The following is a 275556-nucleotide window of genomic DNA, read 5'->3' on the forward strand; positions in this document are numbered from 1 at the left end:
GGGCCTATGAGTTTGGAATCTCTTACTGGAATGCTCCCAAGGGAGTGGAGAAAGTGCTGGCAAGTTAGAATTTGATGACAGTAATAAGAGTAACTCTGAAAAGAAACATCTAATGGATAAATAAATAAAAGGGGAATAGCATATTATCATCATTACACATGGACGTCTGGAAATACATGTATACAAAAACAGAAACACATTAATAATATAAGTACATACACATCTAGGCCTATATTCAGTACCCTTGAAATAAATTTCATATTCAAAATATTGATTTTAATCAAGGATTGTAGAATGTGATATACACTATACTCCAATTTTCAAATTCGAAATAAATCTAGGGTTCGTAACATGGAAGTAAGTGATTTATCATACTCTTGATCTTCACGATTGTACATTGTAGTCAATGTAATCAGTTATGTTTTTTCTACGATCATTGCTAAGCTTTGTGTTACGGGACCCAGATCAGCTGAGAATAGTGATTCGGCCAAAACTTAAGGTTAATTTTTAATTTCAAGAATCAACTTTTACATATTTTCAGATTTGGATTTATTTTAAAATCCACGAAATGAAATAGAATAGACGAGTCCTGAATACTTTTTTGAAATCAAGCTAAATGTCGTGTGGAAAGGAAAATAATTCAAATCAAATAGGAAACATAATTAAAATTATGTCCTTCCCCAATAGGTATTAATAATATAAAGCCAAATAACATAATATTTAGCCATGCACATTAATCATAAAATAAAGATTCTTCGGGAAAATTCACTCTAATTTCGATCCTCGCTTATATCCAATGCCACCTTTTAAGGCTAACATAATACCTTTCACCTCATTTTCTTACACATTTTATCGAGCCCCTGTGAGGAACAATGTATCGTGACAATTAGTTGGGATTAATATGGATCGTTGCGGCGCAGCAGATAAGTCTCCGAACTTTGAAACTGATCCAAATTGTGCTGCACTCAACCCAGGGGAGGTGAATGGATACCCGGTATAAGTTATTCCTTGAACGCTTTTAAAAGTGCCTATATGGTAGCTCAGCTACAGCCAGGTAAATAATGTGATACCAAGTATCAAGCGCAGTTGAGTATATAGTAAGAGCGCTATATAAAGGACATATTATCATTATTATATCATTTTAAGTAATATATCTTAATAAAATCAAAAAGCACATTGTATCTCTGAGCTTTACAGATTAATTCCTCTCCAAAATCAAGCTGACATGCAGAAAATACTGAAAACATGAAAGTTGAACTGAGAATAATAAGAATAGCATGCATCATATTGATAATAACTATATTCTGCAACTTTATCAAACTTCTATTAGACTTCTTTCAGAGTTTTATTTTCTCTTATTCATTAAATGAATAAACGCTGTGCTGGATTTGGCCTTTAATGCGTTTTGGTAAGGCTTCAGGCATACTGAGCAATGCTAGTACATTATATCCAATGACATACCATAGATCGGATTGGAATCACTTTCATAAGTGTGACTGGCGCTTTATGGATGTCTGAAGGAAGCTTAGTACCTTGCCTGACATGTCATCCGAGTATGTACATATAGTATGTTGTAACATCATAAAAAGTTATTGGCATACACTTTGTCTTGTCTTGGAATCTCACATGGCAGATTGATAAGAGAAACTCAACGGCCCAAAGTCACCAAAGTGGTTTGAAAATCATTGGTTTTGAACAAGAGTTCACACATGCAGATTTTGTGAATTAAATTACGGTCTTACATGTAAGGAACAGTCATCTAAGAAGTGTGCATTTCGGTAAAAGACTGCTAAATCTCTCGACTTTTGCCATGGTGTATGTCAACAATGGACTATCAAGTCTTTCAATAGGTACCAAAGTAGTAGTAGAGGTAGAAGAAGAGGGATAAGGAGAAGTAGAAAAAGGAGGAGGAGAAGAAGGGGGAGAAGAAGGATGAGAAGGAGAAGAAGGAGAAAGAGAAATAGAAGAAGAAGGAGGAGGAGGAGAAGAATAAGTTAAGAAAAGGAAAAAGAAGAACTGTCAGTTATGCTGCAGTCACATTTGCCCTACAATGTCTGCAAGGTGACTCGCAAACAGTAGTTTAACAGATTTTTACCCAAACCACCTACAGGAAGCTGGTACAATAATTATAAAAAATGGCTGTTTTCGACTCGCCGTACGGCCATTGTAAGCGAAATGTGACAGCGCCATTAAACATTGTTATTAATTTGAATTAACTTCTCAATAGAAGCACCAGGTATGTATTCCAACGACTTTGAAGGAAAGCTGCACTCAGGGGAGCATGTCACTGATAATGGTTATAAGCTACTGAAATCCTTGCATCTGATTGGCAAAGAGAAAAACTAACGGTGAAAAATATCACAGAGAATTGTTTAATGTAACACTCCCCAGTTCTAACACAAAAAAACAAAAACAGGTTCAATCAATTGCATTCAATAATAAAATCTGCATGTGTATCTTTGCAATGAAACCATCTTTGCGACTTTGGGCCTATCATTTCCATTTTATATACATGTGTATAATACCATTTTAATATCGTCAGTCTCAACATACACACATACAAATACTCTTCATAGTTCATGCCTTTTCACTGTTGACGGGACAATAATAAAAAAACCCATTAAATTTCTCTGTTTCAAAGAGATTTGCACAAGAAATGAGCTATTATCAGGGATCAAGGACGATTCGCCTGTGACTCACAAGGAACTCTCGACCAAAAAGATATTGTTCGGGCAAGGTCTTCTCTAGACATCAGGGCCCCGTCTAACAAAGAGTTTTGATTGATCTGATCAATCGCAACTATGGAAAGCCATCAACATCAACATCGATTATTCATGTTTGTTCAAAATATTTTCTGACAATGAGGTATATTCATGCATTTACTGTTTTCTTCAAAATTCACTGTGCTTCTCTTTGTATACAACAGGCATTGTGCAAATTTCCTGTAGAAAAAATGACATTTTTGGGTTTCCATAGAGTTATGATTGATTGGATCAAACTTAACTCTTTGTAAGACGTCGTCAAAAGAGTTACGATTGATCCTATCTCTCTCAAGTATACGGAAATCCATCAACGTCATAATTTTTTTCTTTTGGAAATTGGCTCATTGAAAACAAAGAGAAGCATACTGAATTGTCAAGAAAACGGTAAATGAATGAATATACGTCATTTCTATAAAATATTTTGAACAAACATGTAGTTTAGATGATGACGTTGCTGGCTTTCCACGGTTATGATTGATCTTGAAGAGCACTTCTCAGCCCCACGACATGAAGGTAAAGGCCCGGTCCCACTGCACCTATGGATGCAGAGAGGATGTAAGACGGAAATGAATCTTTCCATCCCTTGGAAAACATTATGTATCCGTTATGTACTCTTTGCATACGTGTTTCATACGCTCTATATCCATCAAGTATTCGTCTACTGCGATTTCATTGTTCGTCCATTTTGTCCATTGTCTGGAACGGATGCAAACGGATGGAGCCACCCCAAAATATTGCTTGTCCGCTGTATCCGTTATGAATACGTTTTGTGTCCGTCGGCCAGTGGGACCAGGCATAATTAATTGCTAAATGAAATGGCCTATCAAGATCATCCTTGCATGCGCATTTTGCTCAATAAACTGACTAGGAACCAATCGGAATTGTTCTCTCAAATTAGCCACTAATGCTAACCTTTCTGTTAAGGGGGCCTGATGAAGTACATTAAATTGCAATTATGATTTCTTTATCATTACTAAATGTATGTGGGAGACATTTCTGGAAGAGCTTTCCTTTACGAAAAGTTGTCCTGTTTCTATTAATTAATCAACTGTGATGGTGTATTAATATAATAACAAAGTCCATTCACACTGATTCTTGTATTATGTTATAATATTAAGTAGGGAGCATTATTATGACCATCTACATGTCAGTTTCCGTGCACCACATAATATCCAAATAAAAATGACTAATTTTGAATTTATTTTCATTTTCATACAAATAAATAGGATTAGTTAAAGGAGAATCCAACAGTATAAGAATAATGTGTGAGAGAGAAACAAAAATAATGGTGAAAGTTTGAAAGAAATTGCGCAGGGAACAAGGATTTTGTGGTAGATTTGGGCAATAAGATATCCAAATATAGGTAAATCTAAATTTGGCAGTTTGTAGAATAGATTCTGAATGTAGAGATCCACACATGGTAAGCACAACTGTGTTTTTTCCCCATTTTTTTTAATACTAAAACGTAATTAATAAATACAAAATTTTCTGAAGGGCATTTCGTTTGTAGTAGTAATAAAAAGTGTGTTGTTGTGGGTTTGTAAAAAAAAATATATATATACATGTATATTCTGAGTAGAATTTATTTTCAGGTGACATTTACCCATTTTTTTTTTTAGAGTACACAATGAGTAAATGCAATTTTTTATTTAATTCATAAGATTCTCATTGTTTGACAAGTTTTATTCAAACTTTCACCGATCTGCTTTGCTGGTTAAGTTTCTCTCCTTTCCTCTTCATAGACATTGCTCTTCATGTTGGATTTCCCTTTAACACACACAAGAAAAATAAAATAAATTAACATGCATTTTTAGTGAGCTATATGATACTCAACAGCAACTTTAGTGACCCTTCATATATATATTTATATTTCATTCTATTCAATAATACATCTAAGCACATACTTGCACAAACACCGTCCATTCACTTTTGAGTTCTGTGAAAAACTTTCATGAAATACAAAAAAACTTTACATTCTAATAATAATCTATTGTATAAATGTTCATTTCATTATTAAAATCTTGTGTAGAATGGAATTCAGACCTCTCTGCCGGGTCCGAGAATACGCTACGCAAGCCGGGATCAAAGGTTACCGATCAGAAGATTATCTTGCGAATTGGGAAGGAAGAAAGAATCCTTGGACTCGGATTTCAGTAACGTATCTCGGTCCTTGTTCGTTCCGGAGAAGTGCACGATCACGTCTGCATCAAACGGCGATCGCTTGACGTTGATGTCCAGAAGACCAGGGTTCGATCGACTTTCAGCCAATCTGTTTTAAATAGTGAAAACACAAAAAAACATAGAATTCACTGTTTAACCCAATTTGTGACGAATGTCTTTTCACGTTCTGTCAAGCATGATGAAATATGAACCTAAAAAGTGGATGCATATGCCACATCCTTACTTTTGCTTCACATAAGGTTGGGAATTTGTTTTCAATCAATGGCTACAATGGATAATGATAATAATTACCTATACGGTGCTTTTCCCATAAGGCTCAAAGCGCTTACAATTATGTTAAAACTATAAAACTACAACCTACGAATGAGTAGGGTTTTTAATGCTTTTCCAAAAATTGCTTTTGATGGAGACTGGAAACTATTAGCGACAAATCAATTCAGTATGTTGAAGCTGACAAAGTTCTATCACCAGCTAATATATGAGTTAATGAATATGTGAGATAAAGAGGGTCACCGGCCGACCTAAGTGCTCGGTTGGTGTATACAGCATTAAAGGGATAATCAAACAATCTGCAGCATGTTTATTCAGTGTTTTGTAGACAATCAAGAGTCATTTGAAGTGAACATAATATTAGCACTCTGTTTAAAAAGAAGCCAGTGAAGTGAATTAAAAGAGTGGGTGGGAAAGATGATCTCGAGAAACCTGTAAAATTGGCTAACAAATATAATTAGCAATGTAAAGACTTTTCTGGTTTACAATCAGTATAAAAGTTTTCATTACAGTAATTCATATGAAAATAAGCAATAAAAAAAGTCTAGCTCATCAGGACTGTGCTATACTCACTTTGAAAAACAGTCATCCAAATCTCCATCATCGTCTTCTAGGCCCTAATTGGGGATAACAAATAGTAAAAAAAATAATTATGTCTATTATTCATCACACATATTTCAAATCTTTGAGTTGCAGTAGTAGAAGTAGTTGTAGTAGCAGCAGCAGTAGTAGTAGTAGTAGTCGTAGTAGAAGTAGTAGTAGTAGTAGTCGTAGTAGTAGAAGTAGTAGTAGTAGTAGTAGTAGTAGTAGCAGTAGTAGTAGTAGTGGTAGTAGTAGTAAGTAGTAGTATTAGTAGTAGCAACAGCATTAGTAGTAGTAGAAGTGGTGTATACTTACTAAATTTGATAATGAGTTTGTAACTTGGTGCATTTGTTTGTTGCTATCATCAAGGTGAACATGGCCGTTGAAAACTAAAGGTGGCGGCCGATGCTTTTCAAAGTTGAGCGTCGTGGGTGGGGCGGAGGATGAGATGACAGGCGTATCACATTGAACAGATAATACTACAAGGAGAATAAGAAAAACAGTCAAATATAAAAACCATTATTTACACATTTCTTTGAATTTAGGAATAACTGATTGAAAAATAAAAATGAGACTTAAAGGGATGGTCCAAGCTGAAAATATATCTAAATAAAAAGAGTAAAATTCACAAAGGAAAGTGCTGAAAATTTCATGAAAATCTGACAACAAATAACAAACATATTGAATTTTAAACCTCATCAATATTTTGTGAAAACAGGTATATGCACATCATCATGAATATTCATTAGGTGGGCTGATGATGTCTTATCCCCACTTTCCTCACAGGAAAGCATAATTGTTTCATTTTTTCATACATGTGTAAATTATGTGTCTCCATTATGATGTTATTATTATTTGAAATAAAACTTATTCCAAGCATGGATTGGGTTGAAAATGTAAGGAATTTATCTTTGTATCTTCTCAATATCGAATTCCTAACTTTGTGAGATAAAATGCTCAAAAAAGCCTTTTTAAACTAAAATAAAATTGTTGCCTAGAGAGGGCGCTAGATATGTTTGATTTGAATCTGTAAATGTCCACAGAAAATTGGCGCTTGAAAAGAGATCGAATAGCTACTACAAGTTTTTAAGATTGAAATGTTACATGGAGATTAATTCACATCATTGATCCTCAATACCAAAGCTTAAAGGTATGATCCAGGCTGGAGATATAGTTATCTCAATAAAAAGAATAAAATTCACAGAGCAAAATGCTGAAAATTTCATTAAGAAAAAGAAAGAAAACAAATAACATTATTGAATTTTAAAAATTTGCATTATTCTGGTGAAACAGTTCCAGACATGTTTTCATGAATATTCATTAGACGGGCTGATGTCATATCCCAACTTTCTCTTGTATTTTTATTACATGAAATTAGGTTTATTTAACATTTTTCTATCAAGAACTAAAACTATTGGATTGATGAATGAGTAAGTGCATTAGTTATTTATTGCGACAACGTATTTCATCATAATGGCGACACATCATTTACACATGAAAAAATGAAACAATTATGATTTCATGTAATAACATAAGAAAAAGAAAAGTGGGGATGTGACATCATCAGCCCACCTAATGAATATTCATGACGATGTGCATATAATTGTTTTCACAAAATATTGATCAACTTTAAAATCTAATATCTTCATTATCTGTTGTCTGAATTTGATGAAATTTCCAGCATTTTGCTCTATGAATTTGACTCATCTATATATAAATATTTTCAGCTGGGACCATTCCTTCTTAAGACAGCCTTTTAATATCATCATCCACAATTATATGATATTCTGAAATAAAACATTTGCCCAAACTCTATTCAGATCAGCCCCTCCCAATTTTGTCCGGCAATCATTAAAACCACTTTCATATCTGGGTGAGCTCCCCCTTTAAGACCGAGTGAGAGTGAAATGTTGAAGACAGGAAGTTGCAACAGACAAGAGTCATAAGACTATTTCAAAATGGGAAGTAATTAATTAATGCACCCAATTCACCCTATGAGTGATCAAGGGAAAGGGAGCTTAAAAGATGGGATGAGTAACACCGAGGAATTGACATTTCTGACTGGAAAATATCAATCACGACATTACAAGATACAAACTGATTCTTCAGGTGAAACATGTATGCAGCAGTGCCAACTTATTACTTTTTGGTTTGCAGAAGGGCTGAAAAGGGACAGGAAATGCCATCTGGGATAGAGAGACTACTGTACCGTCTTAAAGATAATGGTGATGATGATGGTGATGATGGTGATGATGATGAGAATGATGATGATGGTGATGATGATGATGATGGTGATGATGATGGTGGTGATGATGGTGATGATGATGGTGGTGATGATGGTGGTGATGATGGTGGTGATGATGGTGGTGATGATGGTGGTGATGATGGTGATGATGATGGTGATGATGGTGGTGATGATGGTGGTGATGATGATGGTGATGATGATGATGGTGGTGATGATGGTGGTGATGATGATGGTGATGATGATGATGGTGATGATGATGGTGATGATGATGGTGATGATGGTGGTGATGATGGTGGTGATGATGGTGATGATGATGATGATGATGATGGTGATGATGGTGGTGATGATGGTGATGATGATGGTGGTGATGATAATGATGGTGATGATGATGATGGTGGTGATGATGGTGATGATGATGATGGTGGTGATTATGGTGATGATGATGGTGGTGATGATGCTGGTGATGATGGTGATGATAATGATAGTGATGTTATTAATGACAATGATGGTAATGATGGTGACAATGGTGATTTTTTATGACAATGATTGTAGTGACGATAATGATAATGAAGGTGATGATGATGATGGTGATAACGCTCTTGATCATGGTGTTGACAATGATAAATCCAATTTGTAGCTAATGTCAAATCCTCTTTATCACCAATACAACCCGCCAAAAAATTGCAGATCTTTGTATAGCACAGCTTTTATATGGATATATTCAGCTGTGCTTGTTCAGAGCTCTTTTTACTTATGTCTTCACAGCAAATTTTCCTACCTAAAGAGATATGTTTTTAAATTTGATTCGAAGAGAGTCAAGGATGGAGAGCTTCTTATCTCAATTGGCAGGATATTCCATATTTTTTTTTAACTTACTTTTGGTGGAAAGTGGAGGAGGTTGTAACGAGGGTGATGTGATGTCAGGAGACCAATGGTTTGGGGATCTTGATTCCGTAGAATTGCATCCTGGGATGGACTGAGGGGCCGACTTCCTAACCGGTGAACCTACAATGATACAAAAATATTTAGTATAGTAACACCTCATCTTCATTCTATAGTAACACCTCATCTTCAGTGTATAGTAACACCTCATATTCAGTGTATAGTAACACTTTATCTTCAGTGTATAGTAAAACTTCATCTTCAGTGTTTAGTAACACTTCATCTTCAGTACATAGTATCACTTCATCTTTAGTGAATAGTAACACCTCATCTTCAGTGTATAGTAAAACTTCACCTTCAATGTTTAGTAAAACTTCATCTTCAGTGTAAAGTAACACTTCATCTTCAGTGTATAGTAACACACCATCTTCAGTGTATAGTGACACCTCATCTTCAGTGTATAGTTACACTTCATCTTCAGTGTATAGTAACACTTCCATCTTCATTGTATAGTAACACCCCATCTTCAGTGTATAGTACCACTTCATCTTCAGTGTATAGTAACACTTTATCTTCAGTGTATAGTACATGTAACACTTCATCTTCAGTGTATAGTAACACCTCATCTTCAGTGTATAGTAACACTTCATCTTCAGTGTATAGTAACACTTCATCTTCAGTGTATAGTAACACTTCATCTTCAGTGTATAGTAACACTTTATCTTCAGTGTATAGTAACACTTTATCTTCAGTGTACATGATATCCAAGATCACCAGGGCCATGACATAACCATGGATGCCCATTGATTTAGGGAGATTATACATAACCCTCATATGTTTCTTTCAATATCATATATAATAAGAATATACGTACATGTATAACATTTTGTAAAAAAAAAAAATGAATTTTCCTAATTTGGGACCCAAGAAATCTGTTTGACTACATCTTTTTGCATAATCTGGTTAAAAACAAGCTTTGACTTAAGTGAATATTCGAACTACAGAATAGAAGGCTGCAAGTTAACCTTTATTTGCTCATTAGCATCAATGTTGTAAGACATTAAAAGTAATTCATATGGTAATACATGGTAAAAGAAAGGTGTCCCAAATAGGCTTACTCTCACTGGCCTTGGAATATTTGTTTTGAGCACTCAACTTTATTTTTTTCCCCATTTTTTCCCTCTCCAATGTGAACAATGTTTTAGAAAAGGGCCATATTGAAATGTGGCCCTGCCCCCAAATATATTGAAATTGAAGGCCTGGTTGTAGGGACGAGTATTATCATCTCATGTATTCTTTTTAATATAGTAAAACACATTGGGCTGATAATACATGTATGTCTAAAATCCTTGGATGAAATGAGGAATTATAATGTATAAACATGAATTTCACCAATGATGCCTTTCTGTATAAAGACATATTCAGAGCTGCCAACCTGAACAAGAACATTTCAGTATTTTCAAGGGTGAAAATCAGTATTTTGGCGAGGAAATCAGTATTTTCACAGGAATACCATCGGCCAACACGTAAACTGAAAGTTAAGAAATCAGTATTTTGCATGAAACCATCAGCATTCTTCTCTATTTTTAGTACTAAATACGGAATATCAGTACTACTTGGCAGCACTGCATATTGCTTTATGAAAATGGGTCAAAATTACCATGGTTTGTACTAGTATCTGACGATTCCGCGTAGTCATCTGATATGCTTTCGTCTTTCCCTTCCGAGTCGGTGCTTGCCTTTTCAGCTCTGCTCTTCTTCCACACATCATAAGCGATATTGAATGCCTGTGCTACCGTCAGAGCTAAGGCCTCCGCCTGATTTGATATTTAAAATTAAAAATAGAAATACATTTGTCATAAGTGTAATGTTGTGATTCGAAGACACCATAGTCTATGCTATGTGATTATGCTGAGAGTGATCAGCTAGACTGACTGTACGTTTTAGACACAAATAAAGGAACAACGTGACTCGGTAAACATGGACTATAGTATCATTTAAGATGTCTTGCATCTTTACAATAAGGGTTGCTATTCATAAGGGTCAATGTTCATAAAGGTCGCTAGTCATTATCGACAATGAGAGTCACAAGTGATCATAAAAATGGTCGCTAATCATAATAAGATAGGTGAGTCGCTAGTTATAATAAAAGAGGGTCACTGGTCACAAAAGTAGAAGAGGGTTGCTAGTCATTTTATTCAATTCAATTTTATTCTTAATAATCATTAAAAAATCATTGAATTGTACATTCATAGAGGAGGGTAACAAAAAGTTAACACCTGAAAATAAGAAGCCTCCAAACAATACAGTAATTAAAACATACCAAACATAGATGTGTACATATCTGATGAAGAAAAAAATAAGAAATTTGCACACTAACACATACAAACACCCACCTCGAAAATCATTTGTCATCACCACACACGTTGTAAGCACATTCAAACATCCAGTGTCTCAGTTATAATTATTAACAAATTATTAACAAAACATATGGTTTTGAGTTCAAATTATATATTTAAGTATTCATAACGATTTTTTTTTAGTTTGCATTTTAACGAATAAACAGTTGAGCATGAAAAAAAGGGTTCGTCGGTCATAATAGGAGAAATTACATGTAGCTGCTATTCAGAATGAGAAAAAAGGGTCGCCAGTCATAATAGAAGATGATATCAAATCATTATAAAAATAGGAGGGTTGTAGTCACAATAATTACTGTTAGTCATAATAGTCCTGAGGAAGTGGTCGCAAGTCATATACCAAACAGAGGCCTGTAAAAGGACTACCGGTACTTAAAGGGCTGTATGAATTCATAAACAGGATACGTACAACACCAGGGTTCCCAACTTCCCACAGAAATTTGAAAACGGAATTCCATGACTAAACTGAGCATGCTTTCCATGACTTCCCGTGACGGCCCAGTAGTTGGGATGTCACAAAGCTGGGAAAAATGGAAATCATGGAACACCAATCACAATAGCAGAGTATGAAAGTCGCAAGAAACGACAAACTGGAAAGCTGCCATAGCCAAGAGGTATTTAGCACTTCCATGACTTTTCACACATTTTCCAAAGTCCCCAACTTTTCCCTGACTTTCCATGACCACAAATTTTTCCAAGATTTTCCAGGATTTTCCATGACTGTGAGAACCCTGATACAATGTATCAAACTAAACTATTAAATCTGAGTGCAATGCACAAGCCGATATTTTTTTTGTATTAAAGTGATTGGTTAACATTGGTTTGACTTTAAAAAAATCTGAGGTAAAAGGTCACACTCGTCACCTGTGTCTGTGATATGTTGCAAAAATGAAGCCCAGAAAAAATTGCGTTTGAAAATAATTATTTCGTGCTTCAAAAATTGAAATATAAAGTGACCGGAAACGCCGTCTTAATTTCATCCCATACACTTATGTGTACTTTTTAGGTGTCTATAAGATGCATATTTACAAAATCAGGGTTTGCCTTGTCGTTTCAGCTTTTCATTCTCAATAATGGTTGCTTTCATTTAGTTTCAGGGTTTATTAGTTCTAATACATGCACTTGTACACATGTTTCATCTTGGTTTGAGAATTTTTTAAATCGGCTGCTCACAAACTTAAACAATACCTTTAAGGAGTCAGGACTCAGGGTTATTACTTGACATTTTAACCACATTTTTGATAATCAAATCTGGTTAATTACATGCCGACAACCTACACAGATATTGTGTGCATCAAACAAGGATGTGATCAAATGACACAAGGAATTGATAGCATCTGAAATTAGTGTTGGTAAACCGCTGATTTTTAGCAATGTCATACTAATAAACGTAATATTTAATGATTACCGTATGATCCATGTACTCATCAAAACATGTATAAACAGTACACAGTAAAATATTAAAGATTTTATTGGAAATGTACATCCACCTAAATTTGTAAAGCAGCCAAAATTTGTGTTTTCATTTTCTCTCCCTTTTGTTGTACACTTTACTTTGGCTCCTTTTTAGCACTGCTTCTGGTGATATGCCCAGCTTTATAACAAAGTAACAACATACTTAACTCCATAGATCAGCCTCAGGAGTAGTGTATCATGCTAAAAAGAACTTTAATTCATTTCTAATAAATTCACAATTCAATTTAAAGGAAACCAAAACCCAAGGAGAGAAGCAATCTTATTTGAAAGAGTAAAATGAGAGGACTAATTTAAAACAAGTTTCATCAAAATCGGTTATAGAAAAAGGCGATTTATGAAAGTTTGAAAAGTCTTGTTGTACTTTCATCCTCAAATTGGCAAACATGCTTCAAAATGGCCAATTTAACCCTCCATTAGTTTTGTACACAAATTTTCAGATTTTCCCCTTTATTTTACATATTTCACATCATCTCCTCCTGACCTTGACATACATGTATGTGGTGTGAATTACAATTTCCCATGACATATATATTTAGCTCAGAATGAGGCAATAGGCAATTCTAAAGATGAAAGGGAAAATCTAAAAAGTTGTGTACAAAACAAATGAAGAGTTGTCCACAAAATCAGCCATCTTGAAGCATGTTTGCCAATTTGAGGATTCCCAAATAAAGTACAGCAAGACTTTTTAAACGTCCATAACTTGCTTGCATTGTTTCAAATTGTTCCTCTTATTTTACTCTTTTCAATAAGATTGCTTCTCATGTTAGCTTTTGGTTTCTTTTAATGATGAAGTCCGATGATGAACCCATTGCTACATGTACATGCAGTTCATACGATGGGTCCTCCATTTTATTAGGAGAATCGATCAAAGAGCACAAGAGTTATGAATTTGTGATGCCATTTGCAAGCAGCCATCCCATATAGCATGAAATAGACTTCATAATGGCTATTATATATATTTTAAATGAATCATTCTCGACTTACCGAGAAAAACTGTACATGATCTTAATACATGTATGACACAAAACACCAAACTTTGAAATCCAAAACTACATGCATGTTGTCAAACTTTGGATTTTTGCCAAATCTTCACCAAAATGATTCTTTCCCTTTTCTGAAATTCTCAATGGGAAGTGCGATTATCTTTTTGATGATCCATTCCTTAAATTCTTGGATTGAATTCAAACTTTATTCTTTGTAAGGCACCCACACTGATGACTTCATTTCAAGGTGGAATTCAAAATGCTCCTTACTTATTATTTTATTTTCTTTAGTAGAAAGGGTCTAGACAGTGCTTAAATTTGTCCTTGTTCAATGTTTGAAGACAGGAATTAAATGTGGCCTTCATGTCTTCTTGCTAAAAACACTCAGTCTGGTCTTAGAGCATATAATCCATGTTACTTTATAGACTACATGTACATTTGTTCCTCTACACATGCATAAAATGGCAATTTCTTTTTATCATTATTTCTGGGGGCTATTTTTCCCAACCAAAGGGCTATAAAATCTGCAACATTTGAGAAGCTTTAATGTTGCAGTGAATGGGAATTTTTCAGGGCTCTTTTAAGCATTTCCGCCCTGGAGACCCCAAATACATTTAACCCCCCCCCCAACCGATGCATATGCTATACTGTGCAATGACGGAAAAACTATGAACAAATTGTGTTCTTCAAAATATAAAGACATAATACACATAGGTATTAGAATTACTAGGTTTTTATTTATAAATTGCTACAAGTATCTGGTTTTCCTCTATACATGTAGAATACAGTGATGTATAAAAGGGTATAACAGAAGCGGGAACCCCCCCCCCCCCCCCCGCCAAACAAACAAAAAAATGACACAAGTCCTGAATGACACTTTGTCAAACATGCAGGCCAATAAATGCCTTCTGAAAAGTGAAATCTATTTTGATTCCATAGTCTAACTGTGTTAAAATGATGGGAAGCAACAAATTGCAAAATTTTGTGTAAATTATTTGTTTATTTTTACTGAGCGTTTTCCCATTTCTTTGATAGTGAAAACAATTATCTTATTTATCCTTCCCAGACACTTAAGAATGATTTAAGAGTCAAATAAGCCGATTCATTGACCTCTACCATTAGGGATTTATGTCACAACTGGCTATCCATAGTTAAACGGAATAGTTTACTAGATAGACAGCGCATAATAAATGATTGTTTATTATTATCAAGCCACAACTTTAAACCAGAGTTTAAAGTTAAAACCAACCTCAGAATACGGGCTATCCCGTTTACATGTAGGTACCATAAAATTATCACCTTTTGCAGTCCCTTAAGCCGTTCAGGGTGTGTTTTGTTAATAGTATGGAGAGGAATTAGCTTTGTCAACTTTAACCATGATTCATAATTGCATGACCTTGAGTCAGGCAGGATAAGGTCAAATATCAGTCAGAACAGAGAAGGAAAAGACTTCTCTATACTACCACAGTTTCCTCTATGCCAGTAAGCAAGCGAATAGCGATTTTAAGTTGCAAACAAATACATACATGTATGCAAATATGTGAACCTCCACTCAAAATCCATTATAAGTTGCCCTAGGATATACTTGTGATTTCTATTGAGTTTGGAAAAGCAAATTCTATGCTTTGAAACAGTATGTATATGGAGAAAGCAAGGTTTGAACTTGAAGTTTTGAGCTCACTCAAGCATGAGATGAGACATTCATAGTTGTACAATCTCTATGAAACTCCCATAAATGGTGTCAGAGAAACTCTTGCAGAGAAAAAAATTAATTCATAAATTGCGAAGTTTGGATGATTTTTAAATGGCAAGCGGAGCTCGAGCATATGGCGCTAGGGGGCCACTGAGTTGTTTTTGCTCAGCAATAATTTCGGGGGCGACTTCCAGATTTATATGTCATCCCCGAAGGCATAATTTGGGGTGATTTAGAGGCGACTTTGGCACTTCCAGGCAAATTCGCCCGCCGCCCCGTGCATTTTTTCCCTGAACTCTTGTACATTCTTTTCAATTCAACTTTAAAACTTTAATTTTTGACTGTATGATATTAAGAAGACTCAATCATCCTTTCAAAGAGTCAATTTTCAAAATTTTGCATTTCAAAGACCACATTACTACCATATTTCTTTTATTTACAGCAAACATTGCCTTGTGACTTATTGTTGGTTTGGGGATGGAGGTTCCTGCATGTATATATATATGCATTGCATATCATCAGTAATGGTATTTTGATACATTTTGAATATGTTTTTGTTGTTGTTGAATGTTTTATTCATTTTAAAAGGTTTATAATCATCGAATAAGATAACACAAGAAGAATAAGCAGCAAAACTGAATACTAACAACAACAATAATTATAAAAACATATAGAAATACAGAAATCATGAATACTGCAGCATAAGGATAAAATGTGTTGATGTGATACCTACCACTTTGCGTTTCTGACATAGATAAGCATGACATTCTAAGACTTCTGTTCTGAAGTGACACGAGATGAATCCAAAGATCTTGTCATTGTTCTTGTCTGCTGTACAGTATGATATCCTGAAAGATGAAACAGAAAATAATTCTTTCATTACAATTTCATTTATTCATTTTCCACACTTGGGAAGGATTTCTTTGCTATCTTGCCTGCTTCACAATACATGTATATCCCAAAGGACAGAGAATGCTGGTATAATCATAATAGTTTACAACAATCATAAAATGAATGTTTATATACAGAAAATATTTATAACTTTAATAAGGTGGGATAGAAGTATTGAACGTAAAACTTTGGGGCCCTAGAAAATTGAGTGATAACAGAGAGACTTTGTACTGAAGAGAAGAAATATGTGCATTAAGTGCAAATGTTAAGCAGGGCCTGCTGGTAGAACAGTTTTCAGAACTGAAGTGGCTTCCCTGGGTAAAATATGACACTGTTATTATGTCTAATGTCTAGTATGGATGTCAAATATTATAGGATGTGGGGTCGAGTGTCCGGACACTTTATATTTTTGAAGCCTTCTTTTTTGTCTTTGGATTACACTAAAAATATGAATTCAATAAGTCTTCTATCTTGTTCTCTATGTTTCCTAACATTTTGTACTAAAAATTGATGAAACTTTGCTTGAATTTTTTTTCAATGACTCTCTAAAATTGATCGTCCGGACACACAACCACTGGGTATACTACATGTACAATGTACAATGTACTTCTAATTTCCAAGTTGTAAAAGAATAAAAGTTTTGTCAGTATCACTGATCTTTTTAATTCCAAGGTACAGAGATTTTTTAATGTCTAATCAAGAGCATCCACAATTACTTTTCATGTACATTCAGAAACTGTCTCTCTCTCTCTCTTTTTTCAAGTTATTGCATTATCATCTACTATCCTCCAGCTCTGTAATTACATACATGTACTGCCGTACTTTGGCATAAGTATCATTTGTTGTAAATGAGCAATGTGTGTTTGTCATTTACATAGGCCTCAATGCAATTGAACAGAATATTTTTTCTTCAATATCTTTCCATAGAACAATAATATGTTCCCAAAATTTCACCTGAACGTGCAACACACAAAGGTGTTTCAGAAACAACAATAACTCAAATTTGATTGATAAGTCACTTGCTTCCATTTGCCAAAGTTTGGCAGAAATATTAGTAAAAAGCTGTAAATTACTTTAAAATATTCAAGAGATATATTACATCTTTGAAAACCTACCTATGAATAACTATTTCTTCTAATTCTTCATTTGTTTCCAAGTCTGTGGGTTTTAATGATGTTGGCGTCACTGTCAGTGCCACTTTCCGCACCTTACCAGATCCATACTTTGCCTGAAAAATACAATATGTGCCGGTAAAATATGAAATTAAAACATGTACACTGTATACAGATATATAAATGTATTACTTTTCTTTAATAGAAGGAAAGACATGTTTTCTTTTTTTCAATTTAGAACTCTAAAATTTGACATTTTGTTGTTTTTCTCTGACACCCTGCACATGTACATGTAACTGTCCAATCTCAATACGGCAGGAGATTATTTACTGTTCTGGTTTGAAATGTTCATGGGGTATATATCATCAGACAGACACATCATTATATAATTAATGTGATGTTATGAGAAAGAATAGTTTTATTTTATGTTTAGCTTAACATGCAGATTTATTCTGAGCAATTGTCAAGGAACCTTATAAGTGCTATCTCCTATAATTGAAAACAAAAATTCTTTATACTAACCCGATGGACAATCTTTTTAATTGCATCCGCGGTATGCGTTTCGTCGTTGGGTAGATTGACTATCTCAACTCCAAGGTATTTAACAAAGAATGTAACACCTTCAACGACTGGCTCATGAGACTTTTCCCAGTCATCCTGAAACTCTGTCAAACAAAAATGTTTATTTGGAAAAAATTCACCATTTCACCAAACAACAAAGACAAGTTTACATACCAGGGGGGTGTTTCACAAAGATTTAAGTATGACTTAGAGTCGCACTTTAATGTCTAGTTGCGCGCAGTATAAAAGGCATGACAGCATTGGTCAGATTATGCCAGGAGGACGCGCACTACTGCGTATTGATCAATAAGATTGCGCGTTGCATATCATGTACGCGTCGACATTTAAGTGCGACCTAAGTCATACTTAAATCTTTGTGAAACACCCCCCTGGTCCTCATTACATAAAAGTTACCATTATGGTAACTGTGCCATTCAGGGGTAACTTGCATGGAATCCTTGAATCTGATTGGCTGTTGATCAGCGTTACCATGGTAGTTACCATTGGATGGCAAAATTACCATAATACTGTAGTAACTTTTATGCAACAGGCCCCAGGACGAATATTTTTTTTTATTACCGGTACCAGAAACTTTATTTTTCAAATATCTCGAACATCTTACCAATTTCTGTTAAATCTAATCCATCATTAAATGTTTTTAATAGATGTAAAATTTAACTAGTCAGTAAATATTCTAACAATTATTTCATCAAGTTTATTTTTCTTTTGTTATTGTTAATATTTGTATTTGTTTTGTTGTTCCATTTAATGTAGGTTAACTTTGAATGTACATGTATGTTGTATTGTTCTGGGGTTTTTTTAAATTATGAATGGAAAAATTATACCATCAATCTAGAATTGACAACATTTTTTCCTTTTTGATCTAAAATGTACATTTTACCTTACAAGTTCATGTTTAGACAAAGAAAACAAGATATCAATCAAAATGTATCATTTACTATTACAATGACATCAAAATTACAATCACCAAACACTGAACCTAAACAAGCTTAAATTCAAATTATTCAAAATCAGCAGTCTTTGACAAACATGTATCAATTATTTCATAAAGGATGGTATTGTGGCATGTGGGATGATTTTAAGAAGAATTTGAAAATAAAAATGCACACATAATTATTTTATGTACATGTATGTCAGTCAATAGTTCCATTAACTAAGTCTAAAGGAAAGAGGTTTAATTTATATCATAACAAAATAAAATGGCTATCTTTATTCCTGTTGCTGATCAAGAAGAATCCCATGGTCCATAGTGAGCAAGACAATGGGAGTTAGTTATTTGTTCTTAATTTTATTGCATTTAATTCAATTTAGACTATCAAAATAAAGGAAGGACTTGCGTTCTTAGCCTTAAGTTAGGCAAAAATGTTATATTCATGTATGTAGCCTACATGATGACATATATGAAAGGGTTTGAAAACTAACATTAAAAGATTACAGATAATTCAGCCAAGGAGTCTTAAGTTAAAGTTCTATCAAACATTAACGAAAATAGACAATAAACATTACAAGGAGATCAAAAGGCAAAACTAAAAAAAAGCAAACATACACTGTAGCAACAAGTTAGAAATACATGTGGTGCCTAGACGTATAGACTTAAATCATTTTCAGAGGAAACATACCCTACAAAAGCATGTAACGTTTATGGGGCTATTATGAAAATTGAAATGAATAGATCTACATTCATTTGCACAAAAGTGATAGAATTCTTGTACATTAACATGATTAACAATGTTGAGTAGGCCTAGAGTAGAGTCGTGAGGGGGCGGGGAGTGGTCGCGTGTTTCACTGCACTTTGATACTTCTGTCAAAATCCTTCAGGGCCGGCTTGAATTTTAAACCTAATACTAATAGTCACAGTTAATTTCATGAACATGAAGAAGAAAAAGCTAGATCTAGTCTGGTCTGGTTACATTTCGATCTAGTTACACTTCTGATATACTTCATGGTCAATTTTCAATCATCAATTTGCAACAATATTGCTTAATTGCGAGTCTTCTTGAGTCAGCTCAAACTCAGAGAATTCCTGCTCCATTCACTACAATTACAAAAGTGGCATGTCTGATCACTGATCGTTTTCTGCCGGGACGGGTCGGCTGTTAGTGTTACCTTGAGTTTGTTTATTGTAATATCTATCACATGAACATGGTACAAAATGACATGACTTACTTCTGTGTTTTCCTTTCCTGAATCGATTCTTGATCATTTTCTTTTTTTCTCCTCTGAAATTGTTAACTTCGGGAATGAAAATACCACTTCGGTCTTTTTCCCTGACGATATGGCCGGTTCGTGTGTACATGTATTTTGTACACGTTTATTATGTTTACATACCGTACACCGGCACGGTTTGGTACATACGCGGCGGCGCGCCTCGCCGTTACACACACACACAAAACTCGCAATACAATACACGCAAAACGAAAGTGCATGTGATTCGATCGTGTGTGTCAGAACGTAGTATTCTATGACGTCGAATAAGTCATTGATGGGGTTGCCCAAATATGGTACAAAGAAATAGAACCGTGTGCAAAAACAGTCGCGCCATCCTGTGAATCTAGTCTTTGTTTCAGCTAAGATCTAAATTTCATTAAATTATAATTTAGATTAAAATATCCCCAATAAGAGAAAATATTCCATGTTCAATCGCAGATAAACGCCGGCTAACACAAGAGTACAATAAATATAACTAATTTGAAAATACTTGAAGTTGCGATCAATAAAACATCGACTATCTCAGGAAGACAAATGATATGTGGATGGAGATCATTAAAAAGAGGTCACATGTTAAAACTAGGGCGAAACCATTGATAATCACAACATATCCAAAAACAAAACAAAACAAAATCATCGATTTAGGCATTTCCATTGATGTAAAACTGTCAAATGTTCACATATTCAGGTAAAGCTGGCGAAAAATATGATGTACCCAAGCCATATCTGGGAATCAAGTTTCAGTGAGCCGAGAAGAGGGGGGGGGGGGGGGGTGCATGCATGCACGTTTTCCAAGAGACTTATACCTCCGTTACGTTTGCTCCTCTGGCGGTGGTACGGTGGGTCGAAAACAGCCGTTTTAACATTTTTTTTGTACCAGCTATCAAAATATAGGTGGTTTGAATAAAAATTAATAAAACGGCTGTTTCGACTCGCCGTACGGCCGCCTTAGAGCAAATGTGAGGTATAACAATTTTGCGCTTATAGTCTTGGCAGAACAAAATGTTTGAACAGGTAGAGTAAAATAAGTAGACAAGCAAAGCACAGAAAATTTCAGCAAAATCGGTCAATGAATACCAATTAAAGTTAATAGTGTGAAAGTTAACTTTCTTGATGAATATGCCATGAGTGGTGATGTATTCTTTTCAACATAAGAAATTCAGATGGAATTACATTTACTCATGTTTTCCCTCCAAGAATAAACAAACGATTGAAAAATGATTTAACGTGACATCGTATACACACAATGAATGAAAATATGAAAGAATTATTTCATGTTTTAATGTAACAAAAATGAAAGTGGGAAAATGACCCACCTTATAGTCTTTTGAATATTCATGGGGGCATCGGTTTTCAAAAAACATTAATAAACTTCAAAATCCAATAAGCTTCTTATACAGGCCTAGATTTTGATGAAATAGCTTCTTGCTCTGTGATTATTGCTTTATTTATTGATATATATGATTTCTGCGCGGGAGTACTCCTTTAATGATTTTGTATTTTCATTGCATAATTATCCTCACACCTCTTCCTCCTTTCGTAACTGTTCCGCCCATTTAAAGGAAACCAAAACACAAGAAGAGAAATAATCTTATTGAAAAGAGTAAAATGAGAGAACAATTTAAAAAAAAGTTTCATCAAAATCGGTTATGAAATAAGCAAGTTATGGGAGTTTGAAAATTCTTGTTGTACCTTATGGGCATCCTCAAATTGGCAAACATGCTTCAAAATGGCTGATTTTGTGGATAACTCTCCATTTGTTTTGTACACAAATTTTCAGATTTTCCTCATTATCTTTCAAATTGCATCTTGCCTCATTCTGAGGACAACATATGCCATGGGAAAATGTAATCCACAAAATCAGCCATTTTGAAGCACGTTTGCCAATTTGAGGATCCACATAGTAAGTACAACAAGACTTTTTAATCGTCCATAACTTGCTTATTTCATATCCGATTTTGATGAAACTTTTTTTAAATTGCTCCTCTCATTTTACTCTTTCCAATAAGATTGCTTCTCTTCTTTTGGTTTCCTTTAGGTAGTAGCCTTTATGACTAATAGATTTGCCCTGGCTCTGAATAATATATAATTGCGCATGTATACATTAAGCCATTTTCCTTCTAACAAAAAAAAATAGGAAGGTAAAGAGAGAGAGAGAAAAAAAGAAATAAATTAAAGAGAGGAACAAGGTAAGTATAAGACGACGGATAGAAAGAAAGAAAGAAAAAAGGAAAAAAGAAAGAAAATAGAAACAAAGAAAGAAAAAGTGAAGTATAAAAAAAGGAATGAAGAAGATGTATATATAAATATAATGGAAGAAAAAAAGAAAAGAAAGAAATGAAGGAAGGAATGGAAGATGGAAGGGAGTAAGGAAAGAAACAGAAGAAAGGAATGAAGGTAGCAAGCAAGTAAGAAAAGAAAGGAAAGAAAGAATATATTGAGAATTACTGAATTTACTTCACTTTACAGTGTAATCTAACTTTTATCAGTTTTTTGTAAAGACCTGTTGACATTATTGTGTGGCTTTACTTTTACTCATTAACAAAAGAAACAGGATGGCATAAGAGTTATCCTTTGGCAAAACAGTTTATTTCACCACATCAAAATATATGATGTCACAGGCAACTATATGAAAAACAATCAAAAATATACAAAGAGATCACTAAAGTTGTACAGAAATGAAAATAGCTAATAATATGACAATTGAGATGAGAAAAAATATTATACTAGTAAAAAAAAAATCATTTAAATTCAACAATAAAATTAAAGAAACAAGAATATGACAAGAAATATTTTCTAAACGAAAAATGTGCTTAATAACCATCATGATTATCAACAAAACTATACATCAGATACACTGTAAAAGGTTCTTTAAAATCTAAGCATGTTGCTTAAGCCCATCACGTTAACAACTATTGTTTAAACTTTTGAAACAACCGTTTAAACTTTTTAAATAAGTTGTTTAAAAAGTTTAAACAACTTGTTCTTAGAGTGACAGGCTTAAACAATGTGCTATTATTTTTTACTGTGTATAAAGAGTTTGCATACAAATACAGATCAAAATTACAAATCTCTCCTTATTGGGACATTACTATTAGCTATTTCAAAAAAGGTGAATGAATGAATTATTTATCATTAATAATTGTTAGTTACACAGTAATAGCAACGTTTGAAATAAGGAGAGAAATGAGGTTCAAATCAATCTTTGTATGAACATTAATACTTATTTAAATGTAACTGCCAAAAACACGGTTCTTATTCAGGAAACAAACCGTGTTTAGTCTCAGTATAAATTACTGTATGCACACTTCATACTGTAACAATTTCAGGAAACAAAAAGAGAGCAATGTGGATGAACAGATATTAGGTACACACATAATTATGCATATTGAGGGCATGCTCAGTCTAAAAACCATTATGTGACTAGACATCCCAAATGCAAAAAATAAGTTGCCCAGGAAGATTATCTGTAAATGGCCAAAGTAGTAATTAGGTGTTTTTTTTCTTAATAAATAAAAAATCTAATCTTATATAAAAAAGTAATTCCTCTTCTTTATACTGTCAAAGTTTGAAGATGTAAATTTGAAAAAAAGACAAGATCCAAAAGTTTTTTGACACCCTTTCTTTTGTTGACTATACTTGGAAGTTTCACCGAGATTGCACAATAGCACCTCTCATGCTTTAGTGAGCCCCAGAACCTTGTTTTCTCCCTATTTCTTTAAGCTTTCACTGAATTTACTCTGCATTCAATCAAGTACTTGACTGGGTTATTGTTGATAAAATCTGACAAGTTTACTGTATCATTGTAAAGCTACGGATGTGCTTATTCAAGCTCAATCAAAAAGTCAAAATCCCAAAATTACCTTAGGGTGACTTATTGTTGTTTTGGGGTGGTAGGTTACATATGAAGCACTAAGGTCCGAAATTCACAAAGGTGGATTTTAAATCCATTGGTTGAACTCATGATTTGTGTAGATTTCCTGTAGACATTACGCCTATTTACCGCGTACACTGAAAAGTGTCCAATACTGATGCGCGCTTTTGTCACATTGCTCAAAATTGACGCCTGTTGCCATGGCTACGTATGCTATTTCATTCATGAGTCCACTGTTTTTAATTAAATAGTCCACTCTTGAAAAAAGTGGACTCATGAATAAAATGGCGTACTTAACCATGGCAACAGACATCAATTAGGCGCAATGTAAAGAGGTCGCCCATCAGTAATTGACAGTTTTCAATATACACGGTAAATTACATGTAAGCGTTATTGATACAAGAATTCTGCATAAACCATGGGTTCAACCGATGGTTGTAAAAACCACCTTTGCAAAATCAGGCCTAAATGCTTCAAGACGTTTCAAGTGTTTACACCATACTCAATCCATTTCACCCTGGCAAGCACGGAAGCGCTCTTTAAATACCTTTCAGGAGAATACTTTCAAGACTTTTAAAGGCCAAGTCCATCCAAACAATAAGTTGATTAGAATAAAAGAGAGTGAAGAGACCTGATAATACCGCAAGAAATTTGATAAAATTCAGACTATTCCTTTCATGGTATATTGGGTTTTGTACTGTTGTATTGCGCTACAACGGTTTGGATGACCTCTGACAATTTGTGTAACCATCGGCATTGGTACAAAGGATTATCCTTTGTTCGTGGAGGGCGGACATCTCTTGTTGCACCCCCCCCCCTCCCCCATACAAAAGATCATCCTCTGTTCTGATGCCATGTGTAGCAATTTAGGAAATGAAGTACTACAAATACAAATTGAGAAGACGTAAAGGGCATTCCTCAGAAGAAAATGAGCACCAAGTATATCTATAATTTTTACAATATACAATTACAAAAGAATACACCGACCAGGGGGCCCCGTCTTACAAAGAGTTGCGATTGATTCGATCGACCCCACCTATATGGAAATCCATCATTGTCATACTTTTTCCTAACCAGTACCGGAAATTTGCCCGAAGTGCAATGTCATAAACAAATATGAAGCACACTGAATTCTCAAGACAATTGTGAACGTATTATATCTAGAAAGCATTTTGAACAAAACCAAAACCAAAAAACAAAACAAAACATGCACTTTAGATGTGGCCATTGCTGGCTTTCCATAGTTGTGATTGATTGGATCAATCACAACTCTTTGTATAAAGGGGCCCTAAACTCCAGCTCATAAAAGATATATAAGATGAAACCCCTCTTGAAAAAAGTTGTGATTAATTATTTTTTCCATCTGTAAATGGAAAGGAAAATGTTGATAGTTACCTGTATCTCAAATAAATGTACATGTAACTATATGATTCAATTTTTAACTTTTATAGAATTGGATCATGAAAGATCGACTAATATCATACATTTCTAATCCTAGGTCTTTAAACTCTATTTATGAAACCCAATATCAAAATTACCATTACCATGTAACTTTGAAAGTTTCAAAGTCATTTTAAATACATTTTCACTGTACACAATATGCAACATTTTAGCTTATTTAATCAAATATTTGCATTATCATACATTCACTTTAAGAATTCAGTTTTTTTGGTTGCTTAAAATGACAGAAGTTCATTACTTCAATTATTGAAGAGTACTGGAAGTCTGGAAATATCTTTTAATTAACATGGTCAGAAAAACCCCAAATAACTGATATAGTTTGAAATGCAACATACCTTTTGTTTTAGTACTATTTACACATAAATATAAAGCAGGAAAGGCCAAAAAGACAGGTAATAAGAACAAAAATATTCAGAATTATGAGTTGATTGTGTAAATTTGGCCACTTTCAAACGGAAAACGATTGTCTTGTACAACACAATACATCGTAGTACCCAAATGCTATGACACGGGCAGCTTAGATATGGCATAAATCAAAGGATTTCACAAAAAATATGATATAATTTGAATTCTGTGGAAATTTCAAACAAACATAAACTCAACCTAATGATACTATTATTCAAAATACCTAGTAAATGGAATAAATAATTGTAAACCCGACAATTGTTAATTAAATTGCTTATAGTAAAGCTGATAAACTAAAATTCAAGCAACATGTTGCCCAGGACCTGGTTGCACTTATTCACATCAAATATGAAATATCATACTTGCTAGCATTGTTGGGATGGTCCGGGCTGAAAGTATTCATAGCTTAATAAATAGAGTAGAAATCACTGAGCAAAATGCTGAAAATTTCATCAAATTCGGATATCAAATAACAAAGTTATTGAATTTTAAAGTTTAGCAATATTTTGTGAAAACAGTCATTAATATTTATTTGGTGGGCTGATGATGTCACATCTCCACTTGTTTTTTTTTTATTTTTATCTTATTATATGATATTAGATTTGTTCAAATTCTTTCCTCCAAGAACTAGAAAAATTGGATTGACAACTGATTTAGTGCATTAGATATTTATTGCTGCAACTTATTTCATTATAAGGGAGACATATTATTCACACAAGTATGAAATAATTATGATTTTATTATAATAACATAAGAAAACGGAAAGTGGAGACGTGACATCATCAGCCCTACTAATAAATATTCATGACGACTCTTTTCACAAAAAATATTGCTAAACTTTAAAGTTCAATTACTCTATTATTTGTTATCCGATTTTGATTAAATTTTGGCATTTTGCTCAGTGAATTCTACTCTATGTATTAAGATATAAATATTTTCAGCCCGGACCATCCCTTTAATACTCTAAAAGTCTCAGAATGACCACATATATTCAGGGATCACGCCTGGTTATTTTGATACAGGGGGGGGGAGGAAAGGTGACACAATGTCTAATCTGGCGACAATTGCTTCAGGCTCTATTTCAACTATACAGGGATAGCGTTACTGTTAAAGTTGCAATAGGGTTTTATGTTAGGTTTAGGATAGGTGTAGTGTTAAATCAAGGGCTGAAGTTGGTCATTCCATTAATATGTGGAATTTGCAGCGGAGAAATTGTCGCCAGAGCAAATGTCTTGGAACCGGGAAAAATCCTAAAATACGGTCTCATTTTTTCTCAATTATAGAGCATCAAGGCCAAGATGTCCCTTTTTTATACTTGCTTCTTCCTTCCCTTTTCTTCCTCTATTTCATTTTTCTCTTTTTTTTCTCATTTTTGAATACTTAAAGAATCAATCTGCCTGCCACCCCCCCAACCCTATGGTGCCACCGGCCCACCCCTGCATATATTGTGAGAAACTACTTCTGTTCTGAGGGCTCTTTCATAAAGCTGTTTGTAAATTAAGAGTGACTTTAAGAACGACTGGTAATCCTTTTCTTCTGGTAAATGATATTCACCATTAAATCACCATTGGTGAATATTTAGCATGCAAGAAAGGATCACCAGTCTTTAAAGTCACTCTTAACTTACGAACAACTTTATGAAACACCCACCTGGGGTGTTTCACAAAGATTGAAGTATGACTTAAATCGCACCTAAATGCCAACACGTATCTGAAAAAACAACGCACAATCTAATTGATCAATACGCAGTAGTGCGCGTCCTCTTTGCATGATCTGACCAATGCTGTCATGCCTTTTATACCATGTACAACGAGGCATTCAAGTGCAACTCTAAGTCATACTTAAATCTTTGTGAAACACTCCCCTGGCATGAGCAGGATTATTGGTTTGATTGGTCGGTTGGCAATGTCATTAGATTTGAAATAGAACGCTTAACAAAGTTAATTTCGGCAAGGAGTTTATATACATTTGCCACTCTCCAACCAGGGGGGTGTGTCACATAGATTTCAGTATGACTCACAGTCGCACTTCAAGGCAGATGCACACATGATATGAAATGCTCAATCTTATTGATCAATACTTAGTAGTGCGCGTCCGATTGGCATGGTCTGATCAATGCGGTCATGCTTTTTAAACCGCGAAACTAGGCATTTAAGTGCGACTCCTATTCATACTTAAATCTTTGTAAAAAAAAACCCTGATGCAGTAAAGGGGTACCTGGGGTCTGTTTCATAAAGCGGTTCGTAAGTTACAAATGACTTTATGCTCGACTGGTGACCATTTCTTGTGCCGTTAATGATATCCCTATGTAACTGATTTGGCGCCTAACAGGTTCCAGTCGTGCGTAAAGTTGTGCGTAACTTTACAAACGGCTTTATGAAAACCAACCCTGGTAGAAAAGAATTCTTAGATTTCCCAGGCATATGATCAGGGTAGCCAAGCTTAAGTGACAGTAACAATATCAAGTGCTTAGAAACATTTGTAGTAAGCACTATATAAATGTTGCATATTAATATTGTCATTATCATAAATACAAGCTTACAAACAGCTTGAAAAAAAAATAGAATTATGGAGAAAAAAATCAATCAAGAATCCTGACTTTCAGTAATCTCCAAGGATATCTTTCAGAGTTGTGAATTTGCACTGGTGATCATCATCAACTTGCTAGCTAGTTAAATAAGAAAAAAAAACAATTATATCTACATTTATAGGGGTGACAATTATCCAATCAAAAGGAAATGTCATCATTTCTAACATTGCAGGAAAGCATTAGTTTAAAATCTATTTTCAGAAAATAAACAAAAATTTGTGTTTTACCAAAGTCTTTCTGCAAATGCAAGTGGAAATATTGAATTGACATGTGATTTACACGTACGTTATCTAGCATGAAGACTGAAATAATTGGGTCAACCATAGGTTCTTTTTCAACAGCCTGAAAATATAACAGGATTGTTGAAATGATTAGGGTTTACTTCTATTTAGAAAATGTCATTTTTTTATTACAAAGGACTTTGTTAAAATGGCAAATTGTTCCATTTCCGTTCCTATTTTACTTTTCTTGAAAAATTGTCGCCCCTACTTGTCATGTACATAGAATAAAGAAAATCAGTATACGGAGAACTTGTATAACTAGATGATAGTCCCCATACTAGCTCATAAATGGCAAGCCAAAACCGAACATTCAAATGAACCAGGTGACTTGAATAGAAAAGAAAAAATTCAGACAAGCATAACACTATAGGGGCTTTCATATCTGAACGTTTTCGCCAGCATATTACCCATTCCCATTTCTTTATTCTAAGGTCAAGTCCACACCAGAAAAATGTTGATTTGAATAAATAGAGAAAAATCAAACTAGCTTCAAACTTCCCTTTTAATGCGGAAATTTTCATTAAAATCTGACGTAAACCAAGAAATTTATGACATGTTAAAAATTATCTTATTTGCACAAAGTGATATGCACAACTCAGTGACCTGTAAGTAAGACGACAATGTCCCTCACTCACTATCGCTTATGTTTTTTAATATTTGAAATATACAGTATTTCAAAATATTTTTTTTACAGATTTAACAATAAGGACCAACTTGACCCAACCAAAAAATGTTTAAACATTGAAAGGTAGTTCTACATGTTCAAGAAGAAATTTAACTTTGTTTCACATGACGATGAGAAAATTAGAATATGTCATATAATGAAATACAAATGAAATAGTGAATGAATGATGTCATCAGTCTCTTCATTTGTACACCAACAAGGGTGTACACATAACTGTTTTGAGAAAATAAAAAAAAATGTCAAAACTTTTTTTATTTTACACCCGATTTTGATGAAATTTCCAGTGTTACGTTTGTTGGAGTTTTCTCTTTTTATTCAAATCAACTTGGCATTAGGGTGGACTTATCCTTCAAAGAATTGCCTTTTGTTAACAACATAAATAATTTCAATTCATGATATATATTATGTTTGCTAATTTGTGCTTGATATTAAAGAAATGGGATAAAAATGCAAAAACAGCTGGCAACTCATACAGTACACCGGCACACTCTGACTAAATTGTCCATTTGTGACAGCCCCCTCCCCCGGGAAGCAGGGGTGGTTTGGGTGATTTAGGCCCTCCCCCCCAATGTTGACACTGCTGCCGTCGCCGTCTGAAAAGCAGCACCTATAGTCTGCTATGCAGGCAAGACAAAGATTGTTCCCAGGGCCCCGTCATTCTTTTTCCCAAACTACATCTGATTTTAATGAAATTCTCTTTGTAAATCATGCTATGCTTGTTCGATTTGACATTATTCATTCAAATCAAGTTGTTGAGGCGGACTTGTCATTCAGGATAATTAACCCATTGGAGACCGGCAAATAATGCAATAATGCATATTTTTCATATACACCCAATCTCCAACAGGTCAAGGACCTCCGTATACTGACTTTCCATGGTAATTAGAGATCATTAGAACACATCAAAGAAGGGAAATTCTGCATTGTGTGGCTGAAGAAGATCAGTGAGAAAGCAAACTGCACCAGCCCAGCCCTCGAACAAACTTAACGGAGCGTCCGGACACCTCGCCCCCTTCACAAACTCCTCCGTCTGCATGAACTCAGAGAACTGCAGGGCTCTGTGGATGAACTTGCAATCCCCGGTCAGGCGGTAGGTGAGTAGGAAGACGTAGCCGTTGCCGGTGATGCCGTGGCAGATACCGGGGCCTTTCCTGAGGAGCCCCTTCTGCCAGGTCAGGTCGGCGCATTTTCTGCTCGCGATGAGGTGCATGGGGTCCTTCCAGAGGAGGAAAGCCTTGGCAAACAGATAGATAATACCTGAAACAAACAACAATATTTGCTATTTTATACCATGGGCACTGGAAGCTGGGAGTAGCCCCCACCCCCCATTAAAAAAATGGTTGAGAGGAAAAATAAATGTTCATCCCTCTCATACAAAAGGGAGAGGAGCAAAATAAAAGAGGGAATAAAAAAACAGCATCTATTTTTTCTAATCATTATTACGTCAATACCTCGTAATATACCCTACTCATTACAAATATGTATGACATCTAGGGCAATAAATCTAGGGTAAAATCCATTATCATCTATAAAGAGCATTTTAGCCATACATTAAAACGTCTATTTGGTCTGCATTAATTGCCTGTGCAGTATCAGAGCGTATCCCTAGAATAACCGAAATCAGATCATCCCATAGGCTTCTGTACAAAATTCGCCAATGCGTGAAATATACAATGCATACAACAATGCGATGCGCAGCATAAGAGCATAACGAAACTCAATTACGTCATATATGAACTACATGCAAGTCGCATGTCAACGACCAAATTTGATCTTATTAAGTGATGCCATTATGTGATAAGCAGATATGACTTGTTCAATTAAACTTTTCTCTCTTTTTGATTGCTAGGGATGGGATAGATTTTTGAAATGCTTAGAATGACCTAAAACGTACTCTAGTTTGGTCGAAAAGTGATTTTGAGCATTTTAAAAGTTTGATGCGCGCGTCGTGACCTCCAGATGACCTTTGATGACATGACCTGATGACCCTTGACCTGAAGTTGATGTGATGTTAATTTGATAGATTTTTCATAATTGATAATGGAGATATGACTGATAATGTGATTTTACAAAATGGCACCTAGATGACGTCATCAAGACCTGATGACCTTGAAAAGTTTATTCTGACGTGTCCATGACAGATGCTATAAATGACATGAAATTCAATGAAATTGACCAAGTCCATTTTGAGATATCTTGGCGACAAAAAATCATTAAAAATAATAATAAGAAGAAGAAAATTCTGACGAAATTAAGAGGTGATCTGTCAAAGACAGACCACCTAAATAACAACAGATATTTACCCGGTGCACCATGACACCAATGTACGAGTTGATGCTCGGGAGGACGTTGCTGGACACACTCGGCTACAGTGGGTGGGATGTTGTAATCCGGTGATCTACAGGAGATTAGATAATCCACTGTGTTCCTGACGTCGGCCTCGATAGACGGGTCGGACTTGACGAAGGTTGGATAGTTGAGCAGCATCTGGACGATTCCAGAAAGGCCATGTGCAGCACCTAATTTGAATCAACGTGTCATCGTGGATTAGCACACAAATAATACACATCAATGAGCGCAAGATTAGGAATTAGACCCTTTTCACATTGCACTTTCTAAAACTAGTTTACTGGAAACTGGTTCAAGATACCAGATTGGAAGATCATATTGCTAGCGTGACATGTTTTGCACTAGTTTCCAGTAGGAAGGAAGTGAGAATGGTGTCTTATACCTTAATAGAACAATTCTAATTACTATGCCCATGGCATAGCCAAGGGCATTTGAAAGGTAACAAGTATATATATATGTGTAAGTCTGTAATTGTACTGCACTGGAAAAGAGGGTACCGCTTTATATGTAAATAATTTTTCTAATGATTGGCAAAGTTTTTTCACTCTCATACATGTACAGGGAGGATTTGGAGATTTTTTCTCATATATAAAATGTACAAAAGAGAAAAGGCTTCCATGGGTGAAATATGACCTCATTTTTTTCCTCCTTTTTTCCCTCCCTTTTTTCCTCCTCTTTTTCTTCCTCTTCCTCTTCTTCTTCATTTTTCTTTTTCTTCTTCTTTTCCTCCTTCTCTTTCTCCCCCTCATCCTTCTTCTTTTTCTCCTCCTCCTCCTCTCCTTCTTCTAGAATGCATGATTGTTCTATACCAATGTAATCATTTCACGAACCTACCTAAATATTCTGTCTGGTAGTATGCATACATTAGCGGTGATTGTGATTTATGCCTTTGTGAATAGTTCCGACCAGAATCTACTATGGCTCGACAGATCATGAAAGTCACTTCATCACTCAGAACCTAAGGGCACAAGAAATTAAGATTAATTACGAGCAGTTCTTTATCTCTCAACAGACAAGTGAAAGCCACCTCATCACACAAAACCTACACAAGATAATAAGACTAATCACAAACAGTCCCTTTCATTAAAACCCCCAAAAGTACTGGTAACACAAGAAAATAAGATTAATGACAATCAGAAAGAGTTCACTACATGTATGGCTCCACAGATTTGTGAAAGTCACCCTGATGCTAACTGAACGATACAAGAAAATGAGATTGATCATGAGCAGTCCATTTCCCTTTACATGTAAAACTCAAAAGAAACACAAGAGAATAAAGATTGATCACAACGGATCCAATGTGACAGATTTTGAAAGTGACCTCCTACCAGGGCCACGTCTTACAAAGAGTTACGATTGATCCGATCAATCGTTACTATGGAAATCCATTTCAGTGCCATAATTTTTTCTACGAAAACTTGCGCAATGTCCTCGGTATGCAAAGAGAAGCGCAGCGAATTTTTAAGAAAACAAGTGGAATGCCTCTGGCCGTCTCATCTGCATCACGCTATTCAACATAGCAGCAGTGCTGACTTTGAAAACTACTATAACTCACACAAGATGTTCAGTGATACAAGGTTACTCTTCAAATTAGACCAATACACTTACAGAGATAGGATGGTAATTCAACAAATACCCCCAATGTGGCCAAAGTTCATTGATCTCACATGACCTTTGACCTTGATCATGTGACCTGAATCTTGCACAGGATATTCAGTGATACTTGATTACTCTTATGTCCAAGTTTCAAAAGTCAGATCAATAAACTTGCAAAGTTATGATGGTAATTCAAAAGATACCCCCATTATGGCCAAAGTTCATTGACCTTTGACCTTGGTCATGTGACCTAAAATGCGCACAGGATGTTCAGTGATACTTGATTACTCTTATGTCCAAGTTTTATGAACTAGACCAACATACTTTCAAAGTTATGATGGTAATTCAACAAATACCCCCAATTCGGCCAAAGTTCATTGACCCTAAATGACCTTTGACCTTGATCATGTGACCTGAAACTTGCACAGGATGTTCAGTGATACTTGATTACTATTATGTCCAAGTTTCATGAATCAGATCCAAAAACTTTTAAAGTTTTGATTGTAATTCAACAGATACCCCCAAATTGGCCAAAGTTCATTGACCCTAAATAATAATAATAATATAGGTATATTTACCCAGGGAAGCCACTTCAGTTCCGAAAACTGTTCTCCCAGCGGGCCCTGCTATCATTATTACCCCGGCTTTAGCTGGGCTGCCTAGGCGCTCAAAGCATTCAAGGAATTTCTTCCTACCGGGTACCCATTCATCTCACCTGGGTTGAGTGTAGCACAGTGTGGATAAATTTCTTGCTGAAGGAAAATTACGCCATGGCTGGGATTCGAACCCACGACCCTCTGTTTCAAAGTCAGAAGACTAATCCACTGGGCCACAACGCTCCACATGACCTTTGACCTTGGTCATGTGATGTGAAACTCATGCAGGATGTTTGGTGATACTTGATTAACCTTATGTCCAGGTTTAATGAACTAGGTCCATATATTTTCTAAGTTATGATGACATTTCAAAAACTTAACCTCAGGTTAAGATTTTGATGTTGATTCCCCCAACATGGTCTAAGTTCATTGACCCTAAATGACCTTTGACCTTGGTCATGTGACATGAAACTCTAATAGGATGTTCAGTAATACTTGATTAACCTTATGGCCAATTTTCATGAACTAGGTCCATATACTTTCTAAGTTATGATGTCATTTCAAAAACTTAACCTTAGGTTAAGATTTGATGTTGACGCCGCCGCCATCGGAAAAGCGGCACCTATAGTCTCACTCTGCTATGCAGGTGAGACAACAATGAATGCATGAATATATATACATCACAGCTAGAAAATATTTTGAACAAACATGCACAATAGATGATGACGTTGCTGGCCATCCATAGTTACGATTGATCGGATCAATCGAAACTCGTTGGAAGACAGGGCCCTGGTGCCCATTCACCTCACCTGGAAAGACATACGTATGTATCATTCATTTGATTAGATGGTGGGTTGGGTTTTTTTTTTGGGGGGGGGGGTTATGGGTTACAATGTGTTTGAAAGATTTTTGGATGTTATGTTGTGTGTTACAACACAAGTAAGGTGGTTGCACAGTGCTGCTAGTGCTTTAAATCACATCCCAGGCTCTGAATATAATAAAACTTGCTTAAAGGGGAATGAAACCTTTGGAACAAATAGGCTTGTGTAGAAACAGAAAAATCAAAGAATAAGAATAAAGAAAGTTTGAGAAAAATCGGACAATAAATGAGAAAGTTATGAGCATTTAAATATTGCAATCACTAATTCAATGGAGATCCTCCCATTGGCAATGCGACAAGGATGTGTGATGTCACTGATGAACAACTTTCCCTTTGGTGGACTATAAAATACCCCCAAAATGTCTCTTTTTGCTTTTTCTTATGATGATACAAACTCTTTATCCATGATGTATTTAAAAAAAATATGTATTACATGCCCTCATGTAGAAAGAACACATGATCTATCGATAGATGTGATAAAAGAGGCAATTCAAGTGAAATATATACTAAAGTAATGGGGAGAGTTGTTCATCAGTGACATCACACATCCTTCTCGCATTGCCAATGGGAGGATCTCCATAGCATTAGTGATTGCAATATTTAAATGCTCATAACTTTCTCATTTATTGTCAGATTTTTCTCAAACTTTTGTTGATCTGTTTCTTTGATTTTTCTGTTTTCACACAAGCTATCTTGTTCCAATGGTTTCATTCTCCTTTGAATAGCACTTAACACTTGCTTTATCAAGAAATGCAGCATACATGTAATTACCCTGGATTTAGCACAGCATCTGTTACGCGCTCTGCATTTCAAGGAATAAATTCCTACCAGGTACCCATTCACCTTCATACCTGGATTGAGTGTACCATAGTGTGGATGAATTTCTTGCTGAAGGAAAACACACCGTGGCTTGGAATCAAACCCATGTCCCTCTGACTGAAAGACGAGAGTCATAACCACCACGCCCCCATTGAATGCAGGCCTGAGAGTTTTATTAATTCTGGGCAATTACATAGAATATGTACGTCCGACCCCATGTTTGTGGGACCTTCATGAAATTTCCCGTCTCTGATGTCTGGTTCTTTTGACAGTCTGTAATGCTCTCAAATGATCATGACTTGGGGGCCGTTGCAGAATGAGTTGCGTTTAAACGCAAGCCAAAAAATCAATCGCAAGTCCAAAATGCGCGCTGTTGATTGGTTGAAAATCAAGTTGCGCAAGATTTTTAGAGTTGTGATTGATTGCAACTCTTTCTGCAACAGGCCCTAGGTCAGTTAATGAAGTGAAGTAAAAGTTGAGAAAAATGGGGGTCGGATGTACAAAAAGGTTGATTATTTTACGGAATTGCCCGACAGTTGTTACTTATGATTCAGCAAAGAAATCCCCTTTTACTGAACCTGTAGATTGGGGTGGACTGGAATGCCCTTTCAGATGAATGCAGTATACTGACCTGTTGACCGAGTTTCTTGGTGAGCATTTCCGCTCCACATAAATACCCCGCTCTTCCTACCAGTACTTCGTCTGATCCACAGCCAAGATAATCACCGGGCTGACAACATATCCCTGCTAGACCTGCATATCTGCAAAACAATATCAATGTGACATTTAGCTCAACTTTTAACGTTTGACACGACTTTTAATGTACCAGTGTTGTAGTCAAGGCCAAGACTTAAATACCCAAAGCCAAGGCCTGGGCCATGGCTTAGAAACCCAAGGCCAAGGTTTATGAAAACCTCAAGACCGAGGCCAAGGCATTTAAATTTTACGATGTACAATTAAAATAAGGTATTCAAAAAACAGAAGGCACATACAAAATATGGAGAAAAAAGTTTAATGATTTAATGATCCCAGAGTGATATTCACCATAATTTACATGTATTTAAATAGAAATCTGTGAGTGAAACAAGAGAGCCAATTTTGACCTTTTAATACAAAAGTCAAATTTTGTGGTAGATTTTGAAAAAAAAAAGATGTTTCACCCTTTCCCCTTTGGTTTTCTTTATATTTCTTTCCTTTTCTAGACATTCATGAAACTTTTTCAGGGGGGGGGGAAGGAGGATGGTGTAGTCCCTAAGACTGGAGTTTAAGTCCATGTTGGCTTTATTTGTTACACAACTTTTCAAGGACAAAATCCACAATGCAAGAACTGAAATGTTTTATTAGTCCCTGAAAATTTGCCATTTTAAGTTGTCACGGTTCTATACCCTCTTTTAAATTTCAGTTCTCACTTCTCTTTAAACATTTTATCATGTCATCATGGGATTTTTTTCAGTCTCCTTCCATCTGTTTCAGTTTCTGAAAGGAATGGTTATATTCAATAACAATAAAAAGAAAATTGCGAGAACAATAAAATCAATGGCCATGCGCACACATGTATACAATAATCATCGCTACCATCATCATGTCATCTTCTACTCTCTTTGTCATGATAATAACATTATACCAGTGATTATCAGTGGGATGATAATACAGCCCCCCCCCCCCCCCCACGGAAAGGGGATTATTCTCCCATGATCAACACCTAGAGGGTGATGCATGTGATCATGAAATTACAAAGAAAACTGTTTGAAAACATTTACTAGAAGTGTCTTTTCTTCAAATCTGTCATTGTTCTTCCTTGAAAACATAGTACATATATAAGTTCACTGTCAAACCATATTCACAAAAACAAGCAAATATTGTTTTTGTCTTGTTAACCTGAGAAATTACCCTCAATCCCTCTTTCAATAATAATATTCCACTTTTATACACTGTAGCGCTTAATACATGTACATCGGAACGACGGGTCTAAGCGCTTTACAGATATACCCGGTCATTGGATTCGATCAGTCATTCCCGCACACAATGTGTGCACGTCCTCCACTCCCTGGGGAGTATTCCAGTCAGTCGCCAGTGAGGCGCACACAGTATTGGACAAGCCATTGTGCGTGTATCTTTCTAATTCTTTTCTCACTTATTAATGCCATGTATTAAAAAAAAATTCAAACACCAAGATAATATTGAGAGAAAAAAGAAAAGGAAAGGAGTGAATTGTCTCCATCTATTCCAGAATTTATACAGGGTCAATTTTTTTGCTCGCTCTCTTCACTCCTCTTTTGACCTTTTTTTCTTTTTACAAATTTTGATCAATGCACAATGTTTGGTCCTATCAAAGTTTTGGGTTCATCACATCGGGGGGGGGGGGGGGGGGAGGGGGGGGGCACTCGACCAAAAAAGTGGTGGGGGTGTGCGGGCGAGACAAAAAACGGGGGCCTTGGAGCGGGCTTGTTGTAAAAAGGAGGGTCCTCGGAACGGGCTTCGGAACGACAAATGTTTGTGAAAACGGGGGTCCTTGGAACGGATCGCCAGCGTGTAAGTGCGTATGCATCCCTATGGAACGGTCATGCGTGCATGATGCAGCTAGCGCGGCCACCGCCGGTTGAGCTCTGCGGCCGCTTTTCACCAAAATTGCAGCTCATTGTAGCAGATCGATGCGATCGGAGCGGCGTAACGAAAAATATATGAAGCTTTGGAGCGGATTTCTCTCTTCTTTCTTCTGGATAAGAAGAAAATGCTATGCCTTGGAGCGGCTTTCTTTGTTCTTTTTCTTTACAAGACAAAAAAGCTATGCCTCGGAACGGAAATTTGAGTGTAAAAATGGGGGTCCCCTCTGCGGCACATACCCACTATGCATTATATACTGAGTGCCCCCCCCCCCCCCCCGATCACATCATTGACACAAGGCTTTTTAATTTGTACATGCAGCGCATTGAACGGTGTATGTCCATATACATGGCATACACCACACAGAATACGCTGCATACATCTCTATGCAATAAACATGTACACACACAATGCTCGCAGCCAGTAAACATCGTGTCGCTCAGACAACTGAACTTGACCTCGAGAGAACATGTAGATCGAGGGAAGGACACAGAGTCAGAGCAAATTATTGTCACTTTTTGGTCAGAGAAAACATAAACAAATACATATTAAAATTTTATAAATAGAAGCTGCTCCGTTTATAGTGACACCAGTCAATTTTCATGAACAAATTACAGTGATTTATTTTTACCAGTCACAATTCTTGGAATCACTATTACCTGTTAAAAACCAGAGAACAATAGATTCAGTTGACCGAATCTATTGTGGACTAAATCAATTGTTCTCTGGTTTTAACAAGAAACAGTGAGTCAAAGAATTGTGAAGTCTGGTACTGTACGTCACAATGAACTTAATACAGGGCAATCCATGCACCCCAAAGAAGTAGTGTTTATGACCTGGCCTATCTCTACACACAGACTTCGCAGAGTTTGGTCAAGGCGGTACGCGCATCATTAAATTGCCAAATACATGTAGGCTACATAATACGGAACTGGCCAATCAATATACCAAGGGCGCACGTGCGAATTTGGCCGAGTCTACATATTTTGCTTGAAAATCGGTTTTCTTTGCGTATGCGCCATCCCATACTACTTCTTCTGTTGAGTACAGTCCTCGTTAGAGACTACAGAGTATAGTTGTACTTAGACAGCTGGCAGCCGTCTGTTTCGAGGAGTTTTTTAACATTTTTTTTTATTTCTCCTCGTACACAGACGGCTCGCTATCGTGCAGCCACCATTAGGGGACTTGCAATGCAAAATCCCCCGTCAGGGCTCTTCAATTTTTGTCTTTAATGAATAAAAATTTTGAAAATTAACGCGACCAAAATGCAAATTTATATTCCCTCTTGGCATTAATTGCCCAAAAACGGAGAAAAATGAAGTTAAAAGGAACAAAAACAGTGACTTACCTCTGCGTCGCGCAAATTCACTTCCCCGTTTTATCCGATCTTAAGTACATAAACATATGGCCATTGAGCCCCCTGTACAGATCGTGCTAGAACTTCGGTCTCTGTATTTGGTGAGTGAAGCCAACGGAGTTCAGCTGAACAACCAACAAAACAGAGACCGAAGCTTTTGGTCTAAGTTGTACTTGGCTGAGGCCGTAATCACAAAAACACATGACGTTTGGTGCAGTTGAACAAAACTAAACTATAGTGCAAGTAAAAAGACTGCATCTCAACTGCAACTGGAGAGCTAACTGAGGGTGAGTGGTTCCAGGTGGCTCCTGAAAGACTCAGTTGAAGGAGCCAAAACCGCTGTTGTAGGCAGGACATTCCACAAGCAGATGGTACTTGGGGAAAAAGCCATATCTATAGGCCATTTTTTTTTGCAATTTTGAAAGCGAGTGAACGAACATGGCCTTCCCCCCCCCCCCCCTTTTTGAGGGTATGGCTCCTGCCTCAATATAAGGATTCTGCTGTCTTCTTCATCCATTAGAATTGAGGTGGGTGCATGATTTCTTTTTTTTTCTTTAATCTTGGGTGTTTTTGGTAACCACCTCGAGGTGCTTATGTTACCTGTATGAGGCTATGGTTACCTTCTGGGTTAACATTTAAGAAGTCAAGACACAAGAAAAGAAGAAATACCATTTCTTTTCTTTAGGACCCCATCCAATTCTGGCAGCACATCAAGAGGCGTTCAGAAAACACAGCTCAGGATTTTGTTTCATATGTAAATCTGGACGTACTATTTTTTTTTACATTTTCTTCTTTTTTGGGTGCTTTTTTGTGAATGACCCTTTCCTTAGAAATATTTACCAAAAATTTGATTAAGTTAATCTGTTCAAATATAAAACTTGTGAGAATTTTTATTGCTTGTTAACCAAAGTGTGTAGCTTTAGGAGAAGTCCCCCCCCCCCCATCATAATGATTCATACTTACTTCCCGATGTATTCTTGCACCTTTTCTTCCTTTCCCAGCGCTCTGTACAAGAGAGATGCCACTGCATAAACTCCTGCTGATCCGAGAAGAAATGCTGATCGAGTTTCTGGCGATCGTTTTTTCTCTTCATAGTCCAATGCTTGAGCTATATACTGCTCAGCGAGTTCTAAATATTCACTCTCTTTCTCTGGGATCTGTTTTGATTGAGCCACGTACAGCAGCGCATAGGCGATTCCAGCGATTCCAACATACACGCCACCCTCGCAGGCCTGCTGGTTCGCCACCACGTTCTGCCGAAGAGCCTCGATTACCGCTACGATTCGAGCACGGATCTGGTCGACTGGAATTTGGACCTCCTGATCGTAGCCACAGTCCGGCATTTTGTTCTCAAAATACCTCATCCTTGCCATGCCACTGGCCGCCATGTTGGAGTTGACTGTGTACTTCAGGCCGCAAATATAATTGCCATTTAAAAGGCGCAAATTCGTGGCTCACTTTGTTCGCGTTTGTTTACATTGCGCCGGGCTGTGAATAGATATGGCACGCCTTTTGTTACTGTATCGTTTTAGACTTCCCACAGGAGTTACACTATTTTTTTTGGTTAGAGCTGGGTGAAAGATGCTCCTCTAAATGAATATAACTGGCATAATTGTCACAATCTTGGCTTGATCATCTTAAATTTTCAAATAAACGCATGGGAAACGGAAAATAAACAAGAATTTGGGAGGCCCATAGACGAAGTGGCAACATTTTTTGTTCAAAACAAAAATTTTGAGAAAAGACAGAGTCTGATAGAGATGTATTCTGATTCAACACTCTATCTGAGAACCGATTCTAATAACATGGACCTAACTATTACACACTTTTATTCTTGCATAAAAAATCCCAAATAAAAACATATCATGTCCAACAGGCTACGTACTAGATTCTGGGGCCCGTGCTGGGGGCTATATGATTTTTTATTATTTATTTATTTTTTTTTTGGGGGGGGGGGTATGTGAAGAGTGTACATGGATTATCCCCAAGATTATCAGAGAACCATGTTTCGGTTTTACAAAGAACATTTTGGAAACTGGTTATGCATGTCTGTCGAAATTATGCCGGGAATATGTAGTAACAAAGAGTTCGATCCTTTTACAATTTTTGTAATCATGCCACAAATACCTGTTTGAGTAATCAGGTATGATACAAGCATATTTGCAGATGATACACAAATCTTTAGAGAAGTGATTCTGTGCAGCTTATATGTATAGCAGCCAAACCGACCTTGTACAATATAAGTGGACAGATTAAATTTATGCTGGAAAATGTAAGGCAGGAAACGAAAGAAAAGCCCGGAGTCGGACTTTAGATTTCCACCAGAATGAAGCAAATCCAGAAAGCAAATCAAATCAAGTCAAAATTTCGAGAATATCAATGCTTCCCATTTTGTTCAACACACGACCTCATCTTGCATATATGGCATTCATAAATTGGACTATTATTATTAAGATGATCGTAGAAAAGCTGCAGCAGTATGAAGAGCAACAAAGCTTGTACGTTGTAGAGCTATACGAGAGCCAAATTACGTTCGAAAGCACTCAATCTACAAAGAGGTGATATGATACAGCAGTCTTCAACATTCTGACGGGTTGACTTGGAATTCTGCCGGAAATATATACATATATATTATGTTTTTTTTTTTTACACCGGCAGTACAGAGTCAGAGGACACAGTCTAAAACTTCTCATGAAAAATAAACTCAGATTTTATTGTATTTCTGACTCCACGAGTAAGAAATTGGAACAATCTACATAAAAAAATGTAGAGGCAAAGTGATTTGAAAGTGTTTAAAATAGGATTGACGAATTGATGGAATGAGATATTTAAATACCGCTAATTCCAGATGCACATTTAAGTTTAGATGGATAATAGCAATCAACCCAAGAACTGATATCTACAGGAGAAATCCAGGGCCCTGGGAACGATTTTTAGTGGGTGCGCTGAAGCCGCTGATGTAAATTTGACAAACAAAAGAAGGGGGTCACTACTACAAATTGAAGGCCATTTTTAGTCCCGAAAAGTTTGACAAGAAAAAAAAAGGTTCCACTACAAATATAAGTAATTTTTTTTTGCATTTTTCAATTTTTTAACACCTACCAGAATTCCGGGGGATGTTGACTATGCAAAAAAATACACGCAGCACCCTCACGGGCCGGGTGCAGCTGAAACCAGCAACCCCGCTTCCCAGGGCCATGGAGAAATCATATTCATCCGTATCCTATGGAAGCTTAAAAGTGCCACCGAGATGTTGAGATAATTATCTCGGGAAGTCGACATCTTGATAGTAAAAGATAAGATGACGAGATCCCAGATCTCATCATGTCGACATCTTTTAGAAGAGATGATGAGATGACAAGATCCCGAATCTCATCATGTCAACATCTTTTAGAAGAGATGATGAGATGACAAGATCCCGAATCTCATCATGTCAACATCTTTTAGAAGAGATGATGAGATGACAAGATCCCAGATCTCATCATGTCAACATCTTCTGGAAGAGATGATGAGATGACAAGATCCCGGATCTCATCATGTCGTCATCTTTTAGAAGAGATGATGAGATGACAAGATCTCGGAGCTCGTCATGTCGACATCTTTTAGAAGAAATGGTCAGATGACAAGATCTTCGATCCATGATCATGTCATCTCATCATCTCTTCTACAAGATGTTGACATGATGAGATCCGGGATCTTGTCATCTCAACATCTCTTCTTAAAGATGTTGACATGATGAGATCCGGGATCTTGTCATCTCATCATCTCTTCTTAAAGATGTCGACATGATGAGATCTGGGATCTCGTCATCTTATCTTTTGCTATCAAGATGTCGACTTCCCGAGATAATTATCTCAACATCTCGGTGGCACTTTTAAGCTTCCATAGTATCCTGATGTGAAGTGATTGTATTTCTTTTTTCGATCGAAATAATGTATTGAAGCCTCTGCGCTGCATGTCACATACACGTACGCAGTCATGAGAATGAAACATCCGCATGGATGTAAAAGTTAGACAAACAGGTGCGTCTCCACCATCCGTTGGTTACCGCGCCCTGATTGGATGAAAGTTTTTACTCCTCGATCGTGGGTGCCATTGTGACGTCACAATCTAAAAGTTCGTATAAGTGTGACAGCACAATGGCACCTGCGCGGAATAAAACTTTTATCCAATCAGGGCACAGAGCGCGGTAGCCAACTGAAGAAGGCGCACCTGTATAATGGTGAAAGTGGGTCACACCGGTCGACTATGTATGATGCAATTTTGTTTTGATAGCATTTTATGCAATCAGTGTAAAATAAGCGAAACTTTAAAATGTCATAACTTCCTTATTTTACATCCGATTTTGATTAAATTTTCAGCATTATGCTAGTTTGATAAATCAACATCTTTCTGGGGTGGAATTGACCTTTAATACAATTTACAACATGGGAATATCATTTGGAAAAAAAGTAGTCCTTATGCATAATTTTATGAAAGCGTGAGGAGGCAAGTACAAGGCAATTATTGGTGCTGCCACATTCACAAAAACTGGAAACTGAGTGATACTGAATACCAGATTGAGTATAAAAGGGGAGAAAATACAAATTTGAACATAATGACACAAAGATGATTACTCTAATAACGAAAGGGGAAAGAGAAAAGAAACTTTGGTCAAACATTATTGGAATATTTACAGATAAGTTTGGTTTTTATATCTCCTTTTAAAAACATTAAATGATAGATTTAACATAACGTGGTATTTTGATCTAGATGATATTGGTCCTTTGTAAAACATACAATCCTTTGCTAAAGAGGTGCATATTTTGGGTAGGTGGACGTTTGAAGATCCCCTAGATCGTCTGAAGTTATATAATACAGACATTACAAAAACAAGGGATGCATTCGAAAGAACAACTTGTTTAATATGTGAATTTCATGCAATAAATAACTCGACATCAAGATATGATTTTATTCAGTGTTGCAAATTGATAAGTTTCAATAATTTCAACTCTTTATTTATGCCTATATACCATTGAAATTTTAAACAATCATTAGTGTCTATTGCTGTAGTCCCGCCACAAGCCTCAGCTTTTATACACCTTCTTCCTTAAACCCAGCATGTACATAGGCCCTATTTATATTTTACAAGAAAAATATGTGATGAAATGGAAGAAAATAAATGTTTTATTTGAATTGAATTGAAAGTGCAATAAAAAAAGAAAAAAGAAGACAAAAAACAACAAAACAAATCATGTACATAACCGGGGCAAGACCCCTGACAAAAAATAAATAAAAAATGAACCAAAAAATAAATAGATAAATGAATACATACATACATACATACATACATACATACATACATACATACATACATACATACATACACACATACATACATACATACATACATACATACATAGATAGGTAAATAAATAAATAAATAGATAAATAAATAAATAAATAAGTAAATAAATAAATAAATTCAGATCAAAACAGAATAGGAAGCCCTAAACAAACCCAAAATCATGGAAAGCGCAGAAGAGAATGTGGAGGGGAGAGAGCTGAAGAGGAAAAGAAAGAGGAGTGGGAGAGGGTCCGAGGGGGGGGGGGGGAGCTGGATAGAGGAGGAGGAGCCGATTCGAGGTTAAGGTTGTATGGATAAGATTTCTCTACTGAAACTATTTATTATTATTATTATTATTACGCACTGTTTAAAGAGAGAGAGGTATATCCGTATTTTGCACCGAAAATAATTTGACAGATTGCATTTTATTGTCTAGTTATTTGTTTATTTTGTGTTTTGTTCCACTTAAGCCCGAGAAGATTGGTCTTTTTGTCTTGCGTTATTTACGAGAATATTTAGTGTTTGTTTGGACTTTGGTCTTTGGAGGCTGGGGGTCTGAATGAAAAAAATCAAACAAATTTGTATTTCGGAATTAAAAGAAATCAATATAATATAGTTTTTGTGATGCAGTTTCAATTCATTTTTTTTATGGGGGGGGGGGGGGCTCCAGTGGCGTAGCTACGGGGGGCCTGGGGGGGCACGTGCCCCCCCCTGAGATTTGGTGTGCCCCCCAGGTGCCCCCCAGAAAAAATTGGCAGAGCAAAAAAAAAAAGAAAAAGGGAGAAAGAAGAAAAGAAAAAGGAAAAGAAGAAGACAGAAGAAAAAAAAGAAGAAGAGGAAAATAAGAGGAGGAAGACTTGCAATTAAAAAAACAAATCTCATATGTTACTATATAAAATTTTTGCTTACGCTTCGCGCCAGAATTGCCTGTTCGATGAGATTCATATCTTGTTCAATAGGCTGATATGAACAAGTTTTGAAGTCAATATACAAAACATATTTTAGCTCGGACATCGAGCTTTCATTACTTTTTTTCATTTACAAATTTAAGTGGTCTGTTAAATGTCCGTTTTATGGTCTACATATCAGCATTTTAAGCTCACCCTGCGTGGTTATATTGTTTAATTTGCCAAGTTCATATTGTCTACGTGTATTCCATAATGTTCCATTAAACAAATGTATTCAGAATGCCCAGATTGATTTTAGATCTAAATCTAAAACATGCGCGATAGCCTGCATGTTCTTTATTTAAAATGTACTTAAATTATCCAGTTTCACATCTACTCATGATTCACGTTCGCATTATTAATGATAATTTTCGGTCTAAAATCTCAATTTTCAAAAATTAGAATGACCAATTTCTAGGTCGGAATGTCTAAAAATTTGCTCGCGCTTCGCGCTCGCATTATTGAAATATATTGGCGTTCGCAGTAACCATCTAGTTACATACGAATCTTGTTCAGGATCACACATAACATTGCCCAGAAAATTAAATTTTCAGGAAAAAATACATGAAAGTAAAAAAAAAAATCGCTCGCGCTTCGCGCTCGCACTTTTCATAAGGCTTATGAGATTATTTCATGTTTATGTTGTTTTATAAGAATAAAAGTAAGAAGTGACTGATCGGGGAAAATATAGGAATATAAATTCGGGCCCCTTCCCCTATTGGCGAAAGTCGGATCTTCCCTTTGTGACACATACACGCACACACCGGAAAAATGGCCGGTGCCCCCCCCCCCCGTGAAAAAGCAAGGACCCCCCAGTGCCCCCCCGGGAAAAAAATCCTAGCTACGCCACTGGGGGGCTCAAAGGAATGTAAAATATTGAAAATATTTTTGGCTCTATGTATTTTAGAGTCAGATCAAACTGTGCTCCGGTATCATTCTTGTGTCATTGGTTGTCGATTGTTCGCCAGTCAGCGCCCTTAATGGGGAATTCCCTATCGTGAATTATCTCGGTGCGGCGAAACAGATGTCGTATCGGGATGAAACCTTCTTTTATTTCTCCAGAATAAAGTAGCATTTAACAAAAATGGCGCGCCTGGAATCCCAGATGAGCTTCAAGGAGGAAGTTGATTTCAACGATTTAGAATTTGAGAGGGTAAGACCTTTGCATTAATTGATTATTTGTGTTGGGTGGGGACACCAGACAGACAGACTGCGTTGCAGTGACGTGAGTGCATTGTAAAGTTTAGATGTAGTCCGGTACGCTTTTATTTGTGCTGTGTTGTGTATTTGTGCGGTGTACCTCGGTACATGATGTATGATGCAGAAACTGGGAATTGATGTTGCCTATTAGTACTCACCGTTTAAAGTATTTTAATGATGAGCTCCTGGCTAAGTTAAATAATGGGTTCTAGATGGGTTAAAAAAAATTGGGGGGGGGGGTAACAAGTCCGCCCAAACATAGCCATAGGTCTAGATAATTTTATTAATTATTAATGATTAAAAAGAGAATAAAATCAAACATATTACAATTACAAATTGCAACTTAAAAAAGTTAAATAATGAACAAGTGCAAGCATGATTAGACACATTCATTCTTTTTCTTTCTTTGAAAATGGTTGATGTAAATGACCCTAGAGTCTCTACTACAGACCCTTGACTAAAAAATCTGTTGATTTCGGTCAGGATGAGTAAAATTGAAAAAGAAAGTACTTACTACTTAGTCTACTTCTGACTTTCAAATTAATAATAAAGTATTAAGTGCTGATAAAGAGAAAGCACTGCTTCTTAATCTTAACTTATTAAGATATTGATTTGTAAGGTATTACATGACTCTAGTAGTCTAGGCCCTAGATTCACTAGAGTGAAAAATCTGTTGTTGTTTTTTACATTTTCTGATTTTTATCAGTTCTCCTACATAGGTTGAAGTCTCTGATAGGACTTGTAATGGTGGTGTGTGTGTGTGTGTGTGTTTGAGTTTTGTCAGACGTGTATCAATCAGATATGATTATTTACGTCTGGGACCGACCTTTAACGTCACCATCCGAAAGACGTGACCAGGGCTCGAACCTCGAACCTCTGCATCAATTTGTAACTTCCCCACAGCTTGGATTACAGGCGCACGCCACAACGCCCAGTGGCGTGCACAATGCTTATTTAAAGCAATTATGGGGAAAAGGTGGCTTGCACAATGCTTATTTAAAGCAATTATGGGGAAAAGGGTGAGCTGCCTCACCCTGTTCGATTGTATATAGCTAAAATCCTACTTTAAAAGAAACCAAAACCCAAGAAGAGAAGCAATATTATTGGAAAGAGTAAAATGAGAGGAACAATTTAAAAAAAGTTTCATCAAAATCGGTTATGAAATAAGCAAGTTATGGACGAATAAAAAGTCTTGTTGTACTTACTATGTGGATCCTCAAATTGGCAAACGTGCTTCAAAATGGTAGATTTTGTGGACAACTCTCTATTTTCTTTAATGAGGAGAGTAAAGCATGTGAATAACTAAGTTCTTATGAATATAATCAGCTTACCAGTTTCGTGAAATATGCGATGTAAAATACAAATTTTGATTTTAACAGACAAGTTCCAATTCATTGTCATGTTTTCTAATGCAGCTAGAACACATGTATGAATGTGCTTGCCAGTAAGTTTAGTGTTGCCATCATTTCCTGATATCTACCACTACCACCGTGGTGTGTATAGAATACTTTGGTCTATGGAGGGAGAGGATGCCACGAAGCCAGACGAAGTCTCAGCGGAGCATATCGTGACAAAAATAGACTTTTACCCCACTTGATGTAAGCGTGTCACTGTCAGTATCGACGTTTTCGCTACTTTAGAATAAAGATGGGTGCATTATGAATAAAATTTGTTAGGTCTAGCATTCATTATGTATAATTTAACTTTGTTTTGTACATGCAGGTCGTAGGCAAAGGAGCGTTTGGAGTAGTGAGTAAAGCAAAATGGCGATCTATGAATGTGGCTGTCAAGATGATTGAATCAGAAGAGGAGATCAAAGCCTTCAGAGTCGAGGTAAGTCGTATATCTTTTTACATTTTGAAGGCCCCCAAACAGTTCCATGACCAAGATAGAAACAAGGGAAAAAGGACAGGAAATGGGTGAAATATACATATTTATATTGTTAAAGTCTATTAAAATTAGCTATTCGTATTGAAAATGCTGAAATTTTAGCTTCCTCACTTGCAACTTATTGAACAAATTTTGCCATACACATCATGTTCTGCCCCCTTCAAATATTTTGCTCATTATGCCACTGTTTTTTTATGATGGTGATGGTGGTGATGGTGATGATGTCCAGTGATGATGGTAATGATGATGATGATTGTAATGGTGATGATGATGATAAGAATGGTAGTGGTGATGATGATGATGATAATGGTGATGATGATGATGATGGTGATGATGATGATGATGGTGATGATGATGATGATGATGATAATGGTGATGATGTTGATTATGATGATGATGATGATGCCGATGGTGATAATGGTGGTGATGATGATGATAATGCTGCTGATGCAAAAAAAAAATGAACACGTAAGATTTTAGGATGAAGAAGACAATATACATGATGTCAATGCCGAATAATGGCAACAATGATGATGATGCACATCTCACTGGAAAAAAAATCGCACTTTCAGGTCAGGCAGCTTTCCCGAGTGGACCATCCAAACATCGTCAAGCTCTACGGGGCTTGCACGACCCGCCCCGTTTGCCTGGTGATGGAGTATGCCGAGGGCGGGTCGCTTTACAACGTCCTCCACAGCAGCCAGCCGCAGCCCATCTACAAGGCCGCCCACGCCATGAGCTGGGCCTTGCAGTGTGCCAAGGGAGTCGACTACCTTCACTGTATGACGCCAAAGAAGTTAATACACAGGGATCTAAAACCAGCAAAGTAAGTAAAGTGTCAATGATAATAATAACAATTTACCCAGGGTAGCCACTCTCAGCTGTAAGCTGTTCTTCCAGCGGGCCCTGCATAACATAATTATTGTTAGATCCTTCTCCATTCTCATACGTCGAGCACCTGACAAGAAGGCGGAAGGTCCCTTTTTAAAGAAGTCTTTGGTATGCCTACATGTAGGCCTGGGCAAACTGCTATCAAATATTGGACATACCTGTATAATTTTTATGCCATTTTATGTAATTATTGATATTTGTAATCTTGAATATGTTTGAAGTGCCAAATAAATAATAAATAAGTAAAGGAATCGAACCCACGACCTCCTGTTCATGAGGTGGGCGCTCTACCACTGAGTCACCATGTCCCTTGAGTTGTTCAACCAGTCACCAACTAGACACCCTGGCCCAGATTCTCTTGTTTCATTTACACCATGGTATAATTCTGGTTTTAGATTATGAGAAGCTATGGGTGTCAAAAATTTGTTGGAACTTTAAAAATTGTAATGCTTTTATACTTTTACCAGAATGCTTCCCATGTATTGATGGAAGCGAAAACTAGCGTAATTATAATTTCAAGACTTTTTTTAATGATTTGAAAGCCAAATGTGATAATAAATTGATCATCTAATTATAGAAATTAATGTCCCATTTGGCCTCCCATAGTTAAACCACAAATTTAGGTTGTGGTTTAAGTTTAACCAGAGTTTAGAATACAGGCCATTGACTGATCGGATTTCAGATTTTAAAAACCTCTTATTCAGAATTCAGATACCTGAAATGGCAAGGACATGCAACTTGAAGTTTGTAAATGATAATCTGTAATAACTTCAATAATACTGTAATATTTATTGGAAGTATTATAAAATACAGTAAATGTAGTTCTAAACAAAACCTGAGCTGTTATTTAAAATGATCATCTCCATGTCAACTTTTGTTTCAAATCTTGCAATGCCTGTTAGATTGGGGAAAAATATGTTGCTATTTCTAAGTAGTGTAAATATTTGATTTGTAGTTTGATCAAACACGTAATGTAATGTAGATCATATAAGTCTAACTATGGAAACTGAAGGAAAAAATAGTCATATAGACACTTTTGAATTTTCTTTAATTAAAAAAAACATGTTTAAAAAAACAACATGTTTTAATTTTAATGCAAGTGATTAATTGTAACACAAATTGTATATGAAATAAAATTAGGATTGTGTTTTTGATCACTTTCATTTGAAGTTTTTCACTTATTCAAAGCAAGAAATAATGATTGTTTTTCAGATTCAGTTTTTCAGGGCTTATCACAGAAACAGGTAACTGTTTAGACCTTACAGCTACATGTAATATGTTTTAAATTCATATCAACGTTAATCATTACCAATAATTATATAATATTGGATGGCCTTGAGGTTAATACAAGGAAATATTGGACGAGCTTTGCATGAATATTGGACAAGTCGAAGACGAGTCCAATATTTTGCAAAGCGAGTCCTATATTTCCTTGTATTGACCGAAAAATTGGACATCCAGTATTATGATTATTATTCATACAGAGAATTTTAGCAAATAATTTTTAACTTACCCTCTCGCCCTGAGACTCTGACTCTGCTGTATGATGGGGGGACCTAAAGCTACGTACTTTGTTTTCAAACAATAAAACCTGTCCCAATTTTAATATTTCAACAAATTATATTTCACTAATTTGTGGCAAACATTTTAAAGATCATTAACCAAGTAGAAAATATCACAAAACTCACTAATACGAAAATCCCGTCGTGTTTTTCGAACACCTCTTGATTTCGCCGCCCGATGTAGAAGGGGTCCTAAAGCTACGCACTCGATTTATCATGCAAAAAATAGTATTTCCTGTGCCTCATTTTCTAAAATATATTCAAATTATTATAGGATTAAAGGAAATTAAAGCGAATATGACTCCAAACTTCCTAACAGTTGTTGGTTTTCTCTGCATTTAGAGATTTACTGCAGCCTCTGTAGAAAAAATTTAATAGGAATTGTTCATCACTCTGCAGTCACAGTTAAGTTCGACACACAGAGTGCGCATTTGCCATTGAAAACTGCATGCGCGCGCGATGAGTGGTGCGTAGCTTTAGGACCCGCGCAGCTTTAGGGCCCCCTACCATACAAACTTCGGGGATTCCCCTTCTAGTCGTCCAATATTTTCAATATTGTGTCACCTCGGAAAAAAATATTAGGCGAGTTCAACAAACTTTTTAAGTGGGTCGAGTGCATCAACAAAATAACACTTGTATTTGGGCTCTAAAATTGTCTGTATGAATAATAATTCTTTATATCCTCTCTATCTAGTTTGCTGTTGATGTCTGGTGGGACGGTGCTGAAGATCTGTGATTTTGGGACAGCATGCGATTTCCATACCTACATGACAAATAACAAAGGCAGTGCAGCATGGATGGCACCTGAAGTATTTGAAGGTCAGGTCAAAGTTCAAAGGGCAAATCTTTCTCTTTGTTCATCGTTGAAGGCAGAACTGAAGCATGTTTTCTGCACGGTTTCAGTAGCATCTCATATTCATTTCAAATGAATTAATGAAATGAAACTGAAATGAAGTTGAAATCATGCTGACAACAATTTCGACCATGTAAAATATTATGTACCATATTTTTTGTACTGTAGTTTATGGAGAAGGCCAGTGTTGGAGTTTGTCTGCTGGACCAAGTATTATGGTCAATTTTGGTGAATTGCCGATTGGTCTACACCTGGGCCCATTTCATAAAACTTGTTGTGATAACAAATTTGCAATAACAGTGAAAAGCTACTGAAATCCTTTTATCTGATAGTAAAATTGTTAATTTGTTACTGCATGGACCTACTACAAATGGATATTCAACGACAACATATTATGGCCACCACCTGTTTCCAGCTGTCAAAATTGTGGCCATACACTTAGCTTTCTCTTTATGCTGTTTTTACGATGACCGCCCGGGGCGATTAATTATGCAAGCTCCATTTCCTGTTTCTGCGCTCATTTTCATAGTGCTAACATTCACTGCTGTGTGTTGCTTTTGATAAAGTGAACAAACAACAACCCAAAGTGTACGAGCAGCGCACAATTGATTTCCGCTGTCCATCAATGACAGCGTGCTTTACGACCGGCTTGATGGGCGTCAGCTGCCACACTCTGTTTATGAAAGGATTAGCGGTGACAGTCTTAGGCCCAAAGGAGGGGATTCGTTGAATGTCCAGTTGTTGTAGGTCCATGGTTACTGTTAAAAGTCTTCATTAACGGGCCTCTGCTTTGTCCATTTTCTGTTTGGTCTCATCCCACGTGATCTATTCCTACTATTGTCTACAACCAATTCAAGTACAAACCATTTAGTCTAATTGCTGTTTAGCCCTTTCATCATTTGGTCCAATTCACGCCAAGCTATATCTGCCTGTTTCGTCTCATATCAACATGGTCTCAGACCATTCAGTCAATATGGTCAGATGGGCTGTTCATGAATCAAATTTCTGCTTGGAAATAAATATAGAATATTTAGTATGTAGACAAAGTGGAAATTTAGACCAAATGGCAATTTAGACCAAATGGTAATAAGACCAAACTCATAGTAGACCAAGTGAGTTAAGCCCATGTGGTATTAGACTATCTGAGAATTGGACCAACTGCCTATAGACTAGGGGAATGTTTCACAAAGAGTTATGCTGCGTATGGTGTCCCCGCTTCACGGATTTCTATACGAACCACATACACATACAGAAACTGGTACAAAAATTATCAAATTGCCCGAGTTTGACTCATGGTACGGCCATCGGAGGCAAAATTTGACTGTGCCATTGCGTGTGACATGCGCGGTATGAAAGACATCACGGCATTGGTCAAATCATGCCAAGGGGAGGCACGCTCCTGCGTATTAATGAATAAAATTGCATGTTACATACCATGCGTGTCGGAATTTAAGCATGACTCTTTACTCACACTCAATTCTTTGCGATCCCCCCCCACCCAGGGAATATTTAACAATTTTACAAAAAAAATTAACAAAATTTTCCTAATTTCCCTGCTTTACTGACGACTCCAACACCATAACGACATGTATTGTCCTGGTCCCCAAAACACATTAGGATTGAGCACGGGACGTAAATCTGTAAATCAAGTGGAAGGGATGGAACACTATGTGTGACGCAAGGATTGACGCCACTTGGATTGAGAATTTAAAAAGAAATATTAAACTGAACTTTTAGTCTGAAAACACAGGGATGAATTGGGATTAAAGAGAAATTCCAGTAGTTGCAGTAAACACTGATTTCATGAGAAAGTCTGTAAAACCAGGCTTAATTGTCAGAATATCATCGAGGATCTAGATCTGGTACAGTTATATAAACTGAACCTTGTGAAATCTTGAAATCTATGCTGAAAAACGTTCACACTGAAGATCACCAACACAGATAGGCACACGTGGGACAGTGTATTATTATTGCGGGAATAAAGACCCGACAGAAGTGACCGAATCCGCGCTTATTTTGCTTATTTTGCTTATTTCTCAGCAATTACGCAATTTCTCCCAGAATCCTTTGGCATATATTTTGTATTCATACAAACAGACACTTGGGTGGTCATTATATAAGATTCTGTAAAAAGTCATTTTGAGATCGTCACCAAAACTGGAATTTATCTATAATCAGTAGGGCCAGCAGTGAAATCGCAGGAAAATTGTACTGCTTACATGGGGTTGTAATCACTTGGAATCAAAGAAAAACACAGCGGTCAATGCATGTTGATCAGTATACTGTAGTCAACCAGGGAGCAATTTGCTGTTATAAGCTACTGAAATTCTCACCCGTGATTAAATTATTCAGTGAAAATCAAGATGAAACACTCTCCACATCAGGGGCCCGTTGCAGAAAGAGTTGCGTTTAAACGCAAGTCAAAAAATCAATCGCAAGTCCCAAATGCACGCTGTTGATTGGTTGAAAATCAAGTTGCGCATGATTTTTAGAGTTGCGTTTGATTGCAACTCTTTCTGCAACGGGCCCCTGGGGCCCGTTGCAGAAAGGAACAATATGAAGGAGTAACGTCATAATAAGGGCAAAACTAGCGCACAAGGGGTTGTGAAATGTGCAAAACTTTTACTAAGCTATTCATGACCCCGGTTTTATATTTTTGTTGTTATTTTCAGGAAGCGCTTACAGTGAGAAGTGTGATATCTTCAGCTGGGGCGTGATTTTATGGGAGGTTATATCGAGACGTAAACCATTCGATGATATAGGAGGGCCGGCATTCCGTATCATGTGGGCCGTACATAATGGTAAGTACGGAAGCTTTATGTCGACCACATATCTCACCATTTTACATACAACTTGTTATTGTGTGGGCATGTTGTCGTCATGTGGTTCTGACTCACGCCTTTCAAACAGGGTCGTGGGTCCGAATCCTAGCCATGGTGTGTTTTCCTTTTGCAAGAAATTTATCCATACTGTGCTGCACATTTCCTTGCATGCACTGAGCACCGGTAATGGTAGCTCGAGCTATAGCCGGGGTAATAATAGCAGCGCTTTGTACCTCAGGCAAAAATTGCTTTATTAATCCAGCTATTATTATTATTGTAAGTCGACTTGGCAAGATGACTAATCTCACCATGATGACACAAATACTGAGTCATGTTATTTGGAAGATGATGTTGAAGTTTGGTCCCCAGAGAGAAAGAATGTGATTGATGCATCTGTTAATCCAATCATACATAATTGTGAAATGTGATCAGGGTGTAGAAGTTTTATGCAAATTTTTTCATAGAATTTACCAAGATTATTATTTCTCTGTCAAGATCTTCAAATATACAAATTTGAATGAATAACCAATGTCGGATGCAAATAAGTAAATATGCATTTACTGTAATATCCTCAACCTAAGTAAACTTACATGATTTTTAAAATGAACTTTTCTCCTTCCCTGTTTCAGGTCGTAGACCACCGTTAATAAGAAATATACCGAAACCTTTAGAAAAATTAATGACCAGGTGAGTATATGATTTCAATGATTACAGTTTTTAACTCGCTGCGTAGCAAAAGAAAGGCATACATGTAGGTGCCACTTACCCGATGGTGGCTGCAGCACTGGCACAACCAATGCTGTCATCAAAAGTTTAACCTAAGGGGCAATTCCAAAAAATGATCAACCTTTTTGTACATCCAACCCCCATTTTTCTTGAGTCTTACTTCACTTCATAAACTGAATAAGTCATGGTCCTTTTGGAATGTTACAGACTGCCAAGAGAAGAAGAAATCAGAGACAGAAAATTTAATTAAGGTCTCACATGTAGGGGGCCAGAAGTATATAATTCATGGAATTGCCCTAAAGTTGATTTTGTCTCACCTGCATAGCAGAAGGGAGACATAGATGCTGTTTTTTCCGGCGGCGGGGGTTGCATCGTTGACGCCAAATTTTAACCAAGAAGTAGTTTTAAGAATGTCATCATAACTTTGAAATTATTAGTTCGTATTTTATGGCATGAGGGTTATCAAGTATCACTGATCATTTGTCATGAGTTTGTGGTCACATAATCAGTGTCGCAGGTCAGTTGAGGTAAATGAACTTTGACCATGTTCCAGTTAAGTGGGTCAAGCTAAGAACGACTGACGAACCTTTCTTGCATGCTAAATAATCAATGAACATTTAATGGTGAATATCATTTACCACAAGAATGGATCTCCAGTCGCTCTGAAATTCAGTCTTAAAAATACGAACAGCTTAATGAAGTGGCCCCCTGGTGGGTGTTTCATTAAGCTGTTGTAAGTTAAGAGCGACTTTCAGAACGACTGGTAATCTTTTCTTATGGTAAACAGCATATTCATTGGGGATGATTTAGCGCGTAAGAAAGGTTCCCCAGTCGTTCTTAAAGTCACTCGTAACTTACCAACAGCTTTATGAAACGGCCCCCTGGTCATGTAAATGGACATGTTAAGGGAGATGGCCACAACACACTCATACATGTAAATGTGTATTATTTGTGTACTATTGCATGCCAAGTACTTATCTAACCAAGTGAGGTACCGTATCATGGTTTATTCTAGGACAGGTTCTCATCGAAACTATTGCATGTCACATGATGCCAATCTGACCAATCACAGTGCATTATTGTATACTATTTGTTGGTTAGTGAAGTAGGTTTCACAAGACACCATGTAGCTTTCTTGGGCAAATGTTGATCCTGAAAAGGACCACTCAATCTTGACGTTTCGACAACTGTTCTTGCTTGTCATCTTCAGGAGAATGAGCAAAGTTTGAAAAACAGGCCTTATATGTTGTATTTTGTTGGTTATTTCAGGTGTTGGTCTTCCGAAGCTAAAATGAGGCCTTCTATGCATGAGGTAGTAAGCATCATGTCAAACCTTATGGTGGTAAGTTAAACCCACTAAGTTCTTCTTTAAGCCGTTCAGGTTTTAAAGCCTGTGTATAGCTTTGGTAAAGGGTCAATAATGTGATTGATAATCGAATATCATCTAATATGACAGTCTTACTGAAGCGTAGAGACCGTTAGATATTTTTCCAACTGCGCTTCTCTGAGAAAATTTCAAATATTCAATTTTGGATATATAGCGCCCTCTCTCGGCAATGCTTGATTTAAATTAAAAAAAGGACATTCAAGCACTTATCTTATAAATTTAGTGATTTGATATCCAAAAGTTACAGACAAAGAACATATCTTGAAAGTTTCAGCCCATTCCATGATTTGGAATAGGATTTAATTGAAAGACAAAAATACACAGATATTTTAATTTGATCGGGTGACCCGATCAAGTTAAATTTCCATGTAAAATCGCAAAATTTATCCTGTAAAACACATTTTCATTTCATATCCTCCACATCATAACTGTTATAGGGCATATCCATTCATATTATCTAGCAATGAATTGGAATAGTGATAGGTGCATTTTGGTGGATTTACCAAAACTATACACAAGCTTTAAGATTAATTGAATTTATATGACACCTAGATAGATCCTTGTCATTTGATTGGCTGTTTGACGTTGATCATTCAGCTCATTTTACAATGACGTCATCAACCGTGCAATTTTGGATCCATTCAATGTGCAATTTTGGATCCATATGATTTTGTCCATTCTACGCTCGTGCGAAGACCACAGGCAGCACACTCAAAAACACACTCGAGTCTACAGTGTGCGTTTTTGTATCTATGCAACAATCAACAGACTGCGTTCGCACTGAATGCACTTTTGCATTCAAATGTGTAAAAGACACATGGCAAGGATCTATTGTTAGGTGTCGTGTAAAACAAATAAAGAATGGCACTTGATTCATGCAGTGGACAGAATACTTCATTCAATGAAATGAATGATCAAATCAACTTGGCTACGCCTCGTTTCATGTATCATTTAATCTTTCACCTAATGGAGTGTTCTCTAAATTGCACTCATAATAATAATAATACTCAATATTTGTAACGCGCTTTTCCCAAATGGCCCAAAGCGCTCACAATTTCAATTAACATATAAAAGATACAAACGAAAATCAGAATGACATATTAAATGAAGGCAATTGCTTAGAACAAGAGAGTTTTGAGTGACTTCTTAAAAGACTTGATTGTTGGGGATTGTCTTATTGCAAGAGGGAGCTTGTTCCATTCCATTGAGGATGCAACAGTGAATGTTCTATCTCCAGTCTGTTTTCTTTTTGTTGGATATGTTAATTTAAGTGGGTCTTCAGAGGATCTAGTTCTTCTACCTGGGACATAAATTTCTAAACAATCAGACAAGTATTTTGGGGCTTGGTTATAGAGTGATTTGTATACAAGGAGTAGTAACTTAAAAATAATACGTTTAAACATTAATTAATTGTATATCATTGAAAGCGCATTATAACCCATTTCTTTTGTAGTATGCAGTTTTAAGAGATCATATACTTGCACACAAATTAATTGAATTCATTGTAAGTGTTTTGTGCCTAATAGGAAAAGCACAGTATAAGATAATAATTAATAATGTTGAGTGTAAGTCTTTCAGCAGGAAATTGATCCACAGTGTGTTGAACTCATCCCAGGTGAGGTAAATGAGTACCGGTAGGAGGTTTTTCTATTAAAAGCTGTGAGCACCAAAATCGTTAGACTTGCTTAGCCGGGGCATGCATTCGGTCATAATGAGTTTTCAAAAGAAATCATTTCTATAATATCCCTAACATTTAGAATGGAGCATTGGCTTCTACAATGCACATGAAAAGTATAGTTTTTACCACAAATCCAAGAGCTGAAGAAAATTGAATGTGAGAATGTTAGATAAATGTGTTTGATTTTATTTTTCTTCAGTTTTTTAAAGGAGCAGATCAACCATTGGTGTATCCACAAGTGTCAGAAGAAGGTGAGAATCATGTTTCAAGAATCAAGAATCCAGTAAAAAAAACCCATAGAATTCCAGAGAAAACAGCAATTTTTCATGCAAAACAATGAATTTCAACAACTACAGGGAAAATCATGAGTAATTCAGGAAGAATATGGAATTTCACTGAAAATATAGTTTTTCAGGCAAAACAAAGAATTTCAAAAACTCCAGTGAAAATAATGAGAATCAAAGCAAAATAAGTTGTGTGTAATTCAGGAAGAATATGGACTTCCACTGAAAATATAATTTTTCAGACAATTTGAAATGCGAAAAATGCAATGAAAATCATGAGAATCAAATAAAGATAAATCATATAATTCTGGAAGAACATGGATTTCCAGGGAAAACATGAGTTTTTCAGGCAAAACAATTTGAATTTTGAAAAATACAGTGAAAATCATGAGGATCAAAGCAAATGCCAATAAGGATGTAATATATAATAAAGATATAATAATGTCAATAATATGAAGTATATTCCCAATTAAGCATGAAAGACTTGTTTAGAGTTTATATATTCTTGTGTATGTACCAGGGAAAAAATTGATTTATTTTCCGGGGCTATCTTTGAGCTCACTAGCCCAAATATCCTAATTTGTGTTAAAGTTTACATTGGACCCTATATGAATTTCAGGGGCTCCATTTTAGTTTTCCAGGGCTCTTTAGGGCATTTTGGGGGCAAAATTGCCCCGAGCCCCCGTGTATTTTTTTCCCTGGTATGTACTGCCAATGGAGGGCAAATTTCTATGTTTTGAATATGGAATAATAAAACTGAATCTGAATGTGAATCAGAGTTGATCCTGAGTGAGAAATCAGGCCATCATACCTGTTTACATTGTTTGCCTAGCTCTATCTGCATGGAAACATGGTTTTCAATATTTACAGTGTCTGTATCGTCATATAATAATGGCTTTATCATAATATCGTCGCACGCACCACGAACCGTCCTCTCTGCGCACCTCAATGCGAAAGTTACTTTTGCAGAAAACGCATTTAAAGAAAAAATTTTTTTAAACCAGCAGTAAGTGCACCTACAAGGAGAGCAAATTATTTACCAGTGTCTTCGTTGAAAAGTTCAGGTTCCAAAGTTTCATCCCGTATCTTTATATTTTCTTGAAGTTAATTATTTACGCCACAGTGGGCAATGTAACAGAGAGGACGGTTCATGGAACAGATACAGGGCGCTTAACTATCGCATGAAAGTGCGCAGAGAGGACGGCTCGTGGTGCGAGCAACGATATGTCACCCAAGAACATGAAATGTGTTTAATAGACACCCCAAGGAAAACATAGTATTCGTTTTAGAAGATCCAAATAATAGTATCTGGGTTTGAAGAATAAGAGTTATGAAAATTCACTTAATCTACATTGGTAAATGTAATTGAAGTTCAATGAAATGTATGTTACAAGAATTTCTTGAAGACCATTTTTTCTCCAGACTACTGAGATTTTTAACAGGTCTTGAAGTATGTGCACATCTAATGCTAGAGATTTATTATTATTTATTTATTTTTTACTTAAACGCAGAGAGAAACGCTGGTGATGGAATGGCAGATCGACTGGCGGAGCAGACCGCGGATATGAGTCTCGCAAGTAATCGCTCCATGGACTCGAGAGGGAGCACTATAAGCGACACGGTCATACATTCGACCAGTAGCCATAGCAATGGACCACAAGACCCGCAGAAGGTAGGAGAGATATATGATTCATTGCTATGGAATTTCGTGTGCAGTCAGAAAAATGAATATAAATCTAAATAATGACATCTATGGTGTGCATATAATGTATATTGATTGAATCGTGCAGTATAATCTATGTAAATAATGTTTTGTAATGCCAACACAGTGAATTTCCATTGAGGACAATAAATCAATGGATCTGAATCTGAAATTCATAAGTGTACATAAGTCACCCTTTCACGAGTGAAATAGTCAATTGATTCAAAGCAAACTTTCTGAGCAGATATTTGAAACAATCTGTTGTTAAAGTAAAACCTTCCTAATAATAAATGCACAATCTCATTGATTATACATAGTATAGTGCGCATCCCCTTGGCATGATCTAGTCTGCGGGCACAGACCCTGATTGAAATTTTGATCTACAAGTGTGTCTTCACAGAAAACTATCACATCAACAACAGATTTAAAGAAGAGAGCATTTCTGTGCACAAGTCACAGCCAGGGGCTTTGAGCTGCATATCCAAGGGTTTACCCGGCAAACTGTGCACGATCTGGGGCCCGTTTCATACAGAGTTACAACTGTCTTAATCTTGACATAATGGTAACTACCATGGCAACAGGGCTCAGCAGCCAATCAAAATCAAGGTTACCATGGTATTTGCCATAATGGCAGAGTTACGACAGTTTTAACTCTTTATGAAACGACCCGCTGATTATTGTTTTGATCTATCTTATATATATTATATATGTATATATCCCATGCAACTGGGCCCATAAAGCATGTCTTTCAGTCACAGTCAGATCTTTGTGAAACTCCCTCTGTTGGTCTGTTTTGTTAGATTGACCCCCACGCTCCATTCAGTGACCTTCCTCCCGTCCATCCGAGCTCTAAGGATCAGAAGAAACGCCATTCCATGGACCTCCTAGACCTGAGAGTAGATGAAGACAACAGTGCAAGTAAGTCCAGATTATCTCTTCATTGCTTGGTGATAGTCTGACAAACATCCCTTAAATTATGCTAAAAATCACAATTAACAGTGCAAAAAAATGCGAGGTGTGCCAAAAATCTTCCAAGTACAGAAGAATGTTATTGAAGCGAGTCTAGAGTCTTATATTTTATATACCTTCATTTCTTGGTGATAAGAAATGTGTAAATCTCATTTTTCAGGCCTCATGGTTTTGTAGTCCAGAATATTTAAAGAGTCTAAAAATTGTTTTAAAAAAGAGTGTAAAATTCATAATGATTGCAAGCTGTATCCAAATCTTTTATAAAAATGCAATAATGTTTTTCAAGCAAGTCTAGATTCTTGTATTTTATATAATTTTGTGATAGGCTGTAACAATCCTTTCAAGTGAAATTTAAAATCCTAAAAAAGTGGAAAAAATATGAGATGTGTCTACATTTCCTATTAGTGTGCAAGAGTGTATTAAATTCAAGTGAGTCTGGATTCATGTTATATGCCTTAATTTCTTGGTGGTATAGGCTGTTCAACTCTTTAAAATGATGCTTAAATTCCTAAAACACTGTGAAAAAATGTCAAAGCTTTGTCTAAAATCTCTTTGAGCGTGCAATAAATGTGGGAAAGAAGGTTCAACTAATACCTTGATGGTAGGAAGACTGTTAATTAGTAAATTTAAAGGAGAGCGAGACCCTGGGAACAAGTTAGCTAGTTGTGTAAAAACGGACAAATCAAAGAAACAAATCAATGAAAGTTTGAGAAGAATCGAACAAATATTAAGAAAGCTATGGGCATTTGAATGTTGAGATCACTAATGATGTGGACGTCCTCTCATTGATGATGCTAGCAACCTGTGTGATGTCACACTTATACAACTCCCCCAATTACTTTTCTACCTACATGTATGTCACTTTTATCAATTCTGTCCAAAGATCAAGTTTCTTTTTTTTTCATGGAAGGGCATGTAATATAATAGAGGTTTCATGAAATATATTACGAACAAATAATCTGTACCATCAAAAGAATAAGGGAAAATAAAAAAAGAAAGAATTGATGTTTTGTGTATATATATCTGGTCAAATTCATTTGTTCGTAAATTGATTGATAATTGGCCTTCACTGAACTCAAGATTCAAAATATTTATCTTTTTATTTAATTGAAAAATGAATAAAACCTTGTTCTTGGGAAGAATAGGAAACTTGTAATATTGTCAATGATAAATTATCAAGAGGATGTATAACTACGAATGACTAAAAAAACTCTGACTTTTAAAAATGTATGTTTTCTGAAATCTTCAGAATGTTATATGGAAAATCTTTGGTTATTTGTTATGTATTGTTTTATTTTTTTACTAAGATTTGATCCAATATCATTCACATCTTTGTTATTCCAGATAACCCATTCTCACTCCATTGCATGGAACTAATATAATAAAAATAATTTTCAAAATTAAAAAGCATGATAAAAAAATGTAATTTACAATATAAAGTCATTTTGATAAGTAGGAGAACATATGGGATTTAGGATTACATGTACTGCAAAAGGTCTTCTGTTCATGCTGAAATACAATGAAGTTATATCATCTTTTAAATTGAAGTGAAATGATTGTCTTTTTATTATTATTTTTCTGATTAAAATGATGTACTAGCAGTATAGGGATGAAAATTTGCCTTTAGGAGTATGTCAAAATAGATTTTGTAATGGTTGATATTCCCAGATTAAAAACATTCTTGTTTTGATATGTAAGCATAAAGATGAAAGTTTGCTTAAACGCAAGGGTATGCAGATTATTTTTTCACGTTGGTGAATATTCTCGGATCTTAAAAGGTTTAGAAGAAGTATTTTTCTTGTTTTTGATAAATTAACAATTTTTGTCGGACATTGTTGAAGTTTATCACTTGAAAAAAATTAACTTGTTATCTTTCTTCCACGACGCGTCCAAGGACTTATTCTTCTTCGAAGGTTCCCAAGAATTATGAAGTGTAAGAGTGCAGTTATGGATTTGTCAGGGTGATGAGGAAATTAAAGATAAATACAATAATGAAGATAATAGAAGACATGTTCCATTATATTACCCATAGATTATGTTTCTTGAATAAGTTTGAGATTTGCAAATTAGGGAAAAAATGAGAAGAATAGAAGTAGGGGCAAAGGAAAAAAATCTATAGTATTAGTAGTAAGAGAAGAAGAAAAAGAACAACAAGAAGAACAAGTAGTAGTAGAAGTAGTAGAAGTAGAAGAAGAAGAAGAAGAAGAAGAAGGGGGTCTTCTTTCAAGCATTGAGAAACTTGTCTAAGTTTATTTACAATATCATATTAATTGTTTATTTAATATTGATAAGAATTGATTGAATCATAGTACTTAGAGTTTAACTTTGTTAAAGGCTACAACTGCAATACATGCTTCAGTACATTGTGCATGGTATGTTCCCCAAACCTATAAAAACATACACACACACATTATATGTAATGCAGATATGTATTGTTGAAAAAAATAAACAGATTATGTGTATGGTAATAACCTGATATATCATTAATGTACTAGCTTACCCACGTTACATTGTGCTTGACTTGACAACAAGTCAACATCCTCCTTTGTTTGATGCATGGTTACCATCATCAAGTTTTACGATTATCCTAGACATGGCAGTATTTCCCTTTTTTGTGGTCGTTTAGTTAAAGGTCCACCCCAGAAAAATGTTGATTTGAATAAACAAAGAAAGATCAAACAAGCATAACACTGAAAATTTCATCAAAATCGGATGTAAAATAAGAAAGTTATGACATTTTAAAGTTTCGCTTATTTTCACAAAACAGTTATATGCACATCATGGCTTTTATGCAAATGAGGAGACTGACATCATCCACTCAATATTTCTTTTGTATTTAATTATATGAAATATTCTAATTTTCTCCTCATTTTCAAGTGATACAACGATTAATTCCTCCCTGAACATGTGGAATTAGCATTGTTTAATGCTATAAGGGTCAGTCAAGTTGGTCCTTATTGTCAAATCTATAAAAAAATGAAATATTGTATAATTCAAACATTCAAAAACAAAAGAAATAGTTGTGAAAAATACGCAAAACTTTAAAATGTCATAACTTTCTTATTTTACATCCAATTTTGATGAAATTTTCAGCACTATGCTAGTTTGATTTTTCTCTATATATTCAAATCAACATTTTTGTTGGGGTTGATTTGTCCTTTAAATATCCTGCTTTCACATCACGTTTTATTTCCCTAACAGAATATATTCCTCAGACAGTATTCAATTATCCATAATTTTTGGTTAGATTGCTTGCTTTTGATGTTATTGATAAGATTGAAAGGGATGATAACAGTTTTAGTCAGATTTTGCTGAAAATTATAAGTTGCTTCTCTTGCCATTGATGAGGTCACAAGAATAATTTTTTTATGATCTTTTGGTATCCCTTTTATTTTATTTTTAATGTTACTTATTTTCATAATAATTTTCATTATTATTTTAACGAATATCATTATTACAAATTGGTATCGTTATTGGAGTGAATTTAATTTTTCTGCAAGTTTGACTGCATTTTATAAGTATTTCACTTTTGATAAATTTTGCATGATAGATGATTGGCAAAAAAATTATCACGTAATTTGTGTAAAAGATGGCATGATAATATGCCGTTAGATTGAGGTGCTGTTCGAAATCAGTTACCAATTGATGTTTTTTTTATGAGTGAGTAGTTATGTGCACAATGGCATACTGTGTAGAATGGCTAATGTTCATTTGCTGTGCTGCATGCTAAGACAATGTATTTTTGTTTCTTTTGTTTCTTCCCTTCATGTTTGTTTGTTTGTTTGTTGTGTTTGTGGTTGTGCATAAACTCGTACAGAGTCCTCTGTTCAGACCCATCGTCGTAGTAACTCCCATGGGCGAATCCTTGACCAAGACATCCCCAAATACTTTTCCCCCCTCCCAACCAAGCCCCCCGTCTCGGCCCCACCGCCACCTGTCACCCCCAAACCCCTGTTCAAATCCCCACCTCCCCCCGTCACACTCTCCCCTGCCTTGTCCCCCACTCCCACCCCACCCCAAACCACCATACCTACCCCACCCCATAGCACCACACCCACCCCGCCCCATACCACCACGCCCATGCACCCCCAGCAAACTTACCCCAACGTGCCCCCCATGCCGCCCCCTCACCACTCCATCTCCGTCCCCAGTGACCTGTCCGAGCTGGACCACCCCAGACAGAGACCCAAATCCTACCACAGCTCCCCTTACAACGCCCCGACGTCCCTCGCCCAACCCCACCGCCATAGCTCCATCGAGCTACGGCAGGACATTACGCCCCTCCCCCAATATCCTTCTCATCCACCTACTACAGTGTTGGAGAGTCGCATGGGGACCAGGGAGTCCACTGGTTCCAGCATCGGGGGTACGACTGGACAGGGGCGCTTCGACCGGAGTCAGTCACTAGAACAGAGAGTATCGTCAAGCCGAATGAAAAGTACGCTTCTCCTAAACCCAACTAATTTGTTAAAGTTATGATTATATTATTGGTACATCCACATGTGCATTGAGAAGATGGTGGAGGTTTTCCCTTATTCCATCTAGTACATAATTCTCTAATTCCCATTGACCTTGAATAAGGATCTCTCGGTTTCCATATGCAAGGGATTGACCTGTTGACTAACTGAATTCTGGAATTCCCATAGGCTTTGAACATGTCCCACCTGGTTCCAGTAGGCAAGGGCTTATTAACATATTGGCTACCGAGTTCTGTAACTCTCATAGAATTTGTATTATTTTTACTTGGTTCCGGTAAGCAATGGGTTAACAGGTTGGCCACTGAATTCTGTAAACTTGTAGGCCCGTATTCTGATAGCAGGTTTAACTTAAACTCAGGTTTAAAGTTGTGGTTTAAGTATGGATAGCCGATTGTTATATAAATCACTAACTGCAGAGAAACCATATTTCAGCTCATTTCGCTCTCAAATCATTCATAACTGTCTATGAAGTGTAAATAGATGATTGTCTTCACCATCGATGAATCAGGAAAGAGCACAGTAAACATAAGAAACATACAACTTAATAAAACATTTTGATACTTTTGGCTTTCCATACTTAAACCACAACTTTAAACCCGAGTTTAAGTTAAACCTGCTATCAGAATACGGGCCATAGACTTTGTACCTTGTTTACCTGGTTCCAGGAGGCAAGGGGTTAACCTTTTGACTACTGAATTCTGTAATTCCCAAAGACAATGTACAGGGTCCATCTAGTTGCAGTATGCAATGGGTTCTAGCCTCTCGATCTTGAGCTTTCACAGGGAATTGATTATAATTGGCTGTCATTGGCTGACTTTGTGAAAAGCATTTGGAATGCCTACAGTAATGTACCAAATGCGGAGGGCATGGCCAGGACCCTGTCTTACAAAGAGTTATGATTGATCCAATCAATCACAACTATGGACGGCCAGCAACATCAACATCTATTATGCATGTTTGTTCGAAATATTTTGTAACTGATGAATATTCATGCATTCAATGATTTCTTGAAAATTTGCTGTGCTTCTCTTTGTTTACAAAAGACATTGTGCAAATTCCTGTGGAAAAAAATTATGACACTGATAGATTTCCATGGAGTTACGACTGATTGGCTCAATCGTAACTTTTTGTAAGACGAGGTCCATGTCTACTGGCTTCCAAAAAAAATACACAACTATTTTGGTCATGTCAAAAGTATTGCGTAGGGGTAGAGCAGACACATGATTATACAGTGATTGTGTATTGATCAAATGGATGTCAAGCTGATCGGGAATCGATTGTACAGAGGCCTATACTTTGATTCTTAATCAGTTTGATCCCAATAGTTTCGAATCCCCCTTGAAAGCTGACGCTTGAAAAGCTCCAAATAAGGACGTGGTTTCCAGAGGGCATTTATACTGTCTTTCTTTCTGGGGTCAGTCTTTACAAAGAGTTATGATTGATCCAATCAGTCATAACTCTATGGAAATCCATCAGTGTCATAATCTTTTCTACAGGAAATTTACAAAATGTCCCTTGTAAACAAAGAACATGCCAAATTGTCAAGAAATCAATGAATGTATGGATATACATTCATATCTAGAAAATATTTTGAACAAACATGCATTTAAATGTTGATGTTGCTGGCTTTCCATAGTTGCGATTGATCAGATCAATCACAACTCTTTGTAAGACGAGCCCCAGGTCCAACAAAGGGATCACACAGTAGATTCTGCAAAAGTTGACTTTTCATATTCAAACCGTTTCCCAAGTGACATATTCTTGGACACGAATATGCAAATTAATACATCCTATGGCTCGTATTCTGATTTATTTTTTAAAAATTTAAACTATGGCCTAAAGTTTGTGGTTTAATTATGGAAAACTAATTGTAAAACACATCTTGAACAGTTGAGGTTCAATTTATTAACTCATCTATTATTCTGATCATTCATTACTGTCTGGGAATAACAATTTATTTTTCTTCACCATTATAGCATAACGAAAGAGCACTGTAAACAGTAGTAACATGCATGTACAATATAAACACATGTTTGGCTTCTCATAATTTCAGCACAGAGTTAGACCGTGGCCTGAATTAAACCCGACTTCAAAATATGGGCCTCTAAGTTGAATTTTACCCGAGTCAAATGGATTTCTGTGGCCTGTATTCGGAAGTCGGGTTTGACTTAAACTCGGGTTTGAAGTTGTGGTTTAAGTATGGACAGCCAATTGTTACATTATCACTAACAGTAGAGATATCATACTTCAGTTTATTCAGCTCTCAAATCATTCACATAATTGTGTAGGAAGTATAAATAGGTGATTGTCTTCACCATCAGGAAAGAGCACAGTAAACATAAGAAACATACAACTTAATAAAAATATTGATACCTTTGGCTTCCCATACTTAAACCACAACTTTAAACCTAGGTTTAAGTTAAACCCGACTTCAGAATACGGGCCTGTGACTCCAAGGCCCGTATTCTGATAGCAGGTTTAACTTAAACTCAGGTTTAAAGTTGTGGTTTAAGTATGGAAAGCCAAAAGTATCAAAATTTTTATTAAGTTGTATGTTTCTTATGTTTACTGTGCTCTTTCCTGATTCATCGATGGTGAAGACAGTCATCTATTTACACTTTATAGACAGTTATGAATGATTTGAGAGCGAAATGAGCTGAAATATGGTTTCTCTACAGTTAGTGATTTATATAACAATCGGCTATCCATACTTAAACCACAACTTTAAACCTGAGTTTAAGTTAACCCTATCTAGGCCGGGGGGGGGGCCTCGGAGGCCCCCCCCTCAACAAATCACGCAATATTTTCGCCGCGCGAAATTTTTTGACCGCGCCACTCGCTGACTTTTTACTTTCAAGTCTTGCGCAACTTTTGAGACCAACTTTGCGTCCTCCGGGTACGTGGTTCCGAAATTAAGCAACATTATGTAAGTGCATGTCAGACCGAAAATTGCTCAAAAACGTGATTTCGTGTACAAAGTCAATGCAAATTGTGTTTTCAACCAAAATTCATAAATGTATGATTATTTTTAGTTTTGCTGCTCTAAATGTATTTATTTTATGCTTTTTATGATCACAGAAGAGTCCCCAACAAATTTCATTGAAAAAACAATGAAAAACAAAAGGTAAAAAAACAAAGAAATACATAAGAAATTGCAAAAAACAATAAAATACATAAGAAAATGATTTGATATCGCAATTTTTTTCATGTACACTTGCTAAGAACACCACAAAGAGTTTCTATACCAAAAATTAGTACATTTGGAGCTTTATTTAGGGAGTTAGAGGAAAAAGTATGATTTCGCATACTAATTACGCATAAATTAGCATAATCACTTAATAGTGACTCACACGAAAAAAATTACTATACAATCTTGGAGATTATGTCCCAGGCAACCAGCATGCCAATTTTCGGCACGATCGCGCGGTCGACGGCCGAGATCTTAGGGGGGGGCCTGGGAGGCCCCCCCCCCCCCCGGCCATATGAACTCCCAAAATACCCCGGCCTAGATAGGGTTAAACCTGCTATCAGAATACGGGCCCAAGAGTTTTGACTCGAGCAGATTCTATTGTGCATTGAAATAAGATTGTCATTTTTTTATTAAATACTGAACTAGATAGTAAAACATGCTGCAACTTGGCATTCAAATGAGTTAAATGCTTGTTTTCCATTATCACTAACTTGCATAGTGCATACACTCTATAAACACATTTAAGTTTATGTTGGATAATACCTCGGTCACATTTGCTCTACGGGGGCCGTACGGCGAGTTGAAAACAGCCATTTTATTCAATTCTTTGTACCAGCTACACATAGGCGATTTGAATAAAAATGATAATAAAATGGTTGTTTTCGACTCGCCATACGGCTGCTGTAGAGCAAATGTGACAGAGGTTTAAGGCAACCTAATTGATTAATGGAGCTGGCAAGTGGCTGTAGCCTATGAATATGTTGATTGCTATGGCAGCTACTAATTTTGAGTAACGTATATCCACTTCATGTATGCCTGTCGTTATTTTTGTTAACACATTAATTATTCACTTTCACTTTCAAAATTTATGCTTTTTTAGATATTTGTGAAGATATTTAAACAATCATATCGATTATTTTTCAAGTTAACCTTCGACAAATATTCTTTTGTTTACTCGCTAAAGTGGGTAATATGTATTCACATATTGGCCCATATACCCTGACTACTTGTTTTAAAGTTCAAATAATGGTTTGAAGAGTTTATTTACTGTTAATACAAGTTATAGTGAGTTTGTCTATGTAAATAATGTCTTTTTGAAATATTTTTTGTGTGTTTAGGTGATGATTCTGATGTTTCAATGGCTTATAGTACTCTAGAACCTCATCTACAGGTAATTATTATAATGATTATAATAATAGTTACATCTATAAAGCACTTAATACTCATATTTCCAAGCACTTTACATGTAATTATTATTACCCTGGTCATAGGATCCAGCACTGTCCCACACACAGATTGTGTTGTGTTGGGGTTGGATCGATTGCACTTTTATTTTCAACCAGACTTAATAAGAGGCAAATCAATGCAAGATGCAGAGTTCATATATATTTATTGAAGATGATAACTTGATGATGATAAATACAAATAATACAGGAACATGAGCAAGTCTGATGGTGACTGTACTCTCCTATCTCTAATCTATTTGTATGCTGGAACAATCTCTAAAGCAATCTAACTGCAATCTGTAATAATCTCTAACCAATCTGCATTCTCTAACAATCTGATTTGGGTTCAGAAGTGAACCCCTTATATATTGGTCTGGTCAAGACACTTTGCAATCAAACAGGTGTCGTCAAGACAACCTTGGACGCTTGACCAAAACAATCTGTACGTCATAACTTTACTCTGAATTGGGGAGTTGACCTTTCAGGGAGAACATGAAATGTAGTGAATAAGAAACCCATAAAATGTGTGTGCGTCAGAAGTTTAGCTGGAAGAAGAATGAGTAATACTTTCTAATGAAAGTTGGAGCTGGTATACTTCCTGTAGAAGTATTGATTATGAATAGATATAATATTGAATATGTGAGATATGTCTTATCATCACATACATGTAACAATTGCACCATCTCCACCCCCTGGGGAGCAACTTTACCGGGCAACCATTTTTACCATTGCTCACAGAGCGATTTAATCACACTGACATTTGCATCCCACCATTTACCCATTTAACACCTGGGTGGGGAGAGGCAAACATGGATAAAGTCTCTATAGGCATAACAATATATTTTTTAAATTCTATGGTAAAAGAAAGCATTATTGTTGCTAGTTTTAGAATATATTGTAAGATTTTATAAGTCTCGATATAAAATTTGCCTGTTATATCAATTGTGTATTTAATCATTTAATTAATCAGCTATTTTTTTTCTTCATAAAATTTCCTCTGATTAGACAATGTGTGTGTATATATATATATGTGTGTGAGGCTATAAAGCTGTCATTGTTCAAAACCCAACTTCACCCGACAAAGGAAATTATAATTGTTATGGTGTCGAAAATCTGTCTATCTGACGGTCAGTTGGATCAGGGTCGCCTAGCCACTAACCCGTCTCTGTGGTCTAGTGGTTAAGGCACCGGCATTCAAAGCTGGGGGCCCGGGTTCGATTCCCGGCAGAGACATTTTTTCCAAAGGGTAGATAGCTCTGGGGAACTTTGATTTAAGCTACGCCTACCATTGTTCTCTTCATCCATTTCTTGAGACTATGTATATATATATATATATATATATATATATTTTATGTATAATTTGAATTTGTTTTCTATTTTGAATGCAGCCTCTTCCTCCAAACCCCAACTCCAGAGAATCACAGGAAATATTTGATGAACACATGAGGGTAAGAATCGTATCCTGTTTATACACCAAACATTACAATCAATTTAAAATTTTGAGGAGGCAGTGTTGCAGTACTTCTTTATCCTTAATGCTAGCCATCACATATGGAATATGGTATGAAAAAACAAAGTGTACTGAATATTGGGACCTATTTTCAGTGCATAATATCAGTCAAATTTATAACTATAGCTTTTCAGTAAATGTTCTCTTCAATGAAGATACTAGAGAGACAAATTGTTGGAGGTTATTCCACACTCATGGTTTGACAGCCATAAGATGGTAGTCTTCGACTTTGCTATTAGTTTTTGATCCAATTCAGTTTGATAGTTCTGTAATACAAGAATGATTTGTTGACTTGTTACATGTATATTCGTATTATGTTTTTATTGTCTTTGTTGCATCAATGTAGATGGCCCAGGAATTCCTTCGGGTTCAAACTGAGTTGGCTCTGCTTCATACAAGAAAGTAAGTCACAAATTCATCATATATCTGCATTTACCAACAGTTTTGTGAAATACAACCCTGAGGGCCCATGTCACAAAGAAGCTTCAATAGATTCTGATCGAACTCAAATTGCGGAAGATCTAAATTTGTGTAATTATTATCAAGAGATAAGACTTTAAGATCAATTGCAGTACGATCACAACTCTCTGTAAGACGTACCCCTGGTATTGCCAGTCTGGAACCCACAGGTTAGGAGGGGCTGTGGGTTGGTGCATCGAAGATAGAGAGTAAATATACAAAGTAGAAATAGAAACTCCACAATTGGGGTAAAATTATTCATTGAAATAAACCATTGAAGTTTTATCTAGCTTCGGGATATCTATGGTCTACACCTAACATTACATAATGCACGTTACCACGTACTGGGGAGCGTTTCATCAACATTTGTGTCCGACAAGTTGTCAGATCTGACAAGTTTCCTTGATTTTGATTGGCTGAGAAGCACTGTTGCCATGGTAACTGTTGGATAAAACAGGACTTACATCACTCCTTTATCTCCCCACCCCATTTTCCATCTTCTCCACTCTCTTTTTACTACTCTCCTCTCTCTTTCTGTTGCTTAACATTTTCCTCCCATGTACTCCCTTCTCTGTCTCATTCCCTCTTTACTCCTTTTCTCTCCCCCTTTCTCTTTTCCTCTCCCCCTTTCTCTTTCCCTCTCCCCCTTTCTCTTTCCCTCTCCCCCTTTCTCTTTCCCTCTCCCCCTTTCTCTTTCCCTCCCCCCTTTCTCTTTCCCTCTCCCCCTTTCTCTTTCCCTCTCCCCCTTTCTCTTTCCCTCTCCCCCTTTCCCCATCTCTCGTTCCATTCTTCATCTTCCTCTCTTCTCTTCCCTTGCAACCTATCTCCTTCTTTCTGCTTTGAAAAAAAAATTATTCTACCCTTCTCTATCCACCTTCTCTTCCTTATCTTCTCCCTTCTTTCCCTCTTTCCCCTTCTTTCTTTCTCCCCCCCCCCCCCTCTCTCTGTCACACAGGAAAGAGTTGGCCGATGCCCTTGACCAGGACTGGAAGGACAAGCAAGCCAGTTTCAAGTTAATAGAGGAATACAATACTCTACAAGGAGAAAAGGTAATACTAGGGGCCCGTTTCATAAACCTTGTTACAATAACAACTTAGCAGTAACAGTTAAAAGCTACTGAAATCATTTGATTTGATTGGCTGATGGTAAACTTATGGAAATCATGCATTTGTTTTGATAACTAGTCATTATGAAACATTTTACATAAACTTAATTGTGAAATATTTAAAAAATGATCACACAGAAGATCACAAACACAAATAAGCATATGTGGGACAGTGTATTATTATTATTATTGCTTAAAAAGAAGGTTAGGAAACCTTTGTTGGAATTCAATGATTATTTGCTCACTTCTCAGCAATTATGCATTTTCCATCAGAATCATCTACAAAAAGCAAGGGTGGTATTTTATTAGATTCTGTTCACACTCATTTTTAAAACATTACTCACTGGCATTTATGTTTGAATTTGTCATTTTTTTTCCATCGTTGTGATACAGGAGAGCCTTATTGAGCTTCACAAACGTCGACGGTCTCAGTTGGACATGTTCAGACTTCAGATGCAGAGGCAGCAACACGTCGGTAGGAGAATGTGAACACACCAGGCTTCTCTAAATCGCCTGAAGACTGAATATGGTGCGGATGTTCATACTTCATTTGCAGAGGCAGCAATATATATTGATGGATTTGAATTCAGCAGGCTTCTTTCAATCCCCTGAAACTGGAAATGGTGGGGATGTTCATACTTCAGTTGCAGAGGCAGCAAGGTATATTGATAGCAAAATGTGAACACACCAAGCTTCTCTAAATACCCCGAGAAATGGGAATGGTGGGCATGTTCCACTGGCGTAAATCTCTGATGTTATGCTATTCAAGGGGGGGGGGGTGGAACAATAGATCACCCCCCCCCACTGAATAGTAGGTTTACCACACAGTGGAGGTTAGGAGGAATAGTCTGTTTAGAGAGATGACAAGCATTACTGCATTTTGACAGACCTGTGTTTGCATATGCCTCGGTATATGATAATGGTAATATTAATAATACATGAGATTTATATAGCGCACTTTCCATCTTGATTAGATGCTCAAGGCACTTCAGAGCAGAACAACAAAAACTGTTTACATATAATACATGTCTGAACAATAAGTCAATGTCTATTAAAACACACTCTTATACAGGTATGTTTTCAGGTTGCCCTTCGAAGGTAGTCACTGAAGTCTGGGTTTTCAAACTGTGAGGGAGAGAATTCCACAGGCTAGGCCCTGCATGAGCAAAGGTCCGCTCCCCGCATGATTTCTTGGCAACTGGAAATTGTAAGAGATTAGATGATGAGGATCGTAAATTTCTTGAGGGTTGGTAATTATGCATCAAAGACCTATTGTAACTGGGGGAAGATCCATTGACTATATGAAAAATCAAAAGAAGGATTGAAGATAATGCAGCATTGATGCAACTCAAATATATAAATAATGATATTGTATCTATATATATATATATATATATATATATATATATATAAATTTCCTCGAAAGAAGTTACATTTTGTACAGTTGCCCATTAGAGATGGTCGATCTTGCACCCCCACCCCCTCAAGTCCATATGTTTGGTTACAATTTACACTATTTATGATTAGTATGATAAGATATATATGTAGACCATTCATTAGGTCTATCGTGGCTTTAAACCTTGCCAATTTTTATTTTTAATACATATAATTGTTCTGTAGAATATATGTGACCATTCACCTGAAAACCTAATAAAGATAGAGTAAAAATGAATGTTGAAATATTTGACATAACATAGGAAAGCAGAACCTAAACCTTGACATAATGTATAACTCTAATTGGTAAGATATATACTCCATATTGACTAATCATATACATGTATACATGATTATATATATTCTTTGAAGCACAAACAATTTATATAAGCTAATTGTATGGGCTCTTATTTCATTTCAGAGCACCATATTTGTTGAAGGATTTGAGGTGAATGGGCACGTCTACACTTAAAGCTTGTGTATAGTTTTGGTAAATCCACCAAAATGCACCTATCACTATTCCAATTCATTGCTAGCTAATATGAATGGATATGCCCTATAACAGTTATGATGTGGAGGATATGAAATGAAAATGTGTTTTACAGAATGAATTTTGCGATTTTACATGGAAATTTAACTTGATCGGGTCACCCGATCAAATTAAAATATCTGTGTGTTTTTGTCTTTCAATTAAATCCTATTCCAAATCATGGAATGGGCTGAAACTTTCAAGATATGTTCTTTGTCTGTAACTTTTGGATATCTACTCACTAAATTTATAAGATAAGTGCTTGAATGCCCATTTTTAAAATTTAAAACAAGATCGCCGAGAGAGGGCGCTATATATCCAAGATTTGAATAATTGAAATTTTCTCAGAGAAGTGCAGTTGGAAAAATATCTAACGGTCTCTACGCTTCAGTAAGACTGTCATATTAGATGATATTCGATTATCAATCACATTATTGACCCTTTACCAAAGCTATACACAGGCTTTAACCATGTTGGAAGAGTAATATGCTTTACATGTTTTCATGATATGAAGAGGACATGATTATCAATTCTTGATAAAATATATAGAATTAATATAGGCCTATGCTCTAAACTCATTGATCCGTCTTCTAAATTCAAGTTTAATCCAGACTCTGGTCTAAAGTTGTGGTTTCACTAGTGGAATGCCAGTTATGACATAAAATTGTAATAGTACAGTTTCAAACGATGATACTCATTCGACACTCAAGTCAATAGTTTTCTTCATCATTAACCCTATCTAGGCCAGGGGGGAGGGGGGGGGGCCTCGGAGGCCCCCCTCAACGAGTTGCGCGAAATTTTCGCCGCACAAAATTTGTTGACTGCGCTGCTCGCTGACTTTTTACATTCAAGTCTTTCAGCAACTTTTGAAACCAATTTTGCGTCACCCGGGTACGCGGTTCGGAAGTTGTGCAACGTTATGTAAGTGCATGTCAGGCTAAAAAATTGCTCAAAAACGTGATATTTCATGTACAAAGTCAACGTAAATTGTGTTTTCAACCAAAAATCATAAATGTATGATTATTTTTAGTTTTGCTGGCCTAAATATATGTATTTTATGCTGTTTATGATCTTAGAAGAGTCCCCAATGAATTTCATTGAAAAAACAATGAAAAACAAAAGGTCCAAAAAACACAGAAATACATAATTGCAAAAAAACAATATAATACATAAGAAATTGATCTGATATCACAATTTTTTCATGTACGCTTGCTAAGAACATCACAAAGAGTTTCTTTTTCAAAAATTAGAACATTTGGAGCTTTATTTATGGAGGTAGAGGAAAAAGTATGATTTCACATACTAATTACGCATAATTATGTAATAACGATTCGCATGAAATAGATTACTCTACAATTTTATAGATTATATCCCAGACAACCTGCATGCCAATTTTCGGCGCGATCGCGTGGTCGACGGCAGAGATCTCAAGGGGGGGGGGGCCTGGGAGACCCCCCCCCCCGGCCAAATGAACTCCCAAAATACCCTGGCCTAGATAGGGTTAAAGCAGGAGAAATGAGCACAGTATACATAAAAAAATACAATGTAATCAAATTAAGATATATTCAGCTTCCCTTAACTTTAGCATAGATTTAGACCATGTGTGGTTTGATTTAAACTGGACTTTAGATTTCGGGCCACTTTCATTAAAGGAGAATGAAACCTTTGGAACAACTAGGCTTGTGTAGAAACAGAAAAATCAAAGAATAAGAAAGTTTGAGAAAAATCGGTCAAATAGTGAGAAAGTTATGAGCATTTGAATATTGCAATCACTAATGCTATGGAGATCCTCACATTGGCAATGCAACAAGGATGTGTGATGTCACTGATGAACAACTTTCCCTTTGATGGACTATAAAATACCCTCAAAATGTCTCTTTTTGCTTTTTCTTATGGTGATGCAAACTCTTTATCCATGACGTATTCTTAAAAAATATATATTACATGCCCTCATGTAGAAAGAACAGTATGATTTATGGATCGATGTGATAAAAGAGGCAATTCAAGTGAAATATATACTAAAGTAATGGGGAGAGTTGTTCACAAGTGACATCACACATCTTTGTCACATTGCCAATTTGCTATCTCCTTAGCATTAGTGATCGCAATATTCAAATGCTCATAACTTTCTCATTATTTGTCCGATTTTTCTCAAACTTTCGTCGATCTGTTTCTTTGATTTTTCTGTTTCACACAAGCTATCTTGTTTCAATGGTTTCATTCTCCTTTAAAGAACTGCAGACAGATTGTATACTTTATACAGTCATGTATTTATCTGTTTACTGTGAATTAAGCTTTCTTTCAAAGATCATGTCATGAAAAGAAGTTTGATCATTTTTTCAAACTTCATTTTAATAATTCACTTTCAAGAAATAGGATGGTTGAATGTGACCCCGTTTTGTTTGTATTATAATATGTATATATTGAAAGTTTAAATTTTAATTGTTATTTTTGCAAACCATTTGACTGCAGTAATTTGTATTTTTTCGAATGCATGGCATTGTTTAAGTTTACACTTATATTTTGGGTACATTACCCAAGCACTTGGTCAAAGAAGAAATAAGTTGACCTGGGGGGTGTTTCACAAAGATTTAAGTATGACTTAGAGTCGCACATATATGTCTTGTTGCGTGCAGTATTAAAGGCATGACCGCTTTGGACAGATCATGCTATGAGGACAAGCACTACTGCAAATTGATTAATAAGATTGCGTGTTGCGTATCATCTACTCGTCTGCATTTAATTGTGACTCTGAGTTATACTAAAAGAAATTCCAGTAGTTGCAGTAAACACTGATTTCATGGAAAGTCTGTAAAACAAGGCTTAATTGTCAGTTTATCATCGAGGATCTAGATCTGGTACAATTACATTAACTGAACTTTTGTGAAATCTTGAAATCTACGCTGAAAAATGTTCACACTGAAGATCTCCAACACAGTTAAGCGCACGTGGGACAATGAATAATTATTTCTTAGAGCGTCGGGCCCGACGCTCTACCCGAATCCTGTGCTTATTTGCTGATTTCTCAGCAATTACACCATTTCTTCCAGAATCCTTTGGCACATGCGTTTTATTTATACAAACAGACACTTTGGTGGTCATTTAATTGGATTTTGTACGAACTCATTTTGATATCGTTACCAAAACTAGCATTTACCTTTAAATCTTTGTGAAATACCACCTGATTTTGTAAGAAGCGGGTCCAATAGACATGGTAGTGTAGAATGATACCAAAAAACCTCAAGTTTTGTTCCGTTTGATTTTAATAGGATGTTTATCTGCTAAGCAGCCTTCAATCCTGTACTATTGCATTTGAAACATATTTTTATTGTTTCGATCTAGTTTTCTAGTTACCAAAAAACCTCAAGTTCTTTTCCGTTTGATTTTAATAGGATGTTTATCTGCTAAGCAGCCTTCAATCCTGTACTATTGCATTTGAAACATATTTTTATTGTTTCGATCTAGTTTTCTAGTTACCAAAAAACCTCAAGTTTTGTTCCGTTTGATTTTAATAGGATGTTTATCTGCTAAGCAGCCTTCAATCCTGTACTATTGCATTTGAAACATATTTTTATTGTTTCGATCTAGTTTTCTCTTTATATTTGTTTGTGATCTTTTGCATTTTATGATTGGCTGCCAAGCAATTGCATGTTGGAAATGAAGTACAGTAATAGAATCTTACATTTTCTTGAAATGTTTTCTGCAAAAAGTTTCGAAATCAAAATGTTCCAATTTTGAATCAATTTTCATTAGCATGCATATGAAAATAGTATACAACTCGTACAAATGGCAATTAAGCTTGGTTATATATCCAAGACAAACTTGTCGCTATTAAAAGTGCCTTACTGGTTTTCAAGCGAATATTCTTATCTGAATAGAAATATGTTTGGTCGGATGTAGGACATGAATACTCACTCTTCTATTAATGGTATGGTCTTTGTAACTAAAAATCAAACTGTTTCAAATTGGATTAAATTCATTTTCTAAGGATTCAAAACAAGGGCAAATTGCATGAAAAATAACATCGATTGCAACTTATGTATCAATTGTTGTTACCATAGTAATCTTGGTCAGCAGCCAATCAGAATAAAGGTGAAGTTTTGTGTAATAGATCCAGACATAGGCATAGTGGAGAGGATTATGTGTATATATATATATATATATATATATATATATATCTTATTTTTATTTTTGGGGCGGGGACATCTATTGTTGCATCCAATTAAAAACAAAAGATAGTCCTCTAGTTTTCTGGGGACATCTATTGTTGCGTCCCCATTAAAAAAAATAGTCCTCTAGTTTTCTGGGGACATCTATTGTTGCGTCCCCATTAAAAACAAAAGATAGTCCTCTAGTTTTCTGGGGACATCTATTGTCGCGTCCCCATTAAAAACAAAAGATAGTCCTCTAGTTTTCTGGGGACATCTGTTGTTGCGTCCCCATTAAAAACAAAAGATAGTCCTAATTTTCTGGGGACATCTATTGTTGCGTCCCCATTAAAAACAAAAGATAGTCCTCTGCGCTGGTGCCCATGGAGCCACACTGTGTCACAGAAGATACACACAATCAACCTTGATCTTTTATGTCTTAGAGGGGGGTTAAATGTATGAGAGACATTAAAACATGAATCTGCAATTGCATATTGTAAACATGGGCCCTGTTTCACGAAGACTAAGAATTATACTAACTTTATGCCATGGAAATCTTGATTCTGATTGGCTTCTGAACCCTGTTACCATGGTAGTCCCATACTGGCAGTTACCATAGTCTTTTATGAAACAGTCCTCTGGACTGAACCTTATGGAGATAAATTAAATTTTAAATTAAATTTAAATTAAATTTAAATTTAAATTTCAATAAGGCGCATACAGCTGACTTGTGGGATTTTGAATATGGAATTGTTGATTTCAATGTCTGTAAAGTAAATATTCTAAATCATGCGCACTGTATGGAAAACTTACATGTGTAAATAGTTCTTTGTATAGCAAGACATACATAAATTGTCATAATAAAGTATAGAAGTATAAACAAAGGAGAGTTAACATGGTGCATTTGTTATGATTTTTAATAGAAATTCCATTTACAGAGTACTTAGAAATGTTTGTTGCAATGAACAAGGGTGTTGACAGAGTATTTGAGGTGGGGGCAGAGGCGGCGGAACATCAGACAAAGAAAGTGGAGAGGCACCTTTTGTCTGCCAGACAATAGGTGCCCCTCCAATTTCATTGTAGTTTCAAAATTTATTGATCAAAGTCCACACACATTTGATCATTTTCAATTTTACAGAACAAACACTAATGAGCCTGACGTTCCACCTCCTTGGGGGTGGGGTGGGGGGGGGTAATAAGGGTAGTAGAGTTACACAACCCAGGCCTTTTTTTTAAATACTTTTTTCTGTACTTTTTTTTCAATGCCCCCTGCAAACCCCTAGCCCCCCTAATGAAAAATGAAATGATTTGTGAAATATTGGTCTGTGAAATGTGATCCTTAGTGAATGGGGGGGGGGGGGGGTAGGAAGCTGGATGGGTTTGTGTTTTTATTGGTGTTCAAATTTACTGGAAACAATGTTAACTCATCATTGTGCATCATCAAATAACTTTATTTCTTCTTTCAAATATTGAAGATATCGGGAATAAGTTATGGTAACCAAAGTTAATCTCAGTCGTAAATTTTTCTTCCTTCTCTTTTGCGGAAAACATGAATTTGACGTGTTTGTGATTAATTTGAAACAGTTTACCTCCTTTCTCGTTTGCCGATTTTATTAGAGATTTATTCAAATTAGCTACTTGTTTATTATCTATTGTTTATACACACAGAAACACACACACACAAGTTTTGTCCATTATTTTGAATATCAATATAAAATTGTGATGTAGCCAATTTTGGAAATAACAGTGTGACATGAAAATATAATTTAGTTCTTGAATATAACAATGCTGTTAACCTGTTGAGTTACCCTCATTCTAGTATTTACCCGCTAGGCCCAATTCTGATTAAGAGAAATAATATATCACTCGATCCTATAGAGCAATAGTCTCTTGTTAAAAGAAAGACCACCGAGTCAGTATTTGGCGAGGTAGTCATCAATCCTTTTCGTCACCCGTTTATTCTCCTCTGCCTGTTTGATCTTACCAAAATATACCTTATCAGTTTCTCTTTCCATCATCGTCCGTCCTTCCAGCTTCTCGAAACCATCATCAGTCCTGGTATGTAAATGAAGGGATCCGTCGTCCATTGTAAAAGATGGTAAACGGTATGCCTCTCTGTTCGTAGAACGACCACCGCCATGCTCTCTTCGATCAGGCGTTCTCCATCCTCGCGATCGTTTTTTCGTTGATGACTCGTTGACCTTGCGATCAGGGCCAGCTGCGTTTTGCTCGTGTCGAGAATTTGGTCGTTTCTCGCCATTCTTTGCTGCCTCGGCTTGCTCCTCTCGCATTTTTCGCTGCTGTCTCCTCTTCATGAGGTTCATCGTGGATTCGACTGCAGCTTCGGGGTTCCTCGAATTGTTTCCGTGCTCAAGGGAGTCTTGGACCTTCCTCTGAAGTCGCCTGTAGACCGCCAACGCCCTTGTGGAGTCGAAAAGCCGCTCGGGGGAAAGGATGACGTCTGCCGTCCGATGTCCCGATGAATCCAACGGGTTTGGTCGCTGTTGTGTGGTTTCTTCTTTCTCTTTCACCACGGGGTCATCTTCGAAACGCACCCTTCTTTTAGAAGACACCCCGAGCGACCGACTCGAAGTGTTTCCGACTGGCGGAATCAGAGTCTGCGCGCGCGAAATCCCGGACGGCAACCCCAACAAGTCACCTTCACTTACGCTTCTGCGCATGCCCGGTTGACTTTCCGGCGATGCCAAGTTCCTCCTAATGGTTGACGAAATCGGAGCGCCAATTCTGTTTCCTCCTCCGCGCAGGTGAAATGGGATTGGGTCTGTTAATCTCGCGTTTCGCTGGTGCTCCAGTTCAACTTCGATCTTCCTTCTCTCGCGGAAGATCTGACTCATGGCAACGTTCTGCTGCCGAGTGAGAATGTCAATCTTGGAAGTGTATTTCTTCTCCAGGGCGATGTTCAAGAAGCGAAATTTCTCGGCTTCGGTTGACTTTCGCAGGCGAGCAGCCATGATGTTACCAAGGCAACCGCTTTTTGTTGGATTGTTATTCCTGAACCAACACAAAGTCTTGCTTACTATGTAACCGTTCGGTGATTCCTATTTACCTTTTCCCTCAGATATGTTTTCATTTCCCATGATCACAAATATTGCTGCATCACCGACACGAGTGTCGCTTGTGGCCAGCTGGATCGGTCAAAATAAAATAGAACATTCCATGAAATTTACAACTATTTAATATTTATAGATATATATTGACTTAATTTCCAAATTAATTCAGACATCAAACACATATTCAAGGAAAAAAAGTTTGACCAACTCTGCGAGTTAATTTTGGTAATCTATCAGCCTGTACATTGAATTTTATATATATAAAAAAGTAAGTTCCATAATCAATTTATAGGCCTATACATTTTATACTTGCTTTATGGTATGAGAAAGAAAAACGTAATTAAGAATGCCTAATTTAGAATAAATGTACTCTTAAAAAAAGATATTCAAGGAAAAAAAGTTTGACCAACTTTGCGAGTTAATTTTGGTAATCTATCAGCCTGTACATTGAATTTTATATATATAAAAAAGTAAGTTCCATAATCAATTTATAGGCCTATACATTTTATACTTGCTTTATGGTATGAGAAAGAAAAACGTAATTAAGAATGCCTAATTTAGAATAAATGTACTCTTAAAAAAAGATATTCAATGGTTACTTCATATTTTCCAAATCACTTCGAGTTATGTTCATTTTAGTATGGATATGACCATTAATTGATAGAACTTTATTTTTACTAGGCCTAAGTGCCCCAAACGTGTTTTTTCGATAGTAGTATTTCTATTCGTTATTTAGACTTTTCATAACAGTTTTTCAATCTTATAGAAAAATGTTACATGTCGTCAACTATACAGTCTTTTGATCTAAGCGTTCTCTACGCTTAGATTGCATTTTTGTAACATTTCTCAATCAGCAATAGTGTGAACACTTTGTCGAGTTAGTTTGCAAAAATGATCAAAATATTGACAATTTATGTCTGAAAAAACCTGACACTAATTATATTCGCTACCAAGACCTAAGAATTCTATTATTTTTACATTTTTATGAAGAAAATCAATAAAGTTTTATGAACTATACTACTTCTGCGTCTAGGATTTGATAATTCTATACATATAACCTTCTCCAAATCCACGGGATAGAATTTAAAAATTTTTGAGTCAGTCTGAAAAGGAATTGATCTAAATGTTGACAGCTAAATTAATTTCAAGTTACATACCTGATGTGAGTTTTGATGGATGAAATCCAATTCACGAGACAGTTCGACCATTAATTATTTTCCAGTAACCCGTCTCCAATCCATTAGATGTACGAGGGATTGTGATTTTTATGTCAAATACAATTGTAATTTTACCAAGTCCGATGTATGTCCAAGCCGAATCGCAGGCGTTGTCTCTAGGGTTACATAGATGAAATATACCAAGTATGCCAATTTTAAGGTTGTGTTTACATTGTCATTGTGCTCTAATCCAGTTCAGTTGATTGTTAAATATTGTTATGTCAATATAATTTTTTTAAATGTCTCGGGAGGAGGGGGTGGTAGTGAATCACTGTACACCCCACACTCACCCACATCCACACACACACACACCTCCCATACACCCTCTCTAACACACCCACACACACCCTAACGCACCCTCACACACGCGCAGACACCCTATTGTAATCTGACAATTGGTGACTCACAGTTAATCGCCTAAGCGAGGACGTGTGTTTAAATTGATTTTAATCGACTTATCAAGCTTGGCTAATTTCGGACATACACGCGCATATTCGCTAACCGGGGACGGTTCCTATATGCTCCACACACACACAACATGAGTTTAATTGGCCCACCAGGAACCTCTTACTGTATGAAACAGAAATGAAATGAGGAATTGATTATCATGATTATCTGGATCAAGACATCCCTAGTTGTATGACGTCCTCGGTTGATGGGTAAAATGTAGAAAAATGTCCCCAGAAGTAGGCCCTATATACGTCATTCAAACTTACACGGGGGCGCAATTTTTTTTTTCTTCAACTCATCATTTTGCAAACTGTGAAGCAAGAACAGACTAAATACACGATTGATTGATTGGTTGATAGATTGATTGATTGATTGATTGCTAGATTGATTGGTTGGTTGGTTGATTGGTTGGTCCATTGACAAATGTTTCAAGTTGTACATTAATGGGTTCGAATGGGTATTTTCGAGAGCAAACAGGAAAAAAATGGATTGCACAGCAAACACTGCCGCCACACTGCAAAAAAAGTTTGTGTTAAACTAGTGAACATAGAGGACCGCATCAGTTATTCTACTCCAGTGCTAATTTTTGATGTCGGTTCAACATCTATGAGTGTTATCGCAACACCAGGTTGGTACTTCTACACTCTTTGGTGTTATGTTCAATCTCTATAGGGTCTAATGTTTAACACCTCAGGGTGTGGTCCTCTAAGGACGCCAACTGGTGTAACTTTTAACACTTAAGTGTGTACAGTGCAGTGTTTTTCCTTATGTGTATAACTTTGTTTATTATAAAGATTTCGCACTCCACAAACAACCCTACATCTTTATGTCTTCCAATTGCAAATGGTTGAACCACCAGAAAAGGGTGATCACTAATTTCGCAAGCACTAGACACTCTAAAAATACGGAGTAAAATTTTATCCAATATTGGGTAGAAAGGCAACATGCATTTTTGCTGGGTAATTTTTTTTTACTCCATATTGGGCAAAATCATGTTTAAAGGGTAAATTTCAGCACAACATTCCGTAAACTCTACCAAAAAAATTGTATCTCTCAGTTACCCAACCAACATGCATATTCCCATTTTATCTGATATTGTGTAAATCTTTTAATTTTTGAGTGTATCAACATATTCCTATTCGTCAAAACAAGATCACCGACTACCTCTGGATTGACATCCTTGTGCCGGGGTGACAAATAAATGGTTTGATAAATCTATACTTTGGTGATGATACAAGCTCCTTGCTCCATTAGATTGGCAAACCTCACTTGATTGGCTGTCAGTATGCTCACGAAATCGGGCGCACTTGGACACCAGGAGTGAAAAAGATATATATCACTGTTTATTGGGAGATTTCCACAGCGAAAGAAAGAGAGAGAGACGAGAAGATTTCGTAGAAAATGGTATGATTTTTAAATATCTTCGTTTATTTATCAATCAATTAACTATATTGCAATTTCAATAGGCCTATGTCATTTTTGCGAAAAAAGTTGTATGAATAACAAGGTGTTTGTATTTAAAAAGAAGATTATCGAATAAAGATCATTTATATATTTAGAGAAAAAACTGTCAACTATTTAAAAGACGATATAATTGTACATGTTATATTGATCGCCTTTTTTTCTTTCCCGCTGTTTATTCTCGTTTGTAATGCTGGAGTTACTAAGGGTAATATGCGCTCGGCGCTCGAATTTTCAATCATTTATGATGAGCGTTTGTTTATGTGTATATTTTATTTTTCCCTTTTTTTACACCCTCTTTTTCATTTATGGAGAATTTTATCGACAATGTGAGACATCGTCTGATTTCCGGGTTTATATTCGTTGGATGTGCAGTTATATGTGAGTATTATTGCAGGTCCCTCTAAGCGACGCACCATCAGATAGATACCCGGGGGGGGGGGGGGGGGGCTGGAAGTTTGGGCTGATGGAATTTTTCTTTTTCCTTTCTTCTTTGAGTAAATTTTTTTTTCCTTATTCCATTTAGACATTTTTTTGCCCCGTTGAGATGATTTGTCAGTGGACCATTTTTTTTACTCTGAAGATGAGTCATTTTTTTGCTCATATAGCAAGTATTTTTTTTGGGGGGAGGGGATTTTAGAGCCCCCCCCCGGGTATCTAATGGTGCGCCCCCAATCATAATTCGATCTCAGGGCATGACCATGGGAAGCGGGGGTACAGGGGAACTAAAATGAGCTTCATTTTGGAGTGAAACCTTTTTATTCTTCGCTTCTCAAATTTACACTAGCACCCCCTGTAAACCCTAGGACCCTGTCTTACAGTACCCTAAATATTGTGTCCTGATTTCCCTTATACCCCTAAATAATGCATGAAATAATCAATTTTTTACGATTGATAGAAAAGTATAGGCCTACACCTTTCCACCTGCATTTGGCAAGTTTGTTTATCCTTTATCACTGTATGCGCGTGTACATCAAAATAATTAAAGCAGAACTGGGGCCGTTTCATAAAGCTGTTCATAAGTTAACAACGACTTTAACTACGACTGGTGATCCTTTCTTGTGGTAAATGATATTCCCCACTAATGTTAATTGGCGATTATTTTGCGCCTAAGAAAGTTTCACCAGTCGCTCTTAAATACGCTCTTAACTTACGAACAGCTTTATGAAACAGTAAAAACACCCATCAACTTTATTATAATATGGCCTAAATATCTGTATGCAAATTTCCTAGAGTAAACATCAGTCAGGCCCATTGACCATACTTTTTAATTATCATTTTACAGATCTTCACAATAACACACAAATAAAATGTAATCATTCATATAGAAGAAATATAGCATTGTCAAGTAATTATATCATGCACCGTTTTTCCGAAAAAACAGTATATGAATTATGAGCAAATGCGAACCAGTAGCCTTAAATCTGGCCAGATTCTTAACCCATAATTCAACATTCTGGTTATTGTAGTCTTGGAATATAGACTCACTTGAAAAATAACATTTTAACTCACTACTCTGTACATTCATACCGCAATGATTGTGTTACCAAGTAGCAAAGCATATTGACTTTCAAAACGAATTAGGTTCCTCACCAAATTTAATGCTAATTTACTCTCTGGATTTATAATAGCTATTTCAAAAGGTATATTTCAAGACTAACTATTTATAACACAGAGTCAATGAGAGACAATGCACATTAATTTCCAGTCCCCTTTTAAGATATGATTGTGTTGGTTCCAATTAGTGGCATAATGAGTCGAAAGATTTGAGGGGGCTCGATCTGGCGTATCGGGTAAAATTTTTCAAAACGTTCCATGTGAAGCAGAAAGCATAAATTTTGTTATTTTTATTCATACAAAACCCAAGTTTGTGATAGATTTTGACATAATTTTCAAAAAAATTATCTCTTATTTCACCTTTACCCTTCTTCTTTCCTTTTCCTATTTTTTTTTTCTTCTTCGTGATTTTTTTTTGGGGGGAGCAAGAACCCACGCCCCCATCTGTACGCCATTGTTCTCATTGCCATGTTTATTTTAATCATGGTCAATTGATTTACAGGTTGCCAAGGTAGCTGTGTTCAAACCAGCCATTTATGGGAGGCCCCGGATTGTGGGAATGCTGTTCAAAATATAGATGATGATGTCTTACGACTGGTCCCGAAGAAACGATTTTTGTCATCGGCAAAAATCGGCTGCACTCGACACTCGGTCGTCGTCTGTCAAATTCCCGGTAAGCCATCTATATTATGCGGGTGGAAACGAAAGTTACCGAAATAAGTGAAGAAAAACAATGATGCTGTTTTTATTTGTTTTTTTTTTTGTTTAATGCATGGATGAATTAAGGAAAGACGGAAGGTACCAAGTAATGAAGGAAAGAATGGAAGAATGAAATAAAGGAAGGAAGGAATGGAAGTATGACTGAATGAATGAAGGACTGCATGGAAGAATGAATGAATGACAGTTAGAAGGATTAAATAAAAACATGATCGAATGAAGGAAACTAAATGGGGTAAATTAAATGAAAGCAATAATTGATGAATGAGTTATACCTTGGTCATATATGCTCTACGGCGGCCGTACGGCGAGTCGAAAACAGTCGTTTTATTCATTTTTATTCAAACCACCTATATGTAGCTGGTACAAAAACGTTAAAACGGCCGTTTTCGACTCGCCGTACGGCCGCCGTAGAGCAAATGTGACCAAGGTATTAGCTACCGTGACGAAGATAAATACACATAATAGCCAAGCTGGTTTGTGATACTGTACATATTATGGTTTTGGAAAGAACTCTAACGTACAAGAAAGTTCTGCTATCGAGATGTAGAGACTTATTAACACACTTAATACATTAACCATGATATTACCATGAACAACACGAGTATAATTCTAAACATGCATAACATACACAAAGGTGAATAATTTTATCCTACGGTTATGCATTTTGAAAAAAAGGTTTTCCATAAAACATATGTTCGTAAATTATATTCCTGCAAAATTTTCACTTTTTGTTTCCTTTAACGTCTCAATTACAAATCAAAATGTCGTATCTCGTGAATGTTCAGAAATCAAACGATTGTTATGTATTCCCTTTACAGATTTCCTTAAAATTGCCCTTTCAACCACTACAACACTATATATATTGATGCGCATATTTTTTTTTATGATATCATCTGCCTTTTGTCGCTCCCTGACTTTATTCCCCCGCAGATTGTCTGTCAGACCCTTGTTTCCATGGAAACTGCATGGAGACGCTGGAAGGCTTTTCATGCCGCTGTCAAAATGATTGGACCGGGGACCGGTGTGAAATTGGTAATCAAAATCCATCTTCCTTCCATTGTGTTCAGAAATAAAAATTGCGTCCATACGAAAACGACACGAACTTGTTTCAATGCAAGCAACTCATCTTTGGTATTACCTTATTCGATCTAATACTTTTCTCTCTCTTTCACTCTTTCTTTCATTTTATCTTTTTCCCCAACGTCTGTCCCAGTTCTCAGTTATTTTAGATCAGTGATATGCTCACGATCTAAAGTAGATAGGAAGTCATTGTCATGGGCTGTCCATAATCCTCATTAAAGATTTGACGTGAGTGATATCTATACCTTGGGCTCATATTTTCAATTCTATATGCCATGTCCAAAATCACATGAACATTAAAAGAGGCGTTTTCGTATATAATGTTTATATCTTGCTATAATTTTTTTAGATTTTTAGTCACACGATGTTGCTAGACAATGTTATATTCTTTGCAGCATACCGTTTAGTAATTTCTGGATTTGCAAGAGATCTCGTCTGAGACTCCAAACAAGATTTTAAATTCAAATAATCGCATTCATACCTAGAAAGACAGAATGTGATGCGACAAAGGTATGATATTCAAAACAGGTGAAAAATAATACATCGCCTTTTCCATTTCCTTTTTCTTAACATGAGCATAAATCGTTATTTTAATGAAAATCTTAAATTCCAGGTGCATTAGCGATCGAATGATTAGCAGTGTCTAATCTATTTATAAAAAAACGCCAATAAAGCAATAGCCCTTAACCTTATGGGTATTATTCAAACAAACCAAGCGCATCTCCAGAAGTTACCAATCTCTCCTTGTTTTATTGTCGTTGAAATTCTGGACCCATTCTACTGGACTGGAGGGGGGGGGGGCGTTAACTATTTCCAAGAATGCAATGAACGATTAAAGATGGTGACTAATTATTTTCATTACACAGAAGTGTATACACCAATAACAAAGGTAAGCAACCTGACGACCACACCGGAAGTAGGCCTATCTACTTTGACCCCACGTGGTCGGGAAGAAACCTCAAGTCAGTTCACAATGACGATTGATATAGTAGAAGGGAGTGGTGCATCCGAAGCGAGCCTGGTCACAACTGCAGAAAAAGCCACTGTTTATCGAGGAGAAGTTGGTGCCTCTGCGAGTACTCAAGAGGACCTTGCAACAACCGCTGCAACGGAAGATGCCACTGACCCGTCCACAACCAAGTCCGTTGACGGAGCTGACCCAGGAGAGACTACAACCTCGGAAGCAGTGACCTCACGGGACACGTCTTCACCTCCATCATTACCTCCTTCTACCAGTCATGTTATCACCACGACTGCATCCCAGAAATCCGAGAGTTGTTCGCTGGATCCAGGTAAGACATGTAAGACACAGACCAATGTTGAGTAGGGATCCCCGGTTATTGCTGGTCGAGAGACCCCCCCCCCCCGGCTGACACCATAACTAATCCGAAATACTAATTACTCTAACTTGAGATCCGTATACTTAATTCATACGACCATATTTAGCTAATTTCATTATGTCTCCATTTTTTTCCAAAAAAATATACCAACGTAAAAATTATGAACTCGTGACTTCCCCTTCATGTTTAACCATAATCATAATAACGATGATACATACCTCTATATCCCAACTACATTATGTAAAACGTTCAAGTTGGATCAAGATCTACCGAAGGAATACTGATGATGATGGTAGCTATGGTGGTGGTGGTGGTGATGATGATGATGGTGATGAATATGATGATGATGATGATGAAGTCATGTTAAACAAAATCAGGATCAATTCAATGACTCTCCTTTGAGGGTATTATTTTCTCGATCAGTACACCTCCATTATCATTTGCTCCATTAAAGGACAAGTCCACTCCAACAAAAACTTGATTTGAATAAAAAGAGGAAAATTTAACAAGCATAAAACTGAAAGTTTCATAAAAATCGGATGTAAAATAAGAAATTTATGGCATTTTAAATTTTCGCTTATTTTCAACAAAATAGTTAAATGAACGAGCCAGTTACATCCTAATGAGAGAGTTGATGACATCACTCACTCACTATTTCTTCTGTAATTTATTATATGAAATATTAATTTTTTTTTTCTCGTCATTGTCATGTGAAATGAAGTTTCATTCATCACTGAACACATGGAATTCCATTATTTTAACATTTTGTGCTTCAGACAAGGAGGTCCTAATCGTCGTCAAATTCGTAAAAATTGAAATATTGTATAATTCAAACAATAAAAAACAAAAGAAATAGTGAGTGAGTAACATCATCGACTCTCTCACTTTGATGTAACTTGCTCGTTCACATAACTATTTTGTTGAAAATAAGTGAAACTTTGAAATGTCATAATTTTCGTATTTTACATCCGATTTTAATGAAATTTTCAGCATTGCGCTTGTCTGATTTTTCTCTATTGATTCAAATCAACATTTTTCTAAGGTGGACTTGACCTTTAAGGGTTGACACGACATTTGCTCTGGCGATAATTGCTCCGGGATTAAATTCGTATAAAATATAGGGTTGGGGTTGAAATAGGGTTTTATGGTAGGTTTGTGGACTGGTTTAGGATAGGGCGTACCCAGGGTTGAAGTTGGTAATTCGATTAGTGAGTGGATTTGAGAGCGGGGCAAATGTGGTAGAACCCATATAGGACCCTATACTAGGGAGACATTAGTTGTATGAAATGATTACTTTTCAACAGTCGTTTTAATGTGATTAAAACACTGAAGTTGTTGTGGTATTGGTGGTTGTTTTTTTTTCTGTTTGATCAAGTTTCATCTTGCCCCACGGGATGGATCACAGAAAGTGACGAGATCAATAAATGCTACAAACTGATCGAGACGAAAGCAATCTGGACAGCCTCGAGTCAAGCGTGCTGCGAGCTCTCCTCCTCAATGCTCGTCATCGATTCGTACGACGAAGTCAAATTCATCGAAGAAACCTTTGGCTTCGAGGGTGATGTCGATACGTGGTTGGGATGCATCGAAGACGACACTGGCCTGTGGTCGTGCACAAATTCGGCATCCACATGGGATCGTGACGGGGATCAGTCGGGCTATTGGCGTAAGTTTGAACTCGCCGTACAGGCAATTTGAAATTTCACGTCGGTTCGCGAAGAAAATCAGTCGGGGTATTCACGGGGTGGCATGACATTTCCTCCGGCGACAATTGCTCGCGTGGAAAATCTGCTCATTAAGCCAAACATAAAACCCAACCTCCAAAGCTAATAAACCCTACAAACCTTATCTTTACATTATTCTGAAATCTGAAAAAAAAAATATCATTACAATTTTAACTCCAACTCTATTCCATCGGAGATATTAAGACAGGAGAGCAATTGTCGCTTGAGTTTGTCTTTGTCTATCAAATTTCAAGTGGGTTATTTTGTGAAACATAAGCTGGAGTGCGCCCCCTATTGTCTAACTACATGGTCGGGGCAACCATGATTTTTTTTAGGTGATTTAAAAAAACAAAAGGGTAAATGAGGGGAAAAGGAAGAAAAAAGACGGGTGGGTTATGAAAAAAGTGTGTGGTGAAAAGATGCTTAATTCCAGTATTCATGTGTTCGTCTGTGTATTGTACATGACGTCTCGGTGGTTAAGAAATCAATAAATGAAATGAAATGAAAGAAATAACCTGTAGATAAAGAGTTTTCAAAAGAATATTCATTCTCATTTTATTTTGTTACAGGTTAATCTAAAGATAAAGAGTTTTAAAAAAGAATAGGCATATTTATCCTGATTTTATTTTGTTTCAGGTTCCTGTCAAATCACACCAAATAAAGTCCTGACACAATTTTCTATTTGGGATAGCCATGGTGTAAAGTGGTTCTGACTCTCGCCTTGTAATCAGAGGGTCGTGTGTTCGAATCCCACTGCAGCCCAGCGTCCTTTGTCAAGGCGTCAATCCACACTCTGCCACTCCCCACCCAGGTGGCTACCCGGTGGGAAGTGAAAGTCACTGTAGCTCCTTGGCGACTGGTTCGAATACTCCCCAGGGAGTGGATGATGTGCATACGTTGTGTGCGGGAATGACTGATTAAATCCGATGACCCGGGTGATAATAAATCTGTAAGCGCTTATTCGTACAGCGTATGTCTTAATAAGCACATTATTTACCAGCCTATAACTATAATTAATATTCATTCTTTCTCCTGATAGGCTGGGGAGAAGGTTGGCCAGAGGAAGACACCGCTGGCCCCCGCTGTCTCTTTATCGAACTCTCTGACGATTCTGACTGGAAAGATACAGACTGCAACGAGTCCTACCGAGCGATATGTCAGAAGGTCCTCTCACCAGCTCAATCATCCGAAGAGGAGAAAGGATAAAAAGAATATAATGATGGCAAAGATGAAGATGACTGAGCTTGGAATCCTCTTTGGATAATCAGTTAAAGTAATCTAAAAATTTCAAGTACATTCGGCGTCTGGAGTTAGATATTTCAGGCCTGATATCAAATCTAAAATTATTATATTCACACAATTGTGAAAATTAAGAATACGCGTTGAATAGAATTGTGAATAGAACTAAATCAAATCATAATATTTCTTGAAATATATTATCTTACCTATTACAATATTGTTTTTCTGCATTATAACTTGAGAAATACATTTGGGCAAATTATATTGTTCCCTTTATTAGTGATCCCTACTTAAAAACATTTTACTTTTCCTTTAGGATATCCGTATTAAACCAATTATTCGAATGTATTTCGTTACGTAGCACATACGAATTTTAGTATTATCAAAACTCAAAATTTAGAATTAGGTTTACTTGGCAAGGTGGCTTCAGCAAGATTATATAAATTGCCTCAATAATTGATGCGTGTCTCAATATACCGCAAACTCGAATACACATGAGTCAGTGTCTTCTGTACAGTAAAACATTCAATAGAGAGTTTTCGCATTTGCTACGGGGAAATTCTCTACAACGCATTGATTCCTTTCAAAATGCAATTAAAATCACAATGGAGAGCTGAGGGGTTATTATCAAAAGTTGGTGGACTGGGACAATAGATCATCCGAAGATTTGCACCGCACAAACAATTGCAAATATCATGTCGTTGTCCAGAGTCAAGAGATTCCGATGCTGTCCCGGTCCACCAACTTTCGACAAAAGCCTCTCAGCTCTCCATTGTGATTTGACTTGCATTTGCAAAGGAATTGGTGGGTTGGAGAAAGTGCCTCCGTTGTAAACGCGAAAAGTCCGGATTGCTGTAACTTGGTTAGATAGCGAAATAAAAAGACTTACAAGAATCGGGCGTTTACGCACCGCGATATACGGCGGATTCCAGAACACAGTAAAAATGTATTGAAAATACCCGGCCAATGACAATGAACAGCTAGGAGGTCTTTGTCGAGAATTGGTGAAATTGAAAAGCAGCTTCGTTCTAAGTTTGGAGCTGACGGAAAATTGCAAATATATGATTTGATTTATTTATTTCCATATTCCAAAAACAAAAGTATATACAAGTGTAATCATTTTTTTCTCAGCACAAATGACATAATGAAAAACATATGCATACATACATTCTAACAATATACTTGACATTTATTCATACCTGATAATGTTTTTTTAATGATTTAAAACAAATAGCAGAAAAAAATATATATATTCATATATCGACACGATACATTTTGGAATGTGGGAGACCTCCATCTTAAGCTTAGAGCTTGAAATTGATAAAAGGCCTCGTCTGTCGTTTGCCCAGCGTCTAGGGCAACATCAATTTTTGATTCACCAATTTTCGACAAAGATTCTTGGTAGTTCATTGTCATTAAAGGCATGCTTTCCTATGTTCTCGAATCTATCATAATAATAATAATAATAATCCGCTTTTATATAGCGCTTAATACATCGGAACGACGTGTCTAAGCGATGTACAGATATATTATTACCCGGTCATCGGATTCAATCAGTCATTCCCGCACACAATGTGTGCACATCCTCCACTCCCTGGGGAGTATTCCAGTCAGTCGCCTGTGAGGCGCACACAGTACTGGACAAGCTACAATGACTTTCACATCCTACCGGGTACCCATTCAGCACCTGGGTCGAGAGTGGCAAAATGTGGATTAACGCCTTGCCAAAGGACGCCATGCAGACCGCGGTGGGATTCGAACACATGACCCTCTGTTTACAAGGCGAGAGTCAGAACCACTACACCACGGCTCCACCACGGCTCCTCTATCGTGCTTCGCGACGCGTCGTTAAGCCAAGACTCCCTACACTCTAAAAAAAAGGTTTTCCCAATATTGGGTTAAATGGAAAATGCAAGTTGGTTGGGTAAAAGATACCCAATATTTTGTAAATGTTACGTAATATTGCTTTGAAATAGCCCAATGTGGGGTTAAAAAAATACCCAGCAAACACGCATGTTCTCTTTCTACCCAATATTGGCTACAATTTTTACTCAGTGTTTCTAGAGTGTAGGCCTAATGTGTCAGAATAAACGTTGATTTATTGCTCTTCCCTTGAAATACCGCTGAACGGACCTTATTAATTAGAATAATAAGAAATAGGTGCGTTAAAAGTTCACTTGTCATGGTTACCATGGTTACTGGAGTCCACTATATGGTTTACCATTAGTTCTTTTTGTAAGTCAGGACTATTCCTGTCACATCCTCGGTAGCAAATCCAAAGTAATCGTCGAATTCCTGGTAGGAAAATTCTTGCAAGACTCCGGTGTCCACGTAATGTTTCAGCGTGCTCTTGACCCGGTAGCTGTCTGTCTCGTTCAGGGACGCCTTCCGGGTCGATATCACCATGAATCCACCTTAAAAAAATGGTTGAAAATTGATTAGAAATATGTGAATTGTTTCGTAATATTTTCTGTTATTTTCTTTAGCTAGATTGATTAAAGTCACGTCCCATGTATTGATAGAAAAAAGAAAGGTGTGGAGCGTTGTTGCCCAGTGGATTTGTTAGCGGGCTTTGAAACAGATGGTCATGGGTTCAAATCCCAGCCATGGCGTAGTTTCCTTCAGCAAGAAATTAATCCACATTTTGCTGCACTCAACCCAGGTGAGGTGAATGGGAACCTGGCGGGAATTTATTCCTTGAAATGCCGAGCGCGTAAAAGCTGCTTGAGCTACAGCCAGGGTAATAATATCCAAATCCTTTGGAAGTGCATAGAGACGTTATTTATAATGCGTTATGCATTGGCGGCGGAAGTAAAAAAAAATTAAGGGGGGTCTACCTGAAATTTTGTGATGGAGACATGTAAAAAAAATGACAAGCAAAAAAAAAAGGTCATCAACTAAAAATTTAGGGGGACCTGCCCCCGCCCCCCCCCCCCCCGTCCGCCATTCTTCAAAAGGGTACATGTAATCGGTTGATGAAATTTTTCCAACCAAAATAAGTGGTAAAATCAACAAAAATTCTGGCACGTTTCAATAAGCGGTAATTATAAGGAATATGAATGATTCCAATTTCAATAAAAATCAAATGATAGTTACCTGGTCTTAAAAGACGTATCAGTTCAGGGATATCGTTTTGATCACAATGACCTGGTTGAAATGTTCCACTGCTTACTAGTGCGTCAAAATGGCCTGTAAGAAGATTTAAAATATTGGGGGCGGGGTTACTTTGTACCCACTGGATAGACGAAATTCAATTCACAAATCATATCTTCACCATGCTTCCCAATTTATGATAACATCGGTCACATCATTAATTATGATGTTTGGGGTGCATCAAACGGAATACTTATAGGTTTCAGACAGGTACACAGAGAATAGAATAAAAAAATAAACATGGGTTTTTTTCACATCAAGAGTGATTTAGAAATACTGCTCTCTTTTCAATCCCATTAACTCCACTAAGAATAATACACAACCATCATCATTAATAAACAAATAAATGGATAAAAATAAAATAATCAATAGATAAATCAATCAATCAATTATTAAATAAAGAAATAAGTAATAAATAAACGAATGGATGAATAAATAAATATAAATGAATGCATAAATGAATAAATAAATAAATTAATTAATTAATGAAAAATAAAATCCTACCATCGTTAAAACTTAGAGGGGAATCTGGTCTTGCCACGCCCTGAATGACGGTCGCATAGCAACCCTTTGACCTTGCTACGTCACACGACCTTTCCGATGGGTCCAGGCCGTAGAGGTTGCTATAACCTTCCTTGTTAAGCTGAAATATTAATAATCCATGCAGAAATGAAAATGATTTGATGGATCAAGTGACGAATGAATGAAAGGAAGAAAAAAAATCATAAAGACGTGATGTAGAATGAATGAATAAAAAATGAATCAATGACTGACTGAACAACTGAATGAGTGAATGAATGAATGAAAGAATAAATCAATCAATCAATTAATGAAAGAATCAATGAATGAATTAATAAATAAGTGAATACAAAATTTCCAAAGAAATTATATCGAACATGTATCTTCTTTGTTTTTCAAGCTTGTGATACAATGCATCTAGATAATATACGGTACTTTATATTTATATTTCAACACCTAAGTTACATACATTAGACGCACTTCAGCCCTATTTACAGAGTATGAAGTTCTAATCAGGATATTCAAAATATCAACTTACCAAAACAGATTTTATCGAGAATTTGTCGAATTATTTGACAATAATGACAATCTTTACTAACCAATTCACCAAGCATTCCAGTGCCGCATCCAACATCTAGAATTAAAGAGTCCTTGCTCGTCAGTACTTCGCATACCCTTCGGCAAGCTCCGGCTGGCGCCGAATAACCGACGAACTTTGAATGCTGCAGGGAGTGAAAGTGAACGGTCTCTGGCTTATATTCTTAAATTATTTTTTTTAATTTATGCATTTTCATTTCAGAAGATGGTGATATAAATGTTCCACGCTCCCGTGAGGTAAATGGGTTTCATGAAGCAGGTGGGTAATTCATAAAGCTGTTCGTAAGAACGACTTTGCGAACGACTGGTGAACCTTTCTGTCATTATGTATACGCGCTATAAGTAATCACCAATGAACATTTAATGTGAATATCATTTACCACGTACAAGAAAGGATCACCTGTCGTTCTTAAGGTCTTTCTTAACTTACTGACAGCCTTATGAAACGACCCCGACATTATTTTTTAAAGCGCCTTAGCTAGGGCAAGAAGACCTATAAGACCGATTTTTGTTTCTCACTTGCGTATGATAGAATTATACATGCATCCAAGGATTCCAAGACCTGCTTTTTCATGACCATTTTACTTTTGTTTTCCCCCCCTTTGTTTTTCTTTTTCCTCCCCCCCCCCCTCCCGAGTGATCATCGCCTATAATTCCTAGGCGCCGCCCTTACGTCTTTATTACCTCGTCATAAGTTGCAGCCAATTCGTCGTACCTCTCTACAACCTTCTGAGGATCTCCGCTAACCGGTCGGGCTTTCGTGAGTTCTCGGTAGTGCATCGCGAGCTCTTCGGAATTCTTCGCCATCTCTCGTGTGTTTTATATTGCTTCAGGAAAGAATCTAAGGAGAAAGGGGGATCCGTTCGAGATATTTGTCTTGTGCATTTTTTTTTACATCCCAGGGCACATGAAAAATATTTAAAAAGGAGGTTATAGTACTGTTTTCATTTGATGTTTGGAAGTTCGATCTCTTAATATTCGTATAATTAAAAAAAAACCAAAGCAGGCTTAAAGTTAAAAGTGCTACCCCATCCCTTCCCCTAAATAGATAAAAGAAATATATGAAAATAAAAAGATGATGGGTTGTACATCATCTACAATGCTTCAAAGTTGGAAATCGGAACTCGAGGAAAGGAAAGGGGAGGGCTGGAGGGAGAGAGGAGGGGGGGGGGGGGGGTAGAATAGAGGGATAGAACAAGACAGATCGAGATAGGGAGAGGGCGGAGTAGAGGGGGGGGGGGGGCAAGGGGAGTATGAGAGAGGGGAAAAGGGGTTGAGAGGAAGGAAGGACTTGGAAGACAGTGAAAAAAAATGTGTTTTACTCAGAAAACAATGTAGCTTACCTTACCTTACATTTACCTGATCTAATCAGTAATTACTCTCTATTATACAACTCAGAAAGCTAATAGAAAGGTCATCAGACTCCTTGATTGATATAAAATCGCCGGTTGAAACTGAGCTTGAGGTATCTGGTCATACAGATCTCTTCAGTGAAATAATCGGGAAATAATCTAACTACTTGTGTTACGTCCATGTAGGAAATCCTTTTGCATGGTGTACCCCTTCGATTGATGTAATGGTATTGAGAATATTCACTAGTTCATTCACATCACCTTAGAAAGATTTTGTCTCGGTCTTAGTCCAAGTTTGAATTCAAACAATGCACAAACGGATACCGAAATCCATAATCACATACTCTCGTGTGCACTAAGTGTTGGTATTCAGCTCTGTACCGAGATATTCATATCGAATGGGTCGGCAAGGAATAGAAATGAACTTGTATTTATACAGCCGTATATACCTTTGCCCTCACCGCACGAGTCGGTTACTGCCAAATCCGATGTCATCAATTGTGACGTCATCGTTCAGCTCTACTCGGCTACATTCACCTTGACTATGCCTATGCACCAGAAAAAAAATTAGACAATCAAATGTTTACAATGTCTATTCGGAATTTGACTGTTTTTTGTCTTTAAAGTGTGCTTACTCATCCATGATCCACTGACCCATCTTATTTTACCAGCGAAGCGATGTATTTCCGTTTTATATAGCGGGCCTGGGTATAAAACCTCACTTCTATCATGTTTATAAGTTATATACCCTTGATCCATCATTCTCTTATTCCTCCCTTTATTCCGAATACTAGGCTTTAGGCGAAAATACGAATCCTGTATTCATTATCAATATTTTAACACCACCCCTCCCCCATTCCATTCGTCTTCAATATAATGTAGGCCTATCCCATCCATATCCAGTCTATCGCCCCATCCCACTCCCCATGCCATGATGTTTTCCACGCTTACAATTCTTTTTATTTTATTTTATGATTATTTCTCTCTCTTACGAATATCTTCATATTCCATCATCTCCATGATCATTTTTCATTTTATTTGTTGACCAATGAATGTTCATTAAATCGATTAAATCAACACAATCAATTAAATAAACATGTCTAGAGAAAGAGGTGCTTAATTTTCACAAAGTAAACAAAATTACATAAATTATAATTAATAAAAAAAACAATGACGAAATATATTTACTAAAATCGTAATAAAGCGATAATAATGATAATCTTGCAGTATATTCAGAATTCAATTTATAAAAAAACATGCAGCATACCAAATGAAAATGATTTGAGAAAAGAAACAGGAGCTCATTCAACCACTGACGTGTTCCAAGCGGTGGACTTAATTTCTGAAGGGGGTGTGATATATTTTTTCATCCCCGAAACTTGAATCGTATAAGACGTCACGGATTTACGCTTATGTGATCAATATTCTCTCAAAATTTAGCCATGTTTAAATAACTTTTTTTATTCCTGTTGGCAAGTGCGCTGACTTGCCTTTCATTGATGTAATTTTTCATATGTTAATCACCATGATCACCCCTCTCTATTCCTTCACCCCCCCCCCCTCTCTCTCTTACCCCATTCGATACTGTTCTCTTGTTACTAACATATATGTCAAAATAAAAACCATGGTGTCTAACCGATTTAAGTAATGATGGTTTGGTTTTCTCAAGTTTAATTCAAATCAGAATCAAATCAATAATTCAGTAACAGATTTATATTAAGCATTTGATAGTCAAGTAGAAAAAAAATATATAGACTCATTCGAAAAAGAGCATTTATACCTGCATGTACGAAGATATATTGAGAATTTATATAATAATCGTGTATTGGTTACGACATAAACTAGATTGAAAATGAGCAATCTTGAGTAATTTATAAACGACCATTTATTACTTCAGCAGTTTTGCTTTTCTTCAATGATCCTCACTTTGTATATAATTTTGTGTTTGTATTTCTGTTTTGAACAGAATACTGGCAGATGCCAATGATTTTCCAAGAAATTCAATTCTCAATTCATAAAACTGTTCGTAACTTACGCACGACTTTATGTATGACTAATTTAAAATATATTCTCATACATTTATAGGAGCTTAGTGAGTTGCATCATAACAGGGGAACTTATGTTTAGTCGTAAGAAAAACAAGGTGGAACTTGCGAACAGCTTTATTAAACGCTCTCCGATGTCTCTTATCTAATATCAATCAAACTGATAAAATACATTGCTATAATCGTAACAATAATATCAGAAGCAAAATGAGGTAAGTCCTGAGATCGCGTTATTTCATATTTGAATCATATCAATAATATATCACACATTTTTCTCTATTTCAGCTTGCCTTGTGACTTATATAAAATATATCTGTATACAAAACATTACATATCGGTGGAGCGTTGTGGCCCAGTGGATTAGTCTCCGGACTCTGAAACAGAGGGTCGTGGGTTCGAATCCCGACCATGGCGTAATTTCCTTCAGCAAGAAATTGATCCACAATGTGCTGCACTCAACCAAGGTGACTTAAATGGGTACCTGGCAGGAATTTATTCCTTGAAACGCAGCGCGCGTAACAGCTGCACTGCTAAAGCCAGGGTAATTATGCTGGATATATTGTAGAGCGCGTAGAGACTTCTGACAAAGTAAGTGTTAAGCGCTATACAGTGCGTATCAAAAAAAGTTTACACTTAGAAAAAATGCTGTAAAATCATACATTTGTCATATTCTGAAGATTTGTCCACATTTTATCATTGGTACAGATCCATTTAAGCAAATGACGATATAATTGTCAAAAAATATTTCCGCTTGAGTAACTTACTTTTAAAAAGTTAGTGAAAAATGATTTGCGCAGAACTTTGAAATAGTTATGCGAATAAAAGTAGACCATAATCATGGAGAACACATGGAATTTAGTTGTAAAATTGATTTGAAAATATCTTTTACCCTTTTAAACTTGTTTCCTTACCCGAAACACTTCGAAGAGTGCATTGAGCCCCATCCCACTCCCCCCACACACCGAGGCCATCGTGACGATATTTGCTTTACACTGAGCTGTCATTTACATGAAATGGCTTAGGCTTGATTTTTATTTTGTTAATCATTTTCAAGCTTGGAAAAAGTGTGGAGGAACAAGTATTAAATGAAAAATTGAATGTAAACCCACTTTAAATGATAAAGACTTAGTGAAAAATGCTGGAGATGTCTGATATAAACTTTTGTTCAGAATCAGTTATGTCCTCAGATCCAGCTGGCACAAAAAGGGTGAAGGCTGTGCTTACTAAATTTCAATTTGGGTGGCAAAATTGCTACAAAATGCTTGAATGTATCTGTTTAATTTCAGTTGACTAAAATTGCAAGGGAAATGTATGAGAAACCTTGTGCAGGGTAAGTTTGATTTCGCCCTTTCCCCTTGACACAGCGTGAAAACGGGCATTTCTGCGCAAACAGATTTCTGCGAGCTTTACAAAAACGGACAGTGCTCACTCAAGTGTAACATTCTGTCAAAACTTTTACTTTCATTGGATAGATGAGACCCAAACCCAAGAGTGTATGTGAAAAAATTACCCACATGTTGTATATTTTTTAATTCCCAGGGTTTTTTCAAAGTGTAAACTTTTTTTTTGATACGCACTGTATAAGCAAGTACAATTATTATTATTTCAAATGATTAGAACCTATTACAGGTAAGCAATATGTTTGTAATTTGTTACTGTTAGTCCAGAGGAAATACAATCGGTTGCATGAATACATTTTTATCTCTTTCGTAATCAGGTTGCTTTCATATACACTCTATAAAGAAATGTTAAATCAAGATTTGACAGGTTGGAGGAGTGACCTTTTCTAACTGTTATATTTCTCATTTTCAATGGTCCAATGGTCTTGCTATATGCAAGGTTGAATAGAACATTTCGAAAAGGTTATCACTTCTGCAACCTTTCAACATTTCATTTTAGAGTGTACGGTGGATAAAACGTAATTCAAATTTTGTCGCCAGTTGTCATATGTTAATTTCTGCAGAGTCAAATTTGATTTGGAAGGGCAACATCTTGGTGGTCAACTCTTTTCCGAGTCAAATTGACTCAGATTCCACATGAAATTGGCTCGTAATGGTGTGGCATCTGGTGAGAAATCACTCTATTCCGAGTCAAAATTTACTCGAAACATAGTTCACTTCCGGCTAGTGCCTTTCCGAGTCAAACGTTTCCCCGCGTTTACAAAAGACAAGTGTGTCATCCAATCGTCAGAAAATTCATGGATAAAAAGAAAATCTTTACGTGGATCATGTTAAGTCCATTCACTCTAAATACAAAAGAGCTACTCAAACTCATCTCAGAGTGAAAAGAGGTATCAGTCATTTTGGAGTAAACTTTACACCTTTTGAGAGTGCATTATCGCTCCTTCTAGAGTGAACATAGGATTTTTAAAGACACTTTCATTCCAGAAGGAGCTATGTTCCACTCTCAAAAGATGTAAATTCCACTCCAAAACGACTGATCCCTCGTTTCACTCTGAGAGAAGTGGAACTAGATTAGCCCTATTGCATTTAGAGGTGAATTCGCTTTAAGTAAAACATCCCTGATCGTGTTTTTTCTGTTTGAATATTTCTTTTGCTTATCATTTTGGTCATGAGACCGACCCCCCCCCCCCCCTCCTCATTCTTCTTGGACACTGACTGTGGTCGAGTGGCAGTGGACAATCACCAGCCGAGGGTCGTCTTGACATCGTTGATGTACTCGGCGGTGGGCACCGGATTTCTTTTAGGGCTAGCGAGGTACTCCTTGATACCCGGCTGGTCAGCGATGAATTTAACAAATGCCTAGTAAAAAAAAAAAGAATACAGCTACATAAAATAACATCAACGAATGTCTTTAGATATATATCTTGCAGCGCTCATATTTTATGGAGAGTTGATTCTCGTTTTCTATCTGAGGCCTCTTTACCAAGCTGAATTCCTAGCTGCATGGTAATCATCAACGGCTCCAGTTGATATTCCACCAGAAATATTTTGAAAGATCAGCACAAATATCATTGCACTGTTTGTCTGGTTTTCCTTCCATTTTCCTTTCGAGGCCTTTATCAATTTCAAGCTCTGAGCTTAAGATGGAGGTCTCCCACATTTCAAAATGTATTATGTCGAAATATGTATATATATTTTTCTGCTATTTGTTTTGATAATAAAAAAAAAAGAAATCTATCAGGTATAAATATATTTCAAGCAGATTGTTAGAATGTATGTATGCATATGTTATTCATTATGTCATTTGCTTATTATTATGTTATGCTGTGAAAAAATTACACTTATATAATTTGTTATTGGAATGTGGAAATAAATAAATCATATCAAATCAAATATCCCATCTTCTTACCATAAACCCTTTCTCTATTCATCATGGCCATTCTGCATTACAACTCCAACTTAATAGACAACGAAGCGAATTTTGTAAAATCTCTATGAGATAACACATTTTAGCCCCCGAAAATTTAAACTTCGATATGGTTTGAACACAATCTTGAAGGTCCAATTTGATGAAAAATGATTGCTAGTTTCCTTGCTTATTACGAAGTTTCTCACACTCCCCCCCCCTTTCTCCGCCAATACCCCATTATCTTTTTCGGTCTTTCATGACATAATGTAAAATATGATCAAATCAGTGACTAATACCAAAACAGACGACGCTGCGGTATATCACCATGATAACAGGGACCACTCAAACGGGGGGGGGGGGGGGGCTGGGTGGACTCTTTCAAAGGCAACGAATGTCTATTTTTCAGTTTGTTCTAATGCGCGCGCAGATGATGTGTATTATTTCATTTGTTTACATATTATAATAGTGATGTGGATACTGATTCGATAAACCATCCTCATTTCAAAACCATGATCGGGCAATACGACTTTTTATTAGTACCAGTCATTGGCAAATTGCACTGTAAGCTGAAATAAACGTCTGGTCACGGGATAGATTTCAGCCAATCATATGATTACAATCCATATCACCATTTCGTGAGAGGGCCTTCATACTTACCGCGCATTTGGGATACCCTTGGAGCACTGAGGAAAGTTTTGGGTAGGGTGAGTCGGTGATGTGAGTCAAGGAATCGAACAGAACGATGTCTGCGATAGAAAGACGTGATCCAACCAGAAAACCGGAACTACTTTCTGCGAGAGTCTGTATAGGATGATTTCAGAAGAATGGCAGTGGGCCGTAAACAGAAAAGGGGGACGAAAGAAGGAGGCATAATGTGAAGCATAAGAAGACAAATTTTACAGTTTCATTCTGATATTCTTATTCTTGTAAAGAGCAAAGACTGAAGTACACTCTCAAAACAAAAATCTGTCAAATTGACTAGACCAGTAGTGAACTGGGTGCAACTGATATGAAAATCACTGATTATCACATTTCTGACATGTGTTCTAGTCAGAAATAATCTGTTCTAGTAAAATACGACTAGAAAATAATCAAATATGACTAGAATAACATTTGCACCCAGCTGACTCTATTAACTAGTCATTTTTGACTTATTTGTTTTTAGAGTGTAATAATTACTTATTTCTTTATGATTTTTTCTTTCGAAATTTAAATTGAATTGAGTTTATTACCAAATATATCACTGTCAGGTACAATTACAAGGAATAGTACATCGCGTATAAACAAAACATTTGGTAATTGGAGCTAACATAATAGCAAGATGCTATAGGCGTAGTACTTTTTTTATCACGAATAGGCCTAGTTCTTTTGTCCGGATACATTTCCTTTATCAAAATGCATTACGATGTGACATAGTCTTTTCTTAATTTTTATGGAATTCGTTATTGTCAATTTAAGAGGAAATCCTGCATTGCCTTTCTGTTCTTGCACCATGTACTAATTAGGAAATTGGACCTTGTCCATCAACTTTTGATATTTTTCCATGATCTTCAGTTATAATTCATTCAAACACTCACGTAGCATGACTAAGATATATCTTTATCACGAAACCTTTGAACCTGAAAACATTCTCAAACAATCGCCATTCACATTGATTGTTCTTAAGGCATTTGTTTTTTTGATGTTTTCTGGATGTTTATATTTCCGATTAAACATTGTTTGTTCTCATAATTGAGACGATTTGTATAAATAACATGATGTTAACAATTCGGTCTTATATAAGAGGTCATTGGCACTGGCGGATCCAGGGGGGGGGGCCAAAGCCGGCCCATGTCCCCCCTTGAGAAGCAAAATTAAAATCTGTAATGTAAAAATGCCATTACAACAGAAATGTGCCCCTCCCCCTTGATAGTGAAGATTTTTTTTCTTCTAATTTGTTTTTCTGGGGCGCAACATTATTAATTTTTGGTTAAAACCTTTTTTTTTTTTGCTTGTCAAATTTTTCTTCGGAAAAAGTGCCCCCTCCCTTTGGAAAATCTTGGATCCGCCCCTGGTCATTGGCATTTATCATCTTAGCGCAATCTATATATAACAGTTATCGCAAAAAATCAAATCAATTTTTTTCAAAATAAATAAGAAAAAATGAAAGCAGTTTTATTCTTTACAACCCCATATTAGCTTTGTAACGTGCATCTCAGACGGTGCTCTTTGAAAATCAGATATCAGATTGAAATAAAATAAAATTTATGTTATTTTCAAATACCATTCCGAGCAATATTTATTCCACTCTCAATTCCGTAGATTGAAAGTCTGTCTAAATAGATTGTGGTAAGGTACCTATTCAAAATGGGATCGAAATTTTCAATCGAATAAGAATGAATTCTAAGTCTATATTAGATTGACAATTTCAACCCATATTTGGATTGGACTGATCGCAATCTCTTTCAATCTATAATGCATTTAGAGAATATTGACAATTACTTTTGTGACAATTTCTATATATTCATTTTCAATCGTGAACTCCAACACAAGAGTCAAACGAGAAAAATAACCACCTTCGTTGCATATACTAGTATTCCATTCAGGCGCACCGGAACACTTTCAGTTTTGGGGGGGCAAAATCCCGAAGGGGGCACAATATTTTTGAAAGCGTGAGATACGGAAGCGATCGAGCGGGAGAGGGTGTGGGACCCCCCACGGTAAGAACTTTGTGTAAAAATTGAGTGTAAAAGTTGCGTTTCTAAGAGCATTCAAAAATAAATTTCTTGAGAATTAAACAGTCTTGGAGTTCTTTTTGCTCCTTCTGTTTCCTCCCTTCTGACCCAGACTGGTGTTTCTTCATGATCAGGGTCGCAGTTCCAGCAAATTACGAGCCTTATTGCAAACTCAATTGTTTCAAACCAATGTAATATAGGCCTTTTAAAGACTTTAAGATGACAAACATGACCGTACGCATCCGGGGGCCGCCGATCGAGAGGGCAAAATTCACCAAAAGTGTGCACGAAATCTTTCAATTTTATTCTAGAAAATGCAAAAGCTCCCCCATCACCATGGGCGGAAATCCCAGGGGGACAGGGGGACGCGTCCCCCCTACCATTTTGGAAAGGGGGTACATAATATCAAATGTCCCCCTACTATTTGTGCTCTTTTATTATGGAAAAAATACATAATTTAAAATCAAAATTATACACATGTATCCTCGAATTTCGAAATATTATAAACAGATAGTTTTTGTTAAGAACTTGGTTAGGAAAAGAAAAGGCATACCGACCCAACTATTCTCGAACTCGTATCTAGCCCTATATGCCAGCCAAAGAGTGATGACATTGATGACATCGATGGCCATTGTCAATTTCATAACTTATAAAAATGACGAAAAAAGAAAATCGCCTCTGGATACTTATAAGTAAATTTAGTGCATAGACGGTTAGACGAGAATGTTCCATACCCAGTAAAATCATACCTTGTTTAGCCAATTCACTTTCCCTTTATTCAAAATTTACTTGGAATATAAGAATATTTTCATTGTTCGCGTACTCAGTATAAAGAATAGTTTTCATGAGTTATGATTAATCCTTCACAGTGAACTTTAGCTATGTTTAATCCCCAAAAATTTGTTTTTAAACACTCTTATATTCTTATATTCCATTTTACACAAAATTCCTGCCGTGGGAGGGGTCATCATATAAGTAGATCAAGTGGGCGAAGCGGCGGAAGGTGAGGCGAAAAATAAGAAGAAAGATAGGACCGTGAAGAAAGTTGAATGATGGAAGGGAGGGGAATAATTGGGAAAAAAAGAAAACTTTCAGGTCATAGTATAAAAATAAAAAAATCGCTCGCGCTTTGCATAAATACACAGCCATCTTTTTATTTCAAAACGTGCTTGATTTTTTTCACTTTTTAGATCGAAATGTATAAAATAAAATCATTTATCTAAAAAGATATCCATCTTTTTCATAATTTGTAGGTTTAGATATTAAAAAAAATTAGCTTGCCATTCGGTTTTAGTCTGAAATGTATTCATTAAAAGGTTAAACGTTATCACACTGTAAAAAGATGGAAAAGGGGCTTATCAAAAGTATGTTTCACAGAGGAACTGTTCGACGCGAGGCTTACTAATAATAATGTAATTGCCCCGTCAGGGGCAAATTTTTTTCATTTTTGACAATGGAAATGACAATTTTAGGCAGAAAAGTGCCTTCATCGTTTAATTTTGTCCTGAAATAATTTCTCATTTTTCTACTTTCAGGGGGGCACATGGGGGGCAAAATCTCGTTTTGCCCCCCAAAATTTTATTTGGGGGGCAAGTGCCCCCCCCCCCCGCTTCCGGCGCCCTTGATTCCATTATACAAGACCACAGATTTACATTGTTTAAAGATGCAGTTTAAACAAGTGTTTAAAATCTTAAACAACCATGCTTAAATTATTGATAATTAAATATTTGAATTTTAAACTTTGTTTAAGATTTTAAACACTTGTTTAGAATGTTTAAACAACTACTGTGCCATTTACACCATAATCAGCGTTGTTTAAATTATTGTTAACAGTAAACATAACACATTTGTTGTTTAATTCCAAATGTATCCATTATACGCGAAACAATCTTACCTTTTCGAAGGCTGGGAGGTATTTGTTGTTGGCCGACGGTAAGACTTTCGTTTCAATTGTTTCTTCTGGGTTCGGTGAAAAAAGGTAACCCCCAAGGGCAGCATCGAAAAAGTCTTTGCCCCCCATTACAAGGATGTCGATTCTAGAAATAAATAATCGAATCGAAAATAACGATTCTTTCACAAATCTAAACGTAAACATTCATCTTCAAGTGATAGCATTTTCTTTCATTGAATGAAGCTGACATTTTTTTCTTTCAGAGAAAAATAGGTATGACAGTTAATATCGCACTGTTATAAAAAAAATATCCTTCCTCTAATTCCTACTTATTTCCCTTCCTTTGTCCATTTTTTCTGCTTTTACTTCTTAGTTTTCTTCTTTTTCAACTCTCTCTCTCTTCTTCTTTATTTTTTCCTATTTTCCTTTTCTTTCCCTTCTTCTCCTACTTCTACCTTTACTTCTAAAGATTCTTCCGTCTAGCTATCTTCTTTCTTCTTCCTTCTTCTTCCTATTCTTCGTTTTCCTTTTATTTTTATTCAATTTCTTCCCCAATCTTCCTGTATTCTTCTTCTTCCTTCTTCACATTCTTCTTTTAATTTTCCCTTTCTTTCACCGTGATTTTTTTATCATGAACTCGAAGGTAATACCTCAGTCACATTTGCTCTACGGCGGCCGTACGGCGAATCGAAAACAGCCGTTTTATCAATGTTAATTCAAACCAGTAGATGGTAAAAATAATGTGAAAACGGCTGTTTTCGACTCGCCGTACGGGCACCGTAGAGCAAATGTGACCGAGGTATAAGTTTGTACCGTGCTCTATCCGCATCGCTGTCGCCGTAGAGTTTAGCTTTCCTTCCCAGGTGTCTTACAATGGAGTCGCTCCCGACAAGTTTCATACCGTCCATTTCCAACAGTGGCAGTTGCCCGAATAGCAGCTTGCCATCTTCAAAAAAAGGAAATTTGAAACAAATCATTTGTCTTTTTATGTATAAAAATTCAGGTCTGTACACTGCAAAAACTCCGGTGTTGATTTAACACCAGCTCGGAATCTGTATATATTATGTCCACACCAGAGAAGTATTGAATTAACACCAGTTTGGAATCAAATCGATGCTGTTTTAAAACTAATTGGTGTTATATAAACACCGTAGGCCTATCTGGTGTTTAGATTAATAGCAAAACCGGTGTTCTCTAACACTTCTCTGGTGTGGACATATATAGAGTCCGGGCTGGTGTTAAATCAACACCGGAGTCTTTGGATTGAATTTGAAGCATATAACGTATATATATATTTTTTTTTTGGGGGGGGAGAGGGAAAACGAATAATAATGATGATTATCTATGGCTATTACAAAAAGGGTTGATGGCGATTATAAAAAAGGTGTTGAACATAAAAACAAATGAGAATCTTCGTAACCACGGTGACAACAAACTATCATCATTATAGTTATCACTGCTATAGGCAGTATGCCTCGTATCATTATTATTATTGCTTTTATTACTAACACTTTATCATCATCACTATTATTACCACTGGTGTAATTATTTACTCTATTATCTCTGCCACTGTAATTGTTATTATCATCATTATTATCATTATTACTATTACTATTGTTATTATTATCATTATTATTGTTATAATTATAACCATTATTATCATTATTTGTATTATCATTATTATTATTATCACCCTTTTTATTCTTCTTCATAACGTACCTTTTATCATCTGGAGGAATGGCTCTCTTGTTCTGAGGTTGGTTTCATCGAACTGCAAATTGAAAAACAAATCAATTTTTTTCGTTGAAAATCATTTCAGACATCATTTTAATGTTAGAAGAAGAAGAGAAAGACGAAGAGAAGAAGAAAAAAGAGGAGACGGAGGAGAAGGAGGAGGAGAAAAAGAAGATGATGATGATGATAATAATGATAAAACTAGAAAATGTACGACGAGGTGAAAACAGGAAGGAGAAGTTGGAAGTAGGAAGGAAGCATATATATATAGGTTAGGAGGCTAGAAATGGTTAATAGTGTAGTAGAAGTCGTAGTCTTAGTAGAAGTGGTAGAAATTGTAATAGAGTAGTAGTAGTAGTGGTGGTGGTGGTGGTAGTAGTAGTAGAAGTAGTAGTAGTAGTAGTAGTAGTAGTAGTAGTAGTAGTAGTAGTAGTAGTAGTAGTAGTAGTAGTAGTAGTAGTAGTAGTAGTAGTAGAAGCAGTAGTAGTAGTAGAAGTAGTAGTAGTAGTAGTAGTAGTAGAGTAGCAGTGGTAGTAGTGGTAGTAGTAGTAGAAGTAGTCGAAGTAGACTAGTAGTATTAGTAGTAGTAGTAGTATAGTAGTAGTAGTAGCAGTAGCAGCAGCAGTAGTAGTAGTGGTGGTGGTAGTAGTAGTAGTAGTAGTAGTAGTAGTAGTAGTGTTAGTAGTAGTAGTAGTAGAAGTAGTAGTAGTAGTAGTAGTAGTAGTAGTAGTAGTAATAGTATAGTAGTAGTGGTAGTATAGTAGTGGTAGTAGTAGTAGTAGTAAGTAGTAGTAGTATTAGTAGAGTAGCAGTGCATGGTAGTAGTGGTAGTAGTAGTAGAAGTAGTCGAAGTAGAAGTAGTAGTGGTAGTAGTAGTATAGTAGTAGTAGTAGTAGCAGCAGCAGCAGTAGTAGTAGTAGTAGTAGTATTGGTGGTAGTAGTAGTAGTAGTGTTAGTAGTAGTAGTAGTAGTAGTAGTAGTATAGTAGCAGTAGTAGTATAGTAGTAGTGGTAGTAGTAGTGGTAGTAGTAGTAGTAGTAGTAGTAGTAGTAGTAGTAGTAGTAGTAGTAGTAGTAGTATAGTAGTAGTAGTAGTAGTATTAGTAGTAGTAGTAGTAGTATAGCGTACCGTACGTAGAAGGAGTAGCAGTAGAAGTAGAGCATATAAAGGCATGTCGTTTTAACAATATTAACTGAACTACAGTATTAGATTTTTATCTTGAGCAGCAACGTGTTACCAACCATGCAGTCGGTGATATTCTGTTGAAATGTTAAAAAAATTAAAGAGACAGGTCGAACGATTTAGAGGTGGGGCAGCTCGATCTGTCGGAGGAATGCGATACGTTTATGAGGTATTATTGTATTGACAGGCCACAAAATATAGAAATATATATTTTGTCAGAGATATAATCTTACCTCTATACCTGCAGCAGCACAGGTCAGCCTTGTCATCTCTCCCTTGCCTCTCCCGTTGAAGTAATACAACCTCGGCTTCTGCTGCTGGGCGGCCATTTTTCTTTCTCTCTTACAGAGGAGAACGATCGAGCTCGAAGAATTCGAACTTGACAATGGTGTTGACTACCTTCTGTGCGAATGCGAATACACGTGGGTCAAGTGCCTTGATGCATTCACGGTCACCTGTTCATGTGCACTGTATATATTCAACCCCGGGATTCATCCCGACTTTTATTTGTTTCACTGAACAGACCAAAGTCCCCAAAGTGCATCCATACATTAATAAACAGACTGTACAAAATCTGACGATCGAGACGATCATTGTATTTACACAACTCTTATTGGATAAGGTAATCTACTATAGAACTATGGACTTTGACTTTCTGTCTGCCCTGCAGGTTGCACATGTGGCGTTGGAATTGAATTATATTGTATTGCACAGATTTTGAGATGCACACAAATATACATGATTATTGACCCTTCGTTGTGTGCGTATAGAGTTTTTACGACGGAAACACGAGGTCAAGTTCAATTATTATAATTTCTTTCCTTTTATCCCCCAGAGAAAAAAAGAACCTGAATTCCATAATATGAACGCAATTTATAACGAATCAAATCATTTTACCTAACTCTTTTACATACTTTCAAATTCGACTTCGAATTATTGTGTGCAGAAGCGGTGATTCCTGGCCAAGAGGGCAATATATTTTCGGAGGGGGGGGGGGGGGGGCAGGGAGGGACTGTTGCATAGTCTTGATGACTTTATATGGTTGTTATGATGATATCACGATTGCCTGTCATGGATAACATGGATCCATGAAAAGGCGGAATGATTTGGGCTAGGGGTTGCTGTCCCCCACATTTTCACATTCGAATATTTTTTTAACGTTGAAATGAATTTTCAACAATATAACTGTCAATTAATTTCTTTTTAATTATTATCTGGCCAGTATGACGTATTTCACACTCTGTATTATGTAGTGCAAAATAAGCTTCAAATCTCAAAATTATCGATTTTTTTGCTCACTCACTTCGTTCTATCACAAATTTTTCCTAAACTATGCCTAATATCCAACGTCAGGGAATATGTTGTCTGGTGGTTTTCTTCAACCACAAACTAGTGTTGCATATAAAAGAGTATGACATCAAACCATAACGGTTTGTAGGTGGAATATTTGATTTTGATTTTTTTTTCAAAAGCATTTGACAGATACCGCGACAAACCGATCTTCCAGCGTGGAACCTGTACCAGTTTTAAGAAAATTTCTACCACTACTCCTATTATGTCATTCGACATATTTTATTTCGATTAAATGAACAGTTTGATTTTCGCGGAATTTTGCGCCTTCCGCCAATATCCAGGATCGGTTCGTAGATTCAATCGTAAACAATAAGAGTTAGATCGAGTGTTCCAGCATGGGACCTGTACCAAGCAAAAGGCCAATATCTAGGCTTTTAAAGGAACAGTTTGATTTTAGGCACAAATCCTTTGATTAAACGCATTTGCGTTCAATTGTAACACAAGTTAAATTTCTTGATACGTCTCGTAAATTACGTTTAATTTACAGTTCAACATCATTTTCTCGCAACATCCAGTATGTCTATGATTATGACGGGAAATGAGCCGACAAGATTACTTTAAAGGATGTAGAGTGAGATCCAAATAGATCAATAATTGTTTCTCCTTGGGCAGATTCGAAGTACCTCAAAAAGAAGAAAAGAAACGTTAAATATTTATAAAAGTATAGTTCATATATTTGCATGTATATACATTGGTAAATTTCGCGCTTAGTGTACTTTATTGATAAAGCTGTGAAATCAACAAAATTAAATAACAGCTTTTTAGTGTGACTGAACAAAAGAATGACAGTTTAAGTAAAATTTAATCTTTTGCTCTCAACACAAAGAAAAATCCAGAAAGTTACCTCGAAATTTTCGGCTGCAAACTGCTGCCTTCGTCAGCGATGGCCGAAGTCATCAAATTGAGGGAATACGTCTTGAACTCTTTCTTTGCTTCAAGGAACTGTCATTCTATCATGAAAATCCATTTGTGTTGGTTACTTATTTTCAACCAACACAGATGAACTTTCATGATAAAATGAGTTTTTTTAAGCGAAGAGAGTTCAAGACGTATTCCCCCATTTTTTTCATTTTGCAGACTTAAACAATTGCTTTGTACCTGTAATCCTAAAAAGAGAACTGGATTCCATTTTAAAGATTAAGCCATATGGTCATTCAAGCATGAAGACAAATAGGAAAATCTATAAAAGTATCAATACCATTTTTGCAGGAGTTTATATCAATATTTTTTTTTGACCGGTTCGATAATTACGAACTGTACTATAGTGTCATTTTACAGTGTATTAAATGAATTGATTTGTATCAAAACTTTACCGGAGGCCTAACGTTTCTTATCAAAGAAACATCATTTAGAAACTTATTATCAAGTTGCCTCTACTTAAATGTCTTCACGAAAGATAATGACTATCTTCCTCTCAAAAGGTCTTTTCTGCTGGCACTGCCCATAAAATGAACCATTTGTTGGAAAGTTACGGGTATAAGGCACAACTTTATGCATAAAAGTGGAACACAATTTTGAATAAGAAAGACTGTCCTCAATTCAGTGTGAGCTTGGTAAATTAACAACAGTAGTTATACCAGTACATTTTCACATATTTCCTGTCGGGTAATGTATATTGCAATTTGAAAATAACACCTTCAACGTATATGAAACTATTCATGTTATACCCCGACGGCTTTGAATTTAGTTGTTCACAAGACAACATATCACCAGAGAAAATAGGAAGATAAACCGAACAACTTATCTGATTTCATCTCTCCGAATCTTTGCAAGAAATTTCAACTTTAGACACCGCTCTGGTGAGTTCGTTCAAAGGAATCAGAAGAAAGGAAAAATAATACTACCAACAAGGAAATATTAAGTAAGTTTATAGTTATTCGTCTTGTGATGGATTATTTTTTGTAATTGAACTACAGAAATGACATCTTGCGTTATCTTTCCAAATGCAAAGGAGCCAATCTGTTGCCAGTCTTACGAAGATTTGCGATAGATCCAATCAATCGCAACTGTGGAAAGCCAGCAACATCTAAAATTCATGTTTGTTCATAAGATTTTCTAGAAATGACATATATCCATACATTCACACTTTTTTCACAATTCAGTATGGTTCTCTTTGTTTTCAAAGGACATTGAGCAAATTTCTAAAAGAAAAAAATATGACACTGATGGATTTCCATATATTTGAGATTGCTCAGATCAATCGTAACTCTTTGTAAGACGGGTCCGTGGTCTCTAATCACACTCCTCTTAGAACGAGAAGAGGGACCAGTCCCGATGCAATTTGATTGCAATCTTTCAAGAATGTTACCTTGTTTGGAGTGAAAGTGTGGATCTCTTTTACACTTTCACTCCAAGAAGTGTTCACTCTTGAAGGATTGAAATCTCATTCCATCAGACTGGTCCCTCATCTCACTCCTCTCTGAGATGAATGCGGTGATTAGGGACCAGATTAGCTCCTTTGCATTTAGAGATATACTGCATGCTGTCATAATTTATTAATGAAGTCATCCAATATCAATGTAGCTTAATTTTGCCTTCTTGGATAATGGGTGAAGGGAATGAAAAGTGGTGTCGTGAAGCGCGCAAGAATGGCCTCGGTCTACTTTGCTCAGACTTTCACGTCAACATTTACAGGGATTTGGTTCATGCAGTGGCGGACCGTGACCTGGGGCCGATTGCACGAAAGGGTCTTTCCAAGGACCGTCTTTCGTGTCGCCCATCTTTTATGATACGCTATAAGCGGGGCGTTTCTGAAATTTATCATTAAAAAAATAAGATTCGTTACCTTGCTTTTAAATCAAATTTTATACAATTTCATGATATATCACATCATTTTATAAACAAACATTTTGCTTATTTGACGGACGACTAAAATGTGTTTGCAGATGATTTATTTGAAATGCGTTTCATATGGCGTATCATAAAATATGGGCGACACGAAAGACGGTCCTTGCAAAGACCCTCTCGTGCAATCGGTCCCAGGAGGAGACAAAGCATTGGACGGCACTGTACATTGTTTGTGAACAATGCTGTGCCCCTCCAATGCTTTGTCTCCTCGGGGTCACGGTCCGCCACTGGGTTCATGTGTTTTGTCCCAACTAGTTACTTTTCCCCTCCTCCATGCTCAAATACGGGTCACAATAATTACTTGAATAATTATATTTCTGTAACCTTTGATTTTTTCAATAAAATGGGGATATCATGAGAGAAAAGAGAAGCATAGGACGGGACGGATGGAGAAAAAATATACTTCAATATAGAGACGTCTAGGTCTTGTAATTCTTTATTGAGCATGATAAAAAATGGAAGACATCCTTAGATCGTTTTGCTCTGTAACAAATTATTCTAGCGCCTCACTGTCTGTCTTCGATATTTCTAATTTTTTGGTATGTAATTTCTAATTCACTTTTTTGTATATTTCCTAATCATGCTCTACATTGTGAAGCGCTTTGGTTTTCATCACATGAAAAGCGCTATATAATCGCTCGTGCGATTGTTTGCGATCATTTGGTCACATTATCTTGCACACAGTCGCAACAGTTGTATGACATGTAGGCCTATGAGAGTCGCACCACCAATTGTGAAAGGGGTTTAAGACTAAGTTATCATAAGGCCCTATCTCACCAACAAAGACGTAGCCGCGACAGTCTCCAACTTATCAGTCGCTGCAGTCGCGGAGACGTCTCGGAGACAAAAATGGCTTGCGCTCTCACCAAGGTGGTGGCAGCAACAATTTCAAAATAGGATCGATGGAACGTTTGAAAGATCATACACCTGACTTGGAGCAGGAGGAGGGATATCAGCACGCGTTCAGTCACGTGGTTTCTGAAGTGGGTCAAACAGTGTGAAGAAGTGTCGCGGAGACGTCTCCGCAATGTATTATCATGGAGCTAATAGCTCTATGGTATTATAATTTTTTTGTGGTCTCCAGCAGGTCTTCGCGATGTCTCTGAGACATCGCGGCGACGTCTCAGCAGTCGCGGATATCATTAGTCTCCGAGACGTCGCAGCAACTGATGGAGACTTCTCGGAGACGTCGCGGAGACTAGAAACAGTCTCCAAAAATATTAAACATGTTTAATCTTCTTGCGACTCCTCGGAGACTCTGTAATTTTCATGAGACGTCTCAGAGATGTCGCGGAGACGTCTCTGCAACTAGCAAAATTTGTAGTCGCGAACTAGTCGCGAACTAGTTTTAAGCCCAGTGAGATACCCCCTATAATCATTATTATTAAACGCACTTGCGCACAGATTTGGGGTTGGGTGTCATTATTATTACTTATTATTTATACTGCGCTTTTCCCATTAGGCCCAAAGCGCTTACATTGAATAAGATGTAATATCTTAAAAACTACAAAGAGATGAGTCTTTAATGACTTTTTGAAGATTGCTAATGATGGAGACTGTCTAATTATTAGTGGCAGGTTGTTCCAGGATTTTGAAGCCGACACCGTAAAAGTTCTGTCACCAGCTAATGTACGAGTTAATGAATATGTGAGGCGAAGGTGATCACTGGCCGATCTAAGAGCTCTAGTTGGTGTATACAGATTCAAGCAGTTACTTAAATACTGTGGAGCCTGTTTATTCAGTGTTTTGTAGACAATCACGAGTAATTTGAACGTAATTCTCTGTTTAAAAGGAAGCCAGTGAAGAGAATTTAAGAGTGGTTGGGAACACGGACTAATTCATTAGAGGGAATTGTAGAAAGGAGCCCATTGCAATAATCAATACGAGACAGAACCAATGAACGAACAGCATTGTGACAGGCAGACTGGTCAATAAACCTTCTGATTCTAGAAATGTTCCTTAAATAAAAAGTGACTGTGCTACAGATATGAGAGATATGGTACGACATTGACATGCGGGAATCAAATATGACACCAAGGTTTCGTATTTTTTCTGATGGTCTAATGAGTGTACCATCAACATCAAGTTGAACATTTGGAAGATTGCGCAAGTTATAAGTAGAGGCCGCAACAAAAAAAATCAGTTTTATTATCATTAAGATTTAGTTTATTCACTGTCATCCACTGTGTGACTGTCTTATATCTGATATACAATTCTGGAGTTTAGCCAGTGCATTATTGAGAGCTCCAGGAGTCTTCGGATCAAAAGAAACATAGAAACATACGGCCTTCAAAAGTTTCACGACCCAAAAAAAAGAGAAAGAGAAGATAACGTAAGGAAAATAGTTAAAAAAATCTAAATATTATTTTAAAATCTATAAACAAAGATAGATTTTTGTATAAAAAGCCCTAAAATTGCGCTTTCTCTAATTTCTAGAATCAATAGCTTAAATTAAAAATACATTTTTTTTGCTTAAATCCGCCATATCTGGCCACAGTTCGAAATTTTCGGCTCATTATACGCCGCTGTGAAAAAAAAAAACATCGAAGTTCAATCCTTTCTTTTCAATGTCAATAACAAATAATTTTTATCAATTCTATCTAGCTAGAGTAAAATGGAGAGCTACAGGGAACACGATGTTGTCCCTCACGTATTGGATGCGCCACCACCCGCCATCTTGAAAGTGGAATGGGACAAGGATGTCAAATGCATGCTGGGTAATGAACTAACTCCCACACAGGTGAGTAGATGTAGAAGTACTCTGTCGGCACAGTAAGATGAACAGTTTATATAGGCCTATATATACTCACTTGGTCTACGTGCATATAGCCATTTGGTATACTATCAAATTGGTTTAATTGCTGTTTGGTATACACTTGGTTTGATACCTTCTTAGTCTAGCTCTGATTTGGTCTAACGCTCAGTTGGTCTAATTTACACTTCGTGTAGTTATGTTTTACTTTGTTAAATGGAAGTTACATTCATAAGAAGTTCACCTTTAACCATATAAACTAAGTATTTTTAGACCAAGTGTATTAGGATTAGAAAAAAAAATATCGGTATAGGAAATGGCCGATTTGTGAATGATCTGAGACGAAATGGTAAGTGACAGTTACATAAAATTAGATCAATCGGGTAGTAGACATAGTGGTTGTCAACTTTCTGACAATATCTCAGAAGTAGAACATATTTTGGTATATATCATTTCCAGTCTCTTTTTTTCCGGGAAGGCGGTCACTTTTTCAAAAATTGGTTCTCAAGGAAAAACTAAAATCGATCATGGAGGTATTCAACTGTCCTAAATTCTGGAACTCACTAGCTAATAATGTTAAAGACAGTGTCTCCTTAAATTCATTCAAAAGTAAAATCAAACTGTTTTATCCTGCGTAATTCCTGTAATTCTTCGCAACGGAACTAATACTTCATTATCTTGATTATAATCCTTACATTTTCACTTTTATTTTATTTTTTTTCATCTATATTGTCCAGTTATATCTTTTGTTATTTCACCAGATCAAGCTGGTTCATGGTCAGCCCTTTCCCATTCTTAGTTTTACTCCTTTTTAAAAAATAGTTGTCTTGTACTGTCCTGTCTCTTGTTTTGTCTTGTCTTCTATGTCTTGTCATCCCCTCTCTCTGTTTTTTTTTCTTCTGTCTTGCGCAACATATCCTTTACAACGAAGACTTCTTTTTGTGAAAAGTTTTGCATTTGTTCAGTAATTATGTTTCCATCAATATGATTTCTTTTTTCTCTTTTTCTTTCCTGTAATACATGCATGTACGCATATAATAATTCGACTATACTTTCTTCATTTCCAAGGGGGATCCACACTTTTACAAGCTTTGCTTTTTAGTGGATCCCCCTCATTTCCATTTATGCTCTATATTATACTGGTTGTTTTATGTTTGTTGTACGAAGTAAGAATGCCCTTCTGTAAAATTGTACTTGATTTGTATTACTTTATATTACTTTGTATTATGTTTTGAATGGAAATGAAATTGAATTTGCCTTCTCACAAACTTGACAAAAAGGGGTTTTCGAGCAACAACAACAAAAAATACAAACCGACTGAGCTATCACACCTCCTTTCGACTCAACCCTAAAGTTATAATATCACTGATGATGCTAACACTCAGCATCCACAACGTGGCTATACTATATTCCATAACTCAAATAGAATAACTGCAACACATTAACATATCAAAATCTTATCTTTTCATCCAAAGGTGCAAAAGCAACCGTCTGTCCTCGAGTGGGAAGCGGAGGATGGCGCCCTCTATACGATCCTCTTCACCGATCCCGATTCGCCTTCTCGAACCGATCCGGACCGCGTTGAGGTTGTCCACTGGTTGGTGTTCAATATACCCGGTTGTGACGTCAGCAAAGGTCTCGTCCACGCGGAATACATTGAATCGGGTCCGAGAGAGGAGACGGGTAAAATCGCCATTCTAATATAGTTGGGGGGGGGGGGGCAGTGGCTAATGAGCAAAGTATTATATTTGTTTAATTCAAGGGTTCGGGCGTCCTGTGTGTGCTTGCGTGTGTGTGTGGAGGTTGGGTGCACGTGTGTGCATGTAACCGATATTTTTTTAGACGTGTATCAATCAGATACGATTTTTTTAAACTGTTCTACCGAATTTTAATGATCGGCCCGGGCTCATATTCGTAATCCACTCACTTAATTAGCTTGAATTACAGGCGCAGGTCACAACGCCATCCTGGAAGAATTCAAGGGCACAACTGCTTATGAAAAAAAACACCTGAAATGTCTCCCAAGGATTAAGAGCAGCCCATTGCTTTTCACCCCATGAAGAAAAAAAAACAATTTCGTGTATTAATCCTCACAACTTTTGTGTCTCTCTTTCAGGCTTCCACAGGTATGTTTACCTAGTGTACAAGCAGTCTTCGGAAATCACCCCACACGATGCGTACCGCCGACGAAGCCCAGAGAGGCGCAAGCCATGGGACACCCGAAGTTTCGCCATGGAATACGGACTGGGGACGCCCATCGCTGGAAACTTCTACATCGCGCAATATGACGATTACGTGCCGAGGTTCCGCGCAGAGTTGTTAGCCGCTGCGGCAAACCAGTAGATTTTCACACCCCTCTCCGTCGTATTTTTCCCCTCGAATATCAAGGAATTTTTGTGATTTTCAATTGATATTAAAGTGAATTTTCAGTTTGAAGCGACCCAAATTAGGAACTGAATTTAAAACGGTACCTCGTGCCTCCCCTTTTGGAAGTGTTGTTTCGGGAATGCCTCCATTTTTGGCAGTCGTTTTTGCTTTTCATTCTTTTTCTTGGATTGATAAGATCAATTTTGTTTGTCATACTCATTATTATTTTCAAAATAATATGGATCAATCTCACCCACATTTATGATATCCTACATCTTCCCTTTCTGTTTCGTCATCAAATTTAATCTTGATATAAGTGAATCGCTTCAATCTCAAATCTAAAAGTGTAAACACAATCGCATAATCGATGGGCTGCACCACATGCCGGGGGCGAAATTATTTTTTCCAATTAGCATGCGCATGGACTACAAAATTTTACAAAATTTTGGTCGTTCGCGTTGCCATGAATGAATCCGCACCTTCAAATTATAGGCTTAGGGTGAGATCTATATCTAAATCCAATTCTTAAACATTTATTAAATTAAATTTCCCTACCCTAATTAGTGCCTGAAATATTACATTTTCATGAGTAGGCCGAAAACACTTTCCCCAGAATTTGGCAATTTTGCTACCTTTAATCACTGTACGAGCGCATGATCATCAGTGGCTTCTTCTTATGTTGGTTTGAGTGGCGATTAGTCATATTTGACTACTGTCGCCATTGACTTTATCTATAAAATCTCACTTCTCACATAATGATATTATTACCAATATGATGTATGCATATATGAATTATAATGTGCATATTTTTAATATGAAAAAGATAATTATAGTATTTACAAAAGTTTGTCGTAACTCTTGTCAAAATGGCATATATACAAATCTTCCACCAAAACGAACCGCTATCTTCGGCTCGGTTCCAACTAGTTGGGCTTGCCATGCCCTTTCAAAATGCAATCATACGAACCGGTCAGCATTGTGCCGATTTCGGACAAAAATGCCTAGGTCACCCATGCGATCCGTCGCCGCACCCCTATCCGCGACCGTGAAGGCAAATAAAATAGATCTCGGGGGGGGGGGGACACGATATAATAATGCTCCTGCGGTTTATTTCCGATTGGTCTAATACCAATTGGTCTAATTACCAACTCGTCTACTATGATTTGGTCTATCATCAATTCGTCCACTGCAGAGACTCCAACTGCGAAAATGGGCTTTCGGCGGATAGGATATCCGCCGAAAGCCCATTTTCGCAAAATCTCCCGTTTTCCCGTTCGAGATTTAATATCTCCCGCCCAGGCCCTGTGTTTCCCCTAAAGATGTGTTATCTCCTTAAAATTATCTTTTTCCCGCCTAAACACCTTTTTAAACTAATTCAAATTTTCATATCCGAGCCGATATTCAAGTTTAATCTTTTAAAGCTTCAACGCTCCGCGCGATCTCGTACTCATCAATTTAGCGGGCGCGAGCTAGCTAGTTAGCATCATCCCTCGTGTGTGATTTGATTCATTGATTTGTTAATTACTTAATACCATCCTAAGACGTACACTCCCCCCCCACAAAAAAAAAAAAAATAAATAAATAATTAAAAATAACGACTAAGAAGAGAAAAGGGTGAAATATGATATAATTTTTTTTCATATGATTGTAAAAGTCTATCACAAGGTTGGATTTTTAAAATGAAATTGTCAATTTTTGCTTGCTCGCTTCGCTCGCAACTTTGTATTAATTTTATACGATACGTCATATATCTAGCCCCCTCAAAATTTTTGGGCTCATCACGCCACCGGTGCCATCATATATTGAACAATTAGCCTGAGAACATCTAGAACCCTAGAGCTTCCTGGGTCCTTTTATAGCGAAACCTGAACCCCGGCTGCAAGGTACTTCGCGCTCGTGAATAATGCAAATCTTTGAAATTCGATAACTTCGTTATTTATTATCTGATTTTGATCAAATTTTCGGCATTTTACTTTGTGAATTTACTCTATTTATTGAGATATAAATATCTCCAACCTGGACCATCCCTTTAATAGCTACTTTTTATAGAGGCACAACAGCAAACAAATATTAGATCATGTTTTAGGCACTTGCTATTAAACTAGAGTCCAGTAAGTAGGGGAGAGTTTAAACGGCCAGCAATGAATGAGGGAACTCTGTAGTTGAATAATTCTATATCTGTCGCGAGTCTCTTGTAGAGCGATTCCAATTGTGTCGAATCAAGTTGCGAGTAGTATTTGACCAAAGTGTCCATGTTACCGCTTTTAGTCGGCTTCAATGACGCGGGGATTTCTACGTCAACATCATGTGTAATTGTTTTTTTTTTTTTTTTTTTTAAAAGTTTTTATTGGGTTTTCATAATTTTGTATAACAAATCACATACAATTAATACAAGTGATTTAAAATATAACAGAATAAATCAATAAGAAAAAAGCAGCATACACACTAGTTTACATTAGAAGAAGTACAGCTTATCAACAGATAATAATTGACAAATATGTAGTGAAAGCCGTCACTTTGTCTCTTCTAAGTATTCCTCATCCCCTATAGTAGTAAAGGCAAGAATGTAATAACAGAGGGATTTAAAATCATGCCTTTTCGCCCCATTGTTGTTTCCAAAAAATTTCGTCAGATTTAGAGGAATGGGTTTCTTGAAGAAAAATGACATCACATTCAATAGATCTTAAATAATGAAATACTTTGCGTCTTTTCACATAATCTTGAATCCCACGGCAGTTAAACGAAACTAATTTAATATTCATATCTCAAAAATAGGGACTAAGATTCTATTATTAACGCTGAACTTCCTGAAGAGTGTTCTTAAACAGTGATGACATACATGTAACAAAGATACATGAGACAAAGTGACTGCCAACAAGTTGCACTGGTAAGTTTCAAAAAAGGTTAACATAATAATCAGAGGCTGCGTAAAAATGGTAGCTGCAATCAGGGTAAAAAAGATTAGAATGATTGAAAGTATGTAAAACAATTATAAAGCAAGTAAAAAAGAGCGCAGGTGCACAAGATAAAAAAGCCACAGGACTTCAAATAAAAAAAACAGTCCAGGGAAAGGGTGCAAAAGGTCAAATGCGAATAGTGCGACATTCAGCCAAAATCCACATGCATAAAAAAGTTTTTGAATTGTGACATCCAGTCTTGTTAACCTTCTTTGAAATTTGTATTTAAAAAGGTATATTATCACCAAATGGAGATGATGTTGCAGACACTATACAAAAAACAGAGTTGTCGGGTATAACTATTATAGTTGAAATACACCTCGGTAAGCTGTCTGTTTCATATTCCATCTTTTTCTAAACATGAGGTTTAATCTTCCAAATTCAGCATTACTATACATGTAACTTTAAACTGTAGAAAAAAGATCCATTATAGTTTGTAGTGAAAAGCTTTAGTTAATTTTTGTAAAGTACAACAGCAATACATGTAAAAACTTTCATACATTGTAAGTAGGAACAAATCGCCTTCTTTGAGAGATTTCAGTTTCATTTTCATATGTTCTCTATAGCGTCTTTATAGTGTATGCTCTTCCATACTAAGGAAAGATTTTATAACCATACTTTAAAATCAAGCTCTTAAGTAGGAAAATCGCCTTCTTTCAGAGATTTCACTTTTATTTTCATATGGTCTCTATAGCGTCTTTATAACTTATGCTCTTCCATATTGAAGAAAGATTTTATGACCTTCCTTTTAGATCAAGTTCCTTTTCCAGTCTTCATTTGATGAGAATAACTTTCCCAAGGGAATTTCTGTAGCACAATTTGTCTGGGTACGAGAAGAAGGGTTTCTTGCCCTCCTCCTTAAGCTGCTGGAACTTTCCCTGTTTCTTCTTTCGGAGTTGTTGCACTCGTTTAGAAAGATCCTCGGCTACAAAAACTCTGACTTCCTGGTTGTTGACCTGATACTTTGTGACTCTCAGCTTCTCTATGCACTTCTTACGAATTCTCTCCTTTGCAGTGAAGGTTGCAAATGCCATATGGATCCTTCTGGGAACACTTAATACGTGACTGAACTTTTGTTTCTTACTAGCGGGTGAATTTGTACTTACTAATTGTTCTGATTGATCCATAATTGGTCTCCAAAGTCATCATGTGTAATTGTTTGCAGACCCACGCGAACATCTTCGCTAGTTTTCGAAATGTCCAGTTAAAATTGTAGTTTTCTTCGAAAGGATCAACGAGTGTATTCCGTGGATTACCGAGGTAATCGACAAAATTACCGAACGTAATGCTGAGGTCTTCATTACCAGTAGCCTTGGTCACTTGCTATTAAACTAAAGTCCACTAAGTAGGGGAGAGTTTAAACGGTCAGCGATGAATGAGGGAACTCTGTAGTTGAATAATTCTATATCTGTCGCGAGTCTCTTGTAGAGCGATTCCAATTGTGTCGAATCAAGTTGCGAGTAGTATTTGACCAAAGTGTCCATGTTACCGCTTTTAGTCGGCTTCAATGACGCGGGGATTTCTACGTCAACATCATGTGTAATTGTTTGCAGACCCGCGCGAACATCTTCGCTAAAGTTTTCGAAATGTCCAACGAAATCGTAAGGAACTCGGCATGGATAGCACAGGCGGGACATCTCCCTCCAGTGTTCTTCGAAACCATCAGCGAGTGTATTCCGTGGATTACCGAGGTAATCGACAAAATTACCGAACGTAATGTTGAGGTCTTCATTCCCAGTAGCCAATGGTCTGACATCCCTCTTGACCATACGAGACAGACATCTTCTCTTGAAAGCCCCTTTGATTCGAGTTTATCCCGATATGCAGACAACATCCGTGAAAACGGTTCGCGAACAAATACCAGTTTACTGTACGTTTTTATTTTCTCGTTTGCATCTTCCAGGCTGAACCCGCTCAATGATCGAAAGTGCTTCGCGGCAAGTACATGTATGTCACGTTTTTCATGTGGTATGTAAGTTGAGTTTATATGACCACTCAACTCAAGGAGTATTCGCTTCATAGTTGTGCAACCAGCTTTGGGAATATAACAATAAAGGGTTTTCAATTTATCTATGACGATGATGTTCTTCGTTTTCTTTAAGGTGTCGGCGCTCAGACCATAGGTGTTTTCTAGGTGTTTCTTGGCGTTCAGACCCTCACACTCCTCCTGGAGGTGAGGGCGTCGTTTCTGCTGAGTATCATTGGCATGGAGAGATACAGATATCTAAGAGTGAAAAGAAATAATATTGTTCGTTACTTTTCATTTTATTACCGATATTCCTGTACCCTTCAGTTCTTTCCGGATAGTATTTGTAATCCAATGATTTTGTCTATATGATAACCCTCATACAGTGCGTATCAAAAATAAGTTTACACTTTGAAAAAGCCCTGGGAACTAAAAAATATACAACATGTGGGTATTTTTTTCACATATAATCTTGGGTTTGGGTCTCATCTATCCAATGGAAGTAAAAGTTTTGACAGAATGTTACACTTCGGTGAGCACTGTATATTTTTGTAAAGCTCGCAGAAATCTGTTTGCGCAGAAATGCTCGTTTTCACGCTGTGTCAAGGAAGGGCGAAATCAAACTTACCCTGCGAAACATTTTTCATTCATTTTTGTTGCACTTTTAGTCAATAGAAATAAAACGGATACATTCCAGGATTTTGTAACAATTTTGCCACCCAAATTGAAATTTCAACACTTAGTAAGCACAACATTTACCCTTTTTGTGCCAGCTGGATCTCAGGACTTAACCGAATCTGAACAAAAGTTTATATCAGACATCTCCAGCATTTTCTTACTAAGTGTTTATCATTTAAAGTGGGTTAACATTTTATTTTTCATTTGCTTTTCCACAATTTTCTCAAGCTTGACAATGATTAACAAATTGAAAATCAAGCCTAAGCCACTTTATGTAAATCACATCTCAGTGTAAGGCAAATATCGTCACGATGGCCACGGTGTGTGGGGGAGTGGGATGGGGCGCAACGCATACATTCGTAATTCCGAAGCTTCGTTATTCCGAAGGTTCGGATATTCCGAAGGTTCGTTATTCCGAAGGTTCGTATTTCCGAAGCTTCTTAATTCCGAAGGTTCGTTAGTCCGAAAATGAAATGAGGTTCGTAATGCCGAAGGTTCGTTAGTCCAAAAACGAAGTGAGGCTCGTAATTCCGAAGGTTCGTTAATCCGAAAACGAAATGATTAACGAACCTTATTTCGTTTTCGGACTAACGAACCTTCGGAACAATGAACCTTATTCAGTTTTCGGATTAACGAACCTTCGGAACATCGAAACTTATTTCGTTTCAGATTATCGAACCTTCGAAATAACGCCACAAATGTTCGGATTAACTAACCCTTTTACGTTTTCTGATTAACGAACATCGAAGTAAAGGCAATTTACGTGTTTCGGAAATACGAACCTTCGGAATAAAGAACCTTCGGAATTACGAACCTTCGGAATTACGAAGTGTAACCGGGCCGCAATGCACTCTTCGAAGTGTTTTGGGCAAGGAAACAAGTTTAAAAAGGTAAGATATCTTCAAATCAATTTTACTAGCTAGAATTTAAGTGTTCTTCATGATTAAGGTCTACTTTTATTCGCATAAGTATTTAAAATCTGCGAAAATCATTTTTCACTAACTTTTCAAAAGTAAGTAGTGCTCACTCAAGCGGAAATAATTTTCGACAGTTATATCGCCATTTGCTTAATTGGATCTGTACCAATGTTAAGATGTGGAAAAATATTCAGGATATTACAAATATAAAAAATTTACAGGATTTTTTTCTAAGTGTAAACTTTTGTTATACGCACTGTATTTTATTTCATAAGATACAATTCCCTTATTCGTCTTTAACATTGATGTCACCTTGCTATTATTTGTAATGATCTTAACCCTTTGATATTTTAGTTTTAGACATACATTTATAACTGATTGTCATTGTTTCACTCGATTTTCTATCATGTCATGACTAATTCATTGCCATCATTTCAGTATTTTTTATCAGTGAATAAATTATACAATTAGTATTAGTGCATTCAATTAATATTTCAGTTTCATTTATATTATCATTTAGGTGAAATATTTGTTTATTTATGTTACCAAGCATTGTTATTGTTTACTTAGACTATGACTTTATTTTTTTTCATGTATGATATGATGATTAATGTTGTCCTTTATGTTTTCTTCAGGTCATTAATGAAAAACAGTTTTATGCTGATTTTTTTGTACCTGAATAAATATGTTCTAATAAATAAATAAAGCAGCGTAACTATAGTGAAAACGGGCTTAACATTTACGAAAATGTGAACATACACGCTGTACTTTACAAGTAAACGTAAAAGGCATATTCAATATATAGGGGACTTTTTCACACAACGTTGAGTAAAATCTTTACACAGCCCGCATAGTCAAATCAACAGCTAGGGACCACACTTAATTGCTCCGGGTGAAAAATAACAGAGGCGGTTTTATTTCACTCATGTTCTGGATAAATTCTGACCAGAACGAACTGTGGTCCATTATTGACTGGATTTCGGACAAATCTGATCCAAAATCATAAAGATAAGATGAGGGTAAAAAGTGAATGGAAGAAGAGAAGGGGGAGACTTGGAAAATAGACAAACTTTCGGGTCACTACGTAAAGAGAAAATTTCGTTCGCGCTCTCATTGTCTGTTAATGAGATATATATCCTGTTCAAGAGGAACAAATTAATGGCGCGTAAAATATCCCTTTATAAGTTATTAAATATTATATTTCTCCTAACAGGTCGAGCTTGGCTGATTTTGCTTAGCTGTAGATTCGCATCCCGTTCGTGATTACAAAAAGTCGCACCATAATTCCTGCGGTATCTCAAGAAAACCTGTGATCTTACATGCATTTGTGTATAAAAATTCAGAAAATTGGTATTTGGTGTATGTAACCATACAAATTTATTGCAATAAGACTGTTTTCCTCTTTTTGAAAAAAGTACCTGTTTTGTAAAATTATAGAAAAACGGTTGAAAATCTTTCCTGTTATAACAATTTGCAGAATAATTTGGTTATTTCTTTCTGTAAAATCTGTTTTTTTTAATAATATTGTTCTTCTGCAAAACCTTTTGTGTTTTTTAACAATGTGGAGCAAGTATCGTGTCAGCTCCTTTATACCCATCCAAACATATAGTCAACTCCCCCCCCCACACACACACACACTCACACCCACCCACACGCAAATATCACGGATGAAATCTCCGATGAAAACATTGAAGACAAGATATAAATCACAGAATTGTAGATTCAACTTATGATTCTCCTTTACACAAATGAACAAAAGGAAAATCTGCTCACTGGTTAACAAGTAGGAAGGGGGTGGGGGGGGGGGCAAGTATGATGAATGCTACTTACTTTAATAGTTGTATTTTGTGTCACATTATTTTGATTCGTGCCTGTGGTCAGTCCTTTCGGTATCTTTACGGAGGGACTTTGAAACTGACCGGTGAAGAAATAATCATCAAACAAGCCTGAAAGAAGGGAATGAAATAAATAAAAGAAACATTATTCAGCATAGATGGTCCTTTGAAATCATGAAAAACTCCACTTACATAATTACAGGGCCCTGTCTTACAAAGAGTTACGATTGATCCGATCGGTCGCAACTATGGACGGCCAGCAATGACGACATCTATGCATGTTTGTTCAAAATATTTTCTTGCTATGATAGTATTCATGCATTCATCGTTTTCTTAAAAAAAAATCACTGTGCTTCTCTTTGTTTACAAAGGACATTGCGCACACTTACTGGAGAAAAAAATTATGACACTGATGGATTGCCATAGAGTTATGATTGACTGGATCAATCGTAACTCTTTGTAAGACGGGGCCCCGATTCTTCAGTCGCAGAGAGGGTGGTGTGCATTTTGGACATCCAAATAAATCACAATCAGGTGATCTTTACGTTTTTTGTACACGTTTATTGCAAAAAGTGTGCATGTGTGTGTGAGGGAGGGTGTGTGTGTGGGTGTGTGTATTTAAACTTTGTCAGACGTGCATCAATCAGATATGATTATTTACGTCTGGGACGACCTTTAACGTCACCATCCGAAAGAAGTGACCATGCAGGGCTCGAACCTCGAACTTCTGCATCAATTTCAATTGATGTATTCATTAAAGTGTACGTTACACGCAGTCATTCGATTGTCAATAAATAATTGTTTTATTCAATTTAACTCTTTATTCATTCAAATTCAAATAGGTTTAAATAAAACATGTACAATGCAAACAATTAGAAATGCATGATATAATACAGAGTAAAACACATTATAAATAAACAAAACATTGCCTTAATGACATATTATAATTGAATGATAGAGATAATATTGAGAGAAAAAAGCACAGAGGCTTTATGAGAATAAGTTCTCAAAAGAAATTATAAAATATATTACACAGGCATATCTAGATCGTGGAGGTGCCGTGGCTGAGTGGTCGAAGGCGCCTGGGGAACGTTTCATCAACATTTTTGTCCGACAAGTTGTCAGATCTGACATATTTCCTTGATTTTGATTGGCTGAGAAGCACTGTAACTATGGTAACTGTCTGATAAAATGGGACTTGTCGGATGAAACGTCTGACATGTCCTTTCATGAAATGCTCCCCTGGTTATGAAAAGTCCGGGGTTCGATCCCCGGCCGCGGCGCCTATGCCCGTGATCAAGGCATTTAATCTGCAATGCTCATTTATCCTGCTTTCAAATAAAGGGAAATGCTAGGTGTGCACTTGTTTAAAAAACTATTAATAAAATATATCTAGACCATTATAGTAACGTAGGATAAGACCTCAAAACATGTAAAATAGGGAGAAAAAATAATTAGTACTTGGACAAGAGGGCATTTTTAAAACATCTTTTAAATAAATTTAGTTTGTGTATGATCGTATGTTACGTGGTATGGAATTCTAAACATTGAATTGAATTGAATTTATGTAACAACATTACATTTCAAATTCAATTCAAATGGTTTTTGGCACAGTGACATATCTCAATAAATGAAAATGACTATCAGAATATTGTATAAATATTGTTCGTGTATTCGCTCCTTTCCTTTTCTAATCTATTTTAGATCCCATACGTACATCAAGTCAATCAGTCAGAAGACGGGTCATGAGGGTTGGGGTTTCAATAATTCCAGGAGAACCCAAATCTTGCAATTAATATGACCATGGACAAGCGATGGACAAGCAGATGGACAAGAGATGGACAAGCACCGAATGGTTAATGGATTCACTATCATGTGACCGTCATTGTGCTCTGAATAACATTCTCTTCATGTTCTGCTTTCATCATACCATGTTCCGCTGTCAATTCGGCCTTGAGGTGAAAGAAGCAATTCGTGATTAGACATTGATATTGCACAAACTGCAATTATGCGCAGAAGATAATAAATCACTTCAATCCAGGAAAATCTATGTGCAGTTCTTAGTTCCATGTGTTTTATTTGGGAAAATGTATGCATATTTTAAGATAGAGGCAATATTGTGATTGATTGTCTATTATTTATATACACATTTACCCAATTTTCCTCCTAATATTCCCGAAATATGGGGCTCATATCGTGTAGAGAGCGTTTATCCCTTAATGTTATTAAGATGATTATGTGCGTGCGGAAGTATGCGGATCAAATATTCACATATTTTATGTCACAAATCTAAAGCATGTTGATTGAAAAGCATTTTCTAACACAGGACATCATCCAACAAAACCAAAACTAGGAAAGCTGTGCCTTTGTAAATGATCAGATACTCCGTACTTTTGTCAAAACACCTGTATGGTCTCATTAAGATGCACAAAATCACGAGGCGGCGGATCTCGTTCTATCATATTATAGCGTTGAATGTACATCTCTAGTAGGTCCATGATATGACCATGGAGCTATTACAGAGATACATCTATGATATGACGAATACAAATGCACGAACCACTCGATATTACAATAGAGTACGGAAGCGTAACGTCACGTCATGACAACGAGCCGGCTGATTCTAAAGTCAGTCGCAGCTGCACGATCGTCGAAACACATTTGTATTTGCAAAAATGGTGATGTAAACAAGACCAATATTGGGAGAATTTGATTTCAAGGAGCATTTTGGGGTAAAAGTTGGGAACCGGTCTATTTCACCTAATTTGAATGTGCTGAATCTAATAAGACCAGTTCCCAAGCCAATTTTCTATGTCTTGACCACCTTATTTGCATAAACAAAATGGCTGCCAAATTGACCATTTAAAGTCCTATTTCTAAAATATTCTTTTATAATACTCGCTTTCATCGACAAGGATACTGCAAAATCCTGCATACATTACATGTACCATTCGGGAAAATTTGTTATTTCTGTTTGCGGCTAATTAATTATGCAAATTTATGCATATTTTGCACTAAAATGCTATAATTTGATAATTACACCTAAAAAGTTTATTTTGGGTATAAATAGCATTTGTATCATTATGATAATTGCTTGGCCCTTAAATATAATATTTAGGTCAATTTTTCTATGTATTTTATCGTTCTTTGATATTTCTTTATGTTCCTGTATTTTCTGCCATTTGCTTTGGATTTGTATGGTATGATATCTTTAAAAAACTAATATCAATGGCCGACAATGATTGAATCACTTGATAAACTTCTTTTGCAACAAATGTTAATTGTACTCAGAAACAAATACACACACATGCTCCCACACCCACACCTGTATATAGAAAGTAATATACTTCAAGGTATAGTAGACATGCCCAATATGAAAACACTTTGATGCCTATCCTATAATCATGCCAATTACCAAATTCAATGAACCCGTACAAAAAGAACAGTTTAGGAGTTGGAAAAACTGTAATCATTCTGAAATGATTTTTTTTCTTGAAAAAGAAATTTCATATTTTATAACAGATGTAATAATCAAATAAATGTATGATTTAAGCAGTGTAGTTTATCCATCTGATATAAGTATCCTTGTAGCAAAATTATATCATTTGATTCAGTTTCATAAGAACTACAATCATGGCAGTAAACCAAAGAACAATTTGTGATAAATGCAAAGGGTCTGTATCACTGGATCACTTACTAATGTTTTTGGTCATTACCGATTTATTCCTTTATTTTGCAACGATACATTTTCCCCAAGTCAACCATCAAAGAAATAACTGAAAACCAACGCCTCCAATCCTTGCCTTGGAAGATTCTTTGACAAACGATACTGAATAAAGAAGAGGAAATGATAAAACATGGGGCTAAACACAGATTAGCTCCATGATAAAAACGTGGGCGAAACGAGGAAGCTTCCAGCCCAGTCACTGCCCAATGTAGAACAAATTGTCACACTGCGTCCTATGGTTAAAGTGCTAGGGATGCCTGATGAAGGTAAACTAGCACGTAGACAGTTGCAGAAGTCCAGTCTAGAGGTTATCCGGTCATGGATGATATTTCCTGCACCACCTCATGTAAGACAATGTCTGATCTCAGCAATATTGTGGAGCTGGTAAAATGCAGATTGGCAGACATCTGATGTGCATTTCTTCATGATCATTGTTCTATCAAAGACTACGCCAAGTAATCTGGCCTTGTATACTGGAGATATATATATAGCTTCCTCAACTATTAAGACTGGAGTTTGAGTCATTATAATTACGCATATATGGAGATGACAGAACAAGATACTTTGCTAAAATCGTGAAGCTCTGCAGGAAGTAGACCTTCATCCAAATTCGAATCAACAGCAGCTGCACGAACCTCTGTATCTTTAACTTTTGGATCAAAAGTGAGGTATACAGCTGGATTACATCAGCATAGAAGTGTATACCAAGACCATGAAGCCACATTATAGAGCCAAGAGGAGTGATGTACAGCTTGAAGAGTAAGGTACCAAGGAAAGACTCCCAAGGAACTCCATAGCAAAGAGTAGTCCCAGGATACTACACGCCAGTGATGAATACAGCTCTGTTGGCAAGGCAAGAGGAAAGCCAATTGGAGTGCAGAGTCATCAATTCCAAAGCAGACTGTCAGTCTTCCAAAAAGAATGACATGTTCAGTAGTATCAAATCCGGTTGACAAGTTAAAAATAACTTAGGCAACTGTTTTCCTCATAGAAAGAGATATCCTGGCTCTACAATTGAAGAAAATTCTCAACATAGACTTTGATGGTGATATATCAGCCCGTATATCAGACTCACATGCCTATCAGAGCTTTGTACGCTATTGGATGCTGTTTAATAGTTTAATACCGATCAAAGAAGTGGATTAATATAATCACGTACAGAAACGCCAAACATGTCAGGTACCCACCATCCTCTGAAAGATATATTCATTATCAAATAGAAATAGAAATCTTATGAAGATATGAAGATGTGTGAATATTAGAAGTATGATGGACAAAGGGACATTACCCCGGGACATTACACGATTCACTGCGGTATAAAAAAAATGTGCACTCCGAGCATTTTAACACCTGAAACAAGATCTGGCCAGATAGCAGATTCTCTCTCAAGACAAAAGTTTATGTTTCTCTATGGATCTAAGACATGAGAATCGGACATATCTCAAGAACACAAATACGATGACTTCGATACAAACTGCCTCCGCAGAATACTTGTCCTAAATTAGTTTGATTTCAGCAATTAGAGATGACTTTTATAATATGAAGCTGCCCTATCAATGAAATGTGGAACACCAAAGTCGAGCTGACATTGATCATTCAACACCACTGAGGTAAAGGTGCATATCAAGCTGGGGAAGCTGGATGCCTCTATGGGTGTGTTAATGCTTCCATTGCGAGGACAGAATCGGCGATTTCAAACGTCGATTCAAAATGCCGATCGTAAACGTGGTTCTGGGAGTGCTGTTTATGCTTAACCTTTTAGAGCAAATCATGATCTCCAGCTGGCTTCGCATCGTAAAGCGAGGTCAAATTGGGCGCGCCTTTTTTTCGAAAGTTTTTTCCCGATTGTTGTTATTACGTAAAGATAACATGGAGCAATACGACTGTATTTGCCCGCGGATTTTCATCTCACCGGAGGCAGGTACCAAATGACGTCATTTAAACACGTTTACGATCGTGGTTGTGTTTATGCTTCCCCAGAAAGCCTGATTCTGGTCAAAAGTGGAACCATAAACACGGCCTAAGGCCATGTGTATGCTTCCACTTTTCAGGCCAGAATCAGCGTTTCCAAACGTGATTAGTGCAAAACACGGTTGCGTCCATGCTTACTTTCATATAAACGGTGTTTCAAAACGCCGATCGTAAACTCACAAAAAGGTGCCTTTGTAAACGTCGTTTGACTTCATTTTGCTAAAGAAAAACACACTAAATATATATACATGTATGTGTGATAAGATTCTGTTGGTAGGGAAACTTAAGTGCTCCAAAGGGTATTAAATGCAACTGATAGGAGTTGAGAATTACAGTACTGTCATGATTCAAATTTAATAATTCATCATCTGAAATTGCAAATATGAATAAATTGATTGATATAAGAATTCAAGATCCCATTTCATAATAAAAATTTAAGCAATTAATAGTGACACACGCTTGATTATTGATCGGTTCCTAAAATTCGTTGGATCTCCACCAGTGTGCTTTTAAACGGGAAGGCACTCCCTGCAGGAATTTACCTTTGTATGCAGATGTGGGTGTGGGTGCATCTGTTTATGCCCATGGATATATACGAATAAAAGTGTAAAACGTGAATACATAATTAAATCATTGAAGATGATTATTTTCTTCCATTGATAATCAAGACCTTGACAGATCCCATAACAAACATGTACAAAAAAGGTACAAAATGCAAAGAAATACATGAGAAATTAAAAAAACAATGAAATACATTATTATTCACTGTGATATTATATTCTAAGGATCGTACAATTATTTGTAATGATGCAAATGCTATTTGTACCAAAAATATAAACATTTGAGCTGAAATTATCAAATTATAGCATAATGATCCAAAATATGCATAAATTTGCATAATTAATTAGCCACAGGCAAAAATAACAAATTTTCCAGAAAGGTACACGTATGTATGCAGGATTGTGCTGTATTCATGTCTGTGAAAACAAATATAATTAAAGAACATTGTCGAAATAATATTCTGAATTGTCAATTTGGCAGCCATTTTGTTTATACAAACTAGGTGGTCAAAACATGAGAAATTAGCTTGGGAACCAATCTTATCAGATTGAGCATATTTGAATTGTGTGAAATAGTCCGGTTTCCAACTTTTACCCCAAAATTCTTCTTGAAGTATATGTAGGCCTCTTTTCCCAGAATTGGTCTAGTCTAATGTGTTTTTTTCCTGATCGTTACCAACATTTTGAGAGTCATTACGGGGCGCCGTTTCATGAAGCTGTTCGTAAGTTAAGAGCGACTTTAAAGGTCAATTCCACCTCAGAAAAATGTTTATTGAAATCAATAGAGAAAAATCAGACAGGCACAATGCTGAAAATTTCATCAAAATCGGATGTAAAATAAGAAAGTTATGACGTTTCAAAGTTTCGCTAATTTTTAACAAAATAGTTATATAAACGAGCCAGTTACATCAAAATAAGAGAGTCCATGATGTCACTCACTCACTATTTATTTTGTTTTTTATTGTGGAATGATACGATATTTCAATTTTTACGAATTTGACAATTAGGACCTCCTTGCCTGAAGCACAAAATGTTAAAATAATGGAATTCCACGTGTACAGGGAGGAATGAAACTTCATTTCACATGACAATGACGAGAAAATAAAAATATTTCATTTAGTAAAATACAAAAGAAATAGTGAGTGAGTGATGTCATCAGATCCTCATTTGCATACCGACTGAGATTTGCATATAACTGTTTTGTGAAATGAAGCGAAACTTTAAAATGCCATAACTTTCTCATTTTTCTTCCGATTTTGATGAAATTTTCAGTGTTATGCTTGTTGAATTTTTCTCTTTTTATTCAAATCAAGTTTTTGTTGGGGTGGACTTGTCCTTTAAGAACGACTGGTGATCTTTTCTTGTGGCCAAATGGTATGACAAATTAGCGATGGGTTAGCGTGTTTAGCGTTCTCAAAGTCGCTCCTGACTTACGAACAGCTTTATGAAACGACCCCCGGTGTTCATTTTTTATGGAACCAGGCCGCAATGATACCATGGCAACAGACGCCATGGCAACTGACGCCATCGCTTCGGTACTCTATACATGTAGATCAAGTAACAATGGCAGAATATTGTGTGGATATTATTCTGGTATTTCCCCCTTCCTTTTGTCATCTATATGTTCGATCTCTTTTTGTTTTCTTCAATTTTCCACACGCATGTATATGATAAAGATGTTCTCATAATCGCGTACATGTATGTTACGAGGTGACCTGTCGACATGGCATGATATCTTCTCATGATCTCATCTTTTTTGTATTTGAAAGTTTTATTGGTCACTTCAAGGTACATTCAATTCTTTACAGTTTAGCATATAAAAATGATACATTATGAGAAATTACATAATATAAGTGGATAACCACTTAAACCACTTAAAAGGACTGTCAATGAACGCAGGTGGCGAGACATGATTAATTATCATGTCTCACCACATGCGTTCGAGGACAGTCTTTTGTTATTTCGAAAAGCTATAAATGTTTTCCATTTTATACGATCTAGTTTACAAATCAACACAATTAGAAATTGTTGGTGTACATAAATTATATCTACTAAGATAAATTGATTTCTTTGCAATAACTAGAACATGATTAAAAGAGGACATTTTTATGACATAGATGACATACCGACTATTGCACCTTTTCAATAATGAAAAAAAAACAAGTTCTTTTCCTAGCTGCTTCCAAAAATAACTGTGTAAATGAACAGCTCCATAATAAATGTTCGATCGTTTCATTTTCTGAATTACAGACATAAAGGTGAAGTAATGACTTTCATTTTATACAACTTATAGTTCAATTTTAAAATATCGTTCAATACTTTTAACTGAAATTCTGTAATTTACATCAATAGTGTTCAATAAAATACCAATATAAGCTTGACTATTAAAATATCTTGCCTTTTGGAGCCCTCAATGTGGCAAAATGATGCTTCGGTTAGGTAAAAAAACAACTTTTATTTTCTTTAAATCACTTGGAGATGAAAGAGTATGCTTTTCTCTATCAGCTGCATTTAAAGAAGTGTGTATTTTGCCCATTTCTTGGAAAATTCGTCACTTTGGAGCCACATTGATAAGAAAGTGTTTCTACTATATAGTGCAGGATATTTTAATAGACAAGCTACGGATAAGGGTGGGGTACCTTCGACAGGCTCTTGTGGGACTATTTTTAAGGTGTCCGAATGTTATTAACTACGATATGCAGAGCAATGCCTCCTCTAACTTTCCAAGAGGTTTGATTAACATAAAAGTTGCTTAAATATGTATATAAAAAACGCCTTTTGCCCTCATACCAATTATATAATATACACTTTTCTATCGCGACGCTCATTTTCTGCATTTATGCGTGCTAGTCATATTAACAAAGGCGAGGCAAGACCGATTGAGTCCATTGTACTCTTTTGAAAGGCAAGCTAGCGATCGCATTGAAGTCGGTATCACTCATGTGACTAGTGACGGAGGTTGCTTTTTGGGGTCATTTTATCGCAATATCGGGGAATACATTTGGAGATATTTTCCCTATATCTATAAGTTTAGGCATCAATACCGTCATGAAGTATATCAATATTCTCGTTAATATATTCTCTTTCGTGTTGAATGCTGATATTTTGCATTAATTGCTGATATTAATGACAAAACAGAAAGATATAAATGCACACGCAAATTTATGCCTAAAAACATGAAAATTCTGCATAAATTATCATATTTTTCAAAAAATATTGACAGGACTGTCCAGAAAATGCTTGCAATCGATTTCTACTGTCTAAATCAATGTGGAATGCGTATTCACTTATTATTTTTCAATTGTTTGTGCAGAAATATGAAAATAATTGATTTTAATCAAAAATCCAAGATAGCCGACAAAAATAGGGTCTTCTGGGGCTTCTGGGCCTTCAGTACACGACATGATCCGACAGTAACACATTTTCTTGACCACTGATATCATGCCAACATCTTTGGAATATCAAACCTTATGTACTCGATCAGCTGAATAAACTCTCCGTACACCCGGACTATCATATCTGTTTTGAAGTCTAAATGTACTCTTTTCGCTACCGATAGATCAAAAAATGTTTACTTTTTACTTTGCTTTAGCTGAACCAATTCAACAGGAAAAATAATATTTGATAGGTCTATAGCTGCATTCTTCAATGAGTCCGTATATGAAATTTATAAGGACTCCAGTGCTCCAGTTATTCGTTCCGTGACTAAAAAAGAGATTGGCTTTTAGTTGCTGTTTCCAAAAAAAATATATATTTATTAGCTGTACTATGTGATTATGTCGACATTCTTATCTTGCAAAAACTTGCCAAAACCTTTTACTTTTTAGTATACTCTTTAATTACACGTACATTTAAACTCAGTAGTCAAATGCTCTTAGTCATGGATGTGGGTTTAATTCATCAACTTCCAGTCTAAATAGTCCTGAATCTTTTTTTTTCTTTTTCTGCGTGTTCTTTACTTTCTGTTTCCTCTTTGTGCTTTCTCTGCTTGTTTTAAATGTTAATTTTTCAAATGAATTCTGAAGTTATATGACAATATTTGACAATGACAAATATACATATTTAAGAGCCCATCATATAATTCTTAATGAGGGTAAAAGAAAAATAAAATACTGCTTATCAATTACGCTTTAAATATGAATATGGAAATCTAAGGCAGACACGGGTAATATATATATAATTAAATAACGAAGCTTTATTCCGGTAAAGACGATTCTGCGTCTGAATTCTTATGTATATTGACTTTTGATAGTATGTACGGGCGGTATGTATAATTCTTGAGTATAAACTACCGAATAAACGACAAAAGACCTAACATAGATTTGTCTATTAATCAAGTTATCCCAAAAATTATTGTAAAGAATGCTAAAGGTGATTACTCACTGTTCATAATGAATAAGATTGCAGATGATGTTGCAAGAAACAGAAAGGTAAAGAGTGGTTTTCCAATTCGAGCCATGATGACCAAATGTAGTGCTATTTATCGTCTAACTGTGGATAGCGTGCGATGTTTTGTATCAATCCCATTTGAAGGTTGTAACTATTTACTCACTCCACACCATCGCTTCACCCCCCATGCACGTCGGCGAGATGCGAGTTGGAGAATAAAAGTAAATATTGGGCTCATCCTAAGCACCTTTCACAATTGCTATTGCTTACAACCGCTGCGATTACGTCATCTTTTAGAGATCACATGCTGCACCAAAGCTCTATATGCATCTTTTCGTCTACACGACGTATATTTCTTTGTGTTCGAAGCCCCCGGGCCTCTTCCATTTACGAGTGGATACCATGCGCGACCATGGGGTCTCGAAAAGCACCCTAAACACGTAATTTCCATATTCTGAAAATGCACCCCTTAAAGGTCAAGTCCGCCTCAGAAAAATGTTGATTTGAATCAATAGAGAAAAATCAGACAAGCACAATGCTGAAAATTTCATCAAAATCAGATATAAAATAAGAAAGTTATGACATTTCAAAGTTTCGCTTATTTTTAACAAAATAGTTATATAAACGAGCCAGTTACATCCAGATGAGAGAGTCGATGATGTCACTCACTATTTCTTTTGTTTTTTAGGGTTTGAATTATACAATATTTCAATTTTTACGAATTTGACGATTAGGACCTCCTTGTCTGAAGCACAAAATGTTAAAATAATGGAATTGCACGCGTTCAGGGAGGAATGAAACTTCATTTCACATGACAATGACGAGACAATACAAATATTTCATATTTCATATGAATTGAAGGTTTTATTATCATTTCATCGCAGCCAGTGGCTGAATTGAGAAAGATTTACAAAGTAAAAACATAATATATAAACATAAACAGTGAAATATTTGATGTAAATGATAACCGCAACAACATTGAAAATAAACAATTTTTTTGAAAGAAATGTCTAATAACCAATTAATACTCCAGTAAAATTTTGAGACATGATAAACCAATGAGTATGAACTTATATATAGTTTTACTTGAAGTTGAAATTGTTGGTATAAAGAATAGTGTTTTAAGAAATAAATTGCAAAAATTTGAATATCGTGTAAAAAGTTATGGAAAAACTGCAAAAATAAAGGTTTCACGGAGTGCATATTTGAGTAGCCTTGTATTCTCGAAAAATTCTAGTAATTTAACATAATTAGATGAATTCAAAAATATATGAAAATAATGCATCAACAGTTTAAAAACTTTAAAAACTCAAATGTACATCCAAATTTATGAAAGAAGTTTATATTAAGAAAAAATTAGGCTTGATTGGTATGCATGGTGAAGATTCATTATAAACTCGAAATTACCTCAAAATTAAAGCGGATTGATACAAATTTTGAAATCGGTTGTAAATTTCATTTCCATATCAAAATAAGAGTATTTACATGCAAATTGAAATGAGACTTGATACCAATTAGAATTGAAAGTTAGATTAAAACTGAATATATACAGAAAATGGATTATTATATATAATTATTGAGAAAAATGATATCTACAAATTACTAAATTATTAAATTCATCAAAAAAGTTACATTTCCATTTATATTGCACATACACTTTACATACAGTACCAGTCACACCTCCCCGACACCTGTCTACCTTCCCCAACCAGAGAACAACAGCTAACACTATTGCTCTCCGGCTGAAACAGGCAAACAGGCCCCAAAGAAGTGCGACTGGTAGTGTAGTTTACAAGAAAGAATGTAAAATAAAAGACGACTGTAAATTTAATTTCCAAGAGCATATGAAATGTAAATTGAATTGAATTGAGAATTGGTATTATCACCTAGAATAGGATATTGGATTGGAAATGGGTATACAGAAAAGTGAATTATAATGTATATTTATCAAAAAAATAAAAATAAAAAAATACAAACATAATTACAAATGATTAAATTATCAAATTCATTGAAACATATGTCATATCCATTTATATTGCACATTAATACGACTCATCCAGTGACTAATTACTTTGAATTATTGTTCAGTAGTCTCACTAGGAAGGGCAAAAAAAAATACAAAAGAAATAGTCAGTGAGTGATGTCATTGACTCTCCCATTTGGATGTAACTGGCTCGTTTATATAACTATTTTGTCAAAAATAAGCGAAACTTTGAGATGTCATAACTTTCTTATTTCACATCCGATTTTGATGAAATTTTGAGTATTATGCTTTTTGAATTTTTCTCTTTTTATTCAAAAGTTTTTGTTGGGGTGGCCATGTCCTTTAACAAGTATTGGCGTGTGAAACCCTACCCTTAACAAGTATTGGGAACAAAACGATACTCTTGGCAAATATTCCCTGAAATGAAACCCCTAAACAAGTACAGGAATATTTTATTGTTACGGGTCATTCGGTCGTCGGCTTTACCTTATTTGGTTTAGTACGACCCCAACTAAGATAGATAGATAAATTTTATTTTCACACGGTAAAAAACCCAAACAGATACACAGTCTGATTTACATTGGGGCCGTGCCATTAATCAAATGTACAAAGTAAAAGGCACCCAAACTTACATGAATAAATACATAAAACATGATAATCGTAATTATTGCCAGGTGATAATACAAAAAGTTAAGTTTATAAAAATAATAACGAATTGTAGTCAATTACACTTCGCGCAAATCGGACTCTAAACACGAAGTGTTGGGGCATAAAGGACATCCTTTACAAAACATTTTAATCTTGTTTTATCTTCCCCGCAAATTCGACCCTAAACACGTAATTTTCGTAGCGATATAAATACCCTTTTTTCATTATTTTTGTGTTTTTGACACCCTTATCAAGTTACGTACGTAACGTGACCTATCGTGAAAAAGACATCCTCGGCGTTCGAGGGCCAGTACTGTCGAGAGTAATAATAGACAGATATAAAGAAGTAAACAAGGTTTATTTTGTGTGGTGAGCAGGTGAGAATATTCAAGGGATATCGACTGTAAACATTTTTATACATTTCAAAATGAATGAAGGCAATACGAAAGCTTAACCAAATGTTGCATTTCTTTTCTTTTTTATTGTTGTTGTTTATTTCCGTTATTACGTTTGGATTTTATTTCAAATGTCTGCCGACGAGCTATTGAAGTATCAAAGTGAGTAATATAAAAACTACCAGCAAAATGGTTCTAAGTGAAATTATAATTGACAAAAATTGGGACAAATATGACTGTCATCGGAATGCGACTATTATGTTTACAGGAATTTATGTATTTATTTCAGTTTTATTAACGTAGGGTAGCCCGTTCAGTTATAGAACTGATTTACAAAGTGGCCCAACGGGTGTTCTGGGCGTGTCCGGTTAGCGTTTTCTGTTTGAACCACCGATTATCGCGTAATGGTAAAGGCTTATAACATGGATGTGTGCTCCTTAAACGCGCAAAGATGTGTAGAGTACGTGCGCGTGGGGTGGGTGTGGGAATGTGGGTGTAAGACTTTGATTATTATGGAAAGAGTGTGAATAGTGGCTGTAAGCTGTGGCTGGGCTCCTGCGGCGTGTGCTTAGTGATTGTGGGTGTGTGCAGCTTCCAACGTAGAGTGGGTGTGTGGGTTATGTGGAGCGTTGTGACCCAGTGGATAAGTCTTCTGACTTTGAAACAGAGGGTCGTCGGTTTGAATCCCAGCCATGGCGTAATTTCCTTCAGCAAGAAATTCATCCACACTGTGCTGCACTCGACCCAAGTGAGGCGAATGGGTACCCGGCAGGATTAATTCCTTGAATGCATCGAGCGCTGAGAGGCAGCTCGAGCTAAAGCCGGGGTAATGATAATAATAACAACGCGCCTCGGGATAGAATACTTATAGATAGATGGCGCAATATAAATGCCTATTATTATTATTATTACAGTGAATGTGGGTGTGAGCTTGAATTTTCAGAGCCAATTGTGGGTCGTGAGAGCAGTGTGGGGGTGGGTGTGGGTGTAAGCCTTCAAAATAAAGAGTCTGGGATGGGTGTGTGTGTGTGTGTGAATGTGAGCCTCCAGGGCGTGTGGGTTAGTGTGGGTGTAATGGAATTTGTGGGAGCCTTCAATGAAGAGTGTGTGCATTGAGGGTGAGTGTGAGTGTGTAAGCCTTCAAGATAAAGTGTGTGCGGTGAGGTGGGTGGGTGTGGGAGTGTGATCCTCCAGGGTGTGTGCGTTAGTGCGAGTGTAATGGATTTCGTGACTATGAGAGGCTTCAATGAAGCCGTGTGTGCAGTGAGGGTGTTGGTGTACGCCTTCAAGATAAAGTGTGCGTGATGGATGTGTGTGTGTGTGTGTGAAAGTGGGAGCAATCAGAGTGTGTTCGTTTGTATGGCAGTGATGATGTTGTGATCGCCTTCAATGAAAAGTATTTGCAGTGTGGGTGTGGGTGTAAGCCTTCAAAATAAGGTGGGCGTGGTTAGGTGGGTGGGTGTGAAAGTGTGAGCCTCCAGGTGTGTGCGTTAGTGCGGACGTGATGGAGTGTGTGAGAGCCTTTAATGAAGCCGTGTGAAGCCGTGTGTGCACCCACATTCTCACACCCACCCCACGTGCACGTGTGTAGAGGTGCCGTGGCCGAGTGGTCTAAGGCGCCTTGCTATACATGGAAAGTCCGGGGTTCGATCCCCGGCCGCGGCACCTAAGCCCGTGAGCAAAGCATTTAATCTACAATGCTCTTTTATCTTGCTTTCAAATAAATGGAAATGCTATATGCATTATTGGTAACTAGGTGTGCACTTGTTTAAAAAAAAGTGTGCGTTAGTGTGGGTGTGATGGAGTGTGTGGGAGCCTTCAGTGAAGCCGTGTGTGCAGTGAGGGTGTGGGTGCGAGCTTTCAATATAGGGAGTGTGAGCTTGTTAGTGTAAGCCTTCGCCGCAGTTCATTATGTAATGAATGTAGGAGAGAGGCTTTCAGTGTAAACTGTAAAAAAATGGTTTGGTCTTTATGGCTTTATTCCAATACTTCCAACCGAAAAAAACAACAAAAGCGAATCGATTTTTCTCTACCACGAGTACATGTTATTTAAAACTGATAAGGAAATCACATGCTGAAAAGAAAATGGACTTTCACCATCAAACATGCTAATAATTGTAGTTTGGAGTTGGAGTATGTAGTATCAAATCCCGTCGTAAAAGTACAGATATGTACGTGCTATCCGTTTGAAACCTTCATTATCATTTCAGCAGTCAAACGATTAAAGGTAAGAGCTATTCATCCAAAAAATAAATAAATAATAATAAATAAAAATAATACGTACGTGTTTTCTGAAAATTCACTTCAATTCTTATTTTCTTTTAGAGCAGGGGTGAATGCCCCTGGAAACCATTAAATTATCCTTTGGGAACCTAGGGACGGTTCCCAAGGGCGGATCCAGGATTTTCCAAAGAGGGGGCACATTTTCCCGAAGTAAATTTGACAAGCCCCCCCCCAAAAAAGGTTTTCAATTAAAATTGACATATTCCCAATAAAAATAGTTGATGGGAGGGGTCATTTGTGTATGAACGACATGTTTACATTCAAAATATTGGCTATCACTCTTAAAGGGGACACGGGACGTAACCCCCCCCCCATCCTGGATCCAAGGCAATACCAGGGCAATGCTGGGGTGATCTATATTCAGATTATCCTGCCTCCATAACCCTGTTTTCCTCCTTTTATCGCTTCTCTTCTCTTCTTTTCTGTTTTATTACAATCACTAAAAATCATTTAGAAAAGGAAACACCCTACCACCCCCTCCCCTCCATAAGTACCAATCCGAGAGAAATATCGATTTTAATCTCGGCTCAAAGTGAAATGATTATGCCGTGAATATTCAAATCGATCCCTAGTCTCAAGTTAAATACTAAATTAAATAATGTGAACACCCCCAAGCAATCGAATTATTTCTCACCTTTTTAAACGATCGATAATGCATTTATTCATTCACAAAAAATGGGCAGTTGGTAAATAATATTGTTATAATTGTAACAAGCCTTGCTTCACACCTAGTCTTTGCTTCACTGACAAAAAGTGCACAAGTGATTCACATAAGAGTACGTACACTGGTTTTCAATTGTAAAAATTAATCCCTTTGATATACTGTATCATGCAATATAACTTCACTAGAGGAGCAGCTTTTAGTCCAAAACTTATCGTTCTTTTTATTTGTTCCCCCTCGCTTGTTTTTATATTCTTGTGATAATAGCATTTATTATCATCTAAGCTTTCTGTATCATTTCATGTCTTTCGTTATATTTACACGGTTAGTACGTATTATGAGTAAATAAAATTAAATGAATAATTTGAGAAATAAAATGCTTATAGTATGGCATGGCTTTTACTCATCATGAATTTATGGCAGGACAATATAAAGAGGACCTATCATAATTTCCCAACAACCTACCCTTTTTAATGTAGATATTGTTTATAGCCAGGCGTAGAAAAGAATCAGCAACAATCATGTCAAATTATGTCTTTAAACTCGGTTTTATGAATACGATTGTATAATGTTAATTAAGATCAGACATTTTTTTCTCTAGACAGGAGGGTGGGGTGCTACTGTGAAGTTGTTCTGATAAAAAGAGAACCAAATTAGATAATGAATTGAAACGGTATTTTGGGAATATCCCCAGTGGCCAACAATTTTAAGGATACAAGATACCCCCATAAAAAGTTTAGAAAAATGAAATTGTACCAGTGTTGTATTCATAATCATAATTATGATGATATATTACACTCTTAGGCATGGTGCAAAATCCATATGAGACGCCCTTCCAATGAAATTATATTCGATAGCGTTGAAGTGTGTCCCATACACAAATGATCGAAAGCGTTTTCACTTCTATATTTTAATATCGTTGAGGTATGACCGCCCCATCACAGCTGGGGTTTCGTTCATACACGAATGATCGGTAGCTCTTCACGATATTATATTCGATATCGTTGACGTGTGACTAACCCATCACAGCTGGGATTAGTTCATGCATGAACGATCGATAGCGACTTCACTGATATTATTATTATTATTTCATATTACATATGTGTTGGTGATTTTGTTCTTCATTTGTGTGCGTTGACTGTCTGCGAAGGGAGCTCTGGTTTAGGAAGGGAGAATGGACAAGTTTCGGGAGTACAAGATCGTGCCTGATATCATTGACGATCGGCCAGTGGAAGTGTTGTCGGTGCAATGGAAGAGAACTCGCACAAAGTGTTACCCGGGTGATACGCTAACCCCGACTCAGGTAAGGGATGTCATTTTAAACGAGGTCTATCACCGTATCGTTATAATCACCACCATCACTACCCCGACTATTCATAATAATAATAATATTAATAATAATAATATTAATAATAATAATAATAATAACAATAGTAAAAGTGATAATAATAATCATCATCATCATCGCAATAATCTTGTTCATCACCATTGTCTACATAGCCACCACTATCATCATCACTATTATCATCATCGTGATCATCGATCCCCGTGACGACCACCACTAACACCGTCGTCATCGAGATCATCCTCCTCCTCATCATCACTACCGACATTACGTCATCATTGCCGTCTCGATCATCATTTGCTGTACCATCCCAACCGCCACAATTATAATTTTCATTATCATCATCTTCATCATCATCATACCGGTGTGTTGGCTCGGTTGGTAGAGCGTCCGTCTCACAACCGGGAGGCCGGGGGTTCAAACCCCAGCCGCGTCAGACCAAAAGACATTAAAAGATGGGAGTTGCTGCTACCCTGTTCGGCGTTCAACGATTAAAGGGATGAGCTTCGTCGATCTGGCGCTTCACAGTGGCTGCCGGGCCCACGATCAATTATGTCTATTTCGAACAATAAATTATGGATTTTCATTTTCATAACCATTTAAAAAAATCATTATAAAAAAAAACATCATTATTACCAATATCGTCGTCGTAGTCGTCGTCATCATCATCATGAACATCATTCATCACCACCATCATCATCATCAAAAACTTTATCATCTTCAAATACATCATAATCTCTGCCCTCCCTCTTTCTTCCAAGCTCAGTTTAACCCCCCCCCCCCTTTCCCTATGTCTTTCTTTTTTTACCCCTTCCCTCACCCCTCACCTCTTTATCTTTACACCACTATCTATTTGCAGTTATTCACCATGAACTTTCAGTATTCTGACTATACCCCTAGAGAAAATAACAAACATACTTTGCTCATTGTATCTCACTTAAAGGGATTGTTCGGGTTGAAAATATTTTAATCTAAATAAATAGAATAAAATTCACGGAGCATAATGCTGAAAATTTCACCAAAATACATGTAGGATAACAAATAACGAAGTTATTGAATTTTAAAGTTTATCAATATTTTGTGAAAACAGTTAAACGCACATGGTCATGAATATTCATTAGGTGTACTGATGATGTCACATCCACACTTTCCTTTTCTCATGTTATTACATGAAATCATAAATATTTCCTTTTTTTAATACATGTGTAAATGAAATGTCTCCATAATGATAAAATAAGTTGCAGCAATAAATAACTATTTTCAGTTGTCAATTCAATTGTTTTAGTCCTTGTTTGAAACATTTTGAATAAATTTCATCCAATAAATTACAAAAGAACAAGCGGGGGATAGGACATCATCAGCCCACCTAATGAATATTCATGAAGACATGCCTAGAACCGTTTCACCGGAATAATACAAATCTTTAAAGTTCAATAACTTCGTTATTTTTACCCGATTTTGATCAGATTTTCAGCATTTTGCTTTGTGATTTTCACTCTATTTATTGAGATACAAATATCTTCAGCCTGGACCATTCCTTTAAAGGGAAGTTCACCCTGACAAAAAGTTTATTGTAAAAATAGCAGAAAAAATAATAAAAAATATTGCCGAAGGTTTGAGAAAAAATCATCAAATAATTAAAAAGTTATTAGAATTTCAATTATTTGATTTGTGACGTCATATGCGAGCAGCATTCCTACATAGCGAATGGTAAAAAATCAATGAAATGTCATTTTCTCAGAAAATTGAAAATGGCTTTCACTGTAACTTTTGTATATCAATAGACAAATCATTTCATACCCGATCATGAAAAGAAAACAAAATTAAGTCATCAGGAACCATACAAAATTTGAAATTCATACATTTTATATTACATAACACATGGGACAGCTGCTCGTTTATGACGTCACAAATCCAAAATTTTGAACTCTAATAACTTTCTTACTCTTGAACGGATTTTCCTCAAACCTTCACCAATATTTTTTACTATTTTTTCTGCTATTTTCACAACAAAGTTTTCTTCAGGTGAACTTCCCCTTTAATGTTATCCACGTTAAGTTGGACTTTGTATGCAGTTCCTCTGTTACATTACAAATCATAGTCTGCCTTATGACTCCTGATTGTACTTAAAATCAATCAACTTTCAACATTAACATTCGAGGGTTTGACATCTTTATACAAAAATGAAATACCTTATTCAAGGGTGAATTTATTTGACTTTAATTTCCATTGTATACCAAACAAAAGTGCGAAAGAAAAAGAAAATGTCAATAGATTTGTGCAGTGCGTTGACAATAATGTTTAAATTGGATATTTTCAAATTTCACTAAGAATTGTGCTCAAGGTTGCGTTAATGCGTTTCCACAGCTGTTTGTATTAGATTTGCCAATGCTGTTAGATATACTTCGAGCAACGACAAACAATCATGGTTTGAAATCCAAACTTTGTATGTTAAAATTTGCGTAATAAAAAAGAACATTTGTGACAAGTGGAGGGGGAGTCGTATACCCCTCCCCCCTCTATTCAATACAAGAAATGTGTTGCTAATCACCCCCCCCCCCTCTCTCTCTTCTCTCCTTTATATTTATCTCCTTTTCCATCTCTTTCTATCACCCTCTCATTACTCTTCTTCATTCTTCTCCATTCAGGTCCACACCATACCCGTCATCGATTGGCGTGCCCGCCACGAATGCCTCCACACAATCGTGTTCGTCCACCTCGGACCCGTGGGTGAGCCGGTCGACGAGGAGCTGCATTGGCTGGTCTTCAACGTCCCCGGAGAAAACATGGTCAAGGGCCAGGTCCATGCCGAGTACCTTGAATCGGGCCCGGCGGAAGGAACGGGTAATTTATAGGGACTTTACGATACAAGACGGGAACTCTTCTTGGTGACTTTATTTCGTCTAGGGTTATAGGGTTGCAATATTAATGTTAGGTGTAGGTGTGGTGCATGACTAGGGTAAATCGTGAGGTTGGTCATTCAAATGATGTGTGGAATTTACAGAGGAGCAATTGTCGCGGGAAAATGTCATGAACCCTTTCATTATGTATCAGTCACACTGAGGGACCCGATCTCAGGTCCATCAAAACTATACCAATATTTCCAATGACATTATGTTTGATCGGTTTGAAATCGGTTGTATTGATGTGACTGTGACATTTCCTATGCAAACTGTGCATGAAAAGCGATAAATCATCCGATCACCAATCTGATGGTTTTCATGACATTATTCAGACAAAATGGCGTCCGCTCTTAGTAGTAGGGAGTTTTCATTCCACGGCGCACGACGAATTCAAGAACATAGAAAATGTATTGTCAAATACCCAAAAGGACAACCGAGAGGTCTTTGTCGAATATTGGTTAATCAAAAGAGCAGTTTCGTCCATGACTCTGGAACAAACGACATGACTTGTTTGCAATTTTTGGTCAGCTCCGAAACTTAGGACGAAACTGCTGTTCCGTGAAGTGCAAGTCACCAATTTTCGACAAAGATTCCCAGCTGTTCATTGTCAATTAAATGGCATTTTCAATACATTTACTGTGTCTTCGAATCGGGCATGCATCGAGGAGCGAAACTCTCTACTGTCTTGTAAACAGAACGTGTATCTTCGCAATTTTATTATATATATATTGCAATACAATTGTCAACGACCACAAGGGTTACAAATAATCGCGCGACTATTGTTAGGCCCCTTGACCTGACTATAATCAAAGTTCATTGTTGTTGAATGAAAGCAGTGTTACTATATAAATCAATATCCAGGCCTTTTTTAAATAACCAAAGAGGTGCCTTGCTCCGATTTCACGTGCATTTTTTCCAGGGTAAGGTGTCAAAATCGTATTGTGCCAAAAATATCGTCTCGTGTGAAAGCAGACAGCGCAATAGACATAACACGTGTCCTATCTTACGATATTAAGAACAATATCACATTTTTACCATATAGCAACCTCATGGAAAATCAGAAATACCTAATCAATGCTAAATGGGATACCCCCCCCCCCCCCCACCTCACTTGAGCCAAAGTGGGGGGGGGAGCGGTTGACCATGCAGGAAATCACAATCATATGGTCATATTTACTTTTTTGTACAAAAGTTTCGGAGAAAAAAAGTGGGGGCTGAAGCCCCCTCCCCCCACTTCCGCGGCCCCTGACTAACAGAAAAGAAAAAAATAAAACTATACAAGCCTATCCTTCGATTGAAAAATAGTCATAATTTCCTTCCCAAATGATCAAACGAAATTATCTACTTTTCTAAGGGAGTGGTTTGTGCAAACCCCAAACCCAAACCCTGAATATAGCTATTATAAGTATACTATGTATGGGGAGGGGGCTTGCAACTTGAAATGTGGACACAATCCCTCACTCGATAACGATCTTATTCAAATAATTGTATCTTTTTGTACATGAGAAAAAAATAATCAATTTAAAGCATTATTTAATTTATCTGAAATATTACGATTTTTTCCAAATTAATTCCAGGATTTCATCGCTATGTTTACCTGGTGTACCGTCAAGAAAGTAAGATCGACCCGTTTTCCAAGTTTCCCTACAAGCCCCGGCGACTCGACGGCCGAAAGCCTTGGAACACCCGTGAATTCGCCAAGAAGTGTAACCTCGGTGAACCGATAGCGGGAAACTTCTACCTTGCCGAGTTCGATGAATCGGTTCCCGGGTTCATCCAGGAGATCACTGGCAGCACGGGCCACTTCTTAGACGATTCAGACTGATATCGATATAATATAGTGACGATCACGAACAATAGGGAGTTTACGATTCATCACTTTTTTTGTTTTGAAACATTTTTTTTTTAATTTTAATATATTCATAATCAAACATGTCATAGATCTATAACAAAACATTACAAAGCGATATAAATATTGCAAATAATTATTAAAGGTAACATTTGATCGCACTTACTGAAAATTACATAATAACATAAGATTAATGTTACAAAACATTGTTTAATACATGTACATACTTGGAAAAGAAAAAAGGTAAAATAAAATATATGCATTTATTCGTTACCCTAAATCAACCTGTTCCCATTTCTGAAGATGTATTGCCAATTGTGCAATCTTATATCCCTCTTCCCTATATTTTCTACACTCTAAAAAATGAAGTGCTAATTCAGCTCTTTAAAAGCATGTATAGTGACTGCACTTCGGAGTGCTGATTTTTCTCGTTCAAATTTGAACTAGACAAATCAGCACTCCGGAGTGCAGTCACTACACACGCTCTTTTTTTATCATTAATATTCCAACGGGTGGCAAAACAGCTTCCTGCCTTGCAGAATAAATCTCTTTTTTAACTATTAAAAATCACTGTATCTAAACATTTTATCCTATTTGAACTTCAATCAATCCCTAACAAAAACGTCTTCCGTGGAGAGATTCTCAAATTCTTTTAACCTTCATTTATGTCCATTATTTTTCCAAAGTGCTTGAACATTCGGGCAACTTTATATTATGGCGTTCATCCACTGGTATCTGGGGCCCGAAGCAAGGGCCACTTCTTAAACGACTCACACTGATATCGATATAATGTAGTGACGATCACGAACGATAGGGAGTTTACGATTCATCACGGTACCATGGGAGACGAAAGAACTCGAAGAACAACGTCAGCATGGCAATGATTTCAATCGGAAACCGTATTACGCATGCACAAACGCTGACCAGTTTCGTCTCAATGACATTATTAATTTCATTTCATTTCTTTTATTTCCATTTCCAACATTCATGGCGTTAAAGCAAATACGAATAAGCAGCTTTTATATAGCACCACCTCAAGTCCTAAAGTACTCAAATCCAGCCAGGTTCCTATCCCATAATGCAACTTCTGAACAATATAGTCTCGAAAATATGCCCCCTTGAATGATAACATGCTAACCCGCTATTCAGTACACTCGTAAGTCGTATATACCAAACATATTTGTGTTACAAAGGAGCAAAATATATACTTCCCTCTCATTAACATTTGTTTTTCTTTTTTGATAAAATTAGTGGCAATTCATTATCTGAATTACCTCAAAAGGTATATTTTTAAGACTAGCTATTTATTTCAAATATTCAATGACAGACCACAGTGGTGATCCGTTACCTATTTAAATCGTACAAAATGGCGCTGGTTCTGTGAACGGGATGTGTCGTTGACATATGGAAACCCAAGTGGACGTTGAGAGCCTGAAATGCTTCACTATAGGTGTCAGGGGCCTAAAACATTTCCCATATACTCGTGTGTTAAACTAGCACTTAAAAAAAATCATGAATGATAAGGATGAAATTCAAGGGTCGAATGTTTACTACCGTTGGGTATATAGGTATATATCTGACAATCCATATCTGACGAGAAAAGAGTCCCCCGACCGGCTTATTTTAAAAATAAATCGGCATTAATGAAGACATCTCCCGTGGGATCAAATTCATCACCTGAAACAGCAAAATAACCCTAATCCTTCCGCCAGTCAAATATAGTTCTAAAGTTGGTGATACTTCTTCCCAATTTGGGAAAAGGGAGTTTAGTAGTTACCCTCCATAGATTCAGTGTTAGGACAATCATATTCATTCACTTCGTCAATCAGCTATATCAAAAAAAAAATGAGAATGGGTTGGCTCGGATGAATATCTCTTGCCTTCCCGTTGTTAATAGGCCCGTGCTGTGATGCCGATTATGTCCAGTTTTATTAATGAGCTGAATTTATACTAGTTTCAAATTGTTTGTTTTCCCACAAAGATGTTTATTGGCTTTTCGAAATCATATAATCATAGATGGTGGTTGCATTTCTGCAAGTATTTTCACAATTTCGATACAGACGGATGTAATCTGACCGATTGTTATATTTAAACTTTATACAAATAAATTTGTTATATCAACTTACTTTTTTTCCTATTCGTATCATATATCATGGGCTTAACAGTGTTTATTCTGTATCTTATATTGATTTATATAAAAAAATATTTATAGGCTAATGTGTATTTTAGTGTTTAGAATTTCATGAAAGTTCGAATAGTCTATGATAGTCCAATAACATTTCTCAGTGCTATATTTATGTACTGTACATTCCTTGCGGTTTATATTGGTTATTTCAATTGGTATTTTCGTATATTTTCTACAATATTGATCTAAAACATGCTCGCAAACATATAGGTTTCTTAGGTTCATTGTATGTAATGGCCGACGTGCTTTTAAGCGCGCGTGGTTTTTATGGTATTGTTTCGTACTAAAGTTCACATTTTATTGACATACAGTGCTTCCGCAATTCATGATACATTTTCCTAAAACGGCATTGTCTGTAATACTACATTCATGTCAGTGTAATGTTACCAATAGAAACGAGTTTGGTGTTTTACTATGGTCAAAGTGTGAATATGTTTAAAGGACAAGTCCACCCCAACAAAAACTTGATTTGAATAAAAAGAGAAAAATTCAACAAGCATACTACTGAAAATTTCATCAAAATCGGATGTTATGACATTTTAAAGTTTCGCTTCATTTCACAAAACAGTTATATGCACATCTCGGTCGGTATGCAAATGAGGGAACTGATGACATCACTCACTCACTATTTCTTTTGTATTTTATTATATGAAATATGAAATATTTTGATTTTCTCGTCATAGTCATGTGAAATGAAGTTTCATTCCTCGCTGAACACATGGAATTCCATTATTTTAACATTTTGTGATTCAGGCAAGGAGGTCCTAGTCATCAAATTCGTAAAAAGTGAAATATTGTATAATTCAAACAATAAAAAACAAAAGAAATAGTGAGTGAGTGACATCATCGACTCTCTCATTTGGATGTAACTGGCTCGTTCATATTGTAACTATTTTGTTAAAAATAAGCGAAACTTTGAAATGTCATAACTTTCTTATTTTACGTCCGATTTTGACGAAATTTTCAGCATTGTGCTTGTCTGATTTTCCTCTATTGATTCAAATCAACGTTTTTCTGAGGTGAACTTGACCTTTAACATTTCTGCCACACATTGTTATGTTGTAATGATATGGCCCCTAGGGCTTTATTTACCTGTAATCTTGTATCAATACAAACAAGCATGTTTAATCCGAATCTTCCTTCTTCGTGTTGTTATGTCAGTGGAAATGTTGTATTTGAACAAGTTCTGAAAAGTATACGCTATCTTGGTTTAATGCCAATTCGTCCAATTACCAACTCGTCTACTATCATTTGGTCCACCATCAGTTCGTCCACTATCCACTCTGTCTAATTGCCATTTCTGTCGCTCATAATTTCGTCTAATAACCAGTTAGTCTAATAGCCATTAGTCCATAAACCATTTGGTCTAATTGGACTAAGTATTAATTGGGCAAAATGAATGAAAGGAAAATTGGTATTAGACCAACTGGTTACGAGACGAAATGGTCATAGACAAACTGGGGATTAGACGAAGTGATTATTGGACCAAATGGCTGATAGACGAAATGTTATTGGACGGAATGACATTAGGCTAAATGAAGGTAGACCATGTGACGAGTGGACGAGTTGGCAATTGACGAATGGACAGTTTATGTAGACCATGACGCATCGGGTCACTCTGCTTTAAAGCCAGGTAAACTCTTTTATTTGTTTTTTAATCCGAATTCATTTTATATATTTAATCGCGTGTTGATTTTTTTCACAAATGGGATATCAGAAGACTGAACATTATATTTATAAGATATGGCATAATCATTCCTTTGAATTAAAGAATGCGGAGATTTGGAATTAAAGGAAATTAATTTTTAAAATATGGTGAGATATCAGAGAACCTGCATTAAAAAACATCGCTTGTTGAGTCTGCAGAATTAAAAAAATATTAGGTCTTAATTTGTAAGAGATTACACGTAAAATAAATTGATTACTTGTCTTCAAGAAATGAAAAGTTAGCAGCGTCGATATGTAGCATATCATGCGAAACCAAATGGTATTAATATTACAAAAGTAATGAATTTATTTGAAAAAAAGGGAAGAATAGCTCAACGAGAAATTAAAATAAAAAAAAATCAAATAAGCACTTTGTTGAAGATCGGCTACCTGACGAAGTCCAAAAGATGTGTGTATGAGCGGTGATGAAAGCTAAAGGGCGATCAAATATTATGTTATTTGTTCATGCTATTTGATCAAACTGGAATGGTGACAGTCACTACATCATACACGTCATATAAATATGATTAATATGCCTCATTTGAGGAGTGCATACTAACACCAGACAAAACGGATCAATGTGGCGATTTCAAGAATATGCATGTTTGATAACTTATGCGAAGTGTAAAAGTAATAAGACAATATTACAAAGCACACACGACCTTCACAATCATGCTTACTATTTGATGATTTTTATGTTAAAGAAAAAAAATAATAGTCAACAAATGTCTTTGAAATCTAATTCAAATTGTGAACTATGATAAACTTATATCTATCATGCACTATTCCTCACGCAATTTGAAGCTATGAAAAGCAATGAAAAACTAGTTTGCTTTAATAGTTCAATCTTAACAGAACTTGCCCTACTGCAGTTTGGCTTATCATAATTTATGCATACCTGATAAATCTGCTGGGGTGTTTCACAAAAGTAAGGTCATGCTTTAAGGACGATTCCACCCCCCCCCCCCGAAAAAAAAGTTGATTAGAGTAAAAAGAGAAATATCCAACAAGAATATCACTGAAAATTAAGTCATTGTAGGTGTTTAAGATTTTTTGCATTTACTTTATTTACGGTCACCGTACTATTTCTTCAGGGATCGTAGCTTGATCTTAAAGGGATCGTATTAGGGACCGTAGAGGGATAAAGGCGCTACTAGGTACAATGTCCCTTTATGCACCTTTTTGTTTTGTTTCCATCCATCGACTTCTCAGTTTGATACCTCTCCTTCATTTTTCCATTTTCTTCTACCATATTTTTGTTTTATCCTCTTTTTCTTACTTACTACTTGAAAGATTAGGGGTGGTACCCCGCCCCCAACCTGGAATGCCGCTCCAATAGAATTACCTAAATCGCTATTGATGAAAATCTAAATTCTTAGTTTTTGTTGCCGCATTCAACTCAGCCGTCTGCGTGGGGACATAGTCATCGTACTGAGCTTGGAAGAAGTTCCCTGCCACCGGGTCACCTAGGTTATTCTCAGCAGCATACCGCTTCAAGCAGAACTTTTTCCTTCTCTCTCGACTTCTTGGAAGATATGGCCCGTCAGGTTTAAATCCTGGCGGTTGTTTGAAGACAAAGAAGCAATATCGATGCAAGCCTGCACAAAATGACCGAAACAAAAATCGCTTTATACACAGTTATTACCTCGGTCATCTGGAGTGCGCGTCATCAAAAAAAAAAAAAAAAAAAAAAACACGACCCTCTCATTACAGGGCGACGGTCAATGAGATATGGTTAATTGAAAACAAACACAAAAACTGTGGTAAATAAGTAATATAACATTTTTCAATCTTATATACGACTTTTTACATTTTTTATAGTATCTGTAGTAGTGCATGTACATTCTTGACTCCCTGGGGAGTATTCCTATCACCCGCCCCTTCTCCTTTCCGTCATGTAAAACTTTTCACCAAAATACCCAGGCAATGAAATGAACCTGTTCCCCAGGAAAACATGGTTGATGTACTAATGGACAGTCCCAGTCTTAGACTACCCGTTCGATACGTCTACCACACTCCCTGGGGAATATTCCGGTAGCCCCTCCCCGTCATGCAATACTTTTCCCCCAAAGCACACATGGTATAAAGCCAACCTGTTCCCTCAGGAGCACCCGAGCCGATGTACTCAGAACGAACAGAGCCAATCTTAGAGTCCCCGTTTGATACATCTACCACACTCCCTGGGGAATATTCCGGTAGCCCCTTCCCGTCATGCAATACTTTTCCCCCAAAGAACTCATGGTATAAAACCAACCTGTTCCTTCGGGAGCACCCGAGCCGATGTACTCAGAACGAACAGTGCCAGTCTTAGAGTCCCCGTGTGATACGTCTGCCATCATAAAATGGTGTATCGCTCTCACCGCCTCTGGTGCATCCCAGTCTATCATAATGATAGTGTACAGGGCGCCCTCTTCAGATGGGAAGGTGATATGAGGCATGTCCTTTACCTAAAAGAAGTGAACATTATTTTGCGGAATGTCACTTATGTACAAAGTTCATAGGGATGGAGGATAGGTATGTATGTGTGATCACATTTTTACAGACCTGGGCCCCGTCTTACAAGGAGTTGCGATTGATCTGATCCACCTTAAAGGTCAAGTCCACCTCAGAAAAAATGTTGATTTGAATCAATAGAGAAAAATCAGACAAGCACAATGCTAAAAATTTCATCAAAATCGGATGTAAAATAAGAAAGTTATGACATTTCAAAGTTTCGCTTATTTTTAACAAAATAGTTATATGAACGAGCCAGTTACATCCAAATGAGAGAGTCGATGATGTCACTCACTCACTATTTCTTTTTTTTATTGTTTGAATTATACAATATTTCAATTTTTACGAATTTGACGATTAGGACGTCCTTGCCCTAGGCACAAAATATTCACATAATGGAATTCCACGTGTTCAGGGAGGAATGAAACTTCATTTCACATGACAATGACAAGAAAATCAATATATTTCATATAATAAAATACAAAAGAAATAGTGAGTGAGTGATGTCATCAGTTCCCTCATTTGCATACCGATCGAGATGTGCATATAACTGTTTTGTGAAATGAAGCGAAACTTTAAAATGTCATAACTTTCTTATTTTACATCCGATTTTGATGAAATTTTCAGTGTGGTGCTTGTTGAATTTTTCTCTTTTTATTCAAATCAAGTTTTTGTTGGGATGGACTTGTCCTTTAACTATGGAGATCCAGCAACGCCCACATCTAAAATGCGTATTAGTTCAAACTGTTTTCTAGGTATGATACTATGATCTACATTCATACATTCACTGTTTTCCTGTGAATTTGGTGGGTTCCCCTTTGTTTACAAAGGACACTTTGCAAATTTCCTGCAGAAAAAAACTGTGACACTGATGGATTTTTCTTTGTAAGACGGAACCTAGTTTTAATCAGAAGTTTAAAGGGGTGCATGGTCCAGGCTGAAAATATTTATATCTTGATACACAGAGTAGAATTCATTAAGCAAATAACTGAAAATTTCATCAAAATCGGATAAAGTTATTGAAGTTTAAAGTTTAGCAATATTTTGTGAAAACAGTCGTCATGAATATTCATTAGGCGAGCTGATGATGTCACATCTCCACTTTTCGTTTTCTTATGTTATTACATAAAATATTATTTTTTTCATTATTTCATACTTGTGTGAATAATATGTCTCCCTTATAATGAAATAAGTTGCAGCAATAAATATCTAAAGCACTAAATCAGTTGTCAATCCAATTTTTCTAGTTCTTGGAGGAAAAAAATTGAATAAACCTAATTTCATATAATAAAATACAAAAGAACAAGTGGAGGTGACATCATCAGTCCAACTAATGAATATTCATGACAACTGTTTTTACGAAATATTACTAAACTTTAACATTCAATAACTTTGCTATTTGTTGTCCGATTTTGACGAAATTTTCGGCATCTTGCTCAGTGAATTCGACTCTATTTATTAAGCTATACACTCCCCTCCAAAAGTTTGGGAACACCTGCCTTCAGTGAATGTTTTTTTCAAACTGATAGACTTTACTGAAGCTAAGCCTCATAGTACAGCTGTATTTTTGTCTTAAAGTGAAGGCTATACACCAGTGTACATTTTATCATTGATTCAAACAAATTAAAAGCTCTTAGGAGACATGCAGCTGCCAACTGCCAAGGTGGGCAGGCTACCAGTCAAGATGGCATTCTCTAAAAAATGCTAACTTCTTTTAACATTGTTCTGTTTGGGGTTCTATTCTGAAATATTTCCCATTATTTTGTGATGTCCTCAGAATTTGTTGCTCAGTATTGTTCATAAGACAGTTAATTTATGGAAATCTGCATCTTTATCCTGGAAAACTGACATCTGAACTTGACAAATTCCTAATCCTTTAAAGAAAATGCATGAAAGTGGAGTTGACATCAGTGCAATTCGAAATTCATGAACTCAAAAGTTATTGAGAGTTTTTTACACTTATTCCAGTGCACCTTCATTCATTTTGCCTATTCAGTTTTTCTTAGTCAGAAGTCAGTCACAAAATTAAAATGGCTAAGACAAGACAGCTTTCTTTGGAAACACATCAGTCAATTGTAGTTTTGAGGAAAGAAGGCTACTCGATGCGAGAAATAGCCAGGAAACTCAAGATCAGTATCCATGCTGTTCACTACAGCCTGAAATGCAAAGAGGCCACTGGGTCTAATAGGGACAGTAGACGAAGTGGTAGGCCAAAACAACATGTCCTGCTGAGATTAATACATTCGGGTGAGCAGTCTACGCAACCGTTGCCTGACTTGCCCACAGATTACAGCTGACCTCAACAACACCCGTGAGATGCCTGTATGTTCTTCAACTGTTAGAAGACGCGTCTCTGTGGAGCAGGGCTGATGGGCCATGTGGCTTCAAGGAAACCACTCCTCAAAGAAAAGAACTGGAAGATAAGGCTTGCTTGTGCTAGCAAGCATAAAGACTGGTCTTTGGAGCAGTGGCAGAAGGTTTTTTGGTGTGACGAATCAAAGTTCGAGGTGTTTGGCAGCAAGCGAAGTACCTATGTGAGACGGAGAAAGGGAGAAAAGATGCTACCCCAGTGCATCAAGCCAACTGTGAAACATGGTGGTGGTAACGTCATGGTTTGGGGTCGCTGTGGTGCAGGAAAGGTAGGTAGCTTGCACAGAGTAGAGGGTATCCTCAACGAGCACTGCTATCATTCAATCCTACAACGGAAGGCCATCCCTTCTGGGAAACGCCTGATCGGAGAAGGATTCGCTTTCCAGCTAGACAATGACCCAAAACACACGTCAAGTATATGCAAAGACTACTTGAAGAAAAAGGAAGAGAAACAAGTCCTGGAAATCATGGATTGGCCGCCCCAGTAACCAGTAAATAAATGAGTTTCCATGATCAAGAAAAAAAAACTGACGCCCTTTTGATTGTTATTGTGGTTATTTAAAAGAAATATATGATTTATTGTCTTTTACGTTTATACAATAAAATTTATTTAATTTTTTTCCATATCAGTGGAACACTGAGTATTGTTAAATTTTATTTTTGTGTCTGACTTCTGACTAGGAAAAGGAAAAATGAATGAAGTTGCACATGTATTAGTGTAAAAGCTCTGAATAACTGCAATAACTGCATGTTATAAAATAAGTTAGCATTTTGAGAGAATGCCATCTTGACTGGTAGCCAGCCATTTAAGAGTATAAATTTGTTTGAATCAATAACAAAATTTACACTGCAGTATAATATTCACTTTAAAACAAAAATTCAACTGTGCTATGAGCCCGAATATCAACAAAGTCTACCAAGTATATAGAAAAACACACACTGAATGCAGGTGTTCCCAAACTTTTGGAGGGGAGTGTAAATACTTTCAGCCTGGACCACCCCTTTAAGCTTGCATGTGGGACCGACCTCTGAAGTACACCACCCGATAGACTTGGCAAGGGGTCGAACCTCGAATCCCTACATCAATGTGTAACTTCCTCCTATATAACAACTACCAAGTTTTGGGTCCCGTCTTACAAAGTGTTGCGATTGATCCGATCAATCGTAACTATGGAAAACCAGCAATATCAACATCTAAAATACATGTTTGTTCAAAATATTTTCTAGAAATGATGTATATTCACACATTCACTGTTTTCTTGACAAATCAGTTTTTTTTCACTGGACATTGAGCAAATTTTCTAAAGAAAAATTATAACAATAATTTCAATATATTTGAGATCGATCGGATCAATCGTAACTCTTTGTAAGACGGAGCCCAGGGGAGCGTTTCATCAACATTTTTGTCCAGCAAGTTGTCAGATCTGACAACTTTTCTGGATTTTGATTGGCTGAGAGTCACTGTTACTATGGTAACTGTCGGATAAAACGTCTGACAAGTCCTTTCATGAAACGCTCCCCAGGTATATCTTGTGAGAGAATAATAACTTGAGGGACTGAGAGGAATTTTCATGATGATTGCGGGGTGGGGGGGGGGGGGGCTTCGGTGTGGGCTACCGTTGAAAGGACTTAATTACCCGAAGTATTACATTAGTAATTAAGACAGTTTCCATAACTAAACGCCGACTCGCTAAAAACAAAACAAAGAAAGCATCCTTGTCACTTTACTTTGAATGGTAATTGTCTGTAGGAATGTATAGATCCCTGATGAAAACTACCAGCAGTATTAAGGAAATTCTAGTATTCTAATCTAAATGCCCTCCAGACATTTTATCAGACGTGTATCAAAAATTGATTATTTACGTCTGAGACCGACATTTAACGTCACCATCCGGAAGACGTGACCAGGGCTCGAACCGTGAACCTCTGTTACTAAACATTTATCACAAGGCATATTTTATTTTTGTATTTTTATTATTATTCTTTGATAAACTTACCTGAGTTGGTGTAAGCTCGTTCCCAAAGTCACATGACACACCTGATGAGTAGACGACCTCGGCTCTGAGGGGCGGGGCCACGTCAATCACATCCGGTATAAGACCTGACTCAGCCCACTTTGGCGAGGCCATTTGTGATTAGCTAATGAAAATACTTGAACAAAAAAGGGGAAAGTAAACTTAAAATTATTCAAAAAAAAAGAGGCACGAATTTTCAGGTTAATAATATCCCATAATGGCTATAAAAATTACTTCTTCGTATATGGATTTTGAATATGCCTGCTCAGTACGCTTCGATATAATCATGTTTGCTCCGCCCCTGAAATAGATCCAATCTAGACCGGTAGGTAGCTCTAAATAGAGAACTGACATGACAACTGTATAGCCCATATCACAGGGAAGCGGCGGTGGATTTTTATGAGGGGGCAGCAAGATGACAATTTGACATTTTTTGACACATTTTTTCACAAATGAACACGTCCTCATTAACAAGAATAGATTCAGAATAACTGGACTTGGTCCTCTTTCTTAAATAATTTTCTCTCTTCCCGTTTCTTTTTATTTATTTTTACCAGGCTTGATTTTTATTTATTTTTTTGGGGGATCACTCCCCGTTCCTCCATTAGCACCACCCCTGGCCTATGGGGATGATTTCCTAATTAAAAAAATTGTTCCTTCACCTTTCACAAGAGATCCCGCAGAAGTCCCTGGACAGTCGACTAGTGGCTCCTCGGCACACAATCACACTATATTCATGTATATTCACCAACTCGAGTAAGACTCCATATATAGAAGTTTATATTGAATTGGGTTCAGACAGCGGTCAACGAGTGATGTCCACGTACATGTAATATATATTTCCTGAGGTTGAAAAATAATGGAAAGAAGTTTCAAATCCGACGTTTATCTTACTGAAACGCACGTTTAAAATGATGATCTTGTCCTCAAAAGTACTGCTACCATGCACAAATCGGTCTCGCCCTTACCGTATGTACATCACGTTCTTTTCTACATGTTCTATATATATCCATGACCATGATATCTTCATATTCAGTTCAGAAGTTGTTTACAAAGTAAACTAGTGACAGACAGGCCGGGTTGACACCAAGAAAGTTTGCTTGTGGAGGGGGGGGGGGCAATGCTAATGACGTCATATTCTTTTCTCAATAGAATTCCTATCATGAAGCTTCCCAAAAGGTCGCTTCCTTTCCTATAGCTTCCTATCTCCTGTTAAGAATTTTTTTCACAAAGTGAACTATTAACAGACAGGGATAACACCGAAAAAGTTTGCTTGTGGGGGGGGGGTAACGCTTCTTAAAGGTACTGACGTAATTTTTTCACAATAGGATTTACAGGAGTATCACGAACCTTCCCAAAATGTAGATCTCTTCCGTCCCTATAGTTTCCTATGTCCAGTTTAGAAGTATTTTTTTTACAAAGTTTACTAGAAATAGACAGGGGTAACACCGAGAAAGTTGGCTTGTGCGGGGCGGGGGGGGCAACGCTGCTTAAAGATACTGACGTCATATTTTTCTTCACAGTATAATTTACAGGAGTGTCATGAAGTGTCATAGCCTATAGGGCCCCGTCTTTACAAATTATTGCGATTGATCCGATCAATTACAACTATGGAAAGCCAGCAACGTCACCATCTGGAATGCCTGTTTGTTCAAAATATTTTCTAGACATGATTTAAAGTCACACATTCATCGTTTTCTTGAAAATTCAGAGTGCCTTTTTTTTCTTTCAAAGGATATTGTGCAAATTTCTTGGATAAACAAAAATTTATGACATCATTAGATACCATAAATAGACCCTTGCATAATTGTTGCTTAGGTTTTAAACAGTTAGTAGAGTTCTTTGCTATATTTTCCACCAAATGTACATACTATGAACAAATTCGTAGTCTATTGTTTATTTCAATCTTTGCCCTTCTTCAACCATTCCCTGTATCTGTTTGAACTCTGTCAACTTTACTCAAATCCTGAATCCGCTGAGTCAGACAGTTATTATTAATCAATCTTCATGAGTTTGTATATTCATGATAATCAGTAGTGATATATTTTGATACAGAGCCCACCCCCCCCCCCACTTCTCTTTCTCTCTTTCTCCCCCTCCTCATTTCCTTCTCTTCATCTCTCCTCCTCTCTTTATGTCTACAAATTTACACAAAGAAAAGACATACCTTTATACATGTTATGAGGCTGGTCAATCACATCATATAGCACGTATACTATATAGGGGGAAAAATCTCAATATAATATAGTTCACACCCTACATAATCATGAAAATAATAAATAAGAATGTACAATACACTGCACTTCAGACATTATCATATCGTAGTATTTTCTTTCACATGTGATATCTGAGCAAAGTCGGATTATTTCATGACATTATTCAAATCACTTTAAACTTATGCCGAATACAATGGCCAACTTATACTTATAACTTTAAACTTATACCGAATACAATGGCCAACATGATAGCATTGTTATTTGAATGCACGCTGTATTACATATATACGGAAATACATAAAAAAAATGAAAACTTAGAGATCTTAACGTTCATGCTCTGTCGGATTCTGAGGTAATAACACTGCACATTAATTTTTAATGTTATATTTGTGCTGCAATTTCCTAGAGGTATACATCGGGAAGACATGAATATATATCAAAATTAATTAATTAATTAATTTATTTATTTATTGTTTATTAGGCACTTCAGATATAAAAGTTTACTTGCCAGGTGAACGGGTTTATTTGAAATTATTGCAATGATGGTATTAAATGTTTTATTCAAGAAAGTTATAATGCTGTTCTACCAGCGAGGCGAGCCATGCTTTACATAAATTTGAGTATTAAAATAAGGATGCAAAAAGTTCCATTTTTAGAAGTCTTTGAGATGAATAGTCCAGTTCATTTAGTTCCATTCTGCTCATGATCAGAACTCAAATAGCAAGGTGGTGTGGGGTTTGATCATATTCAATGAGATAAGCACCAACTTTGATCTTTTGATTATTCATATAAATCGTCTGAATTGTGTTAGATCCTCTCGAAAGCGACAACACGTCCATCAGTGATTGATATCTCAAAATAATATTGGCCAAGTCGTGTGGTCCAGCGGTTAGAGCATTGGACTCATAATCGCAAGGTTGTGAGTTCGAATCCGGCCTACTCTGCCACCACTTTGATAAAAGGGCCCGAGAGTAACATCTGTCGTCTAGAAGGTCAGCCACTGTGACTGATTAATCTACACGTAAAATGTTTCCTAGGTAATTGGATATATACACCAGCTTGGCGTTTACCAGCAAAATGCTGTCCTGCCGAGTTCCAACGTGAGTTGCCATGAAACAAGAACAAACCAAGAACAAGTAGCCTACACTGTAATAGCATCGTGTAAATGCATTCAAAGTAGAAATGTTACAACAGCGAACAAAAAGGGGGCCATCAAAATTCCATGGGGGACACCCTCTGTCCCCTGTCCCTTAGGAAAGGTAGTGTCACTGTGAATAAAATTGAAAGTTCTGAGTGGTAGTTGCTGCTTCCAATTCAGCCTTCTGCTTCGGGACCCAGTCATCGTACTGAGCTTGGAAGAAGTTCCCTGCCACCGGGTCTCCTAGATCATTCTCTGCAGCATACCGCTTCAAGCAGAACTTGTACCGTCTCTCGCGGTTCCTTGGACGATACGGCTCGGCAGGTTTGAATCCCGGCGGTTGCTTGTAGATGAGGAAGCAATACCGATGTAAACCTGGAGAGGAAGATAATGCAGGAAATCTCGTTTCATTTTTCTTTTCTAAGTATTAAACTTTTTCCTCATTCCTCTCCTACACATTGATTGATAGCGAACAGTTGTCATCAGAGCCAGGGAGCGGAGCCAGAGTGTGCGATTCACAGGACCCTCATGATGGAAAACTGGAGGTTTTCGGTCCTTGCCTGATGATGCAACAGGGACATTGGTTACTGTATCTTAATATTTACAGGTGCTAGACCCACCATTCATATGTGCACTCAGAGCATAACCAGTTGCACTTTTCACGACCACTCTCTACCCTCTCAATCCCCTTCACCCCCCCCCAAAAAAAAAAGGTTACACTCCGTAATTCCGAAGTTCTTTATTCCGAAGGTTCGTAATTCCGAAACACGTAAATTGCCTATACCTCGATGTTCGTTCATCCGAAAACGGAAAAGGGTTCGTTAATCCGAACATTTGTGGCGTAATTCTGAGGGTTCGTTAATCCGAGAAGGAAATGAGCGGGGAAATGAGAGTCGTAATTCCGAAGGTTCGTTAGTCCGAAAACGAAATGAGGTTCATAATTCTGAAGGGTCGTTAATCCGAAATCGAAATGAGGTTCGTAAATCCGAAGGTTCTTTAGTCCGAAAACGAAATGAACAACGAACCTCATTTTGTTTTCGGATTAACGAACCTTCGGAATAACGAAGCTTCGGAATTACGAATGTATACGAAAAAAACATACACCAACCTGTTCCTGAACAGGAGCACCTGGTCCGATGAATGAAAGTACTAATCTTAGAGTCCCATTTCCGATACGTCTATCACACTACCTGGGGAATATTCCGGTCACCCATTCCCCTGAACCCGCCATGCAATACTTCTCTCCAAAACACACATGGTATAAAACCAACCTGTTCCTTCGGGAGCACCCGAGCCGATGTACTCAGAATGGACAGTGCCAGTCTTAGAGTCCCCGTTTGATACGTCTACCATCATAAAGTGATGGACCTCTCTCACCATCTCTGATGCATCCCAGTCCGTCATGATGATAGTGTAGAGGGCGCCCTCTTCAGATGGGAATGTAATATGGGGCTTGTCCTTTACCTATTTAGGTTCACATATAAAACAAAAATAATAATAATAAAACATATTCAGGATCAACATATTATTAGGTGTTTATAGGAAATGACTATCCCAACCTTTTCCTTTGTTTAAAAAAAAGGAAGTCAGCCCGGACGTCAGATCGATGTCCAAAAACTCCGGTGTTGATTTAACACCCGGGGGGGCACTTACGTTGACGAGTGGATACCATGCGCGACCAAAAAACACGTAAAAAGGATGTCTTTTTCACGATAGGGCACGTTACGTACGTAACGTGATAAGGGTGTCAAAAACACAAAAATAATGAAAAAAGGGTATCTATTTCGCGAGGAAAATTACGGGTTTAGGGTCGATTTTGCGGGGATGATGAAACAAAATTAAACTGTTTTAAAAAGGATGTCCTTTTCCCCCCAACACTACGTGTTTAGAGTCCGATTTGCGGGAGGTGTAGAAGGTGGGGTCGTACTAAGCCAAATAAGTTAAAGCCGACGACCGAAGGACCCGAAACAATAAAACATTCCTGTACTTGTTTAGGGGTTCATTTCAGGGAATATTTGCCAAGAGTATCGTTTTGTTTACAATACTTGTTAAGGGTAGGGTTTCACATACCAAGTCTTAATTGTTAAGGGGTGCATTTTCAGAATATGGAAATTACGTGTTTAGGGTGCTTTTCGAGACCCCATGGTCGCGCATGGTATCCACTCGTGAATGGAAGTGGCCCCCCGGGATTTAACACCAGCCCGGAATCTATATATGTCCACACCAGAGATAATACAGTTCGTTTGGGTCTAACACCAGAAAGGTGTTTATACAACATGAATCGGTTTGATTCCAAACTGGTGTTGTTTCAATGCTTCTCTGGTGTGGACATGCATATAGAGTCCGGGCTGGTGTTAAATTAACACCGGAGTTTTTGCAGTGTAGGTTTTAGTTTGTGATCTCATACCGGCAGTTGCCCCCTAGGTTGGGGTAATATTAATTCGATAAATGCGATAATTACATCTCAGTCCCCCCCCCCTCCGTTATTCAATTGAGGGGGAAATGACGTCGCTCAGTGATTCTTGCGCATTTCATCAACGCCCCCCCCCCTCACTGACTAAAATATTCTTCTTAAACATTATTTGGTTTAGTACCAGCATATATATCCATTCTCAGATACATTTCGCAAGGTTGGTATAGGAATTCAATGAAGAGGGTGTTTATTCTCATGATGGCTACCAGCATATTCATGAGATAATGGAACCAAGAATTCATGACTCAAAGTTTACAATTACACACGATGCCATGTTCATAATACAATCTAATCAAATACCCTACCACGACCAAGATACAGTAGAAAAGAGAATTCAAAGAGAAAAAGAGAGAAAATGAAAGGGGAAAGGGTCCAATATGATATCCTTAAATTAATATAATGTCTAAATACATTCCAAAATTAGGTTTTTATTGTAAAAAGACCAACTTTTTTTCTCACTCATGAATTTATGTCGAGTTTGCATACTTAAAATGTCTCACTACGCCAATGACATTGATAATAACTTTACAAGTTCCACAGATGGCCTAAACCACAGATGGCCTAAACTTACCTGAGTTGGTGTAAGCTCGTTCCCAAAGTCACATGATACGCCTGATGGGTAGACGACCTCGGCTCTGAGGGGCGGGGCCACGTCAATCACATCCGATACCACACCTAACTCCGCCCACTTTGGCGATGCCATTTGTAATTAGCTTTTTAAAAATTCGAAAGATAAGAGGAACTTAAACACTTCATAACAGATACTAATCATTATAAAGTTAATGTAACGTTTATAAGTATCCTAGGTTAATAAATACATTTCTTTAAACCCGTATTCATTCTAATTCAAAACATTGAAGTCATGATCCCGGTCATATTTCAAATTGAGTCATTATTCAAAGAAATGGTACAGAATTATACAATAAAACCTTCCTTCACGTCAGCCCCCCCCCCCCCACAAAAAAAAACAACTTGGGATGATATGATAATGACATGGTATATAATCTACACTAAGGTTAATAAATGGGGAAATTCACGTCAACATGTGCATTGCAATTAAAACTTACCTCTCTAAAGTTCAATCTGAAGAAATAAAGTAAAGTTTCTTACTTTAAACAACGATGAAATGACGATCTATTCCTCAAAAGTGAGTCAAATGCTCCACACACGGAACCTACCTCGTCCACAAATGTAGACCAAATCGTCTTCTATTCAATAATAGTCACCACCATGATGTAAGCGTTGCAAGTAGTTATATCAGCTCGCGGGGGTCAATCGTCCGCTTCCGAGGTGCGGGTACGTCCCAGTGCGTCCGAGTATAATAGCGGACCTGGGGATGCAGAGGTGGCGCTGTTTAAAGGACAATTCCACCCCAATAAAAACTTGATATGAATAAAAAGAGAAAAATTCAACAAGCATAACACTGAAAATTTCATCAAAATCGGATGTAAAATAAGAAAGCTATGGCATTTCAAAGTTTCGCGTATTTTCAACAAAATAGTTATGTGAACGAGCCAGTTACATCCAAATGAGAGAGTTGATGACATCACTCACTATTTCTTTTGTATTTTATTATATGAAATATGAAATATTATTTTCTCCTCATTGTCATGTGAAATGAAGTTTCATTCCTCGCTGAACACATGGAATTCCATCATTTTAACATTTTGTGCTTCAGGCAAGGAGGTCCTAATCGTCAAATTCATAAAAATTGAAATATTGTATAATTCAAACAATAAAAAACAAAAGAAATAGTGAGTGAGTGACATCATCGACTCTCTCATTTGGATGTAACTGGCTCGTTCATATAACTATTTTGTTGAAAATAAGCGAAACTTTGAAATGTCATAATGCGATTTTGATGAAATTTTCAGCATTGTGCTTGTCTGATTTTTTTTCTATTGATTCTAATCAACATTTTTCTGAGGTGGACTTGACCTTTAAAAAAGAATATCAAACAAGTCTGCCAAACATCGCAGTAATCAAGGTTTGAGAGGGCAGCCGTTTTCATGAGATAGGGAAAGTAAAGTGGGGCGGTCGGACGATTCCTCCGAAAGAATATAATTCGAAAATCCTTTTATTCAAAAGGGAACCATATCATGAATTATGAAATGATTAGAAGCTTGTAGTATTTGTTTAGGTTTCAAGGGGCAAACCATGTTCTTTGCTATTTATCCAACGATACTAGGCCCCATTATAAACATATTCATTATCTCCTTTTTATCTGATCAACTCTTCTTCATTTAATCTCACATACTTTTCTTAGCCCCTCCCCCTCTCTCTCTACCTATCCCAACTCCTTCACCAATTCCACCCCTTTCCATCATCTTCCCCTCTTCTGCCTTACCCCTTCCTTTTCTTCTTCCTCAACCCATGAACTCTCTTCCCCTTTCTCATTACTTTCCATTCCCTCGTTCTCTCTCTCTTCCTAATTCTCCCTTACCCCTCCCCACTTTTTCTTCCTCTCCTCCCTTAACCCAGTCTTTCCCCCTTCATACTCCTTTCCCTCCCTATCTACCACCCCTCTCCTCCTTCACCCCTCCCCTCTACCTCTTATCTCTCATTTCTTCCCCCTTCTCTCTTCCCTCCTCCCTTCACCTCGTTAATGGTACTCTTGGGGCATTGCAAGAAACTTGCGATCAATTGCAAGTCTATTTACATTCCCAAAATAGAGCATATGCCGTGTAACTAATTGTAAATTTGTGATCGATTGCTAATCTTCTCCATGAAATAAGGAGTGTAATCTGATTTGCTAAAGTTAAAAGTGATCAATCAATTGCAACAGAATATTTGGGATTGACTGCAAAAATTTCCTTGCAACACCCCCTCTGTCTCATTTCTTGCACACACGAACAATCATTTTCCTCTTCTCTTTATATTCTCTCATTGTCATTATCTTGTCATAGCTTACTTTCTATCAATTTCTTTAAAGTCTGATAAAATTGATCAAAATTTCCCTTGCATTTTTTCAATCCAACAATTATCATTACAGCTCAGTTTTTAACTATATCGAGGGGTAGCTTTTCGATAGAAGACTGTCCGGCGGTTAAGTGAATGGAATTAACTAATTAGGAAATAAATGAACATAGTTTGTATATATATTTGTGTGTCTGTGTAAATTAAAAGGAAAACTGTATTTTACATACCTCTTAAATCTTATACAAAAGAGGAAACAAAACTCAGTGTTAACACATACAAAGTTTTTTGCTTTTTATTTTCCTTTGTACATTTATAAAAGTTCATACAAAATTGTGCAGCTGACATCACTATGCATATTTCAATAAAAATTTGGTGCTTAGAAATACTAGAATATGACTTTAAGCCATTCTTTAGTACTATATGATAGACTACTTGGCACAAACCTTGATATTTCCAACCTCTGATCTTTAAGGTGTTGTGGCTCAGTGGATAAGTCTTCGGACTTTGAACCACATGGTCCGGGGTTCAAGTCCCGCTGCAGCACTAGCTCGACCAAGGTGGAGTAAATGGGTACCCGGTAGGAAGGAATTCCTTGAATGCTCGATGCCCGATCAGGGTAGCCGTGCTAAAGCCAGCGTAATAGTATGCAGCGATTGGAAACACTTGTATTAAGCGCTATATAAATGTTGCATATTATTATCAATAAGTTACGGTTTCAATTTCTCATGCAAGGCTTACCCTGTGGAAATCATTTCCAGAGTTTTAAAACCCAGATATCAGCAACCACCTTGTAAAATGAAGACCTACCTGAATGCAACTTTTGAGAAACATTAATTTCATTACCTGTAATTGTTAAAATTTGAGCCTGTACTGTATTTCTTGCTGTTGTTGTTGATTTGCTCTGAAGGACCATGAACATCAAACTAAGATGGCAAATGCTTTATACAAATATCATGTACTACTGTTATCAACTAAGAATCACAATCTTTTTTTTATCTCAGATGTGTTGGAAATATATCTATTCCTTTAACCAATTGAAGTTACAGTAATCATGGTCTTCTCCAAAAGGAGCCCAAATTGCAAAATTTCAACCATTTTGGGAGATATTTTCACTATCCCTATAATTCAGGAATATACATGCGGTACACATGACTATGAGAATGAGATAGTCAATAGCCATGTCAAGTAGTGAAATAGATGTGATTTTTAATGGATCAGACAGATTTAAGTTGAGAAATTCGAAATTTTCCCACATGAGAGATGTCACCTTACAATGACCAAATCAAACCATGAAATAGAAATGCTATATTGAATCTGAGTATACATGTAGTACTATGCTCTTTACACCAAGTGAGCACTTTCCATTTTCTCATTTATCAGACAACTGTACAAACAATCTCTACATTGAGGGCAGCATAACAACTGTGTAATACATTGGTATCAAGGCACATAAATGTGTGCAATACATGTCAATTTTCTGAGAACTGCCGTTTGACTGTGATTTCCGAGTAACTTGATAAAAGTTATACAGGTTTACAAACACAGGACACTGACTGAAGATACAGCTTCAAAGTTCTTGTAAACATCTCTCTAAGGTTTGGTCTAGACTGACCATTGGAGGAATTTAAGCATCTCCTGCAAATTTCTTAGGAGAAAGTAGGTTACACTGAAAATACATCAGGGCACCTGATGTCTTACAAATCATTGTGATTGATCCGATCAATCGCAACTATGGATGGCCAGCAACGACAACATATAAAATGCTTGTTTGTTCAAAAAAATTATAGAATGTATATCGATAAATTCATTGATTTCTTGACAATTTGGTTAAGTTTCCTTTGTTTACAAAGGACATTTTGATTGTGTACATCCTGGCTTGCGCTCATCTGGTACTGGTATCACTCTACATGTACCCATCACACACCTAACAGGATTTGGAGACCGTGCCTTTTCTTCTATTGCTCCACGTCTTTGGAACTCCCTCGCTTCTTCTTTTTGTGAAACTGACAGTATAGATCTCTTTCAACCATCTCTCAAAACTCACTTATTTCGGCAGATGTGTAGTGATTAACTTATTGGATGAGCCTGTGCCTATGAATGTTTTTAACAGATACATGGCGCAATATGAATGCTGTAGATCATCATCATCATTTTATAAATTTCCTGTAGAAGAAACACATGACACTGATGGATTTCTATAAAGTTGATTGGATCGATTGAAACTCTTTGTAATATGGGGCCAAGAAGTTCTTGTCAGCATCTTTTTTAAGGACTTTGTAAAGGTATCATAGATCCAAAGATAATAGCATCTCCTGCAAATCTCTTGCTGTGAAAAGTCCGGGTAGATCAAAGACTTTGTACAGGTCTAGTAGATGAGCCACCTGCAGGATGCTAGCATCTCCTGCAAATCTCTTGGGTGGTAGCAAGGTTGACAGAACATACATCAGAAGTTATTATTAACATATCATATTCAAAGACTTTGAAAAATGTCTAAAAGAGTGGCTATCTAGATGGTAATAGTATCTCCCGCAACCTGGTAAGAGGAACCAGGCTAGACTGAAGTTACATCTTTAAAGTTCTTGTTAACATCTCTCAAAGACTTTGTAAATGTCTGATAGATGGCTATGGCTACCAGGATGATGCTATCATCTGCTGCAAATCTCTTGCAAATAGTCAGGGTAAATCAAACATAATCAGAAGATCCTGCTAACATCTTTCAAAGACTTAAAAAGGTCTGGTAGATTGGCTGGTGGGAGGATACGAGCATCTCCTGCAGGTCTTTAGGAGATCATTGTGTAGGACCTCTGGGTTTCAGAACTCCTTCTTTCCTAGTGTTGTACGCCATTGGAACCAGCTCCCTGACAGTGTAACACCTGCTTCTTCTCTGGAACAGTTTAAGAGGCAACTGGACGGGATTACGCTGCACCAGGCTTAGATGGAAAAGGAGTTAGTTTTTACTTGCACAAGGAGCACTTTTACCTAATATGTACATACACCTTTAACCTCATAAGCATATTACTGAGGTTTGGCAATGCAGCATGGCACAATAGTTTTTCAGCACTGCACAAAGTATGAAAATACTCTACCCAGAGGTCTGTACTACACCCGGAAGAATAAGAAGATGGCATACTGAAGTTACACTGCCAAAGTTTTGAATAACATTTTCCAAAGACTTTGTAGAGGTCCAATAGATTGGCTATGTGGAGGGCACTAGCTCCTCAAGCAAACCTGGTAAGAGGAATCAGGCTAAAATAAAGTTAGTTACATCATCAAAGTTCTTGTTAACATCTCGCAGGTATTTGTAAAAGTCCAGTATATTGACCATCGGGAGGATAATAGCATCCACTGAAAACCTCATATAAAGAGGAATCAGGCTAGACTGATGTTAAGTCCTCAAAGTTCCTGTTAACATCTCTCAAATACTTTATAAAGGTCCGGAAGATTAGCCACCTGGAGGATGCTAGCATCTCCTGCAAATCTCTTGGGTGGTAGCAGGGTAGACTTGAGGGCGGGATAGATGACAAACTCAATGGTCCATCTCCAGTTGTAAGAAGGCATATCAGCATCTGAGCTTGAGCCCTGGATAGATTACAATAAAATGGCATATCTTGGTATAAATGGTTATAACTTGCAACATGAATGCCCTAAAACAAATGTTGAAATACTCTATGATGTGCTTTTATGATAACAATAACTGCATTAATATAGCACTTTTCCAGAGGATAAAAAAAATCTGTTTTTTCCCTTGCTTTATTAACTCAAGCTGCCATTCAACTCAGGCGCACAGAACACTCTAGGAATTTCTTCCCACCAGGTTACCATTCACCTCACCTGGGTTGAGTGCAGCACAATGTGAGTACATTTCATGCTGAAGAATAAAAATATCACGATGGAAATTTGAACACATGACCTTCTATTGAAAAAAACAAAAATCAAAACCAATAGACCACAATGCGCCCTCAGCATATATAGAGCTTTACAAGAACATTACAAAAATATGCTTTTAGATTAAGAGATATTACAGGTGAACATGACTATAAGTCACTTGACAGCCATTCTACTAGTTTGGACTGCAATGAATATGAGACTAAACTTCATATTTCATAGAACAAAATTATAATGCAAAGTAAACTTTAAGTATCTATACAAAAGCAAATTTTGTAATGTTAGTGAAAACTGTCTATAGAGGCCATCCAAAGTAGACAAGAAAAGAGGTCTTTATGAGAAGGTGGTCTTTATGGACAAGTTCTTCCAACACAGAAATCAATCCACAATGTGCTGCACTCAACCCAGGTGAGGTAAAAGGGTACACTGCAGGAATTTCTTCCTTGAAATGCTTGAGTGCATAACAGTAGCTCAGTAAAAATCCACGGTAATAAGCCAGTTCGTAGTTCCTTTCTGCGCATGATCAAAAGAGTCTACGCATGATCAGAGGAAGGTCATTTGTACTTGGTGACATGGTGGTTTAAATTCTAATGAGATAAGCACCAACTCTGATGTCTTGATTATTCATATATTCTTTTGAATAGTGGTTTTCATTTACATCCACAAAAACAACATTGCGTCCACGAACGACTGGTATTTCACAGTTTGCCAAGTACATTGTGTAACATGCTATGATATGCGTTCAAAGAAGGAATGCAACAAATACCTTCATAAAGTGTTCATTGGTGTGCTTTTCTAGTCACCTGGTCTATTCAATTTCTTCATCCTGCTATGTAAGGCAAGCTTACGTAATATCTTGCTTTGATATTTGCCTATCATAATGAAAGAAATGAAAGGTCATTTGACCAAAATTGTCCATGAAGTATCTACGAACTGGTCTATTATGCTGCATTTACTATAGAGGGTTTAGAGACTTCTTATGAAGAGGTACGAGGCACTCTAAAGCAAGAAATGATATTATCATGTTTCAATAGGACATATCATTCAAGAGAAACAATTTGTGGTCTTTATGAGCAGGTGGTCTTTCTAAACAGGTGGCTGTTCAATCAGGTTAGACTGTGATTGGTGCTGTGCGGAGATTCTTACATTTTCCCCTTTGGTATCTGCCAGCTTCGAGTTCTTCTGTATTCTGTAGAATAGACTGCACTCCTTGGCGAACGTCTGAAAACATTCCTTTTCCGAGTCCCAGTCCACCTAGAGAAGGAAAAGAAAAAGGAAATATCGATTTCATTAAAAATGAAGAGTTGGCGAAGGAAAATGATTTTCTAAGCGGGAGTCCCCAGTTTTCTCTGAAACGAAAAACAGACAAAAATACACAGAAATCAAGAAAAACATGAAATTTGGGAGGAATGCAGTATTAAGCGAAATATACAATATATAATAAAAAATATACATTGATCATCATGAAAATCAAAATCCCCCCAAAAAAATCTTTGACACAGGCCCGTTGCACAGCCTCGAAAAGGGACTGAGGCCAGCCCTGGAGGGGACACGACATATCCATAATGGCAAAGCCCCCCTTTAAAAAAAAGGCAGACTGACACCAGCTCGGGCTGCGTCCACTCCCGGATGTGGTTTGAAGCCAGCGTGTGAGTCTGGCCTCAGTCCCGCAATTGACGTTTAACCCCAATGTGGGCTCCGGCCGGCTTACAGGTGGTAGTGATTGGATATTGAACAATATCCATAGCTACCAACCGTGTAAGAACAATGCAGGATGTTTACATTAAAAGTCGGGTGACTCATGTCACATGAATAGACGCTGTAAGAAAATAGCTCAATTGCAGACTTCAGACCATATGTAACACGTGTATCTTGAGGTGGCTTCAAATAGCAGGCGCGAAGGTGCCTCCAAAGCCAGCGTCTGGGCCGGTGGGTGTTTAATAAAGCTGTTTGTAAGTTGACAGCGACTTTCAGAACGACTGGTGATCCTTTCTTATGGTAAATGGTATACACCATAGGAGATGGTTTAGCACGTAAGGAAGGATCACCAGTCGTTCTTAACGTCTCTCTTTACTTATGAACAGCTTTATGAAACGGCCCCCCTGGTTTCAAACCAAACGTACATGTAACAGGGGCCTTAACTTGAATGACTGGCTTCCTTTTGACTAAGTGGGTTTCTCACCTCTGTGGCTAGTCTCAAGATAAACATAGGGAGACCTTCCATGTCTGGGATGTACTTGTCCAACACAAGAGGAATGCCACATAGATTCCCTTCCTAGAATAAGAATTTGAGATTTAAACATATTAAAGGTAAAAGACAGTAGTTGCAGCTAACAATCATTTCATGAGAAAGTCTTTAAAATCAAGGTTAGTTGCCACACTATTATCATAGATCTTGATCTGGTACATTGAAATAAACTTGTCTTTGTGAAATCATAAAATTTTAGCTGAAAACCGATAATTCTGATGATCACCAACACAGGAAAGCCTATGTGGGACAGTGCATTAATATTGCTCGGAAAAAATACCCGACATTTGACGGAATTCTGTGCTCATTTTGCTAATTTCTCCGCAATTACACATTTTCTACTAGAGCCACTTGGCACACATTTTCTATTCATACATACAGACACTTGCATAGTAATTTCATTGGATGCCATTGGAACTCATTTTGAGATTGTTACCACAACTGGTATTTATCTTTAACAAATAATAAAGTGATGGAAAGGAGGAAAGAAATTAAGATGTAAAGGAAAGAAGATTGGGAGTCCTCACCTCATCAATCTCAACACTGAAATAGTCATTGAGCATCTCCGCTTTGGTCTTGAGGAAGTCTACTATGTACTGGGCTAGCTGATCCTTGGGGCCATCGCTCTCGCTCCATCCACTGTCCTCGGTGTCTAAGGCAATCATCGCTAACTCAAAGATTGGTGCAGGATTCTGCAAGAGATAAAGGTGAATAGAATGCTATCAATTTAGGATAAGAAAACAATTTCCTTTAACTGTAAAAAAAACTTTCAGAAGTACAGGAGTAAAAAAATTCATAGAAAATACCACCTCAAATGCAAAATTTACATTTAAGTAAAAAAAAAGTGCATAAGATGATACTTCAGAAGTAAAGAAATATTGCATTGGGGAAAAAAAATCACAGGAGCAAAATTGGCACAGGTGAGACTTTTATATAAATTATTTTTCAATAAAATTCTAAGAATTTTATACACAAATACAAAGAAAAATTGCATCCTACAAATTCAATCAAGATGAAATCTTACAGAGAAAATTCCTTCCAGCAGATGAAACTTTGCACACACAAAACTTCCACAAGATAAGAAAATTTATTCAACCCTCCACATTATTTGTAAAAAAAAACAAGCTTCGACACATTGAAAATTTGCACAATACAGATTTTCACCTACCCCCCCTCCTCCAGTTGGATGCAAAATTGCATAATTGAAGGTAATTCATTTCTGCCCTATTTTTTATTACCTACATGTTAATTAAGATTTAGATTTTGACTATATTTTCATGTATGATGTGATGATTTATGTTATTCTTTATGTTTTCATCAGGTCATTGATGAATAACAGTTTTATACTGATCTTTTGTACCTGATTAAATATGTTTAATAAATAAATAAATAAACTGATTAATTCTTCTTGACCATTATATAAGATTAACACTTTTCTTATGACCCCTGTAGATCCGGGGCCAATTGCACGAAAGGGTCTTTGCAAGGACCGTCTTTCGTGTCGCCCATATTTATGATGCGCCATGTGAAACGCATTTTATATAAATCATTTGCAAACATTCTTCATTCGTCCGTTAAAGTAAACAGAATATTTGTTCATAAAATGATGTGATATATCATGAAATTGTATAAAATTTCATTTAAAAGCAAGCTAACGAATCTTATTCTTTATCATAAATTTCAGAAACACCCCCGCTTATAGCATATCATAAAGAATGGGCGACGCGAAAGACGGTCCTTGGAAAGACCATTTCGTGCAATCGGCCCCTGTCTTTGAACAACAGTAATAGCCAAATTTATAAAGTGCTTTTTGCCAGAGGACACAAAGCACTGCCATTATTACCCTGGCTGTAGCTACGCTGCCATCATAGGCACTCAAGCATTCAAGGATTTTCTTCCTACCGGCTACCCATTCACCTCACCTGGATTGAGTGCAGCAAAATGTGGGTAAATTTCTTGCTAAAGGAAACCACGCCATGGCTAGGAACCAAACCCACATCCCTCAGATTGAAAGACGAGAGTCGTAACCACTAGACCATGATGCCCCCGTCGTATGTAAGATCATGCTCATATTCTTTATACACAAGTACTATCTAAAGCTTGCACACTCTACATAATCATGAAAATTAGAAAGAGGAATTCTCGCAAGAGCATGTATATGATTAAAAAAAAGTACATGAAAAATCTTTACTTACTGATAATCTCATAAGTCCAAAGTTGCCGAAGTCATATAACATTAATTGGTAGAAAAGTTCTTGGCTGGAAATAAAATGGAAATACATTTGATCATTATTTTGAAATCGTATACAATTAGTATACAATTAGTTTGAAGGTGTTAATGAATAATATTTTACTTTGATGGGGTTGACAAGATATATAACTTGGTGCTGTGTTAAATCAATGAATAAAACTTACCTGAGTTTAACAGTATTAACCAGGTATAGTTTGGTTTTGTGCTGTATCAACGCATACTCTGCATCTACTATTCCAACAAATGTATGCTGCTTCACGAGATCTCGTAAATCTATTCAAAAAAAAGAAAAAAGAAAGAAAATATAGATCAATCTGGTTTGAGTGCTGCTTATTAAGGGGCGATTACGTACTACCCATTAAGATGGCAGTCTGCGATCAGAGCCATTTATTACAGAGTTTGGCCAATTTGTTTGTAATGGATTACAACAAGGTGTCAGGCCTACCAACCTGTAAACATACAAAATAGGAGTGATTCATTTAAAATATGAGTCACAGCACATTTCCCATAGATGTCTCTATATAATATCTGGACAAAAAAGAAGTTTTCTTTCCCCATATGATATAATTTATATTAATATTTACAAAAAAAAGGAGTAATTCCTTTTATAAAGGAGTAGCTGGTAGGCCTGAAGTGTGTATTGCTTTATCGGGCAAGCAGAATTCCAATAGAGCTGCAGAACCATCTGAAAGTAGATTGGCAAAACTCTATAACAAAGTGCTCTAATTGCATTTGCAGGCAACTTCGGGGGCAAGCCGCCCTGAACAGCCACCTAAATGGGTGATGTGTGATCACCTCTTTATGGTGATATCTAACTACGTGGTTTCAAGTGTGCCTAAGAAAAGATACTGACATAGCACTGCACCTGACTAACTATATTACTCATCAAAATATGTTTATTCTTCTTTAGATGTCCTTGGGTATGGCTGCCATAGGATACAGTGCTCTGAAGTTTGGGTTCAGCCACATTTCATGTATGGTCAGTTCCCCCATGTCTGCGCGGTCTCCCAAGTCTGCGCACCCGCGTATCTGCGCGATTTTAGTTACAGAAGATGCGCAACGAGCACGAACTTTGCACATGCACTACATAGACAGGTATTCATAAAAAAATCCGACTCAAAATGGTGGAAAAATGATGAATTCAGGGCATTTCATGTGACGGCCTCAAAATGCAGCCTTTGTCATCAAAATCCCCGAAAGTGAATGAGTGCGCAGACATGGGGTACCATTTTTTTTTTCAATCTGAAAATGACTGCCCGAGGTTTTTTAAAGAAAATCCTTTATTTCCTTTCACTTTTTAATGAGAAATTTGGTACACTTACTTTTAATAATATAAGGAACATATATCAACTGAAAGATTTTGTGAAATAAGAAGAAATTCATGTTAAATCATAACTCAAATTGTTAGGTGCGCAGACTTGGGGCCCACCATCATATTGTTTATAAGTTAGGGATGCCAGTTAGAATTGATCAGAGGGCCTGAAAATCACCTAGAATACAATATTTTTACACAAAAGTACTAAAACTATGGTCTGAAAATAAATGGCCAGAGCCTGAATTCAGGCTTTTGCCTGAAAACTGGCATCCCTGATAAATCACACAGAAAGTGTGAAAACTTGCAAACAATACTCTTCCAAAATTGAGTCATCCCTTTAAATGAAGTGTTATTAAGCATGGGATTCTGACCATCATGTGTGTTAGCTTCTATCTCCTTCTGAATCTCAAGGACACTGGTGAGCTGGATCTCTTTCCGTTTAGGCTTGGACTGTCTAGACTCCCGTTCCTGGTCCTTGTCACTGGGTCCTGGCCTGGATGGGGGACCTTCAACATCACTAACCACTTCTGAATGTGGCCTTTTCCTGCAACAAGAATTAAGCAAGACACAGTCTAGTAATTTTGGAAGATGTTATACAGATATTGCCTACCTGAAGGTTGAATATAACATATTATTTCTCTGACAGTTATATTTTCCCAGAGGGATTGTATTTCCCCATAACTGCACAGCACTGATATGCTTTGTGTATATACAAAGAGATTATTATTGATTTGCTACAGTTTAAACTCATTAATTGATCATTTATCCACAAAAAATGTCGGCAATTAATAGCAAATATTGTTTGAAATCAACTTAAATTTTTCTTTTTGCAACACCCCTTAGCCAGAAACTTTACGTTTTTCATTTTTATAAAAAAACAAATACCTAGGCAACGTTGGCCCATCACCATCGTTCCTTCTTTGAGGCAGAGCAGGAGACGGGATTTCCACCACTGGTCGCTGAACTCCCTCATTGCCATCAGCACCACTATCAGTGACCACGCTCCTATCACCAACACCTTTATCAGGATGATTTTCAGATGAGGATGATGATGACTTGGTGGAAGGAGCTGCCTGGAGGAAGGCATCTAATTTCTGGTCCTTGGAGTCCGTCCGGACCATGTGATGGGCGTAGACCTGGTCTGAAGAGCTCGATTTGGGACCTTTTGAAGAGTCCTTGGACTTATCTCCATCATCAGCAATGGAGAGGTTTGATCCGGGTAGCAATGCCTGCCAGGGAAAAAAATAATCAAATGGCTGTTACAATTGCCTCAGTTGGTTACGCATGTGCGTGTCAACCCAAGATCGTGTGTTTGAGTCCATCCCGATTGGATGACTGAAGGTTGCGTTGGGTGTGGACGTGCCCCTTTCTAACACTCTGTCCTTTGGATAGGACGTTGAATGAAGGCCTGGTGTAGAGATGAATCACTACCTTTGCATGTATAAGAGTAGAGGGAAACCCCAATGTAATGGTCCACCTGCAGGTCAGTCTTCACATTTTTCCCTCACAAACACAGACATGTATATAATAATCAAATGAAACATGTATGATGGTGGGCCCCAAGTCTGCGCACCTAACAATTTGAGTTCAGATTTAACATGATTTTTTTCTTATTACACAAAATCTTTGAGTTGATAATGTTCCTTATATTATTAAGAGTAAGTGTACCAAATTTCTCATTAAAAATAAAAGAAAATATAGGATTTTCTTGAAAAAACTGCGGGCAGTCATTTTCAGATTGAAAAAAACAATGGTACCCCATGTCTGCGCACTCATTCACTTTGCACACGTTTCGGGGATTTTGATGACAAAGGCTGCATTTATGAGGCTGTCACATGAAATGCCCTGAATTCATTATTTTTCCACCATTTTGAGTCGGATTTTTTAATGAATACCTGCCTATGTATTGCATTTGTAAAGTTCGTGCTCGTTGCGTATCTTCTTTAATTAGAATCGCGCAGATACGCGGGTGCGCAGACTTGGGAGACCGCGCAGACATGGGGGAACCGACCATACTGTATACATATACACAATCGATTGGGCGACTGGAGAAATATTTTTATGACAAAATTGTGATAAAACAGACAGAACAAGTCAGGAATGGAAACATGCCATTACATGCATATTCAATGTTGGGGGTAAACACTGAGTCAATGTGAAAAATAACTGAGACAAGGCTTAACCCTATCTAGGCCGGGGTATTTTGGGAGTTCATATGGCCGGGGGGGGGGGGGAAGGTGGCCTTGAGGTCAGGGCCGCCGACCGCGTGATTGCGCCGAAAATTGGCATGCAGGTTGTCTGGGATCTACAAAATTGTATAGTAATTTATTTCATACGAATTGTTAAGTAATTATGCTAATTTATGCATAATTAGTAGGCAAAATCATACTTTGCCCTGTAACTCCCAAATAAAGCTCCAAATGATCTAATTTTTGGCATAGAAACTCTTTCTGATGCTTTTAGCAAGTTCCCATGAAAAAAATTGTGATATCAGATATCAAAAGTACTGCGCGACTCGTTGGGGGGGCCTCGGAGGCCCCCCCCCCCCCGGCCTAGATAGGGTTAAAACATGGTTAAAAATGTCATTATGGTGGTGGTAATTTGTTAATACCTGACTGCTATTAAAGGTAAATGCTAGTTTTGGTAACAATATCAAAATGAGTTCGCACAGAATCCAATGAAATGACCACAAAGTGTCTGTTTGTATAAATAAAACGCATGTGCCAAAGGATTCTGGAAGAAATTGTGTAATTGCTGAGAAATCAGCAAATAAGCACAGGATTCGGGCAGAGCGTCGGGCCCGACACTCTCAGCAATAATTATACATTGTCCCACGTGCCCTTATCTGTTTTGGGGATCTTTGGTGTGAATATTTTTCAGCGTAGATTTCAAGATTCACAAAGTTCAGTTAATGTTACTGTACCAGATCTAGATCCTTGATGATATACTGACAATTAAGCCTTGTTTTACAGACTTTCTCATGAAATCAGTGTTTACTGCAACTACTGGAATTTATCTTTAAGCGTGAATGCTTGCAAGCAAGCAACCAGAGGACCAACAGCTTAAAGTTCTCTCCAAGGGACCTCGTAATTAAGATGAATGCCTTACCAAAGGGCAATAGTGGTCCAAGCGGGAATCGAACCTGAGTCAGCGGAATCCGAATCCCCCGCTCTATCGATTAAGCTATCACGCCTAATGATGAATGATTGAATTTACAGTTATTTTGCAAGTTTATCTTGGAAGTGTACTGTTTTCAAGATAAACATGCCAAAAAATGTAATTTCAAGCAAATATGACTTAATAGAGCACAATCCCTTAATTAAAAAAAAAATCTGATTTTAGGAGCGGTTGAAATGTGAAACATCACAATATTTTGCTTCAATCGGGAGAGTTTGCAGGTATGTAGGAACCAAAACTAACAGTGAAATGGTCTACCACTGTGTTACCTGGGTGAAGTAGGTCCTTGATGAATTACATCCCAAGAGTTTCTGTTCCAGGCATTTCTGAATGTCCTCGATGATAGCCTCTTCGTGGAGGAAGTGGACTTCGTGTTTGGTGGGATGGACGTTGACATCGACATTCTGCGGGGCAATCTCAAGGCTGAGAAATGAGAATGAGAGACAAATGCAATTCAAAACTGATGGTTATTATCATTATCATTATTATCATAATTATTATTATTATCATCATCATTATAACTATTATTTTTATTATTATTATTATTTTCATTATTATTATTCTTATTCTTATTATTATAAAAATAGGAAATAAAACATTGCTTCATCATGGTAAGAAGATGAGATAACCTGTGTCACCATTGATGGTTTTATTAAAGGTCAAGTCCAACCCAGGAAAATACTTGAATAAATAAAGAAAAATCAAACTAGCATAGTGTTGAAAATTTTATCAAAATCGGATGTAAAATAAGAAAGTTATGACATTTTAAAGTTTCGCTTATTTATCACAAAACAGTGATATGCACAACTAGGTGAGTCAATCGATGATGGACATCACTCACTACTTCTTTTGTTTTTTATTGTTTGAATTATACAATATTTCATTTTTTTATAGATTTGACAATAAGGACCAACCAACAAGGACCAACTTGACTGAACCATACAGTATTAAACAATGCTGATTCCACATGTTCAGGGAAAGAATTAATCGTTGTATCACTTGCAAATAAGGAGAAAATTAATTTTTTCATATTTCATATAATAAAAAACAAAAGAAAAAGTTAAGTGAGTGGATGATGTCATAGTCTCCTCATTTGCATACCAGCCAGGATGTGCATATAACTGTTTTGCAAAATTAAGTGAAACTTTACAATTTCAGAACTTTCTTATTTTACATCCCATTTTGATGAAATTGTCAGTGTTATGCTTGTTGGATTTTTTTTCTTTTTATTCAATCAACTTTTTGTTGGGGTGGTCTTGTCCTTTAAGCAAGATAACTTTAATTGCAATGTTGAAATAAAAAAAGATAATTAGCTGAGGTGACAAGAGACTCCTCCTCTCATCTACTCTTCTGCTCTTATTGACCACTCTCTCCTGGAGTATGGAAGTCAAGTTGCTTGGGACATCAAAAAGACTAAAAGACTCCTCAACTGATCTACCCTTCTCCTGCTCAAAGTCATCACATATCCGGTTAACAGTCCTTTTAACCCTAAATAGACTGGGCTATTTCAACACCAAGGAGAACGGGGGAGGGCTGATTCAGCCCCCCCCCCCATGATCTCAGTCCTCGATCGCGACATTACCCATAGCATAATCTACAAAACTATAAGATAAAATTCTACAAAAAATCCCATTGCTAATTAATTATGCTAATTTATGCATAAAATCAAGTTTGCTCTAATGAATAAAGCCCCTACATTGCTAATTTTTGGTTCACAGACTCTTTATAGGAATCTGATCCCCCAAAAAATTTTGCGCGGCGGATTTATCACAAAATTGTCGATGGTAGGCGGGGGGACTTAATCAGCCCCCCCCCCCCTCTCATTAGGGTTAAGGATTCACCTTTACCTCAAGAGAGATTTAGGGACAGTGATTTTCCGCGATCGCGGAAAACAGACGGAATTCACGGAAATGGCCTTTTGAAACGGAAAGTCGCATATCAAACGGAAAATCACGGAAAACATATTTTTCCTCAAAATGCACAGAACAGCAACATAAATTACTTCAAAATCTAACAAAATACAAATATTAAATGGCCACAAAACACATTCTCACTTCACCACAATCACAACAAAATCAACACGTCATCGTGACTGCTCTTCACTCCTTCACACCCGATCGTACCCCTCGCCCCGGTCCTTCCCGGCCGCTCTGGCAGGTTACGGTCGATCGGCCGTATCCAAAACATTCACATGCAGGTCGTGTTTTGCTGCCCTCTACATTTGAAAAAGGTACAGCACGATCTTGAAATCCAAAATGGCGGATAGAATGAAATCGTTGACTGCTCGAAACGATGTCCAAAACCCCCCAAAATTATCTATAAAAGTTCATTCAACAGTGAAATAATGCTAGAAATGTGAAAGGTGAGGATGTATTCATGTTAGATATATGTATCAAAATATTTTTTGTGCCCGCATAGATCCGATTAGAGCGGATTCTACTGCGTTGTTGGTACAGCGACAGATCCAAATTTTGACCAGCGCGAGCGTTAACTTGTGTTATTGCTGCTGGATGGGTAAACGGAATTGTCACTTTTCTGTGTGTACAAAGTCTATGGGGAAACGGAATTTCCGTTTTTTGACATGCCGAAACGGAATTTAAGATTTTCTGAAACGGAAAAGGCAATTTTTTTAAACAGAAAATCACTGTCCATCGAGATTACCCCCCTCTCATCTTTCAATTTCTGACCCAATCTCTTCCATTTTCATTTTTCCTCATCTTCTTTTCATTCCACTATCCAGCCATCCTTTTAAGGACCAACTGCATGGTGACATGGGCCCGTCTTACAAATAGTTACAATTGATCCAATCAATCATAACTCTTTGGAAATCCATCAGTGTCATAATTTTTTCTACAGGAAATGTGCAAAATGTCCTTTGTCAACAAAGAACACACCGACTGTCTAGAAATCAATGAATTTATGGAAATATACATTCATATCTAGAAATTTTTTTAGCAAACATGCATTTTATATGTCTACTTTGCTGGCTTTCCATAGTTGCGATTGATCGGATAACTTGCAAGTCTTTAAGATGGGCCCCTGTTAGCCTTCTCTATTAATCTTAACCTCAATGAAAACCTTCAAAATGGTACAAGACTAGTACTTGCAAGTTAACTTGGTGTAATATATCTCGCCATCTCATCAAGTTGAATGTCACATTCTAGATTCCGTAGAAGAACAATCTCACCCCTACCTGAAGTAGATGAAGGGATGCGTGTTCTTGGGAAGGTACGTACTGTACACTGCTTCTATGGCCTTCCGAAGACTACTGGAATCAACTAAACGATCTACGGGTAAGAGAATTATGGAAAATGCCTGTTACGGTAATAGCAATAACAGCAATAATTAGGTGATAGCCATTATGATTCTTGCATGCTTATGAGGAATTATTCTTGCGAGTACAGGTCCCAATTGTAGAACACTTTAATTTCAAAGCTAAACTCAAGCAAGCAATAATTTAGAAAGTCTTTGAAATGAAGTTTAAGTACTACCATGTTATTGTATTACTAGATCCGGTTAGTTTACGTAAACAGAAGTTTTTGAAATATCTAAATATAAGCTGACACAGATGAGTACATGTGGGAACATGTATTATCATTGCTTGGAAAAGCACCCCTCACAAGGCAAGAATGCCACGCCTATTTCGTATAAAAATGTTTTTGACCAATATAATGTTTATTCACATATACAAATATTTGGGTGGTCATTTTATGGGATTCTGGTCTTACTCATTTGAGATCATTACTGGAGCTGGTACTTATTTTCAACGATAACTCTATAATCAATGACAACTACCATGTTAACAGTGAATAACAGTCAATCAATATCAAGATTAAGACAATACAATAGTTTACATATATGACCTAAAATAGACTCTGCATAAGTAATATTTGTAATCTGTGATTAAAATTGATGGTAAGTTTCATAAAACAGGTCCCATGAGACGTGAACTTACGATTGATAAACAACAGAAAGATGAGCCTCTTGACCGAGTAGTTCGCATTGGAGATCTGACCCGTCAAAGTGAACGCCAAATTGCTATTCTTGTGGTTGATTTCTAGAAGTTCCCTGTGATGTTCAAAAGAAAAATGATGAAAAAAAGAGTTTGAAAGCATAACTTCTTAATTCCTACAAAGAAAGTTAAATAAATTTATCCCACCATCAGTTGGATGCTACTTCATTAGAAATGTAAGAGACTAGCTCTCAATATAGCAGACAGTGCAGATGGATACATAGAAAGATACACTGACCCCAATTTTATAAATGTATTCATTTATTTTTTGAAAATTCTTTTTTTTATTTTATTTTATTTTATTCATTCATTCATTTCATTCATTCTTTTATTTATTTATTTCTACATTTTTTTTTTTTTTGTTGGGGGGGGCGGATTAGGCAGACTAAAAGCACAAAATATGCATAGCACTAGTGCTGTGATTTGTCTTATAATATCTGACAACTACGCAAACTGTTACGTAGCTTTGTCGCATCCTATCTTAACAAGGCGTTAAAAGACAACGATGAAACATTACCTCGCGACCGAAGGACCAAAGACACTTCGAATGTTATCGACTGTAGATGCATTCTGGGATGTCCGCACGTCAGCCGTGCTCTCCCCGGACTGTTACAAAGTAGGAGAACGGACAGAAAGGTGACATATCATCTATCAAAACAATGGTCCACATTCTGAAGTCGGGTTTAACACAGGACCATGGTTCAATTCTTTGCTATAATTATGGGAAGCCAAACACGTCAAAATTTTGGTTACATTGGCCCGTATTCTGAAATCGGGTTAAACTTAAACTCGGGTTTAAAGTTGTGGTTTAAGTATGGACAGCCAATTGTTACATAATCACTAACAGTAGAGATATCATACTTTCAGCTCATGCGGCTCTCAAATCACTCATAATTGTGTAAGAAGTATATAGATGATTGTCTTCACCATCGATGAATCAGGAAAGAGCACAGTAAACATAAGAAACATACAACCTAATAAAAATTTTGATACTTTTGGCTTCCCATACTTAAACCACAACTTTAAACCTGAGTTTAAAATAAACCCGTCTTCAGAATACGGGCCATTGTCTTTACACTGCCTAGTGTGCTTTTTTTGTTGCAATTTTTCAATGGTGGAGACAAATATTTTATCAATCCTTCACAGACAATCAAGAATGATAAGAAATAGAAATGAGCTGATACATTCAACCTCGACTGTGAGAGAATTATTATGTCACAACTGGCTATCCATAGATAAACTACAATTCTAGACAAGAGTTTGAATTATTCCTGACTGTTAGGTCAGGTCAATCCTTCCGGTAATCACCTCTAGTGTACACAGGCATGAAGAGAAGAAAAATATTTAACACAGTATTGGATTCTGCTTAGATATTCCGCACAGATTATTTCTGAAATTTCAACAAAAAGTCTTAGATTAAAAACAAAATAAATGAAGCACAAACAGGATGAATAATTTTTAAAGGAAATGAAATGAAACCATAATAGAAATTAAATCCATTACAAAATCAAAGAGCCATACAGTCTAAACAAGGAAAGATAAATGATACACCTGTCATTATGGAATCAAAATTCCAAATACGGTACACCATCATTAGAACTAAATGCAAGCTCTAGTATAGAAAGAATTCATTCACTACACCAGAAATGTTTCCTAATTTTGAGAGAGGACCAAACCTTTTTAAGAGTGAAGGCCACACCAGCATTATGAATAGCATATCTGGAGACGACTTCTGAGATCTTGTTGTGCTCCTCGCTTGCACTCTTCAGTGCTTTCCTTCTCGTAGCGACGTTGTAGAAGAGATCTTCCACCTACAGGATACCATACAAACATTCATTCTTAAGATAAATCTTTGGAACTGTTGAATTCAGATTTTTTTTTGCTTCCCATAGGCTTCATCGGGATAATAATATAAGAATAATTTTTAGGAATTGTTAATGAAGTTGCCTATTCAAGGGTGCAATTTATAATACCCAGGCTTTACCTTCTGCTACTATTCCAGTGCTTAGTGAATTCTAGGAATTGTTCCAGCCAAATATCAGCTTGGTCGAGTGCAGCACAATCTGGATAAAATTCTTGCTGAAGAAAAACATGCCATGGCTGGGATTTGAACCCACTACTCTCTAATTGAAAGGCAAGAGCCCGACCACATAAACCACACTGCCACCAGAGATCACTTTAGGCAATGGGTTAAACTGTTGACTACTGTTTTCTGTGATTCCCATATGCTTTGTGCAGGGATCACCTGGTTTTCATATGCAATGGGTTTACCCACATACTACTGTATTCTGTAATTCCCATAGGCTTTCTACAGGGATCACCTGGATTTCATAGGCAATGGGTTAACCTGTTAACAACTGTATTCTGTGATTCCCATATGCTTTGTGCAGGGATCACCTGGTTTTCATATGCGATGGGTTTACCCACATACTACTGTATTCTGTAATTCCCATAGGCTTTCTACAGGGATCACCTGGATTTCATAGGCAATGGGTTAACCTTTTAACAACTGTATTCTGTAATTCCCATATGCTTTGTGCAGGGATCACCTGGATTTCATAGGCAATGGGTTAACCTGTTGACTACTGTATTCTGTAATTCCCAAAGACTTTGTACGGGGATCACCTTGTTTAAGTAGACAACATGTTAACCTGTGACATACTGTATTCTGTGATTCCCATATGCTTTGTGCAGGGATCCCCTGGATTTCATAGGCAATGGGTTAACCTGTTGACAACTGTATTCTGTGATTCCCACATGCTTTGTGCAGGGATCACCTAATTTCCATAGGCAATGGGTTCAGTTGTTCACTACAGAATTCTGTAATTCCCAAAGACTTTGTACGGGGATCACCAGCTTTAAGAAGACAATGGGTTAAGCTGTTCACGACAGAATTCTGTGATTCCCATAGGCTTTGTACAGTGATCACCTGGTTCCAGTAAGCAATGGATTAACCTAACTACCAAATTCTGTGATACCCATACATGTAGGCTTAAGACGGGGAAAAACCTTGTTCGATTATGCAATGGGTCAATTTGTTTCAAAGATTTAAACTACCAATTGGAATGACAGCAGTTCCATCTCTTGCACTCTTCATTAGTTTGTTGTCCTTACAAAACCCAGGATTGTAATTCCAATTGAGTTAAAGTGTAATAATCTTTTTTGATGTTAGGACATTGAGCAGCTGTAAGCCTTTGTGAAACACCTCATATCATTGGTGATGAAAGTATATCTACTCACTGTAATTTGTGTTCCTCTGTTACCGGCACACGGCTTGACTGCTGCCTTTAGCTTACCATCACAGAAGCTTCCCCTAAAATCATTAACAGATAGGAAAGAAACAAAAGACAATAACATTGACTGTGCATTGGCACCAAGTGGCAACCACAATTTCCTGCCAATACTGAAGAAGTGTCCAGGATTAGATGTGAAACTGTTTTCCATTTCACTAAAGTACATGTTAGTCCAGATGAAGAGATTAGTTTCTTCTACCATAACTTGTACCTTCTTCCTATAAAATGAATCAAAATATACATCTGTTTAGGAAGTAGGATTCCTGACTTCTTGAGTCATATCGAAAATCAATGACAAAACTTGTTATAGAATGCTTCCCTGGCTGCATCACACTGCTCATCCCAGTATACAGACCTGCAAACCTTCTGGGAATGTAAAAATTATATTTTTTGGTCCCCGAAACTGTATTTTCTTCCCCCAAGACTGTATTTGGTTAAAAAAAATGTGCACTGATCTCTCAGATAAAAAAAAAAAAAATGAAACACACATATGACTCACCATGGTTTTAACAAAATTATTAAAGACATTGGTTCAGGTTGCCATGATTGGAAAAAGACACAAAATTTTGTTACTTGAAAGTTGTCTGGTATTACATTCATCCAACTATGTTTTTCAAGTAGGAATATTTTATAAAGATGATTTCTCTCAATGAAGTATGATTTTCCATTAAAATAAAAAAAGGACAAATTATAGAAAAATCATGTACTTTTGAGAAAAAAAATGAGCATATAAATAAAACCTCCTATTGGGCCCTGTTTCATAAATGTATGCTCTTGATACCTTTGCCATATGATGGTAACTACTATGGCAACAAAACTCAACAACCAATCACAATCAGGTATCCAGGGAAGTCACATTTGAGTGGTTAACATAATAATAACTTTTCTGCAACAGGGCCTGGTGGGAGTTTCATAAAGTTATTTGAAAGTTACAAGCGACTTTACGAAACGAATGGCGATCCTTCCTTAGAATTACCTCAACACCAATGAAAATCTAGCCCCGTCTTACAAAGATTTATGTTGATCTTATCTATCTTAAGTATATGGAAATCCATAAATGTCATAATTTTTTTTTCTTTTGGAAAATGCCTCAAAGTCCTTTGAAAACAGAGAGAAGCACACTGAATTGTCAAGCACATTTATGAACATGGCGATTTCGTAACGGCAACACGTAAATCTGTCTCTCCCGATTTGTATAACTTTTGAGGATTTAATCTGCTCCTGATCCGGATATAAGCCTACGTATTATAATCCTAGGACATATACACATCCACGGACTTCATATTTTGGAATAACAATGTCGTATGATCTGAGAAAATCACAGAAAGCAAAAGGCTTAAAACCCACCACAGGACTACCACCAGGAGCAGTGCAGAAATCCAGCTACAAGAGACCAAACCCTTTCTCGCCGAAAGCTCCGGCCGAGGAACAAGCTCTGAATTCAACCCCAAGTCCCAATCCTGGGAACCAGAGCCACTCATCAGCCACTCCCAGAGACGTCATCACCATGACAACAGTCGCCAGCGATTCTCCGCCCGAGCAAGCATTCCAACATGAATACAGCTCGTTTATCACAAAGAAATTCGAAGAAATGCTTGATAGGGCGGTTGCCGTCTCGAGAAAAAGATTGAGGGAGTTGAAATTCTTCTCGGAGCTTCCCTTGAATTTGAAAGACAAAGGGTTAACGATCTCCAGGACAACCAACGCCGCCTTGAAGCAAAATTAAAGGCCTTAGATGAAGAGGTAACCAGACTCCGCGCCGACGCCGACAAGGGTGAGGTAGCCGCGAACAAGAGCGAACGTTTTTCGAGAAGGTACAACCTTCGTCTTGTCGGGGTCGATGAATTCCAGCCAACGACAGGTCTTGACGACAGTGGATCATCTTCCCAGCTTCTAGCAGCCGCCCAACCTCATCAAAGTGAAGATTGCATCGCGTTAGTTGAAGAAAAGCTACGATCCCTCTTCGGCATCAACGCGAATGTTGAGCGTGCTCACCGCGATGGTAGGAAAGTTGCTGGAAAACCACGTCACATTCTTGTAAAGCTCCTATCCTACCGCGATAAGGTTGAAGTGATGAAGAAAGCAAGAAATGTCCTAAAAAATGAGAAGTTCTTCATCATCGATGATCTTACTAGCGCAGATCTTCAAGAAAAGCGCAAATGGGCTAAGCAAGTTCAGGCGCTCTATGCCCAAGGTACGAGGATGCGTTTCTACGCCGGGAAGTGGCGCCTCCGTGGAGGAGATGCCTATAATTTTGAGACCCCATCCCACGATGTCTTACGTAATTCAGCAACCGGTGAGGAGTAATGAGTAATAACTCTTTTGACCAACCAGGTTAGTTAAACCTCCTGATGTCACTTTCACGACTCATTTTGGCAATGGAGTGTATGCATTGTTACTCTGTCACCACCTCAGCTTAATGCTTTCAGTGTCATATCTGATTTGAATCTATCATATTCGTTTCTTTAAGGTATATAGATGCGATCGTTTTTTATTATAAGCTACATTTTCGTTTTACTATTGGAGTTACTAAATACCTCTTGTTATGTCTATACTTCATTCCATCTCGCCGAATTGTATACAAAGTTTTGCAAACTGAGATAATCTTGTCATAACAAGCTTGGGAGAAGTGGGTATTCTTCTCCATATTTTTCACTAACATATTTGAACAAGAAAATGGTTCAAAACGTGGGTTTTTTGCAACCTTTGTCTTAAAATAATAGTTCTTCATGCAGTTGCTACTCTAAGAGATGAGCTCCTATATGATATAGTTTTGAAAATCATACTGTACCTGGATATTTAACATATTGAGTTACTGTTTTTTTTTTTTTTTACAACGAGTTTGGTTTGGTACACCGTGCCTTACTTTCCATGTTCCTTGATCCTTCATGGTTGTTTATATAAAAAAAATATAATTAACAATCTTTATAGAAAGAAAAGGTTTTATCAGTCAATTTGATGCCTGTGGCAGTTCAAATGAAAACTTTTACTTTCTCACATTTGGTGATGTTGTCTCTTTAAAACACTTTTCATTTGTTGCTGCCTATGCATGAGTGAGTCCAACCTGACATACTTCCCTCTGAGCGAATGCGCATCTAGAGATCTATGTTTTTATGTTTCCGGCTGGACGCACTCCATCGACATTGCGATGGGACATGCCAGAATTATAGTTGTTATATTGAATTAATCCTGTCAACCTTGTACATGTGGAACCATGAACGTTCGGCGATCTCCCCTAATTTAGCACATATTTCCCCTTTAATTTGTATTCGGGGGGGGGGGGGGGATTTCCTCGGGCTGTCCGTGGGCTCAGAGATCTCAATTGTGTGATGAGCGGCATGCAACACTTTCTTGAGTTATCATCATGTTGTTTTGGTTTATCTAGGAAATGGTAACAGCCGTTGGCATGTTGCAGTTTTTGGTTTTATTTGTTTGTGGGAGTCCGTTTTCGAATGTTAAGGGTTCCATCTTGCACTGTTGACTTCAACGTACTCTTGTAGCTTTCCACAAAGATTTTTTGTGTACAACAATCATTCATACTCGACCCATAGCTTGAGGTACTGAACTAAATATATATATATATTTTATTCATCTGTTATCAACCCCTTGTATTCAACGCTAGGTTCAATTGCAAATTCAGTCACGTTTTCATGTTATGCTTGCTTCATATTCCGGTTCTCTCTCATGCAATTGTCAATATTTTTGTAAGCAAAGTCGATCAGAGAGTGGTTCATATTATAGGGATGCTTTTCCACAATTTTCCGCCTTAATGAGAATGTCCCATTTTTTCCCCTGATAGAGTAATTAGTTACCAATTAAGCTGTGGCTCTGGCATTTCGACTAAATGTAAAAACTTGATGTTTTTAGTTTTACTAAATTTTCCCTGGTAGTAATGTGCATAGACATATATACGTTTTGCGTATTTATCCTCATTTTATCTCTTCGCATAACAATATGTTTGCCGATTGGCAAGGAATTGAGTTCACAAATTTACAAGCGTGAGTGCATGGTCTGGTATACATCGTGCCTTATGTTTCCGTGATCATTCCGTGATGCTTCTTGGTTTTAAATCTATTGTCTTTGGAAATATACGCATTGTAGAGTGATCTGAATGAAGTCGCACTTTGTCGGTTAATCCGATTTCATTCAATGACAGTTAAAATCAAAACTTTTTACCTGTTATTGCGCAATTACCGGATGTTCATGCACAATTTTTTATGATGTAATTTGTAAACACATCTCCTATCATGTTGACGCCTGAGTGAGTCCAACCCTCTGAGCTTGAGAAACTGATTTATCAGTGCGTATCTAAACAAATAAAATAGCACAAGTTTCTGACTAGACGCACTCATATTTATTTATAAATCGTAATTTCCGGAGATGCTACCTTGGATGTCATATCAATATATTTACATTTAATAATATTCATTCTGAAGTTTGAGTAATTTTTTTATATCGGAATTCTACGGTTGTGTTGGTTGAATGCAGTTAGTCAATATTGTACACCTGGATTATCCACGTTCGGCGTTTTCGCCTAACTGAACTACCTTTCTTTTTTTTATACTTTGTTTCAGGGAGCCATTTCATAAGGCTGTCCGTGGGCTGCTCGCGGCTGCGCGCGCGACTGGTGGCACTATCTTCACGTTTTTTTTTTTTTTTTTTGATATTCCCACCGGGTAACTCTACGGATATACCCCTCATTATTTATTATTTATTCATTTATACCCCTCATAATTGCTGATTTTCTCAATAAAGGGTTGCCAGTCGTGCGTAGGCCGTTCGTAGCTCCGGCTACCCTTCTGAAACACCCAGCTGTTTGCTTTCAGAATCATATATTGTTTTCTTGAATTATTATCTTGAAGTAATATATTTTTCTGTATCGACCCGGCTTACGCAACCTCACACCGTCAGTTCGAGTAACTAAATCGTGTTATTTATATTGTTTTTAAAAAGTATGGTTTGCAAATGAAAAAAATCGGCTCGATATTACTCCTACTGTTTTTATATTCAATTCGATGCAAAACATGCTGATCTTGCTTTAAGCATCTAACATTGGTAATCAATAATTTCTTGGTCGAAGATCACATGACTTCTACTATACTGTTAATTTTCCCATGTACTACGTTTATTCAAGCATAAGTGAAAAATATGTTTTACGAGGCTCCGATGCACCATGTGTCTTTGCCGACATGCAAATATCTTTCAAGTATTTTAAACAAATATTTTTGTCTCCGCTTGATGGTTGATCGATCTCTTTTGCTTTCTTCCGATCATTTAGGCTTAAATCTTGTATTTGGTTACTAGTATACGGTTTTCTTATTTGTACTTATGTATCCTCACTTGATTTAATTATGTCATAATTTTACAGGAGAGACGGATACAGGATGAAGATTTGTTGTCTATATTATTTTCTTATTTTGTTCACTTACGTTTTGCTTCCTTTTTTTCTTGCTTTTTTTCAATTTTTTTTCAATTTTTTTTTTGTTTGTTTTTTGTTTGTTTTTTTTGTAAATTATTTAAAGGTAGTTAAGTATATGGCATAGTGTATTCGATTCGTTAGGTACTATTGTTTAATTCCTCCCATTTTAATGACTGACTTGACTAAGTTTCCATTTAGTATCTTGAACAATGATGACTTGTTGTCTCTCTCGGCGCAACGTGGCACTTCTCAAACATTAGATAATCATGAAAATTCCAAATACGATATATACATATGAAATTTTATGAATAACAATACCGCTAATCTTAATTACAATTTCGATTCCAATGATCAATGCGGGCAGCTTGTTACATCACAATATTTCACAGAACAACATTTCAAATCATTCGTTACGTCAGATAAAGCGGAGGACAACCCCTTTCTTCTCCATATAAACATTCGCAGTGCAAGCAAAAATTTTGATAAACTTAAGTTATTTCTAGATAACAACCAGTTTCCGCAATCGTCATTCATTGGTTTAACTGAAACATGGTTCTCGGACAATCCATGTTCCCTCTTTTCACTCCCCAATTATAATTTGATTGTTAATAATAGAACAAGAAGACCAGGGGGTGGTGTCGCACTTTACATACCTCAACAATACGATTATACTCCTATAGCTAACATGACAATATCTAACGATGTTTTAGAAACACTTTTTGTTGAAATCATAAATCCGATGGGTAAAAACTTTATGCTAGGTGTATTTTATAGACCTCCACATTCAAATGCAAATGCTTTTTTAGAAAAACTGAATGAAATTCTACTAAATCCTCTTTTGAAAAATAAAGATTGTTTTTTTATGGGTGACTTCAATATCAACTTAGTAAATTGCAACTCTAATAGCACGTCGCAAGAGTTTCTTGAAATGTTTCTATCACATTCTTTTTTGCCCCTTATAACTAAGCCGACAAGAGTGGCGAATAACTCGGCCACTATAATTGACAACATTTTCAGTAATACAATTCGACAAAATCATAAAGCTGGTATCATTCTTAGTGATATCTCCGACCACTTTCCAATTTTTGCCAAATTATCTACTAATAAAAGTCTCCATAAAGAAACATTTAATTATTCATTCCGAAAGATAACTGACGACAACATAACCAATTTGATTAATGATTTAAACATAACAGACTGGTCTACTGTATATGACTCCTCGGACGCTGACGATGCATACAACTGTTTTATTACCTTACTAACATCTTCTCTAGATACACATGTTCCCTTTACAACTAACAGAAGATCAAATTATAAAAAGATCCCTATCCACCCTTGGATTACTAAATCACTCTTAAGATCCATCAACCGCAAGAACAATTTATATTACAAATACATAACTAAACCAAGTGATACATCTCGCCACAAGTACACTTCATATAAAAACACTCTTACATCTTTACTTCGTATTGCGAAAAAAGAATATTACACTTCTCAACTCGATCTATACAAAAATGATATGAAGAACACATGGAAAATCATCAATGGGGCATTAAACAATAAAAAGAGGAGTTCTACAATTACAAAAATAAAATCAAACAATACAACCACTGATGACAATAGCAAGAGAGTTTAATTCATATTTTTCACAAGTTGGCAACAAATTAGCAAGCAAAATTCCTCAAACTAACAAATCTTACAATAATTTTCTCGACAACCCAAACCCAAACTCCATATTTTTTAATCCCACAAGTTCAAGAGAAATTATAAATATTGTTAACAGTCTGCAGTCCAAAAAGTGCCCGGGATTTGACGGTATTTCCAACTTCCTACTTAAGAAAATTATTTTGGCTATCGTCGATCCTTTGGTGCATGTTTTTAATATTTCTTTGAACACAGGAAGGGTACCCAATCTTATGAAAATCGCAAAAGTAGTCCCTCTTTTTAAAAAAGGAGATAATCAGCTCGTCTCCAACTACCGTCCCATATCATTGCTCACCTCGTTATCAAAAATTCTTGAAAACTTGTCCATACACGAACCAGTACGTTCTTTAAAATAAACAATATCTTTTCGGACTTTCAGTTTGGGTTTCGCGAAAATCACAGCACCTCGCATGCAATTTTATCTTTCATTAACAAAATCACTACTTCCACTGATAAAGGTTGTCATACTGTCGGTATTTTCCTGGACTTCTCCAAGGCCTTCGACACCATTAACCACGGAATCCTTTTGCATAAACTATCTCATTACGGTATTAGGGGGAAGGCCTTGGAGTGGTTCAAGAGCTACCTTACAGATAGGACTCAGTTTGTATCAATAAATAATCACAATTCATCCAACCTTCCAATTACATGCGGGGTACCACAGGGTAGCTTACTAGGCCCTCTTCTTTTTATCACATACATCAATGACATCCACAAAACTTCAAATTTACTTTCATTCATACTCTTTGCCGATGATTCCAACATTTTCTTTTCTCATGATAACATAAACCAACTTATTAGGATCGTTAACTCTGAACTCATGCATGTGACTGAATGGATCAAGGTAAATAAACTCTCACTGAACTTACAAAAGACCAATTACATGTTATTTAGTAAGAGTAAATAGTTTGCCTGGCAATCTCATTTTTGAAAACACTGTCCTTGAAAATGTTTCTGAAACAAAATTCTTGGGTGTACTTATTGATAATAAATTGTCATGGAAACCACACATCGATAATATATGCAAAACAATTTCAAGAAATATTGGAATTATCAACAAGCTCAAATTTTTTCTTCCATCTCGTACACTACTTACATTATATCACACCTTAATATTACCATACATTAATTACAGTATTTTGGCATGGGGTTGTGCAATTCAAACACAATTACATAGGATACTTTTGTTACAGAAAAAAACACTTAGGATAATATTTCATACACATTTCAGATGTCACACAGATAAATTATTTTTTGAAAACAAAATCCTTAAAGTTAATGATATATATCTGTTCCAACTCGGCCAATTTATGTACAAACTAAATAAAGATGATCTCCCCGCAATTTTTTCAATTATGTTCTGCAAAAACTCCTCTGTACACGATTATCCTACAAGACAACGAAACTCTTATCACCTACCTCCAACCCGAACTTTACTTGCAAAAAATTCTTTTGTTTTTTCTGGTCCTGTATCTTGGAATTCCTTGCCCAACGCCTTTAAGGAATCCCCAAGCATCACAATTTTTAAACATAACCTTAAAAAGATGCTTATTTGCCAATACTTTACACAAACAAGTCAATCTACCACATAACGAAAACCATATACAATTTTTTTTTCCTCCCATCATACAACTTGCCTGCTACCTGTTTCCGCACCTGCCATGCTCTTCTTTGCACCTCCAATTGTACCTGCACCCCCTCTCTCCCTATATTTGCCTCTGTTCTTCCCTCATAATCACAATTATTGTAACCATGTTGTTATTTTTATTATTTTTATTGTTATTACTATTATTATTTATTCTAATTTGGTTCACTCTTTCGTTGTTACCTTCGATATTTTGTATAGCCTCCTTTTAAACTGTCTTCCGTCTCTCCTTTATATTATAGTTTTGTAATATACGTATTGAAACTAAGTTACGGGGGCTTGCCTCCCATACAAGCTTCGCTTTTCTTGGCAAGCCCCTCCGTTCTGTTTTATATAGTTATTATAGTCAAAGTTACTTTAGTTTGCATTAATTCTCATTGTTTATACCTTATTTCGATTGATGTACTTTGAATTTGACTATGTATTGTTTGATTTTGTTGTGCTTTGTGAACGGAAAATGAATAAAATCTAAATCTAAATCTAAATTGTTAAGAAAACGGTGAGTGTATGAATATACGTAATTCTATAAAATATTTTGAACAAAGATGTATTTTAGATGTTGACGTTGCTGGCTTTCCATAGTTGCGTCGATCGGATCGATCGCATCTCTTGTAAGATGGGACCCAGGTGTGTATTATTTTTCCACAAGAAACGATCACCAGTCGTTAGCAAAATCGATCATATCTTTACGAGCAGCTTTACGAAACACCCAAATGCTGTGATTACTTACTTGTAAGCACATTTAGAATCCTCTGTTCTTGTTACTATGGTAACATGAGCAACGTGACTGATACTAGCCAATGCCTGATGGGAGAAAAAAACACATACAAAAAAATTTCTCAGTAAGGTTTATGTTAAGTAGATGGCGGTACATTCATTATATCTGCAAAATACACCCTATCCAGCATAAATATTTTCTTTGAAATGCACTGAGAAATATTCCATAAAGTACTTAGAAACATGGGAAATTATTAGGATAGAATGTAAATCAATCTTCCCATTCACCTGAATCATTTTCTTAGTTTTTTATAGAAATATTGATCTTTGATCTGAAGTGGATATTAATTTTGATAATTCATGTTGAATTCACCTAGACAACTATTTTTTTTTAATGGAAAATGGATAATGGCTATTGAAACTTCAATTTTAGTCTATATACAAATCTAGCAGAGGGAAGAAATGTGGGATTCCAAATAAAAGTTTCATTTGGAGTAACATCACCAAGAGATCTCTTTTCGATACTCTTTCATGCACTTTCTCCTTTTCTTCCTTTTTTCATCTTTTTACTCAAATATACTTCTTTTTTCCTTTCTCCTTTCTTCTTTTTCATGGCCCCAAAACGACCTCAATTTTTCAATGACAGGATTCCAAATTGTAATGATTTCAGTACATGATTTTCAGTCTAAAAAATTATGGAATAATGAACAAATTAAATGGGAGAGTGAAACTGTGTGTGGTCTCTCATGGACTGTGTGTTATAAATACATAGTCTTGAAATATACTTTTTCAGATATCTTCTAAAACTACAGAGAATAAATTGACCTGTAATTGTATTTGTATAGAGAAACTAAAATGTTTTGAGAGGAAAAGTAATTGCTTTGCTACTTGGTAACATAGAATACTCTAGCATTATGGGTCAGGAAAATGGCCAGGTATGAGTAGTTGAGGACTCGAGATGGCGCTATTGGTTCGTATCTGCTTTAAAATCAATATTCAATCAAAGATCATCAAATGGTATACAAACCTCTCCTCTGAAGCCATATGTACTGATGCTAGTAAGGTCATTGAACTCTCTCAACTTGCTTGTTGTAAACCTTTCACACACAATGTCCATGTCATCTTTCTGTAAAATGAGCCAAACAAAAAAATAATGACAAGGTATAAATTGATCCTGAAGGAGGTGATATTCTAAACATGAAGAAATCATTGGCCATTAAAAAAAAAGTTGCAACCAAATTGTAATCCAATTACTGGGGCGCTTAACACAAAGTTTAGCAATGATCATAGAACATTTTTCCATTGAATATAATGTACAATCAATTGTAAATATCAAGCATATGATCAATCGCTAACCTTTGTGTTATGGGACCCTGGTCTTTAAATCAATCACAAGTCTTTTAATCAGTTGCAAGTTAATCTAAGGTTCAAAAGTCAATTACAGAAATTTTAAATTCATAACTGGTTATCCCTGTATGATTCTTCCAACAGAAAGTATGAATTAATCCATCCATTAAAAACTTCCAATCAATTGCAAATATTAAAGTTTTATTTCCAATGTGGTTCGTAAAAGAGACAGTACATTGCATCAGGTCTGCCTCCATCTAGGAGATATATTTCTTAATTATTTTTTTTAATCGCCATAGGTGATTGTTATCATAGTTGCAGTACAGACATGCAGGAAATTATTTTGACCTGATTATCACTTTTGGTCAAAAGAGAAAAGTTCTCAACTAAGTTTTGTACAGACTTATACAAAACCTGCTACATAAAAGAATGTTTGTTTTAATAAAAAATATCCATACTTTTAGACTGCTACACATGGAACAAATTCAGATGCAATACCAGGAAAATTATCCACTGATATGACTAACAATTTTCCTTCCGGAGTAATGGATTTTGTTTGCAAAGGGAAAGCTAAAGAAATTTATATTCAATTCTAAATCATTAAATGCAAGTTTGTACTTGATATGGGTTCCATTGCAATTCAAATTTCTTGCAATTCCTGTTAACGCATGATTTGGGGACTTTTGCTACTTTTACGTTTTCTTCAATGCCCAATCATTGTTTACCATATAATTGATAGATTCCAAATGAGGAACATGAATTCATAAACCCCTCATTTCTAAAATTGCTTTGCTCAAACTCTGACCATCCAATGGGAAGTCATCTCTATTCCTGCTTACCGCTACAAAAAGCTGGTTTCCATTTCGGGGGAAAGGTTAAATTTCAGACCTTTTAATGTTTTTAAATAAAGTATTTTGATGAGTCAAAGACTTGTGCCTACAAGGTCAATTGAACCCTGTTCTATAATCTTTCTGCAACAGACCCCAGGTGAGGTAAATGGGTACCAGAAGGAAATAATTCCTCAAAAACCTGTGTGTGCCTGAATTGGTAGCCTAGCTTAGCCAGGATTTAATAATAGCAGGGCACGCTGGGAGAACAGTTTTCGGAACTGAAGTGGCTACCCTGGGTAAATATACCATTATTATTATTATTATTACTATTATTATAAAAATGTTGACTAACCCTTATACCAGTCCCATTGTCTTGTATCTGAAGTAGTTTCATTCCTCCTGATTTGACTGTAACTTGAATGGAAGTTGACTTGGCATCCAAGCTGAAATAAGAAAAATCATATCAGTAATGCTTCACAGTATAAGATATCAAAATAAAGTGACATTGAAATTACAAATAGAAATCAATCTGATCATCTGGACTTGCTAATTTGAAACGGAGAACAGTTTCACGTCCGATCCGGGACACTTCTTCAGCTCACGAGTCTGGCGGGAAATTGTTGTTGCCGCTATGAAGTGACATTAATATTTCAATACTAGTTTATGAAGTGACATTGATAGTTCAATACTAGTTTATGAAGTGACATTGATAGTTCAATACTAGGATAAGATTGGGTACATGGTAGATCTTATCGCCTCTCTCCATATAGTAAACAATTCAGGTTTTATTGTGTTTCAGACAAGAGATCTGCTTTAAGGGGAGTTTCACCCGGAAGAGAAGTTTTAAAGGTCAAGTCCACCTCAGAAAAATGTTGATCTGAATCAATAGAAAAAAATCAGACAAGCACAATGCTGAAATTTCATCAAAATCGGATGTAAAATAAGAAAGTTATGACATTTCAAAGTTTCGCTTATTTTCAACAAAAAAGTTATATGAACGAGCCAGTTACATTGAAATGAGAGAGTCGATGATGTCACTCACTCACTATTTCTTTTGTTTTTTATTGTTTGAATAATATTTCAATTTTTACGAATTTGACGATTAGGACCTCCTTGCCTGAAGCACAAAATGTTAAAATAATGGAATTCCACATGTTCAGGGAGGAATGAAACTTCATTTTACATGACAATGACAAGAAAATAACAATATTTCATATTTCATATAATAAAATACAAAAGACATAGTGAGTGAGGGATGTCATCAACTCTCTCATTTCAATGTAACTGGCTCGTTCATATAACTATTTTGTTGAAAATAAGCGAAACTTTAAAATGCCATTGTAACTTTCTTATTTTACATCCGATTTTGATGAAATTTTCAGTGTTATGCTTGTTGAATTTTTCTCTTTTTATTCAAATCAAGTTTTTGGACTTGTCCTTTAATACCAGAAAAAATAATAAATATTGTAAAGATTCTAAAAAAATCCATAAAAGATTAAGAAACTTATTGGAACTTAATTTTTTGATTTATGATGACATATATGAGCAGCTTCTCCATTATTTGTTGTCTGATAAAGAATACATAAAATTCAATTTTTTAATGGTTCATGATGTCTAAATTTTTTGTTTCTTTCCTTCAGGAGCGGGCATGAATTCATTTGTCTGTTGATATACTGAAAAAGGTAAAGGTAAAGTAAAATTCAGGATTGTCTCTATGTCACTGCACACTTGTTAACTCTTCATGCGTTCACCTATAAACCCCCTGTGTGTTGCATTATTTTAGCGTGATCCCCTCTACGCAGTATAATACACTCTGTTATTTAGAGTGCCGTAACTTTTTATCTGATCATTTTGAAAGAAAATGTTGTGTAGCAAACTTGTAGAGTGTTTCCTGGGCTTTCTTATCGTATATAAATTTATTGGATAAATTATGGAAAAATGTATAGTAATTTACATTTTCTAAATGCTTTCTCCTAATACTTCCAACAAAATTTGTGCCATGAGTCACAGACTCCTAACAATAAACCTGGCCATGGTATTGTTTGTGAGAAGGGCTTTTTTGATTTTCTCCTTTTCAATGAACTTCCTGGCTGTGATCAGGATGTATTGATTTTTGGGGAAAACTCAACGATTCTGTAATTTGTAAACTGCGATAATCCGTCGAACGCTAAACTAATGTCGCACGCGCCATTGATCGATCGCTACACATGTACGGTATACACAAACGCCAGGCTATACATTGTAGCTAGTCACGCTCCGGGGCATGCAATTGTTCCAAAAACAATGGGACAGGGGACGTCTATGGGAAATGTGTGGTTGTGCAAAAATGCGAACGAAACACGCCTACGGATGTGCAATAATGCGAACGTAACGCATGAAGAGTTAAAAGCTCTGCTTACTGAATTGCTACCTCCACTGTATCATAACTCTTAGCAGTGGCGTAATAAGCCAAGAATTTTGAGGGGGCTCCATATGGCGCATCACGTAAAATCAATTTTTAAAAATAAATTTTGACATTTTTTAATCAAAATCCAAGTTTGTGAGAGTTTTTGACAAAATATTAAGAAAATTATATACATGTGTATCATGTTTCACCCAGTGGCGGACCGTGACACGGAGGAGACAAAGCATTGGGGGGGTACAGCATTGTTCACAGACAATGCAGCCCCCCCCCCCAATGCTTTGTCTCGTCCGGGTCACGGTCCGCTACTGGTTTCACCCTTATCCCTTTTCTTTCCTTTTTTCTGTTTTCTTGGTCATGATTTTTTTTGTTCTCTTTTTCTTTTTTTTTTTGGGGGGGGGAAGAACCCCCCCCCCATCGCAGTTGGCAGTGTACACCAGTGATTTTTAGAATTGCATTATGCTTATACCTGTGGAAATAAATGTTGAATTGACTTTCACTTTGAGTGTGTTCAATGGTACATGCCATCAACCTGTCTGTTCTTTGTGTATCATGACACAAAGAGCATTTTACCTGTTTTCTATCATTTCTTTGAGAGCATTTGCCGGTCTTTGAATGACTTCCCCAGCAGCTATTCTGTTGACTACCGTCTCATCTAATTTCTTGATGGTTCCAGCCATTGTGGACTTTGTTGCCTTCTTCTCAGCGACCGATGTGTGGAAACATTACTGTTACCAGTACTTCGAACTGAAGTCATAGAGGACCTTTACCATTCTATCTACAGAATGAATTACAAATGAAAGAAATATTTTGATTATTGACAAATTATAATTCTCCTTCCTTATAAAGTTATTTTAAATCGTTATTAAAGAATCTCACTTCTTTCCCTATAATAAAAGAGGGGTTAACCACTCTCATCCAAGTTTATCCCCCACCATGGTCAACCCCAGTACTTCCTTTTCTCCTCTTTAATGAATCTTCTCCTTCTTTCTTAATCTTATCCCTCCCATTTTATCTTCATTTTCTTCACCAAAGTCCTGATCCTCCTCAAACTCCGTCTTCTTCTCCTCCTTAATTTTTACACCTCAATTTTTCTCCTCTTTATTTTATTCTACTCCTTCCTCCTCTTCTCCTACTTTCATCCATAACCTGTTTTACCAAACACCAGTAAACAAACATAGCAGATATGCCAAATGAGAAGCAAAACACAATTATCAGTTCGCGGGACCGTAGCGGTAGACGCCTGTTTAAACTCCGCGCGGCAAAATACCTACCAGAGAGGGAAAGGGAGTCCTTCCGATGTAAACACGTCAGAATATCAATTTTCCCAAGCGAAAAAATATTTCATGATATAACGGCACTGTCGAATTTACAATAATCAGGGTGTATATCAACCAGGATTTTCACTTCGTTGCCTTTTCAGGTACACCAGACGTCGAAATAGATAGAAAATTAGCGAAAATATGACGTCCTGTCGGAGACCTTTGCAGAGATTATTCAGCGCAGATTCACATCCGGGATTGGCTCGCAAGGTTAACCCAGAATTCCCAGCCGTAACCTTCGTAATATGTTGATGTGCATCACATACTTGTGCATAGACTTACACGCAAATTCATCCCGGCGGTAAGTGCGTCTACACACTAAAGTGACTTTACGTAGGCTAGCAGACGATCGACAGCACTGCCCGACTGTATGCATCTTGCTTGTTTTTCTCGCGATTTATTCCAAACGGGCCGATGGAGAGGTGGACTGTATATCGTGGAGATATGGCAATTTCTTGAGGAACAATCGTGGAGAAATTAAGCAAAATGAAACGTCTTGTGAGGGTGCTGGACGGGCTCACGGCGGGGGTGGGATCCAGCTCTTCTCCGAAGGATTCAGATGTTGTGGAATCTCTGACACCGGAGCACTTCAATGTATGCAAGGTAGGTGGGTGGAACGAATCTCCACGACCTCGTCCATTCATTACAGGTGGCTAGAGGCCCGCATACATACCGTATGCACCCCGTTCGTGTACAGTCAGTTTGTGTATATGCTCCCATATGTGTCGCACGTATGTTGGGAATCTCTTGAATAAAATCATTATCATAGATTTTTGTTGTATCGGTATCGGAGATGAAGTAGATTTGAGAATTTTGGCATTCATTCCAAGTATCCCTTTCTTAAATTCAATGCCAATCTTCTCACAATTTTTGCATTTTATCATTTTATTGCTGACAGTGATTAAATTTGACAGTACATCAGTGATATATTCTTAATCAATTAAAACTGAAACTCATATAAAAATTACAAGACACAAGATGATTTATTGACCCATATAAATTTTGCTTCTGATTACTCAGTAAAACAATACTGATGAATATAAAAATTAACCTACCTTTTATTTCCTTTGCTGTCTACAATGGCTTATTATCCTCTTTAAAGGAATATATCTACATGTAGTTCATTATTTTATTAAGTGTTTCATTGTACATTATAATTGTGTCACAATTTCTGTATTTAAACATTTCCATTCTCTATTAAAATATCACAAAACACTGTGGTACATCATTGTTTTAAGTCACATTTCTCAAGCAGGCATTGTTCATTAAGTCATGTATTTAAATTACAAAAAGCTTCTGCCATTAAGGCCTTTATTGGTACTTTAATAAATCCATTAATTCTCCCTATTGTGAATTGTAAAAAGTTATCTTCTCTCATTTATTTTTCTGTACCTAGTAATTTAATAAACCTATCATTATCTGCCCTTTTGGCAACTATCTTCTTTTTTGTCAATTGATAATGATAAATGCAAACCATTTTGTTATGAAATTAGATCACCCCATTTCATTTATGTAAGACAATTATTTTTTGTCATTTTCTATCATAAATAGTAAGAGGTGCTCTTTGAGCAGTAAACATATGTCTTTGGATGGACAGAATACTTTGAAGGCCTAGTATTGCTAATTATTGAACTAACTAAATCTCTGCTTGCGTGTGCCATGTTCACTATCTCATCAAGTACAGGTTATGCACGTAGGTCTGCATTGTTTTCCTGCGCAAAATCATATCATATTGCATGCAATAACTGATGGATTTTTGATACCAAAAGCAAGGAGAAATTCTGGAAAACAAGCTTTTTCCCATGCTGTAAGGCTTCTAAACTTACACATTTTCAGCAAGATTATGGAAAGTGACCGGAAACTAGGCAACACCCCTCATGAAATTCCATTAGTTAATGACTTCACAGTCACTAAATATGACTATACCAGTTAACAATTTCACATGTCAGACACCATGGCCCGTATTCTGAAGTCGGGTTTAACTTAAACTCAGGTTTAAAGTTGTGGTTTAAGTATGGATAGCCAATTGTTACATAAATCACTAACAGTAGATATATCATAGTTCGGCTCATTTGGCCCTCAAATCATTCATAATTATTTAGGAATTATAAATAGATGATTGTCTTCACCATCGATGAATCAGGAAAGAGCACAGTAAACATAAAAAACATACATCTTAATAAAGAAATTGACACTTTCGGCTTCCCATAATTTTAGCACAGAGTTAGACCATGGACTAAGTTAAACCTGAGTTCAGAATACGGGCCCATGTGGTTGCTGACTCCACTCTACTGAACTATATGTAGCTTACATTAAGTTTCATGTACATGTTGTTTTGTTTTTCTAATGTATTGTTTAGTATAACAGTGCTGCTGACCTACTGACAAAATCACCCTGGTAAAATTAGATGTAAGAAATAAATAAATGAATGGATAAATGAATGAATGAATGAATGAATAAATAGATAAATAAATGAATAAATAACTAAATAAATAAATGAATAAATAACTAAATAAATAAATGAATAAATAAATAAATAGATAGATAAATAAATAAATTAATAAATAAATACTTAAAAATATGACAGTGACAAGATGGTGTCTTATCGCATGGTCTAATGAATAAAGAGCATCAAGATAACAATAATCCTATTACATTTAGATGGCTCTTCATGGCATACCCAAAATATTTCACCCCAAAGGGCAACGAGTGTCAATATTATTACACTCTTCTCAATTCATGCGATATATATTTCTTAACTCGTGGAATATTTTTGCTATCCCATTCTGGGTCATCTAATATACATCAGTCTATTGATTGAATACATGGACTGAATAAATTCAATAGAAAGAAGTGTTGACAAGGGTGTGTATAAAGCAAGGCCTTGTCAGGGTGATGAGATCATGTACCGTATATAAAGGGTTTTTTTTCTCATGGGAAATCCCCCCTTTTTGAGTGGCAAGATAACCTACAAAGCAAAACTTGGGATGTCAACTGGTGTATATGAAGCACCACACCAATCATTTAAATCTAGTGTCTAAAGTTTAACTAGCTTAACACCCATGGGTATTATTACTAATTACAACACCTTTGTTGTTACTTTAACACATTTGGTGATATATTTCTATTAAAACTATATGGTATAAGTTTAACACCTTAGGTTGTGGTCCTCTATATGTAGGAACACCAACTGGTGTTAGTTTTATCACACTAGATTTTACAGTGTTCTAGTAATGTCATGACCAATCCTTACTCTCTGGTCTCTGTCTGTAAAAAATGACATGTATGTTTAATAGTGTGCTACATAACTTTTTAGAAGCGCTTGCCCGGTAGGGCAAGTAAATTTTTAAATAGCTATACTTGCCCAAAAATCTACTTGACTTGCCCGAAAAAATCCTTGAAAAAAAGTTTTACCTCTTCAAAAGAAAGTTTTGAAGTTTTATAAACCATTGACCTTTTTCTCTCTTTTGACATGAACTGATCTACCTTGTTATTGCATTTCTTTTTCCAAAGTGATTTTATTTTGCCTGCTATGACCAAAATTAGGGTCAATGTCATATCGACCCTACATGTAATTTTGGTCAGTACTGTGAGAATTTTGCTTTCTACTGTGTGAATTTTTCTTGCCCAATTTTGGCAAGTAGTTTTGGTCTTTACTTCAAAACACTTGCCCAACTGTAACTTTTACTTGCCCCGGGTAATGGGGCAAGTGCTGATGTAGCTTCCTGTATGTCATGCCTTGTCAAAGGGACGACTATGTAATTTAGGCCCAGCATTAAAGGGATGCTTTGGGCTGAAAAAAATTCACTTTACAAAATGCTGAAAATTTCATCAAAATCCGATAACAAATAGTGTTAGTTATTGAATGTTAAAGTTTTATTGTGAAAACAGTTATATGCACGTCATCATGAATATTCATGATGTCACAGATCCCACTTTCCCTTTTCTTATGTCATTACATTAAATCATAATTTTTTTTTTCTTTTTTCCGTACATGTGTGAATGTCTACCCTGTAATGAATTAATCTGCAGCAATGTATGTACTTAAGTTGTTATTCCAATATATTTGGTTCTTGAAGGAAAAAAATTGAATAATCGTAATTTCATATAATAAAATGCAAAAGAATAAGTGGGGGAAATGTCAGTTTGCTCATTGAATATTCATGAAGACATGCCCTGAACTGTTTCACAGAAATAATGCAAATTTATGTTTAAAATGCGATAACTTTGTTATTGCTTGTCCAATTTTGATCAAATTTTCAGTGTTTGTTTGTCTGATTTTTCTTTATCTGTTCAAATAATATTATTTTCAGCATGGAGTACCTCTTTTAGTCTGTTATGTGTCTTTAATTTACAACTCTGTCTTGAATACATGTGTTTCTGAGATAATGCTAATGAAGTGGGAAAGGGGTTAATGACCATGAATGACATGCTATCTTTCTTTTTTTTTTAATGTAGGTTGTTATGACATGCTATCTTTCTTGTTTGTTTTTCATTGTAGGTTGTTATGTCATGCTATCTTTCTTGTTTGTTTTTTCATTGTAGGTTGTTCGCCATGGATTCCCGTTTGAACCGACCGCCATGGCATACGACCCTGTCCAGAACATCCTGGCCGTGGGATCCAAGAACGGCTCAATGAGAATGTATCCTTTATCAATTTGTTGACTTTTTGGGGGGATTTGTGCCCCCTCCCCCTCCTCGATTCATGTCTTCATTCCCCTCTCAACTTGTTTCAGTTAACCTATCATACGCCAGACATCAACCTCTCCCACCATCCTTTCGTTCCCCCATCATCCTCCCCTGATGTTCCCCCATCCCAACTTTTTCCCTTCCCCTTCCCCCACCACCCCACCCCTTTATCCTCAAGTCTCCTACCATATTCCCCTCTCTCCTGCACCCCTGCCACACTTCCATCCTTTCCTTCTATCCTTGTACTCATGTCCAACCCCCTCTTCATCCCTCATCCTCCCCCTTCCCGTAATCCTTCCACTCGCCCATCATCCTCCCTTCCCGTCTCACCTTCCTTCCCCACCCCTCATCATCCCCATTAATCTTTCCCTTCCCTACCATCCATATTCCCCCTTTCCATGCTAGCACCCCTCTCCAGTCAATACAATCCTCCACCTCCTACCATTATTATTATGCTGACCCATCATCTATTAGCTTCCCCCCACCATCCTCCCATACCCACCATTCTCCCCTCCCCACCTTCTTCACTCCCCCTCTTCATCTCTATCATCCTTGATGATCCTCTCCATTACCCTCATCCCTTCGCTCTGCTTCAAATGCTAACATCCCCCTCCCACTACCCTTCTAACATTCTAATGCACACTCATCATCTTGTAGCTTCCCACACGATCCTCTCATCTCCCACCTTTCTCCCCACCTTCTCCCCTCCCTGCCTTCTTCCCTCCCCCTTCATCTCTATCATCCATCCCTCCATTACCCTCATCCCTTCTCTCTGCTTCGCTAACATCCCCCTCCCACTACCCTCCTACCATTCTTATACTTCCCCATCTTTTAGCTTTCCCATCATCGCCCCCTCCCAGAATTACCCCCTTCCCCCTTCCTCTATCCCCAACACTCCCACCATCTTCCCCTCCCCTCCCACTACCCCTTCCCAACCATAACCCCACTCCCACAATCATCCCTTTCCCACCACTCCTCACCCCCCCCCCATCTCTCCTTCCCATCCGTCTCATATTCTCCACTACCCTACCCTTCTATTTATTCTGTGTATCTTTTGATGTTTGTCATATTATTTTTTCGGAGTTAGATCTATTAATATATTATTCTTATCATTATGGTGCACTGTATTCTATGGTATCTTTCATTCTCTACACCTGTACCTTTCAAATATTACAAATTGTTGCCAATTATGCAGAGCAAGGTAAGTGCAGTATTGATTAATATTTATTTTTGGATATCCATGTATGTCAGATTTTCAGTTACACAGCGGCCCGTATTCGAAAGTCGGGTTTAACGAAGACCACGGGTCTAACTCTGTACTAAAATATGGGAAGCCAACAGTTTCAAAATTTTTTTATCAAGTTGTATGTTTCTTATGTTTACTGTGCTCTTTCCTGATTCATCCATGGTGAAGACAATCATCTATTTATACTTCCTAGACAATTATGAAGGATGTGAGAGCCAAAGCTAGGAGCTGAAATATGGTATCTCTACCATTGGTGATTTATGTAACAATTGGCTATCCATACTTAAACCACAACTTTAAACCTGAGTTTAACTTAAACCCGAGTTTAACTTAAACCCAAATTCAGAATACGGGCCGGTGTATTTAAATTGGAAGAATGAGAGGCGAAAGAGAGGAAATGAAGGGGGAGGGAGAAGCAGGGAAAGAGGAAGAAAGGATGAGAAGAGGAGAATGGAGAGAAAAGGGGTGACAGACTAGAGACTGTAGAAAAAAAGACTAGGATGAGAGGGAAAGAGAGATAGAGCAAGATGGAATTGAACAGAAAGTGTGAGAAGAGATGAGACTGTCTATTGAATACTGTGTATACTTTGGGGGAGAGAGATAGAAAAAGACAGAGAGAGGGGGAGAGAAAGATATGTTCATTTCATTTCAACTAGCATCGGGAGGATTGGGGGATGGCATGTATTAAAACCAACAGTTTGATGATGAATTATTTTAAATAGCAAGTCTAGTGCCCCAACAAACAAAAAGTTGATATGAATGAAAGAAAAAATTCAAACTAGCTACATACTGAAAATTTAATCAAAATCAGATATGAAATGAGAAAGTAATGACAGATATATCAAACTTTTGCTTGATTTCACAAGTATTCAGCATTCTGCTTGTTTGATGTTTCTCTGTTTATTTAAAACCCCTTTGTGTTGGAGTGGACTTGACCTTTACAGAAAAATGTGTGGGAGGGGCAACATTTATGCATACGGCAATCAGTGGCATTATATGATGGAAGAAGAACTGCGGGGAAGGGGGGGGGGTGGTTATTCTAATTCGTACCTGATTGTAATTACGGACATCTGCCAGAATAATTTATGGTATTTGCATGGCTTCAAATCATCCAGTGCTTCAAAGTGTACAAAGGGCTTGTGCAAATTCTCATTAACAATGTAGCCATCTTGTTGTTTTTCACACTCACTATTTTTGGCCCGATTCTATTCTGGTCATGAGATGAAAATGAACGTGGGTTGCAAGGATCGAAAAGAATCCAATGAAGAGACCCTAAATTCTTTATGTGTATATTTAGAAAACTCTGTGCCAAATGACTCTGGTAGGGGATGTGTAATTGCTGAGAAATTGACAAAATAAGTATGGTATTTCAGCCAGATGTCGGTTTTTTTTTTCCAGGCAACAGTATTACATTGCCCCACATGTGCTTATCTGTGTTGGTGATCATTAGTGCGATCATTTTTCAGCTAAGATTTCATGATTTGACAGAGGTAGATTTATGTCAATAAGCCAGGGGCCCGTTGCATAAGTAACTTAGCCCTTCAATGGAAACTTCAAACTTGCATGGAATCCTTGAATGTGATTGGCTGTTGATCAGCGTTACCATGGTAGCTACGTACTATTGGATGGCAATGTTCGAAACTTTGTGCAACAGGGCCCAGATCTAGATTTATACGATGCTATGGTGACAGCTAACCTTTATTTTAAAGACTTTCTTGTGAAACTGTTTCTTATTGTTTGCTTCAACTACTTTCCTTCAGCTTCAAACATGTGCAAGTCACAGTGATTTAGATAAGTTGAATTGTGAGAATTGGTGTCAATGCTGAATCCTGGAATCCTAATTTCCTTTAACCACTAAATTTGCTAATTTGGTCTACACCCATTGGCCCGTATTCTGATAGCAGGTTTAACTTAAACTCAGGTTTAAAGTTGTGGTTTAAGTATGGATAGCCAATTGTTACATAAATCACTAACGGTAAAGATATCATATTTCAACTCATTTGGCTCTCAAAACATTCATAATTGTCTAGGAAGTATAAATAGATTATTGTCTTAACCATCGGTGAATCAGGAAAGAGCACAGTAAACACAAGAAACGTGCAACTCAATAAAAAAATTTGATACTTTTGGCTTCCCATACTTAAACCCCAACTTTAAACCTGATCACTTCAGAATACGGGCCATTCTGTCTACTTTCCATTTGGTCTATTCCCGACATGGTCTAATCCTTTCTCATCTACAACCAGTTTGTCTACCATCCCTTCGGTGTAATTACTAGCTTGCCAACTTATGTCCAATAGGGCTACATCCATTTAGTCTAAATATGCTTGGTGTAAACACCACTGAAGCCAAGTATTTATTCTCCAAAAAAAAATAATGAGGAGAGGAAGTAGAATTTTCACCAACTGAGCATTAATGATAATAATAATAACTAAACTTTACCCATGGTAGCTACTTCTGTTCCGAAACGGTTCTCCCAGCAGGCCCTGCTATTGTAATTACCATGGCTTTAGCTCGGCGCTCAAGCATTAAAGGAATTTCTACCAGGTACTCAATCACCTCACCTGGGTTGAGTGCAGCACAATGTGGGTAAATTTCTTGCTGAATGATAACACGTCATGGCTAGGAATCACACCCACGTCCCTCCTGATTGAAAGACATAACCACTAGACCAAGAAACCCCAGACCTAAGTAGGTTTTAGACCAAGTGCTTTGTAGGCCAAATAGTAGTTACACCTTATTTATAGTACCAAAGATGCTTAGCTCATAGAGGACCCACTTGGCCATTCCACAAGTACAATTTTTTTATATACTGGAAGTTCTTAACCCTGTATTATAGCTAACCCATACTTCCTTTTCGTACGCCAAAACTTCTGTCTAACCCCAGCTAAGGTAATGCTTGCTTGATATCTCTAAACATAATTTAGTAATCCCTTACTTGGTAGCCACTTGTGATTTCTGATTGGACAACAGCACTGGCTCTGTTGCCCCTATAAAATAGGGCATAAATCGAGCACTGTCCTTGGCTTAGCCGTTTTTTTTTAACATTTCTGATCTTAACCCCGGACTAGCACTCTTAGCACCGCTATTGCTCGGCTAACCCTGCTATTTTGCAGGGCCCAATAAACCTGTACTATAGGTGGGGTTAGCCCACCTTGCAAAAACACTGTGTAAAGAGAAAATGGGTTATAAAGCTGAAGCTGAACCCCATAGGTGGAGCTAAATTTCCATTTAGCCGCACCTACATGTATAGTATGGTTTTCTAAGAAGATTTTCGCTAGTGTAAAAAGCATATTATAATATGTATTTTGTTTTGATAGAGAGATAGAGAATATCTAACAGCATCATGGTCACACATCACAGCAGATAGATGTAGGTGAACTTTGACAATCCAGGCACCCCGTATTTGTTTGGAAATTGAGAGTGCAGCAGATGGTCGAAATTTGCAATAATATTGACAAATGTCTGGATCTAGTAAAAACGCGTGGTTAGGAATTTGATTTCCATCACCATATTAAACTGGGGCATCAAAGCATAATTCTTAATAGTAGATTGCAATGGAATTACATTCATAACATGATATATGTACATGCATTTTATTTTCACATAGAAGTTTATTGTGATTGGAATTTCAATTGAAACACAATAATGCAGGTCTGTGCATATACATGTACATGCTCAGAAGTTTTACAAAATATTAGCAAATTTGTAAGAAATCATTAATTAATTTCAAGATTCAAGAAACTTTGCACTGTTTGCTATTTTGGCAAATAAGCCCACCTTGATTTGAATTTTGCAATCTTGAGATTTAAAGGCCAACTTGTCCAGAATATTCCCCATATTGCTTCTCCATAGCCAATAATACTTAGATTAAATCAGAATAATTTGCCTGATCAGAAATAGTAGGATGATTTGAAAATTTGAGGTGGTTCATATTTTTCCTATTCATCACCAAAAATGCGAATTTGATTTCAGAATACTGGAATGATTTAAGGCTTGACTCAATAACAAGGCTGACAAAGTTGATTTGAGCATCTATTAGTAGAAATTTTACCAGATTGGCAATGTGGATACTTAGAATCCCAATAGAATTTTCTGGAAAGTTAATTTTTGTACAGAATACAGATAAATGATAAAACATGTTGTGAAGCTTTTTTTCCGCATTAATGCTGTAGAAATATGCTGAGCTTTCATTTTGATAGATGATTTTAAAAAAATTGTTGAAGTATATGTTTACAAAAGTAGAATGAATGCCCTTTTAAAATTATATTTTATGGTCGATTTGTGAATATTGATGATCTTGTTCAATAATTGCGCCATAATTTGAATATTAAAGCAATACAAATTGAAGAATAACTCTAAAAAAATTAGTGGATTTAATATAAATCCAGATCAAGTTTCCCAGACCAACTCAGGATTTAGATTTAAATCTTGAAGACTCTAATTCATATCTTTAATATTTTAATTCAATCATTTTAGATTATGGTGTAGATCATTCTAGATTTAAAAATGAATCCTAAAGGATTTAAATCTAAATGCAGAGTTTGACTGATCACCATCTACAGCCCATCTGGAATTATTTCATAGTCCCTCTTAATCAAATTGTATTAAAATCTCATCTCAAACTTGCTGAATTATGCAAAATAATTTCAAATTTATAACATCTTTATCATAATACTATATAAAAACTATTCATCTTAGTACCTATATTTATTATCGAGTCATTTGTTTAGGGCAGGATAAATCATATATTTTTTATGATGGCCATCCAAATTACATCTAAATAGATCTTAATTGATTTTAATAAATTCATTCCTTGCTCATTTGGATGGATGAGAGAGGCAGTTTACAGGGTGCTACATAAGCACTTGCCCCATTGCCCGGGGCAGGTAAAAGTTCAAGTCGGGCAAGTGTTTTGAAGTGAAGACCAAAACTACTTGCCCGAAATTGGGCAAGCAAAATTTGGGCATGGCGGGCAAGATAAAATCACTTTGGAAAAAGAAATGCAAGTACAAGGTACATCAGTTTTTGTCAAAAGAGGGGAAAAAGTCAATGGTTTATAAAACCACAATATTTTTGTTTGAAGAGGTAAAAACTTAGTTTTCAAGGATTTTTTATGGGCAAGCGAAATAGATTTTTGGGCAAGTATATTCTAACTATTTAAAATTTACTTGCCCTACAGGGCAAGTGCTTCTTACAAGTTATGTGGCACCCTGCAGCAGTTAAATGATTGAGAGGAAAAAATAAATACAAACCCTCGACGGACGACATCACCTGTGTACATGTTAAACTGGTTTCTGATTCCTCCAAGCCAGGCCATGCAATGAATAATGCAAATATTTGCTTTCAATGAACTAGGGCAATTCGACAAGAAAGCAAAATTTACAGTCATTAAACACTGTTTTGATGCGTGCCCGCCCGCTCTATTCTGTATGTTGCAGTATATCTTCAAAGCCCATTTGCTGGGGTTTATTCCTTTTTGATTGTTTTTTACCCCGTTAATTGTTTAGATATTGATTAATTTCTTCGAGGATAATCATGGCTAGAGGTCAGTATCAAAGCAAGTCAGGTTGAATAATTCCATAATAATGCTTTCAAAGGATAATCCAGTGTATTATGAATAGTTCATGATTTGATCAATATTGCTTTTCCTTTTCTTAACTCTTGTGTAAGGAGGTCACTCTCGAATGTAGGTTACCTAAGTAGGTTAGGGTAGTATATTGAGTTTTTGTATCTCTTCTTCGAATGCTCCCTAGGGAGTGAAGAAAGTGCATGCTATATATTATGAAGGTATGCCAGTATCCAAAGACTGGGGTAATGCGTTGTAGTGCAAAGCGCTTTAGATACTTTTTTCTGATGTATTAAGTGCTACATATAAAGATATCAAAAGAAAAGATATAAAAAAATAATGTATAATAGTTTATCCTTATTACTATATGGGCTCTGCATCTTAAAGGGGAGTGAACTTTGTGTGGTCTCTCATTGAATGTGTGTTATAATTACATAGTCTTAAAATGTACATTTTTAGACATCTAATTATACTACAGAGAATACATTGACCTATGATGGTATTTGTATAGAGACACTAAAATGTTTTGAGAGGAAAAGTAATTGTTTTGCTAAGTAACATAATTATTGCAGTATAAAAGTATTGAGTAGCTAATAAGCATATTGTCATTCAAGTTGGTCTATATTATTAGACTACACCAGCATTATGGGTAAGGGAACTGGCCAGGTATGAGTAGTTGAGGACTCAAGATGGCTCTATTGGTTTGTATCTGCTTTAAGTAACATTCAAGATGAGCAAATGATGCTGAACAGGGGGACCTTACATAGTAAAAATTACTTTATGAATTTTTATTCTCTTTTAGAACATTTTAATAATTTAATGTAATTGTAAAATCTATATTTCTTTTCATGTTAAAAATATAATTATTACACTACAGTTTCACTTAAATTTGGAGTTGAATTTCCTGCTGAAATGTCCTTATGTTTTTTTTTTTGGAATTTAGATACAAGGATTATTTTTTCTTTGATATATATGACGTTCGGAACATAGTTACAAATTTCATTTGCCTGTAGGCATTTTTCCATTGAATGGAACATCAAAAATGAAAACCAAAATAAGTTATAACCATGTGATGTACTCTTCTTGTTTTTATTACTTATCAAAAATTTATGTAATAAGAATAATAGGCAATTATATAGTGCCATCTATCTATATATGTTTTGATTAGTTTCATTAAAATTCTGAATGATACCGTTATTCATGACTATATCTTTAAAAAAAAACAATTGTTTTATTTAAATGTCTGTTAGTTGTTTATTTTTCTTTAATAAATTAATATAATTTTGCCATCTGTTGTAATGTATAGTATGAGTTACAACACACAGAAACCATCCCTTAGAGTTCCCATGGATGTTAAGTTGTAAATTTATTAGAAAGGATTATTTAGGCGATTTTGAACGGCAGTCTGAGATGCATATTTGATGTTCTCATGAAGGCTATTCTGCTAAAGGAAGACAGCTTGAGCAAATTCACATCTTTTTTTAAGATTTGGGCAACTTTATGATAATACTTTCCCCTTTTTTTGCTATTTCATTAGTCTACAGTGATAGATTTGGTATTACACTATAACAATCATCAAGCATTTTTTTGTTGATCTAGTATTGTTTGAATGCATTCCAAGAATAATTTGGAATTTTCTTTAAACAAAGTCATTTCTTTATCATTTTTTGGAAAGGTTTTTTTTTTAGCACACAATCTTCAAAGTTCATTAGTCTGCAATTTCCAACACCTCAGAATTGATTTCATTTAAGTTTATACATATATTTACAGATGAGAAAGGACCAAAATTTACTGAATTAGACTATGATAAAGACATTTATAATGCGAAAGGCATATCCTTCCTAAGGGTGATCAAGGCACTCGTAATAACTTCACATTCTGTAGATATTGGGACTTAAAGAAATGTAAGTCTGTGATGCCAGTATTGTAATTTCCATGTCCACAAAGCTTGAATTGTCCTTTCGCTATATCACAATCTACAAGAATATAATGCATGTGCATGTACACTTATTGTGTATAGTATTAATTTATGTCACTGGAATTAATTTGCAATCATTAAGATGGATGTAAATTTACAAGGAGTATGAAATATACAAGATCATAATAGTACATAGATTACATATATACAAGCAAGCATAGTTGTGATAATTACTCCCATATGTTATGTAAGAAGGCAATTACATTTTGCAATCTTTATTTGTTTTGGAAATCAATGGCTTTCTCATTTGTGCCTATCCGTGATAAGCTATCCATACTTAATTAAGCATCAAGAACTATATATATATATATATATATATAGTCAGTCAATATATAAACCTATCGCCCTGTATATGTTCCTTTTTACCATACAAACAGTTGGTTTCGTTCATGCTTTTTAAACATGAATAAGCTCTTTGAGTAGAAATTATTTTGTGCATGCAGGCAATTGCTTTTTATTGAAATAATAGAAAATGCATTTGCTGGCATATGTTTGCTATCCTGAAGTTGTGCTCTTGGAGGTTGTTTTCCTTTTTAGAACGACGGAGATAGAGATAGCGGGGGGAGAGTCGGTAGCTGGGAGTGCATTATTACATGACGAGCATTGGTCTGCGTACATATATATTGTGTGAGCAAATTTGAATCACACAGCATCCACCTACATGTAGCTCCTTGGTGGGTGTGTGTGAGGGTGAGTGAGTGTGTATGCATGCATGCATGCATACCGCGGTCCATCTTGTCTAAGTTCCACTTGTTTTGCATAGCTAGCCAGGAGATGAAGAGAGCATAGAGGTTGAGCATTTTTTATGCCTAATTGTATGTATGAGGCAAGAGAGAGGGAGAGAGAGGGTATACTATTGATGCTGCATGCTAGCTGTGTGCATGTTTGTGGCGTGTGCCCCGTAGCGTGGTGGTGGTGGTTGGTGGGTCCGTGTGTGTGTGTGTGTGTGCGTGGGTGTGTGTTTGGGAGCACGGGTTAGGTCGATTGATGGATGTGTCCCGGCATAATGCTACCAACATAATGCGACAGCTAATTATTTGCAGACGGTGCGGCCATGCCTGATGGAAATTAGGGGAATCAGGAATCCTGCCGTTGTCTTTCTCGTCATAGTCCACGATGGCTTCTTAAAGATTAATGAAGCTTACATCGCCATTCTCATCCAGAATGAGGAATCGATTTTCATTTTTTGAATGATTACTTGCTATTGGCTTCTATGTACGCACCCTTATCTGCACGTCCATATCCACACTTTTGTTTTGTCTTTCAATCAATATATTTACTCCAAATCATTAACATTTTGCTATTTCCTGTCATTTCTATAGTTCATAAGTTCAGAATTTCAATAATGTGCGTATACTGACCTTTGCAGGTATTGCAACAGATATCTAGATTAGATCTGAAATTACAGAGTGAGAAAAACATACTGAAGTGACATAGTAATGATGAAGCCCTCAAAAGTTTTTAATAACCTGATGATTTTCATCTGTAACCCATTATATTTCAATTTCTCTTGCTTCTCCCTCTTTATTTAGAACATGAAATAAACATGACATAAACACCTTCACATACTGTGTGTCTATTGCAGCCAGAACTCATTGTTAGAGTTACATGTTAATGTATGTTCCATTGATCATCCATTCTTTGAGTGGTTTAGTGGTGTTAATTTGACTTTACTAAAGCATGAGTGCTTGTTAGAAACCAGTGGACTTATGGCTTGAGGCTCTATCAGAGGGACCTAATTTATAGGGTATTAATTGTATATAACCAAATGACTTTATTAAACTCTCTCAATTAAAAATAGATTGGTTAACATATGGAGATATAAGATAATGTGTTTTTTTAAACAAAAGGTAGGTTTATATTAATAATTCTTGGTTGATTAAAAGAAAATGAGTGTTCACATGCATGAGCTTATTTTGAACCCTGGTCATCGCATTACAGACACACTGTTTAAAAAAACAGGTTTAACAAGTGTTTTTTTAATAGAATGGCTTTTCTGTTGTGTAAAATAACTTCAAATGATGTCTGAAGCTAAACAGAATGTTGATGGAAATGGACCAGTAATCGTGATATTTACTTAATATTGTACTCTCGAAAAATTCATATGTAGTTTCTTTTTCAACCAATTTGGATTAGATTTTACTCAAGACTTTTCAAGATGTACTTGTATAATGATACCACTGCTTTACTCTCGTGTTTCTCCATTTACAAACAAACAAAAAATGTGAAAAAAAATCACTGTACACTGTAGTATTATTTATCTTTGAAATAAGTGGAATATCCTGAATATGTAGTATTCTTATTTATCTAAATATATCTAGAGGATTTCCAGTTGGATTAGAAAGCCTTTTTCTTCATGTTACTTTAAAGTAGGATTGTTAATGAATCAAATATTTTTTTTCATTCTTTGCCATTGGGCTTTTTAAAATCCTTTTTACAAATACATGTATGACAAATAATAATTAATATTTTTGCATTTTATTGTCACCCCAAAATCATGGGATTTCTGTAATTTAAAGAAATTTAACTGGATCGTGTAACACTTGTAACGGTTCATGTAATCATGAACATGGAAAAAGCAATGAGTTCTAAAAACTAATACACTATACATTACTGTGCAAAGCATACGTGCGGTTACAAAAATTGTTTTGACAGGTACATATAGAATAAAATTCACTAAAACTAGATAATCCAGTCTGTCTTAAGTCCTGATTTTCTTCCCAAAATGTTAGATAATGAACCGTTAAATCACTGCTTAATAATAAACAGAGGTTTTTTTAAATGTGATTATAAATTTGCCTTTGTAACCTTGCTTTCAAAACGCAAGTACAATCTGCTTTGTGAAAATGTTTTTTATCCTCATGTCATGAAAATGATTGTGTTGTTTGATTGAGCTTCTATTTTTACATTTTTACACCTCGATGTGTGTTGTCTCATTTGATAATATTGACAAGGCACTTTTAGTTATCATAACACCATTCATCATTATCAGGGTTATGCAAATCGACAGAAGCATAAATAATCACTAGTACAGCAGTTGACAAGCTCATGTTTGAAAATTAGGTAAATATTTTCCTGTTGGCACTAATTGGACTGTCCTGATAACCAATTTGTATTTAGAGTAAAATTATTGAGATTTTTCATAAACTCTACCTGTAAAACAGAGCACCCAGTTTCCTCTTATAGAAAATACCCTTTAGAATTCACTCAAAGACTATGGTTCCCGGCATCCCTCATGAGCAGTTAAGTCACTAGAATTTCCCCAACAGCTGACCTGTTTTTATAAATGATTAGATCAAATTTATGTCATTTTTTATTATTATTATTATTATTTTATTTATTTATTTCATTTATTTATTTATTTATTTTTTTGGGGGGGGGCTATTTCTCATTTATAGCTTTATAGTTGTGTGCGTACAGGATATATTGCTTCCTAACATGGGTGTGTTGTGGGTATGTCTCTTGGTAATTCTGTTATTATTGCAGGCAGTTAATCAGCCCATAACACACTCTCTCACAGTGAATATTTTATCTCTTTGCTCCTACACTTGTCTTAAGCTGCATTCACTAACACTATTTAACCTTTATATGGAACACAATTTTTAAAAAAATATCTAGTTTAATACTGCCTTCAAGCAAGTTTATTGTCGGCAATAAAAATAAACCCAAACATAAAATGCTAAGAATAAGGCAATAATAGGAAGGAAATAAATGTATTGAAAATGGATGCAATTTCCAGTGCAGTTTGATGATGTTCCTCAATAAAAAGCTGTTAAACTTTTATTATTACACACTCTGACTTGGCAATCCAATAAAAAACAATGGCTGTTTAAAGATACAAATTGGTAACATTTCAGTAAGTGGTTTTTTTTCATTCATTTTTACTCATTTTCATGTATGAAAATGAATATCAAATATTGATTGTTGCAAATTTTAGGGTTAAAATGACCACGTACAGTTTTGATCATGTTATATCCATGTTTAATATTTTTCATAGTATAAGAATAAATAGAAAATAAATCATTGTTGCCAATTTGAGCAGATTGAATTTGACCTCGTAAAAGCTGCTCGTGTCCCTCTATGGGAAATGCTTGAACTCACCCCTTTGTCAGTTAAAAAACAAGTTTGATTGAGGAGTATGTTGACACATCCTTGATTAAGCTCTCCCCATCCTTCCCCACTTTGCTCCGCTTCTTATCACGTTGTCATCGCGCCCCAGACAAACTCGGCAGGCTATATATTTTTTCTCTTTTTTTTTTCCTTCCCCGCCAGATCAACCGATCATTCAGTTAAGCTAATCAATACCTTGTTTGTTATCCTGACTTTTTTCAGAAAGGCATGAATCTGGAATTGTTCTTGTTCAGGGAAAGTAAATGTTTTTTCATTCAGCTAGAAGAGAGGGTTGAGTGGGTTAAAATAATGGCAATGATGATGATAATAAGATAGGATAATGCAATGTGTGTCACTGTTGGAATTTTAGTGGGTGGCACGACATATGCTCCTACGGCATTTGCTCTTTTAATATGTCGGAGGGCATAGGGTTAGATGGTTAGGAGTTTTTGGTTCAGAATAATGTTTAAGATAAGGATTAGGGTTTATTTAAGTTTGGAGGTTAGGTTTTAGGTTTCGTTAACATGTGGAGCGTTGTGGCCCAGAGGGTTAGTCTCTGGACTTTGTAACAGAGGGTCGTGGGTTCAATTTTCCAGCCATGAGGTTGTTTCCTTCAGCAAGAAACTAATCCACATTGTGCTGCACTCAACCCAGGTGAGATGAATGGGTACCTGGCAGGAATTTATTCCTTTAAATACCAAGCAAGTATTAAGCTGCTTGAGCTACAGCCAGGGTAATAATATCCCAGTCCTTTGGAAGTGCATATAGACATTATTTTGCAATGTGTAATGCGCTATACAAGAACTGACTATTATTATTACATGCAGATTTTCCATTGGAGCAATTGGCCCTGGAGCAAGTGTCAAAGTGTCATAGAACCATTTTGATTACTGATGTGGTCACTCCAAATGATAAATTTACTTATTTTGATTTTTTTAAAGAAACTAGCAATGGTCCCATAATTATGATAATGAAGCTAATTTTTGATAATGCATTCATTATGATTTTTCATCATATTCAATGGCACAAATTATTCAGTGAGAAAATTTGAAGTATTAAATTTTTTTTATTGCAAAATGTGTTAATGTTCAATGGACAAAATGGCTTCAATTTTCACTGGTATTGTTTCATGAAACTTCACAAAATACCAAGGGATAGAACTCTGGAGATATTTTCCCAAACATGCATTTACAAAGATTTTTAAAAATGTGGGGGTGATTACAAACACGAGAAGGGGGTGTTCTGTGATATTATCACCCCCCCCCCCCGTCTCCCCCTTAAAGAATTATTGAACATATGATTTTTCAGATTTGTTTTTCAGTAATCTCCCATATGAAAATAATACATCAAACTCAAAATAATGAAGTTGTACATCCTCTCACTTGGACATTCTAAGAAATGCTTGGGGCAACCGAGCGATATCCTTTCTCGTCTCTTCCATTGTCTTTTTTTATAAGACAGTATCACAGAATTTCCATTAACTGATCTTAGATTCTTTTATTTTTATTTTCTTTCAGTGCATGTGTTACTTCTACCTACTATCCCATAATTTTTTATTTTTCACTCTGTAACTCTGTCTCTATCTCTCTTCCTCAATGCCCCCCCCCCCCTCTTTCTCTCTCTTGTCTCTTTAAGTTGTCATTTTTATCTTTTCTCTTGATCTTTATGTGTTTCTCCTCTGCTCTGTCTATTTCCCTCTCTTGGTTTTTTTTCTTTCTCTCTCTCTCTTTCTTCTGTTGTCCTCTCCATTTTCTCTCTTGCTCCATCTCTGCCTGCCCTTCTCTTTGTTCTGTCTCATTTTCTCTCTCTCTCTCTCACATACACACACTCACACACTTTATATATTATTACTTTCATATTACTTTCAGTAGTAGATATGAAAGAACTACCCACAGTGTGTGCCACAGTACGTTCACAGTGTGGAACGTGCTCAGTGTGGAACAAAATGTGAGATCACCTTCCCACTTTTAAATTTTAGCATTTCAGCAGTGTGAATAGTCTCCTGTGTGAACACACTGTGAACACACTGTGAGCAGTAACACTGTCGAGGTGTCGATCCACAGTGTGAACATATATCTTCACAATGTTATATTTGAGCAGTTTGAATCACATATTCACATAGATGACCATGTGACAACATTGTAGACAGTAACACTGTTGAGGTGTCCACAGTGTGAACATATCTTCCCACTGTTAAATTTGAGCATTTTTAACAGTGTGACTAATATTTTCACATAGCCCCCTATGTGAACACACTGTGATCACACTGTGCGACACTTTGTGCTTTTCAGAAGGGTAACTTCCCCAAAACCATATTAATTTTGATTGTATTTTAGGTTATTTTATGTATAATATTGTTTGCCAGTAGAGATGAAGTGGAAGATATTAATAATGAGAATGATATCAATTTCCTCCTGATAAATATTAATCACAACTCTCAGTGAGACATCCTTCCAGTATTACAGTATACAAGATACATCAGAAAGCAAATAGTTGCTCATCATTTAAAAAAAAACGCAATCTCTGTTTCTGAAATTGAGTTAGAGTCGGCAATGACCTAGAATTCCCTCCCAGGTCACGCTTCCAACACAGTACACTTCAACTCTTTTACTTTCGCTTTCAAATTAAATAAAAGATACTTTTCTTCCCATCCCAACTGCACCTTTTTAGTTATAATTTTGTCCCAATTGTGTATTTGTGTTTAATTCATCATGGAAGCTTTTAGAAGGGCTGTGGGAATGTAATGAATAAACTTTCATGGAAAATTGGCTAATGAACTCTTAATTTGTGGGAGGCCGGAGGGAGATATCTGAGTTCTTGTGGGAAGGCACCATTTCTTCGTTCCATGGGGACTTGTAGAAGAAGGGGAATCTCTACAAGCTGATGCAGGGAAAGAAGATTTGTTTGATTTGATTTATTTATTTATTTCCACATTCCAATAACAAAAGTATATACAAGTGTAATCATTTTTTCTTAGCATAACATAACAATAAGCAAAGGACTTCATGAATAACATATGCACACATACATTCTAACAATCTAATTGAAATATAGTTATACCTGATAAATTTCTTTTCTTTAATTAGCAAAACAAATAACAGAAAAAAAATTACATACATTTATCGACATAATACATTTTGAAATGTGGGAGACCTCCATCTTAAGCTTGGAGCTTGAAATTGAAAAAGGCCTGTTATTCTTCCGATGAAGATGAAGGAAATATGGTTTTATAAGCAAAATATGACTGCAATGAATAAAACCGTCATGAGTTGCATTAAACCTAAATGAAAAATGCCGAATGTCAACCAAACAAAATGTAAGCGTTGTGACCACCGACATGTGGACCTGTGCGCTATATAAATAGCCACTATTATTGTTGTTATTAATAAACAAATTTTGGTATGATTCCTGAACAAATTTTGGTATCAATTCTCACGTTTACTGCATTAGATTTAGGCATTTTCAATGCCGTGGACTGCAGTTCTTGTAGGATGTAATCAATGCAGTAATGCCTTTAAACACAAATCAAATTTCAAGTGTACAGCACAACAAAGAATGACTCCTGATTGTCCAAGCATAGTCATATACCATATATGAAAATGGTATCCAGTTATTTTAGAGAATATCCCTATTTTCAGGACATTGATCTTTGTCCATCACTTCATTGCATACATTTTCATTAAATTTGCTGATTTTTGGTTTGTACACGTCTGTATTAGCCTTGGCCCTGCATGGCAGCTACCGTGTCCCACTCTTGGTGCATTCAAGGAATTAAATTTTGATGTGGATACTCTTTTGCCTAACTTGGGCTGAGTGCAGCACAATATGGATAATTCTTTTGTTGAAAAACCAAAACATATGGCTGGTTCGGTATTGGAATGGGGGATCGGCCCCGTGTACCTGATATTCTTGTGAGGAGTGTTACAGCAGGGCTGAAGGGAAATAAGGTGCTTTGCGTTGGGAGTTTAAAAACAAAACATATCTCACAGGCTTAATTATTGTTTTCTTTTTTCCTCCTTTCCCCTATGCATTATTAATCACGTTACCGACTGTAATATGACAATAAACTCCAGCGCACAGTTTTTGCCGCAAGGAGCCCGTATCCCTTCTTTATTGTTATTCCATCACCCGTTTTCTTTTTGACGACGATGATGAAGATGATGGCGCTAGTGGTTGCCGTGCCGATGACGGAGGGACTTATTAAATGACTTGAGGACAGCCATGCTCGAGAGATGAAATTCGCTCGGGGTAGATTTTAGCTGTGACTCGCAGACCGGGGTTGATGTCCCCCGCTATCCACGCAGAATTGTTTTCCAAATGGGATAATTGAATTACAGATAAAAAAAGTGGTTGGCATGATACAGAAATACTTTAGCATTCCATTTTCACCTGTGATACATTTCATTCTATATAGTTTGTGATTAGGGAAGAAGGCAACTGTGAACATGAGATCATTTTTGTAATTTATTTGTGAAATTGCCCTTACTTCCGAGTGAAATTGCCTTTACTTCCGATGAAAATTGTTGATTAGTCTTATGGTATGTTGGCTCCATTTTCAAGTGAATTAGTTCAATTTCTCCTTTGTATCTCCAATTTAAACTGTGAGTTGGTCATGTTATTATTAGCTCTAGTTTTGAGTGAGTATAATTGGTTATTCATGTAACCCCTTAAATGGAATTCACTTTTTGCTGTTGTATTAACATTGGATAAAATGAAAATTCAGTTTACAAATTATGTTTTAAGATTTTGTAGGTTAACTAGTAAAAGACATTAACTAGTAACAGTAAGGATTTATGGATTTGTTTTTTTTAACAGGAGATAAAAAAACTTTTGTATAATACAAGTTACATGATGATTCTAAATGTGTAGAGCTAAAAAGCAAAACTTTTCTATTTGATAGTGTTTGATGTCATCAGGTCACATGTTGATAAACTTTGCACACTATGCAAATCTTCTTTTCGTGTTTTGCAATTTATTCAGTCTGTCTTTTTTGTGTGCATCTGCATTTTAAAAATGTTTGCTCCACAAAAACTACATTTGAGTCAAAATTTACAATTACATGAAGTGTGTATTGTTAGTCAAAAGACTCTCAAATATTTCCTTTTTTACAGAGTTAAATGTGCATAGTGTACAGCCGCCCTTTTACACGGTAAAAAAATAGTAATTTGAATGATGATTCCAGTGAAAAATAAGGCTAATGACCAATATTTAGCACGTGTGAAGCCAAACTTGAATATGATTAGAATCACGAATGCTAATCACAGTCACGATAACAATAGCAATCATCATTACAATGATGATTCAAAATTGATGTGTGAAAAGGTGCTTATTCACCTTGATAGTAAACAGTGCTTTGCACTTTCATCCAAGTTAGAGCACATTGCAATGCACTTTTCTCAAAGGGCCAAAACTCTCCTTCTCTCTCCCTCTGTAACCATTTCTCTCCCTCTCTAACCTTTTCTCTCACCTTCTGTCTATCTGTCTCTCTCTCTTTCTCTCTTTTGTATTATTAACTTCTGTCAATTAGTAAAGGAATAAACAAGTTATGACATGTGTATGGAATACAATACCAATTATCCAAAACATGACAAGAAAAAATTATTTTTAAAAAAGACATTCACTATGGTTTTGAAAGGTTGCATGCCCTGACGATGAACTGAGCAAAAACTGAAGAAAGTTGGAACGACAGGCAAGGTCTGATCGCCAATTAGGAGCGCAGCCTTGCGTGTAGGATGGCAATAAAGCCTCCCGACATGGCCGTTTGATGCCACACCATCGGCACAAGAAAATGAGTCCAAGTCCTTTGAATTTTCTCTGTTTATTTCGAAGTATATGTGATATAGTCTCTTGCACCACCCAATTTGTATTATAGTTATGTTATGGAGGGAAAGCTCTGTAATACATGTTCTGAATGTGTGATGTCTTGATTACCCCTGCTACCCCCCCCCCCTCTCTCTCTCTTACATGTATCTCGTTTTCTTTCAGTAGTCCATGTTTTGAATACTCTATGGGGTTTCTCGATTACCCCCGCTTTCTCTCTCTCTCTCTCTTTCTCTCTTATGTTTGCTCTATCTTTCTGTTATCCATGTTTTTAATATACAGTATGTATGTGGTGTCCGTTTTATCTGTGCTGACCCCCCCCCCCACCCTCTCTCTCCACCTCCCTCCCTCCTATTATTTTATCTGTCTATCTCTCTATGTTGATTGCTTTTTCTGTATTCCATTTATTCTATTTAACCTCTCTCACATTTTTTCCCTGTCTGATCCACACAGATGGATACCATTAGCACAATCATATAATTTGCTGATTTCTCTTTCTTTTTGTAATTAAATCATTTTTAATATTTGGTATTTGATGTAGTAATCCCTGCGGTAGCTCAAGCAGGGAGCTATATCAAATATGAAGCAAGTAATCACCTTTGTTTCATTGCACGAGACAAACTATACAACATCCTGAAAGCTTTTTACTTCAGAAAGCTTCCTTCTAAATTGGATTTGATGGTTTGTTCTATCATTCCCACAAGCAGTAATTATTTCCTTTTGAATATGAATATAGAATCAGTGCAGATAAATGCAAGAATAATGAAATTATATTAATGATGCACATTCAAACCGAACATGTGATGATTTGATGACATAAAGGTTCATGCACATAAACAGAAGATATTATGCATTTGCATGTCAGGGGACCGTTAGATGGAAATATCATGATTAATCCTTTGGTGCATCCACCATTATGGTACATGTACAGATGTGCTGTATATCAGACCTGTATTAGGTTCTGTACAGTGGGAACTGAATTTAATAGCATATGTCAGTGTACTGTTATAAGCTACTATAATCGGGTCACATGGTTGGTTGAGAGCAGATTTGTTACACAATTTTAGCACTTGATATTGATTTAAGGTTTTAATGAAAACTGGACCAAAACCATTTGAAATAGGTCTATTATTTTGTCTTCATTGCAAAAACATCGGTGTTGATTTAACACCAGCCTGGAGTCTACGTATGTCCACATTAGAGAGGTGTGAAACAACACAAGTTTGGTTTTGGTCTAACACCAGATAGGTGTTTATACAACACCAGTTTGTATTAAAACGGCATCGCTTTGATTCCAAACTGGTGTTGTTTCAATACTTCTCTGGTGTGGACATGTATAGATTCTGGGCTGGTGTTAAATCAACAACGGGTTTTTTGCAGTGTAGTTTGGTCCAGGTATGGTAATGGTAAAATACACATGAGTGTACTGTAGCACCAAGTCTCCCTCGTGATTTCTTAAGGAACGTTCCATAAGGAACCTGAACATGGGTGATTTCGGTCATGCTTTCAGGGGAAGATGTGAACGCATTATCTGTGAAAACTGGTCTGTAGTTTATCTCCTGTTGTATCATTAAGCTGTTACAAAAGACTACGCACGTCCGGTGACCCTTTCTTGTGCTGTGTGATATGTAGCTGACTTAGCAGTTAAGAACATGTTCCAATCGTGTGTAAAGTTGTGCGTAAAGTCTTGTTTTATGGAACAACCATCAGGGGGAGTTTTCACAAAGATGTAAGTATGACTTGGAGTCGCAGTTAAATGCTGTCGCATATTGTCATGTTATGCAATGCGCAATCTTATTGATTAATACGCAGTAGTGTGCGTCTTCTTGGCATGATCTGACCACTGCGTCCATGCCTTTTATACCGAAAGCAGCGAGACATTTAAGTGCAACTCTAAGTCATACTTGAATCTTTGTGAAACACCCCCCAGGAGAGTATTTAACTAAATGTTTCGTGTGATTTAAGTCATGCTTAGTGATGACGTGCATTTGATATGTAACATGCAATCTTCTTGGTCAATACACAGTCCTCATAGCATGATCTGTCCAATGCGGTCAGGCCTTTTATAACGCATTCAACTAGGCATTTAAATGCGGCTCTAAGTCATACTTAAATTTTTGTGAAACACCCCCTAGGTCTCCTTCATGGTTTCTTAGGGGATAGGAATGTTTAACAAGGAAACTTGCTTTCAGGTTTAGATGTGAACACATTGATATCTTTTTTTTTCAATCTCAACACACTCTCTGTTCTCTATCTTGAATCTCATCTATCTCATCTTGAATGTAAAGAAAGAAAGGAGGAAAGAATGACAGAATGAAAGAAAAAGAAAGAAAGAAAGAGGGAGGGAGGATTACTACATGTAGAAAAAAAGAACAAAAGATACAGATAGAGTGATAAAAAGACAGAAGATGGAGAGAGAACAGCAACAGAAGCGAAACCAGATGAAGTTGCATATCTGCCCACAGTAATATTTCATTTAATCATTTTAATTCAGAGTAAATCAACAGCTAATCTCAACAGGAAGTATTTCCCTTGAATATCTAAACATTGAAAGGTCATGGGAGTCACCAGCCCATAACCAGATTCATGATCATAATATCATCACCGAATCGGCTGCTTAAAGGGGAAAATCACCAGGGCGATAAGTGATTTTAATAAAAGCAGATAAAATGCAGAAAATATTGCTGAAGGTTTAATGAAAACCCATTTTTAAAAATCTGACATGTTGCTGAATTAGAAGTTTTGTTTAAATCATGATTTCAATAGTAATGCAGTTTAGGTTTGGCAACACATACATGCCAAATATCCAAATGATAAAATAATAAACACTATACAAATTTATTACATAATTGTTTGATAGATAATAATAATAATAACAGCGGTATATGTACCTACATGTAGGGTAGCCACTTCAGTTCCGAAAACTGTTCTCCCAGCAGGCCCTGCTAGATAAATTTGCTAGTTTACCTTTGTTCTCTTCATGAACTACAATACTATGCATTAATAGTTTTCAAACACGAAACATAAAGCTATGTATTTTTTAAATGCCTTCAGTAAGTAATATGTATAAATGCCAATTTACATCCACAGAAGATAATCCTTAAAATTCTCATTAATGACAGTCGTGTGCATGTGAGTACGTATGGCATGCATGTATAAATATGAGGGTAGCTAAATGCATTGATTTTTGTGCTGGGGCAATACCACTTCAATCCGAGACAGTTGTAGAACATCTACAGTGTATAATCATCAGCATATGTGTTTTTACATACACGATACAGGTACATATGCAAACATGTACGTTATATAGAAATGGGAATATAATTATAGAGTACTCTTCACTTACCTGTAAAATCTAATGCTAAGTGCCAATGAATGAAATAAACATGAATTAATCTTTCTGTAACTTGTAACAAAACAAATAGCTGGCTTTTCTGCAAATACATCACCAAAAAATGAACAATTTGAAAAATATAATTTTAAACCAAATTTATTTCATGTTAATATGTATTTAAAAATTAGCTGGCTTTTCTGCATAAGCATCAGAAATATGAACAATTGAAAAATATAATATTAAACCAAATTTATTTCATGTACTTATACATATTTAGTCCTGATATATTGTTATGGAACATTGTATGTAGGCCTACTGAGGTGGTGTTTTTTTTTTCTCCATTCTCATAAATATGTTTTGTATGTTGTGACAATGATCTGTTCTGTATTTCAGACATATCCGTTTCCCTTTTACTGAGAATAGAAATAAAATGACATGAATCAAATTGAATTTGAAGAATTTTAGTGATGCAAGAATGTAAAAGAATACATATATATATATATGCATGTATTTATAATAATCGGTTTGTTTTACAAAACATGTGTTTGAAATTCTGTCTACATGTATTTAATGACAATCAGAGTAGCCTTGCTAAAGCTGTGGTGATGGTATGCAACACTTAGAAATAGTGTATTTTAAATGATAAATGTTGCATCATTATTGTAATCATTATTATTATAATAATCATTAGTATTATTATCATCATCATCATCATCAACAACATCATCATCATCATTATATTATGAATACAACATTTTCTGTCCTACATAAATTCATTGCCGAGTCTGGAGGTCAAAGACTATGGCTAGGGACTGTGAACTATGGTATTTTACATATCGCACCCCCGGTGTCGCTGGAGAGCGGTTGCCTCATTTTTCTCTTCCCTCTCTTTATTTTTTTCTCTAATTTTTGCTTATGTTTCGTCTGCCCCAGACCTGCACTCATCCCATGAAAGGGGGTAAATATATAGATATGATTTGTTACTAGCAGTATATGAGATCATGAATATTCAAAAGCACTATATTATAAAAAAAAATCTGTTAAATGGGCTTCATGTGCCCATAAAATAAAGTCTCCAGTAATGGGTATGACAAAATACTTCAAGTTTTGAAATAGCATAGAATTTGAAGGAAAAACACATTTTTAGCCAAAAAAAGGAAATTGTGAAAAGTGAAAATCGTGAATATCATGAAAGTCATTGCAAATTCTGAATTACTATAAGCTTTGCTTTACATATTTTGTAAGATTATGGAATTTGCATTTTAGAACAAACAAAAAAACAACAAAACCTGTGGACTTGATTGAGAGGATAAAATGGCTCATTGGGTGAAAATGCATCTCTGTGAAATATAAAAATTAAATTTTTATTAAATTTTAATTTCAGCTTGTCAGTATAAATAAATACTCCATTTTCATTTTCACAAAGTGTTCAAAGAGAGTTTCAGCAGGTAAAAGCCTGTAATATCTTAGCAATGAAAAAAGGAAATCCATAATTTATTGTTCGAAACAGAAATCTGAAACAGAAATACGCTGAAAATTCATTTTGCCCAATTGGTCGTGGGCCTGGCAGCCACTCTACAGTGCCAGATCGACATAGCTTATCCCTTCAATCTTTGAACGGCAAACAAGATGGCAGCAACTCCCATCTTTTAACTTCTTTTGGTCTGAAGTGGCCGGGTTTGAGCTCCAGACTTACATGTACCAGTTGTGAGCTGGATGCTCTACCAACTGAGCCTATACACCGATTGAGTGAGACCATTGAAGACTCCTACATTTTATAAGATTTACAGACAATTGAGAGAATCAAATAATAAGGAAAAACATGTGACACTCATGGCACTCCATGATATAGCCTAGATTTATCATAGCTGCCAGGAAGTCAATAAGGCATTTCAGGGAATAGATTCATCCCAGGTATCCATTGAGCTCACCTGGATCAAGTGCAGCAAATCTACAACAATGTCAATATCAAAGAAAATCAGTGCGATTGCTGAAGCTGGCTGTCATGCAAAACATACAACAGAATATTTAAGATTTCATGTAATTCATTTTCTGTGACATGTGACTGTGGCATCTGAAGTTATATATGAGAACGATTTACGATCTAGGGCGACGGCGTGTGAGGATAAAGAAAACTTTCAAAAGCTTTGTCGAGCTCTGTTTCTGTGATGAATTCTATCAGCGGGATCGGGATGTGAGAAGTGTTATAACGCTATAGGACAGCTTGATGAAGGGGGATTATGGTGTTGCCTTGTTTTGTTTTAAGTGTTTGTTGATGCTGAAGAGGCATTAGGCCATTACGGATCTGCCAACCATATTGTTTTCACCCTATGTAGTGAAGTTCTTGTAACCAAATTATGGCATTTCATTTTTTTTTCATAACGTTTTTTCCTTCATGAATACCATTTCCTCCTATTTTATTAAAAATTATATTTCTTTGAGCTAAATCATCTCTAAATGTCTGTATTTCATTAAACTTTAATACACAAATATAGGTAATTGGATGAATGCAGTCATTGTAATTTCAGGTAACTTTCAAGTAACAATTTTTTTTTCTATTATAGAAACATGGACCAATATTGGTCTTTCATCATTTGTAAAACCAGGGTGAGTTATACATGTGTTTCAATGGGTTTTTTTAACTGCAATCTGAGCAATGTGCATTTTTTCAATAGAATACAGTTTTGGGGGAGAAAAAACAGTTTTAGTGACCAAAGAATAATATTGTTTATCCACAATGGTTATCAGCTCTTTCATTTTTATCTGCCATTATGAAAGAAAAAATGCTTACTCATAAATGCAAAAGGAGGACATTAGAGTGTCGGGGGGGGGGGAAGGAGGATTTATATAGCTTTGTATCTCCTGCTCATTCCAACAACAGGGGCCCGTTGCATAAAACTTTTTACCTGAGAAAACTCAGGTTGTTTTTACCGGAGTTTCTGCCCTGTGTTAAAGTCAATGGCAGAAATCAGACAAACCTTAGTTTTCAGTTTTTACCAGAGTTTCTCAGGTAAAAAGTTTTACGCAACAGGCCTCAGGTATTCTGTTTCAGTTTATAACTCCAGTAGGAACTCGGCAGGACAACATTTTGCTGGTAAATGCCAAGCTGGTATATAACCAATTACCGAGGAAACATTTTACGTCTAGGTTAATCAGTCATAATGGCTGACCTTATAGACGGGACAGATATTACTCTTGGGCCTTTTTATCAAAGTGGAGACAATGGCAGAATGGGGATTCGACCTCACAACCTTGCGATTATGAGTACAATGCTATAACCACTGGACCAAAGCCCCTTATGTTTGAAAGTGATTGTGAAATAGGTGCAAGATTCCGTTGAATTCAAATGCGTGATGTATACTATTGATAATATAAATTTTAAAAGTATTGAATGGAGAAAGCATTTGAAAACAATTTGATTTAAACTTCAATATAAACAAAGACAGAGGCCCGTATTCTGAAGTCGGATTTAACTTAAACTCAGGTTTAAAGTTGTGGTTTAAGTATGGATAGCCAATTGTTACATAAATCACTAACAGTAGACATATCATATTTCAGCTCATTTGGTTCTCAAATCATCCATAATTGTCAAGGAAGTATAAATATATGATTGTCATCACCATTGAAGAATCAGGAAAGAGCACAATAAACATAAGAAACATGCAACTTAATAAAAATGTTGACACCTTTGGCTTCCCATAATTTTAGCACAGAGTTAGACCATGGTCCAAGTTAAACCTGACTTCAGAATACGGGCCAGAGAGGTTGACACTCTTTTAGAAAAGTGTGCAGAATAATTTGGAGATTAAATGAGAATGAGACTAAATGGGTATTAGACCATGTATGTCGTAGACCAAATGGCAATTAGACCAAAGTGATAGCAAATGGGTCAAATGGGCTCATGAATGTGGTATCTTCGAATTAGACCAACTGCTCGTAGAGCAAGTGACAATGAACCGAAATGCTGTGTGTCAGAGCAAAAGTCAGGGTCGTCTGAAAGGATGTCATGTGACTGGGTTTAGTAGCGAATGTTGAATCATCCCGATCACATGAGTCGATTTCTGTCGTCACCCCTGATGACCTTTGTAAGTGCATGTTCATTTGACTGTTCATTTGGATCAATAGCCAATTAATGCATCTGTAATCTGTTCTTAATGTCAGTCCAAATGCTTCTTCTCCTTACCCTCCACATCCTTGAAAGAGCTCAGCCAACCGTTGCCATGGTGACACCATCGAGATGCCCTTCTCATCATTTCTTGTCGCCTCTCTCCATGTTTTTCATTCTTCCTCTCCACGATCCCAGACAATGGTGATGTGTGTTTTGCCAGCGACTTCTCGACAAGTTGTTTTTGAAGCCCGATTCATTCAGCCGTACCGTAATGTGTATCGTTGACTTCCATTCAGATGTGAAAATGAGTTTGTTTGGTGTTTTTTTTGCTGTGACATTAAGCGACTGGTCCATCCTCACGCTCTCCGAGATATAAAACCACTCTCTCAAAACTACTGTAAAAGAAAACTATTTTTGATTAATTGGTTGAAATACAAATTCAAAAACTGTTGGTTGATTCCAATTTATTTATGATTGGACTTAAGTGCCTATAAATTTGTCCCTGATATAAATCCCATACAGCTAGATTTCTCTGGTTGGTTAAGAGTTAAACAACTCTTGGTAGGTTCATAATATATTATAACCAACATATGTGTCAAGGTTGGTTTAAATAAAGTACCGTACCCAATGAGCACCGCATAATACTCATAAAATCCAATAGTCCTGCAATACTTCTGACTGGTTTAGAATGAAACAAATTTAAGTGTGCCGCCAGCTTTTACCTACTAGCTAGTGAGCCCTGCTAGCTACCAAACGGAACATGTTCACTAAGAGATCAATTATTTCTGTGCATGCCTATTACAAGTTTATTAAGCTGTCCACTAGATAGTTATTGGTAAACTGCTAGCTAGTTAGTAGCTTGCCGCGTAGCACCCTATAACTCAGTAACATTTGCTCTATGGCGGCCGTACGGCAAGTAAAAAACAGCCGTTTTATTCCTTTTTATTCAAATCACCTATATGTAGCTGGTACAAAAATGTTAAAACGGTTGTTTTTGACTTGCCTTATGGCTGCCATAGAATAAATGTGACTGAGGTATTACTAGCAAGCTGTGTTGTTAGTAGGTCTATGTATGAACAAATATCCATTTACATATTAACGGTTCATTGGAAGCTTTGTCATAACTTACTAGATGTACATACAGATCTTTGATGATATTATGACGAAACCCAATCAGGTGATTGGGTGAAATCCATGTGACCTGTCACTTAATTAGCTGACAGGAAAAAGTGATAATGACAGGTACTCGGTACTGATGTGCGTTATATTGTCCAGTTATATTAGAAGTTGTATGAAATATAACAAGGATCTACATAATTATCTCTTTAAAAACACATCAAGCATCACACTGTTTGACATGTTCCTCATTCGTGTAATTCTGAATGCCATTGATAATGTTTGTTTTTTGCACCCAAAGCGAAGAGAATCATATTCAAATCATGGACTTTATTCTTGCATGCATCTATAGTTTATGTTTTATGATTACCAGTAAGCACATATTACTATGGATATCATTAGACACTGACTTGATCGTATTGTAGCTTATAATGTACTAGTTGATCTTGCTGTACAGGTTTTATGATCTTTTAGCTCTTCATGAAGATGATGATGATGGTGATGGCATCAAAAAGAAATACTCTCAAGGCAGTCCCTGTCCAAGATAGCAGAGTTTAGGCCGTTCTCGACCCTTTTCTATTCCAAATGAGCGTCTCGTTGTGCTGGAGTAACACACAGCCCACAAACGGCATGCAAACAAGCGATTGGGCCGTGGAGGCACGCAAAGTGGTTTGTGGAGTATTCCAGCGTTTACCGCGGCAGCATTGCGGGCTCTGATTTCTGTTTGCGCAGCCACTCAGCGCGACTGGATGAGGGCTCCTAAGGAGGGAGCATCGTTAACCTTTTGAGCGCCGAGGTGTTGAGTGGCCGATGGCGAGTGTGATTGGAGTGGGATTGATAGGGTTAATCAGGTTGATGCGTAGAGTGAGCATGATTTCATACCTCTTTATCCTTCTTGTATTTATCCCTCTGCTTTTCGGGGTTTATGCTCTCCTTTGCCAGCAAGTGGCTCCAGTTTGAACGTTTCCTGGTCCAAATATTCAGATGAAGTCACGTTTCAACCCCTTTTCCTCTCAATAAGCAAATAGTGGATTTGACAATTTTTCTTGAAAGAGATTTACTTAAAGTTTAATCTGTCAAATTCCCAATAATGGTCTAGCAACTATAACTGACAGGTTAAAGTCTTATATATTCTTAGTCTTTCCGTTAATGCAGCATTGCTGTGGCAATAAGATCCTATATTTTGGTGGGAATTTTTAAAGTTAATGAATAGAAAATCTTTTGAATAATGTTTTAGCAATATTCTAGCTCTATATCTCAAAATTTGATCATTCAAGTAAAGCAAATTTAAAAAAGAGAAAAAGACTTAGTTGTCTCAACTCTATGTATAAATGGATATTTCTCTTTCACCCCTCCAAACCTGGTGATATGTTAGGCAAACATAATGGAGTTTTAGAAATATATATCATGTTGAAAGCCAGAAAGCAAGTTGTCCCAACTCTATGTCTTAGATGACTTTCCCATACGTTCCCCTCAAAACCGAAATGAGTAGATGACTGCAATCAAGTCCCTGGTCTCGGGTTACAGATGAAGCCGGTTTTATTGTCGCTTCAGGACCTCTAAACATACCAGGAGCCTTCCTACAAATTGCCATCAAATTATCATGCCTGGATTGAACCCGCACTCGTTCTAATATCAGATGAAATATAGCTTGTTCGGAGATCAATGTGGATAATGAGAGGCTGAAAGGCCTGAGCTTGATTTATTATCAAAATTCATGTATCGCATCTCTTGTGGGGGCGTGGTGGTCTAGTGGTTGTGACTCTTATCCTTCGATCTAAGGGACGCGGGTTCGCTTGCCAGCCATGGAGTGTCTCCCTTTAGCAAGAAATGCACACACACTGTGCTGCACTCGACCCAGGTTTGGTGAACCTGTACCCGGTCGGAAGAAATTCCTTGAATGCTTGATCGTCTATAATGGCAGTGCAGGTAAAGCGGGGATAATAATAGCAGCGCTTTGTATGGATTGACAGGCAAAAAGCATTATATAAATCCAGGTATTGTTATTCCTATTAAGGCCTTTTTTGCAAATCATTACAGCTGCCAAATGTTAGCTCCAGCACATATTTTGTTTCCTGATAACCCCAGATTTGTAAGCCTATAGTTCTGAACTTTTTACTTGGCCAGATGGTAATTTTCAGAATAATGTTATGCAAAGTAAGGAAGAATAATTATTTTGTTTATTTACAAAATATGTCAAAAGTAGAAATTGTACTAATTATAAAGATGATAGTTGATATGACCTCAATATTTATTTTCACTATGTTTTGCCTTCATTGCTTTTTTTATTCCTTATTTTCCACCTGTCCGAATATTGAAATCGACAACAAATCTATATTGAAGTAAGTGGAATGTTCAGTGAACAATTGGTAGTTTGTAATATCCTCCAAAGTTTCTTTATACTTTTTTTTTTACATATTAACATACCACTTTCAAGAATTAAAAAAGCTACATTTTCCTAGTGGTATAATTTCTGTTAAATTAGAATGAAAGTATGTTAGAAAAAATAATGACACTACATTTAAAAATATTTGAATGTTTTGATTAGGTAGTCTGTATAAAAAAAACGTCAGCAAACGCATCACATAAAAATTGAATGTAGAAGGGGTTTTAATGATTCAGTGTCTGTATTTTTGTTGAATTCCTGACCCTATAAGAGTGGTCATTACTCTTCTGTGTTACTATTGATCCAATGTATTGATCCCTCAAAGCAGTCTTGGCCTTTAATTTGCATTGCCATAAGGCATTGGCATGCTTGAGGGGAGTTTGTTTGTTAGTGTTATTAGGAGACTGTCAAGTGTGAATGAGCCCTTGATCTTGGGATGGCTGTCCAGTGCTAATTCGAAGCTCTGTTTACATTACCTTTGATTTTACGATGTGTGAGCAACTGAGCATGCATGGCAGAGGACCCCCTCCTGCTCAGAACATGTATGATTCTATGTTGAATCTGCAATGTATTTTTTTAATTGCGAATGTGATACAGCAATGTAAAAACATTTTTACGTGAGCTGATGGGAATGTGGGAAAGTTTTTTTTTCCTCTGCCTGAACAACTTTTAATCTAGAATATTGCTTTCTTTCCCTCTCCTTTCAACTTCATTCCTTTACAAGATAATAATAATGGCAATAGGCATTTATATAGCTCCATCTATCTAGAAATATTCTATTTCGAGGAATATTGTATTTCGAGGCGCGATGTTCTTATTATTATTACCCTGGCTTTAGCTCGAGCTGCCTTTCAGCGCTCATGTATTCATGAAATTAATCCTACCGGGTACCCATTCACCTCAACTGGGTTGAGTGCAGCACATGGACGAATTTCTTGCTGAAGGAAACTACGCCATGGCTGGGATACAAAATAATGTTAAGTCTTTTTTATATTAAAAGTTTTTTTAAATGAATTACTTTTAAAAGATGAATGATACTGGACAAAACTGTTTTTTTTTAGCTACTGGACTGGTTAATTGTAAACTGCTATTAGATTTAGGCCGTTTATCACATTATGATCAATAAAGCTTTTGAGTAAGCCTAATCTTTATGCACTTGATAGTCATTTCCTTCTTAGTACTCCTTTGAGATACATGTACAAGTATTTGATCAGTGGGACTTGAATCTATTCAATCATTACACCCCTACACCACTACCAAATTTCCCTCTCAAGTATTATGTTGCATGCATATGAGACTGACATGTAGGCTTCCATCCAGTCATGCCGATCTGTGAGTTATCTGAACAGTTTCTTATCAACCATCCAATGTTTGACAACATCAACATACCACCCAAAATAAATTTAATTTGCCCTCAAATGAGTCTCCTTTTGGCTGCCTGGCAACCCAATTACATTACACATATAATTGGGTCTCAACCAGTTTGACATATTGTCGTTGTAGCTTTTGTTTTGTAGAGGTTGAAAATCCTTAATGTGTTTGCTTGTTCTTTATGTTTCTTTTAAGTTTAATTCTGATTTTCTTTCAGGGAATTGTTCAATTCCCTGGTTTTATTTTGTTTATTAGTTGAAATGTGAATGTGTAAATTGCATCTTGGTCTAATCACTCTATTGAAATTTTCTCCTATTCCACATGGTCTAATCTGTTTTTTTTTGCAGTCAGTTTATCCCAAACCATTTAGTCTAATTGCCACTGAGCCCAGTTAGCATTTATCTAATTAGCAGTTACACTATGCCAGTGTTTCCTAAAACCCATTTGGTCTACATGTAAATACCGTTTAGTTGCCCTCCGACCTGTTGCAATTTTAAAAAGTCAAATGCAAAACTTTATTTTCAATCTACCAGAAGCAAGCATTTGGGACTTGCTATTGATTTTGACCTAAAGTGACCCTAATTGGACAAACCTGGATACCAGAAACCTGTAGGAGGAAGAGTTGTGCGTAAATGCAACCACTAAAATCAAACCCAGGGACCAAGTCATGGTTCAGGACTGGTTGAAAATAAAGTTGCGTTCAATCTGATTTCTTCCTGCAATCTGCTTATGATGACAATCCTCCTGCAAATTGTAAATGTTAACTAATTTGGTATGAGATCAGTTTTGTCTGTAATGATAATTTTGGTACATTTAGTTACATGTATGATTCATGCCAAAAAAAACGTTTTCAATGTACATGTTTGTTATGTTATGGAAAATGTATTATATACGAATGATGTAATTGCAGAAGTAAACAATAAAATCAATAAAAACAAGACCTAGATAAGGTATTGGACAAAACGGGAAATCAAGTAAATGAAAGTGAATGTATAGGTTGAGTATCAATAAAAAGGGAGGTCAGTAGAGTAAAAAGCAAATATGGTGAGTGTATTCGACATTTCTATCAGTCAACAAAAAAAATTGTTCTGTTTTGCATTTAATACTTGTCTTAGTAAAGCTGTTTCATCCAATTTCAGAAGCTTGACACGTTTGCAGCTAATGGCAAACTACGAATCGACATTACAGGTGTTTTTAACAGAAACGGGCTGAATACTCTGACAATTAGGCAAGTTTGGCAACACTTTCAGATAAAGGGCTTAGAAATGTCAGAGTTTGCAGCGTCTACTTGTAGATTCAGAGATGGTGTTGGATCTATAAACATGAAAAATAGGTCATGTATTGATTTCGCGGCTCCTGAAAGCAATCAAGCCTTTCCTGGAAAATATGTATTTGATGCCTTTGCCAGAAAAGAACCATTCATGATGCGAACGATTTTCAGTGATTGATCTAACTGCCACTGAAGTGATAAGTGTTTGAACGAACCCTGGAAATTGTGAATTAGGTAACTTCTCTTGAGAAAAGAACTGTTTACCATGTTGGGAAAACTAAAATTACATTTTCCAAACGATAATATAAGGGCAGGGTGGTTGGTTGAAGGTCATTAGATTGATCAAGGGTATGACAAAGGTTCAATTGTTTCTTTGAACGGAAAATCTATCCATAAGTATAGGTTATCAAAAACTCATGAAGTGTGTTAATTGGAGATCAACGATACAATAGCCAGTCGTGAAACCTTCTGTAAACCTTCCTGCTTCTACAACAGCATGAGGTTAGTGATGTCTTCAGAGTTTTCAAGGTCAAAGACCATTGGTTTGTTAGATTTAAGTCATTGACTACTGAATTATGTAATTTCCATATTGTTTCTACAAGGACCACCTGTTTCCAGTAAGCAGTGGGTTTACCTGTTGACTAAGGAACTCTTTAATCTCATAGGTTTTGTTCAAGCATTACCCGCTTCTCGGTGGCAATGGCTTAACCTGTTGACTAAGGAGTTTGATATTTCCATAGGCTTTGCACTCGTAACGGACCACCACTTCCAGAAGGTAACGGTTAAGACAGAGAATCGTGAGTTATAAGAGACTACCAGACATCCTGTTTTCTGTATGCTTGATAGGGGATAAACTATTGCAGACATTAGAAACAGTTTTTGATGGAATGAGCAACAAGAACCTTAGATGCAGGATGCTCTTGCCTAATATTCTCATTAGAAAAGTGCCTTTCGTGGCACTTTGTTTCTTCTCACCTCCGGCTCCAGCCGAATAGTCACCCTCCATTGTTTGGTTCAAGCACTTATATTGCACATCTTAACATGAACACACTCTCTCCTAACCCATTGATTGTCAATCGTCGAGTTCCCACAAGCTTCGTCCAGGAATTACTTGCTTCCCATAAGCATTATGTTAAAAGTTCCTTCATGAGCACTCTTTGTGTCTCTGACATTTCAAGGTAAGATATTCCCGGCCGCGGCCTAACTGTCTCCCTCTGTTGTCCATCCAGTGTAAACATCGGCTTTGAAAAACTAGGTCCTCTAATGGATAAAGCATTCTTTCCTTCATTTGCCAAAGCAGGTTGGTGATGATGCGATACCCGACACCGAACGTGTTTATCGGTTTTTGTTTGCCCAGCACCTGGAGGCGTAAAAATATGGAAAAACTGAAGGAATGCGGAGGTAGATCGTTGATCCTGATAACACTGCCTGGATCTAGATATCAATAACTAATGAGCAATATGACATATATCATTTTCAATTCTCTGAATTTATTGCTGTAATTGTTCCGGTAATTGTAGTCTGTGCCTAATTGCAGATATTCGTACTCGTTTGACAAGTTGATGTTTGTTGGTCCCCAAATTAAAAGTCAAAATGGCCATACAGAAATAACATATTTGAGAAACAATCATACAACATCCATAATTTCTTTATTTTTATGTACATGTATTTACAATTTTTGCTCTTCTGTCTGTTTGCACTCTTAGGTGCAGTTAATGTAATTTTGCAAGGAATTTGGAATAATGGGATAAACACTGGCAATACTGTTCATCGCAAAAGAATCCTTACGATTTCACGCAAATATTCGGCAGACTAAACATACATTTGCACAATTTATTTTACTTTCCAGCAATATCTCAAGTTACATTACTTCATGCATATGAAAAGAGGAATATGTTACAATTCTTTGTCCGGAGATGTTATTCATTTTGTGCAATTTGTTCATATTCTTTAATCTCAAAATTTGACATTTTCTGAAATGGCACATTTCTCTATACTGCAATACATCTTCCGAAACAGTGACAGGCCTTGCATTTTGATTCAATCTCCCTCTCTCTTTTTCCATTTCATGGTCATATCTTATGAATCCTCATATGTCAGCAGACATACGCACTGACTCCTTATTAGGCCAAAGCATATGATCTGCATTTTCCAAATGCGCACATACTCATCGTTAAACCCCTCAAAAGAACAGGGGTTATCTCCCGAATGTCTTTCTGTACGTGTATGCTGTTCCCAAGACAGAGTTCCATAGTATGGGAATTAGTAGTCACGTTTGGTGGAAATTACCCACCAACGATGATGGTTAATAGTCGTATGACGACCATTGGAGGCACATTTCACATAGGTGCTTTGCTGATTTTTCATTCTGCATGGTAAAGTGTAATGCAAGCCGCATCATTCTTTACACGCATGCATGAAAGATAACAGGTGTTTCTCTTTAAATTGTTTCATCAGATCTTTTTATTTTCAATTGTAAAGACGATTAAGATTTATAGTGGTTTTGATAAAATATATGATCATTGTCATGAAAACAATCTACACACTTAACATGTACGGTATATGATTTAACATGTACAGAACCAATCATTACAATTTTAACGTGGCAAGTAGAAAAGCAGGAAAGAAGATTTTACTTAAGCACAGCTGGCTGCCGTATCATTATCTTTTCCTTCATACTTTTGTCTCTGGCAAATAGACAATGCTAGCAATCAATGGATTTATCAAGAATTTGATGACTGGCTGTCTCCCTTATACAAGTATTGCTTACAGTAATTTATTTTAGTGTGTCATGCTCTACTAGTTGTACAAAGATCAAGTAATTCCTTAAGGAAACTATATACAAGCTGAAAACCAACTCATTTTCCCCTTCATATATAGCAATCTCTAGTGAGTATAATAGAATAATTCATTGTTATGTTATTATATTGTAAAGTATTTTGAGCATATGAAAAAAAATGTGTATAATTGCTAAAAGTATGTATGTACACCTGTTATTCTATGTATTTTCCACTAAAGAACTCTTACTGTTGTGATTTCTGCATTGGGATGTTCTATGGAAGAAAGTCATATGTCCAGGATGCAGATGCTGCAATAGCATGCTCTGCCCTTCTTACACACCACGTGATAGTCACAGAAACTGCGTGCTATCGGCATCGAGCTATGGGTTCGGTCTCAACGTTAATCAGTCTCCACTCTGTGTGCATGGCCGTGCATGTATGCCCAAGGCTTAGGAGGTGCACTGCATGCGATGAAGCATGCTAAAGAAAGCACTCATTCAAACGGTGTCCCCAGTCTACTCATTTGGGTGCGTTCGCATGAATATCGCTGGACCGTTACCGAATATGGAGATGCTTACCCCCCTCCCCTTCCTCATCCCCCTTTTGATAGCCGCCCCTCTCACATCATTATAGTTTTCAACAGAAAATTGGGAATGAAATAAATTTTGCATCAATATTACCCAAGTACTTGAGGAAATGGGAGATAAAGGATTGGAAAAGTTTCATGTTTTATTTGTTTTTGAGATTGATTGGAACATTGAACTGAAAGATCACATGAACAATCATTGATTGTGGAGCGTTGTGGCCCAGTGGATTAGTCTTCGGACTTTGAAACAGAGGGTCGTGGGTTCGAATCCCAGCCATGGCGTAATTTCCTTCAGCAAGAAACTGATCCACAATGTGCTGCACTCAACCCAGGTGAGGTAAATGGGTACCGGTAGGAAGTAATTCCTTAAAAAGCTGTGTGCGCTATGAACGCCTAGCTTAGCTGGGTAATATAGGAGCGCCTTGAGCACCTAACAAGGTGGATATGTGCGCAATATAAATACCCTATATTATTATTATTATTGATCTTCATATGAAGAAACAAGCATGTTACATTTGCTTTTTGTTCTTTGAAATCACATTGCTTCAGTTGGAAAACCCAAAATGGTCCACACAAGGATTTCTTCATTTGGTAACCCTTGGATGTCTTCTGCCTATCATTTTCACCTCCTTAAAACCAGAATGATCTTCACAATGCTTCCTTCCTTTGACAACCCTGAGACTTCTACCTGTCACCTCACTTCCCTTAAACTCAGACTGGTCTGCCCAACGATTTCTAGCTTTGATAACCCTTGGAAGTCTTCTGCCTGTTACCTCGCTTCTGTTACATTAGAATGGTGTGCCCAAGGATCCCTTCCATTGGTGACCCTTGCATATCTTCTACCTCTCACCACGCTTCTCCTTGAACCCAGAATGATCCACCCTAAAATCCTTTCCTTTGATCACCCTTGGTTGTCTTCTACACCTCACCTCCTTCCCCTTAAAACCAGAATGGTCACCCAACAGTTCCTTTTTTGGTAACCCGTGGATGCTTTCCACCTGTCATCTTCCTGCTCTTGATTTTAGTATTGTCCATCCAAACATTCCTGCCTTTGAATAAACTTTGGATGTCTTCTGCCTCTCAACTCCCTCCTCGCAAACTTAGAAAGGTCTGCCAAAGGATTCTTTTGGTAACCCTTGGATGTCTTCTACCCATCACCTCCTATCTCTTAAACCCAGAATGGTGTGCCCAATGATTCCTTTGATAACCCTTGTGTGTCTTCTACTTATCACCTTCCTCCACTTGAACCCATAATGGTCCATTCAACAATTGATTCCTATTGCTGACCCTTGGATGTCGTCTACCTATCACCTTCCTCTTCTTAAACCCCTAACCACAACCACCTAACAACCCCCTCACCTCCCGCTTTTTTAACCCCTCTCCACGGCCACCTCTGTAATCCATAAATTGAATTTCATGCTGATGTTGAGTTAACCCTAGCATGCACGTCTGTCTCTCAGTCAACAAGACCTCTAGCTATGTAAGGATGCGTTCAGGCTTAATCTTCAAACACAAGGATAAGCGTTTGAAACATCCTGGTATAATCAGAAAACAAGACCTCTAGCTGAAGTAATCATGTGTTTAGGCTTAATCTTCAAAAGCTGGGTGCATTTCGTCGGGTTGATGCAAGAACGCCCTTAAAACAACGCTTTTGCACATCTCATGTATGTGTAAATGCCCTTAGCAGCACGAATAGTGCATCACATAAGGATGTTTAGCAAAAATAATTCACACAGGGCTTTCTAGCACTGACATGAGGATATAGTATTCCTAGAAAATGCAGTTCGTGCGAGTGCGATTTGTTTTACTTCTATGGGCTTAGTCTGCCATGCAAAGTGATGAGAAAGCCCGCATTTTGGTGATTTCAACTTTCGTGTTAAGTTTGGTGTCAAGTGAGCATGTTAGGATGCCTAACATAGCTATAACACCATGACGAGGGGTTTAAAGAAATAGAATCAGTAACATTCACGGCATACACGTCATTTCATGTCTGGTGCTATGACCAGAGCAAAGGTCAACCCAATACCAATTCCAGCTGTCCATGCAGAATATGAAGTCACCCATAATGCAATATTCATGGATATCATACACAAATCCTCATGAACAGTGTCATATTGAAGCATTTTAGAGGTGATATTGCATTCCTGCTTCTATGTAAGGCCACACTTTAACACACTATTTTGTGAGTTTACACTGTTTTGTACCTTACTGTTAAAATATGGAAAAAGGATTTGACTGTTGTTTGAACTACACCTGTTTCAGATGCATGTTGTGGCCCTTAGTCAGGATGAGTCTGAACGCACCCTGAGTCAGCTTGACTGTCCTGCATGCATGACTCCACTCTCGTACCCCCAACACCATCATAGCATTGTATGTAGATCTTGGAGAGGGTTTAGAGCAAGAAAGTCACTATATCTGTGCTGGAGTGTATGATGAAATGCCCTTCATGCTATGAAAATGTGATATGAGCCTCTCCCTTTTGAGAAATGGGGTTCATTTTTTGGATATGATTGGAGTCAAGTTGAATCAGAATACATGTATTCCACTGTCTTTTTGTGTTTTGTGGATGATAAATGATTTAACTGTGCATCTTTATGCATTATCACTTCCCAATAATTTGTAATTCTGAATTTATGGTCACAGCACGTGGGAAAGCAGTATTATGTTGGATGAGTGGAATATTTCTAGCATTATTTATTATCAGTATTTAGTACACCATGCAATCTTGCAGGATATTGTACACCAAGTCATGTACATCAGTTATGTGGAATTTGTCAGATTAGTGTTCATGCAATATGCTATGATATTGCACAGGCGAATCGAGCAGACCAAGATATGCATTTTGATGTTCCACTTAAGTGCTCTACATAGTTTGTCTCAAGTCCCTTTAACAAAGCCCTTCAATCTTTTATTCATCTGAAAAGTGTCCTTGCCCGTGATCTCCTCAATATACTCATGTATGTTGTCACATCTTCATGTAGCCGTGTTATGCATATTTAATCAGCTAAACTATGATCAATTTATTCATCTACTTCCATCATTTCATCCGTCCATATGGCAACAAATTTGAATATTGCATGAATCGAACATAATCTAAATCTTTGAATTGGTATGTAACCATGAAAATACGTTTAAAAAACTCTTTTGTGTGAGTGTATTCTGTTCAGTAAAGGAAAATTTCTTATTTCCTGTAAATTGATATGGCACTGGTACATGCATCAGAGGTAGAAGAGATGACATTTGCAAATTTGTATGAAATATATTTTTTAAAGGATAAAATTTCTTCAAATAAACAGTTCATTTGTCATATTTTAATCATCATCATAGGTAGATATGAACATAGTGGTTCATATGTAAGATTTCTTTTTCTGATATGATGGTTCATCAATACCATACTGCTAACTCGTGCTCCATTTAAAAGAATATGAAGTTAACTTGCCATTCATTCCATCTAGGGTATTGCGAACCAGCTCGGTTATGAATAAACAATGTAATAAACGTTGTTGTGAGATCACATATGCTCTGGACGAGGAGCCAAAGACTGTTCTCCATTCTCGTAGCGAAATGATTTCTTGTTTGATAGCTGCAAAGTGACATCTAGGCCCCGTCTTACAGAGAGTTACGATTGATCCAATCAACCTCAACTCTATGGAAATCCATCAATGTCATACTTTTTTATACAGGAAATTTGCACAATGTTCGCTTTGCAAGCAAGGAGAAGCACACTGAATTTTCAAGAAAACTATGAATGTATGAATATACAGCATTTCTAGAAAAAATATTTTGAACAAACTTGGTGTTTTAGATGTTGATGTTGCTTGCTTTCCATAGTTGTGGTCGATCTGATCAATCGCAGCTCTTTGTAAGACGGGGATCAGATGTCCCATTGCAGCTATGAAACTAGAAATCAGTTCACTACGAGAATGGAGACTGACTGCTTTTATCTATGCTGCTAATTCACACACTTTCACCGGCCATCGGAAAAAGTGCCGGCATGGAACACTTCATGAGGGGTTTCTCCACTCCACACACGCCGTTATACGGAGCAATGGCTGCACGGTGCATAATTTATGAGGCTTGCGAGCACGACGGTCCCATTTCACTCAAGCGGTCCGCAGCCATCGTCTGCATGGAGAGACTGGGAGGAAGGGACCTCATTAATTATTTATGAGGTTTTTGGGGGCATGGTGGGTTAGGGATATAGCAAGGTTGCGTGTGTGTGGGTGTCGATGTTTCATGTGCACTAGGATATATGAAATGTGAACAGGTCTGTGTGTTTTGATTTGATATGGTGTTGATCTTGCATGTTCACTAAGATATTTAATGTGAACAGGTTTGTGTGTCTTGCTGTGATGAATGCGTGTGTGAGTTTGGTCATAATATCTAAACAGAGGGAAGGTTATTATTTGTGATACCCCTTTCATGTTCGTCACGGTCATGTTAACATTATTTGTCGATAGTGGGTGTCGATGTTTATGTACACTAGGATCTGTAAAATGTGAACAGGTCTGTGTGTTTTGATTTGTTATGGTGTTGATGTTTCATGTTCACTAGGATATAAATGTGAACAAGTCTGTGTGATTTAATTTGATGAGTTTGTGTGTGGGTTTGAATTTGGTCATGATATTTAAACAGGGAAAGTCATTATTTGTGCTACTCCTTTCATGCTCATCAGCTCATGTTACAGGTTTCATAAGATGTGTGTGGGTATGTCAGGATTTTCTTTATGATTTGAATATAAAATGTGAACAGGTTTGCATGCTTTTATTTGTTGTGTTTATGTATGGGTTCGAGTTAGTTCATATCTATATAAAGGCAGAGTAATATTGATATGTATGACATCCATGCCTTGTTCAACACACTCAGAGTGACCAGTTTCATGAGATGAGGTTGCATGTGCGTGTGTTGATGTTTCATATAAATGTGAACAACCCTTGTGATTTGATTTGAGGTTTGTGTGGGTGAGTGTTTGGAAATGATATAGGCAGAGGAATAGTGATATGTGTGATATCCACACCTTGTTCAACACACCCAGAGTGACCAGTATCATGAAATATGGGTGCATGTGTGTTGATGTTTCTTTTAATTGTGAACAACCCTGTGTGATATGATTTGAGGTGTGTGTGGGTGTGTGTTGCGACATGATATATAAATACAGGCAAAGTATTGTGATACCCATATCATGTTCAACATCCACAATGTGGCCAGTTTCATAAGATGTGTGTGTTGATGTTTAATTTATGTGAACAGCCATATATAATTTGAATCGAGGTCTGTGTGGGTGTGGGTTCTGGCATGAAATCTAAAAATAGGCAAAGTAATATTTGGGAAACCCATAAAGTAGGCATAGTTAGGTCAGTTTCATGAGATGTGTGTGTGTTTTTGTGTGTTAATGTTTCATTCAAATGTGAACAGCCCTGTGTGATTTGATTTGAGGTGTGTGTGAGTTCTGACATGTCTAACAATAGGCAAAGTAATATGTGTGATACCCAGTTCATGTTAATTAGGCATAGTGTGGTCAGTTTCGAGAGATGTGGGTGTGTGTTTGTGTGTGCGTCAATGTTTCATTTGTATGAACAACCCTATATGAATTACTTTTAGGGGTGTATGTGGGTGTGTTCAGGCTTGTCTGGAGGTCAGAGTCCCAGTCAAATTGTGATACCCCTTTCATGTTCAACAGACCTTGGCAAGTAACATGAGATGTGGGTGTGGGAGCGCCTGCAAGATAGAAAGTGTGAGTAGGCATTGTAGCTTTATAATGAAGGCGAACTTGCTCATAATGTGTTCCCTGTTCATTCATTTGAACTGATGTTCACATATGGTCACCTTCTCATGTTCACCTATGTGATCACATGGATGATGTTTGTGTTTGTATTTTTGGGAGGATGTGACTTTATCAGATATAGAGAAAGTGTATTGTACATAGTGGTAAAGTAGATACCGATGTGTTCATATTATGTGTGAGGATGTTAGTTTGTCAGATATACCATAGAGAAAGTGCATTGTACATGTTGGTAATACAAATACAGTTATACAGATGTGTTCATATTTTGGGAATGTATCTCTCATTTACATTTCTGAGTACCTGTGTGAACAGGTTCATGTGTTGTGGATATTGGTGTGTGTTTTGAGATGGCAGCTTAACAAAGAAATGGTCATGTTCAGATAAATGCTATATTACTCTTAAAGTAATGTGATACATGTGAACATGGTGCAACGTGGGTGCGTAGCAGTATATGTTTAATGCATTATTGCTCAGGGTTTGGATTTAAAGTCACTCTCACATTTCCAAGGGCGTGTTCGTGTGCACCTCTTTATTAAGTCTTTATACGGCGGGAGCATGCAAGAGTTGTCTATCTTTGATTGAATTTTGTCCCCATTATGAATTGTAATCTATCAATATGCAGGAAGTATTTCTGAGGTGCCACACTTTAAATCTGGTGATGTAGATGTGTTAGTGCTCCAGAGTGGAAGTAGCTGAAGTAAATCAATACAAATCACGAGTCGGTATATAATGCTACCATCTATCAGATGGTACAGAATGCATTTGAACATTAGTCGTGACAGATGTTTAGATGACAAATACTCGAAAAGATTGTATTTACCATACACATGGATATGTCTTTTTGTGGAATTATCAAATTTCATATTGAATGTTATCAAGGTGTTTCACATTTGATAGGATATATGAAAGCAAATGTCATGATCATCTTTTAGAAACATAATCTATACTGCCAATGTGACCTAGATTGTGCAGGTATTATTGAATAGAAATTATAATAAAGGCTTTAAAAAGAACCGATTATGTTTAATGTGATTAAGTGGCATTATGTTTCTATATCACTCTTGTAATCGCTGATGTATGAATCATTTTGACTGAAATAAAAGGTATTGATAAGACCCCGCCCTCGTGTAACCGCTGAGAATACTGGTGAAAGAAAATGACACTTTAGGTAAAATGATTAACTTAAGAAAAAAAATGTCTTTACTTAACAGTGAATATTTGTATATTCTGAAATTAAATAATGATTGTTTTCCAAATAGGGAATATATTGTCATGTTGGTGCAAGAATGATCTTAACACCACACTTTTTTGTATCACATGCACACAAAAATGCCCTTTGCGGCACACATAAGTGCATTGCATAAGAGCATTTGTGCGCTGATACGGTGCCCGAAAATGTCTTTGCTAGGGATGTTCTTGCACCGACACAACTATATTCAGTAATTATAAATGGATGCATTTGAGAATATAAGAGTAAGAACAAACCCTCGCATTGCCAATTTGATGAAGGCTGAATCAAGCCCATTCATCAACAAGCGATAGATTCCATCTGCAGGAGAATCCTCCTCTGCGACTTAGTTTGTAGATCGACTTCTTGAGAACACAAACCATAACAGTTTTCAGGTATGTGCAAAGATAGATTGATCCCAAGAATGTTACACCATGTTGACATTCATATCACTTTATACACACTGTCTTAGAAAGTACAAAGAGCCCCATTTACACAAGGACACATGAACCATTCCAGTCATCAAAAATGCCTATCTAAATGCATTGATGGTTCACAAGTGGTAGGTGGATGTAGTGCTTGGGGAGACCGGGGGGTGCAGGATCATTGCATTTTAGCTTCCCCCATGTCTGCAGCTCTCATATCAGCTATTGGCCCCCTCGTTTATTTTCTCTTGTCTTGGCGGAGTTTATTTTGCTAGCGAGAGTGGGTGATATTACTTGTTGGCTCTTATTTATTGACTCGATTCGATTGGGTGCTGCGGCATCAATCACGACGGTCTTCGGGAACACGCCCGACAACGGGGACCCTGCCTCCTTTCACTTTGGAAGGGATCAGGCTCTGGGATGGAATTGATTGAACTTTGAGTTTAAATCCGTTATTTGATTCCGGGCTATGATTGCGGGGAGGGTGGTAATGTGTCTGTTCGCCGTTTGCACTTGTTCAATTTACCGTCTTGGGGATTTAGACTTTGCTCCTGTCTTTATAAAGCAGAACATCAGAGGCAGTGTCAGTGTATATGGTGATTGTGGGGAAAGGGGCGAATGACCTTAAGGGGACTTTCTTTTTTCCTGAAGGATGAAATAGATAAAAATTTATGTCATATGATGATGCAGCTCTCCCTTCTTAATTATCTTTTCTTCTTTTACTTCTTTTCTTTCCCCCTTTCTTCTCTGTTTGTTTTTTCATTTTCACCAAGTTGTTTCAATCTTTCGTCTTCTTTTACTTTTCCTATTTTTGTCTTCTCTCTTCTCCCTATTTTCTTAATTTTTCGTCATTAATTTTTTTGGGGAGGGGCGGTTCCCACTCTTACCCATGGCACTGCCTGTGAAAGATATAAGGATAGTTATAAATACAAATATATCTTGGTCGTGTAACTGCCCCCCCCCCCCCTTTCCCCATATAATTGACTAACACTTGCTTCTGAATTTATCTTCCCTGATTTATTGATGCTGTCAACATTGGCAAGACCTCCCTCTCAAGAGGAATTAGAGTGCATTCATACAGATTATATTTTTTCATTGTTTAATCTATGTGGGTGTTCATACTCAATTTTAAAAAGCACCAAAGGGGTGTTGTTTTAACCTGATTGCCAAGAAAGCATGAATGCTTGTAAGCAAGCAACCAGAGGACTGAAGGCTTACGGTCCTCTCCAAGGGACCTGGTAATCAGTATAAATGCCATACCAAAGGTCACTAGCGCACTGAGTGGGAATCGAACCAGGGCCACCGGAATCCAAAACCTCCCGTTCTACCGACCGAGCTATTACGCCTCCACAGAATAGGCAATTAAAGCAGATGTGATGAATGAAAATAAATGAGGTTCATGGTGATGGTTTTTAATGTTTTTTTATTATCTTTTTATATCTGTTAATTGGAAATGATAGCAATTATTGATTAGGCTTTGATATCACTCATTGTTTGTGGTATACCTAGTCAGAGTATATCATAGGCTGTGCTGCCAACAGAAAATTATATATATGGTTTAGTTCATAAAAACACATTCGCAATGCTTTAATGAGATGAGCAATTACTGAGGAAGAACAGGAAGCAATCAAAAATTTACAATAAAGAAATGAGCAGGAAAAATTAGGGGGAATGTGATTTGAGAGAGGGAAAGAGGGAGAAGCAAGAGAGAGAGGGATACCTCCATTTTGTAAAAGCATGATTTTTCGACTGATGAATTGTAAAGAATTTATTAAGTCTTTGAAGTTTTAGCGGAGGGCACCATTTCCATGCCTTGTATCGCCATGGAAACGATCTGTTACATCATTGGCTTGGTATTTTGAGTGCCTCGTTTCCTGGTGGACTATTATTCTTTCAGAATATCTGATCAGCAGTGAGTAATTAGATGTCTATTTTGGGATGAAATTGCTGTATTTTGTAGGGCTGTGGATTTAGGCATGATGTCATGTAATTTGAGCAGTGTTGTAGCTTTTTTTTTCTTCAGATTTTACTTTGAAAAAAAATATTTATATGTGCATGTGATTTCTTGAACTAATGCAAATTCTTATGAAACATATTTTTTATACAAAATTACTGTCGAGGTTAAACAGGATATTCTATCCAAGAATTTATTTTATTAATCCTGGCAATCATGTTTTTAGTAACCGATTCAGGTGTATTGTTAATATTATAACCAGCCAATTTTTCCCCCTTATCCGACTATTTTCTTGAGCTTATTTAATTTTCTTTTTAATATCCAGTGAGTTCACATCAGCATAAGATAGCTATATATTGAGTGTGAGTCAATTTACTCTTTAAAGTGTTAGCACTTTGGAAATTTTACCACTTTTAATGGAGAATGAAAATGGCTACATACATCAATGTTATATCCTAAATTTCCAATACCTGTGACTTATTCTTGATCTACTATGGCTTATCATAAGCTTTAAATCTCAGATTTGATATTTGCATTGATTTCCATGGTTTTGTGGGATCTAGGGATCTGTTGGTACCCCTTGTGTGAAAGCCCTTTCCCCCCCACACACACACTTACTTAGTAATGGAAAGAAATTATGAATAAAACAAATGTATATAAATTATAAAATGATTAAAATGAAAAAAAGATATAGGTAAATAAATTCAGATAGTTAATATAAAAATATTTATTTATTTAAACTAAACAGCACTTATCTGTTTATTTTCTGTTGGGTGCCTGATTTTAAGACTTATTTTGTCTTCTTTGGCTCCCCCACAGTAATGTATATTTCTTTGTATTATTTTTGAACAACTTGGTTCACATTCCTTTTTTATTATGTTTGTTTTCTATTTTGTACATATCTGAAATATTTTTATATTATTGTGGAAATAAATGATTTGATTTGAAAAGAAAAGTGAATGAATGAATCCATATATGAATAAATAGCTGAACAAAAGATAGATAAATGAATTAAAATTTATGCACTTGCACCATCCAAAGGTAAATAAGGCATTATTAAAAAGAAACAATGAAAAATGAAATAGAATAATATGTTTACAATTGTAAAAAAATATGATAACAAAGGATAAGCAAATCATATAACTAAATGATAGCCACCTATACCACACATACATTGCAAAGGCATTTGTGTGTATCATTGGCTCTCACTGGGTGTGAGGTTGTGATGTTGTCTTGCATCCTCCCAAGATTCTGGGTGAGAGGTTGTCATCCACTGATGGGTGAACACATAGCAAATTTCATTGATCTTTCTTGGAAAATTACAGGATCATGTTGGCACAGTTTTACAGGTGACTAGCCAATCCTTGTGCCCCTTTCCAGGAAAAATTGCCACTCACAGTGACCTTCTGTTGGGTTATTTTCCATTTCCCTGAAAGTCAGCTAACCGATTGTTGTTGATAGATGAGTGGTGTTGACAAATCAACTTAAAACTCTGACTTCATGTATATTGTATTGTGCCTTGCATGCAGGCTTTGTACATTGACCACCAGGGGAGCTTTTCATGCACTGACTATTGTAATAAGCTACTGAAATCCTTGCATCTGATTAGCTCAGAGCAAATTTGGAAGTGAAAATCCCTGACTTTTTAGGAAACACTTCCTAGGTTCCACTTGCATTTTCATAAAAAATACACTTTTTCCTTTCAAAATTGTTTTTTTCTGCAGTCACCATATGTAGGGGGGGGGGGTGGTGATGATCAGGTTGAGTGAACAAAGTTGTTTATAATGTTGATAATTACCAAATCAAATGTAATTCAATTTTGGTTTAAAAACTATATATTATTTTCTTATTTGTATTTTGTGTGGTGTTCAAAGTTGGTATGGATAATCGTGGAAGAAGTTCACGAGTCACCATGTGGTGAGTCTGAGGAAGAACTTAGGTGGTGTTGCAACAGAATATATGCAATCAATCACAAATATTTTGTTGCAATTTTACAATTAATTGATCACTTTTAATTATAACAAATCAGATGACACCCTTGTTTCATGGAGCAGATTAGCAATCAATCCCAAATTTGCAATAAATTGCACGGCATATGCTTGTTTTCGGGAACTAAAATAGACTTGCAATTGATCTCAAGTTTCTTGCAACGCCCCCATAAGAAAAGTGTATAGAGGTAGAAGTGACATGGAGCTTGGCGGGACAGTGGACCGTTGGCTTTCATTTTGTACTTATGTTGTGTATTGATTGAATTGTTAAAAAAAATGGCTGAGTTGCTTCCAAAAGAAATCCAAATGAAATGAAAGGTAGAGACAGTGATTTTCTGTTTTACCGGTAAATAAAATGGAAAATCTGTTTGGTTCTTATACTTTTCATGTAAAACTTCATGGAATTCACCTTTACAAAGCGGAATTCAGGTGTTTGCTGTGTACATTTTCAGTGACAAAATGGAATATCCATTTTTAGATCAACTTGAAACGGAATTACAAATTTTCAGAAACAGGAAAGACCATTTTTTGTCTCACCTGCGAAGCAGAGTGAGACTATAGGCGCCGCTTTTCCGACGGCGGCGGCGGCAGCGGCGTCAACATCAAATCTTAACCTGAGGTTAAGTTTTTGAAATGACATCATAACTTAGAAAGTATATGGACCTAGTTCATGAAACTTGGCCATAAGGTTAATCAAGTATTACTGAACATCCTATTAAAGTTTCATGTCACATGACCAAGGTCAAAGGTCATTTAGGGTCAATGAACTTAGACCATGTTGGAGGAATCAACATTGAAATCTTAACCTGAGGTTAAGTTTTTGAAATGTCATCATAACTTAGAAAATATATGGACCTAGTTCATGAAACTTGGACATAAGGTTAATCAAGTATCACTGAACATCCTGCATGAGTTTCACGTCACATGACCAAGGTCAAAGGTCATTTAGGGTCAATGAACTTTGGCCGAATTGGGGATATCTGTTGAATTCCCATCATAACTTTGAAAGTTTATGGATCTGATTCATGAAACTTGGACATAATAGTAGTCAAGCATCACTGAATATTTTGTGCAAGTTTCAGGTCTCATGATTAAGGTCAAAGGTCATTTAGGGTCAATGAACTTTGGCCAAATCGGGGGTATCTGTTGAATTACCATCATAACTTTGAAAGTTTATTAGTCTAGTTCATTAAACTTGGACATATGAGTAATCAAATATCACTGAACATCCTGTGCGCGTTTCAGGTCACATGACCAAGGTCAAAGGTCAATGAACTTTGGCCGAAGTGGGTGTATCAGTTGAATTACCATCAAAACTTTGAAAGTTTATGGATCTGATTCATGAAACTTGTACATAAGAGTAATCAAGTATCACTGAACATCCTGTGCGAGTTTCAGGTCACATGATCAAGGTCAAAGGTCATGTAAGGTCAATGAACTTTGGCCATGTTGGGGTTTTTTGTTGAATAATCATCATATCTCTGTAAGTTTATTGGTCTAGTTCATAAAAAGTGGACATAAGAGTAACCATGTATCACTGAACATCTTGTGCGAGTTAGAGTAGTATTCAAAGTCAGCACTGCTACTATATTGAACCGCGTGATGCAGGTGAGACGGCCAGAGGCATTCCACTTGTTTAAAAAGAAAATCTCTGTCTGTAGAAAGGGGCAGATAGAAACAAAAATCAAAGGGACTTGGGGAGTAGCCTATACAACGTGGACTGATAATGCAGATAATTCATTACCATAAGTAATTCAATTTGATTTGAAAAGCAATTTGAAGTGTCTTTGTTAGACATTGGTGCTATTGTAAACAATAGCCGACTAGTTTTCCTCAAAAAATCAAAAGGGCTGGTCAGTGACTCACTGCATTTCAAGTATGACATGAATTCAAGGAAAGAAGTAAATAAGATAAGAACATTGTTAGTAATTGAATTTACAAATATATATTAGGCTTTATCATTGTTTTAAAAGACCATACTTGGGTACCAACAACTTCATGTGGGATACTTTCTTGTAAGAATCTAATACTTATGAATTTAAACAACAAAATATGGAGAGTTAATAAACTGCAAAATTGAAAATGGTGAATTTACAATTATTCTTGAGTCAAATTTTATATGAAACCTTATATACATCAAGATTTCATATTATATTTTGATATATTTTCATGAAACTAGGGAGTTTTTGTTTGCCCCAATGTGCCATAATTGAGGAGAGTGTCAGTTTGAGGCCGGCTTTTTAATTTTTCAATTCTTTATTCTAAGTCTGATTCCATATATTCCTCCCTGAAGATTGTAGCCATCTTTCTAAAGATTTAGATGCCATAGAAACGTTGAATCAGAGCCAGGTGGCCCCTAATCCACTCCCAGTAGTCATATATATCCTAATCCCCTGGATCAATAATTCCTTTTAGGGGAAGAATGGCATAATATTTCTAATAATAATAATGATAATCATTATATTTTACTCATATATAGTGCTCATGCAGTAGACTCCAAATTTCAAGGATTTGAAATAAATTCAGATCAGCTGAGAAAACTGACCGGCCGAATATTGGATTTATTTTTAATCATAAGGATTAACTTTTAAATTTCAAAAGATTTAAATTTGAATCTTTTAGTTTTAGAGTTAAATCCACAATGTTTAATCTCCATCTAATTTTCAGCTGGTCACTTTTTACAGCTGATCTGAATTTTTATTTTTTTAATCCTTGGAATTCAGAGTGTTCTTAGACTGAATCTGTTAGCACGTAGATATTAAACTATATTAATTTTTATTATTACATTGGTTAATAGATTAGGTAACCCACACTTCATATTTTCATATTCTCGAGAATACGCGTTGATGTAGTAATATTTTCTCTTGGGTGGAGGAGGGGGGAGGGCACAAGAAAGTCAATGGCTTTGCTCTATATTCTAAACATGGATATCATACTCTGTGACACATGTTTAGTGTTCTTGTAGTTCTAAGTGTCTTGTAATGTGGTTTCAAATTCGGAGGCAAGTAGACATGGGGAGTGGCTCATGAAAACAACCGGTGATTTTCATCGACCTGTTTCCTTTTTAGCCAATCAGATGCAAGGATTTCAGTAGCTTATAACAATAGCCAGTGAAAATCACTGACATATTTTTGAAAGAAATGCTCCCAATATCTTTGAATGCACAGGTAAAGGCATGTACATAGATATGAGAACTACAAAGGCTTTTTAAACCAGTATTCATGTCTTCTTGATCTAACACCTTTCTGCCTTTGAACAAACAAGAATATTTCTAAAAATGATTGCTTCAAAGTCCTTTAAGCCATTGCCTACTGGAACCAGGCAATCCCTGTACAAAGCCTATGGGAATCATAGAATTCAGTTGTCAACGAATTAAGTCACTGTGCTCTCTCAGGGTACTAACGTCCTTGTGACTCTTAAACTGCCTTGGTGTAGGATCCAGCCCGGCCGATTCCAATCTGCAATATACCTCGGGATAACAGACAATTCAACAGACATCAAGTAGGATAATAAACTTCTGGCTGATATTGATTTAAGCGTTCATCTTTACCATGCTCACCCCCAGCAGTTTTGTCTGAAATTTGCTATCTCTATATCTGTGATAATTCCTTTTTCTGTCTTAACTTTCATCATTTATTCTCCATTGTTAGCAAGCCTTGCAAAGACTGGAAAAGCACTATTTATCCAGTTTTTATGAAAAAAGAGATTTTTTTAAAGAAAAAAAATCTGTGAGGTAAGATTTTTTGGTAATCTTTTCTTTTTTAATCCTTTGTGCGCTGATGTCGCAATCTTGCACATTCATACAGTTAAATTCAACATTCGTAATCGTTATAATTAGTTTTCTCCCCTTACCTTCAAATTAGGTAAGCATGTAAAAGGCAATAGTTCTTGGATAAATTCTGTATAACAATAAGTATCAATGTTGCAATATGGAAATCTTGAATTAAAGAAAATAACATGGAAACAATTGTCATTATTGATGTCCCGAAAATTAATTCAGCATGCAAAGAGTTAATGTGACCATCTCTAACATGACTGATCCTTTAAAAAGAAAATTCCCGGTGAATCGACATGATGCTAGTGAAATTGAAACCCCAATCAGTGCTGGCTGTCCATGTAGTCCCATGCATGTCCTTCTGTGTCTGTATAAGAGCAAATCATGCAGGAAAGGTCAAACATAATGGATACTGGATCAGACACAAAAACATTAGGAAACGATGATTGCTATCACATTACATTTGACCATGATTGCGTTGTTGTCTGAGGAACAGTAGAAATTTTGGGGTTGTTGTACTTGATGTGGTGATTGCAGATTTGTATGGTTAGGGACTGAATTGTTTAGTCCCTTCAAGGAAGTTTTTATATGAAACAAAATTTTTCATTATGGTATATCAAATACTAGTTTATCTTTGCTTGATATGATTATTATTTGGGTTGCCTCCCCCTTCCTTCCTATAAATTCTGCATCTTTCGACTCCATCTAATTTTCGTTTTTCTCTGTCGCCCCCTCGCTTTCTCTCTATCTCTCCATCTTTCTCTCTCTCTCCCTGTCTGTCTTTCTTTCTCTCTCTCTCCTTTCCCCCGTTTCATTTTAGATCATATAACTTCATGGCCTGTTCTAGATTGAATTTACAAAACGTATTCATGTACGCTTTTTTTCATTCACAGTGCTCACATTATCATTTAACAATTTCATGACCTGTGATTGAAATTTAATTTGAGCGTGTGAACTTGTAATGTTTAGGATATTTTAGTCCTCTCATTTAATAGAAAATGAAAAGTTTTGAAAATCATATGGCCGAATAGCATACTTACACTTGTAGAGTTAGACTTTCAGGTGTGGGGGGGGGGGCTGTATTTTTTTTTCATTTTAGAAAGAGGATTTGTTTTGAGAATACCTCTTTATAATATCATTCCAAGAATTTGAGACGGCCTTTAATCGTGAGGGAGTAACGGAGTGGAATATTGAATTTAAAGTAATTTGATTGGACGATGGGCCGGGGACCCAAGAGGCATACGTCGGTGATTAGGAGCTCCCCCAGATTGCCCCCTAGGGGTATGAGTCGCTGGTGGAAGGGGGCGCTGGGACCGGTTAATTGCTGATTGGTCTATTTTCTGTTTTGTCTCGTCCCACCAGGTCAAATCCTACTTTGATAATAATGATAATGATAATAACGATAATGATGATAATGATAATAATGGTAATAATATAATGATGATAATGATGATAATGATAATAATGGTAATAATAATATAATTAATAATAATAATAATTATAATTATAATAATTATAATAATAATAATAATAATAATAATGATAATAATGATAATAATGATAATAGTGATAATAATGATAATGATAATAATGATAATAATGATGATAGTACTGATAATAATAATTATATGTAAAATGTATACTGCTTAATACAATATTTCTTAGTGCTGCATACTTTGTGTCAATCTATTTCGTCTACTAACTATTTCTTCTACCTACCATTTGGTCTAATCACCATTTAGCTCATTTACTAGTTTCCCTTAGTTCCAGTTAGGCTACACCCATTTGGTCTAATATCCACTTGGTCTAATACTTCTTACTCTATATGGTTAGATGAATCATATATGACCAAATGTTCATTGGAAAAGGTAAAATATAATAAGTATATGACGTGGTAATGAGGCCTATATGGTCATTAGATCAAGTGAGATTTAAAATTAGTTGGTATGAGATCAGATGTAGTACAGATTAAATGTTAAGTCAGCCAAATTGCAGACCTACCAACTGTTCCCTTTTTATTATTTGTTCCTCTTTATTGCTATGAATACGCCAATACTTTTTTTGTATGATTTGCTCATGAAGTATGTATTGTACACAGTGCGCAACACTAGCGCTGGTCCGGCAGTCCCAGACTGGTAAAAATCACTGTCGGGTCAGTAACTTGTTGCATGAAAAGAAGAAGTAAATTCTTGCCCACGAGCACCTGTTTGAAATGGTGAATTATCAAGTTTTCAAGTATAGTCATTTCAAATGGTGTTTCTCTGATCTCTCTACAACAGGTTGGCGATTGTTATGTTGAGACAAATTTTAAGAAATACTCTTTATTGTCAAAAAATACTTTTTTTTCTAGGAATCCTTTATTTTTTGGTTGTAGAAGTTTGGCAGGTCTGAAATTGGTAGGAGACCAAAGGGGTTTACTACTTGTCGACCAAACCTTTTGGACACTTTGCTTACCCTCCAATTTTTCCCATTTATCAAATTTCAGTTTAAGTCCCTAACATTTATAAGATAAGATAAGATATAACAATAAAATAAAACAAATTGATGGACTGACATAAGAAGAAAATTTGTCATGTTCGGAATATTCTACAATAAGCCAGTTCGTAGTTCCTTTCTGCGCATGATCAAAAGATTCTACGCATGATCAGAAGAAGGTCATTTGTACTAAAGTGACATAATGCTTTAAAATCTAATGAGATAAGCACCAACTTTGATGTCTTGATTATTCATATATTCTTTGAATTGTCGTTTTCATTTACATCCACAAAAAACAACAATGCTTCCACAAATGACTGGTATTTCACAGTTTGCAAAGTACATTGTGCAACATGCTAAGATATTCATTCAAAGTAGGAATGCAACAAATGCCTTCATTACGTGTTCAATTGTGTGCTATTCTAGTCACCTGGTCTATTCAATTTCTTCATCCTGCTATGTAAGGCAAGCTTACGTAATATCTTGCTTTGAAATCTGCCTATCATGATGAAAGAAATGAAAGGTCATTTGACCAAAATTGTCCATGAAGTAACTACGAACTGGTCTATCCTGTAAGTGGAACCTTTTTTGCTCTATTTTGTCTGGTAAATTGCCAATTGTCTACTGCCAACCCATCCACACACCACATGGTCTACCTTCATTTCGTTTAATGCCATTCCAACCATCAACATTTCATCTAACAACCATTTGGTCTATTAACCATTTGGTCCAATCATCACTTTGTCTAATCACCATTCCATCTACGACCATTTCGTCTCATAACTAGTTGGTCTAATATCCATTTCATTTTCATTCATTTTACACAATTAACACTTAGTCCCATTAGACCTAATGGTATATGGACTGAATGGCTATTCGACCAACTGGTTATTAAGACAAAATGATGAGTGGACAAATTGGTATTTAGACCATGTGGATAGTGGACGAACTGATGGTAGACCAAATGATAGTAGATGAGTTGGCAACTGGACGAGTTGGAAATAAACCTGTTATCCTACCCCTTTGATCAAGACAAGTTGATGAAAAAAGCTCAGACCCAGCCAGCATAGCACGGCCAAGTCGCCATGACGCATGGCCAATTAGCCGAGTATGCAATGTTCTACGTCCCGTGTGCGTTGTTTACTACCACACCATCGCAGTAATTGCATTAAATGCTGGATTGATAAGACCGGGTTTTAGGCGACTTCCTTGGACTATAACAGTACAGGAGCACATGGGAATACCAAGTGGGTTATACATGTACCTTCAAAAGAAATTATTCAATTTTTCAATATGGTCGGTTATGTATCAAAGTACAATCGAAGGTCTTTGACACAAATCAGAATAACTTGAGTTAAGCATGTGTAGCAGCAGTCCCCCTCCTTTTCCCCTCCTTATCATTGTTATGAATCTACTTCGCTTGAGGATTTTTTTTAATCTTGCACCTCCTTTAATACTAAACCTTCCTCCACAAATTTTTGCTGAAAATTACATGTTTTTTTTTAACAAAGTAGAGTAGGCCTATTCATTGCACTTCTTAATTTGTTATTGAAATATTTCAAATAAACTCATCAAAAAAAAGTTTGGAAATCTGACTTTGATCAATAATCCCTCCTCAGTTTTAGTGAATATTAATGTGTGATTGATACCAATAAATAGGTCATTTAATTCTCTTAAAAATGACACCCTGCATATGATTATGGTTCACATGGAGATGCAGTGCCTTGAAGCGTGGGGCAAAGTTATGTGTGTATGAAATAAAAGTACATGTACAATTGAAGGTCTTTGACCCAAATCAGAATAACTTCTGTTAAGCATGATGTAGCAGTCCCCCTCCCTTTCCCCTCCTTTTCATCATTTTGTTATGAATCTACTCCGCTTGTGCATTTTTTACAAATCTTGCAACTCTTTACTAAATCTTCCTCCACAACTTTGAAATTTTTGCTGAAAATGACATGTTTTTTTTTAATACAGTAGAGCATTCATTGAGCTTCTTAAATTTGTTATTGAAAAAATTCAAATTCTGGTCTTTTTGGATGTTTTTGTCATCTTTTTCAAATTTTTTTCAAAATTGAAGGTGCTGCTAGCCTTAAAAGGAGGAAAGACATAGCTTTATCAATGGATTTGCCATCTTAAGTATACGATTCTGAACTGTACAATCTGATGAAATTTATGTGGATTTCAACTGAGTAATAGAGATGTAAACTCAACATTTTGATCATGTGAGATCTAAAAATGCCCAATTCTTTTGATTGCATAATTCTTGAGAACTTTCAATGGAGCGAACTTCAAACCTCGATAGCAAAAAGAAAAAAAAATCGAACACATGAACTAATGTATTTTTTGTTAATTGTTGGAATATTTAGGTGCGTAAGTAACAAGGATTCCATTTTAACTGTGGAATGTCCTTAAGCCGACTCAATGCCCTTCTTATAGGCCAACTCTCTTCTGCTAACCATAAAACATGATTAGTGTATTGATAGCTACATTTATAGCAACCATTCTTTTGATATGAGCTATTAGTTGATGTTGGAGGCAGTCATATGTTTGAGATTGTATAACGGACCACCTGTGCTTTCTTCCTGTGTTTCCATTGTCAGAATATGTTTCTTAAGGAATATTCCCCGATCAAAAGCAGTAACTCTAAATATAGCTCTTTTCAGTTTTCTGGACTGAAGTGACTAACGGCCCTGGGTAAAATATGACATTATTATTAACATTAGTAGTAGTATAAGTAGTAGTAGTAAGTATTAGTAGAAGTAGTAGTAGTAGTAGTAGTAGTAGTAGTAGTAGTAGTAGTAGTAGTAGTAGTAGTAGTAGTAGTAGTAGTGGTGGTAGTAGTAGTGGTAGTAGTAGTAGTAGTAGTAGTAGTAGTAGTAGTAGTAGTAGTAGTAGTAGTAGTAGTAGTAGTAGTAGTAGTAGTAGTAGTAGTAGTAGTAGTAGTAGTAGTAGTAGTAGTAGTAGTAGTAGTAGTAGTAGTAGAAATAGTAGTAGTGTTTTACTTTTATCATGATGATATTAATATTATTATGCAATGTGCTGTAGTTCAAATCTTAGTCTATGTATACTTTGTCACTTCAGTGCAAGAAAGCCTTGAGCATGACTTTTACACAAATATACACACAACCTGTGCAAATCATGCATTTTGGAAAGGAATATTCAGTAGAGATTTACCCTATTCTGGGTTTTAAAAAAGGGGGGGACCGTGCATGTTTGCCGGGTAAAGTAATAGGCAAGATGTACACATCATCTACTTTTCACACAATACTCTGCTCAATGTGCACAGTTACACTTACAAAATACATTGATGTTGTTTCTTCACCATTAGTGGAGGAAACTTTTATAGTGCAAGGGTGCTTCTGCATTTATAATGAGATGCATGAAAATGTGACGCTAAGGGCATCCCTTGTTGATAGCTGATTGAATCTTTAAACACAGTGTCAAACTAAGAATCTATTCCAATTCTCTTCAAATTTTCAGTCATATATGCTATTTATATTTCCGTTTGTTTCTAATCCTATTATGGAAATTTTGCCCTTTTGAAGGTTGGTAAGCACTACGAATTTTGAACCCATTTGAGGTAAAAAAAACAAAGATCGATCTGATTAAGAATCCACCAGGGACGGTATAAAATAATCTTTCATGGGATAAAATCAAAGATGGTGGCTCCGACTCGATGAATGGAGCCAATGCGACGACAACAAACAATAAACCAAACGAATTCACTGGATGAACTAAGGGTGTGTTTATGCTTCCATTGCGAGGACAGAATCAGCGATTTCAAACGTCGATTCAAAACGCCGATCGTAAACGTGGTTCTGGGAGTGCTGTTTATGCTTAACTTTTCAGAGCAAATCATGATCTCCAGCTGGCTTCGCATCGTTAAGCGAGGTCAAATTGGGCATGCCTTTTTTTCGAAAGTTTTTTTTTTCCAATTGTTGTTTTTACGTAGAGATAACAAGGAGCAATACGACTATATTTGCCCGCGGATTTTCATCTCACCGGAAGCATGTACCAAATGACGTCATTTAAACACGTTTACGATCGTGGTTCTGTTTATACTTCCCCAGAAAGCCTGATTCTGGTCAAACGACGTTTACAAACGCACTTTTTTGTGAGTTTACAATCAGCGTTTTGAAACAGCGTTTAAATGAAAGTAAGCATGGACGCAACCGTGTTTTGGACTAATCACGTTTGGAAACGCTGATTCTGGCCTGAAAAGTGGAAGCATAAACACGGCCTAAGCCACCCCCATAGACAGATGCTAGCCTTGATAAGACACTGTAAGGCCCTGGTACGATGCCTATCAGTGGGCGGCCATCTTTTAAGCTTGGCTGCACATCCCGCTGGACTGGTGTGTAATTGATTTTGAAATCGCAGATGGTATCGTGGAAAAATGTTAGCCCAGCACGGCACGGAGTAAGGGAATTTTAACCTGATTTCATCTTCAAGAAAAAAACTCTGGTGCTGGTGACAGTATACAAATAGCGAATAGGCATGAGTGCAATGGTGCGAGGTTTCGCATGAGGTGAAAGAAAGACATGCTCTATTCAACGAGGCATTAGCCGAGTTGAATAGAGAGTTTCTTTCTTTCACCGAATGCAAAATCTTGCACCATTGCACGAATAAGAATATTCTCTATTTGTGTTGTACAACGTCTCGGAGTTTAACGAATTTATGAAAAAACAAAGAGTTTTTCCTGCAGTAATCTATGAAAAGGGAGCAAAAATATGGAAAGCGAAAAGCAAAATCCCACAAGCGAACACCTCGGGCAGCATTGCGCATTTAGCCAGCAGGCTATATGCGTATTGCACCTGCATTTTTACTGAGCGCAATGAATTGAATCGTATTGTGACATCATCTCCTGTATAATTACAGAGCAATGAGCCGATGAAGATTAGAAAAAATAACTGAAAAATGCCTGTCTGTTAATTGTGTGGTCCCACATGTTGTTTAGTGTATTAGCTGCACTAGGAAAAGAACATGGTAATGATATTAATATCATTTTCAGCAAGCCTGAATTATTATTTACAAATTTTGCTGTTCTAAATAAGCATTCTGGCATGTGATAAACACTTTAGGATTGCTCTCTTTCACAATTACATGTAGATTTCTCTTCTACAAAGCGAACTTACTTTAAAACTGTAAGATGCAGCTCTCCTATGGGGGTTGTCAAATTTGATACATTTTCATATACAATTTATGTATGGATGATTATTGAATGTTTTCAATTTTCGGAACTGAAGTGGCTACCCTGGGTATATATACCGTTATTATTATTATTATTGTTAGTAGTAGCAGTAGTAGTAGTAGTAGAAGTAGTAATAGTAGTAGTAGTACAGTGTGTTATATACCACAGCCTTCATTTGCCTATCAGCGGTCCAATGAGAGTTCTCTGCCATTGCATTAGATGGAGATTCTATGGCCTATATTACCCCATCCCTGACCAAGATTCCATTTAGAATATGAGACAAGTGACCCAGCCTAACTAGAAAGAGCATAAGCATTCAGCATAATAGTGGGCTTAGGAAGAGAAAAATATTACAGTCCTTCTAAAATCATGTAATGCCTATGCCATGCAGATCCAAACGGCGCTTTACGCTTATTCTTCTTCACTCCGATTACATGCCCTCCTCTGTGGAAGCGGCGAGAGAAACATTCTCTTTTGTACTCCCTTTTAGAGTTTACCGGGTAAATTGTCATCAAATTACATCCAAATGAAACACGATTCATTTATTTATCTTTAATCCAATCAATTCCTTTCATAAAGCTAATAGGAGAAGATGACCTTGGCCCGGAACCCCTTTGCAGTATTCCCACCAGATAGCTGCCTGCGTGCTTGCTCGTCGTTGTCGTCGTCGCCGCGCAAATGAAGCTGTACTTTTTCCCAATCAAATCAAAATTTAAACACTCAATTTAGCCCGCTTTGCTGACACGTAGCTGCAAAATTGATGGCACTAAATGCTAATCCATGTAAGCATGTGTTGCTTGTTGCACGCCAGCACCGCAGGTATGTAACAGGGTTGGCTGATGAAAGATTTACTGTGTGCAAACGAGGGGTGGGGCGTGTGAACGTGCCAAAGCGTAAAAACAATAAATGGAAAATGTGAACATGTGTCTAGTATTAATAATGTTCCTCGTTTACCAGTATTATTACCTGTGTGATTAGAAATTTGATTGAATCTGAAATATGTACACAACATTTTGACTAATCCTCACAGGACCCCCCCCCCTTAAAAAAAGAGATAAATCAATATATAATAAAATGAAAATAAAATAAAAGGAATAAATAAATAAACAAATATATAAATAATTGAATGAATATATAAAATATAATTAATTGTAATAAATGAATGAAAAAATAAATAAATTCTTTCATGAATGAATGAATAAATTAAATTATTGCATAATTAATGAAATGAATAAGTAAATAAATAGATAATTAATCAAATCAATATGTAAAATGAATGGTAAAAAAATATTTGCTGTCCTTACTTTCAATCATTTTATTTGTGATATCAAGTTATCAAATTATCGAAAACAAAAATTGAATTCCTGATGTCAATAAAAAACATTTTGTGTTTTTAACAAATAGTTCTTTCTGGCTTTAAAAAAACATGAATTATTGAAATTTTAAAAAAGTAGGACATCTTAATTATAAAGTAAATAAGAGTGTTGGTTTGTTATTCACTGAACTAAAATAGAAGTATTGTAATATATTCATCATACATATCTATGAGTAAAGCAAGGTTTGAATTCAGGCATCGTTCTTTGCTATGTGACATGTAACCTACATTTTGTATCAAAGAAGGCATTGATTTTCTTCTAATCTAGTCAAAGCTGTCTTATATTTCTCTCCAAAGCTTACTCAATCTCTAAAAACACCGAGATTTGACGATGAACCATGCACTAAATCTCCCTCTAGGTGCATTGTTAATTTGTAGTATTGCATTCTGGGATTACAGCCATGTCTGATTGCCAATTTGAGCGTGTAGCGAAGGATTTGCTGAAAAGGGATTTTAATTGAAATTCTATTTGCATGGGGCTGGAAATGCAGATCATGTCCCAAGGGATAGCGAGAATGTAGATTTGATTTCATAAATAGGCATTCCCTATCAAATCATAACTAGTACATACTGATGTACAGACTTGGCTTCTATAGTTTATTTATTTTAGTTTCGGAATCTTTCTTGTTACGCAAGGTGGCATCATCAGTGATCTAATGTAACACCTTCATACAAGAATGCCTTTTAGTAAATAAATCATCAAACAAGATACTAAACAAAATAATTGCAAGAAATACAACATAGAGATTAAGGTTGATGTCTTGCCAATAGCCGAGCTGCGTCGTACGCGCTGGAATGTCGCAAACAGCCTTTCATTTCTGATTCTCATATTTCATCTCATTTCAGATAAGACAGTTGGGAATACAAGTCGGCTATGAAAAGATGCAAAGTGTCTTTATAGTGGAATTCATGCTAAAAGTCGTGGCACAGACATTTGCCATTTGGTATCAAATATTAATCTTAAATTTTTCTCTCTTAACTCGAATTCCCTTTTTTTTCTTCTTCATTCTGAGCACATATTACGACCAACCGTGCGTGTGTGTACTCCTGGGCCCCGTTACATAAAAAGTTTCTATGGTAGCAACTCTTGCTGGGATGGCAACTTCCATCGGAAGAAACCAATCGGGAAGCAGAATTTTCACTGTTGTCGTGGTAGTTGACTTTCAGCAAGAGTTGCTATCATATCAACTTTTTGTGAAATGGGGCCCCTGAACGGTTAGCATCTGTCACAATACTAGGCTTAGTTACCAATCACAATAAAGGTTTCCATGAAATTTGGCAAAGTTACATTAGTTGTAATTTTAATGAAATGAGGGCTAGCTTTCCAACAGACAGCCGTACATCGGCAATATTACAGTTGACTTATGGGTATTCTTTGCTCATCCGGCCTGCGGGCTACATATAGCTTGCTGCTTACAACGGGGTTGTTTCACAAAGTATGACTTCAATCGCACTTAAATACGGACGCATATCTAAAATGCAACGCCCAATCTTATTGATCAATACGCAGTAGTATGCGTCCTCTTTACATGATCTGTCCAATGCAGTCATGCCTGTCATACCAGGCACAACTAGACATATAAATGCGACTCTAAGTCATACTTATCTTTGTGAAACACCCCCCCAGGACTGGTATATGCAAAGTACTCGGTCAATTTTCCAGCGCAAGTATTTCAATAATAATAAGAAAAGTGACGGTTGCACGGTACACCATGTATCCTTCTTGGGCGATTGTTGGTCCTGAAAAGGACCACCCAATCGTGACGTTTCGACAAGTGTGTTCTTGTGGCCCTGTCTTCGCCATGGAAACATTCAGAAGTTACAAATAATAAGAAAAATATGCATTTTTATATAGCTCTTGATATAATGTTTCTATTAAAGTGCTGCATATTGCCCCAGATTTAGTTTGATTATTGTAACAGCTCTATTTGAAACATTTTAATTTTTAAGAACATATTTTATAATGTCACATTTCTGACTTACACTGCCAACCTTTAACATATTTCGTGTTTGGCTAAAGATATTTCACACATGAAAAATACATTTTTTTAGAAATAAATACTGTTATACCTGTGACAGGCTTCAAGTTATGTGTTCATATAAACTTGAATAATCCATATTTGTGGTATTATGTTATTGAATATTGTAGTGCATGAAACTTGAATATCCTTTTCCTCTCTTTCACTCTTTTTTTCTATTATCAGAAAGAAAATATTTGCTGTGATGTTTGTTTTGTTTTGTTTTTTCATTTTTCTTTGGTCCTACTGTGAGATATTGTCACCTGATTACTGACTAATACAAGATTATGGTTTCTGAATTTCCTGTGGTACTTCCCATACTTCACAGGCTTCCGGATTTCCTTGCTTTCATCTTCCCCAACATGAGATCATTCTAGTTTGAAATGAGTCATTTCATATGAGATATTTCTTCATTGACTTTGCAAATCATGCTTATTTTGCTTGATTCCATTAATCAAGTGCCTATATTTGTATGAAAACATAATGTACAATGTGTTTTATTGTAAGTGCCATGGACCTTTGATATTGGAAAATAGTGTATGGTAATTGGTATATGTTTAATCAATGATCAGCTGTGATGAGTAATAATGGTGATGGTGATGATGGTGGTGATGATGATGATGATGATGATGATGGTGGTGGTTGTGGTAGTGGTAGTGATGATGATGATGGTGGTGGTGGTAGTGGTAGTGATGATAATGTTGATGATTATAATGATGATGATGATGATGAGGAGGAGGATAATGGTGATAATGATGTTGATGATGACTTTCATTATAAATTATGTTCATGACTTCCATTTCATTAAAGAAAAGTTCAGGTATTATCGCCTGTATGCTATAGGGAGAGATACAGTATACCTTTTATTCTGCCAAAAGTAATTTTTTTTTTATTTTGGAAATGCTAATTCATCCCTTTGATGATTATGATATTGAGGAGACCCACTTTTACTGAGACACCCTGTAGAGACCGTCATCCCCCTTTCTCTGTTGTCTTCCCAGCAACTTCCAGGAAATGGTGGGAACCTGGGGCTTGGTTTATTAGGGATGTAATCA

General features: G+C 36.5%; 13 protein-coding genes across 21 annotated transcripts; 4 read left to right on the top strand and 9 right to left on the bottom strand.

Annotated features, from left to right (window-relative positions):
* Nucleotides 1-4470: 4470 nt before the first annotated feature.
* Nucleotides 4471-20434, bottom strand: LOC121414395 (low density lipoprotein receptor adapter protein 1-B-like). The gene is made up of 9 exons (XM_041607555.1): nt 20243-20434; nt 18017-18159; nt 17498-17610; nt 16225-16339; nt 10583-10739; nt 8917-9045; nt 6111-6274; nt 5787-5830; nt 4471-5031 (listed from the first exon to the last, which is right to left on the bottom strand). Exons 1-9 carry the CDS (start codon nt 20370-20372, stop codon nt 4845-4847), a joined length of 1182 nt encoding a protein of 393 aa, XP_041463489.1. The 5' UTR covers nt 20373-20434; the 3' UTR covers nt 4471-4844.
* Nucleotides 20435-30281: 9847 nt separating this feature from the next.
* On the bottom strand, nt 30282-41296 carry LOC121414396 (lanC-like protein 3). Its single transcript, XM_041607557.1, has 5 exons — nt 40745-41296; nt 36452-36581; nt 32764-32887; nt 31884-32099; nt 30282-30837 (listed from the first exon to the last, which is right to left on the bottom strand). The coding sequence occupies exons 1-5, from the start codon at nt 41167-41169 to the stop codon at nt 30473-30475; spliced, it is 1260 nt and encodes a 419-aa protein (XP_041463491.1). The 5' UTR covers nt 41170-41296; the 3' UTR covers nt 30282-30472.
* Nucleotides 41297-47043: 5747 nt separating this feature from the next.
* Nucleotides 47044-74971, top strand: LOC121414397 (mitogen-activated protein kinase kinase kinase 7-like). Of its 2 annotated transcripts, XM_041607558.1 has the most exons (16): nt 47044-47207; nt 48977-49087; nt 49717-49970; nt 52292-52416; nt 55123-55251; nt 55902-55959; nt 57268-57340; nt 59263-59314; nt 60859-61019; nt 61850-61967; nt 65836-66456; nt 70805-70857; nt 72301-72360; nt 72769-72824; nt 73837-73930; nt 74380-74971. In XM_041607558.1, the coding sequence occupies exons 1-16, from the start codon at nt 47139-47141 to the stop codon at nt 74473-74475; spliced, it is 2130 nt and encodes a 709-aa protein (XP_041463492.1). In that variant the 5' UTR covers nt 47044-47138; the 3' UTR covers nt 74476-74971. The 2 variants fall into 2 exon arrangements, with proteins under 2 accessions (XP_041463492.1, XP_041463493.1); XM_041607559.1 differs by lacking the exon at nt 65836-66456.
* Nucleotides 74972-82009: 7038 nt separating this feature from the next.
* On the bottom strand, nt 82010-83237 carry LOC121412765. Its single transcript, XM_041605527.1, has one exon. It carries the CDS (start codon nt 83067-83069, stop codon nt 82011-82013), a length of 1059 nt encoding a protein of 352 aa, XP_041461461.1. The 5' UTR covers nt 83070-83237; the 3' UTR covers nt 82010.
* Nucleotides 83238-90399: 7162 nt separating this feature from the next.
* On the top strand, nt 90400-94062 carry LOC121412766. The gene is made up of 3 exons (XM_041605528.1): nt 90400-90945; nt 92369-92659; nt 93757-94062. The coding sequence occupies exons 1-3, from the start codon at nt 90492-90494 to the stop codon at nt 93921-93923; spliced, it is 912 nt and encodes a 303-aa protein (XP_041461462.1). The 5' UTR covers nt 90400-90491; the 3' UTR covers nt 93924-94062.
* A 1898-nt stretch (nt 94063-95960) lies between these two features.
* On the bottom strand, nt 95961-100078 carry LOC121412767 (methyltransferase-like protein 27). 6 transcript variants are annotated; one of them, XM_041605534.1, is made up of 6 exons: nt 99745-100078; nt 98910-99052; nt 98228-98350; nt 97614-97752; nt 97053-97157; nt 95961-96370 (listed from the first exon to the last, which is right to left on the bottom strand). In XM_041605534.1, exons 2-6 carry the CDS (start codon nt 99030-99032, stop codon nt 96180-96182), a joined length of 681 nt encoding a protein of 226 aa, XP_041461468.1. In that variant the 5' UTR covers nt 99033-99052; nt 99745-100078; the 3' UTR covers nt 95961-96179. The 6 variants fall into 6 exon arrangements, with proteins under 6 accessions (XP_041461468.1, XP_041461463.1, XP_041461469.1 ...); XM_041605529.1 differs by having other exon boundaries at nt 98910-99066; nt 99745-100075; XM_041605535.1 differs by having other exon boundaries at nt 97053-97145; nt 98910-99066; nt 99745-100066.
* Nucleotides 100079-104185: 4107 nt separating this feature from the next.
* On the bottom strand, nt 104186-113126 carry LOC121414398 (glutathione S-transferase A4-like). Its single transcript, XM_041607560.1, has 6 exons — nt 112689-113126; nt 111259-111310; nt 110353-110485; nt 109543-109684; nt 105592-105735; nt 104186-104384 (listed from the first exon to the last, which is right to left on the bottom strand). The coding sequence occupies exons 1-6, from the start codon at nt 112782-112784 to the stop codon at nt 104265-104267; spliced, it is 687 nt and encodes a 228-aa protein (XP_041463494.1). The 5' UTR covers nt 112785-113126; the 3' UTR covers nt 104186-104264.
* A 2206-nt stretch (nt 113127-115332) lies between these two features.
* Nucleotides 115333-122444, top strand: LOC121414399 (protein D3-like). Its single transcript, XM_041607561.1, has 4 exons — nt 115333-115669; nt 119260-119395; nt 120883-121090; nt 121524-122444. Exons 2-4 carry the CDS (start codon nt 119270-119272, stop codon nt 121748-121750), a joined length of 561 nt encoding a protein of 186 aa, XP_041463495.1. The 5' UTR covers nt 115333-115669; nt 119260-119269; the 3' UTR covers nt 121751-122444.
* A 3060-nt stretch (nt 122445-125504) lies between these two features.
* On the bottom strand, nt 125505-140961 carry LOC121413113. Its single transcript, XM_041605876.1, has 4 exons — nt 140769-140961; nt 130123-130238; nt 126440-126955; nt 125505-125738 (listed from the first exon to the last, which is right to left on the bottom strand). Exons 1-4 carry the CDS (start codon nt 140842-140844, stop codon nt 125505-125507), a joined length of 942 nt encoding a protein of 313 aa, XP_041461810.1. The 5' UTR covers nt 140845-140961.
* Nucleotides 140962-147883: 6922 nt separating this feature from the next.
* On the top strand, nt 147884-154587 carry LOC121414400 (protein D2-like). Its single transcript, XM_041607562.1, has 4 exons — nt 147884-148048; nt 150739-150934; nt 152571-153236; nt 153314-154587. Exons 1-3 carry the CDS (start codon nt 147920-147922, stop codon nt 152816-152818), a joined length of 573 nt encoding a protein of 190 aa, XP_041463496.1. The 5' UTR covers nt 147884-147919; the 3' UTR covers nt 152819-153236; nt 153314-154587.
* A 3168-nt stretch (nt 154588-157755) lies between these two features.
* On the bottom strand, nt 157756-164558 carry LOC121414401 (protein D3-like). The gene is made up of 4 exons (XM_041607563.1): nt 164275-164558; nt 163595-163748; nt 158989-159181; nt 157756-158332 (listed from the first exon to the last, which is right to left on the bottom strand). Exons 2-4 carry the CDS (start codon nt 163724-163726, stop codon nt 158088-158090), a joined length of 570 nt encoding a protein of 189 aa, XP_041463497.1. The 5' UTR covers nt 163727-163748; nt 164275-164558; the 3' UTR covers nt 157756-158087.
* Nucleotides 164559-166372: 1814 nt separating this feature from the next.
* Nucleotides 166373-170689, bottom strand: LOC121412768 (protein D3-like). 3 transcript variants are annotated; one of them, XM_041605537.1, is made up of 4 exons: nt 170550-170689; nt 170011-170152; nt 168238-168430; nt 166373-167341 (listed from the first exon to the last, which is right to left on the bottom strand). In XM_041605537.1, exons 2-4 carry the CDS (start codon nt 170140-170142, stop codon nt 167094-167096), a joined length of 573 nt encoding a protein of 190 aa, XP_041461471.1. In that variant the 5' UTR covers nt 170143-170152; nt 170550-170689; the 3' UTR covers nt 166373-167093. The 3 variants fall into 3 exon arrangements, with proteins under 3 accessions (XP_041461471.1, XP_041461470.1, XP_041461472.1); XM_041605536.1 differs by having other exon boundaries at nt 170507-170688; XM_041605538.1 differs by having other exon boundaries at nt 170618-170682.
* A 3477-nt stretch (nt 170690-174166) lies between these two features.
* LOC121414402 (DNA mismatch repair protein Mlh1-like) lies at nt 174167-208401 on the bottom strand. Its single transcript, XM_041607564.1, has 19 exons — nt 207877-208401; nt 207176-207380; nt 204554-204644; nt 203052-203150; nt 202038-202111; nt 192487-192559; nt 190923-191057; nt 189764-189852; nt 189190-189302; nt 188428-188521; nt 185504-185657; nt 182943-183286; nt 182429-182601; nt 180907-181015; nt 180687-180750; nt 179019-179183; nt 178426-178518; nt 177390-177497; nt 174167-175937 (listed from the first exon to the last, which is right to left on the bottom strand). Exons 2-19 carry the CDS (start codon nt 207280-207282, stop codon nt 175764-175766), a joined length of 2259 nt encoding a protein of 752 aa, XP_041463498.1. The 5' UTR covers nt 207283-207380; nt 207877-208401; the 3' UTR covers nt 174167-175763.
* Nucleotides 208402-275556: the final 67155 nt, after the last annotated feature.

Source organism: Lytechinus variegatus, chromosome 4, assembly GCF_018143015.1.
Source record: "Lytechinus variegatus isolate NC3 chromosome 4, Lvar_3.0, whole genome shotgun sequence".
Lineage (NCBI taxonomy): Eukaryota > Metazoa > Echinodermata > Echinoidea > Temnopleuroida > Toxopneustidae > Lytechinus > Lytechinus variegatus.

Coding starts and splice junctions, on each gene's coding strand:
- LOC121414402 (XM_041607564.1), bottom strand. CDS start 207,282: ATGGCTGGAACCATCAAGAAATTAGATGAGACGGTAGTCAACAGAATA. Junction 191,058..192,486: donor ACAGAGGAACACAAATTACA/GTGAGTAGATAT, acceptor GGTATCCTGTAG/GTGGAAGATCTCTTCTACAA. Junction 188,522..189,189: donor CTTTCTGTTGTTTATCAATC/GTAAGTTCACGT, acceptor TCTTACCCGTAG/ATCGTTTAGTTGATTCCAGT.
- LOC121414395 (XM_041607555.1), bottom strand. CDS start 20,372: ATGTACACACGAACCGGCCATATCGTCAGGGAAAAAGACCGAAGTGGT. Junction 17,611..18,016: donor TTAAAAAGATTGTCCATCGG/GTTAGTATAAAG, acceptor TGTATTTTTCAG/GCAAAGTATGGATCTGGTAA. Junction 10,740..16,224: donor TATGTCAGAAACGCAAAGTG/GTAGGTATCACA, acceptor ATATCAAATCAG/GCGGAGGCCTTAGCTCTGAC.
- LOC121414396 (XM_041607557.1), bottom strand. CDS start 41,169: ATGGCGGCCAGTGGCATGGCAAGGATGAGGTATTTTGAGAACAAAATG. Junction 32,100..32,763: donor CTACCAGACAGAATATTTAG/GTAGGTTCGTGA, acceptor GATTCAAATTAG/GTGCTGCACATGGCCTTTCT. Junction 30,838..31,883: donor TTGGTGTCATGGTGCACCGG/GTAAATATCTGT, acceptor TGTTTGTTTCAG/GTATTATCTATCTGTTTGCC.
- LOC121413113 (XM_041605876.1), bottom strand. CDS start 140,844: ATGGCTCGAATTGGAAAACCACTCTTTACCTTTCTGTTTCTTGCAACA. Junction 130,239..140,768: donor AATCTTATTCATTATGAACA/GTGAGTAATCAC, acceptor CCCTTCTTTCAG/GCTTGTTTGATGATTATTTC. Junction 125,739..126,439: donor AGACCTCAACATTACGTTCG/GTAATTTTGTCG, acceptor TTCACTGCAAAG/GAGAGAATTCGTAAGAAGTG.
- LOC121414398 (XM_041607560.1), bottom strand. CDS start 112,784: ATGGCCGCCCAGCAGCAGAAGCCGAGGTTGTATTACTTCAACGGGAGA. Junction 111,311..112,688: donor GTGCTGCTGCAGGTATAGAG/GTAAGATTATAT, acceptor TTCAATTTGCAG/TTCGATGAAACCAACCTCAG. Junction 110,486..111,258: donor ATTCCTCCAGATGATAAAAG/GTACGTTATGAA, acceptor CTTTTTTTGAAG/ATGGCAAGCTGCTATTCGGG.
- LOC121414397 (XM_041607558.1), top strand. CDS start 47,139: ATGGCGCGCCTGGAATCCCAGATGAGCTTCAAGGAGGAAGTTGATTTC. Junction 49,088..49,716: donor TCAAAGCCTTCAGAGTCGAG/GTAAGTCGTATA, acceptor TCGCACTTTCAG/GTCAGGCAGCTTTCCCGAGT. Junction 61,020..61,849: donor GACCACAAGACCCGCAGAAG/GTAGGAGAGATA, acceptor CTGTTTTGTTAG/ATTGACCCCCACGCTCCATT.
- LOC121414399 (XM_041607561.1), top strand. CDS start 119,270: ATGGAGAGCTACAGGGAACACGATGTTGTCCCTCACGTATTGGATGCG. Junction 119,396..120,882: donor ATGAACTAACTCCCACACAG/GTGAGTAGATGT, acceptor TTTCATCCAAAG/GTGCAAAAGCAACCGTCTGT. Junction 121,091..121,523: donor GGGTCCGAGAGAGGAGACGG/GTAAAATCGCCA, acceptor TCTCTCTTTCAG/GCTTCCACAGGTATGTTTAC.
- LOC121412767 (XM_041605534.1), bottom strand. CDS start 99,032: ATGGCGAAGAATTCCGAAGAGCTCGCGATGCACTACCGAGAACTCACG. Junction 97,753..98,227: donor CTGGAATGCTTGGTGAATTG/GTTAGTAAAGAT, acceptor TTAATATTTCAG/CTTAACAAGGAAGGTTATAG. Junction 97,158..97,613: donor CCCTCTAAGTTTTAACGATG/GTAGGATTTTAT, acceptor CCAATATTTTAA/ATCTTCTTACAGGCCATTTT.
- LOC121414400 (XM_041607562.1), top strand. CDS start 147,920: ATGGACAAGTTTCGGGAGTACAAGATCGTGCCTGATATCATTGACGAT. Junction 148,049..150,738: donor ATACGCTAACCCCGACTCAG/GTAAGGGATGTC, acceptor TTCTCCATTCAG/GTCCACACCATACCCGTCAT. Junction 150,935..152,570: donor GGGCCCGGCGGAAGGAACGG/GTAATTTATAGG, acceptor AATTAATTCCAG/GATTTCATCGCTATGTTTAC.
- LOC121412768 (XM_041605537.1), bottom strand. CDS start 170,142: ATGGCATCGCCAAAGTGGGCGGAGTTAGGTGTGGTATCGGATGTGATT. Junction 168,431..170,010: donor ACGAGCTTACACCAACTCAG/GTAAGTTTAGGC, acceptor GAACCTAAATAG/GTAAAGGACAAGCCCCATAT. Junction 167,342..168,237: donor GGGTGCTCCCGAAGGAACAG/GTTGGTTTTATA, acceptor CTTCCTCTCCAG/GTTTACATCGGTATTGCTTC.
- LOC121414401 (XM_041607563.1), bottom strand. CDS start 163,726: ATGGCCTCGCCAAAGTGGGCTGAGTCAGGTCTTATACCGGATGTGATT. Junction 159,182..163,594: donor ACGAGCTTACACCAACTCAG/GTAAGTTTATCA, acceptor CACTTCTTTTAG/GTAAAGGACATGCCTCATAT. Junction 158,333..158,988: donor GGGTGCTCCCGAAGGAACAG/GTTGGTTTTATA, acceptor CATTTTGTGCAG/GCTTGCATCGATATTGCTTC.
- LOC121412766 (XM_041605528.1), top strand. CDS start 90,492: ATGGTGACTAATTATTTTCATTACACAGAAGTGTATACACCAATAACA. Junction 90,946..92,368: donor GAGTTGTTCGCTGGATCCAG/GTAAGACATGTA, acceptor TGTTTGATCAAG/TTTCATCTTGCCCCACGGGA. Junction 92,660..93,756: donor GGATCAGTCGGGCTATTGGC/GTAAGTTTGAAC, acceptor TTCTCCTGATAG/GCTGGGGAGAAGGTTGGCCA.
- LOC121412765 (XM_041605527.1), bottom strand. CDS start 83,069: ATGGCTGCTCGCCTGCGAAAGTCAACCGAAGCCGAGAAATTTCGCTTC.